The 288,358-nt window shown below is 41.4% G+C and overlaps 3 protein-coding genes, 1 long non-coding RNA gene and 1 other non-coding gene across 7 annotated transcripts; 4 read left to right on the top strand and 1 right to left on the bottom strand.

Moving 5' to 3' along the window:
- Positions 1–73,980: 73,980 nt before the first annotated feature.
- Positions 73,981–87,590, top strand: LOC109578239 (uncharacterized). The gene is made up of 4 exons (XR_011564044.1): positions 73,981–74,106; positions 79,211–79,314; positions 80,266–80,384; positions 86,961–87,590. It is a non-coding gene; the product is annotated as an uncharacterized lncRNA (long non-coding RNA).
- Positions 87,591–110,733: 23,143 nt separating this feature from the next.
- Positions 110,734–209,731, top strand: SMG1 (SMG1 nonsense mediated mRNA decay associated PI3K related kinase). Of its 3 annotated transcripts, XM_019987278.2 has the most exons (64): positions 110,734–110,873; positions 133,986–134,044; positions 137,447–137,610; positions 138,125–138,280; positions 140,472–140,608; positions 141,696–141,754; positions 142,966–143,179; positions 145,390–145,515; positions 145,912–145,984; positions 147,051–147,148; positions 148,398–148,571; positions 150,333–150,557; positions 153,794–153,895; positions 154,497–154,766; positions 156,588–156,718; positions 156,905–157,066; positions 157,489–157,607; positions 158,087–158,174; positions 158,269–158,370; positions 158,860–159,000; positions 159,581–159,780; positions 161,366–161,562; positions 161,733–161,894; positions 162,909–163,063; positions 164,475–164,617; positions 164,772–164,973; positions 167,420–167,529; positions 168,251–168,398; positions 168,775–168,934; positions 169,663–169,783; positions 172,583–172,831; positions 173,119–173,403; positions 174,730–174,874; positions 174,993–175,131; positions 175,999–176,229; positions 176,339–176,516; positions 177,179–177,340; positions 177,919–178,136; positions 178,439–178,593; positions 180,100–180,322; positions 183,514–183,760; positions 184,149–184,378; positions 185,234–185,482; positions 185,973–186,111; positions 186,194–186,303; positions 186,427–186,645; positions 187,343–187,533; positions 188,186–188,358; positions 188,494–188,773; positions 189,498–189,770; positions 190,003–190,237; positions 190,400–190,626; positions 193,171–193,321; positions 193,425–193,614; positions 193,794–194,263; positions 196,652–196,789; positions 198,055–198,207; positions 198,925–199,104; positions 199,888–200,115; positions 200,870–201,081; positions 201,241–201,347; positions 202,736–202,915; positions 203,003–203,109; positions 205,142–209,731. In XM_019987278.2, the coding sequence occupies exons 2-64, from the start codon at positions 133,995–133,997 to the stop codon at positions 205,217–205,219; spliced, it is 10,941 nt and encodes a 3,646-aa protein (XP_019842837.2). In that variant the 5' UTR covers positions 110,734–110,873; positions 133,986–133,994; the 3' UTR covers positions 205,220–209,731. The 3 variants fall into 3 exon arrangements, with proteins under 3 accessions (XP_019842837.2, XP_019842836.2, XP_070635824.1); XM_019987277.2 differs by lacking the exon at positions 133,986–134,044 and having other exon boundaries at positions 110,740–110,873; XM_070779723.1 differs by lacking the exons at positions 110,734–110,873; positions 133,986–134,044; positions 137,447–137,610; ... (9 more) ...; positions 153,794–153,895; positions 154,497–154,766 and adding an exon at positions 154,801–156,398.
- LOC139179848 (U6 spliceosomal RNA) lies at positions 144,928–145,037 on the bottom strand. Its single transcript, XR_011564199.1, has one exon. It is a non-coding gene; the product is annotated as a U6 spliceosomal RNA (small nuclear RNA).
- A 2,328-nt stretch (positions 209,732–212,059) lies between the features above and the next one.
- Positions 212,060–230,784, top strand: ARL6IP1 (ARL6 interacting reticulophagy regulator 1). Its single transcript, XM_019987280.2, has 8 exons — positions 212,060–212,218; positions 215,052–215,185; positions 215,640–215,759; positions 217,985–218,102; positions 218,685–218,769; positions 219,193–224,857; positions 229,451–229,536; positions 230,650–230,784. Exons 1-6 carry the CDS (start codon positions 212,183–212,185, stop codon positions 219,309–219,311), a joined length of 612 nt encoding a protein of 203 aa, XP_019842839.1. The 5' UTR covers positions 212,060–212,182; the 3' UTR covers positions 219,312–224,857; positions 229,451–229,536; positions 230,650–230,784.
- On the top strand, positions 224,834–230,784 carry RPS15A (ribosomal protein S15a). Its single transcript, XM_019988192.2, has 5 exons — positions 224,834–224,857; positions 225,896–226,033; positions 226,549–226,628; positions 229,451–229,536; positions 230,650–230,784. The coding sequence occupies exons 2-5, from the start codon at positions 225,901–225,903 to the stop codon at positions 230,741–230,743; spliced, it is 393 nt and encodes a 130-aa protein (XP_019843751.1). The 5' UTR covers positions 224,834–224,857; positions 225,896–225,900; the 3' UTR covers positions 230,744–230,784.
- Positions 230,785–288,358: the final 57,574 nt, after the last annotated feature.

The raw sequence follows: 288,358 nt of genomic DNA, 5'->3' as shown, positions 1-288,358 counted from the left end.
ACTAGAGGGACCTTGGTCAGCAAAGTAATGTCTCTGCTTTTAATATGCTGTCTAGGTTGGTCATAGCTTTCCTTCCAAAGAGCAAATATCTTTTAATTTCATGGCTGCAGTCACCATCTGCAGTGATTTTGGAGCCAAGAAAATTAAGTCTATCACTGTTTCCATTGTTTCCTCATCTATTTGCCATGGAGTGAAGAGGAACTAAAAAGCCTCTTGATGAAAGTGAAAGTGGAGAGTGAAAAAGTTGGCTTAAAGCTCAACATTCAGAAAACGAAGATCATGGCATCTGGTCCCATCACTTCATGGGAAATAGATGGGGAAACAGTGGAAACAGTGTCAGACTTTATTTTTTGGGGCTCCAAAATCACTGCAGATGGTGATTGCAGCCATGAAATTAAAAGACACTTACTCCTTGGAAGGAAAATTATGACCAACCTAGATAGCATATTCAAAAGCAGAGACATTACTTTGCCAACAAAGGTCCATCTAGTCAAGGCTATGGTTTTTCCAGTGGTCATGTATGGATGTGAGAGTTGGACCGTGAAGAAAGCTGAGCACCGAAGAATTGATGCTTTTGAACTGTGGTATTGGAGAAGACTCTTGAGAGTCCCTTGGACTGCAAGGACATCCAACCAGTCCATCCTAAAGGAGATCAGTCCTGGATGTTCATTGGAAGGACTGATGCTGAAGCTGAAACTCCAATACTTTGGCCACCTGATGTGAAGAGTTGACTCACTGGAAAAGACCCTGATGCTGGGAGGGATTGGGGGCAGGAGGAGAAGGGGACGGCAGAGGATGAGATGGCTGGATGGCATCAGTGACTTGATGGACATGAGTTTGAGTAAACTCAGGGAGTTGGTGATGGACAGGGAGGCCTGGCGTGCTGCGATTCATGGAGTTGCAAAGAGTCAGACACGACTGAGTGACTGAACTGAACTGAACCGAACTGATGGGACTGGATGCCATGATCCTTGTTTTTTGATTGCTGAGTTTTAAGCCAACTTTTTCACTCTCCTCTTTCACTTTCATCAAGAGGCTCTTTAGTTCCTCTTCACCTAAAACTTCTCCAAAAAAAAGAAGTCTTAGAAAAAAAGAACTATAGAGAATAGTTAACCAGAGAATCAATAAATACTCCTGAGCTTGACTGAGATGTGGAATTCATTTTATTAGTGTTTAAAGTTGTAGAATAAAATTAATTTTGTTAAAAAAAAGTATAGACTTTAAAATTTTTGAAGAACATTATGCTAAGTGAAATCATGACATAGAAGGACAAGTATTATATGATTCTTCTTCTGTGAGGTACCTAGAACAGGCAAATTCATAGGGGCAGAAAGTGGATTAGAGAGCATCACAGACTGGGGGGTGGGGTTGGGTGGGGATGGGGAGTTCATGTTTAATGGGTGCAGGATTTCCGTTTGGGATGATGACAAAGATCTGGAAATGGATAGTGGTGACCGTGGCACAGCATTGCTAATTGCTAACCACTGAACTGCACCCTTAAACACCATTAATGTTACATAGTATGTTATATATATTTTGCCACAATTTTAGAAGTACATGATTGGTACCTGCTTGTTCTTGGGAAAGCACCTTTCCCTCCCACGGTGTCTGACTTGAACTGGAGCCCGAATCCAGAGGATTTGCACAGAGAAAAAAGAACTAGTTGCTAGGCATCCAGGCTGGGTTTCCCAACCCTGCCTCCTACACGCGGATGCTAATGATCCAGCTGGGCAGATGGAGGGCCATTTTTACCCTGGTCCCAACAGAACCTTCTCACCAAATAAAAATATCCCTGCCCAGAGAGCCTCCTGTCAACTGGGCAGGTTAATTCCAGCCCCAAAGAAAGGGATATCCCTGCTGGTTGTGACACTCACTACCATCGATTCCAGGGAGTGGAGGAGGCATCACCCTCTGAGCCCCGTGTACATGCTCAGTCGTGCCCGACTCTGCAACCCCATGGACTATAGTCTGGCAGGCTCCTCTGTCTTTGGGATTTCCCACACAAGAATACTGGAGTTAGTTGCCATTTCCTTCTCCAGGGAATCTTCCTGACCCACATCTCCTGCAATGGCAAGCAGATTATATACTGTTGAGCCACCTGGAAAGGAGAAAGGTGATAACCCACTAAATTATTTCTCACTCCCACCCACTAGTGAGTGGCAAACTGAAGTTTGAAAAGTCACTTTACTAAGCTATAGTACATCTTCAACATTTAACAACTTACTGAGGGACTTTTCTGATAGTCCAGTGGTTAAGACTCTGTGCTTCCAATGCAGGGGTCATGGGTTCAATCCCTGATCGGGGAACTAAGATCTCACAGGCCATAAAATAAAAATTAGAAAAAAAAAAAAAAAAAAACAGGTGCTAAACTTACTTGGAGATCTTAAGAGAAACGAGACAGGCTCCAAGCTTTAGAGAGTTTACATTCTAGGCCAGTAGGGACATGTAGGAAATGACTCATATTATTTCAGCATCTGTAATGAACTAAGCTCTTTGCCAGGCACGTATACACCTGATGTCACTGATTTTCAGAACAAGTCTGTCAATGAGGCCAGTGCCTCTCAGACTCAAAAGTGCCTCTGAATTACTGGGGGATCTTATTAAAATGCACATCCCACTGCAGGAGGTCTGGAGAGGGCCTGAAACTCTGCATTTCTAATGAGAACCCTGGGGATGCCTATGTCTCTGGTCCTGGGACCATACTTTGAGCAGCAAGAAGTCCTTTGTTTTTAAACTACTGATTGAGTTCTCCTGACATGCCTGGCACCATGCTCCGCACTTGGCATGTGGTAAACAAGCCACATCTTGAATGCAGAGCTCTCTGGTTCCAAATCTCACGCTCAAAGCTGAGGAAGGATGGGGTGGGGGGTGGATCACGCTCAAGATGCAGGAATGGAAACAACAGTAGGTGGGGCTGGGAGGGAAGGCAGGGGCCAGCATGAAGGACTCCTGGGGAATGTTACGGCAGCCTGGCAATCATGGAGGGTGTGGTTGGTGCAGACTGGCTGGTGGTCAGGGTAGGTTTCTGTTGGTCCCTCTGGATTCCTTGTAGCTAAGAAGCCTCTGACTCATACAGCAGGCTGCCTCCAACACACACCCTGCGAGGCAGCACATCCCCAGTAACGGCGGACTATTCGCTCTACAGAAAATGAGTCCTTAGGGGCAGACTTGCCAAACAGCACAGCGGGTCCAGCCCACAAAGGGCTCTGTAGCCTGTCAGTCTAGATACTGGCCCCTCAGCGGGACGCTCTGCTTGACAATCCAAGCCACTGTGGCTCTGAGATGTTCAAATATTTATTCCACTCACACTTAAGCCATTTGTTTTGTATGATTTCTAGAGCTGGAGGGTTTCCAACCCCAGGGAAAAACTTAGACCCGTGCTGACCGCAGAGAGATTCAATGCCTTTCAACAGACACAGATGAATGCCAGCCTTGTCCCATGCCCTTGGTTGGCGGGAGCACAGGGATTTGAAACCTGAAAAAGATGTCCCAAGGTGGTCCTCCAAGCTGCAAGGACCCTCACTGCTCAAAAGTGTGTCTTAGAGAAAAATGCATGGCTAGTAATCATAGGAAACGATGCCCAGATTCCATGAAGGAAGCAAACTATCAGCAAAATGCAGTGTTTCATCTTTCACACAAGCCAAAAGGTAAACAATGGGAAAGACTTGGTGCTGGCGACGTGTGAAATGGACCTCCCCAGATACTATTGGGTGGGTTCATCCATAAGGTTTTTGTGGAGGCAATGTGTCAGTTTCAATCAAGTGTTGTGATGTGTTGGATGGCCCCGACTCAGCCATTTGCTTCCAAGAGCCCAGCATGAAGGAAAGAGGCAAACAGAGGAACTGACATAAAAAGTGAGAAGTCTGGGTTCTGAGTACATGTAATCCCAGGATTTGGGTTATACGTCGTGAAGGAACTGGCAGCCTCTCTAGTTGTGGCATGTCAGCTCCAGAGCTCACGGGCTCAATAGTTTTGAGATTAGTGGCCCCATGGCACATGGCATATTCCTGAACCAGAAATCGAACTTCACTCTAAGGTAGCCTAGAGTTCTATAGCAGGGCATGGGACAGAACTAAAGAAATGTTGTTCACTGTTTTTTCAACCTCCTCTGGTGCCTGACAGGCTGCTGTGGTTCTGAAAACATGGGGTTCATTACAGCCAGCTTCCACTCTCGAGGAGCTTACAATCCAGTTAACAGGCAAACAATAGACCGAGTGCTGCAGGGGAGAGACCGCCCCAGGAGCTGGTGCTCATCGAGGCACCTGTGTGCCAGGCACTTGACTTGCATTATCTCAGCAGCCTTCCAAGTACACAGTGGGCTGTTATCATCCCCATTTTACAGATATAAAAACTGAGTCCTGGACAACTTACATAGCTAGCCCAAAGTCTCATGACTAGTAAATTGGCAGAGTGAAGATTCTCACTCAAGGCTGGCTGACTCCAAAACCAGAGCCTTCCACGTCGTAGCATCATTGTCTTCCTGCGCTACTTCATTAAGGCGCCCAAATTCTTTTCTTTTATTTATTTGTTTTGGCTGGGCTGGGTCTTCATTGCTGTGTAAAAGCTTCCTCTAGCTGCAGCAAGCAGGGGCTACTCTTCCTCACGTTGCTTGGGCTTCTCATTGGGTGACTTCTCTTGTCACAAAGCTCAGGTTCCACAGCGTGGGCTCAGTAGTCGTGGCACACAGGCTTGGTTGCCCCACGGCGTGTGGATGGAATCCTGCATTGGCAGGCGGATTCTTTACCACTGGACCACCAGGGAAGCCTTGGTGCCCAAATTCTGATAAGTCCCTGGGAGCGGCCGTGGGGAGCCACTGCCCAGGGACAGGGCTGTCTCAATTTTATATATTTAACAGGCACCTCTAATTGGATTCCTGACTTAATTTGTACATCCCTCAAAATGCAAAGCCACCTGAAGAGAGAGCAAGCTTGTGTGTAGAGGAGACACCGACAGAACAGTTTAAGTGTCAATCCTCTCTGTTTTTTGTATTTATTTGGCTGTGTCGAGTCTTAGTTGCAGCATGAGGAATGGTCGCTGCATCATGCAAGATCTTTTGGTGTGACACGTGAGCTCTGTAGTTGTGGCACTTGGGTTCTAGAGCTTGTGGGCTCAGTAATCTTGAGGTTAGTTGCCCTGTGGCATGTGGCATCTTCCCAAACCAGGGATCAAACCCTCATCCCTTGCATTGTGAGGTGGTTTCTTAACCACTGGGCCACCAGGGAAGTCCTCAGTCATCTCTTCAGATGATGAGAAGATGACATTAAACTCTGGAGCTAGACTGGCCAGGTCTGAATCTCAGCTCTCACATTTGCCAACTGGCTGACCTTGGGCCAGTTACTTAATGTCTCCAGGCCTCAGTCACCTACAAATAGGATGTTTTGATAAATTTAATCAGTTAATATTTGTGAACAGTATCTGGCATGTGGTGAATGCTATTTGTTAAAGTCTCAGTAGCCAGTTGGGAAATCCATGTTTATTTTCTTACGTTTACGTGGGAAATATATCTATTTAGAAAAAAATTTGTATTTCTTTAGATAAAATGCCGTGATGTTTTGGAATGAGACCACACTATGCCCTTTCCCCAGAAAGTGAAAAAGTGAAAGTGTTAGTTGCTCAGTTGTGTCCGTCTCTGCAACTCCATGGACTGTAGCCTGCCAGGCTCCTCTGTCCATGGAATTCTCCAGGCAGGAATACTAGAGTGGGTAGCCATTCCCTTCTCCAGGGGATCTTCCCAACCCAGGGACTGAACCTAGGTCTCCTGCATTGCAGGCAGATTCTTTACCATCTGAGCCACCAGAGACAGGCTCAAATAACAAAACCTGTCTCTCTAAGGTACCTTCCAAGGTGCAGGATTTTATCCATGGAGGAGGCTGTTTTGTTTAGTATCATCATATGTGTTTGGATGCGCAACTCGATGGAGAAAATGAAATGCTCTCCATACTAAAGGGATGGCGAGTTTGAACAGAAATCCAAGAGGAGCAGACAGCAAGGCCAGGAGCAGGGTGTGGAAAGCGGAGGGAAGTGTGTGTTTGGAGGTTTCCCCGATGAAGACCTCGGGATGTAGCACCCATTGTGAACATCTAGGGGATACAACGTGGTTGTTTTACATGACCCCTCTTCCATGTGACCCCACAACTCCTCGGTGGAGTCCATCATCTCCATATTCTTGGTGTGATCAGATCTCTGTAGAACTCTGGTGTAGGGCTTGTGTTCTGACTCAGAGCCGGGGTGGAGGAAGCCCAGTGAGCTGGGGGAAGCTAACACCTGGGTCCTCACCAGGTAAGGTGCTTACTCCGTGTCGTGCCCCTGTGAAAAGGCTGAAGAGGCAGGGAGATGATGTGGCTTCTGCACTCAGGGAGCGGCCCGTCCTGCAGACACAACTGCAGGTGTTCGTGGTGTGTCCCATCTTCCCCGTCACTGTGGTTGGTTCAAGGGAAGGCTAATCAGTTGGTTCTCCAAGATTTTACCAGGAGAGAGAAGCTCTGTCTCGCCTCTGGAATACCAAGCTGAGGTGGTGGCAGGCTGGCATGGTCTGTGGCCCCTGCCTTACTGAACGGGAGCTACCCTCTCCTCTCACGTCCATTCCTTTGGGCCCCGTTGATGGGCTGGTGGCATCACCTAAGCCAATCAGGGGCTGTCTCTGGATATTTCAACTTAGGACAGGAAGGATCAAGGCTCAGTACCCCAGGGAGCAGGGAGGATGAGATGTGAGTGGAGGGAGGTAACAGGAGCCGCGCTGAGGAGCTCATCTGTGTGAGGAAGATCTGGGAAGATGAAGCCAGCAAGAGAGAAGTGGTGAGGAGGAAAGGAGGGATGGAGGGAAAGAGAGAGGCCTGGGAGCATTGGAGTCCCTGAAATCCAATGTCCAAGACCCAGAGAGACCCTTGCCTTTCCCCACACATATGTGACAATCTAGACCAGTCTTTACAGCCTGGGTCAGACCTAATGGCTCTACTCTATTGTATAAAAACTCTCAGTAGCGCCCCATGAGCCACCTGATAAAAACATGCCTGCCTCAGCCTGATATTCCAAGCTCTCTAGAATCTGGCCTTAACCCACCCCACGAACCTTACCTCCTCTTCTTGCTTGTCCAACTGGCCAACTGGATGTTCCTTAAAAATGTCTCCTGGACTTCCTTGGTAGTACACTGGGTAAGAATCCACCTGCCAATGCAGGGGACATGGGTTCGATCCCTGGTCCAGGAAGATCACACATGCCTTGGAGCAACCAAGCCCCTGTATCACAGCTACTGAAGCCAGCACGCCTCAGAGCCCATGCTCCACCACAAAAGAAGCCACTGCAGTGAGAAACCCATGCACCGCAACTAGCGAGTAGCCCCGACTTGCCGCAACTAGAGAAAGCTCAAGCACAGCAATGAAGACTCAACCAACAAAAATAACTCCTACCCTCCAGCTCTTGTGCTTTTATTCCTAGCGTTGCTTATCTGGATTAGTCTCTCTTCCCATCACTTCTGCCAGTGGACACCGGTGGTGCTAGCCCTGGGACCGTTTGGTACAGCCCCTCTACTTCCTCTCGGGAAGTCCTTTCCCCCATTTGTGGTGCCGCCTCTCAGTCACGTGATACAAATAAGCCAATCGGATGCTTTCTCCGGAGACAGGCTCTTCAGAAGAGGAACGTACCACCGCCAACAGCAAGATGGTTTGAACTGACAAGTCTCGGTTGTTCCAACTAAGGATCTACATGCATCCCCTCTCCTTTTAAAAATAATTCTTTAGACATTCTTCTGTCTTTCTGACAAATTGCTTTTCTCTAATGTTAGCTGGAATCCTACAAAGAACCCTGATTGACATGGTATTTGTCAAAATTCTACCCGGTCTCCAAAAGCCAGTTCAAACAGCCCCCAGAACAGATACCGCCCTTCAGAATTGGGCGTGGCGATTATTTTCTCTCTCCTCTTCTTTTTCTCTTTCTCCCATTCCCCCTTTCCATTACCCTCTCCTCCAGTTACTCACAGACTCCCATCTTGGAAGCTGCAGCAGGAAGTTCTGATTGCCTACCCAATATCATTTCACCCCCCTGTTCCTTCTAAAGAAAAAACTGATTATGTTGGGAGAAATGACACGCCTGGCTAAATTACATTTCCTGGACTCCCTTTTAGAGAGAATGCTGGCCAATGAGAAGTTGTTAGATAGCATTTCTGGTAAAACTCCCTAAAAGGGAGTCTGACTCAGATGAAGGTCATGCTTTTGCTCTTGTCTCTTTCTTCCTTTCTGCTAATTGGCACATGGAGAGGAGAGGAGCGATCACTTGTGACCATGAGACAACCTTGAGATTGAAAGGCCCATGCTAACGATGGTGGGGCAGAAAGCCAAAGGAACCTGAATCTCTGCTGACATTCCCAAGGTGTCATACCAACCCTGGACACCTGCCTCTGGAATTTTTTCTTGTAAGAGACAATGCTTTATCCTTTTTAAAAATTAATTAATTAATTTGGCTGTGTCAAGTCTAGTTGCAGTGCTCAGGATCTTTTGTTGCAGCCCACAGGCTTCTCTGTGGTTGTGGTGCATGGGTTTTAGAGCACGTGGGCTCTCCAGTTGAGGCACAAGGGCTCAGTAGTTGCAGCACCTCAGCTCAGTTGCCCCACAGCATGTGAGATCCCCAGCCGGGGATTGAACCCATGTCCCCTGCATTGAAAGGCAAATTCTCAACAACTGGACTACCAGGGAATTCCCCAGGGTTTTATCTTTGTGGTGGTGGTTTAGTTGCTAAGTCGTGTCCAACTCTTGGGATGCCCGCCAGGCTTCTCTGTCCATGAGATTTCCCAGGCAAGAATACTAGAGTGGGTTGCCATTTCCTTTTCCAAGGGATCTTCCTGACCCAGGGATCCAACCCACTTCTCCTACATTGCAGACAGGTTCTTTACCAGCTGAGCCATCAAGGAAGCCTTGTCTTTGTAAGCCACCATTAATTGGATTTGCTGTTTTGTGCTGCTGAACCTCACCCTGAAACAGAAGGTCAGTCAAGGCTACATTCAGGAGACTAATCAGCCTAGAACCAGTATAGAACCAGTATCTGCACCATCGTTACCCAGAGTCACATTGAAAAGACAGAGAAGGAAACACTAGTGTGGAACTCGGGCACCTACTCCCAGGTCTCTCTTTTATATAAGAAAGTGTTTATGACCTTGCTGTCCCCATTCTGACCATCACTAGGTTCTTCACTATCCTTTCCCCATCAAGGCGTGATCACCATCAGCACCCTTCATCTTTTACAACTTCCTACAACCCTCACATCTTCTCCCAGCAGAAAAGTTCATCTGACCTCCTCCACCATCATCCAAACAAAACCAGCCTGTACATTATCAGTATTTTTGAGTATATATTATGTGCCAGGCATCATGCTGAGCATTTGCTATTTATCATCTTATTTTGATGCATCCAGCCCCTAGCCAGTCTTTCCTCATGAGAAAGCTGAGGTCCACTGTCTCACAGGTAGAACTTGAATTCAGGTCCACTTGCCTCTTAACTACCACCTTCTGTCTATGAGGAGGAAATAAATGAAAACTATTGACTAGTATATGGCAGAGAGGACTAACTTCCCCCCAGCATCTGCTGTCTCTTTTTTCTACAGCTGTGGCTCTCCAGCAGGGACCATTTTGTCTCCAAGGGGACACTAGGCAATGACTGAGGTTTTGGGTCATCACGACTTGGAGGAGGGGTACTCCTGGCTTCTAGTGGGTAGAGTTCAGGGACATTGCCGACCATCCTATAATGCACAGGACAGCCCCCACAACACAGAATTATTTGCCTCAAAATGTCAGTTGTGCTGAGATTGAAACACCCAATTCTATAGGAATAGAGCCCGGATTTTTAGCTGGGCACAGGGCTGCCAGGATAATGACCACATGGGACTAAGTTCTGGCCAATGGGATGTGAACAACTTCTGTCCCGGGCCCTTAAAAAGGGGGCAGTGCACCCTCCCTTTCCTCTTCTCCTGCCTCCTAATGTCTAGACTTTGGACATGGCCATCCTGGAACTTACAGATGGGGACGGCGCCCCTGGGGTGGCAGACAAAGATGGGAGCACTCTACACCCCTGGTGACTCTGGAGAATGAGCCAACACACCGGCTGGGACTTTTGCCTGTGAGAGAAAGACAAACTGTCATCGAGTTAGAGCCACAGTTATTTCGAGTCTTGGTTACAGCTGTCAGATCCTTGTGCAACCAGCTCAGTGTGATATGCCCCTCCCCTTCCTGCGATCAGAGAACTACTGGACCTGGAAAATACCCTCTGGAGAGGCCGAGCATCTGCTCTGTTTTGGTAGCAGACCCTGAAGGACAGGAAAGCACTTTTAAATGCAGTGTCATCACAGCCTCATGGCATTTACTCTGTCAATCCACGCCCGCAGACCGTCTCCATCTGAAGACATTCATTCATCAAATTCCCAGGCTTTGACTCAGCTGCACTAGTCTTTGCTTTAGGGCCTCAAGTGGTCTCCTCATGCACAAAAACAATCTTCTGAATACAGAACAGGTGTGTATTTCTGAAATTTAACAGTCATCCTGGGGAGAAGGAGAGGAGACTGTAGGTGCCGAGGCTCTGCCCATGGGCTGGCTGAGCACATAGCTACTCCTCTGTTCTCCCATCAGGCGGTGGCAGGAGCCGTGATTGATCACCCAGATGCCATTATGATCTCCACTGAGTCGTGTCATCCACTGTTTCTTGCAGCCCAGAGGACACGTGACATGTATTTCGGACACAGTTGAGCACTCTCAGAAATGCTGGAAGAAACACTGGCCTGAATATTAAGACATCTGATTTCTTAGTCCTGAACCAGCCTTTAAGCTGTGTGATTTGCTTTTGTTTGTCACTGACAACACGAAAATCAGCTTCAGCAAAAGAGCAGGGGATTTTTTAGCTCATGTAACTGACAAAGTGCAAAATCAAGACGTGGCTGGATCCAGGGACCATACTCACCATGCTTCCAGCTCCTCCAACTTGATGCTTTAACATCTGTCCTGCACTCCTGTGCTGGACACACTTTGCTCCAGACGATTCGATATTCTGCCCAAGTCCTAAGTCTCCTTGCCTTGACCTCCTGCCTTCTTTCATCACCCACCCTCCTGAGGAAGAGTCCTTCTCCTTGGACACACTTTTCAAATACGAACCAACCAATCCAGAGTCTACACATCTAACCACCTCCATTATTGAGCTTTCACACCCTGGGCCACTGTACACCTGCCCTAATGACCCCAGAGCCAGGAGCCGAGAAACCGAGGACACCGCATGCTCCAGAGCTCACTGAAATTATTCACACTAGCCAATCAAAAGTCTGTTTACCCAGATTCTCCCTTCCTTCCTGCAGAAACCACAATACAGGCCCTCACCCACAACTCCCTGCTCCTTCTGCCGAATGACTGACCCTGGTGCTTCCCCTGTGTCCCCCCATCGTGTGACATGTACTTCTTCTCTTGGGATGTGTGAGCATAATAAACTGTCTTTTGGGGGGCTGCACTAGGTCTTCATTGCAGCATGTGGTCTTTCTCCAGTTGCAGAGCATGGGCTCTAGAGCACGCGGGCTCAGTAGTTGTGGCACTATCTTCTTAATGGCAGCCAAGAAGGTTTTCCTTCACCTCTGCCTCATCTAAAGCACATCCATTCTGTGGGTCTCTCTCCTTGCACACTAATGGTAAAGAACCTGCCTGCCAATGCAGGAGATGTAAGAGATGCCAGTTTGATCCTTGTGTCGGAAAGATCCCCTGGAGGAGGGCATGGCAACCCACTCCAGTATTCTTGCCTGGAAAATCCCATGGACAGAGGAGCCTGGCAGGCTACGGTCCATAGGGTCACAAAGAGTTGGACACGACTGAGCCACTTAGCATGCACGCAGACGCACTCTCCTAACATCCTTTTCTTTTTCTTTGCAGTATTTGCCACAATTTGTACTTAATCTGTTTATTTGTTCCTTACTTTTCCTACTAGAGTGTAAGTTCCATAAGGGCAGGGTCTATGTTTTATTTTGCTCACCACCAGGTCACACCATCACAGTGTCTGGCACACGGTAGACACTGACTATATGCTGGTTGGATAGATGAGTGCACGTTAATGTGCTAAAGGCTCTGAGAAGTCCTGCAATAAAAAACCTTGTTAAACTCTCATTAACCTGCTGTTTCCCTAATCTATTTGATCCTGGACCTCTTTTTTGTGTGTTATAATGAATATGTAAAGTGAAAATGAAAGTCACTCAGTCATGTCCTACTCTTTGGAACCCCATGGACTATATAGTCCATGGAACTCTCCAGGCCAGAATACTGGAGTGGATAGCCATTCCCTTGTCTAGGGGATCTTCCCAACCCAGGGATTGAACCCAGGTCTCCTGCATTGCAGGTGGATTCTTTACTAGTTGAGCCACCAGGGAAGCCCTACGATAAATATAATCTCTATGAATATTCTAAGAAGTATGTTCTTTGGAAAATAGTCTATAGGTGCCTATTTACATACTAGCAGGAAATGCATTCACCATCAGTTAGCTTTCCTTTGTGTAGCAAACCTTTGTGTAAATAGCTACCTGGAACCAGAAACACTAAAGCAAAGTAGTTTTTAGGGACTTCAAATGCCTAACTTGGAGGTGTTAGGGAAATTAAATAAATAGTCTTGTTTAGGCTTCAGAGACAAAGCAAAGCAGGCCTCTGACCTTGCTTCTAACCTGCCTGGACACTGCCCTGACTGGGAGTGACTGCCTGCTGTGAGTGCAAGACTTGCACCACCAAAGATAAGATGGGGGAGGAATCTTGAGATTGTTGACACCCTGGAGGGGCCTGGCCAACCAAGCCCCAGGTTTAGCAACACTCTAAGTTTTACAAGACAAAACAAACAGCATTAACATGAAACCAGGCTTGCAATTTGGTCACAGATTCATGATGAAATCAGTTTGCCTCCTGGGATTATAATCGGGAGCCCCCAAACTGCAATCTTTAAAGTCTCACCCACAGAGTGGACACACTGCTTGGGACCTTTTCCCAGTTGGGACTCCAGATGTGTGTGTCGAGGGACTTCCCAGCATTGTTTGAGTCTGGATGTTGGTCAAAACCCAATTTGGTGATGTATCCTCTGCTTTCTCTTTTCTTTTAATGTTAGTATATTGAAAGTAAGCCAGATAATTCTGTAATAAATATTTGTATTATTTATTTGTATAGAACAAGTGCCTTATTTTGTTAATAAATCCTTTGAACCTGAGAGGGAAGTAAAAACTTTTGACAAAACAAGAGAAACCACTGGCTTTGTGGCATACTGAAAAGCAACATTATAACCAGTATTTCTCCACCCTGCTTGTGTGTTAGAACCACTGGGGAAATCCCAATGTTTCAAGAAAAAAAAGTAATAAAATCCCAGTGCTGCACCCAGACCAAGTAAACTAGAATCCTTGGTGTGAGGTTCGGGCATCAGTGTTTTTGTTTTTTTTTTTTCCCCCAACTTCTCAGGGGATTTATAGGGGCAACCAGGTTGAGAACCATTAAAAGGCAATCTAGAAAGAACCCAGGAAGGGTAGACATTTTGTGAGTCTGCAGACTAGCTTCCACTTCTTCCTTAATCTTCTTCCTCCTCTCAAGATGCAAGTTATAGTGAATTTTCTTGTGCTCTGAGTCATCAGTTAATACAAGTTATTTTATTATAACACTATTAAGATTGCTATTATTTCAGAGAGGAGAATGTTAGGACTGAAAAGGTTTTAAAATGTCACTGACTCCATCCCTTGTCTCATGATCCAATGCAAGAAGCAAACTATGAGCCATTGGCCAAATCTGGCCCACCACTTGGTTTTGTAAATAAAGTTTTATTGGTACATGCCCATGCCCATTTGTTTACGGGTTGTCTATGGCTGTGTCCCCACCATGACAGCAGACTTGAGTAACTGTGGCAGAGACCACCCTCCCCACAAAGCCTAAAATAGTGGCTTATCTGGACTTTGACAGAGAAAATTGGCTGATGCCTGCTCTAGTGTAAACCAGAAATGGTCATCACTCCCTCTAAATTGCAAGAAAAGGCTGCTCAAACTTCCAGTGCCATCTGTTTGATGGAATTCACACAGGCAACTAGTTTAATAAGCCACTTTGTGCCTCAGGATCCCTATCTGAAAAATGTGTATAAGTGTCTTTCTTTGAAGTGCTGCCATGGGGCTTCAAGATTACACTCTTGCACATAAGACACCTAAGGAAGAAACTGGCACTCAGCAGAGACCTGCTGCTTGGGGAAGCAGAGCCTGAGGCTGTGCCAGTTTGCGTGGGATTCAGTCCCAGTTTGTTCCACTGGATTCTCATAGCCTCTCAGTTTGCGTGCAAGCTACCTCGGGGCCAGCTCCTGGGGAAGGAAATTCCTGCTTCTTCATCAAGCCATTCCTAAATTGCCCTCGACTGAATCTGAGGCACAAGCACTGTGTTTGGTGTCCTAGAAGCTCCTCCACCCCTTCCAGGGACCCCCTCCCTCTGAGGGTGAGACAGCCAAGTCCTCTCAGTCACCGCGTTGTGGTGTTGCTGTTCAGCCGCTCAGTCGTGTCCGACTCTTTGGGACCCCATGAACTGTAGCACACCAGGCTTCTCTGTCTTTCGCTATCTCCCAGAGTTTGCTCAAACTCATGTCCACTGAGTCAGTGATGCCATCCAACCATCTCATCCTCTGTCACTCCCTTCTCTTACCCTCAACCTCTCCCAGCATCAGGGTCTAAGCCAATGAATCAGCTCTTCGCATCAGGTGGCCAAGGTATTGGAGCTTCAGCTTCAGCATCAGTCCTTCTGATGAATATTCAGGGCTGATTTCCTTTAGGATTGACTGGTTTGATCTCCTTGCTGCCCAAGGGACTCTCAAGAGTCTTCTCCAGCACCACAGTTCAAAAGCGTCAATTCTTAAGGAAATTAAATGGACAGTCTTCTTTAAGCTTCAGAAAAAGCAGAGCAGGACTCTGACCTTGCTTCTAACCTGCCTGGGCACTGCCCTGACTGTGACTGTTGCAGGAAGGCGGACCCCTTCCGGGGCCCGAAACTGGGCTCTTGTCTAACACTCGGAAATGAATTGTCCGAGGAGACACATGTGCTGACAAAGCAAGAGATTTTATTGGGAAAGGGCCCCCGGGTGGAGAGCAGTAGGGTAAGGGAACCCAGGAGAACTTCTCTGCCCCGTGGCTCGCGGTCTTGGGTTTTATGGTGATGGGATTAGTTTCCGGGTGGTCTTTGGCCAATCATTCTAATTCAAAGTCTTTCCTGGTGGTGCACGCATTGCTCAGCCAAGATGGATGCTAGCGAGAGGGATTCGGGGAAGTGGATGGGCAACCAGTGTCTCCTTTCAACCTTTCCCGAACTCTTCTGGTTGGTGGTGGCTTATTAGTTCCGTATTCCTTATCAGGATCTCCTGTCATAAAACAACTCACGCAAATGGTTACTATGGTGCCTGGCCAGGGTGGGCGGTTTCAATCAGTGTGCTTCCCCTAACATGACTGCTGTGACTGCAAGAAGATAGGGGACAAATCTTGAAATTGTTGAGCCCCTGCATGGCCCCTGGTCAACCAAGCCCCAGGCTTAATAGCATTCCAAGTTTTACAAGACAAAACAAACAGTATTACCATGAAACCAGGGCTTCAATTTGCTGACAGATTGATGATGGTATCAGTTTCCATCCTGGGATTATAAGTGAGAACCCCAGAACTGCAATTTTTGAAGTCTCACCCATGGACGCACAGCCTGGGACCTTTTCTGGGACTCCAGATGTGCTGTGTCACGGGACTTCCCAGCACTGTTTGAGTCTGGATGTTGGTCAAAACCCAACTTGGTGATGTATCCTCTACTGTTTCTATTGAAAATAAGCTAGATAATTCTCTAATAAATATTAGTATTATTTATTTGTATAGAATGAGTGGCTTATTTTGTTAACAAATCCTTTGAACCTGAGATGAAAGTGAAAACTTTCTGCAAAACACACATCTAAGTCCAGATGAATGGACATAGAGGGTTCCGAGGTCATAAGACTCAAGGCCTTGCCTCGGACTTACCATGTGTGCACATGCAAATCTTGGCAAATGGAGATGGATTAGTTAGGTTTTGGGGCCAACAATCGCTGCCTGAAAGAAGCAAAAACTTAGGGAAAGTATTCAGAATATCTCACAGGAAGGAATGAAAAATGGGAGAACCAGGACTTGAAAAGGACAGGAACAGGCTCAGTGAGGTAGACAGGATTCTAAGGATGATCCTCAGTGGATCCTCATCCTTGTATAATCTCCCACCGACCTTTTAAATGTGGGTGGGATCTGTGGATTTGATGAGATAGCACATGGATGCTGACATTAGTTATTTGGCAAAATTGATTTTTGCAGATGTAATTAAGGCTACTAATCTGTACTCTGGGTTCATAAAAAGGGAGATTTTCCAGGTGGGCCTAATCTAATCACATGAGCTCTTTGAAAGCAGAGTTTTCTCTGGCTGGTAGCGGAAATCAGAGAGACTCCCTCCCAGTGCAAGAAATATTTGGAGCACCACTGCTGGCTTCAGAGAAGGAGGGGTGCTCAGAAGTAAGCATGGCCCCAGCTAATGGCCAGCAGGAGGCCAGGGTACAGACACAGGGCACTGGATTATCCCACACACCTGAATGCGCTTCACCAGGGCCTCCAGAAAAAACCCAGCCCAGCCGGCACCTTGATTTCAACCTTGTGAGACTCTAAGCAGTGAATCCAGCCAAGCCTGCCTGACTCCTCTGATCTGCAGAAACATGAGATAATAAATAGATGTTGATTTGTCTTTGTTTTTTGTTCATAATGATTTTCCTGCCATCTTTGATGTAACTTAAAATTTATATTATTATTACACATTTATCACAGTATTTTAAAACACAGTTTGAAAAAACAGAGTACCAATTTTCTATGCTGCATGACAAATGACCACAATTGTCGTGGCCTAAGTCAAAACAAACGTGTTATCTCACAGCTCCTGTGGTTCAGAAGGCCACACCTGGCTGAGTCTCACCTGGCTGAAGTCAAGGTCCCACCTGAGGCTCGGGCCCTCTTCCAAGCTTTATTGGTTGTTGACAGAGCTTGTAGCTGTAGGTCTGAGGCCCTCAGCTCCTGGAGGCTCCCACTGCTCTCTAACACATGGCCGTCTCCACACATGGCAGCTGGCTTCTTCAGGGTCAACTGGCTAACACCAGTGAGGCTTGAATTTCTTGACCTGTCTCTGACCACTAGACCCAGATTCTAAGGGTTCCTGTAATTAATTCAGACCCACTCAGGATGATATCCCTTTTGATTAACTTAAAGTCAACAGATTTAGGGACCTCAATTATTGATACATTGACAAAATCCTTTCACCTTTGCCATTACAATGGAACTGAATCAGTGATGGCGTAAATATTCTCAAGGTACACCCACACTCAAGGGGAGGGGGGTTGTACCGGGAATGTACACCAGGGGGCGCCAGTGCCAAATTTATTGAGCCTTTGGTATATACCGGGAGCTTCCCTGGGGACTCAGACGGTAAAAACGGCTGCTTGCAGTGCGGGAGACGGGGGTTCGATCCCTGGGTGGGGAAGATCCCCTGGAGAAGGAAATGACAACCCACTTCAGTACTCTTGCCTGGAAAATTCCATGGGTGGAGGAGCCTCGTAGGCTAAGGTCCATGGGGTCGCAAAGAGTCGGACACGACTGAGCGACTTCACTTTCACCTTTCCCTTTACTATATACCAGTCTCTCTGCTGCTGCTGCCGCCAAGTCACTTCAGTCGTGTCCGACTCCGTGCGACCCCATAGACGGCCTCCGACCAGGCTCCTCTGTCCCCGGGATTCTCCAGGCAAGAACACTGGAGTGGGCTGCCATTTCCTTCTCCAATGCATGAAAGTGAAAAGTGAAAGTGAAGTCACTCAGTCGTGTCCGACTCTGTGCGATCCCATCGACTGCAGGCTACCAGGCTCCTCCGCCCATGGGATTTTCCAGGCAAGAGTACTGGAGTGGGGTGCCACTGCCTTCTCCTCTACAAACTGCTTTATTGTACTCATTTAATCCACACATCAGTCCCGTGAAGGAGGGGCTATTTCTGTCCCCATTGTATACCTGAGCAAGACGGGGCACCAAGTGGTTAAGAGACTGGGGTCACACAGGTAAGTGAGGGGCAGAGCAAGGGTTCGGGCCCCCATATGGGCCTCTCCTAGTTCTCTCTGTGTGTCTGTTTGTGTCTCTCTATGCTCATATGCATGTCTGTGTGTGTCCTTTTCTTTGTGTGTGTTTCTCCCCCTCTCTCTTTCTTACACTTACACACACACACACACACACACACACACACACACACATACCCCACCTCTCCTCAGGCCTTTCCTCCCCCCACCTTTTGGTGAATATTTGCTTTCAGAGAGTAGTTTGGAAGGATGTGAAGGTATGAGGATGTTTAACTAGAAAAAGGGCTAGGGAGCTTGTAAAGCCAGATCTTATCAATTGCTCCCGATTACTGAGCACACACAGTGTTCCAGATGTCGTGCTAAGCTAAGCGCGTTATGTGCATCATTGCAGTCATCCTTCCAGCAAGCCCAGTTGCTAGTATATCCATTTGACTGACAAGGAAAGGGAGGCTCAGAGAGCTTCAGCTGTTTGCCCGCGGTTACACAGTAAGTGACCAGATCAGGATGCCCATGTCACATCAGCCCAACCAGCTGCTAGCTTTCCCCTGCTCCCTACCTCCCTTCCGCTGCCTGCAATCTCTGCTCACCTAGAAGGGGAGCAAGAGGCAACAGAAGGCCCTGCCTCTCCCTCTCTCTCCCTGCCTCCCAGGCCCACAGCTCTCTTGCTCTGTTTTGCATTCATGACAACATCAATCTTGTTCCAACCCCAGAGCCCATGAGCCCCCCCTGGGCTGGCAGTCTCTGAGTCACTGCACACTGGCAGACGATGCTAAACTAATTTCCCGGCATCTTTGGGAGGATTTGGTTTCTGTCTCCTCAGCTAAGAGCCACGCAGACGGTGACAGCAGGCTGGCAGGACCCAGGGGCTCCCTGCCTGGTCTGGGAGAGCCCAGACTGAGATGAGATAAAATCCTGATTAGCAAAGTGGCTGGGACTGAAAAGCGTTAGCCTGAACTGGATTAAGGGATGGGACATTACGTGCCAAACCGCAGGGATGGTGCTAAGATATCCCTAGAAATCTAAGCAGGTAGAGAAAATTGTCATTTTTTTTTTTTACACTGATTTACAGGGTTCTTTCTATACTGACAGATGATTTAATCTTCATTACAACTTTACGAGGTAGGCATTATTAATTATAGCATTTTACACATGAGGAAACTTAGGCATGGCGCTCTGGTCACTTGCTCAAAGCCACAAACCTGGTAGGTGATGAAGCCAGATTTTTAATCCTGACCACCTGCCTCAATAGATATCATTAGCCTGAGCAGGTGTCCATAGGTCTGGGTCCAACCCTGACGATAGCACCTATAGAAGGAAAAAGAGTAAGCTGAGAAAAAAAGCCACCCCGGTATGTCCCAAAGCCTTTAAGAACTACCCAACAAAAAGACTTTCTATTTCAGACTGTGACTAGGGTTAAAGAGGCTTCAGAATCACAGCAGTTTCCTAAACAGAGATGACAGCTAAAATGTATCTCTCTGGTGAGTCAAGAGGGACTGAGCAACCGCCTGAAGAGCGAATCCATTCTTAGTGGCAGCTCTTTTTCTTCCTCATTTGCTTTCACGCTCTCTGCATCACAAATGGGATACAGATTTTAGGGGCAAGTTCTCTAGGAAAGAAAACTGGTTAAAATGGAAAGGTTTCCCAAAAAAGACATCCCTGATTTAAAGATCCTTTTTCCCTAAGAAAAATAAATGAATAAATCAGTCCAAGAAGAAAAGGTCAGTGACTGTCAACTTCCTCTCTCTGGAACTGGTTTTGAACTGGTCCCCAAGTGGGTAGTGATGCTGGGTTTCAAAGCAGGGCCAGCCATCTTCCTGCTCCCCCTGCAGGGCTCAAGGTGCTACTTTCCACTAGTTAATTCCATCAACAGAGGCAGTATGGGGTGAGGAGGCGGAGCAGGGGAACAAGTTCAAACCCCTGCTTTCCCACTGCCTCTGGCCTTGAGCACTTACCTCCCTAAACTTCAGTTTCCTTGCCTGAAAAAAGGACAGTAATGATGAGTACCTTGCTGACTGTTTGACTGTTCAGAATAGACAGAGAGGTAAACATAATGTAGATATAAATGCCCCCTCACCTGAGCTTCCCAGGTGGCTCTGTGATAAAGTATCCTCCTGCAATGCAGGAGTCACAGGTTCGATCCCTGGGTCAGGAAGATCCCATGGAGAAGGAAATGACAACCCACTCCAGTATTCTTGCCTGGAGAATCCCATGGACAGAGGAGCCTGGTGGGGTCACAAAGAGTTGGACACAAATTAGTGACTAAAACAGACAAACAATGTGTAGATAAAGGCACACTGTCAGCCCTCAATCCATGACAGCAGAAGTGACACAGCAGTAATTGTTGCAGTTATCCTGTTGGTTAAGTACACAGACTTTAGAGCCCGTTTGGGTTCAAGCTGTATAGTCCTCCACATTCTTTAGTAAATCCCAAAAACATCATCTGTAAAGTGGGGATACTAATAATACCCACATATTAATTAGTTAAAATATATAAAGGTTTAGGACACCAGTGCAAACTAGATACTCATAATATCACTTAAAATCATGGTAGCAAAGAGACTGCATGTCCATTTCAACCTTGAACTTGACTTTGGCAGGTGGATATTAAGATTCTGCCAAATGAATTCATTTTAACCAAAGTCTTATTACAACATAACAATTAATAGTAGAGTGGGTATTATATACAATTCAGTGGCATTTAGTATAAAATGGCAAAATTTATGTTATGTGTATTTTGCTGTGCTGAGTTCAGTTGTGTCTGACTCTGTGACCCCATGAACTGCACCCTGCCAGGCTCCTCTGTCCATGGGTTTCCCCAGGCAAGAATACTGGAATGGGTTGCCATTTCCTTCTCCAGGGGATCTTCCTGACCCAGGAATCGAACTCGGGTCTTCTGCGTTGCAGGTAGATTCTTTACTGACTGAGCTATAAAGGAAGCACCACTCTCTGCGTTATAGTATTATTTTATTCAAAGAATACTGCTGACCATACAGTAATATCTGAGCAAGTGAAACTGTTCCCACTGCTATGAGAGCAGTTGTCCCAGCCTGAGGTCTTGTGAACATGCCTTACTGACAGCGGGGTCATAAGTAAGAGCAGCCCAGGATCCAGGGCCAGCCACAAGAGGCATGACTGTTTACAGCCCCCTCCAAGTATTGTTGCAACCGTGTTCCACAGCCATAGGAGTAGCCCTTTAGAAGCCACTTGAGTCCATTTTTAAGGGACTTCTCTGTGGTTCACAATGCACCATAAATTTGTAAAGTTAAACACACCTCCCCCAAAGTATCAGACTGGAAAAGATACAGGCACCAGTTTGAAATCCAGTTTATTTAAAGCCCAGTTATGTAAAATGACTGAAACAACAACTTTGGAAGAATGCAATTTGTCCCACGTGCCTTCTCTCTAGTTAAGAACTGCCCCGTGGCTTTTAGAGCCGAGGACCCCAGACCTCAGGGGCCTGAAAGTTGACCACTGCAGGCAAAAGCCAGGTGCCCTCCGTTCATCTTACCGGCCTTACATTTTGGCAAGGTTCCTGCTCAGGGAAGCACTAGTGGTCCGCAAGCCTGGAGCACTCATGTGGCAGAACAGGGGTCCCCGACCTCTGGGATCTCATTCCTGATGGTCTGAGGTGCAGCTGATATGACAACAGTAGAAATAAGGTGCACGAAAAATGTAGTGTGCTTGAATCAGCCTGAAACCAGCCCCCCGACTCTGGGCTGTAGAAAAATTGTCTTCCACGACATCGGTTCCTGATGCCAAAAACGTTGGAGACCGCTGCAATAGCAGGTAGGGACGGAACATACCCCGCGGCCCTCCTGACATTCCCAAAGCCCTGCCGGAGCGCATATAGCCTGCAGCCGCTTTGAATCCGATGGTAGCTTTCAGTGCAAAAGCTGGACTCTGAGGTGCACACAGGCAAATCTTAGCATCATTTCAATTTTTTAAAGCTTATAGAAAGCAAAGAACTGTATCTGTGATTGTCTGAGATTTTGTTCAGTTTTTATTTTCAGAGCTAATCACAGGATTTATTCCTTCCACGTGGAGAAGGCCAAATCCCAGCTGAGCTGTATTGATCCTTCTCATGCTTCTGGATCACATCCTCTTTGGATAATTGGCATCAGCAAGCTCCATAAATTCCAGCCTCTTTTCCTGGGAGATGGGGGAGTCTGTCTCAGAAATACACAGCAGTAAAAATACTTTCTTGATTCTGTGGGGAATGTAGCCAGGCTTCTGGTTCTCCGTGAGATATAAATGTTAGGCCTCATCAGGCCACCTCACTTCAAACTCTCGTTCTCAGCATTTCTGAGAACAGCAGGGGCCTCCCACGAGCAAAGAAGCTATATTCTTATGTGGAACCCAACATGTCTACAAGTAGAAGTAGCTTGACTTAATAATATTTTAACTGCATCGCTGATAATTCTAACCTGTATATAACCAAGTCTTCCTGGATCAAACTTCTCTTTAATACCACTGTCAGCTACAATGCTTTTATCTAGAAGCATTAAAGCTTGAAGAAAACCCATTTCCACTGACCTAAACAATGTTAAGTGTATAATCTAACATGAAAATATGAAATCACAAACAAGGCAAGAATGCTTATTCTCACTATTTTTATTCAACATTGTATTGGCAGTCCCGGCCATTGCAACAAACACAAGAAAAAGAAATAAAAGCATACAAATTATAAAGTAAGAAGGAAAACTGTCTCTATTTGCAGATGACATGATCATTTACATAGAAAAGCCTAAAGAATCTATGAAACAACTGCTAGAACTAATAAGTGAGTTTATCAAGGCTGCAGAATCCAAGATACATAAAATAATCATATAACAAGATGCCTCAGGAGGGGAGGGGTCCCAGGGGCTCGACAATATCATCAAAGACCCAAGTTCTTTTTTGCATTCCACATTGTCAAATATAACATTGATGTTCATGGTTTCGAGATGACTGACACAGCTCCAAACGTCACATCCCCCCAAAGCAATATCCAAAGACCAGAGCAAGAAAAAAACATGGTTCTGCCTTGTGTCTATTTATGAGATGAGTAAACTTTCTCAGAGCCCTGCTGCCCCCATGCTTTCCTTCATTAGCCAGAATGATGTCACATGCCCATTTATGAACCAGTGGCTGGCCATGGAAGCAGAATTACCACAAATGGCTTGAAATATTCAGGGCTCACGCTCCCTATTCAGTGAGATTGAGGAGAGGGACTGTATTCCTTACAGGTCATGGCCACAGGATAGCCAACAAAACCAGAATTTGATGAATAAAAAAGGAAAAGTAGCTATCAGGTAAGGAGCCAACAGTACCTGCAATGATATCCCACACAATTTCCAGAAATGAAACTGTTGGGCAGCTCCAAGCTGGTCATTTATGAAATTTTAGCTTCTGTGGGCATTGATGTCTGTTTCTTAGGGTGGCCTCCACACTCTTTCTGAATTTCAACTCAACCAGCAAAATCTTTCAGCTATATATTCCTAACTGATAAAAAAAATTCTTCCATTCATAAGTACATTTTTAACTTTTGGAGGCAATTTCCCATCCTTTGTATTATTCTTGCCACACAATCAACCCCAAGAAGCAGCAGTAGATTAAATAATGTCCTGAGACATCACTTTGCAGACAAAGGTATAATCCGCAAAGCTATGGTTTTTCCAGTAGTCATGTATGGATGGGGAGAAGGCAATCGCCCCCCACTCCAGTACTCTTGCCTGGAAAATCCCATGGATGGAGGAGCCTGGTAGGCTGCAGTCCATGGGGTTGCTAAGAGTCGGACACAACTGAGCAACTTCACTTTCACTTTTCACTTTTCACTTTCATGCATTGGAGAAGGAAATGGCAACCCACTCCAGTGTTCTTGCCTGGAAAATCCCAGGGAGGGAGAGCCTGGTGGGCTACCGTCTATGGGGTCGCACAGAGTCAGACACAACTGAAGCAACTTAGCAGCAGCAGCAGCAGCGCAGCATGTATGGATGTGAGAGTTGGATCATAAAGAAGGATGACTGCTGAAGAACTCATGCTTTCGAACTCTGGTGCTGGAGAAGACTCTTGAGAGTCCCTTGGACTGCAAGGAGATCAAACAGTCAATCCAAAAGGAAATCAACCCTGAATATTCATTGGAAGAACTGATGCTGAAGCTGAAGCTCCAGTACTCTGGCCACCTGATGTGAAGAGCCAACTCACTGGAAAAGACCCTGATGCTGGGAAAGATTGAAGGCAGGAGGAGAAGGGGGCGACAGAGGATAAATTGGTTGGATGGTATCACTGACTCAATGGACATGAGTTTGAGCAAACTGGCAAATGGTGAAGGAAGGGGAGCCTGGTGCGCTGTAGTCCAGGTGGTCACAAAGAGTCCAATATGACTGAGCGACTGAACAACAACAAAAAGTCACCAGAAACAAAAAACACCATATATTGATGACCTCCGATCCCAGGATCTGCTAGGCACTTTACATGCGTTGTCTCATATTTGTCAGCCTCCCTGTCCCTCACCATCTCCTGGAGTTTGCCCAAGTTCTTCTAATTTTCACTGGAAAACAGTGAGGTATATTTTATTACTATTCCCATTTTATAAAGGAGGACTTAGACATAGAGAAGTTAGGCAACTTGTCTATAGTCACACAGCTAGTAAATGGCAGAGCCAGGACAGGGGTCTACCTGAGCCCCTAATCCCATCTTCTTTAACTTCTAAATTAGATTTCTTTTTTTCCTTTTTAAATCACCTGGTCCCAAATGCCTATACTCAGCTTGACTCTTGTAGAGAGTAACTCATCCAATAATCCCCTTGAAGTTTCTACCCATGTCATCACAGATTAGAATAGTGTTGAAAGGCAGAAACTCCAACCCTCACCCCACCCTACCATCCTCACAACCTGCAACGCATCCACAGGCCCCCACATATCCTACACGATCTTGGTCTTGTACTGTTTGCTCCAACTTGCCTTTCACTTACAAAGAATAAATTCTGGACCTTCTTGACTTCCAACTCTGAGACTAACATTTCTTCTTTCCAGCTGCATGTCACTCCTTGAATCCAATTCTTTTTTTTTCTATTGAAGTATAGTTGACTTGTTGTTGTTATTCAGTTACCCAGTAGTGTCCAACTCTTTGTGACCCCATGGACTGCAATACACCAGGCCTCCCTGTCTCTCACCATCTCCTGGAATTTGCACAAGTTCACGTTCATTGCATCAGTGATGCCGTCCAGCCATCTCATCCTCCGATGTCCTCTTCTCCTTCTGCCCTCAATCTTTGCCAGCATCAGGGACTTTTCCAATGAGCCATCTGTTGACATCAGATGACCAAAATACTGGAGCTTCAGCTTCACCATCAGTCCTTCCAGTGAATATTCAGTGTTGATCTCCCTTACGATTGGCTGGTTTGATCTCCTTGCTGTCCAAGGGATTCCCAGGAGTCACCTCCAGCATCACAGTTCAAAGGCATCAATTCTTTGGCGTTCTGCCTTCTTTACAGTCCAGCCCTCAAAACTGTGTATGACCACTGGGAAGACCATAGCCTTGACTATACAGACCTTTGTCAGCAGGGTAATGTTTCTGCTTTTCAACACACTGTCTAGGTTTGTCATTGCTTTCCTGCCAAGAAACAATCACCTTCTGAGTTCATGGCTGCAGTCACCGTCTGCAGTGATTTTGGAGTCCAAGAAGAGGAAATCTGTCACTACTTCCATCTTTTCCCCATCTATTTGCTATGCTATAATGCAGCCAGATGCCATGATCTTAGTTTTTTTTAATAGTCTTAAGCTGGCTCTTTCATTCTCTCCTTGACCCTCATCAAGAGGGTTGACTTACAATGTGTTAATTTCTGCTATACAGAAAAGTGATTCAGTTATACATTCTTTTTTTATATTCTTCTCCATTTATGGTTTGTCATAGGATATTGAATACACATCCCTCTGCTGTACAGTAGGGCCGTGTTGTTTATCCATTCTGTATATAATGGCTTACATCTGCTAACCCCAACCTCTCTATCTGTCCCCAAGCCGTCTCCCTCGTGGCAACCACAAGTCTGTTTTCTATGCCTGTGGGTCTGCTTCCATTTCGTAGATAGGTTCATTTGTGTTATATTCTGGATTTCACAAATAAGTGATATCATATAGTATTTGTCTTTCTCTTTCTGACTTACTTCACTTAGTATGATATTCTCTGGGCCCATCTGTATTACACCAAATGGTGTTATCTCATTCTTTTTATGGCTGAGTAGTATTCCATTCCAGATGTACCATCTTCTTTATCCATTCATCTGTCGATGCACATTTCGGTTGTCTGCATGTCTTGGCTATTATGAAAAGTGCTGCTATGAATTTAGGGGTGTATATATCTTTCCAAATTGGAGTTTTGTCTAAATATATGCCCGGGAATGAGGTTACTGATCATATGTAATTCTACTTTTAGTTTTCTGAGGAACCACCATACTGTTTTCCATGGCTGCCCCAACTTGCACTTTATACCTTCTCTATCTTTTCTTATTTGTAGACTTTTTAATGATGGCCATCCTGACCAGTGTGAGGTGGTACCTTATTACAGTTTTGATTGCATTTCTCTAATAATTAGTGATATTGAGCATCTTTTCATATGCCTGTTGGCCATCTGGATTTCTTCTTTGGAAAAAAATGTGTATTTAGATCTTCTGCCCACTGTTTGATTGGGCTGTTTGTTCTTTGGCTGTTGAGTTATATGAGCTGTTTGTATATTTTGGAAATTAAGCCAATTCTTGATGTACTTTTTCTGGCCACCACTCTGGGAACCTGGTTGTGGTACCTACCCACCTGTGAGCAAAGATCCTGCTTAGGTCCGCCAAACCTCTGAGACCCCACTTCTAATAAGGTCTGCCTCCCTGTTAGAGTGAAGAAACCAATTCTATTCATTCCATTCTTTCCTGTTCCATGCTTAAACACTTAACCCAGACCTCAGAAGCTCTGGTGTATCCATGAAAACAATGGCAGGAAGGGGAGCAGTTTTAGGTGAGCAAAGGGCTGCACATGGTCAAGATGTTTGTCCTTCTCCCCATCTGAAAATTCCCTGCCAGCCCAGCTCACTCCTTCTTCATTGCTCACCCATCCCTGAGTCTCCCATCAGCAGTTCAAGCATAACTTTTCCCACACCCCTAAACAGACCAGAGGCCATGCCCTTGTTTCATCCACTTTTTAAATAACACTTTATACCTTCCATTTCACTAAAAAGGATAATACAAAAATATTACTCCATGTGTCCTGCCTCCTATCTCTCCAGCACAACTTGAATTTAATTTTGCTGGCAGAAAAGGAAGAACTCTCAATATCCCTCTTGTTTCTTCTGATTTTATTATAAATTGTGAGAATTAAAGCAATGTAATTATATAATTCAGGGACATTTTCAGGAAATTGACATTAAAAGGGAATTGAAGGAAAAGAAACTGTCCATTTTTTACCTATTTTGATAAAATTTGGAAAGAATAATACCCTTTAACCAGACTTATCTGTTATCTCCAATGGATTCTAACACCATTCAGAGAGTAAAGGGTATCAACACACAAAAAGTAGAAATGTATACTATACAAATTTTCTCAGTATTCTAAAACAAAGATAGTTCAGCAAGAAGTTTAAAGCGGTTAAAGCAAATTAGTGACTTTCACACTGGCTAGATTTAGTTCATAGACACAGTTTGTTTTGTATCATTTCAATTCAGTTCACTTAGTCATGTCTGACTCTTTGTGACCCCATGGACTGCAGCACACCAGGCCTCCATGTCCATCACCAACTCCCAGTGTTTACTCAAACTCATGTCCATTGAGTCAGTGATGCCATCCAACCATTTCATCCTCTGTCCTCCCCTTCTCCCCCCACCTTCAATCTTTCCCAGCATCAGGGTCTTTTCCAATGAGTCAGTTCTTCGCATCAGGTGGCCAAAGTATTGGAGCTTCAGCTCCAGCGTCAGTCCTTCCAATGAATATTCAGGACTGATTTCCTTTAGGATTGACTGGTTAGATCTCCTTCTTTTGCATAGTGGAAACCTTTTTGGACTGTGCTGCACGGTTTTTGGGGATCTTAGTTCCCCCCACCAGGGATTGAACCCAGGCCCGTGGCAGTGAAATCACCAAGTCCTAACCACTGCACCACCAGGGAAGTCCCAGTGAAAACTTTTAAAAAATTAGTTGCTATGGTTGGAACCCTAACGGCTATTCCCAGTCCCTTTCTCTCTGCCCATATCCACTATAGAGATTGAAAAAGTCCAGGTACTTTTGTCATTTCCTGATTTGGGTTATTCTACTGTGGTTTTATATAAGAATAAACTTGTGAAATATACTCTGAAATATGTAGAGATAAAGAGCAGTCTGTTTGCGCTTTATTTTTATATAATTCAGAAAAATAGAGAATTATAAAGCAAATGTGGCAAAAAGTTAATTGGAGAATGTGGGTGCAGGGTGTATGGATGTTCTTTATATTATTCCTGCAAGTTTGCTGTGTTTGAAATTATTTCAAACTAAAGTTATCAAAAATAAGAAAAAAGTTTGAAGAAAAAGAAAGTGAGATACTCACTGTCCTAGCCCACCCTGAAGCTAAATGTGGTCATGTGACCAAACTTTGGCCCAGTAATTATAAGTCAAGACCTGCTGGGCTTTTTTGACCCTCATGAAGAGCACTGAAGGTTGCCATCCCATCCCCTTCTTTACAGTTGGAATGCAGACATGATGGTGGTGCTGTGGTAGCTGTTTAATGATCATGAGACAAGAGGACTAAGTGTGAAAAAAGCCAGCATCTACATAAAGGGAACACATTCAACATAATAAAAGCCATATATGACAAACCGACAGCTAACATTACACTCAATATTGAAAAGCTGAAAGCATTTCCACGAAGATCAGGAACAAGACAAAGATGTCCACTCTCACCACTTTTATTCAAATAGTTTTGGAAGTCCCACCTATGGCAATCAGAGAAGAAAAAGAAGCAAAGGGAATCCAAATTGGAAAAGAGGAAATTAAACTGTCACTGTTTGCAGATGACATGATACTATACATAGAATATCCTAAAGATGCTACCAGAAAATTACTAGAAACTCATCAAAGAATTTGATGAAGTTGTAGTTTACAACATTAACACACAGAAATCTGTTGCATTTCTATACACTAACAATGAAAGATCAGAAAGAGAAATTAAAGAAATGATTTCATTAACTATTATATCAAAAAATATAAAATACCTAGAAATAAATCTACCTAAGGAGACAAAGTATCTGTGCTCTGAAAACTATAAGATACTGAGAAAAGAAACCGAGGAAGGCACAAATAGATGGCGAGATATACCATATCTTGGATTGGAAGAATCAACATTGTGAAAAGTAGTATACTCCCCAGGTAATCTACAGATTCAATGCAATCCCTGTCAAATTACCAATGGCATTTTTCACATAACTAAACCAAGAAACTCTCAAAATTTGTATAGAAACACAAAAGACCCCAAATAGCCAAAGCAATCTTGAGAAAGAAAAATGGACCTGGAGGAATCAGACCTCCTGGCTTCATTCAGGCTATTCTACAAAGCTACAGTCATCAAAACAGTACTGGCACAAAAATAGAAATATAGATCAATGGAACAGAATAGAAAACCCAGAAATAAACCCATACATCTATGGTTAACTAATCTATGACAAAGGAGGCAAGACTACACAAAGTTGGAAAGACAGTCTTTCTCTTCAACAATGATGCTGGAAAAACTGGACAGATATATGTAAAAAATAGGAAATTAGATCATTCCTTAATACCATATACAAAAATAAGCTCAAAATGGATTAATGATCTAAATATGAGACCAGACACTATAAAACGCCTAGAGGAAAACAGACAGAACACTCTCTGACATAAATCACAATATCTTTTTTGATCTATCTCCCAGAATAAGGGAAACAAAACCAAAAATAAACCAATGGGATCTACTTAAAGTTTTTACAAGCAAAAGAAACAATAAACAAAATGAAAAGACAACTCACAGACTGAGGAAAATATTTGCAAATGATGTAACCAAGAAGGGCTTAGTCTCCAAAATCTACAAACAGCTCGTGATGCTTAACAGCATCAAAACAAACAACCCAATCAAAAAGTGGGCAGAAGACCTAAATAGACATTTCTCCAAAAAGACATACAGATGGCCAAGAGGCACACGAAAAGATGTTCAGCATCACTAATTATTAGAGAGATGTAAATCAAAACTACAATGAGCTATCACCTCACACCAATCAAAATGGCTATCATCCAAAAATCCACAAGCACTAAATGCTGGAGAGGGTATGGAGAGAAGGGAACCCTCCTACACTGTTGGTGGGAGTGTAAATTGATACAGCCGCTATGGAGAACAGTATGGAGGTTTCTTAAAAAAGTAAAAATAGAGTTAACATATGACCCTGCAATCCCACTCTTGGGCATATACCTGAAAAAAAACATGATCCAAAAGTATCCATGCACCCCTGTGTTCATTGCAGCACTGTTTACAGTAACCAAGACATGGAAGAAGCCTGAATGTCCATCAACAGAGGAATGGATAACCATTTCAGAAGCCTGAATGTCCATCAACCATGAAAAAGAATAAAATAATGCCATTTGCAGCAATATGGATGCGTCTAGAGATTGTCATACTGAGTGAAGTCAGAGAAGGAGAAATATGATATGACATCCCTCATTTGTGGAATCTAAAAAGAAATGATACAAATGAACTTACTTACAAAACAGAGACAGACTTAGACAATGAATTTATGGTTGCTGGGGGGAAGGAAAAGGGGAAGGGGTAGTTAGAGAGTTTGAGATGGACATGTACACACTGCTATATTTAAAATGGATAACCAACAAAGACCTTCAGTGTTATGTGGCAGCCTGGATGGGAGGAGAATTTGGGGGAGAATGGATACATGTATATGAATGACTGAGTCTCTCGGCTGTTCACCAGAACTATCACAACATTGTTAATCAGCTATACTCCAGTAGAAAAAAAAAGGTCTAAAAAAAAAAGTCAGTATCTGAACAATGTGTGTGTAAAGAGAAAGAGCCTGGTCCTTGATGACACTGGGGAAATACTGAGTCAGGTCAGTATAAATACTTCCAGTCTCTAGTTTCTTGTGTGCTTGTGTTTTAAACTATTTATAGCAACTTGCAGCCAAAAGCATTCCTAATACAGTTTCTGTGCTCAACTCTTTCTATTTAAACTTCCTAAATAAGTCCTTGTGCTGTGCTGTGCTTAATCACTCAGTCGTGTCCAACTCTGCGACACCATGGATTGTATCCCTCCAGGTTCTTCTGTCCATGGGGATTCTCCAGGCAAGAATACTGGAGTGGGTTACCATGCCCTCCTCCAGGGGATTTTCCCAACCCAAGGATTGAACCCAGGTCTCCCATGTTGCAGGTGGATTCTTCAGCATCTGAGCCACCAGGGAAGCCCAAGAATACTGGAGTGGGTAGCCTATCCATTCTCCAGGGTTATTTCCTGACCCAGAAATCAAATCAGGGTCTCCTGCATTGAAGGCGGATTCCTTACCAGCTGAGCTACCAGGAAAGCCCCTAAATAACTCCTTACCCTCTTTTCAAAATATTAGAAAAGGGCAAATATTCTCAGTTCCCTGAAAGCCAGGGTTGGTGGGACATGCAAACCACGTTGTGTCAGTTGAAGTTCACACCCAGTGTTCTGAACATAGCGGCAACTGGAAGATGCAAAGGCAATGGGATTGATTAGGGGGGCATTTCTCAATGTCCTGTGGCAGTGGTGCCGATGTTAGCTTTTTACCAGCCTGCTCTCTTGACATGACCTGGCCGAGTTCTTAGCTGCTGGACCTCTTGTGGATGTTGCCCATCTTCTGAGTTCAGTTCCCCACCGTGCAGTTAATTTTCTGAGCCACCTAATAAACCTTTTCCATAAACCCTTTTTCTGCTAATCCATCCTTAGAAGATTCAGTTAGCAGTTGGTAACCCTGATGGTATAATTGCACACATCTAAAAATCAGAAAATTCACATCAAAATCCACATTTCTGATTTGTCTTGAAAAATCAGAGGATTATACGGTAACAGAGCTGAATAGCAGCAAACAAGCTTTCTTTAAACAGTATATTGTGGTTACCTACCTAAGTAGCACCTGGGCTTGTTCTTCCAGTTCTAGCTATCCATACTAAATACTTCCTTTAAAACTTTTCTTCATTTATATCTTATCAGAAATACTCAGCACTTTAACAGCCAGATAACCCACTTTAACTCTGTAAAAAATGTTCTGAAGTAAGTCAGATCTGTTAACTGCACGTAGTAGGTACCAATAAAAATATCTTAAGTGATGAATAAATGAATATAAAGAATGATCACAGCATCTGGAGGTGCCTCATCGGGAGAAAATAACATGAAGTCTGTAAATAACCAAAGAGATATTAGATGAAAGAAGAGTATGTGTGTTTTGGATTGACCCAAAAGTCAGAAGTCGGATGACAGTGTGGAATTTACACAAAAGCAAATTTCCATTTAGACTAAGAAAAACTGCAAATAATTGGATCTGCTCATCATGGAAGGGGCTGACTGCTGAAGCATAAACTGAACTTTTACTGAGCACTGAGCTGAGCACTAAAAGCTCGTGACAGGATATTCATGTAAAGGGATGTAGGAATGTCTGCACTCTGTGAATGATGCAGAGGAGTCACCTGGGAATCTTGTTACTGTACAGACTGTGACTCAGTTGTTCTGGAGAGGGGCCTGAGGGTCTGTAATTTTTAACAAGTTCTCAGGGAGGGTTGGTGTTCCTGGAGCATAGATCACACTTTGAGTATCTAGCGATTCCATCATCTCTGAGCCCCCTTAGGGCTATGACATTCTGTGAATCCACTGTGGATGTCTCTAAGCTCTAAACCCATAGGATCCATATCTGCCCCATCTCTAAGCTCTAAACCTATAGGATCCATATCTGCCCCGTCTTTGGTTTTTGTCCCCAATACCTACAGCACCTGGCACATAGTTGGTGCTCAAAATACAATGTTATTGAAGAATCAGTCAGTTTAGTCACTCAGTCGTGTCTGACTCTTTGCGACCCCATGGACTGTAGTACACCAGGCTTCCCTGTCCATCACCAACTCCTGGAGCTTGCTCAGACTTGTGTTCATAGAGTCGGTGAGACCATCCAATGAATACTATTCAGTAACAAAAAACTGAGTGACAGAGGCCAGTCTCCAATGATCATCTATAAAGTGCGAGTGAAAATCGCTCAGTCGTGTCTGACTCTCTGTGACCCCACAGACTGTAGCCTGCCAGGCTCCTCTGTCCATGGAATTCTTCAGGAAAGAATACTGGAGTGGATAGCTATTTCCTTCTCCAGGGGGATCTTCCCAACCCAAGGGTTGAACCCAGGTCTCCATATAGACAATCATACCTATACGACATTTTTGAGACAATAAATCTGTATCTGACCCAGAGCATGTCAGTGTTTACCAAGAGTTGGGTGGGAAAGTATGTAATTATAACAAAAAAACACAGTGGGGTTTTTGAGGTGATGAAACAGTTCTATATTTTGATTGTGATGATGGTTACAGAAATTTATGCATGGGTTAAAATTCATAGATCTGCACACCAAAAAGTCAATTTTAATGTATGATGATTTTTAATAAAATAAATATTTTAAAAATAACAATATTATTGAAAACGTATATTTTCTGAGTCACATGAATTGAATACCTACTTTGGGTCAACCCAGAGCCAGATACTGAGGATTTAAAGATGAATAAGACCAGTCCCTCACCCCCATCCTGTCTCCTTATTAAAACTACTCAGTGAAAATAATTAGCCAAGAATCATAAGTGACAAATGGAGGTGCAGAAAGCATCTAAGTCTTCATCAGCTTATAATCACCATTGTTTACGCTGAGAATTAAGATAAGTACTAATTACATTCTGTGCTTTTGATGGGCTTGGAAAAAATTCCAGGAATGATGCTCAAATTGCCTTACTTATTAGCCTGTCCGCACTTAACAAGTCCACGTGTTTGCCTCCAGGCTTAACCTGGTAGACTGTCAAATCCATCCAAGAGGAAAGCCAATTTGCATAATCTAGTAGCTGCCAAATGACAGATGAAACAGATCCAGCCCAGAGCAGAGGGAATCTAGATTCAGGACTTGTAAGAATTCAAACAAGACAGAAATCTAAAATGTACAGAGAGCTCCTGCTGACAGTTTGGAATATATTCCTCCAGCGGTTTTTTCCCTATGCACATAGTAACATATGTCTATAAATTATTTCTTTGACAACAATGTGATCATACTGAATAAACTGTTATACATATTTTTTTCACTTAACAATATGGACATTTTCCACCTTAGTAATAGCCTTTTCTCTTTTTTTGACAAGGGCTGCACTAACAGACTACCGTTGAAGTGCACCAGAATGCATTAACTTAGACTCTTATTGATAGATATTTGCATTACTTCCAGTTTCAGTGTTACAAACTCAGTCAGGAAGGGGTAGTTTACTGCTACTGCTAAGTCACTTCAATCGTGTCTGACTCTGTGTGACCCCATAGACGGCAGCCCACCAGGCTCCCCCGTCCCTGGGATTCTCCAGGCAAGAACACTGGAGTGGGTTGCCATTTCCTTCTCCAACGCATGAAAGTGAAATGTGAAAGGGAAGTCGCTGAGTCTTGTCCGACTCTTAGCGACCCCATGGACTGCAGCTTACCAGGCTCCTCCGTCCATGGGATTTCCCAGGCAAGAGTACTGGAGTGGGGGTGCCATTGCCTTCTCCGATGGGCTAGTTTAGGTAAACTATAATGAACATTTCAAGCCTCAGTAGCTGAGAAAGTTTTATTTCCTGCATCTGGTCCCATCACTTCATGGCTAGTAGATGGGGGGGAAATGGAAACAGTAGGAGACTTTATTTTCTTGGGCTCCAAAATCACTGCAGGTGGCAACTGCAGCCATGAAATTAAAAGACACTTGCTCCTTGGAAGAAAAGCTATGACAAACCTAGGCAGCATATTAAAAAGCAGAGACATCATTTTGCCAACAAAGAGCCGTATAGTCAAAGCTATGGTTTTTACAGTAGTCATGTATGGATGTAAGAGCTGGACCATAAAGAAGGCTGAGCGCAAAGACTTCATACTTTCAAACTGTGGTGCTGGAGAAGACTCTTGAAAGTCCCTTGGACTGCAAGGAGATCAAACCAGTCAATCCTAAAGGAAATCAAAGGAAGACTGTTCCTTTGATTGGAACATTGGAAGGACTGTTCATTGGAAGGACTATTGCTGAAGCTCCAATAGTTCGGCCACCTGATGCAAAAAGCTGACTCATTAGAAAAGACCCTGATGCTGGGAAAGATTGAGGGCAGGAGGAGAAGGGGACGACAGAGGATGAGATGGTTGGATGGCATCACTGAAACTCAGTGGACATGAGTTTGAGAAAACTCCGGGAGATAGTGAAGGACAGGGAAGCCTGGGGTGCCACAGTCCATGGGATCACAAAGAGTTAGACACAACTTAGCAACTGAACAACACCAACATGATACATTTCCATCCTTGGTCAGCTGGGGCTCTGCCCTCTGTCATCCTCACTTCCAGAACCAGGCTGCTGGAGTTGCCATTATCTGCAATTAGCAGACGGAGAAGGCAATGGCAACCCACTCCAGTACTCTTGCCTGGAATCCCATGGGCGGAGGAGTCTGGTAGGCTGCAGTCCATGGGGTCGCTAAGAGTCGGAGACGACTGAGTGACTTCCCTTTCACTTTTCACTTTCATGCATTGGAGAAGGAAATGGCAACCCACTCCAGTGTTCTTGCCTGGAGAATCCCAGGGACAGGGAGCCTGGTGGGCTGCCGTCTCTGCGGTCGCACAGAGTCGGACATGACCGAAGCAACTTAGCAGCAGCAGCAATTAGCAGAACGGTGTAGCACAAAGGAGGGTGACAAGACACACAAAGGCTTAAACCTTCTACCAGAAAGTGACACGTGTAAGCTGTTCACATTTTTGACTCAAACAAGTCACCTGGTCTTGCCTGAGTTCAAATGACAGAGAAGTGTAATCCTCCCACAAAAGAAGGGGAACCAAATTTTGGCAAAGAGTCAGTCTACCACTGAACTTCCTCTCATATGCATCTTTATCTTCTTGGGAGAATTTCTCAATAGGATAAATTTCCATGAGTAGAATCACTTGTCATAACAAACACACCCCACGATGTGTCAATCTGAACTGAACAATGAAGTAAATTGATGGCCATGGGTGAAAGTCAAGGCTCTCATTTTGGAATGGGAGAGTACAGATCAGCAGAGAAGGCTGGAGTGATCCATGTGGTGATGCATTCGCCTTGGAAACCTCAGTATAAATGCATGCTTAGCTTAATATACACTCAGATGGTTCCATATAGAAATATTTACTGTCACGTGCAAATACACAAGTTAGTATACAGATACTTTTCTTTGCACTGTCCACTGAGAGGGCTGAGAAGCAAGGACACCTCGGTAGCAATAAGCATTTAGAGCTCTCAGATCTAGATGTTTAATACCATTCTCCAATACAAGGAGACAGGGCTCCTTAGAGAGATGGCTGATTCTAGGACAGGAACGAGAAATATGCAAGATGAGCCCAGAGCATCTTATAATGCAGGAAGTAAGGAAGCGCTCCAATGAAAAACCACAAAGCGGGATGTCAACGGGACACAGGAGCCAACTGAGAGCGCCCATGGCCAAAGCTGGAATAATTTGAGCACCAAAATAAAGTATTGGGTTACTATCTTACGTAAAAAATATTAAAACTCATGAGAGTCCATATTGATATAAATAAATGGTTAAATAAATAAGGAGCATGGACAAGAGATTCTCTCAAGCAAGCAAATTCTGAGTAATTTACACAGATGCTCTGACCTCCAGGAGGTAGAGTGTAAGGCACACTTTTTAAGTGTGGGCTATACACAGTGCCTTCCTTCCAAAGAGCACGGTATGAAAAGTGGTAACGAGCATCCTTATAGTGGAGAAACCAAACACATACTGCCCAGCCAGGTGATGAAGGCTGCAGCACAGTGAGAAGCATGGCGATGCTACGCACCCATGGTGCGATGTGATGAGAAAAACCCACCCACGTGGCCCTCCTCCTGAAACCCGTAACCCACAGTCTAATTATGAGAAAAACTTTAGACAACCTTGAGTTCTGTGACCTTCTCTAAAATACCTGTCTAGTACTCCTCAATACTGTTAAGGTCCTCAAAAACAAGGAAAATCTGAGAAACTGCCAGTGCCAAGGGACACCTATATGGTATTTCTGGATGACATCGGTATTTCTGGATGAAATACGGTATTTCTGGATGAGCTCCTGGAGCAGAACTATGACCTTAGGTTAAAAACTAAAAACACTTGAATAAAGTATGAACTCCAGTTAATAGTAATTTATCAATATTGATTTATTAATTGTGACAAACGTACAGCATGAAGGTAAGGTGTTAACAATAGGGGATTTGGGTGTGGGATATATGAGAAGTCTCTGTACTATCTTTATAATTTGTCTATAAATCTAAAACTATTCTGTAAAAAATGTTTATATTTTTAAAAAGAAAAAAATAGAAAGAGGTGTTACTTAGGGGCCCAAACAAGTTAAGCTGACATTCAGAGAAAATATCCAGTTTTAAATGGAGACAGGACATGGGTAATGTAATTAGGTAGTCAACTGAGTAAGGGTGAACCCAAGTCTTAAAGACAGTACCAACACCAGGGCTATCGATTCCGCAGCTCATTGAGAAACCAGCTGCCTAGGTGTGTTTTTTCTATGTCCCAGGATCCTAGCCTGATTAGCTGCCTGGTAGGGTTGCCAGCGGAGAAGGCAATGGCACCCCACTCCAGTACTCTTGCCTGGAAAATCCCATGGATGGAGGACCCTGGTGGGCTGCAGTCCATGGGGTTGCTAAGAGTCGGACACGACTGAGCGACTTCACTTTTCACTTTTCACTTTTATGCATTGGAGAAGGAAATGGCAACCCACTCCAGTGTTCTTGCCTGGAGAATCCCAGGGACAGGGGAGCCTGGTGGGCTGTTGTCTATGGGGTCGCACAGAGTTGGACACGACTGATGCGACACAGCAGCAGCAGCAGAAGCAGCAGCAGGGTTGCCAGATTAAGCAAATAAACCCCAAGACACCCAGGTGAGTTTGAATTTCAAATATATAATGAATAGTTTTGCAGTATACCCCATGGATGATTTGGGACATAGTTGTGCTAGAAGATTGCTGTCTATCTGAAATTTGGGTTAAACAAGCATCCTGTATTTTAGCTGGCAACCCTGTGCCTGGGCTTCATTCAAAAACCCACTGGACAGTGGTATTTCCATGAGTATTTCTTGGAAATTTCATACACTTTTTTGAATCCCTAGAAACATTAATCAAGAAATTGGGGGAGAGGGAGAAAGCATTGTAATTCTCCATGACAATTAGAGCTTAACAAGCAATCTGGTGACATAAGTGGTTTGAAGGCATTCTCTGATGTCAAAAGTTTGCTCGATCATGATTCACTAAGCTAGTCTTTTGTGTGTGGCTTCCAGTGTCTGTTCCACTTATAAAAAAATTTACCACCAAAAAATGTTCAAAGAGAAAGAAGAAAGGAGAGGGATTTAAGAGACATAATAGTTGAATGCAATGTGTCACCCTTGTTTAGATCCAGATTTGAACAAACCAACTGTAAAATATAAGAGCCACTGAAGTATTCCATCTAAATGAGTGAATGTCATGGTATACAGATCTTTCTTTTACAGTTTTAAAGGTTACATTCCATTTACAGTTATTACAAAATATTGGCTCTTTTCCCATGCTGTAAACTACATCCCTGTAGCCTATCTTATGCCCAGTACTTTGTAACTTCCACTCCCCCCCCCATATTCCTCCCCCCATAGATTATATCTTGATACACTAGTTATAGAAAGCCAAAGTAAAAGGAAAAATAAATCAGTGTTCTAGTAATCAATATAATTATTTTGGAATTTACTCTTATTATCTGGAAATTTTTAAAAAACAGACTTTTAAATAAGTAACACATTTGTGTGGGGAAAATACCTCACAGAACAGAAGAGGAAACGTTATCTCCCACCAACTGCCCAGCACCTATTGCTTTTCTCATGGAAAGTATTTATCTCATCTCTCCTTTTGCTTCCCTATTTCTTCTCAGACTAATACCTTGGGAATGGCTTTGGTTCAAACGATCTTTAATTCCCAAGAAAAGAAATACAAGAAACTGATGAGTGGTTGCCTCTGGGGAACTACAGGACTGCTTTCTTTTAAGTATCTCTCTATAAACCTGGAAAAAAGTTGATTTTGTGGTGGTGTTGTTTGTTTTTAATTAACAACCACCTCCAACTCCCCAGATCAAGATTCCCTCAACAGTTGCTAGTTCCTTTCTGTCAATTAGCTTATGAGGAGGGAGTCTCAAATGCTAACTCTGCCAAGTTATTAAGTGCATTGTGCCTCAGTTTTCTTATCTGTAAAATGGAGATGTTAAGAAGATCACTGCTGCTGCTGCTGCTGCTGCTGCTGCTGCTAAGTCGCTTCAGTCGTGTCCGACTCTGTGCGACGCCATAGACAGCAGCCCACCAGGCTCCCCCGTCCCTGGGATTCTCCAGGCAAGAACACTGGAGTGGGTTGCCATTTCCTTCTCCAATGCATGAAAGTGAAAAGTGAAAGTGAAGTCGATGAGTCTTGTCCGACTCTTAGCGACCCCATGGACTGCAGCCCACCAGGCTCCTCTGTCAATAGACAATCCTAAAGAAAATCCACCCTGAATATTCACTGGAAGGACTGATGCTGATACTTCAATAATTTGGCCATCTGATGCGAAGAGCCAGCTCACTGGGAAAGACCCAGTGCTCGGCTGATGCTGGGAAAGATTGAGGGTAGGAGGAAAAGGGGACAACAGAGGATGAGATGGTTGGATGGCATCATTGACTCAATGAACATGAATTTGCCCAAACTCTGGCAGACAGTAAAGGACATGGAAGCCTGGTGTGCTGCAGTTCATGGGGTCTCAAAGAGTTGGACACGACAGCCACTGAACAACAGCAATGGGGTAGAGCTGTGAACTCTGTCTGGAATGGGCTCAGCCATTCTCATCACTGTCTTTGCTAAATGGACTCCTTCCTGCATTTGGGAAAGATGAGGCAGCTTCCCTGGGGCCAAAAAAAAAAAAAGTGTTGTGCAGCTCAGATATTTACTAGCTTTGTGACACTGAGCAAACATTTCATTTCTCTGAGTCTGAAAATGTATGTGCAGTGCTGGACATGAAGTGGATATTCAACAAGTGTGGCACGAGGAACATCCTGGAGCATCTCACGGTGAGAATCAGAGGGCTCAGTAAGCTGTTGATGCCATCCAACAGAGCTATTGCTATTGGTCTTGAAACAAACTATAAATGATGTGGAAAACAGAGACTAAATAGGCAAGTGTGAGCCATTTGGGATGGTCCATCTGCAAGTATGCAGAAAGCCAGCTGCCAGTGGCTTAAACAGAGGAAATCAGGGGGCAGATTAGTTTAGTGCTCAACAATGTTCAGAGCAGGAGGAAGGGGACCTCTTCTTCTTACACATTTCTTTTGAAGAAGAACAGAGATTCTTTCCCAGGAGCCCCCAGCAGATTCCCCTCTCATCCCATTGGCCAGATCAGGACCAAATGGCTGGGAGAAGGCAATGGCACCCCACTCCAGTACTCTTGCCTGGAAAATCCCAGGGACAGAGGAGCCTGGTGCGCTGCAGTCCATGGGGTCGCTAGGAGTCGGACACGACTGAGGGACTTCACTTTCACTTTTCACTTTCATGCATTGGAGAAGGAAATGGCAACCCACTCCAGTGTTCTTGCCTGGAGAATCCCAGGGACAGGGGAACCTGGAGGGCTGCCATCTATGGGGTCGCACAGAGTCGGACACGACTGAAGCGACTTAGCAGCAGCAGCAGCAAGCCGAGGCTATCATTGTGGGCTTAGACCAATCAGGATTTATTCTGGAGTCACATGGAGAGGGCTAGACACAGGATTAAAATCAGGACTCCGGTTGCAGGAGGGCAACTGTGGTCTCCTGAACACAAGCAAGAGTTGAAAGAATGCCTCCTTTCACATGCGATTAGAGAATCAAGTTAATAATTATGCTCCCATCACCACATATACACCCTCAAAACTGGATTTTCTCTGCACGCTAGGTATACAAGGTCCTACCCAAATGAAAAAGATTACCAGTTCAAGACCCTTCTAGTCTGAAGAGACTAAGGTTCTAAAACTGCAACTGGCTGTGGGAACTTGGACAAGTAACTGCCTTCCCTATTAGCTCTGATGTGTTTGATTATAAAATAAATGTGATACTATGTCTAATTCCCACTTTTTTGAACTCACTTCTTATTCATATTTCTTTTAAATGCACAAGTATAATCATCTTTTAAATTTATATTTTGCCATCAACATCATTATATTTATTAAAGAGGCAGTAAAGCCAATTGATTAAGCATGCAGACTGTATAAATGTAAATCCCAAATATACAGCAAATTCGTTATTAGTGTCATTGAGACATTAAACAGGTTAATTAACTGTGCTAAGCTTCTGTTTCCTTGGCTGTAAAATAATGACATTTACCCCTGAGAAGACTTATATGAGGCCTCCGATATGCTTCAAATGTGCCTGGCATATAATAAAGTCTCAATAAAGACAGACCCTTATATTCATATGAGGAGCAATACTGGCATCCAATCTCGTGATTATCTTCTCTCCTGCCATCACGGGCAGGTAAATGAGAATGATCAGGTGAGGGCTGGAAGGGGCCTGTAGTGGGCAGAATAAAGAACACCCCCAAGATGCCCACATCCTAATTCTCCAGAAATCGTGAATAAGTTACCTAACATGACACAAAGGAGTTTGCAGATTTAAGTTACAGATCTTGAAATGGGGAGATTATGGAGATGGGCCCAATCTAATCACGTGGGTGCATACAAAGTCACTTCAGTTGTGTTTGACTCTATATGACCCCATGGACTATAGCCCACCAGGCTCCTCTGTCCATGGGATTCTCCAGGCAAGAATACTGGAGTGGGTTGCTGTGCCCTCCTGCAGGGGATCTTCCCCATCCAGGGATCGAACCCTCACTTCCTGTGTATCCTGCACTGGCAGGCGGGTTCTTTACTGCTAGCGCCACCTGGGAAGCCCAATTTAATCACACAAGTCCTTAAAAATGGAAGAGGGAGGTAGAAGAGTTAGGTCCGAGAGATTCCACATGAGAAAGACTCAACTCACCACTGCTGGCTTTGTAGATAGAGGATGAGTCAAGAAACGTGACAGCTCTAGAAGCCAAGAGTAACCCTCAGCTGACTGCCAGCTGGAAAACTGGGACTCCCACTCTGTAACTGCAAGGAACCAAATTCTGCCAAAACTCACAGGCGCAGAAAACTGAACCTTCCCCAGAACGTCCAGAAAACGGATGTCCTGCAGACACCTTGATTTGAGCCCAGGAAGATCCATTTCAGACTTCTGCCCTGTAAGACAGTAAATCTGTGGGGTTGTTCTTATTACCATTATTATTTGTGAAAAACACATTACACAAACTCTACCATGTTAGGCATTTTTAGGTACACAGTGGAGCTATGTTAAACCTATGCACTCTCTTTTCGTAGGGTAAAACTTCATACCCATTGGACAACCCTCCATGCCCGCCCCCCGGTCCTGTCAATCACCATTCTACGTTCTGTTCTGTAAGAACTGGACCCCTTTCAGTACCTCATATAAATGGAAGCATGCGCTTTTGTCCTCCTGCGATGGGCTCATCTCACTAAGCATAATGTCCCCAAGGTTCGCCCATGCTGTAGGATTCCGCCCTCCCTTTTTAAGGCTGAATGTTATTCCACTGCATGTAAAGACCATATTTTGTTTATCCATTCATCAGTTTATGCACATTCAAGTTGTTTCTACCTCTTGGCTGTAGTGAATATTGCTGTGATGAATGTGAATGTGCAAATATTTCTTCAAGATACTGTCTTCAATTATTTTAAATATATACCTAGAAATGGTATTGCTGGATCATATGGTAATCTATATATAATTTTTTTAGGAATCTACATACTGTTTTCCATAGCAACTGCACCATAAATTTGTGTTGTTTTAAGCCACTAAATTTGTGATAATTTGTTAAGGCAGTAATAGGAAACTCATAGTGGACCTTTATTGGTTTTGCTTTTTCTTTTTAACTTTTCTGAAGTATAACATACACACATAAAAGTACACCTATTATGACTCACAGACATAGAAAACAAACTTATGGTTGTCAAAGGGGAAAGGGGGGAGAGGGTCAAATTAGGAGTCTGGGACTAACAAATGCATGCTGTTATATATAAATTAGATAACAAGGACCTACTGCATAGCACATTCAATATAGAATTCCTATAATGGAAAAGAATATGGAAAAGAACAGATATATTATAAAGATGTACATAACATAAGCATACAGCTTGATACATTTTTCACTATCTGAGCAGACCTGTATAACCAGCGTTCAGATCAAGACTAAAATTTTTAAGCCACTTCAGCCCACCCACGATCCCTGCATATGCTAAGAAAGTGACTTTGGAAACCGTCTTTTCTCCTCCACTTTACAGAAGGAAGCAAAGAGGCCTAAAAAGGTGCAAGCAGTACCATCATGTTTTTATTTTTTAAATATACCATGTACTTTTCTAAAGTGCTTAAAGGAGATTGTCAGAGAACAGAAATTCATTCCTCTTCTAGGGGTATTGATCTAACAGTTCCATTTTTAACTGAATTTTAAAAGGATCTCCAAGAGGATTTTAATGTATTGTGCACAGAAGGTATTCCATAAATTTAGGAAACTGTTCGTAAAAAGCAATTTTTTAAAAAATGTAAACCCACCCATGACCGAAATGAACTGAAACATGGGTTTGTAATTCTTAACCGTGGCCTAGCCTCTTGCGCCACCTGCTGGTTGACTGAGAAAACCTCACTGTCACATCCTGTTGCAGGAGGTTCATTTTTTCCCCACAAACATACAGTATTAACATGCAGTATGTGCTGGATACATACTGAACACAGTATGGGCTTTCCGGGCGCCTCAGTGGTAAAAAATTCACTTGCTAAGGGCGGAGATACAAGAAACATGGATTCGATTCCTGGGTGGGGAAGATCCCCTGGAGAGGAGATGGTAACCCTCTCCAGTATGCTTGTCTGGAAAATTCCATGGACAGCGGAGCCTGGGGGGTTACAGTCCATGGGGTTGCAGAGTCGGACACGACTGAGTGACTGAGCACAACAGCACAGTGAGTGGACACATTCTCATGTTCATAAGGCTCAGGATCTTGCAGAGGAGACAGACATTCATCCACATATAATTAATGTAAAACTACAAGTGTAATAAATTCAGTAGTGACAAGTGATTTCCCAAACTAGCTATTCATTAAATCCCATCTGAAAATTTTGTTAGAATTTGTTGTTGTTGTTCAGTCGCTAAGTCATGTGAGAGTCTTTGCAACACCATGGACTGCGGCACATTAGACTCCATTATCTCCCATTGTTTGCTCAAATTCATGTCCATTGAGTTGGTGATGCTACCTAACCATCTCATCCTCTGTCACCCCCTTATCCTTTCTTCTTCAATCCTTCCCAACATCAGGATCTTTTCCAATGTCAGCTCTTCACATCAGGTGGCCAAAGTATTGGCACTTCAGCTTCAGCATTAGTCCTTCCAATGAATATTCAGGACTGATTTCCTTTAGAATTGACTGGTTTGATCTTCTTGCAGTCCAAGGGACTCTCAAGAGTCTTCTCCAGCACCATAATTTGAAAGCATCAATTCTTTAGCACTCAGCCTTCTTTGTGGTTTAACTCTCACATCGGTACATGACTATTGGGAAAAAAAAAAAAAAAACTATAGCTTTGACTATATGGACCTTTGTTGGCAAAGTGATGCTCTGCTTTTTAATATGCTATCTAGGTTTGTCATAGCTTTCCTTCCAAGGAGCAAGTGTCTTTTAATTTCCTGGCTGCAGTCACTATCCGCAGTGATTTTGGAGCCCAAGAAAAGAAAATCTGTCACTGCTTCCACTTTTAACCCTTCTATTTGCCATGAAGTGATGGGACTGGATGCTACCAAAAAACTCACTCTCAGAGATATGAATTCATAGGCCTATGGCAGAGCCAGGGAGTATCTGTATTTTCTACTAACATTCAATTAGATTTCTGACACACGAATGAATATGGACACTTTAGATTAATCTTGCAAGTGTTAGGTGTAAAGGGAGCTTTGAAAATTGAATTCAATTTTAAATGTACAAAGAGTGAAAATCTGAGTTAAGCAAAGATGTCAGGTGGAAATCATCAGTAGGAGGGCAGTTATAACTGAAGAAAGCTGTAGAATATTTTGAAAAGACAAAGAGAAGTAAAACAGAATATAAAGCAGAGAATGGAGTTTTGTGTGGAGGGAGAAGGGAAGAAAAAGCAAGAGAATAACTAAAACTTCAAAAATGCAGTCCTTCACTTGAAAACCACACCTGGTTACTCAGCCCCTACTAGTGGAAATCACCACACCATATATACATTATAGGAGTCCAGAGAACCAAAACGGTAACCGTAACTTCAGTACCTGCTGGAACATATGGCCATAACAGGAAGCGAGCTCCAGGACACATACCTTGGAAATTTCTCTACCCCATTACACCCCAAAGTCTAGCAAGTTCCCCAAGACCACACTAGCCTGTAAGCTCCAGCATGACAGAGACTCACCTGCCACTTTCTCTACAGTCTGCCACTCACGGGTGCTCCTAGCAATGACCCATTGTATCCAGGTTGTCCTTCCATGCTCCATGCTACAGGAACAGGCAGGTGAGCAAGTCTGAGACAATGGGCAGCACTTTGACTTTCTGACACACTGATTGGTCAAGATGTTGACAAGTGACTCAAAATGAGCCAATCACAGTCCTTCTCTAGCCTTGTGGAACTGAGGCTGGGATAAGTTTACTTTGAGAGGCTTGCCTCTCAGATGTTTCCTCCCAGCTTCGCAAACTGTGAAGTTATAAAAATAAATCCATTTTGAAGTTACCCACTTGCAAACAATTACTTGCTAAGCACTTATGCACTGGTCAATATTAACAGTAAACTAAGTCAACAGTCAACAAGTAACAGTCAACAGTAAACTAAGTTAATAAGCTCTCAACTATCTTCCAGGATATGTAATATTTTGTCTCCATTTTTCAAATGAAAAAACTAAGATTTACCAGAAATTAAGCGATTTGCCCAGGACCAAATACCACAAGTGTCCAATTTGGGGTCAAGCTTAGATTTCTTTGACTGCAGAGGTTGTGCTTTTAATTAATGGCTAATCTGATTCTCATTTACATGATTATCTCTAAACATATCCTCAGTTCATTACAATTTCTCTGAAAACACCATGTTTAATAGCTACATCATTTCCATCTTATGGATGTAGTATAACTTAAGTAATTCCCAATTGTTGAATATTCAGAATATCCTCAATATATGCCATTATAAATGACATTTTCTTCTAAATCTAAATCAACAAATTATGGCCCTACAAGTCAAATCCAGCCCTTGACCTATTCTTGTAAATAAAGTTTTATTGGCACATAGCCATACCCATTCATTGTCTACACTAGCAGAGTTTCCTAGTTCCAAGAGAGATTCTATGTCCCACAAAACATCGAGTATTTATGATCTGCCTCTTTACAGAAAAGATTTTCCAATCTCTGTTCTAAATATTTGTCTACACTGCTGATGGTATCCTTAAGATAAGCACAGAGAATCAAGCCAAATTGTTTTCTAGGAAATTGGTTTTGAATAACATTGCCACCAGGAATTTGCAAGAGTCCGTTTCTCATACCTTCCACGTTTGCTGGCAATGTCCATTATGCAAATAAATGTCAAGATTTTCCATATTCAAATAAACGTCAAGATTTTTCTCTGATCTAGGCACCGGAGACACAGCAGTGACCAGCAGGCATATGCTGCTACCTTCATGGAGCTTGTACTCTATTAAAGGGGCAAAAAGACATAATAAACTACTTGACAAGAAAATACACCATTTGTCAGATGGTGATAGGTGTTCTAATGAACTCTAGAGTGGTAAAGGGGGTGGTAACTCTGAGCACAGTGGAGTGAGTGGGTGCTGATGTACACAGTGTGGTCACCACCTGTCACTGGTAAGGTGGCATTTGAGCAGAGACTTTAAAGGAAGAGCATCCCAGGTGGAGGAAAAAAACAAATCTAATGAAGATGGTATTTTCAGAATTCAGTGCGGAAATGGTTATTTTTATCTCCAGAGTAAGGTTGTGCTATGATGTAGATGACTGCATACAGCCTGTAAGTCAGAAGTCATTTCTATTTGACTCTCAAGTCCCTTATACTTATTCAATGGCAGCAGCTGATTCGCTTCGAGATTAGGTTGTGCTAAAGCTAACACTAAAATTAGTTTTCATTTCCTAAGTAAACAGCAGCTGGCAGTACATTTGGGGGTGGTGAGCAGCCCGAGTGAGCTGGGGGAAGAGAAGAATCATCAGAGGGCTCACATTTTCCAAGGAAAGAGAGGCGGTATCAGTGGCTGAAGGGGGGTGGTGCATGTTCCAGATCTCCAGGCAAGGTCATTGTTATCTGAGGTGCTTCCCTTTCCCTCATCTCCTTCATTCATTCAATCACTGAATCCTTTTATATCTCCCTCAGAAAGAGCACTTGATTCTTGTGCCTCATCTCCCTCACCATAGTCGCTCCTGAATAGCGGGAGCTAGTTGTCCCGCATGATTAACCTCACCTTCTTCCTCCCTGAACACATGGCCGATCAAAATAAAGACTACATTTCCCAGCCTCCTTTGCTTCTGGTGTGGTCGCGTGACTCAGTTCTGACCTATGAAGTGTGGAGCAGAAGTGATGCATGCAGTTTCTGGGTTGTGCTCCTATAGGTGAGGAGCTTGTCCTCCACTGTCACTTTCTCTCTTCACTCTGACTGGAAGGTAGGCATGCTGGCAGGATCTTGGATCATAAGGTGGAAGCATGTATTGAGGATACAGAAACAAACGATGGAAGAAGCCTGGGTCCCCAACCCTTTCATACCACAATTCCAGCCCTAGACCTCCAACATGGACTGCAAGGTGTGAGGGAAACAACCATCTTAGGTTGTTTCTTTGTTATAGCAACCTACCTGTCCCCTTACCATCTTACTCTCTCTCTCCATTTACATTATTACAATAGCTCCCAAATGGATCTGTGCCTCTAACCCCTCACCTCTTGTCTTCTGAAGGTACTCCCAGCAGCACCAGCATCCTACATGCAAAGTGATCATGTCACATCCCTGTAATAATTACAGTTGTTGGTTCCTAGTTAAAACTCTTAGACTTGGCTATGATAGGCCTTGGAACCCTAGCTCCAAGCTGCTTTTCCATCCATGATTCCTGCCACATCTGCCCTAGAGACTCAGCTTCTCCCCTAGAATGTGACTCTGGTGGCCAGCCTCCAAGAGGACTCCAGTGAGTGTCATCTCCTGGCATCACACTGAGTAGAGAGTGGGCTGTGGAACCCAAAGGATGATGGCGAAATGGAAGCATGTGACTTCCGAGTCCAGATGCCCTCCTCCTTTGTCTTGAATCTCATTGGAGGAAAGTCAGCCCTCACATTGTGAGGGCACTGAAAGAGCCCGGTGGAAATGTCGCTGTGGTGAGAAGCCAAGGCCTCCAGTCCACAGCCTCCCTGGGAGGCTGACTCCCCTCAGCCACGCCACAAACTCTGATAAGTCTGCGGAAGCACTAGGCTGTTCACCAATGTCTGTGTTTGGGACATAGTCATTCACTTGCATCCTAGGTCGCTAGGATTCAGGGCAGCAGAGGATCTCCAATCTTGGCGAATTATTCAGGGTTCCAGTTGATACAGCTGTCATCAGCAGGGACTTCCTTAAATGAAAATGCCCAAAACTCGAGTTGACCTGGGGTTGCTGCCATGCCTGTAGTTCTGATTGTAAAATGCAAGCCTAATCAGTCCAGAATTTATTCCCAGGTAATTTGCAATCATCTGCTACAAAGAACTATTCTATGTAGCTTGACATCTTCTGATGAGAAAAGAAGGTTCTTGAATAGCAGTGAGTGCTTGGTGCTTACTCTTAAAAGTGGCGCTCTCACCTGAGATTTCCATAACAGCTCCAGAAGTATGCACTTGAGGCAGTTCACGCAGTGGTTGTGGGCAGAGTTCCTGGAGTTGAAGTACTAGCAGAGGTTAACAGGCCAAATATGGCCTGTTACCTGTTTTTGTAAATAAAGTTTTACTGGGACACAGCCATGTCCATTCACATATTACCTACGACTGCAGTCCTACAAAAGACAGAGTTGGGTAATCAAACAGATGTTTGACCCAGAAAGCTTAAATTACTCACCATCTGGCCCTTTACAGAAAAGATGTGACGAGCCTTGAGTTAGCACATTTACTAATTAAATGGCTTGTCCCTCAGCTGACACTTTGAAAAATATAGCTTTTCCACATAGGAAATATAGTCACAGGATTTTGATGAGCAATGCACAACTGATCAAATGCAGTTCTCGTAGTCTAAGAGTATGATGTATGATCAGCTATAATTTTATAGCTCATAAACAGAGTCAACCCCAAACATGATTTTTCGTTTTTGCCTTTTAGAAAACTAGCTAGTCTTGTAACTAACTTAGCAATCTTATTTCCTGCATTTTCCCCCCTGAATGATACATAGACTTTGTCCCTTGAATACTCTTTAAATCAACTTTTTTGACTTTCTGACTGGTAGTGATTTAAATAAACATTGACACCTGCTAATGAAAAATTGTGTATTTACAACTGCCAACAGCAAGGTTCTCCGACTTTAGTAAATCTAAAAATGGGCCTGAGAGTTGATTTAAAAAAAAACAGATTGCAAAGATTTGTCTCCACAGAGCACGCATCAACAGATCCAGGCGAGTCCTGAGAAGCTCCATTTTTAAATAAAGATATCCTTCTCCCATAGAGAACTCTGAAGCTGGTGGTCTCCAGAGTCCACTTTGAGAAACTTTGTCCTACCCCATGAGACCCAGGCTCCCTGGAGTGATTGACAAAGCCCCTGATTACCTGGCCCCTCCCCTTTCCTAACTAGCTCCTCCCATCACTCTGTCGTACTGATGTAGAACTCCAGGGGCAGCTCACCTCTGCTCATGTGCAAAGAATCGTTTTTCCTCTTTCTTCCCCTCCATCCCGCAGGGCCTCTTCGTGCCCCATCATAGAAACTTGTTGTGACACCTAAGCCTTATCACCTTCTCTCGGATGCCTTCCTGACTTCCCCCAGGCTTGAGCACAGCTTTCTTGTGTGTGCCGCAGTACATTCCATTCTACCTCTTACATAGCCTGGAGACCATAGACCATATTATATTACAGGTGTGTGTTTGTTGACTGGTCCAACTGCGCAGATACTGTGGGCACCTTAGAGTGAGGAGCATGGCTTATGGATCCTATGTATGTATCCTCAGCTCCCAGTCTAGCAATCGGGAGGTCCTCGGTGAATGCTTGTGAAAGGAAATCCGGAGAGGGGCAGCAGATAGGCACCAACACTGTCCTCGGTGGCCATTTCAGCAGAAATGTGCCCACTTCCAGGAATATGTGCACAGATAAACAAAAATATTCAGTGCTGGTCTGTTGTAATTAAAAAGAAGTAGCTGCAATATTTACAGAAGCCAGGACATGGAAGCAACCTCGATGTCTATCTACAGATAAAGAAGTTGTGGTATATTTATACAATGTAATATTACTCAGCCATAAAAAGGAATGAATTTGAGTCCGTTGTAGTGAGGTGTGTGAACCTAGAACCTCTTATTCAGAGTGAAGTAAGTCAGAAAGAGAAAAACAAGTATCATATATTAACATATATATTAATATATGGAATCTAGAAAAATGTTTCTGATGAACTTAGTAGAGAATGGACTTATGGATAGAGTAGGGGAAGGTAAGAGTGGGACGAATTGAGAAAGTGGTATTGACATATACACTATCACGTGTAAGATAGGAAGTGGGAAGTTGCTACATAACACAGGGAGCCCAGCCTGGTGCTCTGTGATGACGTAAGGGGGTGGATGGGGGGAGAAGACGGAGGCTCAGGAGGGAAGGATTATATATAATGATGACTGATTTGAGTTATCATACAGCAGAAACCAACAGAAAAATTATAAAGCAATTTTCTACCAATTAAAAGAAGAAATAGCTGCAACAAGCTATATGTTCATCAACAGGGGAGTGGTTAAAAAATTATGGTACTTCCATGAAATGCAAGATGATTAAAACAAATGGATCTGTATGTGCTCACATGGTACTCTCTCCAACGTATACTAGTAAGAGAAGAGCCTGAAGAAGCAGCAAAGTGCCAAACAGCATGTATAATACGATCCCATTTAGCGGGGGAAAGGTTAGACAGGCATGCTTATGCAGAAGAAAATTATAGAGGTTTCTGAAATACACAAGTGATACCATTTGAGATGTGAGAAAACTGTCCGGGGAAACTGATCTTTTACATTATAAGCTTCGAAAGTATTTGAAATTAAAGTATTTGAAAGTATTTGAAATTAAAGTATTGAAATTTGAAATCGTAATTAACCTTGTAATTACAATTTTTTAAAGTCTGTTGATCTAGACAGTTCTTTCTGCCCCCACCCACAAAGTGGCACATGCTGAGACAGACTTTCCAGTTTCAGTTCAGTCAGTTCAGTTGCTCAAGCGTAACAATTTGCGGGTCTAGTTTAAATGTGACAATTTAAGTGTGGCTGAACCGGCCCCTTTGGTTTGCACACTGCGCTGGAGAATGAAGGGCGATGCCGAACCTTCCATACATGACCACGAGAGGGCGCGCTGAAGTAGCCAAACTCGCTGAGGAGCCAGTTGAGGGGTTCGGGTGGGGAGGGGGGGAATCCCTGAGAACAATCCAGAACAAAAAGCAATCTTATTTTCAAAAGGCTGATGGAGTCCCTCCTGGGTGTTCACACTCGGTGTCCTCCTAAACAAACGAACATAATTGCAATTTAATTTCTTCTAAATTGTACCAACAATTAAAGGGAAATTATTCCCCTCGCCCTTTCTTTTTCTTTTTTTGCAATAGACTCCTAATAATTTCAGCCATTTAATGAAGTCCTTTGTGGCGAAACCATTGAATTTCGATGACTTTCTCCCTAGAGTTACCCTGGTAGGTAGAATCTGCCTTCTACGCCTACTTGTGATTTACTGTGAACCTGCCAACATCATAATGCATCATTCTGCCTTTGCTGTGTGATGATAAATAATCTCCTTCCTCAGAACTGGGCGTATTAAGAGGTCTCTCTGTGACCATCATGATTCACGTTTTCAAGTTCAAAAGGGAGAAGATAGAAAGCTTTCTCCAGTTGGGCCCCTCCCTTCTTCCTTCACAGTGGCTTCCACTGGTACTGCCTCTCTGGTTATTTATTCTTCTGAGCTCAGATCTACAAACCTGCTGCTAAGCTGCTAAGTCGCTTCAGTCGTGTCCGACTCTGTGCAACCCCAAAGATGGAAGCCCACCAGGCTCCCCATCCCTGGGATTCTCCAGGCAAGAACACTGAAGTGGGTTGCCATTTCCTTCTCCAATGCACGAAAGTGAAAAGTGAAAGTGAAGTCGCTCAGTCGTGTCTGACTCTTAGTGACCCCATGGACTGCAGCCCACCAGGCTCCTCCATCCATGGGATTCTCCAGGCAAGAGTACTGGAGTGGGGTGCCATTGCCTTCTCTGCTACAAACCTAGTAATGCCCATTATCAACTGGAGAGGATAAAATGAATAACACCTGGCCCCTCCTTAATTTCTGAGTTCTCGAATTAAGGGAAAGCAGTGGACCAAAAAAAAAAAAAAAAAGGAGAAAAAAACCCTACGTTTTCGCAGTCCCGGAAAGCTGTTAACGAATGAATGGATAAACAAAATGCAGCATATCCATACAGTGGAGTATTGTATTATTCAGCCATAGAAAGAAATGAGATACTGATGCATGCTATATCTTGGATAAATCTCAAAAACATCATGCTAAGTGAAAGAGGTCAGACACATATTGTATGACTTCGTTTATTTGAAATGCCCAGAACAGGTAAACCCTTAAAGAGAGAAAGTATTAATAGCTTAGTGGTTGCCAGGGGCTGGCAAGAGGAATTGATAGGGGAGGGACTGCTTAATGGGTACAGTCTCCTTTAAGATGATTACAATGTTTTGGAACTAGAGAGAGGTGCCGGTTCCACAACACTGTGAATGCATTTAATGCTAGGGAATTGTATACACTTTATAAGAGTTAGCTTTGCTATGTGAATTTCACATCAATTAAAAAGAAAAGAAAACAGCCCCGCCCTTATAAAATTTGCATCCTAATGGGAGTCCATTGAAAATAAATCAATAGGTAAAGAAACAATGTGCTTGGAGTCATGTGGGAGGGACAGACAATAAATTCTTCCATTCTGGTGTGAGCAATGCCCTGGCAGACCCATGCTAGGCGAAAGACGAGATTCCAGGCGACAATACTGTTCAGAAGTTTCCAGCAGCCTCAGCCAGCGCCCTGGGATTGAGTCCCAGCCCTGGCTAACTGGCTGTGTGACCTTGGGCACATCATATATGTTTATTCATTTATTCACACTCACACGCGATACCTTGAATCTAGAGATACTGGACACTCCCAACTCATTCTGTTCTTTCTGGAGGCATCCATCTTCTCTGTCCACCTCCCAAATCTTAAGTCCTGTTTTAACCAGTTTCAATTTGATACCTCTGTTGAGTGATGCCACTTTGGGAGCCAGAGGACTCTGGGGTTTGTGAAAAACAGCTGTTGTTGTTTAGTTGCTCTGTCGCGTCCGACTGTTCACGACCCCATGGACTGTATGTAGCCCACCAGGTTCCTCTGTCCTCCACTATCTCCTGGAGTTTACCCAAACGGTAGAGCCCTTTTATCTGCAGGATGCAGAGAGGGAAAACAGAAAGGAAAGTCACTTGGACGTTCCCTGAGAAGTCTCACCTTCCTGGTTTTTGCTTCTTTACGGGCCTTGGAGGCTTTGTGTTGAGTGACTTGACTGTGATTCTCAAGCCACGGCAGGTGCTCAGAAGCCAATAAAGGACGCTGGCAGGACCCTCTGGAGAGCGACCTCCTAGTTGGTAGCGACTCGGAAGATGTGCAAGTCCTGTCCTGCTGCACCTCTTATCCTGGTTTACTCCAGGGGGTAGGGTGACACGGTAAAGGGTCTGCTCCTGCCAAAATCCTGTAGCTGCTGTGGCAGAAGGGTAGTGTGTATTTGGACATACAACCCACTCCAGTATTCTTGCCTGGAGAATCCTGTGGACAGAGGAATCTGGTGGGCTACAGTCCATGGGGTTGCAAAGAGTCAGACAAGACTAAAGCAACTTAACACACACACAGAAATATATATTATATATAAATTGAATTAGGGCTCACCCTTGTGACTCCATTTTACCATAATTCCCTCTTTAAAGGCCCTATCTCCAGATATTGTCACATTGTGAGTGGGATAGTAGGATTTCGACATATGAATTTTGGAGAGACGCAGTTTATCCCTACCATCCATAAGCCCCTGGTAGTATTAAGTTCTTACAAACCAACTCGGAGAGGTTTCTGACTCTCCCTCTCTCCCCTCCTCCTGGTCCCAGCACCTTAGTCAGGCTATCTGGCCACTGAATACAGATGTCCCTGGAAAGGGATCATCTGCTCTTGGCCGTGTCTTGAATAAGGCTCAAAATGAAAGGGTTAGGGAGTGATTTGTTTTTTTTTTTTAAGTCAGAATTTCATCTGAACCATTTCTGGGCTCATTGCAACCAAGTTTACCTTCTCCTGGAATGTATTAGTGGGGCTTCTCCAGAGAAACAGAAATAGCAGGAGATGAGTATGTACAGACATAGAGATATATGATATATATGAGAGACTGAGATAAGGAATTGACTCACGCTATGATGAAGGCTGAAGTCCGAGACTTGCAGTCATGAGGCTGGTGATGCAAGAGAGCCGCTGGTGATGCTGTAGTTCTCATCTGAGTCCAGAGCCCTGAGAACCAGGAGGGATAATGATATGAGCTCCAATCTGGGTTCAAGTCCAAAGACAGAAGACTGATGTCCCAAAGGGAAGACAGACAGGCAGTCTAATCCAGACACACCAGCACAGACACACCAGAATAATATTTGTCTGGGTCCTCCAGTGGCCCAGTCAAGCTGACATATGAAATTAATCATTGCAAGGTAGACACCTGACTGAAGGGGACTAGGAGATTCAAACTCAGTTGTGCCTCAGCCGCCTGGACTCACCTGTTGGATTAATATGGCCCTAGATCGTAAAAAAAGACCCTGGTGCTGGGAAAGATTGAGGGCAGGAGGAGAGGGGGCAACAGAGGATGAGATGGTTGGATGGCATCACCAACTCGATGGACACAGGTTTGGGTGGACTCTGGGAGTTGGTGATGGACAGGGAGGCCTGGTGTGCTGCGGTTCATGGGGTTGCAAAGAGTCGGACATGACTGAGCGACTGAACTGAGATCATAAAAATAATGAATACTTCTTTGAGTACCCTGCTAGTAGCCCTCTAAAGCGGGATCATAATCATTCTCTTTAAGCTTTATAAAAGCATCTTTGTCCTTGCACTGGCCTCAGATGGAGGGGCTGATTGGAAAGGGTGAGGTTCTATCTACTAGGAGGTGGACGGTGATTCATGGAGGTGGAGGAACAGCACAGGCACAGGCACCGTGGAGGAGGCGCCTTGGACCCCAGAAGGTGGGGAGAAGGAAAGCACATTAGCAATCTTGTCTTTCAGAGCCACCTCTAGAGCTTTCCTTAGGAAGGAAAACGCCCTGATCTCAAGCGGCTGCAAATGTCTGAAATCTCTCAGCTGGCCTGCCATTCCCCACTAGGTGGTTCTAGCAGTGGTTTGATCATGGATCTCCTTAACCTTGAGCTTCCCAGGTGGCACTAATTGTAAAGAAACCCGCCTGCCAATGCAGAAGACATAAGAGACACAGGTAGGTTTGATCCCGGGGTCCGGAAGATCCCCTGGAGGAGGAAGTGGCAATCCACTCCAGTGTTCTGGAGAACCCTGTGGACACAGGAGACTGGGGGGCTACAATCCATGGGAGTGCAGAGTCGGATACAACTGAAGCAACTTCACGCTCCTTAATCTGACAGAAAAGTCTGGGAACAGCAGGAGTTGGCCCCAGCTCTTGTACCTCCCATGCAAAGCACCTGTCCACCTCCTTTCCCATAGCCATTGCTCAGTCATTTGGGCAAATGCCCCAGTTGGCAGCATGGATGCACAAGACAGGTTGCCCTCAGGCAGTTCCTCATTTACTCAAACCGAACTGGCACCTTTAGACCTACAGGTTCATCACTCTGTCCTCTCTGACTGATGTACATCCCACTTTGAAGGCCCCAACAGTTGTAAGCAATGATCTTTTCAGGAGCACCATGTGCAACCCTGGGACAGTACTTCTGTGCAAGTCAGGCATTGACTTATCTCCTTTCTGAAAACACCATTGGGGTGGTCAGAAGAGATCTTCAAGTATTTAAGAAAATGCCACAATATGTGGCATAGCTGCAGGGATCCCTCCAAAATGAGGCTATGATCCATTGTTTTTCATACTCGTTATTTTTCAGTTATCCACGAAAAGGAAGTCATCCAGTTGGGATAGATGGTATGGAACCAATCCCTGATTTTAGCCAAAGTGATCAGCGATACCACCTCATCCCTAGAAGACGTTCAGGTCAGCCTCATTTCACTGGCCAGGGTTGTTATGGATAATGTGATTGCTGTAGTTTCTTTTCTGCAAGTCACAGTGGGATCTGTGCAACCTCTAGAACCTCGGGCTGCATCGGGACCAATGCCTTAGGCCAAGAGCAAAGGTCAACACAACCATTTAAGGTGAAAGTCACCTGGATTTCCAAGAATGACCCAGATGGTTTATGGGACTTGTTCAGCTGGTCAAGTCCAGGACCATGGAAATTGACAAGGGCAATACTGTTGGTTGAAGTCCTATTGACACTAGGCTTAATTAAGTGCTATATGAGACAAAATGGATGGGTTTGGTTCTAGCTTCTGTAGATCAGATGAACTGACATGGCCAGTGGAGTGGCATACACATGGAAGAATTTACCAAAAGCCAGGACAGTATAGAAATGAAGGACGGATGTTGTTGGGAGACAATTCTCCATGGGTCTCGTTTTCCTGCAACTTTTTTGAACAGAACTTTTCCAGAGTGTCTTTTTAAGAATGTTTGTAACAGCCTTGGAAGATTGATACAGAGCAAAGATCAAATTTAGATTACTGTCCAGTATGAGAACATAGGACTTCCCAGCTGTCTTAGTGGTAAAGAATCTGCCTGCCAATGCAGGAGATGCGGGTTCAATCCCTGGGTTGGGAAGATCCCCTGGAGGAGCAAATGGCACCCTGCTCCAGTATTCTTGCTTGGGAGATCCCGGGGACAGAGGAGCCTGGCGGGCTACAGACCATGGGGTCACATAGAGTCAGACGTGACTGAGCGACTGAGCACACACTCATAGTACAAAGAAGGTAGTATCTCAAAAAAGAAGGAGAGGAAGAGAAGGAGGATAGGAGGAGATGAAGAAGGGAGAGGGGACGGCAAAGGTGAGGAGGAAGAAGGAGGAGGGGGAGGGGCAGGGAGGGGAGGAAGAGAGGAAGAAATTAACATCTCCCTCTGGACTTCCCTGGTTGCTCAGATGGTAAAGTGTCTGCCTACAATGTAGGAGACCCAGGTTCAATCCCTGGGTCAGGAAGATCTCCTGGAGAAGGAAATGGCAACCCACTCCAGTACTTTTGCCTGGAAAATCCCATGGATGGAGGAATCTGGTAGGCTACAGTCCATGGGGTCGCAAAGAGTCGGACACGACTGAGCGACTTCACTCACTTCTGGGCAAAGGCCAGGCAGGCTTATTGTCCATTATGAATGATGAGCATCTCTAAGCTCAAGGTCTCTTTTCTGTAACACATCCTGTTGTGTCTGCCGGCCCCTGTCCCCCTTTTGCATCACCCTTGGGGAACTGGGGCTTGGGGAACCAGCATGAATACTGTACACCAACCACTGCTATTGCAGCGAGTGATGAGGCCTTTTGTCTCAGAGCTGAGAATCTTGTTTGCTCTGCAGCATCAGATACCAAGCAGGGCCCAGTAGGGCTTCCGGGTACAAAGACTCTCTGTGTCCCCCATTTCTTGTATTACAGGAAGCAGCCTTCCTTCAGCCTCCATGACCTTCCCTGCGTTCCAATGGGCAGATTCAAGCAGTTGTTAATTAGCGAAGGCAGCGGGTGTGAGACAAGGGAGAAACAAACCATCAGGAACAGCCTTGGGGCAAGGTCCTATTTCCCTTTCAATGGATACACACAGCAATATCTTTGAGAGATTTTGCAGAGACTGAAACCCCCTCCAGGTGGGAGAATTTAACCCTTAATCATGATATGCTGCCCACAAGCCTGCAGACCCCAGACCAATTGGACTTGAAGGTTGATAATGTTGACTCCCACTTACCTCACTATCAACTCATCAGAAGAATGTGCACGAGCTGATCACACCCTCTTTGAACAATTATTATAAAACTTCTCACTATCTTCCACAAGTTGGAACACATGGTTTTGAGGGCATCAGCCCACTGTGTTCCCCTTTCCCTGGCAAACAATAAAGCCACTCTTTTCTACTTCACCCGAAGCTCTGTCTCCAAAATTTGACTTGGCACACCAGTGTACAGAGAAGCTGAGCTTTCAGCACCACATTCACAAAGCTGTGGCACGCCAACTTGTTCAGTTACAAGTGGAATAAGATCTCAGGCTCTTCAAAGTTCTTGACACATCCAGCTAGTGTAGTTTTTAAACTGAGAACCCATTATTTTCTAAGTACTACTGTAAATTTCAGGTCTACAGAACTGAACAAAGTGTCTACCTTCCTGAAGCTTCTATCAGTGGGGTGGAATGTGGGAGGGTAAGTTGGGGCATCCTTTATGCAGAAAAGTTTGGCAGAACGTATTTAAAACCTGAAAAATGTGCCTACTTTTTGAGCAATTCTAAGAATTCATCCTAAGGAAAGTATCAAACGAGTCCACAGAGACAGGTGCCCAGGGATATTTATCCTAGCATTGTTTGTGTTTTCTAAACTTGGCTCATTCAAGCTCTGTGTTTGTGGCCTGTCTTATATCTACACACCAGCATACTATTTTCTAAATGACACAGGACACTTAGTTAAATTCATTTTATTTTAAAATCAAACATTATATGACTATCAAAAGTCTAGTTATGGTGTTTATAATAAATACATAATATACACACAAATGTATATAAAATACAAATAAATATATAACTATTTAAATGTTTAAGACGTCATCAATGTGCTATCTGACATCACATTGCATTACTCCAGTTACTTGTATCACATTGTGGGAAATTACTACTTTTTAATATCAAAAACTTGAAAACAACAGCAACAGTTAACCAAATTGTAGTAGTATATTTGTGTAAATTAAAGGCATGTTAATAGGCATTGCAAGTAATGATATAATGTATATTTATTGTCATGGAAATATGCTTATGAATTGAAAACAAAGCAGATCCAAAATAATGTTATCCCATTTACATATATCGGAGAAAGCAATGGCACCCCACTCCAGTCCTCTTGCCTGGAAAATCCCATGGATGGAGGAGCCTGGTAGGCTGCAGTCCATGGGGTTGCAAAGAGTCAGACACAACTGAGCGACTTCACTCTCACTTTTCATTTTCATGCATTGGAGAAGGAAACGGCAACCCACTCCAGTGTTCTTGCCTGGAGAATCCCAGGGACGGGGGAGCCTGCTGGGCTGCCGTCTATGGGGTCGCACAGAGTCGGACATGACTGAAGGGACTTAGCAGCAGCAGCATTTACATATATAGATGTGTATAACATATAATCATACATGTTCAGTTTCTCAGTCGTGTCTGACTTTTTGTGACCCTAGGGACTGTAGTCCACCAGGTTCCTCTGTACATGTATAAAATAAATTATTTCTATACATGTATAGAAAATATTCTAGACATACTCATTATCTTTGAGTGATTGGAACTATGGGTAAATTTTAATTTCTTTTGATGTAACTAAAAAGACCTTAAAATTGGGGGGGTGTTTTTAAGACTAGAGAGGGCTTCCCTCATGGTCTGGTGGTTAAGAATCCATCCTGCAATGCAGGGGATGCCAGTTCAGTCGCTGTTCTCAGAAGATCCCACATGCTGTGAAATGACTAAGTCCATGTGCCACAGCTACTGAAGCCCGAGCGCCTAGAGCCTGTGCTCTGCAGCAAGAGAAGCCACCAGAATGAAAAACCCACCCCCCGCAACTCGAGAGTAGCCCCACTCACCACAACCAGAGAAAGCCCTCGTGCATTCACCAGAGCCGTAACTAAATAAACAAATAGTTCTTAAAAACAGAACACCAGAGAGAAGTAATTTACTAGATATATATGTTCTGGGGGAAAATATGATGTCTATATTGATCTAAACATCAATTTTTCTGTAGTATTAGTTTTCAATAGATTGCCAAGTAATTGAATTGAGCTAGAAGAAACACTTGAAAACTTAAAAACTTGAAATATGAAATAGACCACAATGGATCAACTTGCTCTTCAATCTCAAGTGTATAATAAATGACTGAATACACTGCAGGAAGGAAGGGTCTATATCTTCATCATCTGTTTTAGAAGTAACACATTAGGGACTTCTCCTGTGATCCAGTGGCTAAGACCCCACACTCCCAGTGCAGGGGGCCCAGGTTCGAACTAGATCCCACATGCTACAACTAATACCTGGAGCAGTCAAATAAATAAATAAATATTTTTTTAAAAAGAAGTAGCACAGAATACTCAAGCTTGAAGAAGAACTCATAAAGTTCTTCTACTGCCACCTGGACTTGGGGAAGCTGCAGAAATTGAGACTCACTCTAATTGGCTGATACATTCAAAGTCACACATTTGCATTAGTGGCAGACAGAAAGGCAAGAACTAAGTGTATTGGGCCCCAGCTTAGTGGGAAGGAGTGATTTGCTGTGAAATAAATGTATTATGTCCAAATCTCAATCCTATTATAGCCCTATATCCTGGCTGAGGCAACTTGGATGAGTTAACGTTTCTGAGCCAGGATTTCTCCATCTTTGGAATGGCAATAATGCTTATTTCATAAGAGTTTTCAGGACACTTCCTTGGCATGGCAGACACTGCAACTTCTACCCAATGTCTGCCACCTCTTCTTCCTGAAAGGACCCCGATTTTGTCTGAGGCAGCAATGTGCCTTTGTAAGCAGGCTCATCTCCGTGGTGGAAGTGACACAGTTTCTGTCAATGACTAATAAGCTGAGGGTTTCTGGGAAAGCTTTTGTCTAATGGAATCAGGCTCTGTCCCTACCTGCTTCCTGCTTGCTCTTGCAGAAGTAGGGCAGCAAGTGGAGCAGCCATATCCCAAGACAGGAAATGTATGCATCAAGGCAGACTCCAACATGCTGAAGATGGCAAAGGGGAAAGAGAAAAGCCCTGGGAGGGCACCATCATTGAACAGCCTCACCAGCCATGGGCTGCCTGCCGCCTACTGCCTGCTTCTGGACTTCCTATGGGAGAGAAAAAAGTCCCTATGTGGCTATGCCATGGTGACATATAGACCCTATGCCATGGTGACATATAGACCCTATGCTGCTGCTAAGTAGCTTCAGTCATGTCCGACTCTGTGCGACCCCATAGACGGCAGCCTACAAGACTCCTTCATCCCTGGGATTCTCCAGGCAAGAATACTGAAGTGGGTTACCATTTCCTTCTCCAATGCATGAAAGTGAAAAGTGAAAGGGAAGTTGCTCAGTCGTGTCCGACTCTTAGCGACCCCATGGACTGCAGCCTACCAGGCTCCTCCGTCTATGGGATTTTCCAGGCAAGAGTACTGGAGTGGGGTGCCATTGCCTTCTCCGATAGACACTAACAGAGACAGAGACAGAGATATAAAGACCCTGATGCTGGGAAAGATTGAGGGCAGGAGGAGAAGGGGGCAACAGGGGATGAGATAGTTGGATAGCATCACAAACTCAATAGACATGAGTTTGAGCAAACTCCAAGAGATGGTGTAAGACAGGGAAATCTGGCATGCTTCAGCCCATGGGATCACAAAGAGTTGGACACGATTAAGTGACTGAACAACAACAGCAGAGATATATTGGCAGGTTGGTCCCAATTATTTCTTGTTCTGTGGTGGAATTATCCATCTACACTCTTGGCCTCATGAAGGTCAGGGTATCCTTCACCATGTATTAACTTTGGGCTTGGTCAGGTGACTTGAACGGGTCTTTGGGATATTGGCCGATGAAACGTATGCTTACATATCTGGGCTTGCCCTCTTGAACCTCTGCCGTCTCCATGGAAGAATGTGCCTCAAGAAACCTGCTGGTCTCAGAATAGATGTGTGAAGCAGGATTTAACCAAACTCATGACCTGATGCTAAGCCCAACCTAGAACAGTCAATTCCAGCCAATCCACAGATGTATGAGCAAGGGGGAAAAAAAAGTTTGCTATAATAAGCCACTGAGATTCAGGGATTGTTTGTTATCCAGCAATAACTGATGACTACATCCCAGTCAAGTATTCTCTTGCTCATACCTGAAGGCTTTAACAAATATAAACAAGGCGATACATGAATACATGAGGTGCAGTACCTGGTACCTATTGGATTAAATAAATATCAGATGATTAAATAAACAGTATCATTTCTGGAAAAGGAAGAAATTTCTTTGAGTGTTAGTTGACCTTTGGTTTGGGTCTATGGCCCTTTCAATGGGTTTACATCTGGGATTCGATCTACTGTGTCTATTTTTCCAATATAACATTATTCCAGGCTTCAAAAAAGAAATTAAAACAAGCCCTCAGCAACATAGGCTGTGGACTAAAATTGAAAGAACTGAGGTTTCTGGCATGAGATTAATAACTGTAGCTAGAAGATTTTTGGAACGTATCAAAATACTGACTTTTTATTCAGTCATGAGAAGCAATAACTTAAATAAGCCTGTGAACTTTCTCTTTCGTTTATACTTTTTATGTGTGTACTGGGACCATAATACAAGGCCAGTGCTATGTAATGGTCTCTTGCTGCTTATAAATGCCCAGGCCAAGCCACAGAGATCGTTCTCACAGCAGGAGACATTGACCTCCTGACACTGTCCAGTTACAGCTACTGTATGTATTACACTAGGTGACTGACGGGGCTGAAGTGCACTTGATTTCAGGGTCCTATTCCTGGGCAGTTGCCCTTTCAGGAGCTCTGGAGATAGAGCTGTTTGTGTAAGCTGAACTGCTAAGTCAAGAGCAGGCTAGAGCCTCGATTTGCTACTTAGTATGATCCAAGGCAAGAGAAGGCAGTGGCACCCCACTCCAGTACTCTTGCCTGGAAAATCCCAGGGACAGAGGAGCCTGGTAGGCTGCAGTCCATGGGGTCGAGAAGAGCCAGACACTACTGAGCGACTTCACTTTCACTTTCATGCATTGAAGGAGGCAATGGCAACCCACTCCAGTCTTCTTGCCTGGAGAATCCCAGGGACGGGGGAGCCTGGTGGGCTGCCGTCTACGGGGTCGCACAGAGTCGGACATGACTGAAGCGACTTAGCAGCAGCAGCAGCAGCATGATCCAAGGCCCCTTGAGGAGGAAGCAGCAACCCACTCCAGTATTCCTGCCTAGAAAATTCCACGGACAGGGGAGACTGGCAGGCTGCAGTTCATGGGGTTGCAAAGAGTCAGAAGTGTTAGATGAAGGGTTAGTAGGATTAGATTAACATTTTTAAGGTTCATCCATGTTGTAGCATAAATCAATATTTCATTTTTTATGGATGAATAATATTCCTTTGCATGTATATATCATATTTTTTATCCACCCATCAATTGATGGACATTGGGGTTGTTCCAACATTCTGGCTATTGTGAATAATGTTGTGTACAAGTTTTTATGTAGACATATGTTTCCACTTTTTTTGGAGCATATATCTAGCAGTGGATTTTCTGGGTCACATGGTAACTACATTTAACTTTTATTAGAACTGCCAGACTGTAAATAAACTAGCTGTGCTATCTTAGAATCCCACAGCAGTGTTTGACTATTACAATTTCTCCGTATCCTCACCAATATTTGTTGTTGTCTTTTTTTTAATTGTGGTAAATTTATATTGTGCAACCACCACCATCTATCCATCATTATATGTTTTCATCTTGCAAAACTGAAAATCCATACCTGTTAATCATAGCTCCTCATTTCCCTTCGCCCAACCCTGACAACCATTAATCTACATTTTGTCTCTATGACTTTGGCTACTCTAAGTACCTCGTTAGTGGAATCATACAGTATATGTTTTAGTGTGTGTGTGTCTGACAGTTCAGAATTCAAGGTTCAACCATGTTGTAGTATGTGTCAGAATCTCCTTACTTTTTAAGGATGAATGATAATCCATTGCATACATTTATCAAGTTGTGTTTATCCATTCATCCTTGGATAGACATTTGGATTGAGTCCATGTTTTTGGGTGTACAAATGTCACTTAGAGACCTTGATTTCCATTCTTCGAAAGAATTGAAATTCAGAATTTCAGAAGCAGAATTTCTGGCTCATACAGTAATTCTATGTTTAATTTTTTTTTGAGGAACCACCATACTGTGTTCCATAATGACTGCACCATTTTGTATTTCCACCATCAATCCACAAGTGTAGCACCTTCTCTACATCCCCACCAATACTTGGGTTTGGTTTTTTTTTTCAGTTCTTGTTTGTTTTTTTGGTAATAGCCATTGTGATGAGGTGATATCTCATTGAGATTTGACTTGCATTTCCCTAATAGTTAGTAATGTTGAACATCTTTTCATGTACTTATTTGCCGTGTGTATATCATCTTTGGAAAAATATCTGTTCAGGTCTTTTGTCCATTTTTTAATTGAGCTATTTTGTTGTTAAGTTTTACGAGTTCTCTATGTATTCTGGATATGAATCCCTTATCAGATATATGTTTGCAAATATTTCCTCCCATGCTGTGAATTATCTTTTCACTCTGTTGATAACATCTTTTGACACAAACAAATTTTTAATTTTCAGCAAGCCCAATTTATCTATGTTTTCTTTTTCACCTGTGGCTTCTTGGTGTCATATCCAAGAAACCAATCTGATGTCATGAAACTTTTGTTCTATGTTTCCTTCTAAGAGTTTTATAATTTTAATCCTTACATTTAGATCTTTAGTCCATCTTGTGTTAATTTTTATATGGTATTAAATAAGGATCCACCTTCATTCTTCTGCATGTGAAATTCAGTTTTCAGAGTCAGTATAGTATAAAGTGCTCTGTCCTTACCCTTATCCCTTTCCTCTGTACTCCAACATTCTTTGTATCTTCTTCATATCATTGCAGGAAAACAGGGTGCAAGAGGATGGTCGCGTCCCAGGTCTCAGGTGAGTCCCTGGGGTGGGCCTCCAAGTGAGGGTGGTAGGCTTCGCACATGAAAGAATTCAAGACTAAGCCATGGTAAAGTGAAAACAGGTTTATTTAGAGAGCTACATATTAATAGGCAGAATGAGGTCCATCTCAGAGACAAGAGTGGCCCCAGGGTGCTGGGGTGATTAGTTTTTATGGGCTGGGTAATTTCATAGTGGGAGAGTTATTCCAACTATTTTCAGAAATTGGGCCACAGCCCACTTTTTAGTCTCTTATGGTCAATCTTGAAACTGTCACAGCGCCTGTTTATTACATGCTAATGTAGTACAATGAGCATATAATGAGGCTCAAGGTCTGCTGGAAGTCAAATCTTCTGCCATCTTGGGCCTTGTAGGTTCTAACCAGTTTTTGTTGTATCTTTAATGGCCAGGTCATTCTTTGAATGGTTATGCCTTGCTCTCTTTCCTGCTCTCTCAATAACACTTATAAAGTTGAATTGTAATTGCCTGTTTAGTTATCTGTTTCCTGAACTAAACATCAAGATCAGCATGCCTTTCTTGTTCCCCGCTCTGCCAGTGTTCACTGTACCTCCAGCCCTTTACCCAGTCTCTGGCATAGAGCAGATAATCAGAAAATATGTACTAGTGTGACATCCAAGAAATGCATTGGATCTTTGTCCAGGGTTCTTAATATCCTTGTAATCTCTTGAGTGATAGGAGTCTTTTCATAGCTTAGGGTATGCTAATGAGATGATTTAGGATGGGGCCTTATATAGCCTCAAGGTGGGGCTGGTTGCCCAAAACACCGAACACAGTCAACCCACAGTATCCATGGGGGATGGTTCCAGGACCCCTTCGAATACCAAAATCCACAGATGCTCAAGTCCCCCATACAAAACAGTGTAGTATTTGCATATAACCTATACACATCCTCTCTTATACTTTAAATTGTCTCTAGATTACTTACAATACCTAATACAATGTAAATGCTATATAAATAGTTGTAAATACAATGTAAGTGATATGTAAATAGTTGCCAGAACCCAGCAAATTCAAGTTTTGCTTCCTGGATCTTTCCAGATGTTTTAAAAAAAATAATTTTGATTTTCAGTTGGTTGAATTCAAGTGTTCTGAACCCAAAGATACTGTATGAGGGCTGACTATCTTTGATTAGAGAGTAAGAACTTTTAGCCCCACCTACTGACCTCTAGACATCATATTAAAAAGCAGAGACATCACTTTGCTGAAAAAGTCCATATAGTCAAAGTTATGGTCTGCAGTGGTCATGTACAGATGTGAGGACTGGACCATAAAGAAGGCTGAATGCTAAAGGATTGATGCTTTTGAATGTGGTGCTGAAGAAGATTCTTGAAAGTCCCTTGGACAGCAAGGAGATCAAACCGTCAATCCTAAAGGAAATCAACCCTGAATATTCACTGGAAGGACTGATGCTAAAACTGAAGCTCCAATACTTTGGCCACCTGATGTGAAGAGCCGACTCATCAGAAAAGACCCTGATGCTGGGAAAGATTGAAGGCAGGAGGAGAAGGGGGACAACTGAGGATGAGATAGCTGGGTGGCATCACTGATTCAGTGGATATGAGTTTGAGCAAACTTCAGGAGATAGTGAAGGACAGGGAGCCTGGCATGCTGCAGTCCATGGGGACACAAAGAGTCAGATGTGACTTAATGACAGAACAACTGACCTCCAGGGAGGGGAGGAGGAGCTGGGGGTGAGCTGTATAAAAACTTTTCCAATGAGATTGAGTTCCGAGAGTTTCTGGGTTGGTGCTGGAAGTGTGACTTTCCCCAAAAGGATGTGGAAGCTCTGTGCTGCCCTCCCGTCTCACCTTGCCTGGGCTTCTCTGCCGTGCATCCTTGAGTTTTATCTTTTACAATAAATTGGTAAATATAATGAAGTATATTCCTGAGATCGAGACAGGAGGGAAGAGGGCAGAGCACAAGCTTTAAAAGAATGAGAGAGCCACAGGACAGGACAAGAACTGGTTAGAATTAACTAGATCCAAGATGGTGGGAGATTCCCAGTGGACTTTGAACCTTATTATACGCTTTTTGTTACACATTATCATAAGCTAAGTGGCACACTCACCAGTACCATGACAGTTCTGAGGCAGACCATCAAAGTTCAAAACGTGGGTGATGACCCAATTCTTAGAAACCTCCAACCGCTTCCCCAAAACAGTTGGAACAATCCTCCTCCTCAACAGCCTATGAAATTACCCTCCCCCGTAAAAACTGACAACCCCACCCCTGGTGCCACTCTTGTCTTCTGAGATGGCCCTCACTGTCTCTGTGGAGTGTGTTTCTCTCTAAACAAATCCATTTTTTACCTGTTACTTTCTGAATACTTTCTGCGATGAGATGTCTAGAACCTGAGCTTCATTAAGTCCTGAAAGCAGGTGTGTGATCTCAGTTAAAAGATTGTGGGTTCAAATCCAATCTGAGTTACACGATTTCAAATTCTGTGAGCCATTCTAGCAAATTACTGAACTTGAGGGGGCAGTTGAGAGAACCCCCAAATTTGTAGCCATTGGTCAGAACTATGGGTGGCCCTGGTCTTGAGGCTGCTATTTAAAGTGGGTGAAGTCTTGTGGGACCGAGCTTGTGGGATCAGACCTAACTCCAGGAAGGGAATTGAATTGTTGGACACCCAACTGGGGTCAGAGAATCAGAAAACATGTTGGACAAGAACCCCAGGCAGCCAGGCATGTGGCAGGTGTTGGGTAAACAGCAGCTATTTTTGTAATTTTTATTAAAACCCCCTACTCCAACCTTTGCAAACGTCTTCAGAAGTATCTGAGTGTTTTCCATTTGTCTTTGCTTCTGCAATTTTAAGTCAATTTAGACTATTACATTTCTGATTAATGAATCAGAGATAATGAGTGAAACTGGGGCCAGATCTTAAGATGCCTCTTTGAACTTTTCTGAAATTGCCTACTTCGACACCTTTAGAAGGAAAATGCACCAACATAATGAAATCAAAGCAAAAAAGTCATATCCATTTAGTGATCAAAAAGTAAAGGATAAAAATGCATCTTGAGATTAAAGCAGTCCTCTGAATATGGAAGAGCAGAGTGGGGTAGAGGAGAGCATTTACAGCTCATTTCCTTTCCATCCTTGGCTGCTAAAGATTAAAGTTATTTTTAAAGGCAGGACACAGTGGCTGAGAGAAAATTCATCATGAAGTTTGCTGGAGACAGCTATAGAGACTGTAGAGATATAAATTTGAAGACCCTTAGGTGAGATTAGAGAAGCAGAGATTTCTTTCAACTCAAGGCTGGATTGAGTCCTTCCTAGGTTACAGCATGGGCTTCCCTGGTGACTCAGATGGTAAAGAATCCACCTACAATGCAGGAGACACGGGTTTGATCCCTGGGTCAAGAAGATCTCCTGGAGAAGGGAATAGCGACACTCTCCAGTATTTCTTGCCTGGAAAATCCCACGGACAGAGGAACCTGGCATGGGATCGCAAAGAGTTGGACATGACTGAGCAACTAACACACACACAGCGTGTAAAGCTGCGTGTCCTCCTGAGGTGATGCACTCTGATGGACATACCATCTCTGAAGTGTTCTTGTCCCAAAACAATTAGCCTGAATTCGATCAAGCCTCTAGAACTAACTTCCAGTTTGTCAGATGGAGGAAATTACCATTAGGAAGAAACAAGCAAATTCAGAAGGTGGGGGATATATTTGAAGACAACTGGCTTGAGGCTTTTAAAAGTCAATGTTATCTGTTTCAGAAAGTTCATTGGTAGTGTGAAGAAACGCTACTGATTTTTTCATGTTCTATCCTGAAACTTCACTGAATTTGTCTATTACTTCTAATAGTTTTTTTTTGTGTGTGTGAAGTTGTTAGGGTTTTCTTCATATAGGATCAAGAATAGTACAGTTAGAAATGGTTAAGGCAGCTCCCTGGCAGTCCAGTGGTTAAGACTCCATGCTTCCACTGCAGGGGGCACATGTTGGATCCCAGGTCAAGGAACTAAGATCCTGCAATGCTGCAAGACACGGCCAAATAAAATAAAATAAAATAATGATTAAGATGGAAAATTTTATGCTATGTATATTCTACACAAATTTTTCCGTAGTGAATGTCCAAAAAAAAAAAAAGATGGAAGGAGATGAATTGATAGTTCTGAATAAAAAATGACTAAGGATTCAACATTAGAGGGAAAACGTGAAACTTAATGGCATCCTGGTTTGAGAAAACAAAGCAGTCATAAAAGGCATTTTGAAGACACCTGGGGGAATTTGAATGTGAAGTGACTATTAGATGACAATATAGAATATAGTTAATTTCCTTGGCTATGATAATGGCATTAAGGTTGTATAGGAGAATGTCTTTATTATTGTAGAAGCATGCTGAAGTATTTAGAGTTCAACAGTCCACACTGGCTGCAACTTACTTGCAAATAGTTCAGAAAAAATGTGTGAAATAAAATAAATAAATAATAGAGAATAAAACTGACAAAATGTTAATGATTGTTAAATCCAGGTAGAAGGTATACTGATGTTCATTTGTTCCACATTTAGGGCTGTTTGAAAATTTCTATAACGAGAAGATGGGATAAAGTGATTATGACTCCCCTCTGTCCTCTCTCTTACATAATTCAAAAGAGAAGCAAAAGTAAGAGCAAAGTGCAGAGGTGGGGGTAAGGGGCAGCAGGAAGCACCAGGGATTTTTAGAGCAGTGAAACTCTTCTCTGTGATTCTGAAATGATGGATCCATGATGTTATACATTAGTCAAAATGGATAGAACTGTATACTTCAAAGAGTGAACTCTAATATAAGTCATGAGGGCTTCTCTGGTGGCTCATAGGTAAAAAATCTGCCTGCCAATGCAAGATAAGCAGATTCGATCCCTGGGTTGGGGAGATCTCCTGGAGAAGGAAATGGCAACCCACTCCAGCATTCTTGCCTGGGAAATCCCATGGACAGAGAAGCCTGGCGGACTACAGTCCATGGGGTCACAAAAGAGTCAGATACAACTTAGTGACTAAAGCAACAAGGAACATGCTATGATCTTGGTTGATAAGTTTAAAATAACGTATCAATAAGGGGTCATCCTGGAAAGTGAAGTCAAGTGGGCCTTAGGAAACATCACTATGAGGAAAGCTAGTGGAGGTGATGGAATTTCAGCTGAGCTATTTCAAATCCTAAAAAATGATGCTGTGAAAGTGCTGCACTCAATATGCCAGCAAATCTGGAAAACTCAGCAGTGGCCACAGGACTGGAAAAGGTTAGTTTTCACTCCAATGCCAAAGAATGTTCAAACTACTATGCAATTGCACTCATTTCACAGGCTAGCAACATAATGCTAAAAATCGTTCAAGCTAGGCTTCAACAGTACGTGAACCAAGAACTTCCAGTTGTACAAGCTAGATTTAGAAAAGGCAGAGGAACCAGAGATCAAATTGCCAACATCCGTTGGATCATAGAAAAAACAAGGGAATTCCAGAAAAACATCTACTTCTGCTTCATTGACTATGCTAAAACATTTGACTATGTGGATCACAACAAACTGTGGAAAATTCTGAAAGAGATGGAAGTACCAGACCACTTTATCTACTTCCTGAGAAACCTGTATGCAGGTCAAGAAGCAGCAGTTAGAACCGGACATGGAACAATGGACTGGTTCAAAACCGGGAAAGAAGTATGTCAAGGCTGTATATTGTCACTCTGCTTATTCACATGATACAGAGTACATCATGTGAAATGCCAGGCTGGATGAAGTACAAGTTGGAATCAAGATTGCCGGGAGAAATATAATAACCTCAGATACGCAGATGACACCTCCCTTATGGCAGAAAGCAAAGAGGAACTAAAGAGCCTCTTAATAAAAGTGAAAGAGGAAAGTAAAAAAGCTGCCTTAAAACTCAAAATGCAGAAAACTAAGATCATGACATTTGGTCCCATCACTTCATGACAAATAGATGATAAGAAAATGGAAAGGGTAATAAACTTTATTTTTGGGGGCTCCAAAATTATTGCAGAAGGTGATTACAGCCATGAAATTAAAAGACACTTGTTGCTTGGAGGAAAAGCTATGACAAACCTAGATAGTATATTAAAAAACAGTAGAGACATCACTTTGCCAACAAAGGTCTGTATAATGAAAGCCATGGTTTTTCCAGTAGTCATGTACAGATGTGAGAGTTGGACCATAAAGAAGGCTGAGCACCTAAGAATCAATGTTTTGGAACTGTGGGGCTGGAGAAGACTGTTGAGAGTCCCTTGGACTGCAAGGACCTCAAACCAGTCAATCCTAAAGGAAATTAACCCTGAGTATTCATTGGATGGACTGATGATGAAGCTGAAGGTCCAATACTTGGGTCACCTTTTGCAAAGAGCTGACCCACTGGAGAAGACCCTGATGCTGGGAAAGATTGAAGGCAGGAGGAGAAGGGGATGACAGAGGATGAGATGGTTGGATGGTATCACTGACTCAATGGACATGAGTTTGAGCAAACTCCAGGAGACAGTGAAGGACAGGGAAGCCTGGTGTACTGCAGTCCATGAGGTCGAGAAGAGTTCCATAACACAACAATGGGGTCATCAATCGAAACAAATGTATTATACCAATGCCAGCTGTTAATAATAAGTGAAACTTAAGGAGAGAGACAATATATAGGAACTCTGTGTTCTCTCTGCTCAATTCTTCTAAAACTGCGATTTAAAAAATTAGTGTGTTGACTAAAAAACCAGGAACAACTACGGTAATAGGTAAGCTTGAAAAGTAACGGTACAGCCTTCCGTGGTGGTCCAGTGGTGGAGAATCCACCTTCCAATGCAGGCAGATCAAGTTTGATCCCTGATTAGGAACTAAGATCCCACATGGTGAGGGGCAGCTAAGCCAGCACATGGCATCTACTGAGCCTGCGCCCTTTAGAACCCACTCATAGTCTGCAACTAGAGAAAGCTCAAGGGCTGCAGCGAAGACCCAGTGCAGCCAAAAGAAAAAAATTAAAAGTAAAGACAAAAAAAGAAGAAGAAAGGTTAAATAATAGTCAAAGAAGTTAGTAGTTAGAAAGTATTGCGTAATTATAAAATATGGCCCAAAGATACAGTGTGGCGCTTCATGGAAGCTAGACAAAAAAGGAGACATGAGATTGAAAACACATAGCTGAGTCTTCCTTGGCGGTACAGTGGATAGCACTCTGCATGCCAATGCAGGGGACACAGTTTCCGTCTCTGCTCTGGGAAGATTCCACATGCCTCGGAGCAACTTAGCCCGTGCACCACAGCTACTGAGCCTCCACGCCCTGGAGCCTGTGCTCTGCAACAAGAGAAGCCACCACAATGAGAAGCCCACACACTGCAACGAAGAGAAAGCCCCTGAGCGACAGCGAAGACTCAGTGCCACCAAAAATTAAATAATTAAAAAAATATATATATCTGCACAGTAGGGATTAAGATTGTATTTGGAAGGAAAGGGAGAACTATGAAAGAAATCTTTCCTGTGGATCCTAATTTTTTAAAAGGTAATAACGAATTATATAATGGTTCACATTCTCAATGTTCCTAAAACATATTCAAAAGCAAGTTTCATATGTCAAGTATTACAAATACACTTGAGAACATAATAATAAAAAAACAAGCCATGGACACATGGAATTCTCCAGGCAAGAATACTGGAGTGGATTGCCATTTGCTTCTCCAGGGGATCTTCCCAACCCAGGGATTGAAACCAGGTCTCCTGCTTTGCAGGTAAATTTTTTACCATCTGAGCCACCAGGTAAGCCTAATAATAATAGGAATATAAATAAATAAATAAAAAACCTTGGCAGTTCTAAGATAAGTGAGTATTAGGGGAATAATGGACAACATAGTAAATATAATTAATGCTGCTATGTTATATATGAAAGTTAAGAGAGTAAACCCTGAGTTCTCATCACAAGGAAAAGATACTTTTTTTTCCTATTCCTTTCATTTTGTCTCTATATGGGATGATGGATGTTCATTAAGCTTATCGTGATAATCATTTAATGATGCTGTATACCTTAAACTTGTGCAGTGCTGCATGTCAATTATATCTCAACAAAACTGGAAGAAAATGAAATAAAATGAAGTTGAAAAATAAGAAAAACCGAGACAGCAAGAGGCATGTAAGGAAGTCCAACCAAATTCTCATTTCCTCTATTTTCTGAGAATAATGACTCATTGTTTTTATTCAACTATCACATATCAAAATCTTTCCAAATAATTTGGGGAGTTCCCCCTCTTTCACTAACTAGCCCTAAAGTCAGTTGGGTAATCCAGCTTTGATACAGTTCTTATGCAAACATTTATTTGCTCAACAAATATTGACATTCTGATACCTGCCAAGTGCCAGGCATTGTATTTGGTTCTGAGATGACAAAGGTTAAAACTACATTTTGTGCCCTCAAGGAATTTACACATGGAGGTGGGGAAGGGGACTGACCAGAAAATCTCGTCCTAGGGTAATGAGCCCAGAATAATCTATCAGATAACAGGAGGGTATCAGGGCAGTCAGGATGAGGCTTCACCATTGAGGCAGTGGCTCCCCGAGGCTTGAAGAAGAGAAGCCACCTGCCAAGTAAGTGAGGGGAGAGAGGGGGACAGGGAGGGCAGAGAGTGCCATCACCTGCCATGCCCATGGTTAGAATATAGGCTAGACCAGAGTTAAAACTGGGAAGGTGGGCAGGGACCAGGTCTGGGAGGCTCCAGAAAAACTCTTCTCTTAGGTTTATTTTTATTTTATTTTGGCTATGCCATGCCACAGGGCATGCAGGATCTTGGTTCCATGCCTGGGGGTCAAATCTGTGCCACCTGCATTGAGACCGCAGAGTCTTAACTATTGGACAGCCAGGGAATTCCCTTCTTTTAGGTTTAGACTCTAGCCTGAGGGTGACTCAGTGGGGGCGTCTCCTGATCAGAAATAGGTTGTTCAGGGGAGTGTCCCCTGGCTCTTTTGGAGGAGACCAGGATGAGGGCAGCTAGACCAGTTTGGGGCTGTTGCCGCAATGAGGGCCTGACCAGTAGCAGAGCTAGAAGAACGTGTGGTTTCACCAGGCATTCTGGAGTAGAACCAACAGGACTTACTGACGGGTTATAACCAGTCAACCCTAAAGGAAATCAACCCTGAGTGTTCACTGGAAGGACTGATGCTGAAGCTGAAGCTCCAATACTTTGGCCCCTTGATGTGAAGAACTGACTCCTTAGAAAAGACCCTGATGCTGGGGAAGATTGAATCCAAAAAGTGAAGGGGATGACAGAGGATGAGACGGTTGGATGGCATCACCAACTCATTGGATATGAGTCTGAACAAGTTCCAGGAGTTGGTGATGGACAGGGAAGCCTGGCGTGCTGCAGTCCACGGGGTTGCAAAGAGTCAGACAAGACTGAGTGACTGAACTGAACTGAATAGGTTGGGGAGAATGAGAAGGAGCGGGTAGGCTGACTCCCAGGTTCCAGGCGGGGCACTCAGGGGGACCTGGGTGATGACACCAGGTGAAGAGGTATAGAAGGAAGAGAGGAGGGACCAGCAGATGCGGGACACACTGCATCCCAGGACCTGTGGATGTCTCGGCAGACACAGCCTGTCAGCTGCTGCACAAGCAGGTCTGGAGTTCTAAAGAGAGAGGGGGGCTGGGATGAGACCTCAGAGTGTGCTGTGGGCTTGAGGGCCCTGGCAGGGACTGTGAAAGGACAGGCCTGTCCTCAGCAACGTGTGTTCACACCATCCCCAGTCACTGACCAGGCCCCTCTGTATGCCAGGCCCTGTCCTGGGGAAGGAGGCTGTGGAAACAGATAAAGACCATCCGAAGGAACCATGAAGAAGCCATATATTCAGAGCCTGCTAGAGCAAGGGACTCAGCCCCTATCATTTGCCTTTTGGCAGAGACTCAAGGGTAGACAGAGGAGTGGGAAAGCTTTATAGTTGAAAAAAGAAGAGGAGGGGATGCGAGAAGGACCAGGTGTGTCCCATAAGAGGCTGTTGGCATAGGAAAGGTGGGGCGGGCTAACTAGAAGCACGTCCTTGTGTAACTGGTTAGGCTTGCATGGTTAACTTTCTCTAGTTGGTCCCTCTAGTTAGAAGTGGGAACAAAAATTAGAGAAGCTGTCAGTTATGAATCAAGTCCTGGTTATGGGGGGCTGATGGTTGCAGGGGTTGTTATTTGGCTTCTGGGCTGGTTGCTGAAGACAGTGGTCTGACTTCCTCCAAGTCTGATTTAGAGACGGCAGAATGGTTTCCTGGACTGGTTACTGGCAGTCATGGGTTGGCTTCTTGGCTGGTTGCTGCAGACTGTGAGTCTGAGTTCTATTTATATATGTGGTCCGGGCACAGTCTGTGTGTTCACTCTCTCAAGGTGTAGCAGTGAACACACCTACAGTCCTGGCCCTCATGGCCTTTGCATTCAAGGGGGTGAGACAGCATTATGCAAGCGAACAAATGCATTATCAAGACCCTTTTTAATCCAGGTCTCAGTCCTTTTACTGTTCATCTAGCTCATTTTCTTTCAGATACTTAGCATTGTCTGAAAGGGTCTTGATAGTAGAACTCTGACAGGTTTTCCAACAAAAAATATGTACATGAATGTTCATCACAGCACTATTCACACTAGCCCTAAGAGGAAACAACCCAAATATCTATCAGTGGATGAATGAATAAACAAAACATGGAATATCCAAATACTGAAATATTTTTTTAAATGATATTGTTGTTGTTCAGTTGCTAAGTCGTGTCCGACTCTTTGCAGCCTCATGAATTGTAGCATGCCAGGCTCCTCTGTCCTCTGCTATCTCCCGGAGTTTGCTCAGATTCATGTCCATTGAATCAGTGAAGCTATCTAACAATCTCATCCTCTGCTGCCTGCTTCTCCTTTTGCCTTCAGTCTTTCTCAGCATCAGGGGTTTTTTTCCCCAGTGAGTCAGCTCTTCCCATCAGGTGATCAAAATATTGGTATCTCAACTTCAGCAACAGTCCTTCCAATGAATATTCAAGGTTGATTTCCTTTAGGATTGACTAGCTTGATCTCCTTGCAGTCCAAGGGACTCTCAAGAGTCTTCTCTAGCAACGCAATTCAAAAGCATCAATTCTTAGGCACTCAGCCTTCTTTATAGTCCAACTCTCACATTTGTACATGACGGCTGGAAAACCTTAGCTTTAACTATATGGACCTTAGTCAGTAAAGTGATGTCTCTGCTATTTAATGCACTGTCTAGGTTTGTCATAGCTTTCCTTCCAAGGAGCAACCGTCTTTTAATTTCATGGCTGCAGTCATCATCTGCAGTGATTATGGAGCCCAAGAAAATAAAATCTGTCACTGCTTCCACTTTTCCCCCTTATATTTACCATGAAGTGATGGGACTGGATGCTATGATCTTCAGTTCAGTTCAGTTCAGTTCAGTCATTGAGTCATGTCTGACTCTTTGCGAGCATGCCAAACTTCCCTGTCCATCACCAGCTCCTGGACCTTGCTCAAACTCATGTCCATTGAGTCAGTGATGCCATCCAACCAGCTCATCCTCTGACATCCCCTTCTCCTGCTGCCTTCAATCTTTCCCAATATCAGGGTCTTTTCCAATGAGTCAGTTCTTCACATCAGGTAGCCAAAGTATTGGACCTTCAGCTTCAGCATCAATCCTTCCAATGAATATACAGGATTGATTTCCTTTAGGATGGACTGGTTGGATCTCCTTGCGGTCCAAGGGACTCTCAAGTGTCTTCTCCAGCACCACAGTTTGAAAGCATCAGTTCTTTGGTGCTCAGCCTTCTTTATGGCCCAGCTCACACATCTGTACATGACTACTGGAAAAAGCATAGCTTTGACTAGACAGATCTTTCTTGGCAAAGTAATGTCTCTGCTTTTTAATATGCTGTCTAGATTGGTCATAGCTTTTCTTCCAAGGAGCAGGTGTCTTTTAATTTCATGGCTGCAGCTACCATCTGCAGTGATTTTGGAGCCCAAGAAAATGAAGTCTCTTACTGTTTCCATTGTTACCCCATCTATTTGTTGTGAAGTAATGGGACCGGAAAAGGAGTACGTCAAGGCTGTATATTGTCACCTTGCTTATTTAACTTATATGCAGAGTACATCATGAGAAATGCTGGGCTGGAAGAAGCACAAGCTGGAATCAAGATTGCCGGGGAAAATATCAATAACCTCAGATATGCAGATGACACCACCCTTATGGCAGAAAGTGAAGAGGAACTAAAAAGCCTCTTGATGAAAGTGAAAGAGGAGAGTGAAAAAGTTGGCTTAAAGCTCAACATTCAGAAAACTAAGATTATGGCATCTGGTCCCATCACTTCATGGGAAATAGATGGGGAAACAGTGGAAACAGTATCAGACTTTGTTTTTTGGGGCTCCAAAATCACTGCAGATGGTGATTGCAGCCATGAAATTAAAAGACGCTTACTCCTTAGAAGGAAAGTTATGACCAACCTAGATGGTTTTTTCAGTGGTCATGTATGGATGTGAGAGTTGGACTGTGAAGAAAGCTGAGCACCGAAGAATTGATGCTTTTGAACTGTGGTGTTGGAGAAGACTCTTGAGAGTCCCTTGGACTGCAAGGAGATCCAACCAGTCCATACTAAAGGAGATCAGTCCTGGGTGTTCAATGGAAGGACTGATGCTGAAGCTGAAACTCCAATACTTTGACCACCTCATGTGAAGAGTTGACTCATTGGAAAAGACCCTGATGTTGGGAAAGATTGAAGGCAGGAAGAGAAGGGGACGACAGAGGATAAGATGGCTGGATGGCATCACTGACTCGATGGACATGAGTCTCAGCGAACTCTGGGAGTTGGTGATGGACAGGGAGGCCTGGCATGCTGCGATCCATGGAGTTGCAAAGAGTCAGACATGACTGAGTGACTGAACTGAACTGAACTGAACTGAATGGGACCGGATGCCATGATCTTAGTTTTTTGAATGTTGAGTTTTAAGCAAGCTTTTTCATTTTCCTCTTTCACTTTCAAGAGGCTCTTTAGTTCCTCTTTGCTTTCTGCCATAAGGGTTGTGTCATCTGCATATCTGAAGTTACTGATATTTCTTCTGGCAGTCTTGATTCCAGCTTGTGATTCATCCAACCCAGCATTTAGCATGGCATACTCTGCACAGAAGTTAAATAAGCAGGGTGACAATACACAGCTTGTTATATTCCTTTCCCAATTTGAAACTAGTCAGTTGTAGCATGTCCAATTCTAACTGTTGCTTCCCGGCCCACATAGATTTCTCAGGAGATAGGTGAGGTTTGTCTGGTATTCCCATCTCTTTAAGAGTTTTCCACAGCTTGTTGTGATCCATAGTCAAAGGCTTCAGCTTGTAGTGACCCAGTCAAAGGCTTTAGTGTAGTCAATGAAGCAGAAGTAGATATGTTTCTGGAACTCCCTTGGTTTCTCCATAATCCAGTGAATGCTAGCAATCTGAACTCTGGTTCCTCTGCCTTTTCTAAACTCAGGTTGTACAACTGGAAGTTCTCAATTCATATACTAGTGTAAGCCTAGCTTGAAGGATTTTCAACATAACCTTACTAGCATGTGTAGTAGTACATACAATGTAGTACCATACTTTGACATTACCCTACTTTGGAATTTGAATGAAAACTGACCTTTTCCAGTCCTGCGGCCACTGCTGAGTTTTTCAAATTTGCTGGCATATTGAGTGCAGCACTTTAACAGCATAATCTTTTAGGATTTGAAGTAGCTCGGCTGGAATTCATCACCTCCACTAGCTTCGTTTGTATTGATGCTTCCTAAGGTCCCTTTGACATCACACTCCACAATGTTTGGCTTAAGGTAAGTGACCACAGCATCATGGTTATGCAAGTCATTAAGACCTTTTTTGTATAGTTCTTCTCTGTATTCTTGCCACCTCTTCTTAATCTCTTCTGCTTCTGTTAGATCCTTACTGTTTCTGTCCTTTATCGTGCCCATCCTTGCATGAAATGTTCCCTTTATATCTGTAATTTTCTTGAGGAGATCACGAGTATTTCCCATTCTATTGCTTTTCTCTATTTCTTTGCATTGTCCTTTTAAGAAGGACTTCTTCTCTCTCCTTGCTGTTCTCTGGAATTCTGCTTTCAGTTGGGTATATCTTTCCCTTTCTCCCTTGCCTTTCACTTTTCTTCTTTCCTCAGCCATTTGTAAAGCCTCCTCAGACAATCACTTTGCATTCTTGCATTTCTTTTTCTTTGGGATGTTTTAGGTCACTGCCTCCTGTACAATTTTTAAATTTAATTTTTTAAAGTTTTATTTTATTTTTTTTATTTTTGGCTGTGCTGGGTCTTCCTTGCTATGCACAGGCTTTTCTAGTTGCAGGGAGAAGAGGCTACTCTCCAGCTGAGGTGTGCAGGCTTCTCACTGCGGTGGCTTCTCTTGCTGCAGAGCTTGGGTTCTAGGGCAGGTGGGCTCAGCAGCTGCAGCATGTGGACCTAGTTGTCCCACAGCATGGGGTTCTTCCAGGACCAGGGATCGAATCTGTGTCTCCTGGATCGGCAGGGGAATTCTTAACCACTGGACCACCAGGGAAGTCCCATGCTATAGAATTTTATTCAGCCACAAAAAGAAACATAGAACTGGTACATGCTATGAAAAGTTAAAGTTAAAGTCACTCAGCGGTGTCTGACTCTTTGCACCCTGTCGACTATACACGGAATTCTCTGAGCCAGAATAGTGGAGTGGCTAGCCTTTCCCTTCTCCAGGGATCTTCCCAACCCAGGAACTGAACCCAGGTCTCCTGCATTGCAGATGGATTCTTTACCAGCTGAGCCACAAGGGAAGCCCAAGAATACTAGAGTGGGTAGCCTATCCCTTCTCCAGCGGATCTTCACAACCCAGGACTCGTACCAGGATCTCCTGCATTGCAGGTGAATTCTTTACCAAGTGAGCTATCAGGGAAGTCCTGGGACATGCTATAGTGCAGCACAGATAAACCTTGAAAACGCTATGCTAAGTGAAAGAAGCCAGGCACCCCAGGTCATATAAATGAAATATCCAGAATAGGCAAATTCATTGAGAGAGAGAGCAGGTTAGTGGTTGCTAGGAATTGGGGTGAGGCGGAGAACTGGGAGTGACTGCTTAGTGGGTATGAGGTTTCTTTGCGGGGGTGATGAAAAAGTTCTGGAACTCGATAGTGGTTACAGCTGTGCAACATTGCGAATGGTACTTAATGCTGTAAGATTGTATATTTTAAAATGGTAAATGTTAAGTTATGAGTATTTTAAGTGCATGATCAGTTCTGATGATTTAATTAAATGATAAATATTTATAACCAAGTCTTTGATTTGGTCAACTTTCATCAAACAGAAGAAGATTCTGCTGCTTTTTTCTTTTTGGAAATCAACAATATCAGCTTCTGGATAATTAATAAACTTCCAATGTAACACATAAAGTGATATCACAGAAAAGACAATTTTCACTCAGTAAAATGGCAACCCACTCCAGTACTATTGCCTGGAAAATCCCATGGACGGAGGAGCCTGGTAGGCTGCAGTCCATGAGGCCACTAAGAGTTGGACACGACTGAGTGACTTCACTTTCACTTTTCACTTTCATGCATTGGAGAAGGAAATGGCAACCCACTCCAGTGTTCTTGCCTGGAGAATCCCAGGGACGGGGGAGCCTGGTGGGCCGCCATCTTTGGGATTGCACAGAGTCGGACACGACCGAAGCGACTTAGCAGCAGCAGCATGGACAGTTCAGTTTCTGAACAAACTGAATTATTATTCATGCTAAATGGTAATTATTTCCAAGGTTTTCATATGGTAACAAAGCCAATAATCAATAGTATCAAGTAAAAAGGTGATTTTGCATTTGATAAACATTGCAGCTTTTACACTTAAAAGATATCTAACGTAGAATAATAACTCCATTGAATTGCTGCAAAGTGACTTTAATGACATAGTAATGTAATCTCTTTAGAAGAGCAATGAGCTTTCTTTTAAAATAGTTAAGGACCCCTGGATCTTTTTCTGTTAGTCAATGAAAAACACTATCACTCTCAAAGTGGATGATTTTCAGTCTTCCTCTTCTGTTGGATACAATGTATTGTGCACTTTCTCAGCACTAGGCTGGGAGCTGAACATAGTCATCTGAACAACATCATCACGGTGGCTCGCAGGGTAAGATTTCTTCTCTGCCTTTTACCAAGAGGTGATGGAATTTGCCCAATTTCTCTCCGATAACTGATAACAGAAACAGAGTCCAAATCTAGCTTTGTTTGATACTAAATCTTACTCTCTTAATCAGCAAACTGGTTCTATAACAAGTGACAGGTAGTAGATAAAGGTCACAGGATTTGTGACCCTACAGTCTGCTGTTGCAGCACAAAAGTGACCACATACAACACATTAGCAAATAAGCATGGCCATGATCCATGTTCTAATATGGCACTGACATTTGAATTTTATGTAATTTTTCATGCGTCATGAAATATTCCCCTTTCACTTTTTCCCTCAGCAATTTCAAAACATAGAAACCATTCTTAGCTTACAGGCCATACAAAAAGAGGCAGCAAGCCAGATTTAGCTCAAGGGCTATAGTTTACTGACACCTTCTCTTAATCCCTGTGAGGTCCCCAAATTCAGTGTCTACAGTGGACAGGGAGATAATAGAATGAGTGAAACAGACTGGGCAAGACACTAAGGGTTAGTGGGGACTATGGCCCCACTTCTGGGATCTCAAAGGAAAGAAGCTGGAAATTTAGGTTTGTATTTGCAATTTCCCTGTTTCAATATTAGCAGCAAATCCAAATTTCTGAAAGATAATACTATCCTCGATCAGATATGGCCCATAGGTCCCCTTTCGCAACCTCTTCACTGTGGTTGAATGGATTCTCAATCCTGGCTACTCTTGGGAATCACTTTAGACTAAAAAAGAAAAAAATACCTCCACCAAGATGTCTGAGCCTCACCCCCAGAAACTGAATTTAAATGGTCTGCAGTGGAGAGCCTGGATATTTTTAAAGCCCCCCAGTGGATTCTGAAATGTAACCACTAATACCTCTTTTGGCCAATTACACGTGCTCCTTCCCAGAGTGCTGTATATATATCCTGCTGGAAGGCAGATTTCCTGCTATTCTTATTTTAAAAGCCACCTCATTTAACCTATTCCCGTGACTGCCACAAAGCAGCTGCATATAAACACCACTGCCATAAAGAACTAGAATCTTCTTGCACATCAGTCCTTCTATTTGTTGAATGCAAACACCAACTCTTCTTGTCAAGTGAAGTGAGAATAAAGAACGTGAAGTCGCTCAGTCATGTCTGACTCTTTTCGACCCCATGGACTGTAGCCTACCAGGCTCCTCTGTCCATGGGATTTTCCAGGCAAGAGTACTAGAGTGGGTTGTCATTTCCCTCTCCAGGGGATCTTCCGAACCCAGGAATCGAACTTGGGTCTCCCTCATTGCAGGCAGATTCTTTACCTTCTGGGCCACCAGGGAAGCCCCTAAGTGAGAATATTTATATATTTAAACAAGTGAGAGTTGCTCAGTCATGTCCAACTCTTTGCAACCCCGTGGACTATACACAGTCCACGGAATTCTCCAGGCCAGAATACTGGAGTGGGTAGCCTTTCCCTTTTCCACGGGATCTTCCCAACCCAGGGATCGAACCCAGGTCTCCTGCATTGCAGGTGGATTCTTTACCAGCTAAGCCACAAGGGAAGACTTCTTGTCAAGACTGAGGGGCAAAGTCATAGTGACCCCTGGTCAGTGAAGCAGGAGGGCACAGGGCACCTGCTGTGGGGCAGACTTGGGAAGTAGTCAGAAGGCAATTTTTTCTGCACAGCACCCTGCTCCATGGAGAAGCCCAAGTGCCTTGAACCCTGCTGCTGCTGCTGCTAAGTCGCTTCAGTCGTGGCCAACTCTGTGCGACCCCATAGACGGCAGCCCACCAGGCTCCCCCATCCCTGGGATTCTCCAGGCAAGAACACTGGAGTGGGTCGCCATTTCCTTCTCCAATGCATGAAAGTGAAAAGTGAAAGGGAAGTCGCTCAGTCGTGTCCGACTCTTAGCGACCCCATGGACTGTAGCCCACCAGGCTCCTCCGTCCATGGGATTTTCCAGGCAAAAGTGCTGGAGTGGGGTGCCATTGCCTTGAACCCTAGCTGCAGTCAAAAGAGCCCCACTCACAGACATAGGCCACCCTTTGGCTCAGGGGCCTTCAGTAGCTTCCTTCATTCTTCACCTTGGCCTTTGTGGTCTGGTCCAAGGTTCAACACACAACCGTATGGGTGATGGGATGAGAGGTTTATCCCAGGAAATAACTCTTACAGAGTGCTAGAAGGAGCGGGGAAAGGACAGTCCAGGAGGGAAGCCACAGGATCAGAGAAGGCACCAGCCAGTCCATTTGAGCAGCCAAGCACCAAAATAGGACAGCCGAGGGGAGGCCCTCTGGCAAGCTGCGCCTCTGTGCGGTGCCCCTACCGAGCATCTGGTGGTACAGGGCTGGGGCAGAGCAGAGGCGAGCAAGGTCAAGTGGAACATCCGACGTCTCTGCATCTCATCGTCCACTGCCTCTGACCACAGTACTTTCAGCAATGGCGACTGCCACACTTGCACATTCAAGGTCAATGTTTAATACAGTATTTTGGAGGGGGGAAAAATCCTTTGCCTAATACATGGCTTCATTTTGCTATATAACTTATGGTCAACATATAGCAGAATAACAAAAATATATATACATTACAGTAAGGCCCCCGCACACAAACAGGTTTCATTCCAAGAGCACATTCTTAAGTCCAGTTTGTTTGTTAAGTCCAACAAAGTTAGCCTAGGTACCCAACTAACACTATCGACTGCATAGTACTGTACTTTGGTGCTTATAATAGGTTTATAATACTTTTCATGCAAGTAATACATAAAAAACCAAACACAAAAAATAAAACGTTTTTAATCCTACAGTACATTGAAAAGTAAGTAGTACAGCACAACAGCTGACATCCAGGGGCTGGCATCAAGAGAACAGGCAGGAAGAGTTACTGACTGGAGGAGGGAGAGGAGGTGGGAGATGGCAGAACTGAAGAATTTTCAGCAAGAAGAGGCGGAGGGCAAGCTGCAGGTTCACTCACACCATGGTGCAGGTTCTGGTTCCTTGCTGGATTCAATTCTATCTACCCCCTTGGAAAAAAAAAAGCAGTGACTCACATTCACATCTTTGAAAGCTTACAACTCGAAGGTTCATATGTAGGGAACTTGCTGTATTTAAAGTTTCTGCCAGCAGGCAAAATAAGCCATCAGTTCAGTTCAGTTGCTCAGTCATGTCCGACTCTTTACGACCCCATGAATCGCAGCACGCCAGGCCTCCCTGTCCATCACCAACTCCCGGAGTTCACTCAGACTCACGTCCATTGAGTCAGTGATGCCATCCAGCCATCTCATCCTCTGTCGTCCCCTTCTCCTCCTGCCCCCAATCCCTCCCAGCATCAGAGTCTTTTCCAATGAGTCAACTCTTCGCATGAGGTGGCCAAAGTACTGGAGTTTCAGCTTTAGCATCATGCCTTCCAAAGAAATCCCAGGGCTGATCTCCTTCAGAATGGACTGGTTGGATCTCCTTGCAGTCCAAGGGACTCTCAAGAGTCTTCTCCAACACCACAGTTCAAAAGCATCAATTCTTCAGCACTCAGCCTGCTTCACAGTCCAACTCTCACATCCAAAAATAAGCCATACCACCCCCTAATTCTGGGGGACCCCAAAGCCTTGAAAACCCATTAGAAGCAACTGCTAAAACTTTGTTTGTGATATCATTAAACAAGTAGCTCTCAGGACTTCCCTAGTCCAGTGGTTAAGACTCCATGTTTCCACTGCATGGGGCACAGGTTCCATCCCTGATGGGGGAACTAAGATCTCGCAGGAAAACAAACAAACAAACAAAAACAAGCTCTCAGCAGGAATTTGAATGGTCACCATACAAGGTCCAGAAAGTTTTTGTGGCTTAATGGCCCACATAGATTCAGAGTTCTACATGCTTCTTTAATGTCTATGTTATTTTCTCTATGATAAAGAATGCTTTATCTTTAGTTTGCTTAAAAATTTTTTTCCAAAAAATTCCAGACAATTATAATTCCAGTGATAGCAGAGCTTTCTACTACAATACATGAGTTAATGAACACAAAAAGGTTTGTGGAATCCCTAAAACATAGTAGATGCTTAATAAATGATACTTTCCTTCCCACATCTCTAGGGCTATTTTCTTCTAAGGATTAAACAAACTTGCAATTAAGTAGTAAATAAAGCCAAGAGAGCTAATACATACTATAGTAAATATATACTATAAAGCATTGTATTATAATCACCAGACTAGCTGAGAGACTAGATCTTAAAAGGAAATGATAATTATGTGATGTGAAAGAGGTACTACAATAGCAATCTTATCAACATGTTGTACAATGTACAACGTACACAAAGTTATATATCATATATATTTGTGTTTTTTTTTAACTGCTAAGAATCTGCCTGCCAATGAAGGAGTGTGAATTCAATTCCTAGGCTGAAAAGATCCCCTAGAGAAGGAAATGGCAACCCACTCCGGTATTCTTGCCTGGGAAATCCCATGGACAGAGGAGCCTGGGATCACATGGGGTGTGATCCCAGGCTCCCAAGTTCATGGGGTCACAAAGAGTCGTACACAACTTAGCAACTCAATACACACAGACTTAACTCAGACTGCTGACTATGAAAACATCCTTGAAAGAAAATACATAGGTAAGTAAAGGAATTTTCTTTGGGAAAGATAAAAGTGAATATTTTAAAAGAGCGGATCAGTCTTACCTCTGCTCTATCTTTTGTTATAAATCTATAGCATGCTTCTTTCTTCCTTATTTTTTAATTTAAAAAGCTGGAGAAAACATTAAATATGGAAAATAACTCTTTGGATTTAGGAGCTCAGTGTTTTGGGGAGACAGTCCCAGTCATTGAACATTCTTATCTGCTACCCATAAGAGAATTCTCTTTTGTTCCACCACATCTCAGCATTCCTGTGGTTATAAGCGAGGTCTTCCACTGTTTGCATAAGAACCAGGATCACTAAAGCATCTCTGTGAAATGGCATCATGGGCTTTTCCTGAGGCAAGGGCGGATGTTCTACCTCCGTCCAGACTCGGTGGGTGATCTGCAGCTTGTCCAAATGCAGCATTCATCCTCCCCAAGAGCATCACCTCTCTGAGGACAAGGCCACCACCCTCTATTCTAGAGGGGCTACTACTGGTCTGAACTGTGGCAAAATGGGTCATCAGCATGGAGTGGGAGAGCTGGCAAGTCTTGTGCCATAAAGTAGGGGCCATAGGCTGGCTGTAATTGGTGGTCAGTCCTTTCCAGGTGGTGAGAGGACAGTCAAGGCAACTTCCAAGCACCGGTAATTTATGCTTCTCTAGGTGCTTGCTTGAGTGAAGATTAATGCCTCCCCTTAGTGACATTGCTGTGTGTTCCTTCTCCTCTTCCCTAGCCCACAGATGGTGCCTCTCAAAGTGAAATCTTCAGACCAACAGCATCAAAAGCACTTTGTTAGATGGAGTATTACTCAGCCATTAAAAAGAGTGAAATAAGGCCATTTGCAGAAACATGAATGGACCTACTGACCATCATACTGAATGAAAAAAGTCAGAGAAAGGAGGAGAAATGTTGTATGACATCCCTTATATGTGGAATCTAAAAATAAATGATACAAATGAACTTGCAAAACAGACTCACAGACTTTGAAAACAAGCTTATAGTTGCCGGGGGGAAGGGAAAGTTAGAGAGTTTGGGATATGTACACACTGCTGTATTTAAAATGCGTAACCAACAAGGACCTACTGTACAGCGTGTGGAACTCTGTTCAATGTTACGTGGCAGCCTGTATGGGAGGGGAATTTTGGGGAGAATGGATACATGTATATGTGTGACTGAGTTCCTTCTCTGTTCACCTAAAACTATGACAACATTGGTTGTTAATCTGCTATACCCCAATACAAAATAAAAAGTTAAAAAAAATTAAAAAGCACTTCATTAGAAAAGCAGATTCTCTGTCCAGCCCCACCCAGACCCACTGAAACCATGCAGGGTGGGGTCCAGCAATCTGTATGACTTAACAAACCCTCCAGATGACCCTGATGCGCTTTAAAGTGTGAGAACTAATGGCTCTAGTCTAGGGCAGTGAGTCCCCAAATGTGCTTCATACTAGTACCTCTTGGGAAGCATAGAAAATCCCAATCATGCCCAGGCTTCACCCACACTAATTCAGTCAGAAGCTGGCCATAAGGCTTAGGCATCAGGAGTTCTTAAAGATCCTCCAGGTAATTCAAACGGGCAGGCGAGTTTGAAAACCACTGCTCTATCTGGGACCTCGCTGCTCAAGAGTGAGGTCTCCAGACTAGCCATCACAGGGTGGGGAGCTACGGGGGGAGGCTTGTTAGAAATGCAAGGTCTCAGGCCCCAGTCCAGACCTGCTGAATCAGTCTGTGCTTTAGCAAGATCCCAAGTGACTCATAAGCATATTAAAATGTGACAAGCACTGGCCTGGGGTACAAAAAACACAATCTGAAGCGTGTGTCTGAAACTTTCTGACTTCTGGATCAATGATTTACTGAACCGGGTCCAGAGGTGATTTTGTTTTCTGGTTCTCGGGCGACACTCCCCTCCCCCCAGCCCCGCCCATTTCAATTAGGGAAAGGCTAGTGACCGGAGGAAAATAAATAAATTCAAAGAGCACCTCAAGGGGGCCCTACAGAGTGAGTAAGGGAGGAAGAAACATTTTAATTACCATCTGGACGTATTCTGGACAAATTCTGTTCATCGGGTTATTAGTTACCACCTTGTCTAACAGCTACTCCCAGGAGGCCTCACTATAAACTAGCTGTTTCTTTCTCCCTCTCCCCCCCACCCTCCAGTTTCTTTTCAAGATCTCACCAGACCCACTACTGAATGATTTAGAAAGTGAAACCAAGAATGACTCAGAATTGGAATAAATATTAACCTGGATTTACTATTTTCTTAAAGTGAAAGAGGCCCAGATTAAAATAGGCTGATTTTGTGACCAAAGGCAATAGAACGTTTATGCCTTGCAATGTTTGTAACATATAAGATCTTTTTTTATTAACCCAATCCACTTATTTAGCCTTTTTCCTCATCTCAAAAGGGAGGTGTGGCTGTACACTCATCTCTGTATACATGTGTTTGTGTGTAGTTATGAAAAATACGGGGGACTTCTTTGGTGGTCCAGTGGTTAAGACTCTATTCTTCCAAAGCAGGGGGCACAGGTTCGATCCCTGGTTGGGGAACTAAGATCCCACAGGCAACATAGCCAAAAAAGAAAAAAAAAACTGGCTCTAGCTACATGACCAACTTCTGTCCAATGCAGTATAAGCAGAAATATTATGTGGCAATATCCAAGAACCATCCTTAAAAAATAATTGGTACATACTTTTAGCTTCTTTGTCTTCTCATTTATTCATTCTCCTGACTGGAACATGATGTGATGGCTGGAGCTGGAGCAGCCACCTCAGACCAGGAGGTAACCTTGGAAATGGAGGCCAAGCACAGCAGAGGGATAGAATAGACGGAGCCTGGATCACTGAGGACTTCATGGAGCAGAACTGGCATAAGAGTTCTGGATTACTTGCTTCTGAACTTCTACTTGAGAGAGAAATAAACTTTTATTTTGTTGAAGGCACGGTTATTTTGGATCATGTTACCAATATAATTCCAACTGATAGACTACTCTGGTTTAAGCAGCCCTCTTTCATGTTTATCTGCTTTTTTTCTTCAAAGCTCTTAGTGACTAAAATTACTTCATATATTTATTTATACTTTGATTTGTATTTTTATTATCTATCTTACTTCCTCTGAAATATAAATTCTTTGAGGCCATGGATTATTTGATATTCAGTGCTATATCCTTATCTCCTGCAAGAATGCCTAGCACATAATAGGTGCTTAATAAATATTTGTGCAGTGAATTGGTGAGTAAATACCTACTAGGTGCCAAGGAGAGAGATAAAAAATTATTAACATATGTTTCCTGCATCCTTGTCTGAAAAAGCTCATTATCTAGTGGAAACTGACTCTGTTGAAAGTGCTCATCATCCTCACTGAGTTCATCTAACCATGGTTCTCAGCCAGGGGCAATTTTGCTCCCCAAGGGGCTTTTGTTGGACATATTTTTGATTGTTACAAGTCAGGGGATACCACTGGGATCTAGTGAGTAGAGGCCAGGAAAGTTGCTAAGCATCCTACAGTGCCCAGGACAGCACCCACAACAGGTAATTATCTAGCCCCAAATGCTAACAGTGCTAACGTTGAGAAAACCTGACCAAGCCAAGGTCAGTGCCAACGACATTAGCCAGAGGCAAAGATGTTTGGGCTGTACAAGAGTAGAAGCCATTGAGTGTGGGGGACACATGCCATGTGGTCTCTTTGATCTTATTAGTGAGAGTCTTGAAATTAAGCCCCAAGTAGAGGTCTACTGAGTTTTCAGAGTCTGTAAAGGTCCCCATTGAGAGGCCAACTTCAGCCATTAACCTTCACTTGTCACAGGGCCCACTTTTGAGGACACTATGCATTTAGAACAGTAAACTTATGTCCAGAGCTCTAGAAATCAAGTCAGAGAAGTTCTTTGACAGGTATCATCATTAGTGTTAAGAACTCTAAGCTCACTTTGCTGGGTTTCCTCAGGAAGGCTAAGGGCTCAAGAAGCTCTCCTGCTCTTTGCTGTAGTAAATCTCTCCTCTATTTCTGTTGGGTGAATGGAGTATATCTACCTTCATGACCCTCCCCCAAAATGTAATTTTCTCTTGCAGGTAAACAAATGAAGGATGAGGGTAGTCTAAGGTACAGGAAATTATGGAGATGATAGTTCTGGGCCGCTTCATATTTTGCCTTTTTTTTTTTTAAAGCTTCCTAATTTGTTAGACACTGATGTGCTTGGTGACTTTGGCTATTGGCACATAATCTCTCTGAGCCTTAGTTTTCTCATCGGCAAACTCAAGGGGTTGAATCAGGCTTACTGATCTTCCACGCTAAATAAACATGATTTATCTATCACCTGTTAACCAGATAAATGATGGCAACAAATGCTTGTGTTTGAAGAAATAAATTTGAAAATAAAAGAGAGATTACAGTGATTCTTACCATCAGTATTCCTGCCTCCCACCCGCCCCTACCATTTTCAAAAACACAGCATCAGCACTAACCTTTGGGATCGTATTTCCTAAAAATATGTGTCTTAAAAAAAAAAATGTGTGTCTTAGAACATAGTTCTCAAGATATGAAAATGGGACTCTACATCAAAAAAATTGGGGAGCGTACTAGATTCCCCTTTTGGAGAGTCACAATAAATCATTTTAACATTTTCTAAACCCAATGTGTCTCACCTACTTGACTAGAGAATTAATTCTTCATTGAATATTTATTAGCATCCTACAGAATTACAGAACTAGTGTTCCATGAAACTCACTTTTGGAGAACCTGACTTGTTATATAATGCCAATACCTTTTGCTCTGTATGTACTTGGAGAGGGAATGATGGAACCTGCTAAAAACTATCTCAAAGAAAATAGACAATGTGCTTTACAACTTCCCCGGGCTTCAGTAGACATATAGGAATTACCCAAACACCTGGTATCAGGCAACAACGACTTGCTTGGACACACTATAAATAAAATCCTCTTATTGGCCTCAGTTTGTTGTTATACAGCTTATGGTGCAAAGAGAGAAAAGTATTAAACATATGGTTCTCTGCTGAATTTACTCTGACAATTCAGTTCACTAGGTGACTATTACAGGGATGGCAAATAGGTTTTTTTCTCTCATGACAGCTTTGATCGGTGGGTGGTAGCTGCCTAGGGTTCTGTATTAAAAAATAAGAAGAAGCCCTTGAATGGGCTTGGAGAGAATATATGCTATGATTGATTCTTAATGTTTAACTATAGTGCCGTGATTGATTGCTGATGTCTGTTGTGATGTTTACTAGGATGTCTACATCCTAGAAGAAGGCACAGGATGCTTGTTGGGTATTTCCTCACCACAAACTACCCACATTGGCTTGGTTGGGGAGTTAAGACTTAATACACTTAAGTGACAACAGGAGTGGTTAAGATCATTCTAGAGGGTCAGAAAAAGAGTTCCTTCAGGTCTTGAGGTAAAGATAAGTTGCATGCAAGAGGTGATTTGGACCATGGAGGTTAGAAAGGTTAGGTCCAGTGAGGAGACCCTGGGAGGTAATTCTCAGCAGAGACTGCAGATGAGCTGCCAAGGCCCCAGGGATAGCCTGTACATCTAGAGGTGCCCAGATACAGTGTCAGCATCCCTTAGACAATGCTCAATAAAAATACATTCTTATCCTTTGTCTAGCACAGTTCTGTCCAATAGAAATATAATTTGAGCCACATATATAATTTCAAATTTTCTAGTAGCCACATTTAAAAAGTAGAGAAAGAATTCTAGTGGTTAGGATTCCACAATTTCACTGCTCAGGGCCCAGGTTTGATCCCTGCTCCACAGGCGATAAAGAATTCGTGTGAACAAGAGATACAGGTTCTATCTTTGTGTTGGAAAGACTCCCTGGAGAAAGAAATGGCAACCCACTCCAGTATTCTTGCCTGGAAAATCTCATGGACAGAGGAGCCTGGTGGGCTACAGTCCATGGGGTCACAAAGAGTCAGAGGCAACTGAGCATGTACACACGCAAGGAACTAAGATCCCACAAGCTGCACAGCACATCCAAAACAAAAAAACAGAAAACCAAAACAAACCCAAAAAAAGGTGTAAAGAGACATAAGTGAAATTAATTAAAAAAATAAAGTTTATTTAACCCAATATATCCAAACTACAATCACTTCTTATACTCAATGTAAAAATTATTAATGAGATAGTTTACACTCTCTTTTTGTAATAAGCCTTTGAAAACTGGTGTATATTTTATTTACATCATATATCAAGGGGAATCAGACACATTTCAAGTGCTCAATAGCCCCGAGTGGCTAACGGCTACCATAATGTCAGTACAAACTACCACTCTTATTCACGTGTTCTGTCTTCCAAAATCTCTGAAATTCTATTCTGATACAACTGGTGCTAACAATATTTTTTAATGTAAAAATTATTTCCATAAGTGGCACATAAGAAAAATTCCTTAATCCATTACTTTAAGAATAATTTAATTTTTTTTTAAGTGAGAGATTGTTACTTTTGCTTCCTGTTAATGTTAGGAAGACAGAATTATTAAGTACAGAACAGTAATATTTCCTATGTCTTGTTCTTTTTCTATTTTTTTTTTTTTACCATTTTTAGCTTGAGATAAAATACACATAACATAAAATCCACCATTTATGTGCAGAGTTCTGTGGCATGAACTATATTCACACTGTTGTTCTACCATTACCACCATCAATTTCCAGAAACTTGTCATCCTCCCAAACTGAAACTTTGCACCCTTTAGAGAGTAACTCCCTGTTCTCCCCTCCTCCCAGGCCCTGGCAACCACCCTTCTACTTTCTGTCCATACGAATTTGATTACTCTAAGTTCCTCATATAAGTAGAATCATCAGATCAGATCAAATCAGATCATTCGCTCAGTCGTGTCCGACTCTTTGCAACCCCATGAACTGCAGCACGCCAGGCCTCCCTGTCCATCACCAACTCCCAGAGTTCACCCAGACTCATGTCCATCGAGTCAGTGATGCCATCCAGCCATCTCATCCTCTGTCGTCCCCTTCTCTTCTTGCCCCCAGTCCCTCCCAGCATCAGAGTCTTTTCCAATGAGTCAACTCTTTGCATGAGGTGGCCAAAGTACTGGAGTTTCAACTTTAGCATCATGCCTTCCAAAGAAATCCCAGGGCTGATCTCCTTCAGAATGGACTGGTTGGATCTCCTTGCAGTCCAAGGGACTCTCAAGAGTCTTCTCCAACACCACAGTTCAAAAGCATCAATTCTTCGGCGCTCAGCCTTCTTCACAGTCCAACTCTCACATCCATACATGACCACAGGAAAAACCATAGCCTTGACTAGACGAATCTTTGTTGGCAAAGTAATGTCTCTGCTTTTGAATATGCTATCTAGGTTGGTCATAACTTTCCTTCCAAGGAGTAAGTGTCTTTTAGTTTCATGGCTGCAATCACCATCTGCAGTGATTTTGGAGCCCAGAAAAATAAAGTCTGACACTGTTTCCACTGTTTCCCCATCTATTTCCCATGGAGTGGTGGGACTGGATGCCATGATCTTCGTTTTCTGAATGTTGAGCTTTAAGCCAACTTTTTCACTCTCCACTTTTACTTTCATCAAGAGGCTTTTGAGTTCCTCTTCACTTTCGGCCATAAGGGTGGTGTCATCTGCATATCTGAGGTTATTGATATTTCTCCCGGCAATCTTGATTTCAGTTTGTGTTTCTTCCAGTCCAGCGTTTCTCATGATGTACTCTGCATATAAGTTAAATAAGCAGGGTGACAATATACAGCCTTGATGAACTCCTTTTCCTATTTGGAACCAGTCTGTTGTTCCATGTCCAGTTCTAACTGTTGCTTCCTGACCTGCATACAAATTTCTCAAGAGGCAGATCAGGTGGTGTGGTATTCCCATCTCTCAGAATTTTCCACAATTTATTGTGATCCACACAGTCAAAGGCTTTGGCATCGTAAATAAAGCAGAAATAGATGTTTTTCTGGAACTCTCTTGCTTTTTCTATGATCCAGTGGATATTGGCAATTTGATCTCTGGTTCCTCTGCCTTTTCTAAAACCAGCTTGAGCATCAGGAAGTTCACGGTTCACATATTGCTGAAGCCTGGCTTGGAGAATTTTGAGCATTACTTTACTAGCGTGTGAGATGAGTGCAATTGTGCGGTAGTTTGAGCATTCTTTGGCATTGCCTTTCTTCGGGATTAATTTTTTTGTGTTAGTTTGTTTCATCTAGTATAATGTCTGCAAGCATCTATATTGTAGCATATGTCAGACTTTGTTTTTAAGGGTGAATAATATTCCATTGTATGGATATACCACATTTTATTTATCCATTCATCCATCAATGGAAAGTTGGATTGCTTCTATCTTTGGCTGTGTGAGTAATGTTGCTATGAGCATGGGTGTGGAAAAACCTGTTTGAGTGCCTGCTTTCAATTCTTTGGGGCATGTACCCAGAAGTAGAATGGATGAATCATATGGTAATTTTATTTTTAAATTTTCTATGGAATTTCCATGCTGTTTTTCACAGTGACAGCACTATTTTACATGCCCACCAGCAACACACAAAGCTTCTATTTTCTCCACATCCTCACCAACACTTACTGGTTTCTGCTTGTTCATTTATAATGACTGTCTTAAAGGGTATAAAGTGGTATCTTATTGTGGTTTTGTTTTGAACTTTCCTGACGATTAGTGATGTTGAGCACCTTTTCACGTGTTTGTTGGCCATTTGTACATCTTCTTTGGAGAAATGTCTATTCAAGTCCTTTGCCCATTAAAAAAAATATATTTACTTATCTATTTTTGGCCGTGCTGGGTCTTCATTGCTGCACGAACTTTTCTCTCGTTGCAGTGAGCAGGGGCTACTCTCTAGTTGCGGTGCATGGGCTTCTCATTGTGGTGGCTTCTCTTGTTGCAGAGCATGGGCTCTTGGGTACATAGCCTGCAGTAGTTGTGGTTCTTGGGCTCTAGAGCACAGGCTCAATAGTTGTGGCACATGGGCTTAGTTGCACCATGGCATGTGGGATCTTCCTGGACCAGGGATCAAACCCATGTCTCCTGCATTGGCAGGCAGATTCTTTACCACTGAGCCACCAGGGAAGCCCCCTTTACCCATTTTTTAATTGACTAGTTTGTGTTGTTGTTGAGCTGTAGGAGATCTTTATATATTCTGGATTTTAACTCCATTTCAGATACATGATTCACAAATATTTCCTCCCTTTCACTCTGTTGATAGTGTCCTTTGAGGCACATTATTTTGGTACTTTATGGAATGGTCAGAAAAACATTCCCCCATTATACACCCCTCAAGTGGTTTTCAGGTACGGGGTATCTTTGACATCAGATAGCCCAGGATTCAAAACCAGGTTCTGCTATTTACCAGCTGAGTGGCAGGGGGCAAGTTACTCACTAAGCTTTCTGAGTACAGTTTCCTCCTATGTAAAAATCAGGATTTGATAATATTTATCTCCCAGTGTTTGAGGAATGGTGGCAGTTTGAAATAAATATAATTAAAATTCTCTGTAAGTAATCATTATTATTTTAACAAAATAGTGGAAAAGGTGGTTTCTGAGTTTCAGTTGGGGAGCTCAGGGCCAGACTTGGTCTTTTATTAACTCTCTTCCATCCCTGATATTTGCTAGGAATAAACACTTCCAAAACACTAGCTGATAATTTAAGATTAGGCTATTATTTTCCTACAATCCCATTATTTTCATGTTTCTGTTTCCCTTACCAGAGGTGATGTCATATTCGGCCATCTGCTTCCCCTGCATCCAAAAACCACCTCAAGTCATGCTTTTACTGAGAAGCTTCTTCCGGGCCCCAGCAGGAGGGTACCCTGAGAGGTGGTATGCCTGGGGGATGGTCCAAACACCCAGGCCAAGTTGAGTGACCTTCAAATCATTGTAACACAAAAGACCTTCCAGAAAAAGCCTTCATTTGCTCCTTGGCATGGGACGAAGGGATCGTTTCAGTTTCACTTACGACACATACAGCAGTCCACTAAAGAGGTCAAACAGTTCTATTTCAGCAAGAGCTCTGCAGGGAAATATTTATCCCTCCCTTACTTGGTAGGCTCAACTCTTTAACTATAGTAAATTAAATGTGCAATATCTGTTTGCTTTTTGAAAGATGGGTACTCATACAAATTGATACATTGATTTGATTGTTGGCTAAAGTAAATTATAGGGGGAGCATGGGGACAGGAATGTGAATTTAAGCTTCAGCTCTACTATATACTACCTGTGTCGCTTTGGGCAAGTATTGTCCACTGAAAGCCTCTGCTTCTTCATCTGTAAAATGGGAATAAGAAGAGCAACCAACCTCTTCTTGAGAATTCCACGGACAATGAATTAGTTATTGTACAGCCTTAGCAGTGGCTTGGAGAGAAGTGAGAGATCAGTAAATGTCAGCTATTGTTATTACCAATTGTATCATCTTCATCACCACCATCATCATCAGACTTGGATGACTTCCAGGCAGTGATAACAGATACTAAAGGTGCCACTCTGCTTTGTCCCAAGTTAGCTTCCATCTGTATACTTCCTCTTCCAACCCTCCACCACACATTAATATCCTTTCTCTTCAACCCAATCCTGGTGGGCCCTGACCTTAGGCAAAATGTTTGGAAGGCTGAACGTTGGTAAGAGACCAGGAAATGACAGGCGAAGCCATGGATTTAAAAATGAGGGAAAACCAAAGTCTATACTGGTAGGAGCTCCCACTAAAGGCCTGAGACAAAGGAGGATAAACTATCTCTAGCCAGACATTACTTGTCAATTAGCATTAGAAGTGACAAGTTTTGTTCCCTTACAGTCCAGTTCCTCCAAAAGGCATATATTAGATACAGGAGGGGCTTCCCAGGTGGTGCAGTGGTAAAGAATCCGCCTGCAATGCAGGAGTTGCAGGAAACTCAGGTTTGATCCCTGGGTTAGGAAGATCCCCTGGAGGAGGAAATGACAACCCTCTCCACTATTCTTGCCTGGGAAATGGGATGGACAAAGCAGCCCGGTGGACTATATATAGTCTATGTGGTCGCAAAGAGTCAGACATGATTGAGCATGCATGCAATGAGGAATGAGGTACAGGAAGGAAATATACATAGGATATATATATATATTTTAATTTTATTTTATTTTTTAACTTTACAATATTGTATTGGTTTTGCCATATATCGAAATGAATCCACCACAGGTATACATGTGTTCCCCATCCTGAACCCTCCTCCCTCCTCCCTCCCGATACCATCCCTCTGGGTCATCCCAGTGCACCAGCCCCAAGCATCCAGTATCATGCATCGAACCTGGACTGGAGACTCGTTTCATATATGATATTATGCATATTTCAATGCCATTCTCCCAAATCATCCCACCCTCTCCCTCTCCCACAGAGTCCAAAAGACTGTTCTATACATCAGTGTCTCTTTTGCTGTCTCGTATACAGGGTTATTGTTACCATTTAAAAGCTTCTGCACAACAAAGGAAACTATAAGCAAGGTGAAAAGACAACCTTCAGAATGGGAGAAAATAATAGCAAATGAAGCAACTGACAAACGACTAATCTCAAAAATATACAAGCAACTCCTACAGCTCAACTCCAGAAAAATAAATGACCCAATCAAAAAATGGGCCAAAGAACTAAATAGACATTTCTCCAAAGAAGACATACAGATGGCTAACAAACACATGAAAAGATGCTCAACATCATTCATTATCACAGAAATGCAAATCAAAACCACTATGAGGTACCATTTCACACCAGTCAGAATGGCTGCGATCCAAAAGTCTACAAGCAATAAATGCCGGAGAGGGTGTGGAGAAAAGGGAACCCTCTTACATTGTTGGTGGGAATGCAAACTAGTACAGCCACTATGGAGAACAGTGTGGAGATTCCTTAAAAAACTGGAAATAGAACTGCCTTATGATCCAGCAATCCCACTGCTGGGCATACACACTGAGGAAACCAGAAGGGAAAGAGACACGTGTACCCCAATGTTCATCGCAGCACTGTTTATAATAGCCAGGACATGGAAGCAACCTAGATGTCCATCAGCAGATGAATGGATAAGAAAGCTGTGGTACATATACACAATGGAGTATTACTCAGCCATTAGAAAGAACACAGAATATATTTAAAATGTTAAAAGGTAACTGTCAAGGGCTTCCCAGGTGGCTCAGTGGTAAAGAATCTGCCTGCCAGTGCAGGAGATACAGATTCCATCCTTGGGCTGGGAAAATCTCACATGTCGCAGAGCAGCTAAGCCCATGCACCACATCTATTGAGCCCAGTGTGTTCTAGAGCCCAGAAACTGCAACTACTGAGCCCACATGCTGCAACTGCTGAAGCCCACTCACTCTAGAGCCTGTGTGCTGCAACAGGAAAAGCCACCGCAATGCGAAGCCTGCACACTGCAGCTAGAGAAAAGCCTGCACAGCTACAAAGACCCAGCAGAGTCAAAGAAAAAAAAAAAGATAACTGTCCAAAAAATGAATGGAAATGGCTTTCTGGGGATATTTTATTTGCATATCTGCATTTTATTTACATTTGTGCCTGTGTGCGTGTGTGCATGCTAACTTGCTTTAGCCATGTCCAACTCTTTGTGACCCTATGGACAGAAGGCAATGGCACCCCACTCCAGTACTCTTGTCTGGAAGATCCCATGGATGGAGGAGCCTGGTAGGCTGCAGACCATGGGGTCATGAAGAGTCAGACACGACTGAGCGACTTCACTTTCACTTTTCCCTTTCATGCATTGGAGAAGGAAATGGCAACCCACTCCAGTGTTCTTTCCCGGAGAATCCCAGGGACAGGGGAGCCTGGTGGGCCACCATCTATGGGGTTGCACAGAGTCGGACACGACTGAAGCGACTTAGCAGCAGCAGCAGCAGCAGCAGGACTGTAGCCCACCAGGCTCTTTTGTCCATGGAATTTCCCAGGCAAGAATACTGGAGTGGGTTGCCATGTCCTCCTCCAGGGGATCTTTCCAACCCAAGGATGGAACCTGCCTCTCCTGCAACTCCTGCATTGCAGGCGGATTCTTTACCGCTGAGTGACCTGGGAAGCCCACATATGTGCCCATTATTGTTTAAATTCTAATAAGCAAAGGAGTTGGCTCCTTTAGAATCATCACATAAATTCCTGGGCACCTCAGAGCCAAGCATGTGGGAACCTCATCCTCATGTTTTCCGCACTTTACAAGTCACAAACAGCTTTAGATGGGCATCACTGCCCTCCTATTTTATTGTTTGGAGTGTGTGCGAGTCACTGGGCAGCACGTCTTGTGCCCTGATTCATAGAAGCTTGGCTTTGCCTCAAGCTGAGGCAGCTTGAGTGGAGATTTCAAATGTGTCAAGAGGTTTTCCAGCCAAATTCCTTCAGCACCAACTTGAAAACTGGCTACAAAAATAGACCTTACTGAGGGAGCCTGACCTGTGACAAAGCTTTCCTAGCTGGAAGCAGGAATAAGAAGGTTGCTGCTTTTCTTTTTAAAAAATCTGCTTTAATGTCTTTATGATGTGGATTTGCTTTTAAGGCTGTGTTTTAAAAATCACTCTTGTACTCCTGTCTTCTATTTGAATATGAGGTCCCTCGATTTTTGAAGACAAATCAGAGTCAGTCCTGCACCAGGTCTGGGGATTATAGGAAACAAAAGAGAGTGCTTTATCTTTTGTTTACTCAGGATATAAATTTTAGTATCTGTCTAGGAAATCTTGAAGATCTGTCTAGGAAAATCCTAGTGCCTCTGTTCAAATTCTTATACCCTGTATTTCAGAAATTAAAGGTTCAGGTCAACTTACAGCTTTGGAGTTTCTGGGTGTGTTAAAAAAAAAAAAAGAAATAGCAAACAGGACACAAAATTTGTGGTACATTTTAAGAGCTTTCTTTTTCCATATGACTGTTTTTAATACTAGAGGGAGAAACTACAAGGCAACAGAATTCACCTATTTGCCAGTGAATAATGTAATGCAATTATAAAGGGTTACCTCCAGGTCTGTGGCTGGTAAAGGGACACAATTTTTAAAATCCAGGCTTCTTTCTCATCACTGTGTTTCTGGGACTCTGCGTATAACCTCACTAGGCAATAGCGTCAAGGGTCTAAATTTGAGGGCTTGACGAATGTAAAGTCGGGACCAAATGTCCCTTCTGTCCCTCTTACGACAGTCCCCTGAGTGTTACCAGCTGGGTGATTTTGGGCACGCTGCTCAGTTACTCTTGGCATCAGAGATAATTACTGCAGAGCATGGTTTTGGAGAATTCTGTGAAGTAAATTAGTAAATTAGACATTAATAAATGCTCAATAAACATTAGCTAGAGTTGGTCACCGTTATTAGAGCTAAGACTCTATGCTTTGGCCAAAGGGTATTTAATTAGTCTATGTGGGTCACTGCCACAGTAGAGTATTCTTTCTTTGTTCATTCACTTAACACATATTTATCAAATGCTTTAGTTTTTTTAAATTGTGCTTTCAAATGCTACTTCTGTATTTTAATTAGAAAGTAGCATTTAGCAGGGGGAAAATCACCTATGATTCCACTTATCCCAGAACATCAATATTAAGTAAATTTAATGCATTTTCTTCTAATTGTTTTTTCTATAAAACTGTTTTTAAACAGACTTGAGGTCATAGCACATGTTCATATTTGTATCTCATGCTCTTTTAAATTTATTTTTAATTTGATCTTTATTTTACATTGTAGTTGATTTACAATGTTGTGTTAGTTTCAGCTGTACAGCAAAGTGGTTCAGCTATACATATATTCAATGTTTTTTCCAGATTATTTTCTCATATGGATTATTACAGAATATTGAATAGAGTTCTCTGTGCTACACAGTAGGTCCTTGTTGATTATCTATTTTACATATGTGCTGTGCTTAGTTGCTCAGTCATGTCTGACTCTTTGTGACACCATGGACTGTATGTAGCCCACCAGGTTCCCCGTCCATGGGGTTCTCCAGGCAAGAATACTGGAGTGGGTTGCCATGCCCTTCTCCAGGGGATCTTCCCAATCCAGGGATCGAATCCAGGTCTCCTGCATTGCAAGTGGATTCTTTACTGTCTGAGACACTAGGGAAGCCCAAGAATACTGGAGTGGGTAGCCTATCCCTTCTCCAGGGGATTGTCCCAACCTGGGAATCAAACCGGGATCTCCTGTATTGCAGGTGGATTCTTTACCAGCTGAGCTACCAGGGAAGCCCATTTTATATATAGTAGTGTGGGTATGTTAATCCCAAACTCCTAATTTATTCTTCCTCCTTGCCTTTCACTTCTGGTGACCATAAGTTTGTCTTCAAAGTCTACAAGTCTGTTTCTCTTTTGTAAATAAGTTCATTTGTATTACTTTTTAAAAGATTCCAAATATAAACAATATCATATGATATTTTCTTTCTGTCTGACTGACTTCACTTATCATGATAATCTCTACATCCATTCATGTTTCTGCAAATGGTATTATTTCATTTGTTTTTATGACTGAGTAGTATTGCAATGGCACCCCACTCCAGTACTCTTGCCTGGAAAATCCCATGGATGGAGGAGCCTGGTGGGCTGCAGTCCATGGGGTCACTAGGAGTCGGACACGACTGAGTGACTTCACTTTCACTTTTCACTTTCATGCATTGGAGAAGGAAATGGCAACCCACTCCAGTGTTCTTTCCCGGAGAATCCCAGGGACGGGGGAGCCTGGTGAGCTGCCGTCTATGGGGTCGCACAGAGTCGGACACGACTGAAGCGACTTAGCAGCAGCAGCAGCAGTATTGCATCATATATATGTACCACTTCTCGTTCTTCCTCTTCTTCTTTTCGGTTCTGCCACTTTATTTATTTTATTTACACATTTATCTATTATTTTTCCAATTCTTTTCCCATTTAGGTTGTTACATAGTTTTGAGGAGAGTTCCCTGTGCTATGCAGTAGGTCCTTGTTGGTTATCAATTTTAACTATAGCAGTGTGTACATGTCAACCCCAAATTCCTAATTTATCCTTTCTCCTTGGGTAACCATAAATTTATTCTCTAAGTCTGTGAATTTGTTTCCGTTTTGTAGATAAGTTCCTTTGTATCCCTCTTTTTTTTAGATTCCACATATAAGTGGTAGCATGTCACTTGTCTATCTCTGGTCTGACTTACTACCCTCAGTATGAAAATCTCCAGATCCATCCATGTTGCTGCAAATGGCATTAGTTAAATCTTTTTAATGGCTGAGTAATATTCTACATGTACCACATTTTCTTCATCCACTCCTCTGTTGATTGAGGTCGCTTTCATGTCTTATTGTAAATAGTGCTGCAGTGAACACTGGGGTGTGAGTATCTTTTTGAATTATGGTTTTCTCCAGATACATGCCCAGCACTAGGACTGCTGGATCACTAGTTTTAGTTTTTTAAGGAAATTCCACACTATTCTCCATAATGGTTATACCAGCTCACAGGTGGGCAAGCAAGTGTAGGTGGTTTCCCTTTTCTCCACACCCTTTCCAGCACATATTGTTTATAGGCCTTTTTGGCTGTGCCATGGGCCATGTGGGACCACAGTTTCCCTACCATGGATTGATTTAGTGCCTGTTGCAGTAGAAGCATAGGCTCTTAATCACTGGACCATCAGGGAAGCCCATGTTTGTTGGCTTTTTGATGACGGCCATTCTGACAGGTATGAGATGATACCTCATTTGATTTCCATTTCTCTAATTCATGTTCTTTTTAAAACATGTAAACATAATATTTTCCCAATTCCATTAAAATGTTTCATAATTATAACTTCTAATGATCTGCAGAAAATTACAAGTACGAATGGGCTATCTCCTAATGCTCCCTGTTGTTGAACATTGAGATAATGCCTCAATTTTTTCTTTTTTTTTGCTTTTTATAAGTAAAACTGAGACCAATACTTTAAAAAATTAATTTTGGTCCATATCTTTACTTCTATTACCAGTCATATCCACAACTGGGCATTATTTTTGCTTTGGCTCCATTTCTTCATTCTTTCTGTAGCTATTTCTCCACTCTTCTCCAGTAGCATATTGGGCACCTACAGACCTGGGGAGTTCACCTTTCAGAGTCCTATCTTTTTGCCTTTTCATACTGTTCATGGGGTTCTCAAGGCAAGAATACTGAAAGGGTTTGTCATTCCCTTCTTTGCTGGATCATATTTTGTCTGAACTTTCCACCATGACCTGTCCATCCTGGGTGGCCCTACATGGCATGGCTCATAGTTTCATTGAGTTAGACAAAGCTGTGGTCCATGTGATCGGTTTGGTTAGTTTTCTGTGACTGCAGTTTTCATTCTGTCTGCCCTCTGACAGATAAGGGTAAGAATGATCATTCTTACTTAAACTTAAAAAAAAAAGGATAAAAAAAGAAATGATATATACTAAAGACTGGCTGGCCGCACATGTACTTTTACTCATGTACAAAAGTTACTGTACACAAATTAGCAACATATATACAAACCATTACCAGTCAGCATGATAGATGGTAATTTGGGGGATCTCTCCTCACTGACACTGATCTACTTGGTTATTTTAACTTCCTGATAAAGTATCAACATGGTCACCAGCCACCAGACAAAAACTATTTAAACCCCTTAGTCAATATGTTTGCTAATCTATGAAAGTCCCTGAGAGTCTGACTGATACTAAATGAGAGACTGAGAGAAGAAAAGAGGAGTGATGTATAGAACAGTCTTATGGACTCTATGGGAGAGGGAGAGGGTGGGAAGATTTGGGAGAATGGCATTGAAACATGTAAAATATCATGTATGAAACGAGATGCCAGTCCAGGTTCGATGCACGATACTGGATGCTTGGGGCTAGTGCACTGGGACGACCCAGAGGGAGGGTATGGGGAGGGAGGAGGGTTCAGGATGGGGAACACATGTATACCTGTGGCGGATTCATTTTGATATTTGGCAAAACTAATACAATTATGTAAAGTTTAAAAATAAAATAAAATTAAAAAAAAAAAGAAAAGAGGAGGCAAAATGAGTCTTTTCCCCATATATCAAGGGGAAGTTATCTCAGGACTGAAAAGGAGAACTGCAACTTATAACTGAATTTTAAGATTAAATATCCAAATAAAAATGTTGGGGGAAAAATTAATCTGATATTACTATAGTAAAAGCACAGATACTATGTCATGTCTTGATTTTTTTTAATCTGCATAGTGAGATATATTTAATAAAACTTCCATTTGAAAAGTTGGCAAGAATTTGTACTTCTCCACTAGCTGCATAGGAAAAAAAAAAAAGCATCTATGCTACCCATAATTAAATAATTAACCACAATGGTGTGATCACTCACACCACTCACACAGACATCCTGGAATGTGAAGTCAAGTGGGCCTTAGGAAGCATCACTACAAACAAACTAGAGAAAGTGATGGAATTTCAGCTGAGCTATTCAAATCCTAAAAGATGATGCTGTGAAAGTGCTGCACTCAGTATGCCAGCAAATATGGAAAACTCAGCAGTGGCCACAGGCCTGGAAAAGGTCAGTTTTCATTTCAATCCCAGAGAAAGGTAATGCCAAAGAATGTTCAAACTACTGCACAACTGCACTCATCTCACACACTAGCAAGGTAATGCTCAAAATTCTCCAAGCCAGGCTTCAATAGTATATGAACTGAAAACTTTCAGATGTTCAAGCTGGATTTAGAAAAAGCAAAGGAATCAGAGATCAAATTGCCATCATCCATTGGATCACTGAAAGAGCAAGAGAGTTCCAGAAAAACATATACTTCTGCTTTACTGACTATGCCAAAGCCTTTGACTGTGTGGATCACAAGAAACTGTGTAAAATTCTTAAAGAGATGGGAATACTAGACCACTTTACCTGCCTCCTGAGAAATCTGTATGCAGCTCACAATGGACTGGTTCCAAATTGGTAAGGAGTACGTCAAGGCTGTATATTGTCACCCTGCTTATTTAACTTATATGCAGAGTACATCATGGGAAATGCCGGGCTGGATGAAGCACAAGCTGGAATCAAGATTGCCAGGAGAAATATCAATAACTTCAGATATGGAAATGACACCACCCTTATGGCAGAAAGCGAAGAGGAACTAAAGAGCCTCTTGATGAAAGTAAAGAGGAGAGTGAAAAAGTTGGCTTAAAACTCAACATTCAAAAAACTAAGATCATAGCATCAGTCCCAAAGCATCATGGCAAATAGATGGGGGAACAATGGAAACAGTGAGAGACTTTATTTTTTGGGGCTCCAAAATCACTGCAGATGGTGACTGCATCCATGAAATTAAAAGACATTTGCTCCTTGGAAGAAAAGCTATAACAAATCTAGACAGCATATTAAAAAGCAGAGATGTTTCTTTGCCCACAAAGGCCCATCTAGTCAAAGCTATGTTTTTTTCCAGTAGTCATGTATGGACATGAGAATTGGACCATAAAGAAAGCTGAGCACTGAAGAATTGATGCTTCTGAACTGTGGTGTTGGAGAAAACTCTTCAGAGTTCCTTGGATTGCAAGGAGATCTAACCAGTCAATCTTAAAGTAAATCAACCCTGAGTATTCATTGGAAGGACTGATGCTGAAGCTGAAACTCCAATACCTTGGTCACCTGATGTGAAGAACTGACTCATGAGAAAAGACCCTGATGCTGTGAAAGGTCAACCTTTAAGTAGGAGGAGAAGTGGATGACAGAGGATGAGATGGTTGGATGGCATCACTAACTCTATGCACATGAGTTTGAGGAAACTCCAGGAATTGGTGATGGACAGGGAAGTCTGGTGTGCTGCAGTCCGTAGGCTGCATGACTGAAGACATGCAGAGTCAGACATGACTGTGAGGCTGAACTGAATTTGGTCCATATCTTAGCTGATGTTCATTTCATTCCTTCCACTAACAACTATTTTTTTAAATTAATTTTATTTTATTTTTAAACTTTACAATATTGTATTAGTTTTGCCCAACATCGAAATGAATCCACCACAAGTATTCCCGTGCTCCCCATCCTGAACCCTCCTCCCTCCTCCCTCCCCATACCCTCCCTCTGGGCCGTCCCAGTGCACCAGCCCCAAGCATCCAGCATCGTGCATCGAACCTGGACTGGCGACTCGTCTCATACATGATATTACACATGTTTCAATGCCATTCTCCACTAACAACTATTTTTTGAGCATTTATTTACTCTAAGTCAACTGCTGTGCTGTTGGCTGGGGATGGGGGAGGTAGAGGTGAGACAGGTATGAGCTTGAATCTCACCCAGTTTGTACCCTAAGGGTGAGACAGATAATAAATATGCAAAGAAACCCAATACTTGCAGATGGCGATGGGTGTTGCCAAGGAAAGAAATGGGGTGTGTGATAGAGCACACCTGGATAGGGTGCTGCTAAGTCACTTCAGTCGTGTCCAACTCTGTGCGACCCGTAGACGGCAGCCCACCAGGCTCCCCCGTCCCTGGGATTCTCCAGGCAAGAACTCTGGAGTGGGTTGCCATTTCCTTCTCCAATTCATGAAAGTGAAAAGTGAAAGTGAAGTCACTCAGTCGTGTCCGACTCTTAGCGACCCCATGGACTGCAGCCTACCAGGCTCCTCAGTCCATGGGATTTTCCAGGCAAGAGTACTGGAGTGGGGTGCCATTGCCTTCTCTGATACTGGCCTGCTTTTTCGAGGAGGGAGGTCAGGGAAAACCTCTCAAAAGAATTGAGATGGCCCAAGGAAAACAGGACTAGGGTGAGACAAAAGAGGTGCCTAGCTGCCCTGATTTAAGGAGGCACTTACTTGCAGGCCTGTGCCAAGTGCAGGGTTGCATTTGGACAGTCTCAAGAGTGAGTACCTCCTTAAATTCAGCACCAGAGGCACTCCACTCTTTACCTTAGTCCCAACTCTAATGGGAGCAAAGTTACGAAAGGCATTCCAGGCAGAGGCAACATCAAGTACAAAAACAAATAAGCAAAAAAAAAAAAAACAAAAAAACCAAAAAACCCACAAAAAACCAACTCTGGGACTGGAGAGGCTCAGTGTGTTTCAGGAACAGAAATGGTCTCTGTGTTCGGAGTGGAATTAAAAAGTGCTAATGGAACCAGAGAAGCTGAACCACCAAAAGAAGTGAGAAAAAATTTAAAGTTTTGAGCATTGATCATATTTGATGTATATGTATTTTTAAGTATCCACGTAGTCATCATGGGAAAACTGAGCTTTTAAGTCTTTCTTTCCCAGTGGTTTAGAATTTTTATAACCAACGTATATTGGGAGGTAAGGTGGAGGGTGGAGTCCCAAATAGCGTTTTCAGTTCTCAGGTGCTCAAAAATGGTGTTTCTCAGTCGTGTGTGCATATTAGAATCCTCTGGGGAAGTCTAAAAAATATTAATGCCTGAGTCTACATTTAGAGATTCTGATTTTTTAAACTGGGGTACAGCCTAGGTGAGAGGATTTTACTATGAAGAAATTTAGAACCATTATTAGGATCCTGTTCACGGGTATGAGCAGCCCTGGGATATTTACAATGCAGGATAAGCCAGTTTTTACAGGCTCTTAGTAATGATGAGTCTAGATTTTATCTAGAGAATGGGAAGCCATTGATGTGTTTCAACCAGGATGGTCACATGATCTGATCTTTATTTGAAGAAAATAACTTTGCAGTGTCGCATATCTTCTTAGGATAGAGTCCTAGGAGAGGAATCTCCTAGGAGGAAAGGGAATTCATTTTAAGTCTTTGGATACACACTCTTAAATTGCTTTCCAGGAAGTTGCTGCTAAATGACACTCACTCACCTTCTGCGTCCTTAAACCTCCTCTGTATCAACACTGTTTTTGAGGGTTAATCATTTCTATGTAAACAGTAGGGGAAAAAATGATAAATAAAAAGCAATTGTTTGAGCAATTGGGAACAACCCCTGCCAGCTACTTTTTTTTTTTTCTCATTCTTCACTGGTCATATATTATCCAAATAGCCATGTGCTTCAGTGAAGTGGAGGATATGATTTTTAGCTAACATTTTTTGATTGCTTACCAAGTGGCAGGCACTGTGAAAAGCACTTTACATGCAAGATTGCTATTAGCCCTCTCAACATCCTGAAGAGGTCAGTCCTAATATTATCATCTATATTTTACAGATGAGAACCTGGGGCACTCAGCCTCCCCTCCTCCCCCGCTCCGCCCCCCCCCACCCCAGCCCAAGCTTTTACAGAGTTGGAATTTGATCCCAGAGCCCTTCCTTGAATTACTCTGCTGGTGTTCTGTAATTTGAAAAGGTTAGAGGACTCCCGAAATTTTTCTCACAGTTCTAAGGTACTGATTAGTCTTTTGGAAATCCTTTTGGAATTTGAACAACTGACATAATTTGGTCACTGAACCACTGTTGGAATCAACTGTTGAAGGAAATCAACATGATTAATTGGCTACATCAGCCATTTGCTCACGGGTCTGAGAGTCCCATAGAGGAGGAGGGCAGGAACTCACCTGGAGCACAAAAAGAAAACAATCTGAGGAAAACACGTACAAGGAAGCCTCAAAATTTAGAATTAAGAAAAGGCTTTGGGCGAGGGGGCTTTTTTAGTCAGATTGTGAGACAGGCTTGCAGGATGTTGGAGAGAGGGAAGACTGAGCAAACATAGCAATTTTGCTGCTGCCGCTACTGCTGCTGCTAAGTCGCTTCAGTCGTGTCCGACTCTGTGCGACCCTATAGACGGCAGCCCACCAGGCTCCCCCGTCCCTGGGATTCTCCAGGCAAGAACACTGGAATGGGTTGCTATTTCCTTCTCCAATGCATGAAAGTGAAAAGTGAAAGGGAAGTCGCTCAGTGGTGTCCGACTCTTAGCGACCCCATTGACTGCAGCCTACCAGGCTCCTCCGTCCATGGGATTTTCCAGGCAAGAGTACTGGAGTGGGGTGCCATTGCCTTCTCCGATAGCAATTTTAGCTATTTCTAATAATATTGAATAGATGATCTCTCTGACCCCTACTTCCAGAATTTCTTGGACGGGGGTTGAGTAGGGCCCGCTTTTACAACAGTGGGATCGTTCCTCAAGTAAGTATGGGGGAACCCAGGGCAAATTTCCAGATGTATTTCTTTTCACACAGGTATTTTATTTAGAAAACAACAACAACAACAACATTTTTTTTTACGCATGTGGGTGACCATACTTAGGTCTGACCTAGTGGGAATTTCTGGGTTGAGTCAAACAGCCCCAGTTCAGAGGAGTTTCTTTTTTCCTGGATGGGTGGAGTGGGGGCGGGGGTGAGAAAGTGCATTTGAAAATCTAACTTTCCATCCTCTACAACTGGCAGGATCGTACCTTTATGAGGGATTGGTGGGCATAAGGAAGGAGCGGAAAGAGGATGAGTAACATCTCATAATCTCAACTTTGTTTGGTAGCCATTTTTAATCACACAAGCAATATATAGACTTTCGTCTTGTAACATAGACTAGGTTAAGACCCTCTGTGCAGAGAGGGGTAAGATCCATTTGAATAACCTCCCCAAATGTAACTCCTGTTACCTGTCTGATGTGCACCTTGCTGAAATTTTATTGTACATGGCATTCTCATTACGTATCAAATGATTTACTGAAGGCTTTCGGAGGACTGTCGCAATGGGGGAGAGAGTGCTTAGGCTGTCCACCACCCCCACCACTCTCCAGTCTCTTTTTGGTGGGGAAAGTGGGCAAGTGTTACCGTGAGAAGATAGGGAATATTTCACGTTTCAGGGGATCGGGGTTGGTGCTCGTTAGTAATTAGCTTTTCCTACTTTTTTTTTTTCTTGCAATGAGAAGAAATGGTCAGGGTGTCATGACTCTATGGGCACATTTCAGGTAGAGGCAGGGTAGGTGGAGATCAACCCGTTTTAAAAAAATTTGCACTTTTTACCGTAGAAGGTGAGGAACGTGGACACACGTGAACCCTCAAGGCACGTGTGTGTGTGCGTGTGCGTACACGCGCGCCCCCTAGCTCCCCCCACCCCCTCAAGGGCACCGCAGGTTCTTGACTGGTGGCCGGTTTACACCTGACTGCCTGGTCCTCAGGGGTGTCAGGTGCTTTCCCGGGCGTAAGTGGGAGGGTGTGTGTGTGGGGGTGGTGGCGGAGATCCCCTCTCCCGTGATCCCCCGCGGCGGGGCTGGACTTCGGCGCGGTCCGCGGAGAGCTGCAACTAGCGCAGGAAGCCGGAGGACAGTCGGCTCGCCCCGCCGGCCCCGCCCCAGGCCCCGCCCTTCTGATCTGACCCCGCCCCTCTGCCCTGGCTTGGCGGGCGCCGGCACCGCCCCTCTCTCCCAGCATGCCGTGCGGCAGCGGCGGCGCGGCGGGCGGAGCCGGGAGGCGGGGAAGCAGTGGCTGTGTGAACGTGGGGCGCCGTCGCCACCGCCTCCTGCTCGCTGTCCTCCTCCTCCTGGGCCCGGGCGTCGCGGGCCGCAGACGGCCCTGGAAGAGAAGTCGCCTCCCCTTCCTCCGCCTCCCTCGCGCAGCGGCACTCCCGCCTCCTCGTCCTGCGCTGCGGGCTCAGGCGGAACCCGGAACGGCCGTCCGCCTCCCCCGCCCTCCGCCGCCTCCTCCTCCTGCTGGTGCTCGGCTTCCTCCTCAGCCCCGGGCCGGAGCGGAGTGTCGGCGGCGGCCGGTTCGGGCGGCGACTCGCGCTTCTTCGGGCGGCGGCGCTTGGCCATGTCGTGTCGGGGAAGGTAATGAGCCGCAGAGCCCCGGGGTCTCGGCTGAGCAGCGGCGGCGGCGGCACCAAGTACCCGCGGAGCTGGAATGACTGGCAACCCAGGTAGGTGAGCCGGCGCCCAGCCCGCCGCCGCGACCCCGGGCCCCGCCTCGGGCGGGCCGAGGCCTAGGACCGCTGGGGTGGGAGGCGCGGCCTAGGCTCTCCACACCCCCCCCGCCCCCCCACTGAAAACCGGGCGCGGCTTCCTGGGTCCCCTCCCGCCCCGGCCGGGGGAGGAAGGCCGCTGGGAGGCGAGGCCTAAATGCCTCCCCTTTCCCTGCGCTTGAGTTCGGGGGCAGGAGTCGAGAACCCGGTGCTCTGGGAGAAGGCACTGGCCTAGGAATTGGGTTCAGGAGGGTGAAGGAAGGGGGACCAGGTTGTGGGGGTGGGTTGACTTACCACCTTTCCCTCAAGTTGGGCGTTGAGTTTGAGGGATCTTGAGAGCATTGGACCCTGTTTATCCATTAACTTCCCCGATCCCTCACCCTCTCAGCCCCCACGTGAAAGATTTTTCCTTAACAGCGATCTCTATTGTGACCCCCCCCCCCCCCACGTGTTAATCTTAAAATAAAAAAAAAACACCCACCACTCCCGAGTCTTTACTCTGACAACAGGGTTAGTTGTGAGACGAGATTGTGACTGTGTTAATGGGGACCGACCGACCCTGGTGCTGAAGAGTGAAGTGCAGGGGCAGTTACTTGGGCGGAGAGCAGTTCCTACCTGGACACTTGAGCGGACACTCGTTTGGAGGAGTAGAGAATTTGTTTTGATTTTAGAAAGGTTTGGGGCCTAGCTGGAAGTGGATATTTGGAAAATCGACTGTTTTTTGTTTTTTCCCTGTTTGTTTTTGGCCTCCCCACGCTGGTTGCAGGATCTCAGCTGCCCTACTAGGCATCGAACCTGGGCCTGGGTAGTGAAAGCCGGGAATCCTTACCACGGAACTCCTTAAGGAGCATTGACTTTAAAAAAAAAATTAATTTTCATGTCTTTCTGATTAATCATGGAGCAGTTGTACCTTATTTAGGACTAATTTATTGTTACCTCTCTTACTGAATAAGTGTTTGTAATAGACTTTTGGAACTTCGCCCAGTGCCTAGAAGAACTCCCTAAACGTATGTAATATTTTAGGGTTAGTTGATTCATTGTGCTCTCATACTTTGACGCACACATGTATTATGATTACCCAGGAACTCGGCAGATAAATGTTAGACACACAGGTTGTTGGGATGACTTTTGCTTCTCAATGGTATGTGTAATTCCAGCAGTGTTTGGAAATTAGTAAGATGTTAGAATGTAACACTTAAGACTTGATAGAAAAATAAAAATAATCTTTTGGCTAATGAGTGGTACGCATCTTATTCTGTTTAATATGCCTTTCCAAATCCAGTGTCTGTTGAGAACAGGTGACTTTAAAAGTTAATACTTGAGCCTAGAATTGAGATGTTAAGTAGTTAAAGTTTGGAAAGCATAGTTTTACTCTTTAGGGCTTGTGCATGCTTCACATAAAATCAGTTAACTAGTTTGGTATTTTTTAAAAAAAAATCTGTAATTGACATTCTTAGTTGTTTTATATGCTTGTTGTAATGTGTAAATTTAATTTTTTTTTTCACCTATTGACTACATGATAAATGAGTATGATTTGACATTTGAGAGGTCTTTGACAGATCTTCCATTATTTTTCAGTACTCTGGTCAGCATATGTAAAAGAATGTACATGGTATCCCGTTAGAGGACCAAAGTGCCCTTCACAGAGTTTCTGGAAAAGAATAAATTGTAGATTGTGGCTCTGAATAAATGCAGTAGCATAGTTGCAGCTATGGGTTGAGATCACCTGGCTTCATTCAACTGATACGAAGCAGGGTGGCTTATATAGTTATGAAATATATACATGGGTTATTAATTTTATTCCTATTTTCTTCTTTTAAATACTTTATTTCTTGGCTATATGTCAGGTAGGCTGTGTATTCTTTGAAGCTGTGCTCTGTTACAAAGTCTCAGAACTTACTGCCTAGGTTACAGTTGATTCTTATTTAGTCCCCACTCCTTTGCGACCCCAGGGACTGTGTCCATACCAGGCTATTCTGTCTGTTGGATTTCCCAGGCAAGAATACTGGGGTGGGATGTCATTTCCTTCTCCAAGGGATCTTCCTGACCCAGGGAACAAACCCCTGTCTCCTGTATTGGTGGGTGGATTTTTTTTTTTTTTTTTTACCACTGAGACACCTTGACAGCCCATGAGTTGATTAGGATGTTGGAAATACTTTTTCAGAGGAGAGAACAGAAAAGTACTGACAATATACCTTAGCAAAACTTGATTTCTTTGCACGGTTACCTAGTTGTTTTATTAAATAGCCAATAAAAAAAACTCAGGTGTTTGCCAAGTCATAAATTTTCATGAGTTAAATTTGAGGTTGCTGTTATTCTGTTCCCTCTTCACTTTAGAGGGTGAAAGACTCCAGTTAACCGAGAGAATGGAGGTCAATTTTCCCCCTTGTTTAAATGGGGGTTCGTTTCTCTCAGCACCTTCAAATGCAAGCAGATTCCTTATGGTTCATCAGAATCATTTTGGTTTTAAAAAATTATTTGCCTTTCTGTGCCAGTCCTCTTATTATTTTGGTTCTCTTTCCCTTAATTTAGACTTTTTAAAAAGCAGGATTTTAAAAAGGTGACTTTTGGTTGGTTTCTTTTCAGTGTTCGTCAGTCTGGAAACTGTTCAGTTAGTGATGGCCACACATGATACTTCATACATGTTGACAGGAAGTGTTCCAGGTGGCTGAGTAGACTTGTGTCATGTGGCAACAGAGCAAGCCCACCTTTGCTAAAAGCATACATCTTAGCAGAAAGCATTTTTATAGCTGTGTCTTATAGGGTTCATTTACTGTACTGTTCTTTAACAGTTAAGAATGATTAGGCAAATGGGTGGTCTTATTGCCACTGACCAGTCTCTCCTTTTCTTGACTTTATTTTGGAAAGTAATCTTCTAAGTACACCAGTCAAGATAGAGATCAGAATGATTTGTTTAAAAATTAAGTGTATATAGGACTTTTCTTGCGGTTCAGTGGTTAAGACTCTGGGCTTCCACTGCAGGGAGCATGGATTCCATCTCTGGTCAGGGAACTAAGATCCTGTATATCTTGCGGTACAGCCAAGAAAAAAAAAATTCAATGTATAATTACATTGTTCATTTTAATACTCCAGATGACAAGATTAATTTGACATTGGAGTGAAATACAGAGTAGTTCAACAAACAAGAGGAAGCGTTCAGGTCAACCCAAAACATATAATTTTACTTCCACACTCGGGAGTCTTAAGACTTTATTTAACAGACATATATTGGTGTCTTACTGTGCTCAAACTTAAGATCTTTCTACAATACTAAAAAGATGAAACTGTATATTAAAAACAGCTTCCACTTTTGGTAAAATGTAGACAGATTGAAGTTCTCACAGTACAAATCCCTTCATTCTCTATTGTCACAGACCAGAAGATAGGGAAGAGGCCTGTGAAAATGGAAAAGCCAGAAACTAGTATGTCTGGCATTGTGAGAAGCTGGATTTTTGAAACTAGAGTTGTCTGTTTCAGCCTTTTATGAACCTGTACTGTCGGATATCCATAGAGCACGATAGACTGAAGTACATTTTACAACTATAAATAGAGCTTTAGTTGGACAGAATTTAAAGATTGCCAGTTCAGTACCACATTTTTTTCAAGGACATTAAGGAGCTTCAGAGATTATGTATGGGTGTTTAATTTAGGGGAAAAGTTTATTTTTTAATTATAGAATAAAATATATTCCTTATGAAATAATTGTGTCTTTAAACTGAACCCTTCTCCCTCTTCTTTTTTGGTCCTTTTTTAAGATGGGAGTATAATTGAAGGGTTTTTTTTAAATATTAAGAGACAGAGACTGAAATATTCTAATTCCATGAAAATATTCTGCTTCAGAAAATAGAGATGCTGTAGGGATTTTTATAACTAATAGAGCCACTGTCGTTAAGGAGGTTGTTGGTTGGTACGGGAGATAAGAAAGGGCTTTGTAAAAGGTAGAGCATTATATGGATATTAATTGTGATACAGTTCTTGATATAATTCTTTTTACATGTGATTTACAGTTTAAAACCTGGAGAGTCAGAGGAGGGAAAGCTATACATACAGTTGAGTGGGGGATGGCGGGGCCATGAAATTCATCTGTTCTATTTTGACAGTAAATTTGGAGGGGATCTCAAAAATAGAAGGAGGTAGATAATGGCAAAATACAGGCTGTCTTTGGTAGGAAAAAAAAAAAAAAGATTCCCAGATTGGTTAGAAGGATGGGGTATTTGTGAAATGTGATACAAATAAGAAGTGAAGCTTAAGAGCTGGAGTGGGGCTGTATTGTGGCTCTTGAATCATATTGGAAATGTGTTTGGAAAGACTTTAGGGAGCCATTGAAGTTTTACCAGCATGGAAGTGGCATAATTGAGGATTGTTGGTGTGTGTGTGTGTGTGATTGTGTGTATGTAAGTGTAACCCCAGTAGGAGGCAGTTGAACACTAGACAGAGACTGTTAAGGACCTGAATACTCTGTTTATAATTCATGGTTTAAATTCAGACAAAGGTATTCAGCTCAGTATATGGAAATTTCAAAAGCAAAAGCCCCTCATTTGTTATTTGGTGTTGATTGAGGGTGATCACTAGAGTGATCCTTAAACCTGTTCACAATTCAGTTCAGGTTAGGGCAGTTACATTATATGGAATGATCATATATATAAAATGGAGTGTTGTTGATGTTTTTTGTGAACATTGAGTTCTCACAACTTTAAAATTTAGGCTTTCCTGCCTTCATTGCTTGGTACTCGCTTATTTGCATTTCTTTGCCAATCCTAATAATGAAACCTAAAATAAATCCCTGAGACAGTTTTCAGTGGACCTCTCTTTATGGATTCACACTAGCTATCATTTGTTTGGTATCTTTTCATATTGTTTTTTTGGTTACCTGTCTTTGGTTGTCTTAAAGTTTTCTTAAAATCCATTTTATGTTGGGGACTACAAAGTAAAACATACTCTCTCTTGTATAGAGGTCTAACAGTGAAGACTGCAGACATTTTGTGATTTAACTCCTGTATGAAATACTCCAGCTTGTTAATTTTTTTAATGTAGAGTATAACCTCTTAAATTTTTATGGAGATATTTGTGTTTTTCTTGGTTTTTAAAAAAATTGAGGTATGATTGACGTACAGCATATTAGTTTCAGGTGTGTGTACATTTAAAAAATACATTTATTTATTTGGCTGCCTTGGGTCTTAGTTGTGGCATGCAGGATCTTCCTTGCATCATGTGTAATCTTTCATTGTGGCACGTGGATTGTCTACTTGTAGCTCATGGGCTCAGTATTTGCAGGGTATGGGGTCTCTAGTTGTGGCGTGTTGGCTTGGTTACTCTGTGGCACCTGGGGTCTTAGTCACCTGTATTGTAAGGCAGAGTCTTAACCACTGGACCATGTATGTTTTTATTATGGGAAGTCCCATGTATGTTTTTATTATGTTATTTCTGCTCCATCTTGTATTAGTTGATTGTACTTTTCCTCTCTTAGTTGAATTCTTTTCTGAGCTTCTTACTTTTTTGAGAAAAAATTTATCCGTGTGTAGATTCAGTGAATTTCACAAATGCATACACCTGTGTAACCATGACCCTGATCAAGATACAGATACACAATGACTTTGCAGCTGGATAACTTCCCTTCCCACTGCACCTTGTCCCACCCTCACCACCAGACCAAACCAGAACAGAACCTTGGCAGACTGTACACGTGGATCTTGCCTTAAAGTTATTATAGAAAGGAAATCTTTGAATATTATCTTGTAATTTATTACCAACTTATGGTTTCTTCAGATTGATAACCTTATCATCTTCAATATATTTCTGTTATTCCTCTTTTGCTGTAAACAAACTTGGGATCTCTGAAGAGCTTTGTGAAAGTAGTTTCAGATGGATCTACTGTTAACCTTTTCAGGCATTTGAGTCCTGGACACACAGGAGCTCTTCTGAGTTTGTTGGCTAAACATAATTCCTGTGAGGTACAGGTTCACAGACCTCTCTGTGGCAAATTGCACCTACTGTTTCTTGTGCTGTCTCTAATGTAAGCATTGTGCTTCCTTTAAGATCCTTACCCTGCCTCTGCCCTCTGTACTCCTTCTTTCCAAATCTTGCTACAGATCTACAGTGAAAGCTAACTGTGCTAGGCACTTCAATCTTTTTTTTGTTGTTCCCCCAACTAGTTAAATCCCCGAGGGCTGAGTGTGAGTTATTTTCTCTGCTGCTTCTGTGTACTTGCCCCAAAGCACTCCCCAGACTAATTTCTGCCTTATTTAGGGCCTTTGAATATCCTGTTCTTGCGTGTAGCTACCGCATAGATTGCTCTTCTCAGAGTGCCTGACCTGGGTGTTTTCATGCTGTTTCAGCCTAATTGCCACCCCCTCAGTGAGAAGCAGCAGCCTTCTCTAACAACTTCTCTAATAATACTCACTGTATGAGTTTTTTGTGTATCTTGTCCATAATGGTTTTCCCTCTGTATCCCTCCTTCCCTACTAATGCATCAATAAATAGTAAAGGCTCTAAATCTGAGTGTTCTTTCTCATCTAAATATGTGAAAATGGAATTCTGCAAGTTTATTTTTGTGTTCAGAGTTTTACTTCAGGGCTTAGAACACTGTTACTGTAGGAGACATTTTGAGGGAAACTGTTCCTTATACAGTGGCCTGGTTAGCCTGAGGCAGCAACTTCATTAAGTTGATTGAACAAGTTCAAAGGGACAGTGTTCTAGTGGGCTCAGGTGGCCAGATCAGACTAGGGCCATGGAGTTTTATCCATCTTGAAGAAATACTTTGCTCACATATTTATTTATTAAAAAAATATGTTTATTCAGTCGGTTGTCCTGGATCTTAGTTGTTGCATGTGGAATCTAGTACCCCAATCAGGGGTTGAACACGGGGCTTCTGCATTGGGAGTGTATAGCCATAGCCACTGGACCGCCAGGGAAGTCTCTTCTCACGTATTTCAAGTTAGTTTACACACTGACAGTTAGTTTACACACTGACAGTTTATCCCATATCTGTTTATACATTATTTAAGTAGTCTAATCACGAAAAAGTTAAGCACTGGATTGAGCCTCTTTTGGCCTTCCATTAGAAGGCCTGAGAAAACAAACCTCTTGCCAGTTGTATGCCTACTGATTGGGGAATGACTGAAACCCCAAATTCCAAGATCAACAAGTTTCTTTCATAGTAATCTTCACACCTTTTGAAAAAAGGAGATTGTATCCCTATTAGAAATCATTCCTTTGGAAGTTAATGTTGCTATTGATAGTATGTCTGAAATCTCCTGTTTATTATGTAAAAACCTTTTACAGACTTTCTGTGTTTATTAAAATCTTTTTCAAAAGAGGAGTTTCCAGGAAATTTCCTTGCGGTTCAGCAGTTATGGCTCAGCTCTTTCACAGTTGGGGCTTGGATTCGATCACTGGTAGGGGAACTAAGATCCCACAAGCCTGGAGCCCCCCCCCCCCCCCCCCCCCCCCGCCAAAAAAAAGGGGTTTCTGATATCAGAATTGTAATTTGCTTTTTGGTATGGAGTTTCCTAAATTATGCTGTATCTTTAAAAATTAGGAAAGGCATTACTTTTTTTTCCTTTACCTTTTTTAATCAATAAAGAACCTTGACAGTGCTCTTATAGGTCCATGAGAAAGTTATTGTAGGCTCTGCAGTGGCTGAATTATATGTATATTTACAAAGATTAAAAAAAATGTTAAGCTTAGTATTTAGTATATATTTATTTTTGGGTACTATCTATATTAATACCTTCCTGCAGAGTAGTCAAGAGGCTTCAATAGTAAGCGTGTCTTGGTCTATATAGTGATATATTTTAGTTTTTCCTCCATATTTGACAGCAGTGACAACTATTTTATTTTTTTACTGCTGAAGTTCTTTGAATTAAAAAACTTCCCTCTTATTTAAATTTAATTGAAAATTTTTCTTTTTAGTATTTTAATCTGATTTTAAAAGATGTGTGTATATGGTGTGTGTGTGATTGGAATTTTAATTTTCAACTTGTAATATTTAGTTCTTTGGAACATCTCATGACTCTTGCTATTTCTGTTTCTTGAAGGTCTTTGTAGTTTATATTCCTGATAACATGAGACCTGGAATCCTTGTCTAAATTATATCACTTTATTTCTAGTCTCTTTGCTTTGATTCTAATGCTGAAAATTCAGACTCATTGCCCTAATGACAGAGTGTATGTTGACTTCTTGGGATTTGTCAGAAATTAAGCAGAAAAATCTATTAATTTGAGGAAAGATGTCAGACTTTTTTCTGTCCTCTGTATAATGGGACTCTCTTCTGATTAGATGACTAAAAAGATTCAAAGATGATTACCAGTATCACACAGTATGGTAAAGATGAATTAATACATATTTAATCGGAAAGCACATCCTGGATTTTCTTTTCTAAAAAGATTGATTTTCTTGCTGTCCTTCTATTCTTTTGGTAAATGTAAAGAAAAATGAAAATGGTTTCCCAAAAGTAAGGTAATGAAACTTGGGATTTAGTGTCTGGTTTATAGAGAAATCTACCTTGAGGCACTGTTTGTGTTGTTTTTGTAGGACTTGAGTTAGACTTTTGACTGTTAGAAATGATTAGTTGTCCTTATTTGAAATATTGAGATCATTTTAATATATGGTATCTTGTTTCTTTTTTTGAAAATACTGGAATTAAAGATAAATTTGTGTTTAATAAAGATTGTATCTTTTTATTTAGTTAAAGTGGCCTATCTTGCATAGCTTCTATAATGCTAGTATTCCCTGTGTTTTTATTGTAATCTTATTGAAGATATAAAACTTACACTACAGTGTTCTTCTCCCCCCTCTTTTAGTCTATTTAAAAATCCACTTGTTAGTACAGTTACACTGGAGGAGTTAAAAATAGAACGAGAGTGTTTTAGATTCTTCTCTAAGATATATTTGCTTTTAAGAATGTGTGCATTTTTAGTTTTTTTTCTTTACAAATATTTGTCTTGAGAGGCTGGTGTCATGAAAACAGCAGTGTACTAAGCATGAGAAGATAGAGGTCTTTTGTACTGACGTTACCAGCTGTCCCTCAGGAGGTAATTCTTGCTTTTCCTAACATAATGGGGTTGTGTGGGTTAAAGATAAAGTTTGGGAAATTACTTTCAAAACTATCAAGTGCTGTACAAATGATACTTATGTTGCCACATCTGAATCAAATTAGGAATTTTAAAGAAAGTCCCTCTTTTATCTCTTCCTCAAAGAGTTTTAGAATTGACTACGCACATGTACCTAGACTTAAGTTCAAATTTCATTTTTCTCTTCTAATACTCTAAGTACCACAATGTGTATATATGTGTGTAGTTACTTATAAAAATTTCATAAAGGACATTTATGTCAAGTCTCACAGAGGATATATGACTGGAAGCTCATATAATTGTTAAATTTGTTGTTTTTCTCTATATCTTATAAGTCACACTCTTAGAATTTGATACCAGTTGAAATTGTGGGCCAGCAAAAATAATCTAATCTTGATGACCGCATTTATTGTAGAGAAGGTGCAGTGGAATTAAATACAGACGGGGTGGGTTAAAAGGTAGTTTGTACCTTGCTTAACTTTGATTATACAGTTGGAATTTAAGAACTAATTCTTACAAGAACATCAGTTGAATGCTGCATTGTGTTTCTCCCCTATTGTAGTATGCATGTATCTTTGATTTAAAGGGATTGGGGGAATCCTGAAAAGGGTTGACTCTGCCAGTGTAATAGTTTGAAGTATGTAAAAAAAAAAGGACCATACATATCATCTAAACAGATATGAATTAATGAAATTTTGTATCATTATATAATGTATATACTGTATTAAGCTATCATGAAATTTTGGTACTGTTTTGAATTATGGCACTATAAATTTCTCAGAATGGGTCAATGCTCTCTCCTAAGGAACTTCATATCTAAAAACTGATTTTTTTCTATCGTTGTAAGGTTTTTATTTTATACCACTTAAATCAATCTGATAACTGTGTGTTTAGTGTAAAATGTACTAGAAGGAAAAGATAGGGTTTGTATAGGCTTTTTGAGTTTGTATGGGCCTTTTGAGTTTAAAGTGGCTTAAGTGATGATTTTGAACTGTTTCATAGCTTTCTCAAACTTACGGCTACTTTAGATACCTCAGTGTATTTCTGGCTCCTGCTGAGCACAGTGGGAACAGTGTTTCCTGGCTCTTGATTACTGCTTACTAGTATGTTTCAGTAACTACCCCAAACTGACTTCATTTAATAAATATTTCTACAGTTGAAAGAATAATGTGGTTTTTGTGAAAAGTATCTTCATTTTCCAATTATTTGATTTAGGAGTCCATGTTTTTTGAGATATATCTATGAGACCTTATTTGTTTATGTTTAAGTAGGGGAGGATACTTAAACATAAACTTAACACTCCAGCATTCAAAAAACTATGTAGGGAGGATACTTACACATAAACTTAAAACTCAGCATTCAAAACACTTAAGATTATGGCATCCAGTCCTATCACTTCATGGCAAATAAATGGGGAAACAGTGGAAACAGTGGCAGACTTAATTTTCCTGGGCTCCAGAATCACTGCAGATGGTGATTGCAGCCATGAAATTAAAAGACACTAGCTCCTTGGACAGAGAAGGCAATGGCAACCAACTCCAGTGTTCTTGCCTGGAGCATCCCAGGGATGGGGGAGCCTGGTGGGCTGCCGTCTGTGGGGTCACAGAGTCGGACACGACTGAAGCGACTTAGCAGCAGCAGTAGCAACTCCTCGGAAGAAAAGCTAGACAGCTTGGAAGACAAACCTAGATAGCATATTACAAAGCAGAGACTTTACCGACAAAGGTCCATCTAGTCAGAGCTATGGTTTTTCCAGTAGTCACGTGTGGGTGTGAGAGTTGGACCATAAAGAAGGCTGAGCGCTGAAGAATTGATGCTTTTAAACTGTGGTGTTGGAGAAGATTCTTGAGAGTCCCCTGGACTGCAAGGAGATCAAACCAATCAATCCTAAAGGAAATCAGTCCTGAATATTCGTTGGAAGGACTGATACTGAAGCTCTAATACTGTGGCCACCTGATTGGAAGAGCTGACTCATTGGAAAAGACCCTGATGCTGGAAAGACTGAAGGCAGGAGAAAGGGATGACAGAGGACGAGATGGTTGGATGGCATCACTGACTCAATGGACATGAGTTTGAGTAAGCTCTGGGGGATGGTAAAAGACAGGGAAGCCTGGCATGCTGCAGTCCACGGGGTCACAAAGAGTCGGACACGACTGAGCGACTGAACAACAAAGGAGAGGATGTGGCTGTTTCAGGAACACTCTGAAAAAGAAGTTCCAGTGTTTAGGTAGGAGGGTTTACCATACATATTTTATCACTAATTACAGGTAGTATGTTTCTTCACCAATTTGGTGTTACTAGTGTATTTCCTACCCCAGGATGCCTAAGACTATAGGTCCTGGAGGAGTTACTGGAGATGTTGAAAGGAATCAGGGTCCATTTAAAAATCCAGTTGCTGTCTTAGTATAGTTGTGTTGGTAAAGTTAAAAGTAAAACCAAGAAGTTTAGGTTTCTCTTAGGTGTATTTTTTAAGAGGGTTGGAGTGGGGGGTCACGTGTTTAATTTGAGAATACGCTAAAGATATTTCTGGTAATATCTCTGTTGAAAATCATGTGTGGAATATGAAACTCACTGTCTTTTCCATGCTTGCCACTATATTTGAGATATGTGATGCATGTTAAGAGGTGCATGTTAGAATATTGCTCTCTTGTTGCCCAAATCCTTGACTATGTCCAGGACTTGTAGGGTATACCATACCATTACGGCAATAGAGCCTAACTCGATAATTGTTTTCTTTAAAAATACCTTTGTCGAATTGCATAATATTTATGTTTTCTTATAAGCAGAGACATTACTTTGCCAACAAAAGTCTGTCTAGTCAAGGCTATGGTTTTTCCAGTAGTCATATATGGATGTGAGAGTTGGACCGTGAAGAAAGCTGAGTGCCGAAGAATTGATGCTTTTGAACTGTGGTGTTGGAGAAGACTCTTGAGAGTCCCTTGGACTGCCAGGAGATCCACCCAGTCCATCCTAAAGGAGATCAGTCCTGAATATTCATTGGAGGGACTGATGTTGAAGCTGAAACTCCAATACTTTGGCCACCTCATGTGAAGTACTGACTCATTGGAAAAGACCCTGGTGCTGGGAAAGATTGAAGGCAGGAGGAGAAGGGGACAACAGAGGATGAGGTGGTTGGATGGCATCACTGACTCAATGGACAGGAGTTTGAGTAAACTCTGGAAGTTGGTGATGGACAGGGAAGCCTGGTGTGCTGCAGTCCATGGGGTTGCAAAGAGTTGGATACAACTGAGCGACTGAACTGAACTATGTTTTCTTAATGTGTTATGAGTGATTTTTGACAACCACATCATTTTTCTTGACCTGTAAAAAAAAAAAAAGTGATGATTTGTTTATACTTTGCTCACCCCTCCCCCAACATCAGTTTTCAGGACTTTTTAAAGATGGTTTCACACATTTCTTATAAAACACTCTGCCTTTTCATGGATTAGAGTCCCAATCTGGTTTCAAGACTTTTCCTTTTAGGATTCCTTTAGTGTTTATCTCTTGGTGGTGGTGTAGTCGCTTAGTCATGTCCGACTCTTGCGACCCCATGGACTGTAGCCTGCCAGGCTCCTCTGTCCATAGGAATTCTCCAGGCAAGAATGCTGGAGTGGGCTGCCATTTCCTTCTCCTTAATCTTCTCTATCCTCAGGGGTAGAGGATGAGATGGCTGGATGGCATCACTGACTCGATGGACATGAGTCTGAGTGAACTCTAGGAGTTGGTGATGGACAGGGAGGCCTGGCGTGCTGCGATTCATGGGGTTGCAAAGAGTCGGACACGACTGAGTGACTGATCTCTGATCTCTATGTTTGGCATTTAGTTGAAGAGTTTGGGTGGGGATGAGGGGGTGGGACATGTTTCTTTGTAGACTTTCAGTCTTTTTTTCCTATTCTACTAGGGAGGTCATAGAGTAAGAGATTTCCTTTCAATCTTGGCAATTTCCCAGGCTGAATGGGATGTTTCTAAAGTACTTCCAGGACTTGCTGACAAAAGAGGAAGATAAGCAATGCAAAAATGGTAGCTGAGGCAGGGTTTTATTTAAGGCTGTAAACCAACTTGTGTTAAAAATAAACTTGAGAGTAAGTCAAATTCATGTGCTTTAGATTTGGGAGCCTTCAGGTGAACAATTATTTAGCATTAACAAAATGTTTTTGTTAAATACTGAGAATTGATTTCATATTTGTATAGAAGATTAAAAGCATACCAGATTTTATAGCTATCAGTATTCTTAATGCCTAGTAAGATATGAATTTATGCCAGATGAAGTACATAATACTTAATATACATAAAATGTATCAGAAGTGGATTGCCTGCCTCTCTCTCAAGCAGTGCTTTTTCTGATTTTGCTCACCATAGTGCTTTGACGCTTGTGTCAAAAATCGATGCTTTTGAACTGTGGTGTTGGAGAAGACTCTTGAGAGTCTCTTGGACTGCAAGGAGATCAAACCAATCAATCCTAAAGGAAATCAGTCCTGAGTATTCATTGGAAGGACTGATGGTGAAGCTGAAACTCCAGTACTTTGGCCACCTGATGAGAACTGACTCATTGGAAAAGACCCTGGTGCTGGGAAAGATTGAAGGGAGGAGGAGAAGGGAACGTCAGAGGATGAGATGGTTGGATGGCATCACTGACTTGATGGAGATAAATTTGAGCAAGCTCTGGGAGTTGGTGATGGACAGGGAAGCCTGGCACACTGCAGTCCATGGGGTCACAAAGAGTTGGACACGACTGAGCGACTGAACTGAGTGCTTTGACTCTTTAAAATTTTTTGAAAATGAGTAGGCAATATGAGTAGGTTTCTTTCTGTACCCTGCCTAGGTTAATCCTTCCCAAGCTTAAAGTTTAGACACTAAGAGAAGTTTAGTTAGTGCTAAGTACTATCTGCATTCCTCAAAACTCAAAAGAACTCTAGGGCATGTAAATTATATCTCAGTAAGTCAAACATAAAGGAAATAGTGTATTTCTTTACAGTAAAGGTATAAAAATAAGTAAAAGACCATCGGGCTTTCCAGGTGACACAGTGGTAAAGAATCTGGTAAATTCTTTACTGTTTGGTAAATTTAGACACTAACAGTCTTTGATTTCACTGGAGAGTATCCAGTGTTACATTTTTGCTTTTGCATTGAAAATGACTGCTAAATTTGGTAGGCAATGTAAAACATGAAATATCAAATTATTAAAAATCAGTGGCCTTTTGTGTGCTCAGTTGCGTCCGACTTTGTGTGATCCCATGGACTGGAGCCTACCAGGCTCCTCTGTCCATGGAATTTTCCAGTCAAGGATAGTAGAGTGGGTTACCATTTCCTCCTCCAGGGGATCTTCCTAACCCAGGGATGAAACCCACATCTCTTTCATCTCCTGCATTGGCAGGTGGATTCTTTACCACTGTGCCACCTGGGAAGCCTGATGGTCTTTTACTTATTTTTATATCTTTACTGTAAAGAAATATGTAAAGAAAAAAAAAATGACCACCTCAGTCAAGCTATCAATAGTTCCATCATCCCCTCCACCCCACACCCCCAAGTTTCCTTGTTCCCTTTTGTAGTCAAGTTCTCCTAGTCCTTGATAACGACTGGTTTTCCCCCCCCCCCTATAATTTTGTCTTTTCAAGAATGTTATAAATAAGTTTTGAAAAAATTATGGTAAAATACACATAAAATTTGCCATTTTACAATTCAGTGGTATTAAATACATTCACAGTGTGTGCAGCCGTGACCAACATCTAGTTCCAGAGCTTCTTGTCATCCCAGATTGAAACCCAGTACCAATTAAGCAATCACTCCCAATTTTCCCCTCTTCCCAGCCCCTTGCAAGCACAAATCTACTTTCTTTTTGGATTTGTCTATTCTGGATATGTCATATAAATGGAATCATGTAATATGTAGCCTTTTATGTCAGACCTCTTTGACTTATATAACATTTTCAAGGGTCATCCATGTTGTAGTAGGTATGGCTGAGTAATCTTCCATTGTATAGATTTACACATTTTGTTTATCCATTCATTGTTTGATATGCATTTGAGTTTCTGCCTTTTTCTACTGTAAATAGTGTTGTGGTGGACATTGATGTGTAAGTTTTTGTTTGAACATTTTTCAGTTCTTTGGGGCATATACTTGGGAGTCAATTGGAGTCGATTTGCTGAATCATGTGGTATTTCTGTTTAACTTTTTGAGGAAATGCCAAACTGTTTCTGAAGTGGTTTCTAGCATTTTACATTCTCATAAGTAATGTATGAGGGCTCCAAATTTTCCACCTCTCACATTAGTTATTTACCATTAACAAATCTTTTGACTCTTCTGATGGGTGCTTTCTCTCTGTGGTTTTGATTTGCATTATCCTCCAGGTGGCGCTAGTGTTAAAAGAACCCACTTGCTAATGCAGGAGACATAAGAGGCTTGGTTTCAGCCCTGGATCAGGAAGATCCCCTGGAGAAGGAAATGGCAACCCACTCCAGTGTTCTTGCCTGGGAAATCTCAAGGACAGAGAAACCTGGTGGTCTGCCGTCCGTAGGGTCGCAGAGTCGGACAGAATTGAAGCGATTTAGCACGCATTTGCCAGTGAAGTTGAGCAACTTTTCATGTGCTAATTGGCCGTATGTATGTCTTTGGAGACATGTATCTATTCAGGTCTTTTGCCCATTTTTAAATTTGATTGTTTTCTTGCTTAGTTATAGGAGTTCTTTATATACTAGATTCTTAAGAGATACATGATTTGCAAGTATTTTCTCTGGTTTTGTGAGTGGTCTTTTCACTTGATAGTATGCTTTGCACAAAAATGAGACTTGTAATATGCATTTAAGTAGATTTAAAAAATTCAGAATTCATTTAAATGTATTACTGAATCCATCCCTTTCTATTACTGGATTCTTTTTTGTATTACAAGACAAAGTTTTTACTTAAATAATCATAATGGATTTTGATCCAAGGTCGTCATCTAGTTTCCCTCCACTCTCCTTGCAGCATCATGCTGTTCTCCTTTCCCTATGAAAGGTGTGTGGTGTTAGATAATACAGTACATCTGCCTTCAATGCTGACATCTCAAACTAGTGAACAAATTGAAGCTAGTATAGAACTACTAAAGTGCAAGCTAGTGTGGTACTCTGAGTGCTGTAAGAGTTTAAAGAAGGTACTGAATCATAGGATTTTTTTTTCTCAAATCACAGAATATTTTATATTCCTAATTGGAATTGATAACTAACCGTTCTTTTCTTTCTAGATTGTAAATTAGTTCATCTTTTGGAGTTATTACTCTTAATTAGTGCTCGTGTAGAAAATAACCAAGAAAACATTGTTGATTTTTAATAGAACATATGGGAGAGGGAGTATGGGTTCTGGGTTGAATCTGGAAGAAAAATTAGTGTTGGGTTAAGTTAGGGGACTGCACTCTAGAGTAAAGAGAAAGACCTTGATTGTGAGAAGAGGCAGTCATAGGAAATAATTTTTTGCTCTCTAGGCAATGGGAATACAGTGATAAGCAACACTGACAGGCTCCTGCTCTTCTAGACTTTACAGTCTCCTGGCAGAACACAATTAAATAAGCTTCTCCAGTGGGGTAAGAGTTAAGGAACTGTTAGGTTTCGGGTAGTACTTACGTAACAGGGATTCCTAGTCAGTCTCAGGGGAATCAGAAACTTTGCAAAGGAAAGCTAAAGCTTAAAGGACATTGAGAGATTAATGAGGGCCAAGGAGAAGGCTGTTCCATGCAGACAGGCTTTAGCAAGGTGACTGGGGCACTGAAAGAATGGGATGAATGGGGCACAGAATGTAAAAGGATTACAAGAGTGTGGAGAGTTAGCTGAAAAGGGAAGTAAGGTCCATAAGATGAAAATGGCAGTGGGAGGACAAAACATTTGTGTTTTATTAGAATTGTTTTTGTTGTAGTGTGGGGAGAAATGGAATAGAGGTGAGAACTAGTGGTGGAAAACATACTATTAGGTAGGTGTAAATGTAATTACAGTTACAGACTGTGAATTTTAAGTCATTATAACTAGGCTCAAACACATCTTTACTTACCAAAATAGGAACCATTGCAATCAACACATTTTTGCCAATGAGACATAAGTTTGTTTATTCCTGTAGTGTAAAAATTTGGGATTTGATGAACTCTTGGAAAGCATTTTCTGCTTCCTGCTGGTTGTGGAAACATTTTCCCTGCAAAAAGTTGTTGAGATGCTTGAAGAAAGTGGTAGTTGGTTGGTGAGAGGTTAGGTGAAGATGGCGGATGAGGCAAAACTTCGTAGCTTAATTCATTCAACTTTTGAAGCATTGGTTGTGCAACATGCGGTCAGATGTTGTTGTGGAGAAGAAGTGGATCCTTTCTCTTGACCGATGCTGGCTGCAGGCATCGCAGTATTTGGTGCATCTCATCAATTTGCTGAGCATACTCTCAGATATAATCGTTTTGCTGGGATTCAGAAAACTGTAGTGGATCATCCTGGCAGCAGACCACCAAGCAGTGACCATGACATTTTTTGGTGCATGTTTGACTTTGGAAAGTGCTTTGCAGCTGTCTCTAGGTTCAGCCACTAAGCTGGTCATTGCTGGTTGTCATATAAAATTCACTTTGCATCACACGTCCCAGTCCGATTGAGAAATGGTTCATTGTTGCGTAGAATAAAAGATGACACTTCAAAATGACAGTTTTTTTAAATTTTTGGTCAGCTCATGCGACACCCACTTATTGAGCTTTTTCACCTTTCCAATTTGCTTCCAATGCTAAATGACCGTAGAATGGTTGATGTTGAGTTCTTTGGCAACTTCTTGTGTAGTTCTAAGAGGATCAGCTTTGATGATCTTCTCAGTGGGTCTTTGTCACCTTCTGGTGGCACTCCTCATCTTCAAGGCTCTGGTCTCCTTTGCAAAACTTTTTGAACCACTGCTGCACTGTATGTTCGTTAGCAATTCCTGAGCCAGATGTGTTGTTGATGTTGGGATGCCTCCGCTGCTCTGTGGCACATTTTGAACTCGAATAAGAAAGTCACTTGGATTTGCTTTTTGTCTAACATAATTTCCCTAGTCTAAAATAAATATAAACAGCTAGTTTGTGTCTACTTTGGCCACCTGATGAAAGTATAAACTTTGGCCACCTGATGCGAAGTACTGACTCATTGGAAAAGACCCTGATGCTGGGAAGGATTGAAGGCAGGAAGAGAAGGGGACGACAGAGGATGAGATGATTGGATGGCATCACGGACTAGATGGACATGAGTTTGAGCAAGCTCCGGGAGTTGTTGATGGATTGGGAAGCCTGGTGTGCTGCAGTCCATGGGGTAGCAAAGACTCAGAAACGACTGAACAACTGAACTGAGCTGAAACAGCTAATAATAAGTAATTAGCAAAAAATCATAAAGCGAGAAATGTGCTTTAAAATGATATATAACATAATCACATTTAAGAATGTGTTCCAATATCAAATGGCCAATTTCAACAATGTGAGACTGCAGTTTCTTTTGTACCAACGTAATATGTCTGTCTGACCAAATAGTGCCATTTATTGGAAATGCCCACATTTATTAAAGTGGGAGTTCTGGGAAGAAACGAGCCAGTTATTGTGTTTGTGGCATTAGAACATTAAAAGTCTTTTTTGTTTTGTTTTGTTAAACACTTGGGTATATAGATCTGGATCTCAGAGTGCACGTCTTTGATGGAGGCCTAGATTTGGGAATCGATGTCATGCAGGTGATAAGTATTGCCATCAGCATAGTTTGCAGAAGAGATGAATAGAAGGCCTGTGGTCAAGCTTTGAGAAACTCCAAGGCTTAGTGGTTTGGTAGAAGAGGCTGAGTAAGCCTTCAGAGGTGCCTGAAAAAGCAGAAGTGGAGAGATAGGAAGAACTACATAGTATAACATTCTATAAGCCAAAGGAAAGAAAGAATCTAGTTACTTTGAATTATCAGGATCTGAGCCCAGGTTATTGTAAGGATTTTAAAAAGAAGTTTTCATTCAGCCCACTTCATTCCTCTGTAAGGCACCTTTGTGCACGCCATAGCCCGATCAGCCCTGCTCAGCAGCCTTGTGAAAGCCTGCTTTGAGAGGATGAGTAAAGAGCAACCTGAAATATATCTTGCTTTTAGCAACCTGGAGGTCTTAGTTGGTTTTGCCAAAAGTGATGGAACAGAAGTTGGATTGGTGTAGACAGAGGAGCTAATAGAGGTAAAGAAACAATATGGGGAAGAGAGAGAATTCTGTTTGACTGCAAAGAGCAAAGGTAGGTTGGTTGGTTGGAGGGATGTGGGATTGATGGAGTTTTTGTGTGTGTGTGTGTGTTTAATTTGTTTTTATATTTTTAAGTGGGAGATATTGGAAAATTTTACATGTTAAAGAAGATTCAGTTTGGTGGAAAAGGTTGAGTCCACAGGAGAAAGATTATTTGAAAAGTTACGAGAAGGTAGAAATAGATGGGATCCCATAAAATTCTAGAGTTGGGTGTGTGTGTGTTATTGTATCTTTATTTTTCGTCTTGGTCAAGTAAAGAGAATGTTAGAGAAGGAAGGAGAGAAGGGAGTAGGGAATTTGGGAGAGTGTTTGGAATCTGAAGAGAATGGGGAACAGATAGTGCGTGTGGAAGATGAACTTTGAAAGAACCTGGGAATGTGGTACTTCCTGATGGATGATGGGTAATTGATAATTGGATTTATGCAGGATTAGGATTTTGCCAGGTTGCTGCTAAGTCACTTCAGTCATGTCCGACTCTGTGTGACCCCACAGACGGCAGCCCACTAGGCACTGCCCCCCGCCCCGCCCCCCGGTCCCTGGGATTCTCCAGGCAAGAACACTGGAGTGGGTTGCCATTCCCTTCTCCAATGCATGAAAGTGAAAAGTGAAAGTGAAGTCGCTCAGTCATGTCTGACCCTCAGCAACCCCATGGACTGCAGCCTTCCAGGCTCCTCCGTCCATGGGATTTTCCAGGCAAGAGTACTGGGGTTGGGGTGCCATTGCCTTCTTCTTTGCCAGGTTGGTGTGAGGGAAATATTAAGGGAAGTTAAAGGAAGAGTTACTGAAATGAAAGACCATGAAATCTAAACTGATTAAAGAAGGAAGTTCAAAAGAAGGTACTTGGATTGGGAAAAGTAGAGTAAGTCACAGGAATTAAAGTTACTAAAAACTTTTATAGTGGTACAGAGAAAATGTGAATAGAAAGTTGTCAAAAGCAACGCAAGTCTTCGGGGGTATTGAGCAAGATGAACTGAAAAACTTAGGGGATTTGAAGGACAAGTAACCACCAGTGGCAGTTGCTACTTTGGCAGGAACCATTTCTGTGGAGCCCTTTGGAGCATTCAGGGTGTGATTCTGGTTTCAGCAAGTTGAAAAGTAAGTGAAGGCAAGGATGATAATTTTTTTCCCAGAGGTTTGGCTGTGAAAAGTCTATCTATACAATTAGCTTTAGAAGGAGAAAGAGAGCTGAGGGTTTTTTTTTTTTTTTTTGAAGAGGAAAGACCTGATTGTGTTTGTTGATGATGTGATGAGCAGTAGGAAAGTTGGAGATGCAAGGCATACCTCAGAAGATAGGGGAATGTATGGATCCAGACGGTTCTGTAGATAGGAGGTTTACTTGTTCCATTGTGTGAGTGTGATGGGAAGAAAGGCTCTGTGTGAGACCCAGGTAAACTTGTGGATTGTTGGAAGGAGGTTGGCAGGCAGTGGTGGAGTGTTGAAGAACTTGGACTGAGTTTGCATTCTTACTCTGCCTTTAATTAGCTAATTAGCTGTGCTGCTTTAGATCACTCATGGAATCTTTATCAGTGGTAGTACTGGGGGAAAGAGAAAGGTGCAGAAAGTTTGACAGCTGTTTTGGAAAAGCAGAACCCCAGCCAGGGAGTCATGGGCTGCATTGAAGACTCAGTTGCAGGCAGAGGGCTACATAGGAATGGCGTATTCAGCAACGTTTACACTGAAGACAGAGTGTAGATGCACATGAAGCAAAGGCTGAACTCTGATGGAGTACCTACGTAGTTACTTACTTTGTCCTTTTTGGTTAATATGGTTTAGAGGTCTGTCACATAGATGGTGTTTGAGATTCCTTGGAAGGGATATAAACTATATTGAAGTTGAAAACTATGTTTTGCTAAAGATATTACATAAAAACACAATTTACAACCTTTTAAATTTTGCATTAGAGTATATTCAGTGATTTTAAGTATAGGTGCAGAGTTAGAAGGAACATGTCCATAAGACCACCCTTACTTCTGATAGCAGTTGCAAGTTTGGGGGTCCTCTAGACCACTCTTGGGTTGGATGGTTCACTAGAAGGGCTTAAAGTCTCATTGAAAGCTGTTGTACTCATGGTTGCAGTTTATTGTGGCTAAAGGATACAGATTAAAATCAACAAGGGTAAAGGTACATAGGGCAGAGTCTCAGTTACTTCCAAACTCACAGCTTCTCCCTGTTTCCTGGTATTGATTTGTGATAATACGTATGGAATGTTACCAAACATGGAAGCCCAGCCCAATCTTGGTGTCCAGAGTTCTCATGGGGTCCATGATCAGTTGCTCACATGCATGAACTTAGGTTTTCAGCCCTACTAAAGGTTGAGTTGATCCATGTGATTCAAAGGCCTTACCATAAATCCCATAGTTTTACTTTCTGGTGTGACCCAGTTTCCAGGTGGACAGGGACACTCTTATTAGGCATTATATTCCAAGTGTTTAGACTTCTTCCAGCAGTTGAGGGGTAAGCTCAGGCCTCTCTTTGGGCAAGGTGAAATTCTTTACACTTTTACGACAGTAAATATATTTTTGTATTTTGAGACTGCAAAAACTAAGGTTTGAATGATATTAAAAGTTGATTACTAAAGAACCCATAAATAGGTAATTAAAATTTGGTATTTAGTACTTAATTCTTATTAAGTACCTAAGGAAGTTTCATCAAGAAATATTAACTGTTAATATTTCATTATAGTAAAACTGAGGTAAACTCATTTATAATTTTTAATTTTGGTATGGTGGTTCAATTCTGTTTTATTAAATTTGAACTTACTATTTTCTCCTGTGGCATTTCATATAATGAAGTCCCTGAGCCTGCCAACTTAATTTTTTAGCCACAGATTCATATTTCAGAGCATTGTCTCTCATGTGAAAGTGTGATGTACTCAAGTCTCAGAGTTATGCATAGTTTCATATTTTCTCTTAAAAGTATGTCTGAATCCAGGTGAGTAAGAGACATCACAGGGATAACCTTGAATTTATTTTCAAAAGGTAAATTTTTACTGGTATGAACTGTTAGTATGAAAAACAGCATATTCTGCAACTTCTTTGTGATAGTGATACTCTCTGTCTTTGAGTGCCACTGCTTCAGAGAATTAATGCATTCCCACCTCATTGGCTTTAGTGCAGATCTCATTTCCTACTTGATCCTCACTACAAATTAGATCTCACCATTCGAGTGAAATCCCTTAATAAGCCTGGTTAAAAACTACCTGAAGCAGTATCATGCTCTTCCTGGGGGCACCGCTAGGTGTGGTGTTTGCATCAAGTCATTTTGGGGTGCTTTATGGAGACATTTTCTGATAGAGAATTCCTTGACTTCACCTTTCCAGGCTGATTCCCCCCCACCTTAGTTGCTTTTCATAATGCTTACAAGAACTGGACTATAAAACCACATTTAGGGGTGACACTATCCCTAACACTCGGTAGTTTGTTGATGTGAGATCTCAGGGCTGGGGTCAGTGAAAATGAATAATCTCTCTGATTTATTACATTTTCTGTATATTGATAATAGGTAACTAAAATGAGTGGTAACTGTATTTGCATGTGATTTGTATGTTATAGTTAACATTTAAATTCTCTTTGGTTCTAAAAATTTTTTCACTGCCACTTCAAGCCTCTGTCCTCTAAGGCAGAGAGTGGCATTCCATCTCAGTTTTTGCTTCAGCATATGAACCCTAGAAGGCCGCAGTGCAACTAAAAGCACCTAACCCATGAATGATCTTTGCTTCATGTTTGGAAAACAAATGTTTTAACCCAGTGTCCTCACTAATATTGTAACTACTGTCTTACAGATTGACTTGATGCAAAAACATCACAAAGGCTCCATATTATACAGTATGCGATTTTTGAGGTATGAGCTTTAGAAACTTACCTCTCATGTGGCATGTACATCAGGCTTTAACTTCAGTTTAATCATTTTGGGGAATTTATGCATTTCTTTTTTTTTTTTTCCCTCTCTCTCCATAATATTTTTAGAGTATTAAAGGGGCTGTGGAGGTATTTTTGGGTCCTAGCTAGGTTACTTAGTCTTAACAAATACGTTTTCTTTTATCACTAAATTGAGATACTAATTCTGGCAGATGATAGTTTTTTCAGCCCTTACAACTAGCTTAACATTTATGCCTGCCTCTTTGAGATCAATCTGCATTTTCTTTTTAGCTCCCTTTGATTGCCTTATTTTAAGTGCTTATTTCCATTCTTAACAATTTTCTATTTATTGGACTGGGATGATCCTGTTGATGCTAACTGCCTGATATTGACGTTTTGAGAACTAAGCTGTCTAGATTTTACAAAAAGAAAGATTTCATATAAATGCTGAACCATTTTTTGTCTTTGGGTTCAGAATATCTATAACTTGCATTCTGGTTAGAAGTAGTTTGATCGGTTTATATTTAAAGAACCTGGGAACCAGGGAGTTTTTAGACATTTCTGAGACAGTAGTTCTACTCTAGTGAATTTTTCATTATATTTCTGAAAACTCAAATTCTGGGGAGAAAAGTCTCTGTGTTTATTTGTGTATATACTCTGTGTATATACTAATGAGATTTTGTTTCTAACAAATTGGGAGATTTGTTCTGTTTTTTTGTTTGTTTAGTTTTGTATGATTCCTAAGTAGAAATGGATTTCTTTTCTTGGTAGCCGTAGATTGCTTAATTTTTTCAATGAAGAAGTTAAAATCAGTTTATTGTATACTGAGTATAAAAACTTGTTTTGATTGTATTCATATGTTCATTAATGATTTATATTTATCTGTTAGACTGGAAACCTTGAATATATTTAGTATTATGGACCTATTGACTTTGAGTGTACCTTGTAAGCTACTTAGCTTTAAGAACTTGTTGTCTTTCATAAGTCTTATAAAAACATCACATAATCTATAGGTATTATCCCCATTTTATGCAGCAGACATCAGAGGCTTGGAAGTTAACTTCCTTGTGCAAAGTCACATGTACCTTTCCAGTGCTGGAGCTGAGATTTGAGCCTCGATCTTTTTTTAACCCATATTCTCTATTGCTTTGTGTTTACTGCTGTGTCACGAGAAAGAGATACAAATATTTAACTCTTCATAGTAAGAGTAGTATATGTAATCTATATTAAGCATAATGGACACTAGAAATCCAGAGTATTTTAATATTTATTTAAATATTGATAAGGCTTTAATTATCTTGATGTTTCAGAATTGTTTTATTCATTTGCGAGTTTCCTTTTCTAGGTTGTGTTAGGTGCCATACATACAGACAAGTTTAAAGTCTGCCCAAATCATTAAAGCTTATAGATTCTCTTATTTTTCAATTCCCTTTTAGAAGTGGTATGTTATAGTTTATTATAGGTGCTCACTGAGTATGCTACTTTTAGGTACATGGGGCAGGTCATTATGTAAGTTTTAAGGAGTTCTTATGCTTCATTTAGTGGTAAAGGCATTTAAATGCTTGTAGACTTACTACACTACAAAATATTCTCATACATTTTTTAAAAATTCCATAGATTTGATTTTTTCATATGTTGGAAGTTCTAAGCTTTGTTGAGTGAACTCTGAATGTTTGAAGAATATACTGCATTATGGAACCTTAGTTATATGTTTAGTTAGTATGCTAGTGTTATAAATTTTTATCAAGTTTCAGATTCAGAGCCTCCAGTGTTCTTGCCTGGAGAATCCCAGGGATGGAAGAGCCTGGCGGGCTGCCGTCTATGGGGTCGCACAGAGTCGGACACAACTGATGTGACTTAGCAGCAGCAGCAGGAATGATTTAGACTTGTGTGCCATGGAGGTGTCCAATTTTAATTGAACCTATTTGTCTACAGTCTATAGTGACAATGGTTGCAGTAGGTTCAGATCAGGATGTATGAGCCTATGCAACTTTTTCATATTTAGTATTCTTGTGGGTGGGGACAAGGAAAGGATGATAAACTCTAGATAAAATACACAGACACTGGGTCCTTTTTTATACATGGGGAGGGGAATGGGGTTGAGAAACAGCTAAGTTTCTGCTCTTGCCAGTGTCCTCAATGTCCTCAGATAATGTCACCAAAAAATTATAGTACAGAAGTGTTTTAGTAAGTACCATAAGAATAATTTATTTTTTCCCCAAGAAGGTCGTTCCTGTCCGAACAAATATCAGTATTAGAGGAGCATTTTTCTTCATATTTTTCATATGTTGCCATGATACCTTATTTCTTGATAGTTGATTGAAGAAAGAATAAGGTTCATGAGAAATTACAGAGTTTAGCTTCCTATTTTACTGATAGGGCCATTGTGGCATAGAGATGATCCTTAGATAAGCATACTGATTTTACTTTGGAACTGTGCCACTTGTTTATTAATACCCAGATACCTGGGATTATTCTAGGTAGCATTTGAATTTTAAATAGATTATGGACTGCAACCTTCAACTTTATTGGATTCCTTGGATACCTTGCTTTTATTTTCCTCACTTTTTATAATTTTAATAGATAAAATATTAGATAAAATAGATATTATATATATTATATAAAATTAGATAAAATAGATAAAATAATAGATAAAATCAGTCTTTATTATTAATAGATATTGCTTATATAAAGAATATCTATTAATAATGAAGTCCTCAGTATTACCATACATTAAAATAATCTTATTTTTCAGCTGTGTTCTTTGCTAATACCCTACTGAGCATGCTTTCAGATTTCGTGCTGTAATCTATTTTGCCACCAAATAATCAAGTTACTAATTTAGGTGAGAGAGACAGAGTGCCACATTGCCATTAGTAGTTTAAAAATAATTTGGTAACACTTTGCTCCTGCCTGATATGTTGCTAGTGTTTTTTATTTTTATGACTGAGAAGACTAACTTTCCACTGGTTAACCTTCTTATGAGAGAAGGCGATTTAGAAACAACTATTCCTTTTATCAAGTTACATGAAAAGAACGCTGGACCACCATGGTGACCAGCTACCTCAGTTTTCCTGGGACTAAGGGGGTTCACAGGACATGGAACTCTCAGTGCTAAAACCAGTTTAGGTGTTGAGTTGGCCACCCTATTCCTGGAAGTTATTCATATTTCTGAATGAATCTTTAGATAGTAGAAGGGACTGAAAAGCTGGTGTTTCACCCATTTTTCCATCTCTTCCTGGTTGAAAGGCTTCTTATTAGATGTTGGAGTGCTTTTGTATAATAGCAATGAGAAGATAGAGGCTTGTATAGAAGAAAGATTGTCGATTTGCGTTATCAAAATGTTTTTTTAAAGTTGTAACTTTATACCCTTCTCTCTTTGCAGAACTGATAGTGCATCAGCCGACCCAGATAATTTAAAATACTCTTCATCCAGAGATAGGGGTGGGTCTTCCTCTTATGGACTGCAGCCTTCAAATTCAGCTGTGGTGTCTCGGCAAAGGCATGATGATACCAGAATCCATGCTGACATACAGAATGACGAAAAGGGTATATATTATATGTTTCCTTATTGCCAGAGGCATGCTTTTGTGTGTGTGTGTGTGTGTGTTTTAACGTACCTATTTCTCCTTTTCCTCCTCCTTCCCTTTCTTTCCCTCTCTCCCCTTCTTTTCTTCTAATATGTTTATAATTACTAAATACAGTGCTGTTCTTGAAACATTTTTTTGAAAGTTTACCCCTTAATTATAAATTTAAATATACTTTTTACACATGCAGTAAAATACATAAGTGCAATTTTCTTGCCCCCAAAATACAGTATTATCACTGAGGCTAAAGTCTTTCCTGACTACTGTCTCTCCTCTGGACTTCTAAAAAGTTTTCAAGTGCAAAATCTGATCTTCCACTGAAGATAACAAAATGAAATCAAGGCATGCATCACAGAGAAAGAGTAGAAGCAAAGGCTGGTTGAGCTGCAGATTGAGTCAGAAGGACCTGAACTATCAGGAATTGATGGAGTGAAACAAAGAGCCCATTGAAATAATGTAAATGTTGCTATTTTTAGGTGGCTACAGTGTCAATGGAGGATCTGGGGAAAATACTTATGGTCGGAAGTCGTTGGGGCAAGAGCTGAGGGTTAACAATGTGACCAGCCCTGAGTTTACCAGTATTCAGCATGGCAGTCGTGCGTTAGCCATCAAAGACATGAGGAAATCACAGGGTAAGACTGGGTGACCTGGGACCATCGCACATGCCTCCCCTGAGACATCTCCTAAATGCCTCGTTTCCTGCCAGTGCCTTGCGCATCTGTGACTTGGTCAGCTTACTGAGTTGAGAAATATGTGTTGGTGATAATTGTTTGCATTCTTTTTCCTCTCAACTGTTCCCTAACATAAATTCCTACCAGAAAGGTTTTTAATACTTTTAAAAATAATTCTCTTAAAATTAGGAGACTGGATAAGATTTTTAAGAAAGGATTTTCCTGGTTACAGTAGATATTGAACATGTAGTGTATAATAGACTCTTCTGCAGCAAGTCCTTCAACTCTAGGGTGAGGGTAGGCCCCTAGAGTTCTAGAGTTCTGTTTGACTCTAGTAAAGGGACTGGGCCCTTTTCTAAAGTTAAGCACACAGTTACTGCTTCGTGCTTTAAAACACAAGCCTCATTGAATGGGTAAAGTGTCTTGAACATTCATAGGATTAGAGGTAATGGTCTTTTTTCTGAAAGAGAAATTTATTTTCTTGGTAAAGCTGATTAAGAAGTCAAGATTTCTGATTTATACTCTTTGTTGGATATAATTACTGTTTGGACCTTTACTTTATAACCATTTTTTCCCAGTGAGGGGAGTGTGTGTGTATGTTGTGTATCTTGGTGAACATTTTTGTATAGAGCTTTTTTATTTTGCATGCAGCTTTAAAAAAAAGTGATTTCTTTTAGATAAATTTTTCTAAAGTGGGATGACTAAGTCATAGGCTGAAATTATCTCTTAAAAGTATTTGAAGTCTTTTTTTTTTCATTGTTCAAATTTTTTTAATTTAAATTTATTTATTTTAATTGGAGGCTAATTACAATGGTATTTAAAGTCTTAAGAGTTAGGTATGGTAGAGTTAAGAAGTGACTCTAAAGTTAATTTAGTCTAGCTCCCCCTCGCAGGCTCAGAGTTGTACAGTTTGCTAGTGGCAGCATTGTAAATACAGCCTAGATTTCTTGACTAGTAACCTAAAGACATTTTAGCAGTCATCCTTGCTGACTCTATAGGCTAAGGCTTTTTAAAAAATCTTCTTCCTTCTCTCAGATGTTACAATTTCTTTATTATCATTTTTCCTTTCATTCCTTAGAAATGGAACTGTCAGACTGTTTAATGTGGTTTGTGTTAATGTACATTCATTAATTACGATGAATTGCACAGTTGAAAATTTAAAAAGAAAAATTTAACACTTTATTTAAAGCCATCTTGGTTAGTAGTGTTCAACATTGTTTGAGCATTCCTGCTTGTTCTTGTCATTAAAAAAGGGAAGAAAAGTTTTGATTTGCCACTTTCCTTGTGGCGGCATGCCTTGCACATGATAGGTGGTAATTTTTGTTGAACTGAATGTGTGATTGAAGTTCACCAAACCTTTGTCCTAGGCAACTGATGATGTAACAAGAGGCTCCCTTCCAATGGGAGACTTAGGTGAGAAAGAGAAGCATGTAATCTCTTTCTGGCTGATAGTGACTTTATCTCTAAACCTGTTGAAGTTTCTTACCTGTGCTCTTTACCTGGATGTTGAAAACAGTTTGGAACAGATCTAAAGAGAATAATTTCTAAGCCTTTCTTTTTTCTCTGTCAGTTGGTTCTCTGGAATGAGGTGTCTGTGTAGGTTTATCTTTTTGGGGGGTCTGCTGTGTGCCTGGCAGTCTGCTGGGGCTGGGTTTACAGTGATGAACAGAAATGTTACGGCTGGGCCTAGTGGTAAAGAATCCACCTGCCAGTGCAGGAGACATGGGTTTGATCCTTGGTCTGGGAAGATTGCATGTGCTGCGGAGCAACTAAGCCCTTGTGCCACAACTGCTGAGCCTGTGCTCTAGAGCCTGGGAGCCGCAAGTACTGAGCCCACGTGGAGCCCACATGCCACAGCGACTGAAACTTGTGCCCCTAGCCCAAGCTCTACACCGAGAGGCCACTGTAACGAGAAGCCCACACACCACAGCTCGAGAGTTACCTCTGCTCTCTGAAACTAGAGAAAAAGCCCCTGTGGCAGCAAAGACCCAGCACAGCCAAAAATAAATAGTTATAAAAAAAAATGTTATACGACTTAACATTCATTGAGCTTTGTTTCAATTGTCTGGTGTACTGTGATTATTAATATACTTTAAAATATTTGGGCTATTAAGTTTCTGTGCTGATTCATCCTCAATGTTGATGTTCACAGAGCGATCGATGTCTTATTCTGATGAGTCTCGACTGTCGAATCTTCTTCGGAGGATCACCCGGGAAGATGACAGAGACCGAAGACTGGCTACTGTTAAGCAGTTGAAAGAATTTATTCAGCAACCAGAAAATAAGCTGGTCAGTATAGTATGTTTGGAAATATTGATCAGTTTTACATATCCTTAGTACACTAGATAACGTTATCTGAAGTAGTTTAAGAAGGGAAAAGGTTTGCTTCTAAGGAAAAATAATAGGGAATTCCAGATTATTTGGCCTATATTATGATCATCTTGAACTTAATGCCCCTAATGTGTAACTTAGCCACAAATGTTGGATCCGTGTTGGTTCCTTCTGTGATAAAGTATTTTTGACCTTTTACATATTTATTCTGTTGTCCTTGGAACTTTTTTATCCTGTGTTCTGGGACAGAATATCTCTCTGTTTTCATAAGTGAAACTGGAGTAGGAGGTACATAATTTGCTCATGGGTAAGTTTGGCCAGGGCTAAATAAATGGAAAAACTCTTTAAAGTACAGGAGGGAGTTCCCTGGTGGCCTAATGGTTAGGATTCTGGGCTTTCATTGCCTTGACCTGAGTTTGGTCCCTGGTTAGGGAACTGAGATTCTGCAAGCTACTTGGCCTGGCCAGAAAAAAAGAATAAAGTACAGGAGCAGTTGCAAATTTCTTTGCCCTACAACTAAGTCTCCTACTGTTAAAAACATGATACAGAACAGGAGGCAGTTAATGAAAATGGTGTAGTGAGTCAAATGACATTTGGTTCAAAGCAGGTTTCCTCCAGGCCCCCCTGCCTGATTTTATTATGAAAAATTTCAAATAGTAAATTGAAAGAATTTTACAGTGAATATCATAGCATCTAAATTCTGTCATTAACACTGTAACACTTTATGACTTTATCATATATGTCTCTACCTCTTCTTCTATCCATCAGTTCACCTTTTGTTCTAAAAATGCATTTCAGAGTAAATAAAAGAGTTGTTGGTTTTTTCCCCCATTGATGATCATGGCTGTATATTTCCTATGGATAAATTTCTTTCAGAATCTGAAAGGAAACTTATGACCCTCCTGATATAATTGGGACCTGGGAATAATAAGAAAAGTAAGGTGTGGTCCAGTTACAATTTGGAGGGAACCAGAAGTAAGAAAAAGTACATAATGTTATTCTTAAAAGTATAGAAATCTGAAGTTTTTATTAAATTTTTTTTAAGGTGCTAGTTAAGCAGTTGGATAATATCTTGGCTGCTGTACATGATGTGCTTAATGAAAGGTAAGTAAGAGAAATTTTAAAAGTATACAGGAAGATAAATGTATTGACTTCATTTATAACATTTTTAATGTTTCACTGGGTTCTCTTGCCATCTTTTTTTGTGTTAAAGTATTTAAACCTTAATTACCACTGAAATAGAATCCAGGTAGGTTACAGTCTGTGGGGGTGCAAAGAGTCAGACAGGACTTAGCAAATGAGCACACACACACACAAATGGAACCCACTTGAAAGGGAAAGCCATTCTTTTTTTTTAATTTGTCAACATGACTAAATAATTGAGCACTGACTTGTAGAATGACATAAACTCTGAATGCAAGCATGAATGCATCCAGTTAACTTTTGTAAACTAGAGCATTTTGAAACTGCTTAGAGAGTAGAGGTGAAAGGGTGTGTCCTTTGGGCAACAGTGGATTAAAGCCATCTAGTCTCCAGGGCTGCTGGGGTTCCCCAGAGGTGTGCAGTCATTTCTTCATATGGTGATTCCCAAAGACTTGCAGTGTTAGAAAGCATCCAAAACTCATCTCAGTATGTCATGAATCTTATTGCTTTTGGATGGTTTTATTTTGTATAGTTACTGATTAATATAATACTTAAATCAGTGTTAATCTTCTAAGTTTATTATATTTAACTATTACTGTTCCCTATTTTATAGTCCTCAGATACTGAATATTAGGGCTTCCCTGGTGGCTCAGAGGTTAAAGCCTCTGCCTGCAATGTGGTAGACCTGGGTTCAATCCCTGGATTGGGAAGATCCCCTGGAGAAGGAAATGGCAACCCACTCCAGTATTCTTGCCTGGAAAATCCCATGGACGGAGGAGCCTGGTAGGCTACCGTCCATGGGGTCACAGAGTCGGACACTACTGAGCGACTTCACTTTGTCTGATCATTTGTTGCTGCCTTTTTCTATGGATCAGTTAGTATAGTTTGAGATCGAATTCAAAGTCTGAATTTTAGTATATTTAAACCTTTCTTTACTATTTGTAAATAATCGATTCTAAAATAAAAGAAAATTTAAAGTTTTAACAAAGGTACCATAGGAGAGAGAAGATAGAATACTTAGAATGGATAAAACTTAAACCTTTGTGTAGTCTGAATAAAAATTAAATCATTTAACACATTCTGTTGTAAGATATGTTATTCTTGTCATCTTTGAAAGCTTAAGCCTCTTGTGTATTTTGTTTGTTTTGTTTTGTTTGCATTAAAATAAACAGTAGCAAATTGCTTCAGGAGTTGAGACAGGAGGGAGCTTGTTGTCTTGGCCTTCTTTGTGCATCTCTGAGCTATGAGGCTGAGAAGATCTTCAAATGGATTTTTAGCAAATTTAGCTCATCTGCAAAAGATGAAGTTAAACTCCTCTACTTATGTGCCACCTACAAAGCACTAGAGACTGTAGGAGAAAAGAAAGCCTTTTCATCTGTAATGCAGGTAAGAATATGGAGGATGGGGAGTGATGATGCGCTTGGGAAGAACGGTGTCTGTAACACATCTTTGGTGGAGTGCTTGAAGAAAGGAATCTTAGGGTAGGGGTTATCTACTGATAGTACATGTAATGTAAATAAAATGCCTCTTTCTGAATGTGAGTAAAGAATATAAAGAATACACTTTATAGGTAGATTTAAAATAAGTTACTTAAAATTTTATGTCTTCACTTTTTAGAAGCTTTCTTTTGAATTTGCCTAGTACTAGAATCATTTACAGATTTAGACATTGGAGCTGCATGAGGAAAGCCAGGTCAAAGGGGGCTTCACATTTTTTGAGGGAGATAAAAATTAAACATCACAACTTACTTTGGGTTTTTTTTAGGTTTGATAATATGTTAAAAATTATTATTCCAAGTTATATAAAATAATAGTATATCTGAATTATTAAAAGATAATTCCCAATTTAATTTAGAGCCAAATTATAAATAATTCAGTTTTTGTTGTTTAAAAATTTAGAATTTGATGGTTTTGGAATATTTGATATCTTTATTTTTACTTTTCCTAAAAAGTTGATTTTGTGTTTTATTTTGTCCAATTAGTAAGAAAAAAAAAAAAGTGAGAAATCTATTCTGTCTTAAAATTTTTATTTTCCCTTAATTGTAGAGGTTATGAAAAGAATTTGGGAAAAGATTTAGAAAATTATTTGTAACTGACCAGCGTAACACCAAATTTGACTTATTCTGCATATAGTTTATATAGTGGATGCTTCCCCGGTTATTTATTTTGAAAATTTTTCAATCCACAGGTAAACACATTGGCTAGTACAGTAAACACCCATGTATCTTTTACCTAGATTTGTCACTTATTAATATTTTGCTCCAGTTCTGTTTTTACACACATGCAGACACAGACATGATTTTTTATTAAAGCATTTGAAAATAAATTACATCATGATGGTTTACCCTGTGATACTTGAGCATACATATACATCTCCAGAGATTAAGGCTAATCTTCTATATAACAACAATATTATAATCATAGTTAAGAAAATTAGTTCTGTTGCATAATAAAATCCATGTTCAAATCGTGCTGTTGCCACTGAGATGTCTTTTGTCTTACTCAGGATTCCATCAAGATTCATGTTTTTGATGAATCTTTAATCTCTTGAAGATGGTGGTGTGCCTCTTTAATCTTTCTTAAGCGTAACAATTTGCTGCACTTTTTTTGTCCCCCTTCTTTTGTAGAATGTTCTACATCTTGGGCTTGTCTGATTATTCCTTGCTGGTTAGATTCAGTTCAAACAGTTTGGTCATGAATACTTCATGGGTTCACACTTAGCTTTGTGTCACGCTAGCAGGTACATAACTTGAGATTCACATACCTCTTAGATGAAGAGTTTCATTGCTTAGTTAAGGTGAAGACCAACCAGATTTTTCCTTTGTGAAGGCTTGTTTTTCTCCCTTTGTAATTAGTCAGTAATCTGTACATAATACCATGAGACCTTCTGAATATCCTGTTTTTCATAATATTTCACTTGATTTTAGCATTCATTCATATGCTGTGCATTGTATAGGTTACAGTACTAGCTGTTGCAAAATGGTGGTTTTTCTCATTCTAGCATTTTTTCTATATTTATAACTTAATTCTTTTATAGAGAAGAGCCTTCGTTTAGGGGAAAGAATGGGTTTTAACAAAAAATTCAGCTGCAAAATATTCTATAAGTAGTATGCCATATGTTTATTTAATATATATATGCACATGTAATAGTGGTAACATAATATGTCATTCTTGTGTTGGAGCCATGCTAATCTTCTCTAAATCATTCCAGTTTGAAGCAAGTGTTTATATCTTTAAGTATAAACTGTACAACATTTGCTCTGTCTTCTGAATTTTAAAATCATACATCTTAGTTTTTGTTCTTGAAATTTTAATCACACCCATAATATTGAAGAAAACACTTAGGAACAGAGTAAACATGTTACTTAGAAATATGTTAACAGACGTTAAAGAAGGGAAAAACAGTATTTGTTTTCAGCCTTTAATATCTTAGTGGATTGAAATGTTTTCAAATTTTTTGGAAACTAAAACTACAAAGTTTATTTTCTCTGATGTCATAGTCAGTTTTGGCTATGTCACTATTAAATAATGAAGCTAATTTGCTTGTTTTCTCCCTATTTTATTAAATGTTCATGGTTTGTAATTTTTATTTTTCAGCTTGTAATGACCAGCCTGCAGTCCATTCTTGAAAATGTGGATACACCAGAATTACTTTGCAAGTGTGTTAAGTGCATTCTTTTGGTAGCTCGATGTTACCCTCATATTTTCAGCACAAATTTTAGGGTGAGTTCCCTGACTCCCTCTTTTCATACGATGGGGTGAGGGATTGGCTGCGTACATGAGGAATTGAGAAATTAGATAGAAAACAGAGTTTCTGCTCCTTTGAGTATAGTCAGTTTTAAGGGCCAGGATTGAATGATACAGTAATGCAGTTTTATAAAAAATACCATCTGTACTTGCCAACACTAGTGCCTTAAGATACTTAAATATTTCATCAATGTCACTAACAAAGGTCCGTTATTCTCCTGCCCTGTCCCTCTCACCCCCCTCTTAAGTTAGTATGATCTCAAGTAGGTAGGACATAAGATGTTCTAGAATCTCCTACTCTTATATGGTCCACAGGTGGAATAGCAATAAGACCTTAAAATGATTAGTCCCCTTTTCTTTGTCTCCATCCAGGATACAGTTGATATATTAGTTGGATGGCATATAGATCATACTCAGAAGCCTTCACTTACACAACAGGTGTCTGGTGAGTCATTCAGGATATACCAGTTATTTAAATATTGTGGGAAGGAGTGTTGGTTCCTCAAAGACCAGCTGTTAATACTAGTTCTTTTGATAATAGAAGAAACACAATTACTTCAGAGAATATTTTGGTGAAGATTACTTGTTAGCTACCTTTATCTTTTCAAAGGAAAAGTGTGTACTTTTGTAGTAAGTAGGGAGAGTAAATGCAGATTGTAGTGTTGTACCTATGACTTGTCTCAAGTCATTTGTTGCATGTGTTGGTTGGAAGATAACCATAGTGGCAGTACTCTGAAGGGTAGAATGGAAGGAACATCCTGGATATTTATGATTTTTTTTGTTTTTCTAGTGATTAAACAGTCAAACAAATGGATTAATTTGGATGATTGTCATAAATTGTGGGAAAAAGCCACCTTTTTTTTCCAGTTAAATGAATGACTAGTAGGACTCACTTGAACTTGTTCCAGGTGCTGTAGTTTTTCATAGCTTGTTTGGTACAATAAAGTTCTGAAGTTAAGATACACAGGTAAGAATAGTTCTCTCAGTTCCACTGGCGAGTGGTCCCATTTCTCCCTCGGAGATGAAGGTACACTTTCAGTGGCCAAGTGTGGCCCTGGAGGAGAAAACCAGTGTGGTCTTAGATTGGGGCAGTATAGTCTCAGCCATGTGTGTAGTGATACTATGGATATTAAATCTACTTAAAAAAAAAAAAAAAAGGACAGATTAGATTTTAATTTCTGTAGCATTTTTATTTCTGCAGCATTAAAAGAGGTAGCTGTTAATCATTAGTATATTTAATAGTTCATGGGAATTTCCCTGGTGTCCAATGGTTAGAACTCTGCACTTCCATGGGGCAAAGAGGGATGGGAGAGTGGTTTGATCCTTGGTGTGGAAACTAAGATCCCATAAGTCATGCGGCACAGCAAAAAAACAAAAAACAGTTTATAGTGCTAATTTTATGATATAGGGCTTGTTTCAAGAGTGAGCAACTTGAAAGTCTTTTAAAAGTCTCTTTTATTTGGACCTAGATTTTTTTCCTACTCTTTCAAAATTTTTTACGTGCTTCCTAGGGTGGTTGCAGAGTTTGGAGCCATTCTGGGTAGCTGACCTTGCATTTTCTACCACTCTTCTTGGTCAGTTTTTAGAGGACATGGAGGCATATGCTGAGGTGAGTATATAAAAAACTAAGTTATTTCCTAAAATTTCAGTTAAGAAAAAAAACAAAACAAAAATCTAAAGCAATGCTAGATTTATTTTAAAATAATTCTGATCACCTGACATTTAAGCAAAAATTATGAGACCATTGCTTCAGATGCTTTTAGGTTGCCAGCAGAATTACTGGAAAGATTGCAGACCTAATTTCCCAAAGCTTGAAATAATTTTGGTGGCTGGTAATTTTCCAAAAACATTTTCTTCAGTTGTAGTTTACTCTTTTTTTTGTTATGAAAAAGCTGAATTGATGTTGTGAATTGATGATGAAAAAGGCTTTCCTCTTACTTGTATCGGCAATCTTGGCTTGTGCTTCAGAGGACAAGGCTTGGTTTCAGTTACCTTTTGAGTATGACACTTTTAAGTCAAGTGTCCATTACTGGTTCTCGGATTTCCTGGCCACTGTCATGATTTAAACCTGCCGTCTTTGAATTTGTCTCTTATTGTTTCTTTCCTGCTTAGTTGGTAATTACCATGATTTTTATTTGGTGGTCAAGGCTTCCATAAAGACGTAATTTCATTTTTTCTTTATACCTTTGCTCTTTCTGGCAAATGGTTAATTCACTACTTGTAACTGTACCAATATGTTTTCTCCCTTTCAGAGAAAAATGAGAGAATATTTTGCTTCCCTATGTTTCTTTACTCCCACAGCTAGGATGTCTTGCTTCCTAGCACAACTTTAAAGCTGATCTGCTTCTCATAAGCCACCCATTCTTTTTTGTAGAGACTTGCCTTTTGCTATCCCTAGAGATTTAGTTTTCTTCAGTTATTTTGGTGCTTAATTATATGTGGGTATAATGGTTTTCATATTCCATTTTTTGCTAATCTTTTCCTTTGAGTATATCTAATTTCCTCAACTGACTTTAAATCTGTAGATTAGGTATTACAAGTTCTTATAATTTTTTGAACCAGCCTCCTCTAAACTCCCCCATCCCCCTTCCTCTTCATGTGCATGATATTGGCTTATCTTACTGTTGGAGTTGCTCAAAGAATCTATTGAGGTTAATATTTGCTTTTTAAATAATTGGAGAAGTAAAGTCTACTTTTGTATTTAAGATTCGTGTTTCCTTTTCTGTCATAGGCCAAAATTCCTCTTCATTTGTACAGATCTGTTATAAAGTTAACTGATTTAAAAATTGGGAGTTCTTTTTGTTTATTTTTAAAAACAATGTCCTTCTTAAATAAGAATGCTGTGAATTCACATCCAGGACCTCAGCCATGTAGCCTCTGGGGAGTCAGTGGATGAAGATGTTCCTCCTCCATCAGTGTCCTTACCAAAGCTGGCAGCACTTCTCCGGGTATTCAGTACTGTGGTGAGAAGCATTGGGGAACGTTTCAGCCCAATTCGAGGTCCTCCAATTACTGAGGCATATGTAACAGATGTAAGTTTTAGTAGTCTTAGGTATCATTCAATAATAATTGCTTTTTATTTTAAATGGTTCTCTTTACCTAGTGAAATATGTTATTAATCTCTCATTTGTTTAGCATGTATCTATGTGTCTGACTACTTTCTTAAATAGCCAGAAAGGTAGGGAATTCTATATTCCATTCCCCCTCACCCCATGATAAAAGGTCCACTGTGTATTTTTAAATGCTGTGAACTTTTAGGAGATTCTCTGTAGGTCCATTTAGTCTTGTTTTTCATATATAACTTTAAAAACATTCTGTAGTTTTTTAATAATTTAAAGTTTTGATTTAAAATTATTGTGTCTCCTTTTAGTTTTTCAACATACTAAGAAGTTTTTCAACATACTTCTCATTTATAAATAAGGCTTTGAAAAGTAATTTTTGCTAAGCATGACAGGATGAAACAATTTGATAGCTTGACATCAAAGGATATAAAGACATAGAATCTAAAATATGTAATAGCCTGAGACCAATTAAAAAAGGTAGCTAGATTGCTACATTTTAGCCCCAGACATCAGCTGTGTTGTGTTACAGTCCAGTGAGTGGTTCAGTGTAATGGATGTGAGAAGTGAATCCCTATCATTATACTCTGCTTGAACAAGAAGGGAGAAACTTGTGTGATAAAGTCTTAAAAGACCTAACCTAAATGATTAAAACTTTACTGTTAGTATGAATTTCTGGCTTTCATTAGCATTTACTTTTGTTGAACACATTGCTAGATAAAATAGGACATTAATTACATATTTAATTCTTAGTAAGTTAATTGTGTATTTGAGCAGACATGTCAGCTCCTGAAGATAATTACAACCAGTATGTTAATATTTTAAAACTGAGCAAAGTAGTTTAATTTTTTTTAATTGTCTAAAAGGGTGGTTGATGACTGTCAGTGTTGAAATAAAAGCAGTTAACTCAGATATAAAACAAAGGACAAGCACATACCATTTTCCAGGATAGTTCTATATTAATGTAGTCTTTAATGAGAGTCTTTTAGGTCTTTGCCAAAAATGGTATTTTAGGCCTTTTAAACCTATTGTTGGTTTAAAAAAAAACCCTGTATGTAGTAGTTGTTGAATATTACATAAAAATTTGAGAAGTATTATTCTGTATCAATTTCCTCTGTATCTGTTTTTTCCTAAGTTATTTTTATTAAAAATTTAGTATGTTAATATTGACTACTATAGTTTAGTGGAGTTTTTTGTTTGGAAATGATATGATTTTCATAATACTTAAATAGGTATTATATGTTACGAATGAGAATATCTTTACAAAGAGGCCGCCAATACATGAACTTTCATAAGCTAAACTATCTTGGATATTTAGTTTTATAAAAAAGTCCAAGTGCTAGATTATGGAAAGTTATTCTCATGGTAGGTTATTTCCATGTTGTTAATACTGTTATTAAGTTCTGGTGTGTTTTATGATTATTAAAAAGATTTTGAACTTCAGCTATTTAGTGACTTTGGTTGGGGGGTAGGAATTGGGTATAAGGGAAATAGAGGATGGCAAATTCCATTTCCTGTCACAGTAGTACTTTAGATACTTAGGCAAGATCCTTTCTGTGTATTGTACCAGAGATACTCTTATTATTATTCAACCATTGAGAACTGGAATATTGAGACTACTGACAAGGCAGGCAGTTAATTTTCCATTGAAACTGCATTAGAAAGAAAATATTTTCTTGCTCTGTGGAAGAATATGAATTTTTTTAAAAAGCTGCTTGTTTTCCCCATTTGCAGGTTCTGTACAGAGTAATGAGATGTGTGACGGCTGCAAACCAAGTGTTTTTTTCTGAGGCTGTGTTGACAGCTGCTAATGAGTGTGTTGGTGTTTTGCTCGGCAGCTTGGATCCTAGCATGACTATACATTGTGACATGGTTATTACATATGGATTAGATCAACTGGAGAATTGCCAGACTTGTGGTACAGATTATATCATCTCAGTCTTGAATTTACTCACATTGGTATGTGAATTCTTTTTTGTTGCTTTTTAATATGTTTATTCAGGTTGTTAAGTGTAAATTGATGTGGAAGAAATTAAGTCCTTGTTTGCCTGTGGGGCTTTTAAAATTTTTTTTGTATTAGTCTTTTAAAATCTAGTTTGCTTTTTCTCTTGTATCTGTTTACTTTTAGTGTTTGAGATCTTATCTTAGTGTAGCTTCACTCTTTTTTCTTGTTTTTGATGAAATAGCATGCTTCATATGAGACTTATCTAGCACTCCTGATAAATTTTGTGTAGAGGAGGTACTTGATACTTATTTTGAAAGACCCTGTTATGTTTTGCTTCTGAAACATGTGAAAGCTTCTTTGATAGATTTTCTTTTCTTAATCATAAATATTTCCTCTTTCTTCACCTTTTATTATGGAATTTTGAAGCATATTTTTTAAAAAGTAGAGTAGTATAATGAATCTCTGCATACTTAATACTTGGTTTCTGTAATTAGAAACACATGGCCCATCTGGTTTCATCTAGGCCTCCTACTCTCTGCCTCCTCCTTGCCATCCCTCCATCCCCAACTGGATTATTTCAGAACAAATTCTAGATGACATTCTGCTGAACATTGCTGCCATAGTTGTACTTTCCTTTGCCAATGTAAAAATTTACCCTTAAGTGTAAATACATGTATCCTATTTAGATAGCTAAACATTTAATGTCACAGTGTTAAGGCCTAAAAATACAGCTTAGATATATTACCTTTTTCTTTCATAGATTACTTTTCAGAGCAGTTTTTAGGTTAACAGAAAAGCAGAATGTACAGAGTTCTCCTACAGCCTCTTTCCCCAGTAGTTCCCTCTTGTTACTGATGAGCCAGACCGACACATTATGATTAACTAAAGTCCATAGAGTTCAGTCTCTGTATTGTCCATTCTGTGGTTTTTGACAAATGTGTAATGCCATGTGTTCACCATTGTAGTATCATACGGAAGGCTTTTACTGCCCTGAAAATCCCTCCTGTTCCACCTATTTTCTCCCCTCTTCTACCTGGCAACCACTGATCCTTTTTCTGTCTCCATCAGATCAGATCAGTCACTCAGTCGTGTCCGACTCTTTGCGACCCCATGAATCGCAACACGCCAGGCCTCCCTGTCCATCACCAACTCCCAGAGTTCACTGAGACTCACGTCCATTGAGTCAGTGATGCCATCCAGCTATCTCATCCTCTGTCGTCCCCTTCTCTTCTTGCCCCCAGTCCCTCCCAGCATCAGAGTCTTTTCCAATGAGTCAACTCTTCGCATGAGGTGGCCAAAGTATTGGAGTTTCAGCTTTAGCATCATTCCTTCCAAAGAAATCCCAGGGCTGATCTCCTTCAGAATGGACTGGTTGGATCTCCTTGCAGTCCAAGGGACTCTCAGGTGTCTTCTCCAACACCACAGTTCAAAAGCATCAATTCTTCGGCGCTCAGCCTTCTTCACAGTCCAACTCTCACATCCATACATGACCACAGGAAAAACCATAGCCTTGACTAGACGGACCTTTGTTGGCAAAGTAATGTCTCTGCTTTTGAATATGCTATCTAGGTTGGTCATAACTTTCCTTCCAAGGAGTAAGCGTCTTTTAATTTCATGGCTGCAGTTACCATCTGCAGTGATTTTGGAGCCCAGAAAAATAAAGTCTGACACTGTTTCCACTGTTTCCCCATGTATTTTCCATGAAGTGATGGGACCGGATGCCATGATCTTCGTTTTCTGAATGTTGAGCTTTAAGCCAACTTTTTCACTCTCCACTTTCACTTTCATCAAGAGGCTTTTGAGTTCCTCTTCACTTTCTGCCATAAGGGTGGTGTCATCTGCATATCTGAGGTTATTGATATTTCTCCCGGCAATCTTGATTCCAGCTTGTGTTTCTTCCAGTCCAGCGTTTCTCATGATGTATTCTGCATATAAGTTAAATAAACAGGGTGACAATATACAGCCTTGACAAACTCCTTTTCCTATTTGGAACCAGTCTGTTGTTCCATGTCCAGTTCTAACTGTTGCTTCCTGACCTGCATACAAATTTCTCAAGAGGCAGATTCCCATCTCTTTCAGAATTTTCCACAGTTTATTGTGATCCACACAGTCAAAGGCTTTGGCATCGTCAATAAAGCAGAAATAGATGCTTTTCTGGAACTCTCTTGCTTTTTCCATGATCTAGCGGATGTTGGCAATTTGATCTCTGGTTCCTCTGCCTTTTCTAAAACCAGCTTGAACATCAGGACGTTCACGGTTCACATATTGCTGAAGCCTGGCGTGGAGAATTTTGAGCATTACTTTACTAGCGTGTGAGATGAGTGCAATTGTACAGTAGTTTGAGCATTCTTTGTCAGTGCCTTTCTTTGGGATTGGAATGAAAACTGACCTTTTCCAGTCCTGTGGCCACTGCTGAGTTTTCCAAATTTGCTGGCATATTGAGTGCAGCACTTTCACAGCATCATCTTCCAGGATTTGGAATAGCTCAACTGGAATTCCATCACCTCCACTAGCTTTGTTCGTAGTGATGCTTTCTAAGGCCCACTTGACTTCACATTCTAGGATGTCTGGCTCTAGGTCAGTGATCACACCATCGTGATTATCTGGGTCGTGAAGATCTTTTTTTGTACAGTTCTTCTGTGTATTCTTGCCACCTCTTCTTAATATCTTCTGCTTCTGTTAGGTCCATACCATTTCTGTCCTTTATCGAGCCCATCTTTGCATGAAATGTTCTTTTGGTATCTCTGATTTTCTTGAAGAGATCCCTAGTCTTTCCCATTCTGTTGTTTTCCTCTATTTCTTTGCATTGATTGGTGAAGAAGGCTTTCTTATCTCTCCTTACTATTCTTTGGAACTCTGCATTCAGTTGTTTATATCTTTCCTTTTCTCCTTTGCTTTTCGCTTCTCTTCTTTTCACAGCTCTTCGTAAGGCCTCCCCAGACAGCCATTTTGCTTTTTTGCATTTCTTTTCCATGGGGATGGTCTTGATCCCTGTCTCCTGTACAATGTCATCAACCTCAGTCCATAGTTCATCAGGCACTCTATCAGATCTAGGCCCTTAAATCTATTTCTCACTTCCACTGTATAATCATAAGGGATTTGATTTAGGTAGTTTTGCCTTTTCCAGAGTGTCAGAATTATATCATATGTAGCCTTTTCATATTGGTTTTTCTCCCTTAGGAATATGTATTTAAGGTTCCTCTATGTTCTTTTGTGAATTGATAACTCATTTCTTACTTTATTCTTTTAGATTGTTGAACAGATAAATACAAAACTGCCATCATCATTTGTAGAAAAACTGTTTATACCATCATCTAAGCTACTATTTTTGCGTTATCATAAAGAAAAAGAGGTAAGTGATTGACTGATCAGGCTTTTGCTAACTTAGGTCATTAAAAAGTTTGACTCATGCTCATTACTTAGTAGGTACATAAATGAAATATTAAAATGATAAATATTTGATTTAGAATATTAGAAATTATAATAATTCACTTAATATTTGTTGAGTTTCATACTGTATACCTTGATGAATGATAGTTTTCTCAGGTTTCCATTAAATTTATTAAAATTTATATATATGTCAAATGTTTATTGTTAGCTTCCTAACTGACTCCCAAGTCAAAGCCAATATAGACTTTCTAAGTAGATGTAGGAAAACCTGTCTCTATAAATTGCTGCTTGTATTTGTTCTGATACTGGCTTAAAAAACAGAAGGCCTTTTAAGAAATTCCACATTGTCATTTTTAGAGAATACTTTTTTGATAATAAAGCTTTATAGATTTTTAAATAGCTTACTGATACTGTGTAGGTTTCCTAAATTTTTTTTTGAAAAATTAAAGTCTTTGGTGTTTTAGACAGTGAATTTACCATTCTTAAACTGATTTGTATCATCATTTTGCAGATAGTAATATGCTTTCCATTTAATTATTACTTTCCTGAATTCTCTTTTTAAGGTTGTTGCTGTAGCCCATGCTGTTTATCAAGCAGTGCTCAGTCTGAAGAATATTCCTGTTTTAGAGACTGCCTATAAATTAATTTTGGGAGAAATGACTTGTGCCCTAAACAATCTGCTACATAGTCTACAACTTCCTGATGCCTGTTCTGAAATAAAACATGAGGCTTTTAAGAATCATGTTTTCAATGTAGACAATGCAAAATTTGTAGTTATATTTGACCTTAGTGCTCTGACTACAATTGGAAATGCTAAAAACTCACTAATTGGGGTGAGTATTTACTTGTAATGGCTTTGTTTTATCCACATTTGAGCCTCTCCTCATTGCATGTTAACATGTTTCATTAACTACAAGGCGGTGTGTCTGCAGCATCACACAGAACAAACGGCCATATTTTGGATATGCTTGGATAATTAAAATTGACAGGAATATTTTCATGCTGTTATGTTTAGCTCTTGCCTTCCTTGATAAGTTTTTTATATCCTTTTTATTTTTTGGACTTGTATTTTAATGCTCTCTCCCATTTACTCTAGCATGCTTTTAGTAAACTTGTCAACATTTTCCGCAGGACAAGTTTGTGTAGTTCTAAAATGCAACCCTTTCTTCCCCTGGTACTCTTTTCCTTTTCCCACTAGAGTTAGTGCTTCCATATGTCCCTTAGTTTTTGACTACCCACTTTACTTTGGGAACATTCACATATTATTTTGGAAGAAGAAGAAAGATTTCATTCCTTTTAAGAAATCTGAAGTGACTGCTTTTGATTTATAATAATTGCTGTGCGTCAGTGAAGTGAAAGTCACTCAGTGGTGTCCGACTCTTTGCAAGCCCATGGACTATACAGTCCATAGAGTTCTCCAGGCCAGAATACTGGGGTGGGTAGCCTTTCCCTTCTCCAGGAGATCTTCCCAACCCAGGAATCGAATCCAGATCTCCCGCATTGCAGGCGGATTCTTTACCAGCTGAGCCACAAGGGAAGACCAAGAATACTGGAGTGGGTAGCCTATCCCTTCTCCAGCGGCTATTCCCGACCCAGGAATCGAACCGGGGTCTCCTGCATTGCAGGTGGATTCTTTACCAACTGAGCTATCAGGGTATATTTCTCCCTCCTGTGGTACTTAGCAAAATTGAAAAGCATTGTTTACAATGAAAAGTAATGGAATATAATTAAGGGGTTAGTGTTTCTGAGAGAGAAGAGAGGGAAAACTCAAGATTTGGTACTTGTATTTGCATGCTGTCCATATTAGATCAGGTGCCCTGTGTCCCCCGCAGTGACTATTCTTTCCCTCACTGCTGGGCTGCAGCTGACTCCTCTTTCGCATTCTAAAATTTGATTGTTGAGAAATTCACATTGTGTTCAGATTTGAGGTTTATATTCTACACTCTGAAAGTGAAAGGAAATGGGGACAGAGTGGTCAGGTGAAAGGAGTATCTTAGCAATGGAAAGAAAGGGAAGAATGGTAAAGGCTTATAGTGGCAGGATTTGCCCTTTTTTCATACTGGAGAGGGCAACTTGCCATTTATGGTATATGGAAAACTGAGGTAATCTACTACACTGAAGAGTGCAGGGGCTTTTGTTTAGACCAGGGATCAGCAAATTACAGTTCATGGACCAAATCTAGCTGCCCACTGCTTTTTTTTTTCTTTCCTTTTTTTTTCTTTTAATTATTGAGATATAATTCACATAGTGTACAGTACCCATTTAAAGTGTACAATTCAGTGATTTTTAATATGTTCACAGAATTGTGCAACCATCACCAAACATCACCTCTTTTTGTAAAGACTTTTTATTGGAACATAGCCACTTTGATTCCTATTTTTTGTCTGTAACTTTTCTCACTGCAGTGGCAAAGTTGAGGAGTTGGACATTGTAACAGAGGTGTCACATAACCTGCAGAGGCTGAGGTATTTACTCTCTTATCTTCTCAAGAAGTATTTGCTGATCCCAGGTTTAGTGTACTAGCTTATTTCCAAATTTAAATCTGTCATTTTAATTTTTAAAAATGTGCAGACATATTCTGAAAGATAAACATTTTGTATGGTCATGTATGTCCTGGAGGAGCCAAACATTTACTTTCTTTGGTACATCATCAGATGTGGGCCCTGTCTCCAACTGTGTTTGCACTTCTGAGTAAGAATCTGATGATTGTGCATGGCGACCTGGCTGTTCATTTCCCTGCCATTCAGTATGCAGTGCTCTACACATTGTATTCTCATTGTACCAGGTAATGTATTTATACATACTTCTTAAGAATTGTCTGTTAAAAAAAAAAAAGAAAGAAAGTTTGTTTTTAAAGGGAAGATGGACCCTTTAGAGTATACAGTGTAAAAAAAAATGTGTTGATTTAACTTTGGATTTGCTTTTTTTTTTTAATGAGATATGACAAGATGATCCAAATTTTGTCTTCTAGGCATGACCACTTTATATCTAGTAGTCTTAGTTCATCATCCCCGTCCTTGTTTGATGGTGCCGTTATTAGTACTGTAACTACAGCTACAAAAAAACATTTCTCAATTATCTTAAATCTCCTGGGAATATTGCTTAAGAAAGATAATCTTAACCAGGACACAAGGTAACTAATATTTTATAATGTTTCTAACTTTTGGTTAATTTGAGAAAAAGAAATGAAGACTATCATTAGGGGTAGGGCAGCTTCTTCATTATGAAACACTTTAAATTTTGTTTCATTATTTAGTCTAGCATTTCTTGTTTCCTGAAAGAATTACATGAAACCTTTCCTTCCTGCAATATTTTATAGATGAATGTATTTGTAGAGATTTTAGAATTTTTTTTGCTACAATTTATGCTAGTTTGGGGAGATTTTCTTAAAAGACAGTTTTGTCAGAGGAATTTCTATAGTTTTAATATTTCTTATTTGTTGAAGTATTAAAAAAACCAAAAGAAAATTAATGTTAAAAGAATAGATTTTTCAAGTTGTTTTTCTATTTTTAGTTTTTATTAATGTTGAAATCAGCTGTGTATTTTATGTTTCAGGAAACTGTTAATGACCTGGGCTTTGGAAGTGGCTGTTTTAATGAAGAAGTCTGAAACATATGCACCTTTATTCTCTCTTCCATCTTTCCATAAATTTTGCAAAGGCCTTTTAGCCAACAGTAAGATTCTGTGATTATTTAATTTTTGTTAATCAGTGCTTAAAAGAGATCTTTGATAATGAGAGAAAGATAGTCACTTGAGTGCCTTTCATGAGTGGAAATGTTTCATCCCCATTTTAATGACAAAGGTGTAATCTGTCTTAATTTTTTTGCCAGTCTTAATATGTGAAAAAAGGTTGTTTTAAAGTGATTGTTAACATTTTTAAGCTTATGTGATTGTTGATACATTCCATGTACTTTTAAAATTTCCTTCAGAGAAAAGGTTTGGGTGAAGACTAGTCACCCTAAGTAGATTTTTGTTGAGTGTTAGCGTTTTCCCAAATGTTACTACTGCCAGTGAGAGAGGGTTCCAGGCAGGAACAACCCCTCATTCATAGTAGTCACTCACTGTTTATTGAAGTGAATGTGTTCAGAAATTTATGATGTACTGGCATAGAATTTCTTCTGGCAAGCTGAAAGTGTCTTTAAATTTTTAACAGCTCTGGTCGAAGATGTGAATATCTGTCTGCAAGCATGCAGCAGTCTACATGCACTGTCCTCTTCCTTACCAGATGATCTTTTACAGAGGTATGGATTAAATTAGATCCACTCTTTTGACCCTGGACCTAATAACTTAGAAATATTGCCACACTTGTATTATCTATTTCATTTTTTTTTGTAGGTGTGTTGATGTTTGCCGTGTTCAGCTAGTCCATAGTGGAACTCGTATTCGACAAGCATTTGGAAAGCTATTGAAGTCAATCCCTTTAGATGTTGTCTTGAGGTATAACAATTGTATCAATACAAAGACATCCCATAATGTTTAATTTAGGAAAAGACGAATTGTCTCTTAGTGAATTAATATCACATCTTTTGTGGTACTTCTTAATGATTGAAGAGATGGCAAAGGATCAAATCATGCAGGTCTAGAAGAAAATAACAAAAATTTGTAATTTTTATAAAGCTTATGATGATTGCTACAGAATAATACTTAAAGTGCCAAAATGTGTTTCTCAGTAGTTATTATTTGTAAAACTAAATTGCATTCTTTTATAGTTTTTAATTGGGTTAATTTTGGTGATTTAAGAACTTTAAATTTCAAAAAAAAAAAAACTTTAAATTTCAAAGTTGTAGTAACCTTTATTTTTAATGTCTTAATTTTATCTGTTTTTACTGTCAGATTTAGTTAACAAGGAAGTATTTCATTTACAGCAGGAGGTAACCTTTTAACTAAAGGATTTTGTGTAACAGTGACTTTATTTTCTGTCTACAGCAATAACAATCACACAGAAATTCAAGAAATTTCTTTAGCATTAAGAAGTCACATGAGTAAAGCACCAAGTAACACATTCCACCCACAAGATTTCTCTGATGTTATTAGTTTTATTTTGTATGGAAACTCTCATAGAATAGGGTAAGACCTTTCTTTGACTCTTTCATCTGGGAAAAGTACTTTAAATATATTTGAATATCTTAACCCTGTGCCCAATTTAGAGGAGAAAATACATCAGGGGTGGCAGAATAGAAAGTAATGTTCTTTTCAAATGAGTTGTTTTAAGTTTTCAATAGTAGGAGGAATTGCTTTGAAGATGGCACCTGAAGAGATAAAAATGAGCTTTACACTTGATAGTAAAGGTGAAGTGTGGTTCACATGTAACTGATGTGTCCTAGTCATCAGTGCTTTGGGGAGGGGCCTGAGGGTGTAGACATTCTGGAGACTTTTACTTGCAGTGAATATTTTATCCTGATGGCCAAACTGTCATGAGCCTTTTACCCTAATAATCTGTCCACACTATACCCTACTCTATTTCAGCCGTAAAAGACTTTAAAATGAGAGGTGGGGATATAATTAATGCTTCCCAGTTTTATAGGTTTGCCTTTTTGAAGTAGGGGGAAAGTCCCATATTCCCATTTCCCTTGCAATTTGTTTTTTTGTTATTGTCTGTTTTTTCTTCAAATGAAATTGTCATTAAATATGAAACTTCTTTTTCCAGGAAGGACAATTGGTTAGAAAGATTGTTCTATAGCTGCCAGAGACTGGATAAACGTGACCAATCAACGATTCCCCGCAATCTGCTAAAGACAGATGCTGTCCTCTGGCAGTGGGCTATTTGGGAAGCAGCACAGTTCACTGTCCTTTCTAAGCTGAGGACCCCACTCGGCAGAGCTCAGGATACCTTCCAAACAATTGAAGGTAATTGACTCTGCACTGTTTCAGACTTTGCAATGTAAATACTTTCAAGCTTGCGTTAAGAAATAATGGGTTTTTTATCTTCATTAAAACAGAACTTTGAGAGTACACAGTTTTTTCATTTAATACTTTATCAGTTAATCTAGATATGTTTGTTAGAATAAGCTTTTATTAAATAATTGTGTCATGTGTGTTCATTCACAAAGTTGCTAGCAAATTTGGAAAACTCAGCAGTGGCCACAGGACTGGAAAAGGTCAGTTTTTATTCCAATTCTAAAGAAAGGCAATACCAGAGAATGCTCAGACTACCGCATAGTTGCACTTGTGTCACATGCTAGCAAAGTGATACTCAAAATTCGGCAAGCCAGGCTTCAACAGTACGTGAACTGTGAACTTCCAGATGTCCAAACTGGATTTAGAAAAGGCAGAGGAACCAGAGATCAAATTGCCAATGTCCGTTGGATCATTGAAAAAGCAAGAGAGTTTCAGAAAAACATATACTTTTGCTTCATTGACTATGCCAAAGCCTTTGACTGTGTGGATCACAACAAACTGTGGAAAATTCTTAGAGATGGAAATGCCAGACCACCTGCCCTGCCTCCTGAGAAATCTGTATGCAGGTCAAGAAGCAACAGTTAGAGCTGGACATGGAACAACAGACTGGTTCCAAATCGGGAAAGGAGTACAAGGCTGTATGTTGTCACCCTGCTTACTTAACTTATATGCAGAGAACATCCTGAGAAATGCTGGACTGGATGAAGCACAAGCTGGAATCAAGATTGCCAGGAAAAATATCAGTAACCTCAGATGCGCAGATGACACCACTGTAATGGCAGAAAGTGAAGAACTAAAGAGCCTCTTGATGAAAGTGAAAGAGGAGAGTGAAAAAGTTGGCTTAAAGCTCAACATTCAGAAAACGAAGATCATGGCATCTGGTCCCATCATTTCGTGGCAAATAGATCAGGAAACAGTGGAAGCAGTGACAGACTTTATTTTTGGGGCTCCAGAATCACTGCAGATGGTGACTGCAGCCATGAAATTAAAAGACGCTTGCTCTTGGACAGCAAGGAGATCCAACCAGTTTATCCTAAAGGAAATCGGTCCTGATTATTCATTGGAGACTGATGTTGAAGCTGAAACTCTAATACGTTGGTTAACTGATGCAAAGAAACGACTTATTTGAAAAGACCCTGATGCTGGGAAAATTGAAGGTGGGAGAAGGGGGTGACAGAGGATGAGATGGTTGGATGGCATCACTGCCTCAATGGATATGAGTTTGATTAAACTCTGAGAGTTGGTATGGACAGGGAGGCCTGATGTGCTGCAGTCCATGGGTTCACAAAGAGTTGGACACAACTGAGCGACTGAACTGAACTGAAATAATTGTGTCGTATGTGTTTGTTCACGAACTTAGGGAATTTGTGTGGAGAAGACATTTTTTCCTTCTAAAAATGGAAAGATCACTTTGTTTTTAAGTGACGGATATGCAGAGGATACTTACTAAATGTGAATTTGTGAAATTATGTCCAAGAACTTCTAGAATCTTTGAAGACTCCTTTTAAATGTGGAATGTTGTCTTTGGTTGTAGGTATCATTAGAAGTCTTGCAGCTCACACATTAAACCCCGATCAAGATGTTAGTCAGTGGACAACTGCAGACAATGACGAAGGCCACAGTAGCAACCAGCTTAGACTTGTGCTGCTTCTGCAGTATCTGGAAAACCTGGAGAAGTTAATGTATAATGCATATGAAGGATGTGCCAATGCATTAACATCGCCTCCCAAGGTTGGTTTCAGTGGGCTGGATGTTGATTTACAGCAGTTTTGTGGTCAAACCTGGCAGCGTGAGCAGAGCTGAAATCACAGTAGACTTGTATATATGCTTTATGTGTATTTCAGACGTTTCTGCCTGTAATTTGTCAGAACCAGTCCTGAGCTCTTCTTTCTCTTCTAAAGGTCATTAGGACTTTTTTCTATACCAATCGCCAAACTTGTCAAGACTGGCTGACTCGGATCCGACTCTCCATCATGAGGGTTGGATTGTTGGCAGGCCAGCCTGCTGTGACAGTGAGACACGGCTTCGATTTGCTTACAGAAATGAAGACAAATCCGTCTCAGGTAAAGTGGTGTGTGTGGAGTTAGTTAAATCTGTTAATTAGAAAAACTTGGGGGTAATTCCTTTGCTATGATCTAATCTATGGATAGGGGCTTCCCAGGTGGTACTGGTGGTAAAGAATCTGCCTGCCAGTGCAGGAGATGCAAGAGACTAGGGTTCGATCCCTGGGTTGGGAAGATCTCCTGGAGTAGGAAATGGCAACCCACTCCAGTATTCTTGAGTGGGAAATCCCATGGACAGAGGATTTTGGGGCTCCAGTCCATGGGTCTGCAAATAGTCAAATGCAACTGAGCACACAGTCTGTGGATAAAATAAAGGTTCTATTGATATTTAAAACTTTTCATCCAATATTTTTATACAAGCAATAACTTCCAAAGTTGCCTATTTATATTTTTTACTTAGAGTATGTGAAAATATTCATTACTTAGGCTTAAAGATTGGAACTTCTAAGAAATTCATGTATATAAGAAAACTTTTATAATCACTTGTAATGATTATATAGTATATAGGAAAGTATAATTTATAATATGTGTAAAAATATAATATTGATAACATAATATGTGGGGAAAGTGCTGACTTGTAGGTGGGGTTACTAAATAAATAGAATCCAAAAATTGCAAATGTCTACTAGTTAATATCAATAGGCAATATGCAAAAACATAAAATTAGGCATTCTTTGATTCATGGTTATTTAAATTTTTGCTTTGTATTTACTTCATGTATTACTCCTAAAGATGCCACAGCTGAAATGGTAAAGTTTTTTTTTTATTTTGTAGAGATTAACACCCAAGTGCTATTTATTACAGTCCATCAGCACCCCCTCCCCCTCGTATCTACAGTATACATGACGTTTTAGGAAATTCTAATAATGTAATTTCATCATTGTAAAAGCAATTGTTAAATAAATTTGACTTTAAATAGGCTTTAGATTGTGATCAGTAGTTGTAAATTTAGTAGAGATTTGAATTTTGAGGGTATTGACGTCTTTGATTTTTTTTTTGAATGGCCACTTTCAGGGAAATGAATTGGAAGTAACTATCATGATGGTGGTAGAAGCATTGTGTGAACTTCATTGTCCTGAAGCTATACAGGGAATTGCTGTCTGGTCGTCTTCGGTTGTTGGAAAAAATCTTCTCTGGATTAATTCAGTGGCCCAACAGGCTGAAGGGAGGTAAGTTAGAAGGAAGGAAATGGGTGATAGGAGTTCTTTATGTTAAGTTTTTTTGTGTTACTCACTGACTCTGTAATTAAATGTTAATTACATTTAATGTTGATTCTTAATTGATAACTTTTCGTGTCAGAATCTGATACAAATTCCCCTTGATAGCCAGAGTTCTCACTTATTAGCTCTAAACTTACTCGATTCCTGTAGGCAAACTCTTTGCATACCTTGGATTCCTCTGTATATGTTCAAGTGAGTTTTATCAAATATGGAAAATGTAGGGAAAATAAAAGAAGGGTCATAATTCCATCTCTTATTGGTAACTTGCTTTGTTGTACATGCTTTTCTATTTCTTTTTCTTTTATATCCAGTTTTCTATCCTCTTTTCACAGAAATAGCAGTGTTTCTGCTGGTTACATGATTTTGCTTTTTCTACTCAGCAGGATTTAAAAAAAAATATTTTGCCCTGTTAAATTTTCTACAGTGTGATTTTTAACAATACATATTTTTTTTTTTGAGTGCACCATAATTTAACATTCCTTATTGTTGGACAGCAGAATTATTTGGGATTTTCTTTTTACTAATCTTAATGCACCACGGCATTTAATTCTTTCCTCATGTTTGTGATTGTTTTCTTTGAATGCATTCCTGAAGGTTGATTTACTGTTCATAGAAGAAAGGCTACAGACCATCAGGCTTATGATACATACTGTTGCTAATTTACCCTATGTAAAAGATGGTTCCCACTTGTATTCCTAACAACAAAAATAACCTTTTCCCTTCTCCTTTGTGTATATAGAGGGCGACTGCAAAACAAGAACTCTGCCATCATTTAATGAAAATGCTTGTTTTAATATAAATTTCTTTATTACTAATTAATAGTAGAGGTTTCCCCATATGTTACTGACCATTTGTGATTATTGAAAACATAGATGGTGTCTTTATGGCCTCTTGGTTTTTTGGTTACTGATCTGTGAGATTTTATTATACACCAGGATTATTGATGCTATCTGTCTTCTTGATTGGTAATTTGTATTTAATATTCATTTTGGGGGGGTTTTGTTCTTGTTTTTCTTTTTTTGATGCCCAAAGTTTCAAATTATGGTGTCATTAGATCTGTTAACTTTCATGTGTTTTAGTGTTTATTTTTCTGTTGAGTCTCTGCATACATTGAGATCAGATACTTACTGATATTTTCTGTTAGTTTGTACCTTCTCTTTTCTTAAACATTTAATGATCTTTGGATTTATTTTCATTTTTTTGTGAGTAAGAAGTCTAATTTTGTGCCTGCTCAGGCCCACACAAAATAATCAACTTATTGTCTCCACTCAATTTATTGAATAACTCATTCTTTCCAGTGTTTTTAGAAATGAAATATGTGGATAATTAAAAAATAAGACGGTTTGAACTTGTGTTGAAGGTTTGAAAAGGCCTCTGTGGAGTACCAGGAGCACCTGTGTGCCATGACAGGTGTCGATTGCTGCATCTCTAGCTTCGACAAATCCGTTCTCACATTGGCTAATACTGGGCGTAATAGTGCCAGCCCCAAGCATTCTTTGAATGGTGAGCATTCCAAGTTTAAACAAACAGTTGTAGTCAAATAATTTGTACTCATGATCTTACTATACATTTTTAGATATCTCTGCTCTTTGAAATATTTATAACTGCTTTGGATCTCTCTTGCTGTCTCTTTATTTTATGAAATGTTTTCACTTAGGTGAATCCAGAAAAACTGTGCTTTCCAAACCAACTGATTCTTCTCCTGAGGTTATAAATTATTTGGGAAATAAAGCATGTGAGTGCTACATTTCAATAGCTGATTGGGCTGCTGTACAGGAGTGGCAGAATGCTGTCCATGACTTGAAAAAGAGTACCAGTAGTACTTCTCTCAACCTAAAGGCTGATTTCAACTACATAAAGTAAGGATTTCTTTTCAGTTATGAATTATACTTAACCCCATTAAAATTTTTTTCAGTAACTTTATTTAAAGTCTTATTTTATGGCAGAAAAATATTAAAATCATTTATTATGACAAGATGCTTGTAGTTTAATAATACTGCCATTCTTAAAATGACTACAATGAGAAACCAACATTAGAGATGAGGAGGATATTCATGTAGAGGGAAAACATATTTGTATGTTGAAATAGTCATTTGGGATTGAGTCTCAGAACCTGTTCTAAAATCTTAATGAAATAAAGAAATTGGTCACTGCTTTAGAAAGGATAATACTTGATGGCATTATTTCTAAATTAAAAGTGAAAGTGAAGTCGCTCAGTCGTGTCTGACTCTTTGCGACCCCATGGACTGTAGCCTGTCAGGCTCCTCCATCGATGGGATTTTCCAGGCAAGAGTGCTGGAGTGGATTGCCATTTCCTTCTCCAGGGGATCTTCCCGACCCAGGAATCGAACCTGGGTCTCCCTCATTGCAGGCAGATGCTTTACCGTCTGAGCCACCAGGGAAGCCCCATTTCTAAATTAGGTGTGACTATATCAAAAACATTTTTTTAAAGAGGACAGAGTTTATGACATTTGTAAATCAAACTCCCTTTCTTATTTTCTCTTCTTCCTTTTATTCCTTTGAGCATTTATTAATATCTTAATTTGAAATTTGAGTACAAGCTGTGTCCCAGACCCTTGGCTGAGATGATAAGGGTTGTTAGTCTTGCCATCAGGGAGCTCTCTAGTGAGTAAATGAGTTAGTGGGTAATTTCTCCATTGAACATGTACTGAGTGCCGGCCAGTGGGGTGCAACACTGTGTACAACAGACACGCATTCTCACCCTTGAGGAGCTGACCTTCTAGTGAGGAGTAGACACAGGCAGACTAGCTTGGGAAAAACCATCAGCATGTCATTTGAGCACAGGCTTGAGGAAGCAGATCTCTTGCAAAGATGATAGACTTGGAGTGTTCTGGAAATGCCTGGGAGGCCACTATGGTTGGAGCTGAGTGAATAATAGGCCATAAGGGTAGAGAAGTAAGATTTTGAGTCCCAGTAAGATAGAAAATCTTAGGTGGGATTTGAAGAAGTATCTGACCTACTGGCTTTCTTTGCTAGGTTGTCAGCAGGCTGGAGGTGAGGGGCTAGGGTGGGAACGTTTGGCCATTGAACTGTGGGGTGAAGGTACAGAGAGAAAAAAGATGCTATTAATTGAAATAAGAACACACAGAAGACAATGAAATTTTTTCTGAGGTGTTAGTTATTAGCTGAAAGTACAAGGCATAGTGGGGACACAGCAAACCTACCTTTGGAGAGGACTCGGACTCTGTGGTGGCAGAAATAATAAGTGTGTTGGTCAGCACATCAAGACAGTTCATTAATGCCAGGTGATCGCAGCTCACCCAAGAAGCTGGGATTTGTTAAGGTAGAAGCAGGCACAATCATTTCCAGTGCTGTATTCTGGCTGGGTTGTGACGGAAGTGACACGGTGAGAGGGATAGGAAAAGAAGAGAGAAGTGTAGAAGAGGAAATTGAGAAACTGTAACCCTGAAGCTGGGAGGGATTTGGGGGCAGGAGGAGAAGGGGACGACAGAGGATGAGATGGCTGGATGGCATCAGCGACTCGATGGACGTGAGTCTGGGTGAACTCCGGGAGTTGGTGACGGACAGGGAGGCCTGGCGTGCTGCGATTCATGGGGTCGCAAAGAGTCGGACACGACTGAGCGACTGAACTGAACTGAACTGAAGTCCTCTTGTTGGTTCGATAGCAGCTGTAATAGGAATGGGAATGGAGTGAAAATAGATCTGAAAGTGGCAGTGGATTGCTGGGATGTAAGGCCCTCATCCTGGCCTTGAAGCTACAGATAGACTATTGGAAAGAGCTCGGGTATACCATGTTCAGGTCAGGTGAGGAGAAGGGAAGGAAAAATTCTTTGAAAGAAGAGGAACAGATTCTGTAAAACAGTGGAAAAGTGAGCAAAGGAGGGAGGCCAGCAAAGAAGGTAGAACTAGGATATCAGATTGAGGCAGTAAGACAGGAGGCCTACTGGGGCTTATGCTTTAGATGAGCAGTGAGGTGAGGCAGGGGATTTAGTGGTAGCTCGGGAAGAACTGGACGTTGAAGTTGCCCCCGCAGAGCTCTGCTGTTAGTGTTTTGGTCGGGCCCTCAAAGATAACATGCTGCAAAAAGAGGAAGGAAATGTGGAGTGTTGGGTATGCTAAACTGAGTATCTGTAGCTGTGAGTTTGTGGTTTGCACTCTAATTAAGATGGTAGTTGCATCTTCAATGGTGGCCTATGTGGAAGGAACTTCATCACAGGAATTCTGTGTAACTGCTCCCTTTTCCTATAATTTGTTCTATTTTTTTGAATGGCTCCACAGCCTGGAGAGAGTATAATACAAGCTAACCCAGTATTTTAATTACAGATCACTAAGCAGTTTTGAATCTGGAGAATTTATTGAATGCACTGAACAATTAGAATTGTTACCAGGAGAAAATATCAGTCTACTTGCTGGAGGATCAAAAGAAAAAATAGGTATTAGATAATTTTAAAATTAAGTATTTTAATGAACAAATTGTTTAAAATGTTTGGCTTAGTATACTTTAGTGGAAAATCTGAAAGTTTTTGTACATTTATTGGGGCAGAGTGTGAAGCAATAAATTAGGTCTGTTTTCTTTACATCTGGCAAATATAAAACAGTTTAATTCAAATTAAGCAAACTAAAAAAGATTATTGTAATACTTAGAGATCTATCTAGCCATTTTTTTTGAAAAAGTGCAAGTGTTTAAATATTTTTCTTGCTTCACATCTTAATATGGTCGATTAATTAAACTCTTTATTATAACTAGAACATTTTAAAGAGTGTAGTACTGAAATTAAATATTGTGAATATTTTATGTGTTAACATTGATCTGCTGAATTCATTGTTTGCCCCATTAAATAGTAGGTTGACTTACTGATTTTTGAGTCTTTGAAAATGAACTCATTTTGGGAGGTCTGAGGTATTATGTGAAGTATTTTTATACTTTTTAAAATACTTTTTTTTATGCTGTTTTTATGCTTCACATAGAGTAATACCTCAGACCTCCCAAAATGCTATCAGAAATGCTTGATCATAGTGTCTGAACTTAAATATGAACTTAAACATGAAAGGAGGTATTCATTGGTGATTGTTTTTTTAATACTATCAAGATATCTTGTCATTCTTACACATTAAAAATGAATTAACTGAGTGGAACCTGTTTGATTTCTGTAGATATGAAAAAACTGCTTCCTAACATGTTAAGTCCAGATCCAAGAGAACTTCAGAAATCCATTGAAGTTCAGTTGTTAAGAAGTTCTGTTTGTTTGGCAACTGCTTTAAACCACATAGAACAAGATCAGAAGTGGCAGTCTATTACCGAGTAAGTTTAATCCTAAGGAGGTAAATATGTATTACGTGTGCCATATGGTAAATGTGTGTAGTTTGGTGGGGGTGAGGCAGTCACCGGATCACTGCAATGGTAGTCATCATAGCTTCATTTTAGTTGTAGGAGTTGTAGGTTGTGTAAATGCCGCTTGCAAATATACAGAGGTTGAAACTAAAGAACGTCAAAAATTCCATATCCCCAAACACAAATAGCTTGACTTGATTATGTCATTTTACTTAAAAGCAGGCGGTTCCTTTTTCTTTCCCCACTTTGGATGCCAGTGTGGTAGCATCTTATCACACTGCTTTATCCCTTTAGCGGTTACAAGTTGGAAAATCTTTTTTGTTAATTAGCAAATATTTTGTTTCAGAAATGTGGTGAAGTACCTGAAGCAAACCTCCCGCATAGCTGTTGGACCCCTGAGACTTTCTACTCTAACGGTTTCCCAGTCTCTGCCAGTCCTAAGTACTTTACAGCTGTATTGCTCTTCTGCTTTGGAGAACACAGTTTCCAACAGACTTTCCACAGAGGTGCGTATGTATACATTTTTAACCAGGATATTCTTTTGACCATTAATAGGCATTAGTGTGGACAAGAGCTGTTTCTCAAGTTTTTTAAAAAAGTTTTAAAAATAACATTTGTAGCATTTTTGGACAAGCTATTAATATTAAATCCAGAAATCTAAAATGCCATTTTTCAGGCAGATTTTCACTGGAGAACTATGTGAGGAAGATGGAACATAAGCATGGCTAGTTGCTTAATTTTTCTTCTTCCTTCCTTTCCTCCTTTCCTCCTTCCTTTTTTTGCACGAGGAGTTGATTATGAAAATATATACCAGATTGTATAAATTTCAGATTTGACTGAAAAGACGACACAGTGCCTCCTCCTTCAAACAGGATAAAGTTTAACCAAAAGTGAACCCTTCCCAAGGGAAATAATCCTTGAGAATCTTTTTATGAAGCGGTTGTTTTATGTTTTTCTGTAACTTAGCTTTTGCTTTATAGAAAATAACCCTTTTTTAATTAAAATATGACCACTTTATTGTAAATGCATTGATAAATTGGACTTAATATTCTGAAAAAAATATTTTTGCTTTTGGAAAAACAAAGGTTTTTGTCTTTTTCCCTTGTGATTAGAAGATACAGTGAAGGTAGAGGAAAGTTTAATAGAGAAATCTAGAATAGATCTGAAGTAGCTGACCTGTGGGGTCATATAAGGATTCTTTTTACATTAAGTGGTTTTGACTTTTCTCTGGCAGGACTGTCTTATTCCACTCTTTAGTGAAGCTTTGCGTTCATGTAAACAGCATGATGTCAGGCCATGGATGCAAGCATTAAGATACACGATGTACCAGAGTCAGTTGTTGGAGAAAATAAAAGGTAACTAGTTGTTGTTTTTAATAGCTTTTTTGAGGTATAGTTACACATTTTGAATGTGTAGTTCATCAGTTTTGACACTTCTTCACGTGTGTAGCCACCAATACAGTCAAGATGCAGAACATTTATGTCACCCTCAAAGGTTTCCTTATGCTTCTTCCCAGGTATTTCTCCTGTCTGTCCTGTCTTGGGCAACTGCTTATTTGTTTCCCATCACTGTAGATTAGACTTGTCTTTACTAAATTTTTTTATGAATTGTACAGTGTGTTCTGTGTCTGGCTTCTCTTGCTCGCATTTTATTTTTTAAGGTTCCCTGTGTTGCATGTGTCAGTATTGCCATCCTTCCAACAGTTGAGTATATCCATTGTATGAATTCACCATAGTTTATCTGTTGATCCTTTAACAGATACTTGAGTTGTTTTCAAATTCAGGCTATTATGTATAAAGTTGCTATGATATTCATGTACAGGTCTTTGGTTGGGTATACATTTGCCTTTCTCTTAAATAAATACCTAGGATTAGAGTTGTTGGGTCATATGGTTTAACTTTTGAAATAGTTCACCAGTTTCTTATAAAGTGGTTGTATATTTTACATTACTTCTGACATCTATGTACTTGCAATAGTGGGTCTTTAGTTTTAGTCACTGGAGTGAATCTACAGTAGTATCTCATTGTGGTTTTATTTGCATTTTCCAGATGATTAATGATATTGAGCATCTTTTCATTTGTATAGTGGCCATGTATAAGTATTCAACTCTTGCCTATTTTTAATGAAGACTTATGTTCTGGATATTCAAATTCTTTGTCAGCTGTACTATACTGTGAATGCTTTAAATAATTCAAATGAATACAGAATTAGCATTTGTATAAATATTTCTCATTTTTAAGAAAGAAATATCATGTTGAATGGATATTAGAAATTTCCTTTTGCTGTAAAACAGAAAAGTTGCCAGAATTCTGTAAAATTTGTCAAAAATGTGGTCGTTAGAGTTACTGAGTAAGTTTGCTACTAAATCTTAAGTCAGCTAATGCTGGGATAGGGACTTGTGCTGCAAGGTGATGACTGGCAACTCTGATTCACCAGGACCTCAGTGCCAGATAGACCTAGTTTTGGATCATTTGCCCAACACTTGCAAATCGAGGAACCTCATGGCAAGTCATAAACTGCTGAATCACTTTGCTTATCAGTTATGGGGATTGCCCTGCTCAGATTCTTGAAAGGATTGACAAGGTATATAAAAGCCTTAGCATAGAGCGTGACATATAGTAGGGCTACAAGTATCATCTCCTTTCTCATCCTTCCTATACTGAATAAGTTTTAAAATTGAGAAGGAAATGTCAGTAACCTAACACGGAACTTCACTCTTCCTCACATTTCTTTTTTTATTTAGCAAACCCTTATCAAAATAATGTGCTTTGTGCCAGGTACTGTGCTGTAAGTTGGGATGTAATGGTGAACAAGAGAAGCCTGTTTTCTGCATTCCTAGGACCAAAGGGATTCTGAAGTCTAGCAGGGAAAATTGTCATCAATCTAGGAACAGCAACATGGTGTGCTGACTGGAGGTGCATGTACATGGTGCTTAAAATAATGCAACAGGGCCACTAATTTAATCCTAGGAATCAGAAAAGGACTTGGGGAGGAAGTAACATTTAAGCTGAGAAAGAAGGCAGACTGATTTAGAGAAAACACCATGTGTGAAGGCCACCAGCAGTAATAAAAGATTCTTAGAGGACTCAGTTCTCATCTAAGGGAGAATGGGAAGAGATGAAGCTGGATGAGATTGAGATTAGAGTGGAATGCAAGCATCAGTGCCTTACAAGCCAAATTTAGGAGTTAGGGAAGGGATGAAAGGGAAATTAAGTATTCAGATTTACCTTTGTATAAGATCAGTTCAGTTACAGGTTGAAGAATAAATTAGAGCCTAAGGCAGAGCAGCAGAAGTCCCTGTGAAAGGTAACCAAAATAGTGACAGTAGGGACAGAAAAAAGCTGATGTGACGTGAGGATTGACAGTAAAGTCTTAAGATTTAAGATGACTGCCAGATTCCTTCTCAGGTAGCCAGGTTGATCATGTGCCTTTACCCAAGAACGAAAACAGAGAAGTAAGAGATCTGTTGGAGGGTGGTGGGAAATGGATTCCATGTGACACAGGTTAAAGTGCCTTTGAAATACCCGAGTATAGGTGACTAGACTGGTAGGCAGGTGGGACTCAGATGTCAGGTCTGCTCTAGAGATAAGATTCAAGCATCATCAGCATTTGTATGGTAATTGAAGCCCCAGGAGCAGATGATATTGTCCAGGGAGAGTATGCAGAGTGAGAAGAGTAGAGAGCCTAGGCTTGACCCCAGGAGCCCCAGTTATAGCGGATGGGTAGTGGACGAGAAGGAGACTGAGAAGCTGATTCTTCAGAAAGGTAGGAGTAAACCAGAAGGAAATGGCATGGTAGAAGGGCAGAGGGTACTTATTCAAGAAGTGGGGATGGTCTAGCCTTATCCTCATCCCCTGCCCATTGGCCTAGGCTCTTCACTAGGTGCAGAAACTTAAAAAGTTAATTTCTTAGACGGGACAATTTTTACTTTCATCTACTCCAGTGTATACATTCATTTTAACAAACATTTATTGTTCATTGTGTGCCAGGCACTATGCTAACTTCTAGGGATTTGAAGATAATGAAAAATGAATTATCTTTATTTAGGGAGGCAGTGGTAAAGAGAATAATTGGGGAAGGAATTTTTGGCCATGTTTTTGTGCTCTCTGGGATTAGACCAATCTGGGACTAATAAAACATTTTCTTCTCTGCAGAACAAACAGTTCCAATTAGAAGCCATCTCATGGAATTAGGTCTAACAGCAGCAAAATTTGCTAGAAAACGGGGGAATGTGTCACTTGCAACAAGATTGCTGGCACAGTGTAGCGAGGTTCAGCTGGGAAAGACTACCACTGCACAGGATTTAGTCCAGCACTTTAAAAAACTATCAACTCAAGGTCAAGTGGATGAAAAATGGGGGCCTGAACTTGACATTGAAAAAACGAAACTGCTATATACAGCAGGTTAGTAAAATAATACGTGACTATATACTAAAAATCATGTGTATGAATGTTACTGTGTATGGTAATAGAAAAGTTGATTTTTTTTCAACTTTTGCAGAACATTTGCGTCCTGAATAAGTTTTGTGTAATTGAGTTATCTATATAGTTTGGTGCTTTTGATTTTGTTATTATTATAGTAAGAAATGTTTCCAGAAATCATTGATTATCACTGAATTTACAATATTACTTTACCCTGAAAGAATATCATTTGTTTACTGCTAAGAGATGGTGTTTTGATCTTTTTATAGGCCAGTCAACACATGCAATGGAGATGTTGAGTTCCTGTGCCATCTCTTTCTGCAAGTCTGCCAAAGCTGAGCATGCTGTTGCCAAGTCAATTTTGACATTGGCTAAATGGATCCAGGCAGAATGGAAAGAAATCTCAGGACAGCTGAAACAGGTTTACAGAGCTCAGCAGCAGCAGAACTTCACGGGTCTTTCTACTTTGTCTAAAAACATACTCACTCTAATTGAACTACCATCTGTTAATACGATGGAGGAAGAGTATCCTCGGATAGAGAGTGAATCTACAGGTAGAATTTGTTTTAATAGCTTTAAAATGTTAATTTTAGAGGTTATTTCCCCTGTTTTAAAGTTTACAATGTTGTGTGCGTGCTCAGTTGCGTCTTGACTCTTTGTGACCCCATGAACTGTAACCCCCCTGGCGTCTCTGTCCATGGGATTTCTCACGCACGAATACTGGAGTGGGTTGCCATTTCTTACTCCAGGGGATCTTCCCAAACTAGGGATTGAACCTGCGTCTCTTGTATGTCCTGCATTGGCAAATGGGTTATAGGCTGACTATAATTTGCCACAAAAACTGTCTGTGGAAATTTAGTATATTATATTGCCCAGAAGTGACTCAAGCACATTTCTTTAGTATCTGACACCAACCATGTGGAAGTCACTGAACTCAAGCCTCCCAGGCCATACTTCCCAACTCCCCAGTTCATGGTGCTTTTATGGACTTAGATGTTTTTGCTGGCAGAAAGGTCCTACCTGTGATATTTAAAATTCTTCCTCATACTGGGAAGAACTTAACATAGATATAGAATAGTGGCCTCTGATCCTATTGACTGGTGAAGCACAAAAACTACAGAAAGGTTCAAGTTTCACGTCCTGACACTAATGTATGTTCCTTACAGAAAGGTACTCGACAGATGAACTAGTTAATTCATTCAGTGTTCGGGTGCCTGTTGTGATAGGCACCATTGTCCAGGTTTTACAGATTGAGAGATAACTAGATGTTTTGCTAAAACATTAGAATTTTGTTTATGTTGTTCATTTTGATGTTGTGAATCCTAGAACTGTAGTTACTTAGATTAGTCTAAGTAATTCTAATCTATGTACTATAGGTGTCTTTATTTGTAAGGCATATGGCTTGTTACCATTATAAATCTTCATATTGGCAAGTGGCACTATAGCAGGAGATTTCTTCATTTCTAAATTGGGGATAAAGATAGTACTTCATGATTCTCTCATTGAATGAAATTGTCTACTTATCACATATTATTTTTGCCAGAATTTTTAAGCTGAATCTAATTGTGAGGAAATGGCCAATCATATCCAAAATACAAGACACTCTACTACACGTCTGACACCTGAACTGTTTGTAAAGTTCGGTGTCATGAAAAACATTGATGTGTTTTACAGGCTTACTTGAGAAGCTGAGTGATTGATTTCAACATATTAGCCTTTCAGAAAAGCATAATACAAATGTGTGCTTTATCAAATTATGTACCATTATAATGTTATAGGACTTACTGACCGATAGCAAATTCCTAAAATGTAAATGAAAATGCTGTTAGAAATTTATGAATGTGACATTGTTATTTTTTTTTTTTTTCCCATCATGGCAGTACATATTGGAGTTGGGGAACCTGACTTCATCTTGGGACAGCTGTATCATCTGTCTTCAGTACAGGCACCTGAAGTAGCCAAATCTTGGGCCGCATTGGCTAGTTGGGCTTACAGGTGGGGCAGAAAGGTGGTTGACAATGCCAGGTATGTATGTTAAAATGTGTAATTTATTTAATGCATTGCAAAATAGAGATTTAAAATGTCTACTGACATGGCAAAGCTTTGGTAGCTGAAATACTGATGATTTGTTTTATTTTTATAGTCAGGGAGAAGGTGTTCGTCTGTTGCCTAGAGAAAAATCTGAAGTTCAGAATCTGCTCCCAGACACCATAACCGAAGAAGAAAAAGAGAGAATATATGGTATTCTTGGTCAGGCTGTGTGTCGCCCAGCGGGGATTCAGGCAAGAAAAACCTGATACAGTATTTTGGGGGAAATAGTGTTCTAAATAGCATATACCTGATTAAATATTTCAGATGAAACTTCGATAAGGTGAAAGTGAATTAAAATATTTTTCTAAGAAGAATGTGATTTGAGAAATCAAGTCATTTCCTTAGGGTTCTGTTAAAAAAGGTGAAGTTCTTTTTATGTAAAATAGATTTCTCTTTTCACTGCTCTTATCAGATATTAGCTTCTTATCACTAGCTTAGAAGCTTTTTAAAATATGCTCATGTCTAAGCACTACCCCACATATTCTGAATGGAATGTTTATGTATGTGTTGGGCATAGGAGGGTTTGTGTAAGTTTACTAGGTGATATTTATACAGCCATAGCTGAAAACCAGCCGACTAGATAGTCTGTATGATTTATTCCCTTCTGTCTCAAAATTCTATTAGTTCTAGAATGTTATAAGTCTAATTTGGTTGTAGACTTTAGACATGTGAATTTTATTTGCTGAGCTAAAACTGTTGACTTCTTGTTCTAGACTTTGGCATATATCAGTGTCTGCCAAAGCTGGTCTTAGGTACGTGTGCAGTACTGTAGAGGGTCAGGTAATTCTCTGCAGGAAGAATATTATATTGTAACTGAAGCATTTAAATTCCCCAAATCAAAATCTTTAATCTTTGCTAAATGCCTATATCCTTCTTCATTAGCTACATTGGTAAGAGAAGCATGGTAACATTTATTTAGCATGCATAGCACTAAATGTGGAATATTTTGATCTTTCATAAATGAGAAAATGCTTGCATATATTAGGAAAATCATGTACCTTTCTCCTTTTTAAAATTTGTGTCCCCAAATAGCATTTTTTTGCCCTGTTTTTCTTTAGGATGAAGATATAACGCTTCAGATCACAGAAAGTGAAGATAATGAGGAAGATGACATGGTTGATGTTATCTGGCGTCAGTTAATATCAAGTTGCCCATGGCTTTCAGAACTTGATGAAAGTGCAACAGAAGGAGTCATTAAAGTGTGGAGGAAAGTTGTGGACAGAATCTTCAGCCTGTATAAACTGTCCTGCAGCGCATATTTTACTTTCCTTAAACTCAATGCTGGGCAGGTAGGTAGCACAGTATTCTTTTATGAAAGTTTATTTGAAATTTCTTTTCTAGTAGATGAAAACAGCATTTGGAATTGTTTAATTGTATCCTCTTGTCTCTCATCCTTAGATTCCTTTAGATGAAGATGACCCTCGGCTCCATTTAAGCCACAGAGTGGAGCAGAGCACGGATGACATGATTGTGATGGCCACGCTGCGGTTGCTCAGGTTGCTCGTGAAGCACGCTGGGGAGCTTCGGCAGTATCTGGAACATGGCTTGGAAACAACACCTACTGCGCCTTGGAGAGGTGGTGGTCTAAATAAAATGTTTCAGGGAAAAGTACTTCTGGGTAGAATGTAGTAAGACAGTTGAAACATAATAGTTCCTTGGATTTCCCTGGCAGGCCAGTGGTTGAAACTATACTTTCACTGCAGGGGGTGTGGGTTCGATTCCTGGTTGGGGAACTGAGATCCTACGTGCTTAATGGTGTGGCCAAAAAAAAAGTTCCTATATGTTTACTGTTTGAATGTGTTATGAAATAGCTAAATTAGTTCAGACGACACTGTGGACTGCTTGTTATACCACTTCCCTCCCACCTTTCAGAGAAATGGAAGGCTGAGAGGCAAAAAGCTTTTAATATAGAAAAGGAATTTTGGAGAGAGTGATAAGAATGTTTCAAAAAATTTCATATCCCTTTGAAAAAATTGTCTATATCTGCCTTCTTTTACAGGCATTCACAGACAATATATTTCTGTGTAACGTTTGAATCAAGATTTTGATTACAGCTGTGTACCCTTACTAAACCTGCAAATCAAGAGCTATTATGTATATAGTTCTTTGTTATCCCAGGGAGAAATTTGAGGCTCCTAGAACTAATGGCTGACATATATCAAGTTTTATCCTTTTGCCTCCACCATGTTAACTGTTTTTCTTTAATAACTTTAAAGTATTTTTCTTCTTATCCTAAAGGAATTATTCCGCAGCTTTTCTCACGCTTAAACCACCCTGAAGTGTATGTGCGCCAGAGTATTTGTAACCTCCTCTGCCGCGTGGCTCAGGATTCCCCGCATCTCATACTGTATCCTGCAATAGTGGGCACCATATCGCTTAGTAGTGAGTCACAGGCTTCAGGTAAGGAAGGTTAAAATACTGCTACTTTAAATTAGTTTGCAAACACTGTTTATTAGGTAAAATTTTTTGAGCTTTATGTTCCATAGTTGATAAGAGTTTGTGACTTTTTTTTCCCCAACAAAAATAATAATAGTATCAATAGTAATACCACTTACTGAGTGAGTAGCTGCCATGTCTGGCAGTAGGATGTATGCTTTACACTGTATCTTCAGTCTCAAAATAACTCGCCAGGGCTTGGAGAAACTGAGTCACCCTCAGTTCACTGAGCTGAATTATCTGGCAGATAAGGATTGAAACCAAGTTCTGAACTCTGGCTAGGCAAACTTTACTTTATTTGTTGAGACTCACCTATTATCATTTCCCCCACTTATCTTTTATTAGCTTATAATATTAATAAGTATGGAAGCTCAACTTGTAAAAAGGCATAATATCCATGATCCTTGGTCAACTTAGTGCACATGTGCAAGATGAGTTAAATGAGTGCTCTGGAATCAAATACATTATAGATGTTTTCCCTAACTCAACGTATGCACATGAGAGAAACAGCCAATGTATACTTTTTTCCCATTTCATTATAGGAAATAAATTTTCCTCTGCAATTCCAACTTTACTTGGCAATATTCAAGGAGAAGAACTGCTGGTTTCTGAATGTGAGGGAGGAAGTCCTCCTGCTTCTCAAGATAGCAATAAGGATGAACCTAAAAGTGGACTGAATGAAGACCAAGCCATGATGCAGGACTGCTACAGCAAAATTGTAGATAAACTGTCCTCGGCAAACCCAACTATGGTGTTACAGGTATAGAACAGTTCACATGTTTTAAAATAAATTTGTATTATAACCACTCCCCTCTCCTCCCAAAAAAAGCCACCTAAAAACAAAACCCCTAAAGTTGTTATGGAAATGATAGTTAAGGAGCAAAGCCTTTAAAATAATCAAAATTGGTTTTATAAATCTGTACTGATAGAATCACTGATTGAGGTTTTGTAATTGGATAATGAACAAAAGATGTGCCCATTTTGCTTGAAGTTTGCAGTGTTAGCATAACTGAGCTGTGTGTAGACTTAGAGATGAGCATGTTGGATGTGCCCTGTGTGCAGGTTCAGATGCTTGTGGCTGAGCTGCGCAGGGTCACTGTTCTCTGGGATGAGCTCTGGTTGGGAGTTCTGTTACAGCAACACATGTATGTCCTGAGACGAATTCAGCAGTTGGAAGACGAGGTGAAGAGAGTCCAGAACAACAACACCTTACGCAAGTATGTTTTTATCAATTTAAACGTCAAAAACATAGCTGCCCCTTTTTATTAATGTAAAATACATATAAAGTTTGCCATTTTAACCAGTTTTAAGTGTACAATTCAGTTGCAGCAAGTACATTTACAGTGTTGTGTCCAGCTCCAGAACTTACCATCCTCCCGAACAGCAGCTCTGTACCCACAGCAGCTCTGTACCCGTTTAATAGTACTTCCCCATCCTCCACCTCAGCCCCTGCTCACCACTTGTCTACTTTCTGCCTGTATGAATTTGACTATTCTGAGTACCTTGTGTGACTAGAAACATACAGTATTTGTCATTTTGTATCTGGTTTCTTTGACTTACCATGTTTTGAAGGTTCATTCCATGTTGTAGCATGTGTCAGAATTTCCTTCCTTTTTATTGCTGAATCACATTTCATTGTATGGATGTGGGTGTGTGTGCGCGTGCGCTAAGTCGTTTCAGTCCTGATCAAGTCTTTGCGACCCTGTGGACTGTAGCCCATCAGGCTCTTCTGTCCATGGGATTCTTCAGGCAAAAATACTGGAATGGGTTGCCATGCTCTCTTCCAGGGGATCTTAATGACCCAAGGATCAAACCTGCGTCTCTTATATCTTCTGCATTGGCAGGGGGCTTCTTTATCACATTTTATTCATGCACTCTTCTGTCAGTGGACACTTGAGTTGCTCCTATCTTTTAGCTCTTGTAACCAGTGCTTCTATCAGCATTGATTTACAAGTATCTGAGTCCCTGCTTTTAATTATTTTGTGTGTGAGCCAGTGAATTTGCTGTGTCTTACGTTAATTCTATGTTTAACTTGTAGAGGAACTGGTAAACTGTGCTCTAGGATTTCAGTTTCTCCATATCCTCGCTAACATGTATTGTTTTCTGTCTTACTGATAGTGACATCCTAATGGGTGTGGAATGGTATCTTTTCATGTGCTTATTGACCATTTGTATATCTCCTTTGTCTGTTTGAATCTTTTGCTCATTTTTGAATTGGGTTGTTTTATTGTTGTTGGAAATTTAGGAGCTCTCTAAATATTCTGGATTTTAATCCCTTTATCAGATACATTGATTTGCAAATATTTTTTCCTATTTTGTGTATTTTTCACTCTTGAATGAAGATCTCTTTTGATGCACAAAAGTTTTTAGTTTTATGTAGCCCAGTTTATCTGTTTTTTCTTTTGTTTTCTTCTAAGAGTTTTAAATGAAGTCTTAGCTTTTATGTTTAGGTCTTTGATCCATTTGACTTTTTTTTTGCATGTTAGTATCAGGTAACACTCCAGCTTCATTCTTTTGTAAGCAGGTATCCAGCTTTCCTAGCACCATTTGTTAAAAGGAGAAGCTGCGTCTTTTATATGCTGGATTTTTTACAGTGCTGTTGTGGTCAGTTACTTTGCAAACATTTTAGTAATTTATTTTGATTATTCTTTTATGCTGTTTACTTACACTTGACAATTTAAATTCTTCCTTGTTTGTATTGAACTCTGTGTCTTTCTGGTCAGAGAAGAGAAAATCGCAATTATGCGGGAGAAGCACACAGCTTTGATGAAGCCCATCGTATTTGCTTTGGAGCACGTTAGGAGCATCACAGCGGCCCCTGCAGAAACACCTCATGAAAAGTGGTTTCAGGATAACTATGGTGATGCCATTGAAAATGCTCTAGAAAAGCTGAAAACACCGTCAAACCCTGCAAAGCCTGGAAGCAGCTGGATTCCATTTAAAGAGGTATAGAAAAATCTCAAGAATGCTACTGAAATGGGAAATTCCGTGAGATAAACTTAAGTAAGGGGTCTCTTTTTACTTAGAACACAGAGAGAAGACTTTCTAAACCCATGGAATACAGCCAGTGTTCAGTTGCTATAAAGAATATAGAGAAAGGTATTTTCTTCATTTTTGAGAATTTGAGGTTAAGTGGTCCTAGGGTGGCAAACTGCATCTACTGAGGGTTCCCACCAAGGAAGAATATTCTATAAGGTGTTAGGGAAGGGGCTTGACTGCCTGCTGTATTCTTCTCATAAAAGATTAACAAATTTAATCTTGTACCTATGTAGTTTTTCTTAGTGGAGGGGTATTCAGTATTTCTAACAGACAAAATATTCACATATAAATAACAGCATCAATTTTTATAAGTAATTTTTTTGACAGCAGTTCTGCATAGGCTGAAGAATGATTAGTATGTTTAAATATTTGAGAATCCTTATCTTTCATGATTTGATCCACTTAATTCTGTATTTGGTTTGCATCTGTTTTAGCAATAGCACCATTAGTTGGGGGATCCTATTTATTACTTTATATCTTTTTCTTATCCCTTCTTTCTCTGTCCCATTCCTGTAATTGATCTTAACTGATTCCCTTACTTTAGTAATGAAAAAACTGTTAAAAGCTAGACAGTGTAGAGACAAAGTACACCTGACTTTAAGGAGAAAATGTGAACAAGAGGAAATGCTACATTCAGAGGAAATGCCTTAGGAGCTCAAGACAAGAGCACTAACATGAAGGATGAAGTTTATTTGTGTGACTTAGCCAAAACTTATTTTTCTCATGTTCCAGCAGTAATTTCTTGCTTTGCGTTCTTCTCAGTAAATCAACCAGGAAACCCAGAGGAGATAGGAAGGATACTTTTTTTTATTTGGCCACAGTGCTTGGCTTGTGGGATCTCAGCTCCCCAATCAGGGGTCCTGCGTGTGCCCCCTGCAGTGGAGTCTTAACCTTTGGACCTCCCAGGAAGTCCCACTTTTAAAAAATTGATATATAGTTGATTTACAATGTTGTATTAACTTCAACTGTATAGCAAAGTGACTTTTTTAATATATATTTATTTTTCATATTCTTTTCTATTGTGGTTTATCATAGGTTATTGAGTATAATTCCCTGTGCTATACAGTAGTTCCTTGTTTATCCATCCTGTATATGCTAGTTTGCATCTGCTAATACTGATCTTTCCCTCTCCTGCACTCCTCCCATAGGGAATATTTTTTTAAAAAACCCTCTGTGTGTGTGTGAGATAAGTCATAAAGAAAAATTTTTGAAGTACTGTGTCCCTCCATAATTATATCTTCCTCTCCACAACCACTGCTCTGAATTTTGAATTAATCCTTTTTAAAGAAAATAGTTTTTATTGATACATTTCTAAATGGTATAGTTTAGCCTCTCCTGTTTTTGAATTTCATATAAATGAGATTATATTTTATGTGTATTGTATGTGTTTTACCACTTCCATAAATGATTCGTCAGCATTAGGTTTTTGCTTTTGTTTTTTTAAAATAATTCATCCATATTTTGTATACAGCTGAACATGAATAGATTATTGAACAGTACCACAGTTTATCTTTTGTCCCGTCAGTGAATACTTGAGGTGTTTCCAGTTACCTTTTTCCTTTTATGGACAAATGTTGCTAAGGATTGATTAAAATGTTTCACGTGAAAGCAGAGCCCAGAGTTCATTAATTCTGGTGTAGATTATTGAGTTAGCTAAGTAGGGATACAGCTATACATGATTCTCTCTCTGTGAGTTATTAGAAAGATTGTGTGTTTTCTGCATACTTCAAATAGTCTGAGCTCTAAATTATTACTAAATTTTCAGATGGCTTTTTTTGTGTGTGTGATTTTTTTTTTAAATTTTTTAACTTTACAATATTGTATTGGTTTTGCCATATATCAACATGAATCTGCCACAGGTATACATGTGTTCGCCATCCTGAACCCTCCCTCCTCCTTCCCTGTACCATCCCTCTGAGTTGTCCCAGTGCACCAGCCCCAAGCATCCAGTATCGTTCATCGAACCTGGACTGGCGACTCATTTCATATATGATATTCATGTTTCAGTGCCATTCTCCCAAATCATCCCACCCTCTCCCTCTCCCACAGAGTCCACAAGACTGTTCTATACATCAGTGTCTCTTTTGCTGTCTCGTATACAGGGTAAAATGTTACCATCTTTCTAAATTCCATATATATGACTTAGTATACTGTATTGGTGTTTTTCTTTCTGGCTTACTTCACTCTGTATAATAGGCTCCAGTTTCATCCACCTCATTAGAACTGATTCAAAGGTATTCTTTTTAATGGCTGAGTAATACTCCATTGTGTATATGTACCACAGCTTTCTTATCCATTCATCTGCTGATGGACATCTAGGTTGCTTCCATGTCCTGGCTATTATAAACAGTGCTGCAATGAACATTGGGGTACACGTGTCTCTTTCAATTCTAGTTTCCTCAGTGTGTATGCCCAGCAGTGGGATTGCTGGGTCATAAGGCAGTTCTATTTCCAGCTTTTTAAGGAATCTCCACACTGTTCTCCATAGTGGCTGTACTAGTTTGCATTCCCACCAACAGTGTAAGAGGGTTCCCTTTTCTCCACACGCTCTCCAGCATTTATTGCTTGTAGACTTTTGGATCGCAGCCATTCTGACTGGCATGAAATGGTACCTCATAGTGGTTTTGATTTGCATTTCTCTGATAATGAGTGATGTTGAACATCTTTTCATGTGTTTGTTAGCCCAGATGGCTTTCTTAAAGGTGTGTGCCACCTTTAAGTTACCTGCCAGTAACTTGCTATATCTTTTGTTCTTTTGCTAGGACTGAATTGATCTGTTTGGGTGTTGATTGGACATAGCTTAACACTGGGGAATTAGTTCGCTACAAGCCTTGAATTTTGTGATCACAGCAGTTATTGTTTTTCCATCTGCTATGATTTCATTGCTTATTTGGGAGAGGTCTGAACAAAGTAGAAATCACCGAGAGCATATTAGCACATCAGTGTTTCCCTTCCCAGGAAGGCCCAAATATGTAACAGCAAATTAAATGAACTAGACAAGAGGTGTTTGTATTTTAAATTTATCTTTAAGCCAGATTAAATGTAGAGGAAAGTAAGTGTGGTAATGATTATGTAAACTTTTCCTACCTTAAATATAGATAATGCTGAGTTTGCAACAGAGAGCACAGAAACGTGCAAGTTACATCTTGCGTCTTGAAGAAATCAGCCCATGGCTGGCTGCCATGACTAACACTGAAATTGCTCTTCCCGGAGAAGTCTCAGCCAGAGATACTGTCACAATCCACAGTGTTGGTGGAACCATCACAATCTTACCTACTAAAACCAAGCCAAAGAAACTTCTCTTTCTAGGATCAGATGGGAAGAGCTATCCTTATCTTTTCAAAGGTGGGATTTAAAAGAGCATTAATCTGATTATTAATGTTTTAATGCTGTGTGTGTTGTTTAGGTGAATTTCTGTATGTCATGAATAGCCTGGAGTATCATGTATTTTGATGGAAGTTGTTGGAAGCTGTGTAGTGTGATTTTCTGTTGTTTCCTCTGTTCTTGCTTATTTATGCAAGCTGGGCAACTGAGATACAGCTAATAATGCTGTATCTAATACCTTGTGACTGAATAGAATGTTCTTTAATACTGTCATTATGCCCTTTTGACTGTCAGTTCTTGACTGCTATTGCTAATTGAGAGGGACACGAAAAAGTGGTATATTTCCAGTCCCATTCCATTGTACTTCACCCTATTTGGTTATCTGTCCTAACTAATTTTGTTTCCACAGGATTGGAGGATTTACATCTGGATGAGAGAATAATGCAATTTCTGTCTATTGTAAATACCATGTTTGCAACAATCAATCGCCAGGAAACACCTCGTTTCCATGCTCGCCACTATTCTGTAACACCACTGGGAACTCGCTCAGGCCTAATCCAGTGGGTGGATGGAGCCACGCCCTTATTTGGTCTTTACAAACGATGGCAACAACGGGAAGCCGCCTTGCAAGCACAAAAGGTTGATTCCAATTAAAATACGTACTTTTATTTGAATGTTGATAAACAAGTATATGTATTAGTTTGTTCTCTGTTACGTGTGAAATATGTCTAGGCTTACTGCCCTTGAGCATTTTTTCAACTTTATGAGAGTTAAAGAAGGAATAAACATAATTTTAAATTTGGAGTTAATCACTATGGCATCCTGTTTTGTACCTGTGAAATTTATACTTTGATTTAGAACAGTTTTTTAGAATTCATTTTAGCTGAGTATCTGAGTGCTTAGTATGTGAAAGAAATAGTTCTAAGTACTTCATATAAAAAAGGTAAATTTTTAAACAGTCACAACTTTAAGTTCCAACATCTAGACAAATAAAATGATTCTAAGTAGGATAGGTATGGGAAGGAGCAAGAGTTTGAACAAAGGAGACCGTAGAACAATTACTGAAGGGTAGATCTCTGGAATTAGGAAAGGGACATCTAAATTTTTGTCTAACATGTTCCTGAATATGTGTTGTTAATTTTGTATTATGATTAAATCATATTGGTGAAGAATGAAATATGTGCATAAATGAATGATAAATTTTTTAAACAGAATTATATGTTATAAAGAAAAGTGGAACTTGGATGTTGAGCTTGAATTGAACCTCAAGAAAATATAACAGTAAACCAAGTTTTCAATAAAGTGATAATACCTAATTAAGAAAAAGATAACGTAGATTGCAGTCCAGAAGAACTGGCTATTTGATGTGTGAGATTTACCTAGCTAGGTGGAGAATGCTGCTGAAAAACCAATTTTTAAAATACTACTTTATAGTCAAGGTAATGTTTATCCTTATTTAAGCAAAGTTAATCTTGTCTTAAAATTTTTTCAAAGGCCCAAGATTCCTACCAAACTCCTCAGAATCCTGGAATCGTACCCCGTCCTAGTGAACTTTATTATAGTAAAATTGGTCCTGCTTTGAAAGCAGTTGGGCTTAGTCTGGATGTGTCCCGCCGGGATTGGCCTCTTCATGTGATGAAGGCAGTGTTAGAAGAGTTAATGGAGGCCACGCCCCCAAATCTCCTTGCTAAAGAGCTTTGGTCATCATGTACCACCCCTGATGAGTGGTGGAGAGTCACACAGGTATGTGTTTTGTTTTGGGCTTGGTCATCAGTATTATTCTTTGCCTGCGTCGTGTCTTGTCTTGTTCACCCTCTTCCTGCTGCCCCTCTAGAATTGGTAGTTTGAGACCTGCATTTGAATCTTATATTACATTTATTTTTATGAGGCATGGCCATGACTGTATGAAGGCAGAATGAAGGGGATTATGGATGAAATGAAAAGTGGAATAAAAACTTTAGAAAGGGAAAAACTAGAGAGACTGAAGAATAGTTGTTTTTTTAAGTCATGCATTCTGTTGATGATTAAGTAGAACAACAAGGACCTCAGTGTTGTATGCTGCTGCTCACTATAGTCTGTGATCACATGCAGCATCCCTGAAGAGTGCCAGCTATTTATTCAGAAATAAGGGAGTAGGACTGTGGAGGCTTGTAAATTTTAGAGGATAAAGACCGTGTTGGAAGGAAATTTGCTAATAATGCCTAACTTGCTCCCCCCACCCCCTCTTCTTTAGTCTTATGCCAGATCTACTGCAGTCATGTCTATGGTCGGATACATAATTGGCCTTGGAGATAGACATCTGGATAATGTTCTCATAGATATGACGACTGGAGAGGTTGTTCACATAGATTACAATGTTTGCTTTGAAAAAGGTAAAATTAAAGTGGACTTTTTATATAAGGGTCGAATATATTTTGGTGAAAGGACAAAAATATAATGATTTGTCTTTTCAAGGTAAAAGCCTTAGAGTTCCTGAGAAAGTACCTTTTCGAATGACACAGAACATTGAAACAGCACTGGGTGTAACTGGAGTAGAAGGTGTTTTTAGGCTTTCATGTGAGCAGGTATGTGGTTTTCTCTTATACCTCTTAGTGTACCTGTTACATTAACAAGTCCTTTGGAATGAAAAACTACATTTTAATGAGGAAGCTTGTGGCAAAACTTAATTAAAAGTTTTCTGAAAACAGGTTCTACACATTATGCGGCGTGGCAGAGAGACTCTGCTGACGCTGCTGGAGGCCTTTGTATATGACCCCCTGGTGGACTGGACAGCTGGGGGCGAGGCTGGGTTTGCTGGTGCGGTCTATGGTGGAGGGGGCCAGCAGGCTGAGAGCAAGCAGAGCAAGAGAGAGATGGAACGAGAGATTACTCGCAGCCTTTTTTCTTCGAGAGTAGCTGAAATTAAGGTGAGGCCAGTAATAAGAAGTCATTGTCCCTTTTTTGTTAATAGTTAACAAGACCAGGGAATTCCTTGGTGGTCCAGTGGTTAGGACCTGGTGCTTTCACTGCCAGGGCCTGGGTTCCAGCCCTCCTCAGGGAGCTAAGATCCTGCAAGCTGTGTAATGCCACCAAAAAAAGAAAAAGGTTAACAGGTCCATAAAAAAAAAGACTGTCATGTATAATATTGAAATGGTCACAAAGTATGGCAGTTTGCTGTGATCGTTTGCTAAGAAATGCTCACATGAAAAGACACAGTCACACTCCCACGTGGGAGGTGGGTTAATGATTTGAAAAATATACCTTTTTTAGTAGACTGAATGTGTTTGCCAGTGACTATTTTAAGTGTTCTTTAACTGGATTGTCTCCTTGGTTTTGATTGGATAGTCTTCTCCTCCATGGTAGCCAGTGGTGCTGATCTTGCTTTATGTGGCATGGTGGTAACTGCATGTTATTGTGTATTGTGGAATTGAGTCTTCATTTATGGCCATGTGAATTGATTGCATTAGTTATCTTTATAAAAATGAGGGTGATCCACACTGGCTTTGTTGAGATTTAAGTATAATAGCATGTGCAGAACATCCTTCTAACATGATCCTTTTGGCATACATCCTCATACCTCACAGTCAGCCTTATAAGAATCTTCCTAATTATGTCTTTTTACAGGTGAACTGGTTTAAAAACAGAGATGAGATGCTGGTTGTACTTCCCAAGCTGGACAGCAGCTTAGATGAATACCTGAGCTTGCAAGAGCAACTAACAGATGTGGAGAAACTGCAGGGCAAACTGCTGGAAGAAATTGAGTTTCTAGAAGGAGCTGAAGGAGTGGATCATCCTTCTCATACTCTGCAACACAGGTTTAAAACAAGTGTTGAACTCTTAATTTATCTTTATTCCATTAAGGAGAACTTTTTATTTGTGTGAACATTATCAACTTGAATTAGAATTGTTGCAGCAACTCACATGAATAATCAAAGCTCTCGCAAGAACTGCAGTTTTGAAGTATTAATAGAATTCATTTAAATTTTCAGCTTCATTGTATTTAGACATTTGAGTTACTGTGGGAGATGGTGGACATAGTGGTTAGAACCGTGAACTTGGATTCAGAAAACCTGGGATTTTGGTTTTTTCCTCTGCAGTTTATGTCTGAATCCTTATTCATTTGTATGATGGGTTTTGTCCACATGGCCAAGTTTTTCTGAGCTTTGATCTAAGTGAGTGAACCTCACATAGAGTGGGTGCCTGGCTCAGTGAAGGGTGGTTAAATGTGCAAGTGCCAGACACTGCAGGAGATGCAACTCTGGTAAATGTGGTAGAATTTTGTTTAAAATGTTGCGAGTATAGTTAGGGGACTATAGCCTCAGGAAAAAAACCAGAGGAGAAAAGGACATTTGAGTGGTGTCCTCAAGATTAAAAAGGAGCTTACCAGGCAGTCCAAGTATGAGCAAAATGTACTTTTAGAGTGATGAAAATTCCCAGCAGTCAATTAAAATTTTTTCCTTCCATTAGGTATTCTGAACACACTCAACTACAGACTCAGCAGAGAGCTGTTCAGGAAGCAATCCAGGTGAAGCTGAATGAATTTGAACAGTGGATAACACACTATCAGGCTGCGTTCAGTAATTTGGAAGCGACACAGCTGGCCAGTTTGCTTCAGGAGATAAGCACACAGATGGACCTTGGTATGTTAGATGTACATGTGAGCATGTGAGTTTTGTTGTTATGTGTTTTTGTGTGGAGTTCTGGTTTGTACTCCTTTCAATGACTGCTGATTTGAAACGGCTTCACTGTAATGGATAATTATCTTTTACCAAAAGGTCCTCCCAGCTACGTGCCGGCAACAGCCTTTCTGCAGAATGCTGGCCAGGCCCACTTGATTAGCCAGTGTGAGCAGCTAGAAGGGGAGGTTGGTGCCCTCCTGCAGCAGAGGCGCTCGGTGCTGCGAGGCTGTCTGGAGCAGCTGCATCACTACGCAACTGTTGCTCTGCAGTATCCAAAGGCCATATTTCAGAAACATCGAATTGAGCAGTGGAAGACCTGGATGGAAGAGCTCATCTGTAATACCACAGTAGAACGCTGTCAGGAACTTTACAGGAAGTAAGTTGATCACTCTCGATTTTCTTTACTTCTCATTGGGACTGGAAGCAAAGTTGTGTTCATATTTTCAATTGCATAGTATTTCATTTTCTGAAAGAAATGATTGATAGATGGAATTTGAATGGAGTCACTTTCTTGTGGTTTTAAGAGGGTTTAAACTCCTGTTTTGGAGAAGGCAATGGCACCTCACTCCAGTACTCTTGCCTGGAAAATCCCATGGACGGAGGAGCCTGGTAGGCTGCAGTCCATGGAGTCGCTAAGAGACATGACTGAGCGACTTCACTTTCACTTTTCACTTTCATGCATTGGAGAAGGAAATGGCAACCCACTCTAGTGTTCTTGCCTGGAGAATCCCAGGGACGGGGGAGCCTGGTGGGCTGCTGTCTATGGGGTCGCACAGAGTTGGACATGACTGAAGAGACTTAGCAGCAGCAGCAAACTCTTGTTTTCCTTTATAAGACAGTGTTTTCTGTAATTAGTTAAAATGTATCTCACTCTTAGATAAAATGTATCTAAGAGTGATGTGATCAGGTAAAGAGAGCTGAATTCACACTGTTTCTGTTACTCAAATCATTTTTAGAAGTTACTTTTGCTCTTGAAACCTTCTCTGTAAATGGAAATAATGATTTCTGCTCTGTATCAAATACAGTAGTCCATCTTGTCTTTTTTAGTATTTTGTAAGGTGTGAACTTTCTTTTCAAGCACCTCTTTCTCTTTTTTAAAGATATGAAATGCAGTATGCGCCCCAGCCACCCCCAACAGTGTGTCAGTTCATCACGGCCACTGAGATGACCCTGCAGCGGTACGCAGCCGACATCAACAGCCGACTTATCAGACAGGTGGAACGCTTGAAACAGGAAGCTGTCACTGTACCGGTTTGTGAAGATCAGTTGAAAGAAATTGAACGTTGTATCAAAGTTTTCCTTCACGAGAATGGAGAGGAAGGATCTTTGAGTCTAGCAAGTGTTATTATTTCTGCCCTTTGTACTCTCACAAGGTGAGTCAGCTGACATATCATTGAGACTGTTTCGTTGTCCTGCAAACATTAGTGCTTATTGAGAGTTCATGTGTTTTTTGTTTAATCCCAAAATTAAGGTATCCTTGTACTTTCTGTTAGTCTTGCCCAGTGTAAGACTGCTTTATTTTTTTTTTCTCCCAGATTTTGAGGTATCCTATTTGTGTGGGTTCCACTAAGTCAGTTTCACTGTACAAATATTTATCTCATTCAGGCGTAACCTAATGATGGAAGGTGCAGCGTCGAGTGCTGGAGAGCAGCTGGTTGATCTGACTTCTCGGGATGGAGCCTGGTTCTTGGAGGAACTCTGCAGTATGAGCGGAAATGTCACATGTCTGGTTCAGTTACTGAAGCAGTGTCATTTAGTGCCACAAGACTTAGACATTCCTAACCCCATGGAAGCATCTGAGACCGTTCATTTGGCTAATGGTGTATACACCTCACTTCAGGTGAGCACTTCTAAATTAGCTTAAATTTTGTAAGTTTGTTTTAAATGTTGAGCGTTGTATTTTTCATCTCTGGTTCTGAAAAGCAGTTTGACTTCCTCAACCTTTAATGTTGCTTTATCTAAACTCAGGAAGCATTAAAATAGGTTTCTTACATATTTACAGGAATTAAATTCAAATTTCCGGCAAATCATATTTCCAGAAGCACTGAGATGTTTAATGAAAGGAGAATACACGTTAGAAAATATGCTTCATGAGCTGGACAGTCTTATTGAGCAGACAACTGATGGTGTTCCTCTGCAGACTCTAGTTGAATCTCTTCAAGCCTATTTAAGAAATGCAGCTATGGGACTTGAGGAAGAAACACATGCTCATTACATTGATGTTGCCAGGCAAGTGAATGCTAAGCTGTGCTGTTTTCTTGTGAAAGAGTTGGGAAGCCAGATACATTTTAAGTTTTATCTATCTTGGGCCATGCTGGGTCTTCATTGCTGCTCAGGCTTTCTCTAGTTGTGGGAGCAGGGGCTGTTGTGCAGCTGCAGTGGCTCCAGCTTTTCATTGCGGTGGCTTCCCTTGCTGTGGCTCCTGGGCTCTAGGGCACATGGGCTTCCGTAGTCGTGGCTTGTAGGCTCAGCAGTTGCAGTTCCTGGGCTCTGGAGCACAGGCTCAATAGTTGTGGTACACGGGCGTAGTTGCTCCAAGGCGTGTGGAATCTTCACAGATCAGGCATGCAACCCGTATCTCCTTTATTAGCAGGTGGATTCCTTATCACTGAGCCACTAGGGAAGCCTCAGTAGTATCTTTTTAAAAAAACTTTCATTTGGGGGAATTCCTTGGTGATGCAGTGGTTAGGATTCTGCACTTGGAAAGGGTGCAGTTTCAGTCCCTGGTAGATTCTGCAAGCCGTATGGCATGGCTGAAACAAACAAAATCAAAACAACATTTCCCGTCCCCACCCCCCCCCCAAAGCAAAAAAACCCCTTTTATTTGGAAATAATTACAGATTCATAGGAAGTTGTATTTTTTAAAAAAAAAAACATTGCTCAGGGATGTCTTATGTAGCCTTCATCCCTCCTTCATTGTAGCATCTTGCATACCTGTGGTACAGTAGCAACACCATGAAGTTGACTTTGGTACAGTCCACAGAGATTACTCAGGTTTTACCAGTTACATGTGTGCGCGCGCGCGCGCGCGTGTGTGTGTGTGGTTTTATTACATACACATACGTATTCTTTAAGGGCTGTAGTTTTTACCATACTTGTGCTCACACACAAAGTGGAATGTGGTATTTTTTAAGCCAGCACTTGGAATTCAATGGGAGCATCTGAGCCAGTTTAGTTTGCTAATGGAGTATACATGTCACTTCAAGTGAACACTTGTTAGCTTAAGTTTTATAAGTTTGTTTTAGGTATTGAACTTTGTATTTCTCAACTCTTAAATCTAGGAAAACAGTTTGACTTTGAAACATGTAGAGCTTGAACAGTTTCTTCAGCCATGCAGTGTACCTAAAGCTAAACCCTAAGCCCCTTTGTGCCTTGTGATTCAGGACCCCTTTCTTTGGCATTCTGTCCAGTTACTGTCAGAAAATATAATTGAGAGAGTAGCAATGAATTGACCCAATACTTCCTCCCATGGGAAAATTACAAGATATAAGAAAGCAGAGAGAACAGTATAATGAACTCCCATTTTACCACCTTCAGTAATTATCTACACTGTGATTAATCCTGCTTCCCTCATCCCCTGCTTTTTTTTTTGCTTCTGGTTAATCTTGTTTAAATTGTACTTCTCTGGTTACTTTGAATCAAATACCTTTTCATTCTTAAACTGCAAGGCGGATTCATTTTGATATTTGGCAAAACTAATACAATTATGTAAAGTTTAAAAATAAAATTAGAAAAAAAAAAAAAAACTGCAGGAGAAATGTATATCTAAAATGTAGACTTACTTTCTTAAGAGGCCCTTATTTCATAAGAAAGGGTAACAACTCCTTGATGTTTTCTTTTATCCTGCATTCAAATTTTTCCTATTTTCTCATGTTTCTTTTAGTTTTATCATAAAATTTAAAAAACAACTGTAATTAGTATAGCATAAACATTTGCCAGCTAAATAATGAGATTATTTGTGCAGGAGCTTTATCATAAAGTTCCTAGCATTATTTTAAAAGTTAGATGCTAAGTCTGTACACTTTTCTTTGTCACAAAAGTTCAGCCCTTACTTTCCCTTGATGTCTAATCTAGATTCCCTTTACTCTCAAATGGAGGAATGTTTACTTCATGTATGCACTGGGTGACAGACTTCATGTTTGATTCTGCTACAGCCTGTTTGTATCTTGTGTTAGAGAAACTTTTTGGTTATTTAAATGAAAATTTTATACCATCATATAGCTCTTTTTCCATTATAAATTTCTCTGATAGCCTAAACTTACATAAAATGTTTAACATGATACTTGGATACATAAACACAATGCAAGTCTTCAGTTAATTATAATGTGAGAGCAAATTTCTCAAGACCTACCTTCAAACTATGCATTATTCAAAACTCAGCATGCGAAAAAGGATAGCTATTTCCATTCATTGTCTGTAGCTGACTCTGTCATGTGACAGTAGTGTGAAGATACTTGACAACTTTTGCTGGGTCCACCAGCTTTAGAATTGTGTGCCTCTTGATTTTTTTTTTTAATATTGGAAGTGTAGATTATCTTACGTTCTGTATATAAAGAGATACTATAATATTTTGTATAGTTCTTTTTAAATTGTCATAACTTCAGTTTGCATAAAATTTAATCACATGAAGAATGGCTAATAACACTCCTTCCTTCATAAAAAGACTTTTTCCTAGACTCTGCATACTAGCTGTAAGACTTGTTGTTCTTAACGTTTCCCCCCAAATATATTACTGTTTAGGAATGGTTTTAACTCCTTTTTCTTTTCCTCTAGAATGCTTCATGCTCAGTATGGTGAATTAATCCAACCAAGAAATGGTTCAGTTGATGAAACACCAAAAATGTCAGCTGGCCAGATGCTTTTGGTAGCATTTGATGGCATGTTTGCCCAAGTTGAGACTGCTTTTGGCTTATTGGTTGAAAAGGTAAATAATTGACCTGGTTTGATGAATAATGCAAGTGTAGTAAAGTAGTTGCTCCGTGTTTGAAGAGTGGAGAAGTGAACTTTCTTTTCTTTCATTTGCATAGCTAAATAAGATGGAAATTCCTATAGCTTGGCGAAAGATTGACATAATACGGGAAGCCAGGAGCACTCAGGTCAATTTTTTTGATGATGATAATCACCGACAGGTGCTGGAAGAGATCTTCTTTCTAAAACGACTACAGACAATTAAGGAGTTCTTTCGGCTCTGTGGTACCTTTTCTAAAACTTTGTCAGGTAATATTTCACACTTAAGCCGGATTTAGTTGTACTTTGGAGGGAAATGGGATAGAGTAGGCTTAATTTAACTGTAAATTAAAATCTTAAGTTCATGGAAGTCTTCAAATTCTTAAGTTAGCATTATCACCTTATTTTAGTATTGTATGAAATACTTAAAGAAAAATTTCCTTTTTTAGGATCAAGTTCACTTGAAGATCAGAATACTGTAAATGGGCCTGTACAGATTGTCAATGTGAAAACCCTTTTTAGAAACTCTTGTTTCAGTGAAGACCAGATGGCCAAACCAATAAAGGCATTCACAGCTGACTTTGTGCGGCAGCTCCTGATTGGACTCCCGAACCAAGCCCTGGGCCTCACACTGTGCAGCTTCATCAGTGCTCTAGGGGTAGACATCATTGCGCAGGTGGAGGCGAAGGATTTTGGTGCTGAAAGCAAAGTTTCTGTTGACGATCTGTGTAAGAAGGCGGTGGAGCACAACATCCAGATCGGGAAGTTCTCTCAGCTGGTCATGAACAGGGCGACTGTGCTGGCGAGCTCCTACGACACTGCCTGGAAGAAGCACGACTTGGTGCGCAGGCTGGAGACCAGCATCGCCTCCTGCAAGACAAGCCTGCAGCGTGTCCAGCTGCACATCGCCATGTTTCAGGTAAGTATTTCCCTTCATAACGGGGTAAGCCGGGAGATTGCTGTAGAACAATATAAAGAGGAGAACATTTTAAACTTGCCAAATTGTGCCAACCCGGAACAAACACAGCTTTAACATTGCTGTAACATTTCTCGGTTACAGAGTTGTGATCATTTTATGTTTATAGTTTGTGTCCTTTTAATTAGTTTCCATCAGTGTTTTATGGTTAGTGTTATCATTAAATATTATTTGTAAATGTAATTTCTTGTTCTTTTAATTGGAGTATAATTGCTTTACAACGTTGTGTTCATTTCTGCTGTACAACAGAGTGAATTAACTGTGCATATACATATATCCCCTCCCTATTGAGCCTCCCTGTGCCCCACCCTGTATATGTAATTTCTAACAATTAAATTTATTTGTTAGGTGTATATATTCCTTGTGTACTGCCTAACTCAATTATTTCCAAAGTGACATCTGTTTCCCTGAATCTCTAAGCTCTCTACATACATCCTGTCATCATTTGGGAACTGTTTTTAAGAAGCCTGTTTTTGTCCTTCTTTGTTTCGGGGCAGTACAGGCTTTGGGAGTGAGATAGATTTGGATTTGGGTATATGAACTTACCTTTAACCTCCCTTAAGATCTGATTTCCTTACCTGTAGAATGGGGACAGTACTCTCTTAAAGGTTGATGACTGTGTGGATTAAAAATGATGATCTGGGACTTCCCTGGTGACACAGCGGATAAGTATCCGCCTGCTAATGCAGGGAACACAGATTTGATCCCTGGTCTGGGAAGATCCCACATGCCTTGGAGTAACTAACTACTGAGCAACTACCTACTGTGCGCCACAACTACTGAGCCCATGTGCTGCAACTTCTGAAGCTTGCGTGCACTGGAACCTGTGCTCTGCAACAAGGGAAGCCACTGCAGCGAGAAGCCCACGCACTGCAACAAGAGTAGCCCCACTCTGAGCAGCTAGAAAAAGCCCGCACAGCAGCAAAGACCCAGCACTGCCAAAAACACTTTTTTAAAAAAAGAAAAAAAAAAATGGTGATCTGTGTAAGATAATAAGCACAGTATAAATTATAGATTTTTTTCTTATTTCTTTACTTCAGTATATTGTCAGTAGCTTCAGACAGGTGGACTCATGGAGTAGCACTGGGGCTGTAGTATCAGGGGTTCTGGTTTGGCCCAAACGTTGTTTACTTTGTATCATTTATATTGAAGCCACTTCCCAAGAGTGAGTTGGTGGGACATGGAACCAGTGTATTTTTCTCTTTGCAGTTTTATCAATTTGCTGGTTTCTTAGGTCATAAGTTAAGAAAAGTAATTTATTCAGATTCTGAAGTTACATTTATTATAGGTTAGCAGTCCATCTAGCACATTGGGATTTTTTTTTTTTAATAACATCTATTTCAAAAAATCTTTTATTTATTGGCTGTTTTGGGTCTTTGTTGGCTGTACGCTAGTTGTGAAGAGCAGGGACTGCTCTCCATTTGTGGTGCACAGGCTTCTCATTGCGGTGGCTTCCCTTGTTGCAGAGTACAGGCTCTAGGCACACAGGCTTCAGTAACTATGGTGCACAGGCTCAGTACTTGTGGCGCACAGGCTTAGTTGCTCCACAGCGTGTGGGATCTTCCCAGACCAGTGTCCCTTGCATTGCAAAGTGGATTCTTAACCACTAGACCACCAGGGAAAGCCCCATGTTGGGCTTTTCTTGGCATTTATTTTACTTCAAAAAAATAATGTTGAAAGGTTTATTTAATACATTTTAGAGTTTATTCATTGAAAAAGTTGACAACTACATGGAAAATATTATAAAAGTCCTTCCAGTTTTGTTCATCTGAACATATTGTAAGCTAGCACAATATATAACTTTAAAATTTCAGCCAAGTCCCTTGGCCTTCTGGGGCCACCGTACAGTGTACAGGATGCACGCGTAAGATGGCTTGATCCGCTGTCAGCATTGCCTGCACCTTTCTGTTATTCTGCCACTTGTAGGTTCACTGGAGAATTCCTCCTCCTCTGACTGCTGCCATTGTCTCTCTCAGTTACTTGCTTAGCTCCCATGCTGGGCAACTCTTCTACCTACTGTGCTTGTTCCAGCCTCTGAACTGGAGATTATTTTCGGGGGATTGTGTAGGAAACTTTTACTAGGAAATGCCTTCAGAATTGCTGTTTAAATACTGCATATCCGTGATCCAAGAAATTTATCAGCCATTCTCTACCTCAGGACATTTTCCATCTGGTTAATGCTTTTACTGTGTTTCTGTTACTCTTCCCTGCGCACCCTGCCCTGCTGCACCTGGACTTTTTACCACCTCCCCCAGTCCTTCCCCTAATGTCACTCCCCTCTCTTGGTTTTTTCCCCTGCTTACTTTATTACATTTCTTTTTCTTTGAACAGTGGCAGCATGAAGATCTCCTTATCAATAGACCACAAGCCATGTCTGTCACACCTCCCCCTCGTTCTGCCATATTAACCAGCATGAAAAAGAAACTGCACACTCTGAGCCAGATTGAAACTTCAATTGCAACAGTTCAGGTACGTTTTGTCATTTCCTCCTCCTGGCACATCTTACTTTTAGAAATGATCTCTACTGTGGTGAAGTGCTCTGTTCAGTCTGTCCTTGGCTTTTAAGTCACAGGAACTTTAATACCTTTTTCACTTTTATTTTTAATTTGTGTCTTTTTTTTCTTATCTTCCAAAGTAACTGAATCTTAGCAGTATATTTTGAACCAAGAATACAGACATACTAAATATTTCAAATTTTTAATGAACTATTTAAGAATTTTTAATGGCTATTACTGTGCCATTATACATTAACGTTGGTAATGGTAAAAACTTGAATGCCAAATTTGTTTTCTGAAAGTTTGGCATATTATTAATATCCATGAAGTTTAGTTCTATCTTCCTTCTGTTGTGTAGTTAATGGAATTTTGTGATATCCAAAGCAGCAGAACATTTTTCTAAACCATCATTTTTGACTATTTTTGGGTCACATCAGCAAAATATTTAATCTCACCTTTTTTTCAACAAGAGAAACTGGTCTTGATGATGGTTTTATATACATCTCTGGTATTCTTATATATTCAGTAGTAACTGACATTTTTCTGTTTTTATAGTTTAATATTAGTATAATTACAATCACTGTAATAATATTTTTTAAATTTTTAATAGAACTTTTCTTGAGCTCACTTCTTTGAAGATTGAAATACCTTTTCTCTACAGCATATTAGTCCTAGTTTTCACTTTAGAGATTGAACTCATGCCCTTTCTGATTCTAGAGGTGTCTGTGTGTGAGCGGGTGGGGGGCGAAAAGTATGAATGGGAACTCCGCCACTTGAAATGTTGAGTACATAATGAAGCAACTTTGTTATGTAAAACCTTTGTATTGTGATAATCTGGCTGGATTTTTTACCATTATTCATGAATGTTTCCATTTGTGGGAATCTGATTTTCATCTTTTACAATCAAAGATATAAATGGACTTTCTCATAGATAGCATATATAGTGCAGTGGGAATTTGGTATGACAGGGTTTTGTTTTTTTTTAAAGACTATTTAGAAATGAAAATGAAACTTATTTCTGCAGAATAAACTGAAAGCCAGTCCTTGCCTTCTCAGATATGTTTAGTCTTAAATACTCTATATGAAGTCAAAATTAATTCCAAAAGGTGACAGTTTGTTAAAGATGTTTTCTAAGTTACTTATGCCATCCTATTTCTTTTGAATCTCTCTTATTCATATAAAATGCTCAACAGATAGGAAGTGGAGTCCTATTCACTGAGATTCTGCTGGCTTTTATAGGAGAAACTGGCAGCACTTGAAGCAAGTATTGAACAGCGACTCAAATGGGCAGGTGGTGCCAACCCTGCACTGGCACCTGTACTACAGGATTTTGAAGCAACAATAGCTGAAAGAAGAAATCTTGTCCTTAAGGAGAGCCAAAGAGCAAGTCAGGTATGGGCACCTGTGTGTGCCATCTTATTTTCAGTTACAGGATAATATAACTCATTATATAATCAGGCCACAACATTGAACTAATATGATTCCCATATCCCATATATCCATTACCAGAATTTAATAATTGTCAACTTAAGTCCTACTTTATTTTCTGTATACTCCCTACCCTAAATTTAATGGTAATCTCAAATATTATATCATTTTATCTGTAAATATTTCAATATGTATATATAAGATGAGAACTAGTTAGTAACATAATCATAATACTATTACTGTACCTTGAAAGATGTCCTTAATATTGTCAAATAAGCAGTTAGTGTTTTCTGATCTAAATGGTAAAATTATGTAGGAGTAGAAGCAGAAGGGGGGAGCATTTCAGATTGGAATTTAGATATAGCACAAACAAATTTAAGCTGAATATGATAACAGTTTTTTTATGGAGTAAAATTTCTGTGTTAAAAAAGAATCATACAGAAGATGTGTTTACCTAACTTTACTTAGGTGCTTTTTGGCCTTCTCAGACTTGACAGCATCAACCTAAAAGTGTTAATTTATTTACAGCTTTTATAAGAAGTGGGTCTGAGAGTCATACATTCATACATTTTCAGGACCTGGTCCTAAATTCTGGAAATGAATAGGTAGTATTATTTTTCTTTCATTAATTGCAATTTTTTTTCCTCATTGTGATGGTTCCACTCTTTTTCCTCTTCACAGGTCACTTTCCTCTGCAGCAATATCATTCATTTTGAAAGTTTACGAACTAGAACTGCAGAAGCCTTAAACCTGGATGCTGCATTATTTGAACTAATCAAACGGTGTCAGCAAATGTGTTCATTTGCATCGCAGTTTAACAGTTCAGTCTCTGAGTTAGAGCTTCGTTTATTACAGAGGGTGGTAAGTCTTGATTCTTGGGAGTGAATAGATTTGGTAATTTAAATAAGACCCAACTATATGCTCTCAAAATCAATATATTCACTAGTCTACATTTATTGAGCATGTACTGTATATGAGATATTGTGAAGAATTCAAGGATGACTAAATCTTTCTTTTATCCCCAAAGGAACTTATTTATACAAATAATACAGTGAATGAAATGAAAAAGTGAAAAGAACTCTCAGAGCTATAAGTAGAGCTATAAGTAGAATCACTGTAGGGGTTCCTAGGGAAGGAGAGAGATAATGTGTAGCAAATGACTCAGATGCACTTTGGAAAGTAGGATAGCAGACAGAGGGCTAGTGGAGGACGAATGCTGGAATATCAAGTTAATAAATTCAGCATTTCTACTTTGTGGGAAGGCTTTACACTATGTATTAGGACGCCCTGGTTTTATTTTAAAGAGTTACTTACAGTGCCTGGGGTCCTAGCTGTGTGTCATGTTTGTTACTCCAAATATATTTTCTTAGGTTTTAAACTTTAAGCGTTTGTTCCCTGTATAATTAGGCAGAAAAGTAAAAATCTTAGTTTGTATTTTGTAGATTGTTTAAATTATCAAGTATTTCTAAAAATTTATTTAAATTTTTAAGAAAACACTTTTCTAGTGAATTAATTCATGACTCAGCAACTAAGGTTCTTTGTATCAACTTGAGTTACGATTATCTTTTGATATGATGTTGAGGAAAAGAATCTTATATTTTTCTGGCTGATTCTTAAAATCAAACAAACCCTTATTCTCTTTAGGACACGACTCTTGAACATCCTATTGGCAGCTCTGAGTGGCTTTTGTCAGCACACAAACAACTGACCCAGGATATGTCTACTCAGAGAGCAATTCAGACAGAGAAAGAGCAACAAATAGAAACAGTCTGTGAAACAATTCAGAATCTGGTTGATAATATAAAGACTGTGCTCACTGGCCATAACCGGCAGCTTGGAGATGTCAAACATCTCCTGAAAGCAATGGCCAAGGTAAGATTAATACCATTGACACATAATTACTCTCCCCCCTTTTATAAAATTACAAGAGAGTTTTATTCATGAGAAAAAAACCTAATTTCTCCAGGGTCATATTTCTGGTTTGTCACTGAGTTTATTTGTGTTTTCATCAGCTGTCAACTGTTGTTTTTTTTTTAAGCAGGTAGTAAATAGTATTCTGATTCTGTACACAGAGAAACTGGGGCTTAGAGAAACTGATTTATACAAAGTCACATAACTTATAGAAGAGCTGAAACTTGAACTTAGTCTCACAGAGTATTTAGATTTCTAACTTCTCTTCTGGCTCCCAACTCAAATCATATAGTTTGCTTCCAAAATAAATGAAATATTGCCTCTTCTCTCCAGTATTGTATAGAATCTAGATAGTAAGGAAACAGTCCTCAGAAAAGGCTTTATTATCACAAAACAGTAGATCATTTACTTTTTGAGTTTTTTTGTTTTTGGTTGTATCATATGGCATGTGGGACCTCAACCAGGGATCAAACCCATGTCCCCCCCTGCAGTGGAAGCATGGAGTCCTAACCACTGGACTGCCAGGGAAGTCCCTGGATTTCTTTTTAGTTGGAGTTTTTATTTGTGCTGGAAACAAGATTCCTATTGAAAAGAAGTTATTAATAAATTGTAATAAGCAGATTAAATACATTGATACTAAAAAGCCACTTATTAGTCTGAAGAGTAATACTAAAACAAATACCATTTTTCTTAATCATTAACATGTTGATTCTAGGATGAAGAAGCCGCTCTGGCAGATGGTGAAGATGTTCCCTATGAGAACAGTGTTAGGCAGTTCTTGGGTGAATATAAATCATGGCAAGACAACATTCAGACAGTGCTGTTTACATTAGTCCAAGCCATGGGTCAGGTTCGAAGTCAAGAACATGTTGAAATGCTCCAGGAAATAACTCCCACCTTGAAAGAACTGAAAACGCAAAGTCAGAGGTAAGAATGCTTTCAGGCCTGAATTTAAAATGTAAGCAAAACATGTGGTAAAGTAAGTTTTGTATATTTAATTTAATATTTTTTTCAGTTTTGTTCGTACTTACAAATAGCTATTTGCTGAAGCATTTCATAAATGAGTCATTTTATTTTGTATTTCAGTGTGTATAATAATTTAGTGAGTTTTGCATCACCATTAGTGACCGATGCAACAAATGAATGTTCGAGTCCAACATCGTCTGCTACTTATCAACCATCCTTTGCTGCAGGTAAGACTCCTGTATTCAGAAAAACCTGTATCTTGACCTGTTGATAATCTACACATACATGCTAAGATGTTAAAGAGCATCTAATATGTTTATTGGGCTTCCCTGGTGGCTCAGGCGGTAAGGAATCCACCTGCCAATGCAGGAGAAGCAGGAGACATGGGTTCTATCCCTGGGTCAGGAAGATCCCTTGGAGAAGGGAATGGCAGTGCACTCCAATATTCTTGCCTGGGAAATCCCATGGACAGAGGCCTCTGACAGGCTTTAGACTGTGGGGTCGCAAAAGAGTCAGACAGGACTTAGAAAATAAACAACAACAAACATGTTTATAGTCATCATCTTTTTAAAGGTTTTCCCTAATAAACCTATTTAGAAAAACAAATTATGTCACAGATGTAAAACAAACTTATAGTTACCAAGGAGGGGGTAAATTGGGAGATTGGGGTTGACATATACACACTACTGTACATAAAATAGATAACAAGAACCTACTGTATAGCACAGGGACCTCTGTTCAGCACTGTGTAATGACCTATATGGGAACAGAACCTAAAGAAGAGTGGTGTAACTGATTCACGTTGCTGTACAGCAGAAACTAACACAACATTGTAAATCAACTAGACTCCCATAAAACATTAATTATCTAAGTAAATAAAGGGTTTCCCTAATTTCTTGTCATATTTCAAACTGAACAGATTTTGCCTTAATTTTAAAAGTATTTATGTTAGAGATTAGAGAAAAAATACTGTGTGTTTAAATACTGTCTATGATTACAAAATACATGTCTGTTAGGGAAATACGGAAAATTAATTAATAGAAAAATCTGTAGTTGCTTTCCAACTAGAGACAAAACCACTGTGTATTTGTTGACTTCTCTGTGTGCATGCACACATGTATGCAAATGTATCATTCTGTGAATGTAACTTTCCTCGCCTTTTGCCACATCTAGCTGTTTAAATAGGAGAAGGCAATGGCACCCCACTCCAGTACTCTTGCCTGGAAAATCCCATGGATGGAGGAGCCTGGTGGGCTGCAATCCATGGGGTTGCTAAGAGTCAGACACGACTAAGGGACTTCACTTTCACGCATTGGAGAAGGAAATGGCAACCCACTCCAGTGTTCTTGCCTGGAGAATCCCAGGGACAGAGGAGCCTGGTGGGCTGCCGTCTGTGGGGTCACACAGAGTCGGACACAACTGAAGCGACTCAGCAGCTGTTTAAACTGTCTTTTTAGGTGAAGAGCTTTCATTTTAAGGGATAAGGACTTTAAGGTTGTAATGTCACATCTAGTATCAGGGCTTGTCCATTTGCAGTTGATGATTGAAACAGAACTGCCCTGCTTGCCTGTTTGCTGTTTACCTGTACATTGAGCTACCAACTTGCTCTCTGTAGCAGTCCGAAGCAACACTGGCCAGAAGACTCAGCCTGATGTCATGTCACAGAACGCTAGAAAGCTGATTCAGAAAAACCTAGCTACATCAGCAGATACCCCACCGAGCACCGTTCCGGGAACTGGCAAGAGTGTTGCTTGTAGTCCTAAAAAGGCCATCAGAGACCCTAAGACTGGAAAAGGTAATTAGTTAAAATAAGGACACCTTAAATATTAAATATTAATACTCAGTGGTGGCTTGACTTATACATGTCTCCATTGCTTCACAGCTGTGCAGGAGAGAAACTCGTATGCGGTGAGTGTGTGGAAGAGAGTGAAAGCCAAGCTAGAGGGCCGAGATGTTGATCCGAATAGGAGGATGTCAGTTGCTGAACAGGTGACCATCTTTTAAACTTGAGCTACATATTTTAATGCTGCTGAAGCAGTATAGGTTTAAAGATTCCATCATCCCCATCTTCCGTGGCATATCGAGAAATAAGGAATTTAAATCTATTTTCAGGCCTCAGAAGATTTTGAATAACACAGCTCCTAGATTGTCAACTCTAACTCTAGCCTGTTAACACTTTCCTTTCAACCCAGTCCTCTTTTAACCAAAATTTGAGGTGTTGCTTGACCCTTTCTCTTCCAACAGAAGACTGTTAGTTTGCGTGTTAGAGAGAGCTATGTGAAGGTTTCTAATGATATGAGGGTGACACTTTCGGTGTCAGTAGTATCTATAAATAATCTGTAAAGTGTTCCTGGGTGTCAGTTGGTCTGAAGTTATTACTCTGAAATTTTATCATTATTATTAAAATTGTATATATAAATTCAGGAATGAATTCTTTTGCCCACAGCTGTTTATTTTGAAAAGTTTCAAACTTCAGAAATGTTATAGGAATGCTCATGTATTACATATTCCTTGCCTAGAATTGGCAAATCAGTTATTAATATTCTTATATTTGCCTAATCTTTCTGTGTAACACTTCTTGCCCTAAGTACTTTGTCTCCCAAACAAAACATTGTAATAATATATAGCCATGATATATAGCTACGATACAATTATAAAATTATCAGCTTCAGAAAACTTAACACTGGTGTTAACGTTGACTGCTATCCACCATTGAGTCCATATTTAGGTTTCTCCAGTTATCTTCAGATATCCTTTTTTACTTAGCCACCCTCACCCATACAGAATTTAGTCAAAGCTTATCCTGAAGTTTATATACTTGTTCCAGTTTTAATTTCCTTTTAATGTCTAGAACAGTTCCTGAGCCTTTTCTTTTATGACATTTAAATTTTTGATGTGTCCAGACCACTTGGTTTGAAGAATGTGCCTCAGTTTATATTTGTCTGATATTTTCCTTATATCATAGCATTTTTGGCAAGACTACTTTGCCAGGGATGTGTTCTTAGAATTTTACATCATTGAATGTGTGTCTGTTTGTGCCATCTTTGTTATTAAGTTAGAGCACTTAGTCAAGGGTAATGTTCTCCTGAATTCTCCATTACACATTTGCTTTTTCTTCTGTGGGGTAGGGTAAAAATCTGAGACTTGTGAATACCCTATTTTCTAATGGCTTGGCATCCACAATTCACATCAGCAATTTTTAAAAAAATTTTAAACACTGTTAGATCTCTATATTGGATCTGAGCTTAAGCTCTTCTTGGTTAAGAGTCATTCTTTAGAGAGGGTGTGTCAAATTTGTCAAAAATCCTGGACAGTGTTCTGGGTCTAGGGGTATCTTTGCTTCAGAAATTTTCTGGTAGGTTAATGGGTTGTGTGTTTTCATGACTACATCTTAGGTCTCTGTCCATATTTTTTTGAAGGATGCTTAGCTATTGTGCTTTTTATTCTGATAGTTAAGTTTTATATAAAAAAATGTTAAGTGGCTCACAGGAGTAGGGAAAGTATAGAGTTCTTTGCACACAAAGAACTGTTGTAAGTTATAATTCAGCAGCCATAGAGTGAGCATTTACTATATAATTGGACCCTGATGGATGCTCTGGATAGAGAAATGATCATATCTCTTACTGTAAAAGAATATTTAACTGAGTCAGAATCAGCAGATGTTTGCTGAGTATGAAACTGTTCCAGAATCTTCTGGGCACTTTTCAATTCACCTAAGCATTTGTCCAGTGAATTCACATGTTTAATCCCAAGAACACCTGTGAGGTCAGTGGCACTCTCTCTCCATCTAAGGATTTGTAAGGCTCAAAGGGGATTGTGACTTTCCCAAGGCACACATTTGTAAGTTACAGAATTAGGAGGGAAGCTCAGATTATTTAACTTCTTCCCACCATGACAACTGCACATCTTTGGGTAATTAATTTGGGTGATTAGAAACTTAAACAGTTCATGTAACTCAGATATGAATCATGCTGTTTCAAGTTTTAAATGGCTTTAAATTCTGTCCTGCCCATTTTTACAGGTTGACTATGTCATTAAGGAAGCAACTAATCTAGATAACTTGGCTCAGCTGTATGAAGGTTGGACAGCCTGGGTATGAATGGCAAGACAGTAGATGAGTCTGGTTAAGCGAGGTCAGACATCCACCAGAATCAACTCAGCCTCAGGCATCCAAAGCCACACCACAGTCGGTGGTGATGCAACTGGGGGCTTACTCTGAGGAAACCTAGGAAATCTCGGTGCGCTAGGGAAGTGAATCCTGCAGGACAGCTGCACTCAGGGATACGCCCAACACCATGGCCTGCAACCCCAGGGTCAAGGGTGAAAGAAAGCAAGCAAGCTCACCGCCTGAACACGGAGATTGTCTTTCTGCCACAGAACAGCTGCAGACGTGTCAGGAGGTTAGCTGCAGAAAGAGATCGGGATGCCGCGGAGCACAGTGATTTGGAACTCCATTCCACCTGACCCCGTGTGTACAATCCAGGAAAAAAACCCAGCTCAGAAACAAGAGGAAACTGGGGCCGCGAAGAAATCACAGCCAAGGAAGATTTGATGCATTCAGATTCTTGCATAACACTTGTTGCTTAGCAACAGTACTGGTCGGGTTGACCAGTAAGTACAAAAAAAGGCTATGAGATATGAATTTCAGAAATGGACTGAAGAAGGAGAGCTATGTAACAGATACACTACATTGGAAGAACTTACTTCTGAAATGAAGGGAAAAAAACCCACCCCATCGTCGTCCTCCCCATCCCTCTCCATCTGCCCATTTCCCCCTTTACCTGATCTAGTAGATTAGCCATCTTTCGCATTCACTTTTATTTCAATCCTTATATTTCATATACTTCATCTCGATGCTGTTAACTTATATTTGGAGTGATAAACAGAAAATTTTCCAAAACCACTGATAACACGGAAAATGCAAGGATTGTTTAAAGGTCTGATGATCACATACAAAATGTAATTCTGGTTATTTAAGTCATTTCTGTGATTCTATCATGTACAGTTTCCAGAATTGTCACTGTGCATTCAAAAGTAATGAATCTAACAGACATTTGATTTAATGTACACTCCCCTTTGCTTATAGTGTACATTTTTGGGAGGTCATTCAAATTTCCCTCTTCTGTGATTGCTGTAGTATCTTCATAGAAAGTAGCTAATCCAATGTAATCTTTTACCTTTTTAAAAACCAGGATAGAGTACCTATTAAGAGTTTTACATTGTTGATGGCAGATTAACAATAAAGTGATGTTCTGGTGGAGGTAGAGTGAAATGTTTTTTTAATTCAGTTTTCTCATTTGATACTTTTAATTTATACAGTTTACAAGGTGTAAATTAAAAGTGCTTTAGTTTACCTGGCCTTTTAGGACATATACATGAAACATCAGCAAAAAGTAAGAACCAACATCTTTTATTAAGTTCCATTATTAGTGTGTGAAGTACTTTAATTTTTGCACAGTTTTAATAGTTCAGTAGTGAATTCATGATCAAGGTTTCCTTAAATTTAGCATTGCATTTCAGTACTGTGTAAGCTCAACTGTTGATCCAAAATAAAAATCCAGACTAGAATAGGATTCCTAAAATCACGTATCAACACAGAGTAGAAGAGGATTAAAATCTTGATCGAGTACATTTTCCCTGCAATTTAGAGATTAGGGCTATGATCACTTTCTAGTTGCCAGTCTTCACAGACAAACTTGAAAGAAATTAAGGAAAAATTTCACATAGTTCTGGCCTTTGCTGTATTCTGATTGCCACATTAATCTGTAATCCTTAAATACTCATGGGAGAATGCATTTCAGTATCAGTGCTCTTTTAATACTTTGACAGGTATTATAAGAAAGGTGATATTTTTGAGTACCCATGTGTCTAATGGCAAGTTAAGGAAACTAGTGCATCAAATTTTACTTTCTTCATTCATTTTGAACCTTATTTTCACAATCAAAACAACCTAACTGAATAATAATGCCATACTGTGTTTTGCACACTGCTTTATTTCCTAGAGGCTGTTGCACTCATCACTTGATTACCTCTGCTGTTTCAAGATTAGTCTTTCAACAACATTCTTTGTCACAAGGAAAAACTTTTATTACAATGATAAAACCAGTTCACACTAGTTTATCCTTATAGACAGTAATCAGAAATTGCCTTTTTGTTGGTAAAGAAGAAAAATGAAATAGGTGAATTTTATTGCCTGTGAATTTCAGGCTTCAGAGGTACCTGGCACCTTATCCTAGCAAAAACAAAACAGCTTTACATAAAAAAACATGTGCCTCTGCTAAATTATCCATCACTTTTATTTTAAAATGATCCCTCAGAGAATAGTGTGACATATACATATTTGGTTGTAGGGCAGGTATGATTGATGACTTCAAAGCTTGCTCTTTGCTGCATTCTGGACAATAAGACCTCAGTCTGTACTCTGGCTGCTTCTGGGGAAGTCATTTGACAAGTAGCCTTGTCATTTTGAACTGTTTACAAGAGAACTCAACAGTTAAGAGATTTAATCAGGAGTAAAAGGCTTTGGTCATACAGCAGATTCAGAAGACAGGTCTGTATTTTGGTGATTATCTTTTAAAATGTGAAGTTCAGAGTGCTATGGTTATGAAGTCATGCATTTTTGATAATACAGAAATACCTGTGGCAAACCAGGGGTCTGCTCCACCCTCCCTCCTCCTGTCCCCCATCCCCTCTCCCACCTTCCTTCTCCCTCTTCCTCCCCATCCGACTTCTGTACTCTCACACTCTCGTGCTCCCCCCACCCTTCTTAAGATTCAGGGGTACAGAATAACTTACTTCTACAATTTGAAGTACCCTTGGAAACGGAAGTTTATCATAAGTGTTTTGCTGTCTATAATTTTCTAGAATTGCCTGAATTTTAGTTGATTTCTCTATAAAGCTGTGGAGGCTTAGTAGTCTATGGAGCTGTCTGTATTTCTCTTTTACTCTGTTTCTTTGATGTGTCTTGCAGTATCTCTTTATTTCTGGTCATGAGTTCTTCACATAGTTTGTTAGATGATTATTCTTCTGTGCCTGACACTTGTGAGTTGTTTGAGATATGTGACGTTTCTGTGTGAGAACTGATAAGCTCTTGATCTGCTCCCCTAAATTGCTCTTTTAGAGCCCAAACCCCAGGTTCAGGGTTGAGGGTTTGTAATACAAAGAAAAACTTCCATCACTACTGCCCTTAACACTTGCCTCTATTCTGTCGTATGTAGTGTTCTTAATGTCCAATGTTTGGTGTTATCTGCATTGTTTTTGTTTTTAATTGTGGTTGTTCTGATGTGTGAAATTTAAGGAAAGAGCCATTAAAAAATTCCAAGCAGGGCAATGCAAGTACAGCCAAATATTAGAGTTGATGTGCAATCTTAGGTCCTTTTAAATCTGTTGTGATATAGGCAGTACTTTGAATTGAAAAGTCTTCCTGGCCTATTTTCCTCTACATATTTGTAATTACTCTGGGGGCTTACTTGTTTTGGCAGTACTAAAATCAAAGGAGCTGGTTCTTCTTTTCTCCCAGTTCTTTTCCTATTAAAGAAGGCACCTACAATTAGCTTGTTAGCTTTTGTTCATATACATAAAAAAATCAATGAATGTTTTTCTGTTAGCACATTGAAGGTACCTTTGTTTTACATAAAACCAGATATATATGAAAACCAGTGCCCTTCCATTCTGTATCTTGAGCTTGTAAATGCCAGTAATTTAGAGCTAGGACTTTTCCCCTCTTAACTCTAGGAGGTAGACTATGTTAATTAAAGGATCGCTTAAAGAAGGCAGATTTTTTTCACTATTTGGGTTGTATTAGAAAGATTCCTCCTATGGGGAAAAACTAGCATTATAAATTTTCCAAACACTGAGGAAGAAAATCCACTGTATTATGAACCCAGAAGGGTTTGTTGCACTTTTCCTGCTTTTTTTTAAGGCCTGGGTAACAATATCACCATCTCTTTTTTACAAAAGGGCAAATGAACTGCAATTGAGAGAAGCTTTATAGGTTCAGTGGTTAGTTGTACAACATGAACCATTTAGCCTCTTGCTTTCCATGGGAATTTGGGCTTACTAGGGAAAAAGCTGTTTGTTGTGCTATTGTAAAAATGTCATGAAATTAGCTTGACTTTGGAAGATGGTAAATTTAACTGAATGTTCTGAAATGCAGACTTGCAGAATGTATGTCTTTCAAAACAGGCTTTTTTTTTTCCTTGACAGTCCAAGTTTCAGCTCCTGTTTAAAGTTCTTTTATTTTCTGGTTTAAATTTTCCTTGTATTTCCACCTGTAATGTCAGTGGCAACACCATACTTCACTTGTTAATTTACTTTACCCTTATTATATAAGAGCAAATTGAGTTGAACTGAATCTTCCTTGTTCTTAGTAACACTGTATAAATAAAAGTGGCTTCTCTGTACAAAAGGTTGCAATGCCTCCTGATGGATATAATTTTGTGATTGTATTTAAGATTAAAAGTTGAATAAATCACACCAGCTTCCTGAAAATGCTCATAATGCATCTTTTGGAAAACAAAAGTACATGGCCTACCTTGTGCATATCTGCATTAACATGGCAAAGATTGTATGAAATATCTGTTTTTCAGAAAATAAAGTCTTAAAAGACGTAGCATTTAAGCTCTGAATTTGTTGAAGTAGTTTCCGGAAAACTTAGTTTTGGAGTATGGATAGCTTTTTTAAAGCATTAATACCTCCAAAAGTTTAAAAAGTTGATTCTAAAAAAATTTATTTTACATGTTCTAATATTTTTGAATAGAAGTGGAAATTTTACTTCAGAGTTCTTAGTATTAAGGCACAATTTATTAAGCTTCGTTTTGTATATCTTTAAAAACTTCTGTAGATTATTATTGACATATTTCCTGGTGTGTGGTGTGCAAAAGCTCTGAGGGAAAACAATATCCAGCTTGTTTGAATATCTGGAAATCAGATTGCATTTGTTGCTGCCAGATTCTGTAGGAGGATCTGTTCAGTCATCTGATATATTTCAAAAGTTCACATCCTGCCTTTGTAGTACCAAAAAAAAAAAAAAAAACACAACCAACCCAAAACTCCAAAGGAAGCTACACCAAGGGCGGGCTGGGATTTTTAATAGGGCAATTGGAAATTTAGTTAAGGACCTTATTTCAGTGCCTTAGGCTGTTAAGTTGTAAATAAGTCTGGGAACAATGTTCCTTGAGTAACAAGGGACTGTGGAGAACTGTGCTATTTTAAATCAGTTTCTTTAGTTTTTTTCACCCACTTCAATTTCACAAGCTGATGTTGAAGTCTTTCTTCTGAAGTTGTACTTAGAACTTGGGTGAAAACCAGGCACATTCTGTAATAAAAACTGATTTCCTAAAGTACAAAGGGCAGGTTTTAAAGTCTAATAACCCCACACTTCTCCTTCGGAAGAGGATATTACTGTGCCAGTAGCAAGATTTTATTTTGCAAGCAGCGCTCTATATATTCACTAATTATGTGGCTGCTGATTGATTGGGACCTTTTTTCTTTTGAATAGGTAGAGGAGGGGCTGCTCCTCACAGTTCATAACTTATATAAAGTCTCCCGAAATGGGGTATATCTTGGCTGCATTTTCCCTACATAAAATTGTTTCCCCAGCATTTCCCAAAGGGGCACTTGACTGAAAAGTCTCCTTCCCTTACGAAGCCCCCCACCCTGCCCCGCCCCACAGAGTTTATACCTGATCAGATGCTTAATTTTTTTCAAAGTTCAATGGCAAATTTCATGCCTTTTTATGATACAATGCTTCTGCCCCCCTAGTTTTCTTAGGGGCAGCATGTGGTCTGTAGTTGTGTTGGCTCACATTTCTTTATGCCTTCCCTGAACTTTTTATGAACCTGGTAGTTATTTAAGGAACGTTTTTAAAATAAACTTGATGGCATAATATAGATGAATGCAAAAGGATAAAAGACTGGAAGTTGAAAGCTATGGCATGTTTTTCTGAAAGAGACATCTGACCAGGTCAACATTTGGCATTATTTTGTGTTAAGTAAAAACGTTAATGCATTTTGAAATCCTGGAGAGACAATGTGTCTCACATTGATCATCTAGTTCTTAAATTGCAGTGAATTCCACTCAGGATGGTTTACATCTTTCCTTACATGAAAGGATCTGTCAAAACCAGCTCCTTTTTGGAGGGGAACCATGCGGTTTCAGGTGAGGTGTTCTATCAATAACTTCCCCAAAGAACCCATGAAAATAAACCAGTTTTATAAAGTGGTGCATTTTTCACAAGCTCTCAAACTATGCCCAGATGTCCACACCCTCTCTGCCTCCCCCCGCCCCCTCCATGTAAGGCCTTATTCCTAATGAGTAGGGGAGGAAAAATTGAGGAAAACCTACAATTTATGCCCTTTTCCCTTTTCCACAAAGCTCATGAGATGGGCACGAGTCTCCAAGTCACATATTTAGGCTAAACTGCTCAGTAGCCTGACGAGGGCTGCCAAAGCAGGGATTAGAAGAAATGCGGGTCCAACTCGGGGCACAGCCGGGCCCAGGGCCACCCGCTGGATCTGGTAGAAGATTCCAGCCCGCCCCCTTAAGGAGGTTACTGTCACATGCCCATCTCTGCCCTCCGCCTGATTACTGCATGGCATATTTCCTTAAGGACTCAATTCCAGAGAGCTGTGCTTAGCTGCTTTGAAGTCTACTGGAAGATCGTCCGAGAGCCATCTGGCGGCCCGCCTCGGGAATACTGAAGCCAGGCCTGGCCCCCGGCAGCGGCCGTTGAACCGCTTAGGAGGGGCCTGGGCGGGGCGTCTCCCACCTACTGGGCGCTGATTGGCCACCCATGGCCCCGCCCCCGGAGCCCCGGCGAGGTCTCACTTTCCTTTGACCTCGGTTTCAAGTCATGCGCTGGACAGCGGTTGGTCCGGTCTGCTCAAGCTTGATCTCGATTTGCCCAATGAGGAACGAGCTTCGCAGGGTTTGTCGGGAAAGGCCGCCGGCCTATATAAGCGGGCTGCGGCGCGTATCCTCGCGCTAGGGGTGCGGCGAGGGAGTCTGCGGAGGGTTTGATTTGGTGGCGTCCTGTTCTCGCTGATACGGCACGTCGAGAACTATGGCGGAAGGAGATAATCGCAGCACCAATCTGCTGGTGAGTCCCAGCGCCTAGTCGCCAGAGGACAGAACGGAGCCTCCGGACTTCGGTGTGCTCCGTGGGACTGAGCTGCGGCCTTGTTCTTATCACCCGCGGCGGGCCCGGCCCTCCTCTCCCTTTCCGGGTGTAGGCGATGACGCTTGCCCTTTGGGCTTCTTGGTTAGCCTCTGCTTGGTAGTGACTAGTCGTGGCGACTCCTAACACCCCCTTGGGGAAGGTGCGCGATGGAGCGAAGAGGGCGCTTGATCATTCACTGCGAATAGAGGTTGAGGAGGAAGCTGGAGAAGGGGGCTGTGACCAGTCTGGGTTGCAGTCAGTGGCAGAGGGCCTCGAGGGGCCTGTCGAGCGCTTTGGGGGCCCAGACTCCAGCCGTATCTGTGTCTCCCCCTTCTTGATCTTAATCAGAATGTCCCTTCGCCCTTTATCCTAATGATTGGAGGAGTGGAGGGTCAAAGGGCTCTTCCCGAGCGTTTCTGTTAGAGCCTGGCACGGCTTAAAACGGCAAGGAGGCTTCAAGCTCATGGCTGGAAAATGGAGGTGGGATCCAGCTGGAAGACAATGGGAGGTTCCTGGCGTTTATCTGGAACTTTTAAGTCTGGGAGGGGGTGTCACAGGACGATTTTAGAGTAAGCAGGGGTCGAAGGGAACTGCAGTGAGCTTGTATCAAAGGCAGACAATTATAACCTCAGCCCGAATCTCACCGCAGGATCTAGACAAAAAGCGAGAGAAATCTGTCCATCTTCTCCATGGCCTTTCCCCAGGAAAAGACAAGCCACACACCATCACCACAGTGAATAGAGAAACAGAATAATTTAATTTTGGCGTTTGATTTTCCAAGAGCCCAGGTTCTAACGAATCAAATTATTTTATTGGGCAGTTTTGATTGTGGTGATTTTCATTTTGTGTTGACTTTTAAATATGCATGACCTTTGCCCCTTTTCTATGGTTAGCCTAGTTAGCCCCAACACACAAACCCCCCCACCCCCACCCCCCCACCCAAGATCGAATAGCTATTGAAATAACTGGTCTTGGCCTCGAGCTGGTCTGCTTTTTGCACAGACACACACACACACACACACACACACACACACACACCCACCCACCCAAGATCGAACAGCTATTGAAACAACTGATCTTGGCCATGAGTCGCTTTAGTCGTGTCCGACTGTGTGCGACCCTATAGACGGCAGCCCACCAGGCTCCCCCGTCCCTGGGATTCTCCAGGCAAGAACGCTGGAGTGGGTTGCCATTTCCTTCTCCAATGGATGAAAGTGAAAAGTGAAAGTGAAGTCGCTGAATCGTGTCCGACTCTTCGCAGTGTGATTTAATTTAATGAGAACAAGACCTTTGGCCTTGGCTTTGCTGCATTCAGATCTGTAAACCTCTGTGTGTCTCAGTTTCCTTATCTGTAGAATGAGAATAGTAAGGATACCTTCCTTTCAGCTTGTTGGGAGGTGTAAGTATAGAAAATATTTATGTATATAAGTATATAAAATATATATACTTACACCTTAAAGTATAAATATATAAAATATTTAACAGAGTTTCTGTCACATGGTACTCTTTTAAGGAAATATGGATTTTTCTAGTTTTTTTTCTTTCTCGACTCTTGCAAAACTTAGCTTGCTGCTGAGTCACTTGAGTCATGCCCGACTCTGTGCGACCCCACGGACTGCAGCCTACCAGGCTCCCCCATCCCTGGGATTCTCCAGGCAAGAACACTGGAGTGGGTTGCCATTTCCTTCTCCAATGCATGAGAGTGAAAAGTGAAAGTGAAGTCGCTCAGTCATGTCCGACTCTTTGCAACCCCATGGACTGCAGCCTAGCAGGCTCTTCCGTCCATGGGAGTTTCCAGGCAAGAGTACTACTGGAGTGGCGTGCCATTGCCTTCTCCGAAACTTAGCTTACATGCAAGGAAAAAACCAACCAAACAACAACAAAATCAACTTAAAGGTTTTTTGCCACAGTAGCTCATCTGAGAAGTCTACTTAGCTCATCTGAGAAGTCTACTTGCAGCTGATTGTCAGATTTGCAGAGAAATTTGACATCTAACCAAAGCATCCTGATAAGTGTAAGGAGCGTTTTATTGAGATATATTGGGGTTAATATTAATAAGTCATTTATAATTCGGTGAAAGCACAGTAGTTTTCTTTAGTTGTGCAAGTGATGCCAATATATAGATTATTCCAGTACACAAAGAGGTATTTTGGAAATTGAATGCTGTTCAGGGAGAGGCTTTCCTCATGTATTCAGGAGTAGGGGGTTAAATCAATGAAATAATAAAAGAAGAGATCGATTGTAACAACCTGAAATGAGCAAACCTCAGGTGATCTTATTTTATACTTGGGGCAGTGCCACTTAGCAGTGCCTAGTGAAGGGAAGTCGCTCAGTCATGTCCAACTCTTTGGGACCCCATGGACGGAGTAGCCTGCACCAGGCTACTCCATCCATGGGATTTTCTAGGCAAGAGTACTGGAGTGGGTTGCCATTTCCTTCTCCAGGGAATCTTCCCGACCCAGGGATCGAACCCAGGTCTCCCGCATTGTAGACAGATGATTTACTGTCTGAGCCACCAGGGAAGCCTGCAGCTAGCAGTGCATGGCTTTGGGAAAATAACCATTCTGAACTCACTTTAATTGTAAAGGGGTCTGATTATCCCTATCTTAAGGAGTCTTATAAGGATTGTGTTACATAACCCCAGTGCTTGGGCTTGGAAAGTGACCGTTACATGATAATTTTCCCCCCATTGATTTCTGACTTTGGTATCTCTAGGAGTCACAGAAATGTTGAGATTAGTAAAATGATTGCTTTAAATGTTGCTCATATGTAGGCCGCAGAGACTGCAAGTCTGGAAGAGCAGCTGCAAGGATGGGGAGAAGTGATGCTGATGGCAGATAAAGTCCTCCGATGGGAAAGAGCCTGGTTTCCACCTGCCATCATGGGTGTGGTTTCTTTGGTGTTTCTGTAAGTGAGCTATTAAATTACAATAGATTTATGCTTGTTACTAATAATGGTTCAGGTTTCATTTATGGAAGTGCCTGAAGTCTTGTAATTTTAAAATCTGTAAAAAATGCCTTTCCTTAGAGCCGTCTGCCTGGTTTTCAGAATCCATAGTACTATGTAAACTCAGTAACCAGTGCAGTGAAATAAATCTGTGGCTCAAACCTAGGACTGTTTATACTCCAAGAAGGTGCCGAGGACCCCAAAGGGCTTTTGCCTCTTGATGTTTACATTAACCGTTATGCCTGGGATGTCATCATGTCACAAAACTTCCGGAAAACCACTTGTGAGAAAATGAGAATAGGAAGGGCAGATAACATCTTTTAAGAACCAGAGGACTGACTGAATAAACATCTTCAGCTAGCACTAATAAAGACCATATTTTTCTAACCTTTGTTACTTTTTTTTTTTTAAACAGGACTATCTACTATCTAGATCCATCTGTTCTATCTGGTGTTTCCTGTTTTGTTATGTTTTTGTGCTTGGCTGACTACCTTGTTCCCATTCTAGCACCTAGAATTTTTGGCTCCAATAAATGGTAGGTGGCATAATGATGTGGCATTCAAATTTCTGAGAACCTGATAACTGTGACTAGGGTGCTGTAATTACAGAGAACTGCCTTAATTAACAGATAGCTAGGGATTAGACTTATTGTTTGATGTAAAGAATTTCTTAGCTGATTCACATATAAATCATGAATTTCCAGTACTTATATCTCCATAGTTCTTTTAGACTCTAGCATTTATTTTGACTTTTTTCTTTCTAGACCTTTGTATTGAAGTGAGGCTTTTTTCGGTAATGATTTCTCAGCGATTGAACTCATAATGAGCTTTCCATAAAAGTAGTATGTCTGCTTTACATTTTTTACCATCGATATTTAAGATAATACTAATTTCATAAATAACATGAATAATTGAAAACAGTAAACATAGTTGTTTTTTTTTTTTTTTTGCCTGTTCATTTAGCAACTGTTTATTGAATGTCTACTTTTATGTTAGGTGTACTCTTCTGGGTGCTGTGAAGTATTTTGATTTTTAAGATTGATCTTGTGTTTCAGGCTGAGACATTGAGGGAGTGCAGTATGGTTAGCAAAAGTGCTAAAGAATAGATTCAAGCTTATACAGAAGTGGGTTGTTTATTTCATTTATACCATTCTTTGTACGAGTTACTTATGGGTTCCCAAGATAAGGTTAAGTGGCTTCGGATCCTATTAAAGTAATTGCTTAACTTTCCTCTGGAATGTTGGATTTCTCACTTTTGATCCAAATAGTGAACAAAACTAGATAGAGGAATGGGATTGTTTTTCTCCTGGATGTTTTTCTTCCTTGGTTGTTTATTTTAATTTGATTAGTAGTCTACTTGTGCCTATAGTTTTTTGTTCTCCTGATAATAACAAATGATAAAAATAATTCTGTAAAAATAATTTTAAATGTAGGAATTGCTTGAATTATGGGATAAGTAAGCATGTTTGTTTGTATAAACATGTTTCTATCATATCAGAACAGTTAGTGTTGGGAAATGCCCTCTGAATTGTTTTTCATGTGCAGTAATAAATTATGCTGCTGTTTGGGAGCCAAATTCTTTTTTTTTTTTTAATGTTTAAACTTTATTTTTAATTTATTTGGCTGTGCCCACTCTTTGTTGTGGCATGTGGGATCTAGTTTGCTGACCAGGGATCAAACCTGGGCCCCCTGCATTTGGGAGCTCAGAGTCTTAACCACTGGACCACCGAGGAAGTCCCTGGGGGCATGTTTGTGACTATGCAGTGTAACAATTTAACAGACTCAACGTCATACCCTGATTTTATTAGCCAGATAACATTCTAATCTGCTAATCCTTAAATCCTGGAGAAAAAATTTCAGAAGTAAACACACGAAGTTTCTTGGTAGTTGGTACGTTATCACTGGCGCAGTTTTGTTTTTTGACCTTTATGAGGAAGGAAGAACACTGTCGCATAGCCACAGGGCAGCCTTGACTGTGGGCAGCATATGAATGTCTGCTTACAAGAAGTTCCAGGGCTCCGCAGAAGGCCTTCCACTGTATCTGTCACTGCAGATTTACAAGGACAAGGACTAGCGGAGAGAAAGCAACACACCCCAGCAGAGGGCTTGCTTTTTATATCAGCCATTATGTCTGTGTGGCAAAGACAGTACAAAGACAAAATTATAAAAAAAAAAAAAAAAATCAGAACCTAAAATACATTATTAAATGAAAACAGACTTTTTTGGAGTATCTTTTTGTATTTATTCTTATTGCTGTTTTGTTTGTGATTTGTGATTGGATCTGAACTGTTTGTGGCTGCCTTGGCATCAAATGTATGAAGCCCAGTTGAGGTACTTTGAATGCCAGTAGTTACTGTTTGGTAGAAATGTCACATCCTCCTCAAAATCGTGGGACTCTGGTGGCCACAACTCAGGATTCACTGGGATCTGCCAAATGATATAGGAAGTTTGGGGTTTTTTTTTGTTTCTGTCTTTTGTCTGCTTTTTGGCCATGCTGCACAGCTGTGGGATTTTAGTTCCCTGACCAGGGATTGCACCTGGGCCCTCAGAAGTTAGAGCTTGGAGTCCTAAACCACTGGACCAAAAAGGAATTCCCAAAAGAGTCTTAATGGTTCAAGAGTTCTTTTTTTTTTAATGAGATAATGTGCATTGTTTTCTTTAGAGTTTTCTTTGGAAAGTAGCTTTTGAAATTTGAGAGGATGGTATACTTCTGTTTAATATTTAGATTTGTCTATAGTAAAGAGGAAAATTCTTTTTCTAGGACCACCGAGCAACAGCAAAGATTCCATGAAATTTGCAGCAATCTAGTAAAAACTCGACGCAGAGCTGTGGGCTGGTGGAAACGCCTCTTTACACTAAAGGAAGAAAAGCCTAAAATGGTACTTTTTTGGTTTTGACTTATTTAAGTAGAGCAACATTTTAAGATTGTGTCAGATTTTACTTCATCATAGTCTAAAGCCTTTCTTTTTTACTCTAGTTGTAGTTGGATGTTTATCATTGTGTGTTGGTTTAACTCCTCTGAGTACATGCATAAATATTTATCTGTATCAGTTATACTGAAAGTTAGATTTACATTTTGCATTTAATTTTTCATTGTAGAATGAATTTTTTCTGGTTCTTTTTACTTACTGAAATAAATGTAAAAGATACATCTCTTTTCTCTTAGTTTCACTTGAGGTTACTATGTGAAGTTATGAATTGCGAAAGTAGTGTAATTTATATTATAAACTACTTAATTTACATATAGAAATAGTTATTCTAGGAGAGAATGTATCTAAATTCTATAAAGTAGACCTAGGGAGTTTTCTGTAGGTTTTATATAATACATAGATGCTAAATATTTTAAAAGAAAAATGAGAGTAAAAACTGAGTTATTTTCCAACCTTTGAAACAACCTCCTAAAGTTTCAGTTCTTAGTCTGTTCCGAGGAGTTGATAAGTTCTTGTTATTTTCATTATTAGTACTTCATGACCATGATCATTTCTCTTGCTGCGGTTGCTTGGGTGGGACAGCAAGTCCACAACCTCCTTCTCACCTACCTGATAGGTAAGTCTCTGGGGAAGGACTGCAGGCATGTCCTAGCCAGTTTAACTGGAATTTGGTAAACAGTATGTTCCTGCTCACTGAGTTCGAGGCAGTGATTAAGGAACTGTGTGAACATAGAAAGATGACTAAAAGCTGGGTCCTTGTTTTCAATGAGTTTGTGGTCTTATCAGAAGTAAGACAAAGAACCGATAACCAAGGTAGAAAGTATTGTGCACAAGGTAAAAATAGGCAGTGTGTGTTACCTGAGGTTGGGAGGTGTGAGAGCAGGCGCTTCTAGGGATAATTGTCATCGGGAATAATGGGTATCATGTTGCTTCTTCTCATTAGAGTGTGTCTTAGTCTGAGGAACTAGCTTCTGTAAAATGTTGTAGTCTTTAGAAAGTTAATTGTTGCCTCTGTAACTTTTTTTTTTTTTCCTTTAAGTGATTTTCTTTCTTTTGCTTCCTGGACTGAACCAACATGGGATCATTTCGAAGTACATTGGAATGGCCAAAAGAGAGATAAACAAGCTTCTCAAACAAAAAGAAAAGAAAAATGAATAAAGCATTTGCTTTATTCAGTGTGATTAATGGAGTACACATTGTCCTTGGGAACAGTGTCTGTTATGCTGTTTGGATACTAAAATGTTACAGAAGTAGCTCTCTGCTGTCCCTCACTCTGCCCTTAGTACAAATTCTGACTTGCTAAGCAAGGCTTTATGCCCAGTGTCTTCATGGGTGTGTTCTTAGCAGCTGGCCTTATATGGACAACTCTTTCCTCAGTTCCTCATCTTGGTTTTTTGTCACCCAGGGTTAACTGAACTCTTACTTTTAAAATAAAATAGTGGTGAACTTCACCCTTTAGTACAGTTAACAGTGACTCGGGGTAACTGTTCAAGTTGATCTTTTTTTTAGCTGGATACAGGATAGTGGTCTGTGACTTCAGGAAGCTTATTCTATCGTCTGCTTCCATGGTCTGCTTAAAAAACTGGCTTCATGAGTATAGACCAAGTTTACCACTTCTGATGAACAGACCAATTGAGATTCATTCCTCATTCTGTTTCGATAGTGTGGGAGCAGAAGCCTCATGGAATAAGATGAAGCTAATTTCATGCCTTAGCGTGTGTTTTCTCCCTTGTGCAGAATTTAGCAGTTTGTAGGAAACTCAGTGTTTCCTAAATGTTTCCTTCCTCCCAAATGGGGAATCTGGCAGGAACTTTTAGAACTCTTGTTCCCTTGCACTTAAACTTGAAGTTAGTACGTCCTTAAAGGCTTTTTAGTAGCAGGCTTACACAAGTTGGTAGTTAGGACTTTTAATTTCAGACTTTCAGTTAATTGGAACTAAAGTCCATAATAGGTTAAGAGTCAGGTCCATGATCTTCACTCCAAGACCAGCCAATAAAGGACAAAAGTCTTCCTGTGTTGAGTCAAGATTCATTTCAGTAGAAAATAGCCTTATCCTACCAATTTTTTAAGACCAGAATAAGCCTTTAAAGATAAGTCTCAAGAGTTTCCTTTTATGGTAACACTGGCTGCTTTTGGTCCCCATAGATGGAGTAGTTGAAATCTGTAGGAATGGACCTCTGAGGGCTGGAAATGTGATATACTTGGGAACAATTCTTAAACTGATTAACTAGTTGTAATATAGTTTTGTGAATTTATTGCACTGATGCTGTGAAACCTGGACCTTGTGGTATATCAGTCCCTAAATTAGTGTTATTTTCTCCCCTTCAATATTGCTGTAAACAGTGGCACCGTGTAGCATGTTTGACTTTTTAAATGTTTCGTATACAGCCTACAAACTACCATAATTTACGTGTGTTTCCTCATTGTATATAAGCTTGTCTTCCTATCCAGATTTTTTGTGTGAATGTGTGTTCTACCAATTAACTACTTTTGCAGTTTTAATCCTGTATTATTTCTTCTACTTTGTTAAAAGGGGAATAAATAAAAAAGCTGGAATCCCTCCTTGTGTCCTTTCTTTATAGCTTAACCAATAAGTGTTTCCATGATTGGATTTACATACCCAGTTAATGAACTACCCTGGGTGATCATTCCACTGCTGTAGCGGGCTCTTTGGATTTCCCAGGAGGCGCAGTGGTAAAGAACCTGCAAATGCAGGAGATGCTGGAGAAGCCATCCCTGCATTGGGAAGGTCCCTTAAGAACAGAATGAACTAAAAGGTTTAAATTCTTTCAGTAAACATCTAGGCACCACCCTAGATGGAAAAGGAGGTAAAATGAATAAATAATGGCCAAAGGTGGTATGTGAGGGTGTGGCTGGGAGGTCAGGCAGCAGAAGGATGCAGGAGAGGGCCACACACCTCTACCCTAGGACCTAGCTCAGAATTTTGTACCTGACGTGCCCAGTAACATTTGTTTGTACTTAGAGTTTTTTTAAAATAGAGCCCAAATTGGGTATTTTATCACTGGGTCTCACTATCTTTTGTGGGTACTGGGAACAGATTCAGTGTCAAACCTCTTGCTTTCCCTACCTGCCAAATGTATGGATCCTTCCTTGAAGCCTCCTGGAGGCTTGATGTCCAGAAAAGGGAAGTTTCTACCTAGTCACCATAGGTCTCTTGGTCACTCAGTGCTCTGGAATGCAGCCACGCGCAGCTGTGATGAGTCTCCAGGCCAGCTTGGATACTACTGTGCCAGCTCTGGCCACAGCACAAGTCGACTTTCGAGTTTCTTTGCACCACCTCTAGCAGAGTTATTCCAGAATTAACAGGATGTCAAGAGGCGATCTATACACAGTCTTCTGCTCCATTTCCACTCCTCTCCCCTTCCCCCAGTCCCAACCATTCCAAGATTTCTGGATATCTTTATATGCCTTATATGCCCTCCTAGCTCTTCAAAGTGAAAGTGAAAGTCGCTCAGCTGTGTCCGACTGTTTGTGATCCCATGGACTATACAGGCCAGAATACTGGAGTGGGTAGCTGTTCCCTTCTCCAAAGGATCTTCCCAACCCAGGGATCAAACCCAGGTCTTCTGCATTGCAGACGGATTTTTACCAACTGAGCTATGAGGGAAGCCCCTAGCTCTTAGAGCCACTCAAAAACCCATAGGCCACACACCCTTCCTAATGTTTGGGAATAAAACCCCACAAGTAATTTATATATGACCACTGTCTTTGACTTTTTAACTTACAGCAAAATTTTAAGACTGAGTTAAGCCTGAATTTAGTTTGCTTCCTCATTTGTGAGGTGGAGATAATACAGATCTCAAAGGGGCATTATGTAACTCCATGTGTTTTGAGGATTCAGAGTTAATCTACAGGAAGCGCTTAGTGGCAGTTAGGAATTAGCTGTTAGAAGCCTTCAGACAGATTAAATGGCACTTCCTCCTGGCAAAGCTTTAGCAACTTCGCAGGCCACCTCTCCGTTCCCACGTGCTTCATATTGGCATGGAAACAGCACACTGCCTGGTACTGTTATTTAGAGATTTGTCTCTGCTGGGATCTGCACCTCTTAAGGCCTGGAACTGATGTTTGTCGTGCTACAACTGGCATATGATAGGCACTCATTAGATGTTTGCTGAATGAAGGGATGCAAGAATGAATGAAGTGTATAAACAGAGGTTGAGTGGTGCTAGTTTTCTATTGATGGAGGCTCTTGAAGGAAAGTGGGTTTATTAACTCCCCACTGTTGCTAAGTCCCTCAAGTTGAGTACCACAGTTTTAGTCAACATCTTGCATTCAGGCAACCAGTTTTTAAAGGAAATATTTCTTAGAAAAGCCAATGCCTATGTTGGGAGCTTGGCACTCCTCAAGGTTCACTTAGGATTTGAGAAGTGGTGACGGTGGGTGAGGTGGGCTGTGATGCTAATAACAAATGCTGGTCTTTTATCTGGATTATTTCATTTATCTTAACAGCAACTTCGAGTAGTTAGTATATCATTCCCTTTTACAGATGGGGAAACTGATTTGCCCATTCATTTATTCATTACACATGTATCAGGGACCTACCATGTGGAGTTAACTTATCTAGAAGCTGTGGGTACAGTGGTGAACAAAGCCAACCATATCCCTGCCTGCTTAACGGAGACAGTAAATACACTTCCAAAATCTCAAGCGGTAAACCCTATGGAGAAGAGTTAAACAGGGCAATGAGATTGGGGGGCAGGGGATGAGGAGGACGCTGTGTGATTGAACAGAGACCTGACAAACTGGGGGAGGAAAAGTCAAGTTAAAGGGAAAAGCAAATGCAAAGGCCCTGAGGCAGAGTGTGCTTGGAGTATCTGAAGAAAAGTCAGCAAGGGAGATGGCTGGGAGATGGTGTTCCTATGTAAGGAGGCAGATATTACAAGAAGGACTTTTTAAGTTTTTGTAAGGAATCTGGATTTTACTGACAGGAATCCTTGGAGAGTCCGAGGTCTGTCAAGTTTTAAAATGATCATTCTGGCAGCCTTGTGGGAAACACAGGGAAGGGGGTGGAAAATACAGGGAAGGGTAAGAAGGGAGGGTAAGGGTGAAAGCGGTGAGGAAGTTAAGTCCTGAGCAGAAGCTTAGCCTAAGGTCACTCAGCTCCAGAGAGGGCGGGGCCAGAATTCCCTGTCTCCCAGGCAGCCGGACCTCGAGCAGTAACTGCTGAGCATTTATTTAACGCGTGCCAGAGATTTTACGAGCCCTTTGTCACCATTATGTCATCTGACCCTTGCAACAAACTTTAAGAGGCCGAGCTTTTATTTCTAAAGATTTGTGGCTTTCTTTGCAACTGTGTCTGTATTTCAGAACTTAAAAGAAAAGTCTGGAACTCCAGTAAATAATTTCTAATACTTCAGTTCAGTCGCTCAGTCCTGTCCGACTCTTTGCGAACCCATGAATTGCAGCACCCGCCAGGCCTCCCTGTCCATCACCAACTCTCGGAGTTCACTCAAACTCACGTCCATCGAGTCGGTGATGCCATCCAGCCATCTCATCCTCTGTCATCCCCTTCTCCTCCTGCCCCCAATCCCTCCCAGCATCAGAGTCTTTTTCGCATGAGGTGGCCAAAGTATTGGAGTTTCAGCTTTAGCATCAGTCCTTCCAATGAACACTCAGGACTGATGTTTAGGATGGACTGGTGGGATCTCCTTGCAGTCCAAGGGACTCTCAAGAGTCTTCTCCAACACCACAGTTCAAAAGCATCAATTCTTCGGCGCTCAGCCTTCTTCACAGTCCAACTCTCACATCCATACATGACCACTGGAAAAACCATAGCCTTGACTAGACGAACCTTTGTTGGTAAAGTAATGTCTCTGCTTTTGAATATGCTATCTAGGTTGGTCATAACTTTCCTTCCAAGGAGTAAGCATCTTTTAATTTCATGGCTGCAATCACCATCTGCAGTGATTTTGAAGCCCAAAAAAACAGCGTCAAAAAAGAAGCATCGATTAAGAAAAATATTTTTTACTGTTTTGAAAAAGTATAAACAAATTTCAAAAAACAGAAATTGTACAGGGAGAAAGCTCTACCCTGGTGGCTCAGTGGTAAAGAAGTCGCCAACGCAGGAAACCCATGTTCGATTCCCGGATGGGAAAGATCCCCTGGAGAAGGAAATGGCAACTCACCCATCTTTGCCTGGGAAATCCCATGAACAAAGGAGCCTTGCCGGCTACAATCCATAGAGTCACAAAGAGTCCGATACGACTTAGCGACTAAGCAACAAAAATAGGGAGAAAAGCATGACTCCCATCCCAGTTTCTAACGCCCTTCTCAGAGGCAATTGCCGATTTCTTGTGGGTCCTTCCAGAGATACTGTAAATACGCACGTATCAAAATTCTTTCTAAATAGTCAACAGTTACTGCAATAAAAATCAGTAAATATCTAGGCCCTCGTCAGCTTTTCGTTTTTACCGATTAGCTGCTAGAAAGGAGTTCAAAACTACGCAAATGCCCCACTTCTTGCCAGCTGACTGCCCTATGCCGCGCCAGGGATGTTCGATTCCATCGACTCTCTGCTACCTACCCCGCGGGAGGCTCCGCCCCTTCACCCGCCTCCTTCCAGTAGGCAATCCTTTTTTCTTTGTTTTTGGCGGGGCTTTAAAAGTCTCGCGATAGCCCGACCCGTAACCCATAATTCCGTGCGCTCGCCCCTCCCGTCCTCTTTCCGCCATCTTTCCGTGCCGGTGAGTATCTCTCTCTGAGTTATCCAATATCATCCGTCGGTTATCGGTGCCATCCTGTGGTGTGGGATTCGCGCTCCGTGTCCTGCGAGGATGTTGGAGGCCTCTTAGGCCGGAGATGCTAGCCTTGCGAGGGTCTGGGCAGGCAGAGGGGAGAGTCATGCCCGGCTATCCCATGCTTTGAACCCCGGAGAGCCCGGCCTCTGGGACGCAGGCCGCCGCCCTTGGGAACAGGGAGCTTTGGACCGTTCCGGGGGGGCGGCAGCTCCGAATCTTTCGGCGGCGCCAGGACCTCCAACCTCCGCCAGGTTGAAGCAGCTCGTTGGCTCTGAGAAGCACCGGGGGGCCATGGAATTGGTGGGCCGTGCAGCTTCCCATTACTTTGGGTGCGCCGGGAGCTTGGGAGATGAGGACCGTCGGGAGGGGAAACTGCATCCTGCCTGTGGTGGCCGTTTGCTGGGAACGAGTCTGGTTTCCTCTCAAGACACTTGAGCTGGAGGAAGTAGGTTGGCGTCCTGCTGTCGTGGTTTGAGACATGCCTCTGTTCCTAACTTTCAAAACTTTATTAGATGAAGTTTGTGCCCTTTGAGGTAAGAGACCCGTCTGGTGATACATGTGAAATGTTTCAGTTTATTACTTCGGTACTTGCCGTTGGGCATAGTTTTAGATGGCACAGGGACGGACATGTTATGTTAATGCAGCAGTTCTGAGTGTTAGGTGAAAGTTGAGTAGTATCTTTGGGTTATTGGGAAAAGTCTGACACTGAGTTAGTAGGTTTAAAGGACCGTGTTAATAGTACAGATGCTGCCGAATTCCACAAGTTTGAGTATTAACTGCCATTTCGAATAACACCTACCATGGCTGGTGTTTTTATTTTAGTAGTTGACATCCTTCTGGGGTTACCGGGGAACCAGTCTGCTTAGAAATGGGGAAGCTTCCACATGATTGAGGCAGAAAGGAAAGGATGTGTTTGTAGGGAAATGATAGGGTGCCTGGTAATGGCAGTGCCGGTAAAACGCCTGTTTTGTCTTCCCTGAACAGCCAGAATGGTGCGCATGAATGTCCTGGCCGATGCTCTCAAGAGTATCAACAATGCCGAAAAGAGAGGCAAACGCCAGGTCCTTATTAGGCCGTGCTCCAAAGTCATCGTCAGGTTTCTAACAGTGATGATGAAGCATGGTAAGTGTCTTGCTGTTTTATGTTTTGGGATAAACATGCTATGGAATGGGTCCTGTAGAAATTTAACTATGGAATGGGTCCTGTAGAAATTTAACTGTGGAGAGAGGCCTGGAAAGGGAAAATGGGGAACAAAGTGGCAGTCAGACATGGTAACTAATGCAGTTGACTTGGGCTGTGGACAGGGTAGTCCTGGAGAAGTGATGCTGTTTAAGAAATGCTGAGTGGGATAGGACTGTTGAAAGGAGGAGGTTTGTGACTGTTTAGGTGTTTGGCAGCTAAAATGGCCTTTCTTGATAATAACATCACCCCACAACATGTCATTGAAAGGACCCTGAGCTCTTCTCAGAGCTGCATGGGATGTAAAGGATTGTTGAACGTCCTGGACACTAGGTAGCTTTTGGGAGTGGGAAGGTATGAAAAGGCAAGGAGGAAAGTATCCCTCTTTTAAAATTGCAGGGTGGATTACTGTCTTCATTTTAAAATTATTTTTTAATACAGTCAGTTGTGTTCTACAGGTTACATTGGCGAATTTGAAATCATTGATGATCACAGGGCTGGGAAAATTGTTGTGAACCTCACAGGCAGGCTAAATAAGGTAAGAATTGACTATCTTTCACATTTTAGAATCTTGAGAATGGTCTAAGGTGGTATATTGCCTTTGTAAAATCAGATAATGTCGTGCTTGCTTTACCTAGTTAGGTTAAGAAGAATGAGAATTGATTAAAATCATTAAATTTTATGTAACTTCCTGGTAGAATTGTCAATTGACCTAGTGTTTGGAGTATAAGGTTATCTGAAGGGAGATGTGGAGGCTTGAGAATCCTGAGAATCTGAGATCCTGTAATCCAAAGTGTGAGTCGCTCAGTGGTGTCCAACTCTTTGCAACCCCAAAGATGACAGCCCGCCAGGCTCCTCTGTCAGTGGGATTCTCCAGGGTATCTTCCCAACCCAGGTTTTGAATCCTGGATGGTTCAAGGCCAGTAGTCCTGTTGGTGTAAATAACTTGTGAGGTCTGTTTTTCCTGTCAGTTTGTAGGCATAATCTACTGAATGTGTTTGATGTTTTTGACTTTGGATTGCATGAATTTGGGGGCTAGGTATTAGTCTGTAAGTCAGTTGGGGGTCTCATCGTTGCTGGTTTGCTTTCTGTGTCAGATTTGTAGCTTTCAGATTTGCAAGGGATCTGAGATCCTGTAATCCAAAGTGTGAGTCGCTCAGTGGTGTCCAACTCTTTGCAACCCCAAAGATGACAGCCCGCCAGGCTCCTCTGTCAGTGGGATTCTCCAGGGTATCTTCCCAACCCAGGGATTGAGCCTGGGTCTCCTATATTGCAGGCAGGTTCCTGTAATCCAGCACTAGGGCAAGTGGGCCAAGAAAGTGGTTAGTGGCAGGGGCCAGACTGACTAATAAGGTCATTCCCTAGTCCCGCAGTTGTTTAGTTACAAAGCTGCTTTCTTACGTAGTGAATTTGCTTCTGGTGTGGATAGATTCTTAATGTCAGATGAAAATTACTGGATATGAAGCCTTTGAAGAGTTTTTGAAGGACATTTTGGGTCTGTCTTGTTTTATTTTATTGTAACCATTAGATTCCAATCCCAAGGAAGGATTTGAATTCACTTTTCTCACTCTGATCCTCACAGTGTGTTGAAGTAGAAGAGGGTGTGTTTATTTTCCCCTCTATTTTTAAGAATTAGGAAACTGAGAATTAGGAAATCTGAGTCCTGCTCAGGGACAGTGAAAGACTAATTCTGGTGTATAGCTTATAGCACATTTTAAAGCTGTCCCGCAGAAGATTTGATATTAAAAAAAAACCAGTTTGAGAAGTGCCCTGTACCAGGTTTCTCTTGAACACTCACTGTACATAATAGCTTAAGAAATAAGTTTGAACAGAGTATTTACCAAATGGAACTCACTTGTGGCATCCTTACTCTGTGATACACTAAATTATTTGGAAAATCCTGGCTAATAGATAGTTGAAATCCAGGCCCTGCCAAATGCCAGAATTATTTTTTGGTTTCTCTTAACTTCAGTTTTCTTGCTTTGTAAGACATTCTTGCCTCAGTTTCCTTCATGCAAGAGATGGATATACCTTATTGTGGAAATGTAATGGGGCTGGGAAATCAGGTAGTGTTTAAAGATTAGGTTAAGAAAATTCTTGCCTTAATCATATCTTAGATTGATGTGGTTTGAGAGCAGATATAGGAGAAGGCAATGGCACCCCACTCCAGTACTCTTGCCTGGCAAATCCCATGGATGGAGGAGCCTGGTAGGCTGCAGTCCATGGGGTCCCTAAGAGTCAGACACGACTGAGTGACTTCACTTTGACTTTCCACTTTCATGCATTGGAGAAGGAAATGGCAACCCACTCCAGTGTTCTTGCCTGGAGAATCCCAGGGACGGGGGAGCCTGGTAGGCTGCAGTCAGTGGGGTCGCAGAGTCGGACACGACTGAAGCGACTTGGCGGCGGAGAGCAGATATGCTGGACTTACACTAGCTGAATAGGAGGGATTTTTTTTGCTACTGGAATACATAAAGCTCGGGTGTGGTAGTGTAGAGGCCTCAGAAAGCTTTGTCTTTACTTTAGCTTGCTTGGGTTTTCCCTCGTGGTATCCCTGTGTTGCTTCTATCCAATGTGGGATTGCCCTTGATAGTCAAGTGACAGTAGTAGCTCCCAGGATGATGTGCTAAAAAGAAGCTGAGTGAGCTTCCTGCCTGGGGGCGCTTGGACCTGATGGGTCCATTTTCAGTTTCGATCTGCCTAGGGAAGTGGGAAGGGTAACTACTCAGAGACTTCACCAAGTTCTAATCTTGTAGTCTCATTCAGTTGACTGTTAAGCATTTTGGAGTCTTCCCAGGCTACACTAGTGGTAAAGAACCTGCCTGCCAATGCAGGAGAGGTGAGAGACGCAGATTCAGTCCTTGGGTGGGGAAGATCCCCTGGAGGAGGGCATGACAGCCCACTTCAGTATTCTTGCCTGGAGAATGGTCTATTAGGGTCGCAAAGAGTGGAATATGACTGAAGCGACTGAGCATGCAAGGCATCTTGGTGAGTGTGCTAGTGATTTGTAGAACAGAGATGTGAGCAGGGTTGTCTTATTTAGCTCTGAGACTTGCTCTCTCGGCTCTTTAAAATCTGGCCATTTGTGCCAGGACAGCGCCACAGGCCGTAGGGATGCGCACTGCTGGCTACCGTGTGTTGTCTTATGTTCTGCCTCTTCTGTTGATATTTCCAGTAGTTCGCTTTTTCCTCCTAAGTAGCCATAGTCTTGTTCTTCAAATTGAACTTACATAGAGTATTGAACAGAATAGTTACCCATGTAATGTTGAGTTGGTTGGCTTCCATGCTCCGTTATAAAAGCTTTTTAGTGTTATTTGTTATTAGTGAAGTGTGAACACTGTTTTCTGTTTCTGTTTACAGTGTGGAGTGATCAGCCCTAGATTTGATGTGCAACTCAAAGATCTAGAAAAATGGCAGAATAACCTGCTCCCATCCCGTCAGTTTGGGTGAGTTGATTTTCTTCATTTAAAATTGATGCTGTGGATGCCTGTGATGCAGAGCTTCTTATTTATTTTTTACATAACAGTAGTAGTAATAGTCTCCATTCCCAAACAGCTTGACTCGTGGGTTAGCGCCTATGTGGCCACACTTCATGTGTTAGGTTTTAGTTTCTGAGAGGTGTGTGAGAGCTGAAGCTGGCTGAGAGCAGAATTGCGTTCCCTTTAGTGTCTGCTCTTTTGGCTTAGTGCAAATAGTTCATACATGTTCTCTATGAATACCCTCCTGTGGCCAGAATGACTTCTGAACCATTGCCCTCTGGGCAAACTCAGTTTGAAAATCTTCATCTGTGGTTAAGAGACTGAGTTCAAATTCTGGATTTTCTTTAAAGCTGTGAGGCTTTGGGTGATTCATGGCCTTGATTTCTTAAAGATGGTAGTTCTCTTATAAGTTACATTATCAGCTGATTTACTTCTGGTAAAGCAGTTTAAAACCTGATCTGACACACCAAGCATTTGGTCTGTTTGTGGTTAAGAACTTAAACACCCAGTTACGTTTGGTGGTGTTGAATTTACTCCCACTTCATGGTTACTGTATAACAGGTATAGTGTTATGGGCAAGTCCTTTGTGATTGTAATTAGGATGCTAATTTTAATGCCTCTCAGTTGATACATTTTCTGTGTCTTACCTTGACCCCCATAGTAACCCATGAGATAGGCCAGGTGGGATGCCCTTTGTCCAAGTAACTGTATGATAGCTTGCCTGTGATCATACACACAGTAAGTGGCAGAAACAATTCTGTCAAGTTATATCAGTGCTTTAATGCTTTAAACTGTGTGTCTGCTTAAGAGCAGAAAGTGACATTCTGAAGTTAGAGGAGGTCCAGTTTTGTTTTTAGGTAGCATTGCCTCATGTTAGCTGAGACCAGGACTGTGTGTATCGCTGGAGTCTTTGGCTCTAGGAGTCATGCCTGTGCACTGCCACCCTGTGGAGGCTGCATTATGTCTGGGACCGTATGTTAAACACTGATGAATGTTGGAATTTTTTTGTACCAGAAGTAGTTCGATGTTGAATAGTTCGTAGGGAAAACTTACCAACTTTTTTTTTTTAACTTTCCATAGTTTCATTGTACTGACAACCTCAGCTGGCATCATGGACCATGAAGAAGCAAGACGAAAACATACAGGAGGGAAAATCCTTGGATTCTTTTTCTAGGGATGTAATACATACAAATAAAATGCCTCAGAGGACTCTGATGCTTCCTTAAGTCGTTTTGAATTTTGTACAGCAGAGTAACAAGAGTGTCTTTGGAAGTATACAGCCTTTGTGTTAATTGGTGAATGCTGTTTCCTTGAAGTACAAGAAAATTTTGGTGTAACTTTCACCATCACCCTTGTGGCTCACCAGAGGAAGGTGTGTCTGGCCCTGCATGGTTGACTCTGGTTTGGGTCCAGATGGTGAAGCTGCCTCTTCTGGAGTCTTAAATTAACCCTTGAATGAGTGGTGCCTTTCCTATTTTTAGCTTAATAGAATATGCATTTCATACCCTAAAAATATGATAAGTTACAGTTGATTATGTAAGTACTCATAAGGAAGCAGAAAATTAGAGCCCTACGGCTCACTAAGACTCAAAGTAAATTTGGATGGCATATCAGGGACATGCCAGCAGTATGTTCTTATAAAATGTCATTCTTTTTAAAAAACCAGTACTGTAAACCTATCATCAAATGTATTCAGGAATTGGGCAGAATTAGTAAGAGCAGTGCTGTCCAGTATACATCTAACAAGAGCCACATGTATATTCAAAACTTCAGGAAGCCACATTAAAACAAGAGAAACTTTTTTTTCTCTTAAAATAACATTTGTGTTCAAAAGTTAAAATTTCACCATACAGATGATGTGAAAAATGAATGAGGTTTTGCTCTTTGCAGTGTCTTTGAAATGATGTGTGTGTTTGTGCTAGTGACTTCAGTCTTGTCTGACTTTTTTGACCCTGTGGATCCTACGTATCTTGCCACAGGCTCCTCTGTGTTTAAGGATTTTCCAGGCAAGTATACTGGAGTGGGTGCCATGCCCTCTAGTGCTTTTTCCCGACCCAGAGATAGAACTCACTGTCTCTTAACAGTGTCCTGCATTGGCTGGCAAGTTCTTTACCACTAGCGCCATCTTGTTCAGTCGCTCAGTCATGTCTGACTGCTACCCCATGGGCTGCAAGATGCCAGGCTTCCCTGTCCTTCACCATCTCCTGAAGCTTGTTAAAACATGTCCATTAGGTTGATGATGCCTTCCATCCAACCATCTCATCCTCTGTCACCCCCTTCTGTCCTCAGTCTTTCCCAGCATCAGGATCTTTTCCAATGAGTTGGCTCTTCTCATCAGATGCCAAAGTGTTGGAGCTTCAGCATCAGTCCTTTTGATGAATAGTCAGGATTGATTTCCTTTAGGATTGACTGGTTTCAGCTTGCTATCCAAGGGACTCTTCTTGAAGAGTCTTCTCCAACACCACAGTTGAAAAGCATCAATTCTTCGGTGCTCAGCTTTCTTTATGGTCCAACTCAATCTGTACATAACTACTGGAAAAACCATAGCTTTGACTATATGGACCTTTGTTGGTAAAGTAATGTCTGCTTTTTAATATGCTGTCTAGATTTGTCATAGCTTTTCTTCCTTCCAAGAAACAAGTGTCTTATGGCTGCAGTCATCATCTGCAGTGAGTTCGGAGCCCAAGAAAATAGTCTTGTCTCTGCTTCCATTGTTTCCCTATCTATTTGCCGTGAAGTGATGAGGATGGATGCCATTATCTTTGTATTTTGAATGTTGAATGTTCTTTTTCACTTTGATTAAGAGGCTCTTTAGTTCCTCTTCTGCCATAAGGGTGGTGTAATCTGCATATTTGAGGTTGATATTTGTTTCAGCGCTGTCTTGGAAGCCTGAAATGATCAACATAGTACATTTATTCACACTTAAAGCACATCTTAATTGGGACTGGTATTCCAGGGTAGGAATGCAGAATCATTGCTGACTTGAAGTAAGGTGAACTCTTACAAGTAACAACTCTGAGCTTCCTTCTTGGGTAAAGAGGGGACTCATTTAGTAACTTCCTGAAAGGGCCTACTGTAAGATGTGGGAAACAGGCCTGGTAACCACATATGGTGTGTGTGCTAAGTTGCTTCAGTCCTGTCTGACTAACTCTGGACTATAGCCCACCAGGCTCCTGTCCGTGGGATTCTCAAGGCAAGAATATTGGAGTGGGCTGCCATGCCCTCAAGAGGATCCTCCCGACACACTGGTTGAACCCGGGTCTCGTGCATTAGCAGGCGTGTTCTTTACCACTAGTACCCTTGGGAAGCCCAACTACATGTGGTAGGCCTCACTAAAAAGCAAGTTGAGAGGCATGTCTAGGTTTGGGGCTTCTGATATTTGAAAGGTTGTGAGTAATTAGCATGAGTTTGGGGGGCTCAACAGATCAGGATTGAGGTCTGCTTTTCTACCTAATAACCTTGATTTCCTTATCTGTACATTGGGGAAAATGGAAAAAATCTACCTTAATTGAGGGAAAGGTGAAAGTGAAGGCAGTCGTGTCTGACTCCTTGCGACCCCATGGACTGTAGCCTACCTGGCTCCTCTGTCCATGGGATTTTCCAGACCGGAGTAGATTGCCATTTCCTTCTCCAGGGGATCTTCTCAACCCAGGGATTGAACCCGGGTCTCATACATTGTAGACAGATGCTTTACCATCTGAGCCACCAGGGAAGTCCGAAGGAAAGGTGAGGTTACATAAAACAGTACTAAGCACTTGATGTTTTTACAGCTGTTTAGACACATGTGATTTGTCTTAAACGCCAAGGTTGTAAGCTCTTAAGTAGATGGAGGCCATGTATTGTTTACTGTTGTCTCTGGCCTGCCTGATAATGGCACATGGGGGATACCTTAGTAAGTACCTGTGTGCTAAGTCACTTCAGCTGTGTCTCCTTGTGACCCTATGGACTGTAGCCCGCCAGGCACCTCTGTCCCTGGGATACTCTGTCCCAGGCAAGAATACTGGAGTGGGTTGCTATTTCCTTCAGGGGATCTTCCTGACCAAGAGATCAAACCTAAATCTCTTAACATCTCCTGCATTGGCAGGAGGATTCTGTATCACTAGCGTGGGCTGCTGTCTCTGGTCACACAGTCAGACATGACTGAAGTGACTTAGCAGCAGCAGCAGGGCCACCAGAGAAGCCCCTCAGGAAGTACGTGTTGATTGAATATCATACTGGGTGTTGACTTCAAATACTAAAATGAGGACAAGAAAATGGCCCCATTTGCTATTAATAGGGATCCTGTGTCCTTTAAAATGAACAAGGGTGGTAACAATTGGGAGACCTGTTAATGAAATTAACAGCACATGTTCTGTATGCCGGTAAGGAAGCAGATGGCCTTAGTCTGTTTCTGATACCCTCCCAGTAAGAGTTGTATCATGACCTGGGACTATGTACTGGAGTTGAGGTCCTGGAGACTGTTTAGGTTGCTGCTGGCAGGATGACTTCTCGGTGATGTGAACCCAGCCTTCACTCCTAATGTGCTACTGCTGCCAGAAAGCAGAGACCAGAGGCTTGGAGTGGCACAGCGCCTGGATTATTTGAACCCTCTAGATGCACTTTGAGTCAGTCTTATGAGGGGGCCCCACACCTTCACAGGTCCTGGTTAACCTGGAATCTATAGATGTCAGGCAGACAAACTTTGATACCTTTTTTTTTTTTTTTTGAAACACATTCCATACAGCACAGAGCCTTTGATCACAGTCTGAAAGAAACTTGTAATTCAAAAAGTCAAAACCATTGCCAAGGAGACCCTCCACAATTTAGCAGCACGTCTGTGTCCATGCTAGTGCATGCTGAGTCCTCATTTGGAGGCTGTTTTGCCTTGCTTTGGGGTAACTTGGGAAGATAGAAGAGTGCTCAGTTCTCTGGGCGAGTCAGAATTATTAACAGTTTAACTTGGTCAGGTCAACACCTGAGATGACTTTTCCTTTACCCCAGACTAGGAAGTTTGCTTTCCACTTCTGACCCAGAAGAAAGCAAGCTCTGGGAAACCCAAAATCTAATTCTTGGTTTTCCATTCTGATTCACTACTTATAAAATAGCTAATACCCATTGTTTCAGTTTTAATATAGGGACAATCTAATCCTGAGCTCTAAATCTCCCTCAAATGTGTGCCGCCTCTGAGCCCTTGGTTATGGCTCACCCCATCTGGAATACCTTTTCCCCAGAGGTGTTCCCAGAATCCAGCTTAAATGTCACATCATAAAACTTTCTTCCAAAGAAATGTGTTACACTTTTTCTGAAGATTTGTTGTTCAGTTGCTAAGTTGTGTCTAACTCTGCAACCCCACAGACTGCAGCACGAAAGGCTTCTCTATCCATGGGATTCTCCCGGCAAGAATCCTGGAGTGGGTTGCCATTTCCTACTCCAGGGCATCTTCCCAACACAGGGACTGAATCTGCATCTCTTGCATCTCCTGCATTGGCAGGTGGATTCTTCAGCTTTGCATCACCTGGGAATTAGTAAGGCTAAGAGTAGTTTTTAGTGTTTTTTCAGTTCAATTCAGTTGCTCAGTCGTGTCCGACTCTTTGCGACCCCATGAATTGCAGCATGCCAGGCCTCCCTGTCCATCACCAACTCCTGGAGTTCACTCAAACTCATGTCCATCGAGTGGGTGATGCCATCCAGCCATCTCATCCTCTGTCATCCCCTTCTTCTCCTGCCCCTAATCCCTCCCAGCATCAGGGTCTTTTCCAATGAGTCAACTCTTTGCATGAGGTGGCCAAAGTATTGGAGTTTCAGGTTCAGGATCAGTCCTTCCAATGAACACCCAGTACTGATCTCCTTTAGGATGGACTGGTTGGATCTCCTTGCAGTCCAAGGCACTCTCAGGAGTCTTCTTCAACACTACAGTTCAAAAGCATCAATTCTTCGGCACTCAGCTTTCTTCACAGTCCAACTCTCACATCCAGACATGACCACTGGAAAAACCATAGCCTCGACTAGACAGACCTTTGCAAAGTAATATCTCTGCTTTTCAATATACTATCTAGGTTGGTCATAACTTTCCTTTCAAGGAGTAAGCATCTTTTAATTTCATGGCTGCAATCATCATCTGCAGTGATTTTGGAGCCCCAAAAAATAAAGTCAGCCACTGTTTCCCCATCTATTTCCCATGAAGTGATGGGACCAGATGCCATGATCTTAGTTTTCTGAAGGTTGAGCTTTAAGCCAACTTTTTCACTCTCCTCTTTCACTTTCATCAAGAGGCTCTTTAGTTCCTCTTCATTCTCTGCTATAAGGGTGGTGTCATCTGCATATCTGAGCTTATTGATATTTCTCCTGGCAATCGTGAGTCTAGCTTGTGCTTCCTCCAGCCCAGCGTTTCTCATGATGTACTCTGCATAGAAGTTAAATAAGCAGGATGACAATATACAGCCTTGACGTACTCCTTTTCCTATTTGGAACCAGTCTGTTTTTCCATGTCCAGTTCTAACTGTTGATTCCTGACCTGCATATAGGTTTCTCAGTTTGTTAGTTACTACTATATGCCAGGCATGGAACTAAGAGCTTTACAAGTATCATCTAATTTCATCTTAACTGTTCGGCATTACAGCTACTATTGTTGGGTCCAGTTTTTCAGGTTGAAAAAAAGTAAAGCACAGAGCTGTGCCATTTTATTCAAGATGCTAGGGATTGAGTGGCAAAGTCAAGATTTAAATGCTTTGTTGTTGTCATTCAGTCACTCAGTTGTGACTCTTTGCGACCCCATAGACTGCCGCACACTGAAGACCACACAGAAAATAAGCTAAAGGTGGCAGTAAAGAAAGATGGTTAATAGAATGCACTTTGAAATGAAATGTTAGTCTCAGTCACTCCCATGCCCTGTGATCTTGGGCCAATTGCCATTCCTTGCTGTATCAGTTTCTTTATCTTTACCGTAAGAATGATAGTACTGCCCCCTGTGGTGGTCACAAAGATCAAATACAATGCTTGTTAAGTACCGGGATGGTGATTAGAGCTGTTGGCGAAATGTCCAGGTTCTCCCCCTGCCAGGTACATATACTTTCTATGTGATTAGTTCTGGCAACGCATGAGCTGTGAGCAGGAGTGATTTGGTTACTGCCAGGCTGGTGGGAGAACTCCCGTGTGCCCCATTTCTTTCTGCCATGGTGCTGGGTGCTGGGCTCTGTTAGCCTAGTCCTGGGAGTGTGGGTGACAACTCAGAGATCCAGTTATTCAGCAATGGCAGTGTAGAAGAGCAAGAAATCACCCGTTGATTTTGGTTCATTACTAGCCCACTGATACAAGTGAATTGTATACAACAAGCATTAGAGCAGTCTCTGAAATTTAGTAAGGGCTTTTTAAGTTACAAAAAGGAAATTGGTGGTAGGCAGAATAAAAGGGATTATCATTCTGCAAGGTTGTTGTTGACCCACGAAAAGACGCCGGGATTCTTGGCTTCCGGAGGAGAAGAATTCAATCCGGGGCCAGAGACGAGGCTTGATCGCTCAGAGCTTTTGTGTAATAAAGTTTTATTAAAGCATAAAGGAGATAGAGAAAGCTTCTGACATAAGCATCAGAAGGGGGCAGAAAGAGTTACCCCCCTGCTAGTCTTCAGCTGGATGTTAATGAAACTAGCAGTCTGTTAATGAAAGAAAGGAATGTCTTAAAACTCATTACATGCCAACTGAGACAAGCAAAAATGTCTCCAGACTTTACTAAATTCTCCTACAGGGCAACATCACTCCAGGTTGAGAAGTTCTGTTCTATGGGATCAGGGCTTCACACTCTTGCTGCAAGCAGCCTGTGCCAGGGCCAGAGTTCCAAAAAAGGCCTGTGTGTCATATGTCTGTGTATTTAAAAGTAATAAGTCAAGCTAACAAGATGTTTAGTAAAGTATATTCTCTTGTATCTTGACAGCTTCATAACAGCAAAACCCTAAATAAATTTGGTTTTATATGATGAAGTTGGCTGAATGTCAAAAACTGAACTATTGCATATATCCTTAGCAAGATGATGGGACAGCAATATTTGGGTGAGAAAGACATTCATAATTTATAAATTATTGTATGTTCCATAAAATTTATTGCCCTTCATTTTTCATAAAATCACGAAATATAGTAAAGTTTTTGTATAATTTATATTCTACAGGCTGTAATGATCCAAAAGACAAAAAAGTGTAATTAGTTTCAAAATATAAGAATTTGAGTATGTTTTCATAGAAAATATAAAGTAAATAAATATACAAATAAAAAAGTGTTAAAGCTGTAAAGCCTCAATGAAGTTGCTTTTCTAAAGTATTCAAAAGTATTCAAGTTACAGGGCAAAATACAAATTATATAAGTATTGAATATCAAAGTTTTAAATCAAAGTTGTTTAAATCTGAGAAATTTTAGTTTACTGTTTCGAAAACAATTTTATAAACAGTTTTACTGGGGACTTCCCAGATGGTCCAGTGGCTGAGACGCCATGCTCCCAATGTAGGAGGCCTTGGTTCGATCCCTGGTCAGGAAACTAGATTCCACAAGCTGCAATTGAGAGTTTGAAAGCCCCAACTCAAACAAAACAAAACAAAAAAAACCCACATGCTGCAACTAAGACTCATTGCGGCCCAAAAGCAAAACCAAACACAAAAGTTTTATTATGTAATATTTCATTATTAAGTAGTATTTCTATTACATGACTTTTTACCTGGTATTTACTGTCAATCTAGTTGCTAATATAAGGAATTGGTATCGCTTTATACTTCTTATGTGAAGAAGAATAGAAATTTCTATCCAAACAGAAATTATGGATCTCATATATACAAATTAGAAAGTGATACGATCTACTTAGGCTCAGTGGTAAAGAATTCACCTGCCAGTGAAGGAGACGCAGGAGACCCAGGTTTGATCCCTGGGTCAGGAAGATCCCCTGGAGTAGGAAATGGCAACTCACTCCAGTATTCTTGCCTGAAAATTCCCATGGACAGAGGAGCCTGGTGGGCTACAGTCCATGGGGCTGCAAAAAGTCGAACATAACTGATCAACGTGATCTACTTAAACTGCAAAATGTTCCTCAGAAACAAGCAGGAACATGAAGAGCAAAAGAAAAATGGATGTTCAGCACTGCGGGAAAGTGGTGCTTGTTATGCAGACTCTATTGCACAAGAACACATGCTACTTGAGAAGGGAGAAGTTAATTAAGAAGTTAATTAATTTGTTTTTTCTCTCACATAAGTGTTTCCAGTGCTCAAGTTCTTTGAATCCTCTGAAGAGGTGTCTGTCTGCAATACTGGCAGAGGCCACTCCCCGCAAACCTTTGTGAGATTCAGATACTGTTGCCTTTTGTTTAGAGATTTTAGGGCAAGAAGTGAGGAGAACATTCTTGGGGCCTGAACAGTATTATGAAATAGGATATTTAGGATTACAGTTCATGCTGAGCCAGTGCTAAGCATATAATCCTGAGTGACAAGAGCACCCTTGTGTTCCTTAATACATTTATTTTTTTGATGTACTTCTGAGATACAGGGCCAATCTTGCTAGGATCGAAGTGCATTACTGACTGCGAGGGAGATGGGGAAAAACAAGATCCTAACCTTGGGGATCTGTAGAGTCACAATATAGGAATTTCCCCAAACACATAAAGAGTGCTTAAAAGGTGCTGGGCAACCAAAATTGTTGGAATAGGGAAATCCAGGGCAACACAGAAAGTGTTAGTTACTCAGTTATGTCTGACTCTTTGTGACCCCAGGGACTGTAGCCACCAGGCTCCTCTGCCCAAGGGATTCTCCAGGCAAGAATACTGGAGTGGGTAAGCATTCTATTCAGGGGATCTTCTCAACCCCAGGGATGGAACCTGGGTCTTCTGATTGCAGACAGATTCTTTATCATCTGAGCCACTAGGGAAGCCTCAAGGGGATCATCCTATCCCCTAAACAATTAATGATGAAGACTGTCAGAATCAGCTTTTTTTTTTTTTTTTTAGTTTTTTAAAAAAAGTTTTTGTCAGCACTTGGTCTTGGTTGCTGAGTGGACTTTCTCTAGCTGCAGAGAGCGGGAGCCACTCTCTTGTTGGGCAGCATGGGGTCTAGGCTCGAGGGCTTCAGTAGTTGTGGCTCGAGGGCTGTAGACCACTGGCTCAGAAGTTGTGGTTCACCAGCTTTAGCTGCTCTATGGCATGTGGGATCTTCCTGGACCAGGAATCTGTGTCCCCCCTGCTTTGGCTTGTGGATTGTTAACCACTAGACTACCAGGGAAGCCTCAGAGTCAGCTCTTGGGGGACTCTGAAATCTAGTCAAAAACTTAAAACAACCAAGGGAAAGCTTGGTGAAGAGAGAAACTGCTGCTTTATGGTAAGAGAGTGCAGTGGCATTTCAGTTTGCCCGCCTACCATCCCCCGTGCTCCATGGCCCTGAGGAAGGGGGCCTAGATTTCTCGTGCTGACTGCAAGTGCCAGAAGAGGAACTTATTCTCAAAAAACTGATTGTGGTGTCAGCCTTCAGGACAGGTGGAAAGGCTTTCTATTTCTTTACTCAGGGCATTCCTAGGGCTGGGGTGACCTCTCTGTGGCTTTTGCTAAAAGTGTTTAAAAGCACAGGCAGCTACTGGCCTCAGCAGCCTGGAGCAAGGGACAATACTTGGGACAAGTAATAGAACAAGAAGCCTGGGAAGGGAGAGCCTGGGGAAGAGACATGGGTGGGCATAGAGCTTTTCAAAGCATCTGTGTGTGCCTGGGACTTGAGAAAGCCATGTGCAGGCTTAACGTGAGACACATATTCAGAAAAGGCCTGAGAAGATCTGGGCTTTCATGTCATGCTGGCCTTCAGGCCCTGTGCAAGCAGGAAGTGAAGTGAAGGCAGAGTTGTAAGCAGCCTACTAGGTGTTCAAGGAGTGCCCTGATCAGATCAGATCAGATCAGTCACTCAGTCGTGTCAGACTCTTTGTGACCCCATGAATCACAGCACGGCAGGCCTCCCTGTCCATCACCAACTCCCGGAGTTCACTGAGACTCACATCCATAGAGTCAGTGATGCCATCCAGCCATCTCATCCTCTGTTGTCTAAAAAAGTTCTTCATTTCTTTTATTGGCTTCAAATATTTAAGGAGCTCTGCCAAAATAGTAGCTGTCCAGTAAGATAAAGGAACACAGAATTTAGTGGCAAAGACTGACTACAAACCTTACAAAAATTGTTTAGAAAAGTCACTAAACAAGCAAACAACAGCAACCTATAACAGGCAGAGAAAGGAAAATCTGACTTCCAGAGTTGCCACATATTCAAAATACTCAGTATTCAACAACAATAAAATAACAAGCCATGAGAGTAACGAGATTACGGCCATTCACCAGAAAAATTATTTAATAGAAACTGTACTCACTAAACATTAAGTCCTCTTTGGGGGCTGTGAGGATGGGACGTGTTTAGAATAAATGTGTACCTGTGTGGTCCTGTTGAGGAGCCCTGCTTGCTGTGTTCTCTCTTGCTGTTTGGATGGAGTTGCGTGCCTCTGTCCTTTTAGAAAAGTGTGCAGTGTGGCAAGGGAGAACGGGGCAGAGCTCCCCAGGAGGTGGTCTTGTGGGCAGGTGGGTATGTGTCTGTAGAGAGGTGGTCCATGTCCAGCTGTGTTTCCAGCACCATTGCTCCCAAACCTGCTTCCTGAGGCAACCAAAGGGCAGGCGCTTTGTAGAGTGTAACCCAGATGCTTTGTGAATGGGAATGCAGGGGAGGGTGGGGCCTTGACAATGAATTTGATAGTAGAATGGACTGTGAGGATGTAGCTTAGTCTTCTTACCTTTTGAGCTCCAGTTATCTCATTTGTGAAAACAGATGATAATGACAGCACTGCTTGTACTGTGCATACTGTGTTCCAGACACTTCATGTAAGAACTCATCTAATTTTCATATCGATATTACAAGGTGGTGCACTTATTATAGGGCTTCCCCAGTGGCTTAGTGGTAAAGAATCCACCTGCAATGCAGGAGACGCTGGTTCGACCCCTGGTTTGGGAAGATCCCCTGGAGAAGGCAATGGCAACTCACTCCAGTATTCTTGCCTGGAAGATCCCATAGGCAGAAGAGGCTGGCAGGCTATAGTCCATAGGGTTGCAAAGAGTCGGACATGACTGAAGCGATTAAGCACGCGTGCACATACTCACTATATGCATTTTACAGATGAGGAAGCTGAAGTATAGGGAAATTAAGTCACTTGGTTGTACTGCTAGTATTTGGAGAAGACAGATTCAGACCTTAAGCACTGGCCTGGCTTCATGGGCTTATCATGAGATTAAATGGGTGAACACATTAAGAGCTTAGTCTAGTGTCTGGTACAGGATAAGTGTTCAGAAAATCGTAACAGCTGTTGTCATCAGATCAGATCCAAACATACAATCAGGGGCTTTCTCCAGCTCTCTCATGTCAGATGTGCTTGTGTAAACAGCCACTTTTAAAGGGGCGTGGGGAACATTGTTTTGCAAGTATCTGTTGAACTGGTGGATCTTTACTTAGAACAAATTATAAACACCTTTATGCTTTAGGGAAGGTAAAATTTGCTCAAGGTTTTCCTCATTTTACTCCAGCTTGGGCCCATGCGGCTGGGTGAGCTGAGCCCACCATCTGTCCTTCAGCCCCTGGGCTTCTCCCCCACCAGGCACTCACGTTTGTCTTACTTCCTGGTCATGAGCCAGTCTCTCCTATTAGCCCTCAAAGGATCCGAGAGGTCTGCAGGAGAACACTCAGGATGTGGCTGGTTCCGGGGGCTCCTGGTATAGGGCCTGGGAAAATGTGGGCATTTCCCCCTCCCCAGTTCATTCTGTCGGTCTGCTTGTTAGCACAAAATCCAGATGTCAGAGAATTTGATTTTCTTTGTTTCTTCCCATGAAATAGAATGTGGTCTGGTGCGTGGGGAAGAATCTAGTGATTCATATTTTCTGCTTATTTGGCTCCCGGCTGAATGGGAATTTGCATTACTTAATGTGTGACTTTTTCTTGGGAAATCAAAAGAAGTTTCCTATTCAATTATTAAATGAATTTTACAGCCAAATAATCCTCTTATTTTTTTACTCCTCCTTGGTGGAGAATGTCTGGGCTCTCTGAGTGGTCAATCCCTCTCATGTCCTTTGTTTCCATCTGGGCAGGAAGTTCAAGTCCCTCATTCAAGGATTAGGAGTTTCTAAGAGGCAGTTTCTGAATATTGAGCTTTAAGCCAACTTTTTCACTCTCCTCTTTCACTTTCATCAAGAGGCTTTTTAGTTTTCCTTGACTTTCTGCCATAAGGGTGGTATCATCGTCATATCTGAGGTTATTGATATTTCTCCCAGCAATCTTGATTCCAGCTTGTGCTTCTTCCAGCCCAGCGTTTCTCATGATGTACTCTGCATAGAAGTTAAATAAGCAGGGTGACAATATACAGCCTTGACAGACTCCTTTTCCTATATGGAACCAGTCTGTTGTTCCATGTCCAGTTCTAACTGTTGCTTCATGACCTGCATATAGGTTTCTCAAGAGGCAGGTCAGGTGGTCTGGTGTTCTCATCTCTTGAAGAATTTTCCACAGTTTATTGTGATCCAAACAGTCAAAGGCTTTGACATAGTCAATAAAGCAGAAATAGATGTTTTTCTGGAACTCTCTTGCTTTTTCCATGATCCAGCGGATGTTGGCAATTTGATCTCTGGTTCCTCTGCCTTTTCTAAAACCAGCTTGGACATCTGGAAGTTCACACTTCACGTATTGCTGAAGCCTGGCTTGGAGAATTTTGAACATTACTTTACTAGAGTGTGAGATGAATGCAACTGTGTGGTAGTTTGAGCATTCTTTGGCATTGCCTTTCTTTGGGATTGGAATGAAAACTGACCTTTTCCAGTCCTGTGGCCACTGCTGAGTTTTCCAAATTTGCTGGCATATTGAGTGCAGCACTTTCACAGCATCATCTTTCAGGATTTGAAATAGCTCCACTGGAATTCCATCATCTCCACTAGCTTTGTTTGTAGTGATGCTTTCTAAGGCCCACTTAACTTCACATTCAGAAAACTAAGATCATGGCATATGGTCCCATCACTTCATGGGAAATAGATGGGAAAACAGTGGAAATAGTGTCAGACTTTATTTTTTGGGGCTCCAAAATCACTGCAGATGGTGACTGCAGCCATGAAATTAAAAGACGCTTACTCCTTGGAAGGAAAGTTATGACCAACCTAGATAGCATATTTAAAAGCAGACATTACTTTGCCAACAAAGGTCCATCTAGTCCAGGCTATGGTTTTCCTAATGGGTATGGATGTGAGAGTTGGACTATGAAGAAAGCTGAGCACCAAAGAATTGATGCTTTTGAACTGTGGTGTTGGAGAAGACTCTTGAGAGTCCCTTGGACTGCAAGGAGATCCAACCAGTCCATTCTAAAGGAGATCGGTCCTGGGTGTTCTTTGGAAGGAATGATGCTAAAGCTGAAACTCCAATACTTTGACCACCTCATGCGAAGTGTTGACTCATTGGAAAAGACTCTGATACTGGGAGGGATTGGGGGCAGGAGGAGAAGGGGACGACAGAGGATGAGATGGCTGGATGGCATCACCGACTCGATGGACATGAGTTTGAGTGAACTCCGGGAGGTGGTGATGGACAGGGAGGCCTGGCGTCCTGCGATTCATGGGGTCACAAAGAGTCGGACACAACTGAGCGACTGAACTGAACCGAACTGAAGAGGCAGTTTGTAAGACTTTGACTTTTCCAGCTGGGAGTGAATTCTTTTAGCACATTTGAAAAAAGTATTTATTTTGGCGTTGCTGGTGTTCGTTGCTGTGCAGGCTTCTTCTCTAGCTGCGGGGGGCAGGGGCTCCTTTCTAGCTGTGGTACACGGGTTTCTCATTGCTGTGGCTTCTCTTATTGCCAAGCATGGGCTCTAGAGCACAGGCTCAGTAGTTGTGGTTCATGGCCTTAGTTGCTCTGTGTCGTGCGGCATCTTCCTGGCCCAGGGATCTAACCCATGTCTCCTGCATTGATTGGTGGATTCTTAACTGCTGAACCACCAGGGAAGTCCAGGAAGTGACATCTTAATGTTCATCAGCTGTGGAGTGAGAGTTAGTGCCTCCTCCTTGTTCATCAGTCCATCAGCTTCAGATGCCGTCACACAGGCTTGAGCAGGGCTTGGGCCCAGGGTCAGTGGAGAAAAAATACAAAAGGAGCGGAACTGCGTAGGGTCCAGGGTGCTCTGCCCCAACTTACCTGGGAAAAAAACCCAAAAGACTCTGCTGCCCTTCAGGAGGACCTTAAGCAAGGCTTGCTGTGTGGCCATGTCTGGGATGCCCACAGATTAGCTTCTTCTCAGCTGGTCCCATTTGTGCCATCACACTGTAGACTTCTGGAGGGCAACTCAGTTGCTATTCCTCTCTCCCTTCCTTTCTCCTCCAGTGTCATCGTGTGTGCAATACAATAACTGTTTAAAAAATGTACTGAAGTGTAGTTGATTTACAATGTTGTGTTTAATTTCTGCTGTACAGCAAAGTGACTCAGTTGTACATGTATATATCCTTTTCCATTATGGATTATCACAGGATATTGAATATGGCTCCCTGTGCTATACAGTTGGAGCTTGCTGTTTATCCAGGGTATGTATCATAATTTGTATCTGCTAATTGCAAACTCCCAATCCATTATGCCCCAACCCGCCGTCCCACTGCTGGCCTGCAGTCTGTTCTCTACATCTGTGACAATCCATTTCGCCCCAACCTGCCGTCCCGCTGCTGGCCTGCTGTCTGTTATATCTGTGAGTCTGTTTTTGTTTCATAGACATGTTCATTTGTGTCGTACTTTAGATTCCACATGTAAGTGATATCACAGTATCTGTACTGTGTACATATGTGTATGCACATAGTATTTGCCTTTCTCTTTATGACTGACTTAGCTTAGTTTGATAATCTTGAGGTCCATCCATGTTGCTGCAAATGGCATTATTTCTGTTTTAATGGCTGAGTAACGTTCCATTGTATGTGTGTGTGTGTGTATGTCTATCCATGGGGTTTTTCAAGGAAGAATACTGGAGTGGGTTGCCATTTCCTTCTCCAGAGGATCTTCCCAACCCAGGGATCGAACCCGCATCTTCTGTATCTCCTGCATTGTAGGCAGATTCTTTAATGCACTGAGTCATCAGGGAAGTCCTATATATATATATATATTTAAATTCCCTGATGATTGATATTGTTAAGCACGCTTTCATGTACCTGTTGGCCGTTTGTATATCTTCTTTGGGAAAATGTGTATTTTAGATCCTTTGTCCATTTAAAAAATTTATTTATTTTTAATTGGAGAATAATTACTTTACAATATTGTACTGGTGTCTGCCATACAGCACGAATCAGCCATAGGTACACATATGTCCCTTCCCTCTTGAACCTCCCCCCTGCCCCACATCCCACCTCATCCCACCCCTCTAGTTAGCACGGTTTGAGCTCCTTGCATCATACAGAAAATTCCCACTGGCTATCTGTTTTACATGGTACTGTACACGTTTCCATGCTACTCTCTGAGTTTGCCCCACCCTCTTCCCTCCCTGTCCACAAGTCTGTGCTCTATGTCTGCATCTCCATTGCTGCCCCTGAAAATAGGTTCCTCAGTACCATCTGTCTAGATCCCACGTGTATGCATTAATATATGATGTTTGTGTTTCTGACTTACTTCACTCTGTGTAATAGGCTCTAGGTTCATCCATCTCATTAGAACAGACTCAAATGCATTCCTTTTTAGGGCCGAATAATAATTCCATTTCCCTTTATGGATCACAGCTTTGTTGTGGCGAAGGGGTTTGTATAACTCAGTGAAGCTGTGAGCCATGCCATGCAGGGCTACCCAAGATGGATAGGTCACAGTAAAGAGTTCTGGCAAGATGTAGTCCACTGGAGGAGAGAACGGCAAACCACTCCAGTACCCTTGCCATGAGAACACCATGAACAGTATGAAAAGGCAAAAAGATGTGACACTGGACAATGAGCCACCAGGTTGGAAAGTGTCCATTATGCTACTGGGGAAGAGTGGAGGGCAATTAACTAATAGCTCCAAAAAGAACAAAGCAGCTGGGCCAAAGGAGCAATGATGCCCAGCTGTGGGTGTGTCTTGTGGTGAAAGTAGAGTCCAATGCTGTAAAGAACAATGTTGCATGGGAACCTGGAATGTTAGGTCCATGAATCATGGTAAATTGAAAATGATCAAAGAGGAGATGGTAAGAGTGAACATCAATATTTTAGGAATCAGTGAAAATGGATGGGAATGGGTGAATTTAATTCAGACGACCATTATAGCTACTACTGTGAGCAAAAACTCCTTAGAAGAAATGGAATAGCCTTCATAGTTAACAAAAGAGTCTGAAATGAAGTACTTGGGTATGATCTCAAAAATGACAGGATGATCTCAGTTCATTTCCAGGGGATGCCATTCAACATCACAGTAATCCAAGTCTATGCTCCAATGACTGATGATGAAGTGGTTCTATGAAGACCTACAAGACCTCTTAGAACTAACACCAAAGAAAGATGTCCTTTTCATCTTGGGGACTGGAATGTGAAAGCAGGAAGTCAAGAGATACATGAAGTAACAGGCAAGTTTGGCCTTGGAGTACAGAATGAAGCAGGGCAAAGGCTAACCGAGTTTTGTCAAGAGAATGCACTGCTCATAGCAAACACCCTTTTCCAACAACACAAGAGAAGACTCTACACATGGACAAGACCAGATGGTCAATACCGAAATCAAATTGATTATATTCTTTGCAATCCAAGATGGAGAAGCTCTGTACAGTCAACAACAACAAGACCTGGAGCTGACTGTGGCTCAGATCATGAGATCCTTATTGCAAAATTCAGACTTAAGTTGAAGAAAGTATGGAAAACCACTAGGCCATTCAAGTACGACCTAAATCAAATCGTTATATTATTATAGATTATATGGTGGAAGTGACATATGGGTTCAAGGGATTAGATCTGATAGAGTGCCTGAAGAACTATGGATGGAACTTGGTAACACTGCACAGGAGGCGGTGACCAAAACCATCCCAAAGGAAAAAAAATTGAGGAGGCTTTACAAATAGCCAAGGAAAGAAGAGAAGGGTAAGATATATCCAAAAGAATGCAGAGTTCCAGAGAATAGCAAGGAGAGATAAGTAGGCCTTCTGCCTCATTGATTATGCTAAAGCCTTTGACTGTGTGGATCACAACAAACTGTGGAGAATTCTAAAAGAGATGGGATTAACACACCACCTTACCCATCTCCTGAGAAATCTGTATGTGGGCCGAGAAGCAACAATTAGAACCATACATGGAACAACTGACTGGTTCAAAATTGGGAAAGGAGTAAGACAAGGCTGTGTATTGTCACCTTGTTTATTTAATTTAAATGCAGAGTACATCATGCAAAATGCCAGGCTGGATGAATCACGAGTTGGAATTAAGACTGCTGAGAGAAATATCAACAACCTCAGATATGCAGATAATACCACTCTAATGGCAGAAAGTGAAGAGGAGCTAAAGAACCTCTTGATCAGGGTGAAAGAGGAGAGTGAAAAAAAGCTGGCTTGAAACTCAACATTCAGAAAACTAAAATCATGGCATCCGGTCTACTTCATGGGAAATAAGGGAAAAAAGTAGAAGCAGTGGCAGATCTTATTTTCTTGGGTTCCGGTATCGCTGCGGACAGTGACTGTAGCCATGAAATTTAAAGATGTTGCTCCTTGGAGGGAAGCTATGAGAAACCTAGAGAATATGTTAAAAAAACAGAGACATCAGTTTGCCAACAAAGGTCCATATCCATACAGTCAAAGCTATGGTTGAGATGGTTGGACAGTATCACTGACTCAGTGGACATCAATTTAAGCAAACTCCAGGAGATAGTGAAGGACAGGGAAGTCTGACATGCTGCAGTCCATGGGGTCACAAAGAGTCAGACATGACTCAGTGAACAAAAACAACAACAACAAATATCCCATCGTATACGTGTACCGCAGCTTCTTTATCCATTTCGTCTGTCGGTGGACATCTAAGTTGCTTCCATGTCCTACCTATTGTAAATAGTACTGCAATGAACATTGTGTTACATGTGTCTTTTTTAGTTATGGTTTTCTCAGGGTCTATGCCCAATAGTGGGACTGCTGGATCATGTGGTAGTTTTATCCCTAGTTTTTAAAGGAATCTCTGTACTGTTCTTCATAGTTCTTTGCCAATTTTTAATCTGATTTTTTTTTTTTTTGCTATTGAGTTGTATGAATTCCATATATATTTTAGGAATATATCATATGGATGGTTTTCAAAGATTTCCTCCTATTCTGTAGATGTCCTTTTCATTTTGTTAATTGTTTCCTTTGCTGTGCAGAAGATTTTTAGTTTGATGTAGGCCCAGGTGTTTCTTCTTGCTTTTGTTGCCTGTTTTTTGTTGTCATATCAAAAAAAAGAAATCATTGCCAAGACTAATGTGAAGGAGTTTTCCACATATATTTTCTCCTAGGAATTCTACCGTTTCAGGTCTTACATTTATTTATTAAAAAAAATTCATTACCATTAATTCAGAGCAAGAAATAGTATGCAAGAAATAAAATGATATAGAAGATTTAATGATAGAAAAATGCAAAGAAGAGGGAATAGGAGAGGTGAAAATTGGGTGACACAAGTGTATTTATAAATATATCCCATTTCTAAAAGCTCAAAATTTATTAAGAATGTGTATATGTTAATGAATCTGTACACACAAATATATGATATTCCATCAGATCTTACATTTACATCTTGAATTTATTTCAAGTTAATTTTTGTGAGTATTGTAAAATAGGGACCCAATTTTATTCTTCAGCACATGGGTATCCAGTTTTCCCAAAACCATTTACTGAGGAGACTGTCTTTTCCTATTGTACTTTCTTGGTGCTGGTCAAAGATTAGTTGATTATGTATGTGGACTCTCTATTCCGTTGCATTAGTCTATATGTTTGTTTTTACGCCAGTGCCATACTGTTTTGAATACTATAGCTTTGTAATAGAGTTTGAAATCGAGAAGTGTGATACCTGCAACTTAGATCTTCTGTCTCAAGATTGCTTTGGATCCTCAGGATCTTTTGTGTTTTGACACAAATTTTGTGATTCTTTTTTTACTATTTCTGTGAAAAATGTCTTCCAAATTCCAAAAATGGAATTTTGATACAGATTATGTTGAATCTGTAGATTACTTTGGGTAGTATGGAGATTTTGACAATGTTAATTTTTCCATTCCATGAACATGGTATACCTTTTCATTTATGTGTATCTTATTCAATTTCTTTCATCAATGTTTTCTAGTTTTCAGCAAACCAAACTTTCAAAGGAATTCCCTGGTGGTCCAGTGGTTAGGATTCAATGCTTTCACTGCCGAGTGCCCAGGCTCAATTCCTGGTCTGGAAACTAAGATCCTACAAGCCCTGTGGCATGGCCAAAAAAACAAAAAGACCAACTACCTACCTCCCCAAACCCCAAAAAACCAAACCCAAACAAAATCAAACAAAAAACCCAGTCTTTTACCTCCTTGGTTAAGTTTATTCCTAGGTATTTTATTGTTTTTGATGGCTCTTGTCAGTGCAATTACTTTCTTAAGTTCTCTTTCAGATAGTTTGTTTTTAGTGTATAGAATGTAACTAATTTTTGAATATTGATGTATCCTGCAACTTAACCGCATTTATTAGTTCTAATGATTTTTTGGTGGAGTCTTAAGATTTTCTGTATGTAATATTATGTTATCTGCAAACAGAGACAATTTAACTTCTTCCTTCTGATTTGGATGACTTTTTCCCTATCTAATTACTCTGACTGCAACTTCCAGTACTATGTGGAATACGGGTGGTGAGAATAGACATCCTTTTCTTATTCATCATCTCAGAGGGAAAGCTGTTAGGTTTCCACCATTGAGAACAATGTTAGTTGTGCACTTGTCATATATGGCCTTTATTATGTTGACATACATTTGTTCAACACCAATCTTTTCAGAGTTTTGAATCATGAAAGGATGTTGAATGTCATATGCTTTTCCCCCATCTGTTGAGATGATCACACAATCCTTCATTCTATTAATGTGATGTGTCTCATTGAATGGCTTGTGTATGCTGAACCATACTTACAAACTAGGGATAAATCCCACTTGATCACGGCATGTGGTCCTTATAATGTGCTATTAACTTTGGTTTGCTTGTATTTCACTGAGGATTTTTGAATCTATGCTCATCTGGGATATTGCTGTGTGACTTTCTTTTCTCGTACTGTCCTTTTCTGGCTTTTTTTTTTTTTTTTTAAATCAAGGTAATGCTGGCCTTGTGAAATGAGTTTGGAAGTGTTCCCTCCTTTTCAATTTTCTGGAAAAGTTTGAGGAGGATTAAAGTGAAAGAAAGTGAAAGTCACTCAGTTGTGTCCAACTTGTTGTGACCCCATGGATATACAGTCCATGGGATTCTCCAGGCCAGAATACTGGAGTGGGTAGCCTTTCCCTTCTCCAGGGGATCTTTCCAACCCAAGGATTGAACCCAGGTCTCCCACATTGCACGCAGATTCTTTACCAGCTGAGCCACCAGGGAAGCCTAAGAATACTGGAGTGGGTAGCCTATCCCTTCTCCAGTGGATCTTCCTGACCCAGGAATTGAACTGGAGTCTCCTGCATTGCAGGTGGATTCTTTACCAACTGAGCTATCAGAGAAAACCTTGAGGAGGACTGGTGTTAATTATTCTTTAAATGTTTGGTAGAATTCACTATTTTTTTAAATTGAAGAGTAGTTGATTTAAAGTGTTGTGTTAATTACTGCTGTACAGCTAAGCAATTCAGTTTTATGTATAAATAATATATATGTATGTGTGTGTGCATAATGTATTTTTTAAATGAATATTTTTAATATTCATTTAAAATATTTTAATATATTCATTTAATATATTAAATGAATATATTAAAAAAGAATATTTTTTAAATGAATGTACATATATATTCATATATATATATATATATGTACATTCATTTAAAAATATATTCTTTTCCACTATGGTTTTTTTTTTATCATAGGATATTGAATATAGTTCTCTGTGCTATACGGGAGGACCTCATTGTTTATCTATTATAAGTTTACATCAGCTAATCCCAACCTCCATAGCATCCCTCCCCTAACCCTCTGACACATGGTAACCACCAGTTCTCTATGTCTATCATTCTGTTTCTGGTTCGTTTGTGTGTTATTTTAGATTCCACATGTAAATGACATCATATGGTATTTGTCTTTCTCTTTCCTAACTTAGTATGATACTCTCTAGTTGCATCCATATTGCTGCGTATGGCATTATTTTGTTCTTTTTTATGGCAAAGTAGTATTCCATTGTATATATGAACCATGGCATCTTTATCCATTCTTCTGTATATGGACATTTAGATTATTTCTGTCTTGGCTATTGTGAATAGTGCTGCTATAAACACAGGGGTGCATGTAATCTTTTTGAGTTATAGTTTTGTCTGGATATATGCCCAGGAGTGGGATTGCTGGATCATAGTGTAAAAATCCACTGCTTACAGGTTGTTCCTCGTCTTTTCCTTCTTGGTATACTTTTGATTACTGATCAGTCTCCTTAGTGGTTGTAGATATGATCAGATTTTCTATTTATTCAGGATTCAGTCTTGGTAGGTTGTATGTTTCTTGGAATTTATCCATTTCTTCTTGGTTGCGCATTTTTTTTTGGCACATACATATTCATAAGACTACTTAGATCCTTTAAATTTCTGTTTTATCAATTGTAATGTCTTCTCTTTCATTTCTGATTTTATGATTTGAGTCTTTTCTCTCCCACTCCTCTTTTAGTCTAGGTAAATTTTTGTTAAATTTATTTATCTTTTTTTAAAAAAACTTTTAGTTTCATCAATCTTTTCTGTTGTTTTTATTATCTCTATATCATTTATCTCCGTTATTCTCTTTGTCCTTTCCTTCCTTTTGCTAACTGTGGGCTTAATTTGTTCTTTTCCTAGTTTTTTGAGGTATGAGGTTAGATTGTTTATTTAACATTATTCTTTTTCTTAATGGAGGCATTTGGTTAGAATTGCTTTTGCTGAATCCAATAAATTTTGATATATTGTATTTTCATTTTCATTTATTTTAAGGTTTTTTTTTCTATTTGGTTTATCTGGCCCAAAGATCTTTTAGGAGTGTTTTTTTAATTTCCACATATTTGTGAAATTTCCAGTTTTCCAAATTATTGATTTCCATTTTCATTCCATTTGTAATTTAGAAATGATACTTGATTTGATTTCAGCGGCTTAACTTTGTGAAGACTTGTTTTGTGACCTAACATTTGATCTATCCTGGAGAATGTTTTATGTGCACTGAGAATAATGTGTATTCTGCTGCTGTTAGATGGTTTTTTTTTTTTTTTTAATTTATTTAATTTATTTTCACTTCTGGCTGTGCTGGGTCTTTGCTGCTGCATGTGGGCTTTCTCTAGTTGCAGTCAGTGGGGGCTACTCTTCACTGGGTACACAGGCTTCTCACTGTGGTGGCTTCTCTTGTTACAGAGCACAGGCTCTAGGCTCATGGGCTCAGTAGTTATGGTTCATGGGCTTTAGAATGCGGGCTCAGTATTGGGCTACATGGGCTTAGTTGCTCTGTGGCATGTGGAATCTTCCTGGACCAGGGGTCAAACCCATGTCCCCTGCATTGCCAGGTGGATTCTTATCCACTGTACCAACAGGAAAGTCTGCATGGAGTGTTATATAGATATCTGTTATGTCCATTTGGTGTATGAATTGTAGTTCAAGTCCAATATTTCCTTTTAATTTTGTGTCTGAATGATCTATCCGTTGCTGAAGTGGAGTATTGGAGTCCCTACTATTGTTGCATTGTTATTCTGCCTTCAGATGTATTAATATTTGTTTAACATATTTAGGTGATTCACTGTTGGTGTTTATGTATTTACAGTGTTATTCCCTCTTGATGGATTGATCTCGTTATCATTACACAAGGACTTTCTTTGTCTCGTGTTACAGACAAATCTATTTTGTCTGATATAAGTATAAGTACCCCTGCTCTCTTTTAGTTTCTATTTATATAGAATATCTTTTCCCATTTCTTTACGTTCAACTTATGTATGTCCTTAAGGTTGAAGTAAAACTCTTGTAGGCTACTTATATTGGATCTTGTTTTGTTTTTTTTTTTAATTATCCATTAGCTACTCTATTCCGTTTGATTGGACAATCTAATCAATTTACATTTAAAGTGATTATTGATAGGTAAGGAGTACATCAAGGCTGTATATTGTCACCCTGCTTATTTAACTTATATGCAGAGTACATCATGAGAAATGCTGGGCTGGAAGAAGCACAAGCTGGAATCAAGATTGCCGGGAGAAATATCAATAACCTCAGATATGCAGATGACACCACCCTTATGGCAGAAAGTGAAGAGGAACTCAAAAGCCTCTTGATGAAGGTGAAAGTGGAGAGTGAAAAAGTTGGCTTAAAGCTCAATATTCAGAAAACAAAGATCATGGCATCTGGTCCCATCACTTCATGGGAAATAGATGGGGAAACAGTGGAAACAGTGTCAGACTTTATTTTCTTGGACTCCAAAATCACTGCAGATGGTGACTGCAGCCATGAAATTAAAAGATGCTTACTCCTTGGAAGGAAAGTTATGACCAACCTAGATAGCATATTCAAAAGCAGAGACATTACTTTGCTAACAAAGGTCCGTCTAGTCAAGGCTATGGTTTTTCCTGTGGTCATGTATGGATGTGAGGGTTGGACTGTGAAGAAGGCTGAACGCTGAAGAATTGATGCTTTTGAACTGTGGTGTTGGAGATCCAGCCAGTCCATTCTGAAGGAGATCAGCCCTGAGATTTCTTTGGAAGAAATGATGCTAAAGCTGAAACTCCAGTACTTTGGCCACCTCATGCAAAGAGTTGACACATTGGAAAATACTCTGATGCTGGGAGGGATTGGGGGCAGGAGGAGAAGGGGACGACAGAGGATGAGATGGCTGGATGGCATCACTGACTCGATGGACGTGAGTCTGAGTGAACTCCGGGAGTTGGTGATGGACAGGGAGGCCTGGCATGCTGAGATTCATGGGGTCGCAAGGAGTCGGACACGACTGAGCGACTGAACTGAACTGAACTGGTTTATTGTTGCCATCTTGTTGTTTTCTGGTTGTTTTGTAGTTCTGTTGTTTCTTCCTTTCCTACTGTCTTCCTTTGTGAACTGATGATTTTAGTATAGTTGTATGTTTTGATTCCCTTGTCCTTTTCTTTTGTGTATCTACTATAGGTTTTTTTCTTTGTGTTTCCATAAGGCTTACATAACCATCTTATACTTTTCGCTGTCTATTTAAAGCTGATAATAACTTTTTATTTTGTTGTGCTCTGTGGCATGTGGGATCCTATTAGTTTGATGCAAACATAATTGTGGTTTTGGGCCATGAATTTTAAATCATTTTAACTAGGCTTTAACACATCTTTCGGAGAAGGCAATGGCACCCCACTCCAGTACTCTTGCCTGGAAAATCCCATGGATAGAGGAGCCTGGTAGGCTCCAGTCCACGGGGTTGCTAAGAGTCGGGCATGACTGAGCGACGTCACTTTCACTTTTCACTTTCATGCATTGGAAAAGGAAATGGCAACCCACTCCAGTATTCTTGCCTGGAGAATCCCAGGGACAGAGGAACCTAGTAAGCTGCCATCTCTGGGGTCACACAGAGTCGGACACGACTGAAGCAACTGAGCAGCAGCAGCAGCAGCAACACATCTTTATTAATCAAAATGGAAACCATTATAATCAACACATTTTTTGCCATTGAGAAATAAGTTTGTTTATTCTTGTATCACAAAAATCCATGCCTCAGGATTCGATGAATTCTTGGAAAGCATTTTCTGCCTCCTGCTGATTGTGGAAGCATTTTCCTTGTAAGAAGTTGTCAAGGTGTCTGAAGAAGTGGTAGTTGGTTGGCAGGAGGCCAGGTGGATATGGCAGATGAGGCAAAACTTTGTAGCACAATTTGTTCAACTTTTGAAGCCTTGCTCGTGGGATGTGTGGTTGGGTGTTGTCATGGAGAAGAATTTGGCCCTTTCTGCTGACCAGTGCCAGCTACAGATGTTGCAGTTTTCAGTGTATCTCATTAATTTGCTTAGCCTACTTCTCAGATGTAATGGTTTTTCTGGGATTCAGAAAACTAGTGGATCAGACAGGCAGTAGAGCAGCAAGCAGTGACCATGACCTTTTTTTCAGTTCAGTTCAGTCACTCAGTCGTGTTCGACTCTTTGCGACCCCATGAATCTCAGCACGCCAGGCCTCCCTGTCCATCACCAACTCCCGGAGTTCATTCAGACTCAACGTCCATTGAGTCAGTGATGCCATCCAGCCACCTCATCCTCTGTCGTCCCCTTCTCCTCCTGCCCCCAATCCCTCCCAGCATCAGAGTCTTTTCCAATGAGTCAACTCTTCGCATGAGGTGGCCAAAGTACTGGAGTTTCAGCTTTAGCATCATTCCTTCCAGAGAAATCCCAGGGCTGATCTCCTTCAGAATGGACTGGTTGGATCTCCTTGCAGTCCAAGGATTTAACTTTGGCGAGTGCTTTGGAGCTTCTTCTTGGTCCAACCACTGAGCTGGTTATCACTGGTTGTCATATAAAATCCACTTTTTATTGCACAGTCCAATTGAGAAATGTTTCATTGTTGTTGTGTAGAATAAGAGAAGAGGACACTTCAAAAGGATGGTTATTTTTTGATTTTCAGGCAGCTCATGAAGCACCCACTTGTCGAGGTTTTTCACCTTTCCAATTTGCTTCAAATGCCGAATGACCATATGATGGTTGACGTTGAGTTCTTTGGTAGTTGTAAGAGGATCAGCTTGTATGATTGCTCTCAGTTGGTTGTTGTCAACTTCCGATGGCTGGCCACTGTGCTTCTCATCTTCAAGGCTCTTGTCTCCTTTACAAAATTTCTTGAACCTCCGCTGCACTGTATGTTTGTTAGCAGTTCCTGGGCCAAATGTGTTGTTGATATTGTGAGTTGTCTCTGCTGGTTTATGACCCATTTTGAACTCGATTCAGAAAATAGCTCTAATTTACTTTTTGTCTAACATTATTTCCATAGTCTGAAATAAATGTAAAATACATAGCAAGTAATAAGTCATTAGCAAAAAAAAAAAAAAAAATAAAGTAAAGAAATGTGCATTAAGATGATGCATAAGATAACCACATTTAAGAATGTATTCCAATATCAAATGGCAAATTCAGCAGTGCAAAACCACAGTTACTTTTGCACCAATTTAATAGTTCCCAGACCAGGGGCTGAACCTGCATGGATTGCAGGTGGTCATGGAGTCTTAACCATTGGACCTCCAGGGAAGTCCCTAAAGCTAGTAATAACTTACCTTTGATGGAAAACATAAGCTCTACCCTTTTACTCTTTCCCTTTGATGTTTTTGATATCACAGTTTACCTCTTTTTATATTTTGTGTCATTAACACATTGTTGTAGCTGTAGTTATTTTTAACTGGGCACCAAAGAATCCAGGCCACCCAGAAACTCAGGCCACACACTCTTGGTGTTTCATGGGGAAACGGTGCAGATGAAACGGAGAGCCAGATCAATTTTCGTAGGTGAAGTCCCTCAGGGTGTATCCTATTAGTTAGACATCCAGCTTTCTGTAATGGAAAGATGCCCACTTCAAGTGCCTAGCTGCTCATGTTGAGCTTGCAAACTTGATGGAGTGATTGTTGGATCTCTGGAATTGTTGGAGTTGCTTGGCTGGCTTCAGATTGATGAAAATTATCTCCTAGTTTGCTGGTCCATTGTCAAGCTGGGAACCACTTAGCTCCGAGGGGGCGACAGGTGATGTCAGAGTTAGCCAATAGTCTCCCGTGGTGTCTGTGTATTTTCTTTTTTTTTTTTTTAATTGGAGGATAATTGCTTTACAATGTTCTGTTGATTTCTGCTGGATAATAATGCGTATCAGTCATCATTATAATATGTCCCTTCGCTCTTGAGCCTCCTCCCTCCCATCCTACTCCTCTAGGTCATCACAGAGTGCCAGGCTGGCCTCCCTGTGTTCTATAACAGCTTCCCACTAGCTACCTGTTTCACACATGATACTGTAAATATGCCAATGCTACTTTCTGATTTTGTCCTACCCTTTCCTTCCCCTGCTGTGTTCACAAGTATTTTAACAATTGATTTGAACCAGGGTGAAAGATCTAGGCCTGTGCTCTCCAACAGAAATATAATGCCAGCAATGTGTGTGGTTTATAATTATCTGATAACCTTATTTAGAAAAGTTAAAAGATCCAGAGAAATGAAAATGCATGTCTGCACAAAATCTTGCACGTGAATGTTCATAGCAGTTTTACTCATAATTGCCAAAATGTGGAAACAATTCAAGTGTTCACTAACTGATGAATAGATAAACAAAATGTGGCATATCCATAGAAGGGAATATTATTTGACAATAAAATTAAATGAAGTATTGACACATAGTATAAAATGGATAAACCTTCAAAATGTGCTGAGTGAAGGGAGCCGGATCTAAAAGACCTTGCACTGTATGATTTCACTTCTATGGAATGTCCAGAATAGGCAAATTTATAGAGACCGAAAGTAGACTAGTGATTGTCAAGGGCTGAGGGAAAATGGAAATGGGGAGAGGTGTGACTGCTAATTGGTCCAGGATTTCTTTTTGGAGTGGTGAAAATGTTCTAAAATTGATCGTAGTGACGGGGGCAGAGCTTTGTGAATAGATTAAAAACCAATGAGTTGCGTATTTTACATGAGTGAGTTGTATGGCATGTGAATTACATGTTTTAAAAAGTAAAAAGACCATAACTTTAAGGTTACAGTGGGGAGGGTGGGAAAGGTATAGGGATGGAGTTTGATTGACAGGTATACACTGCTATATTTACAGTGGATAACCAACTAACCAACAAAGGCCTACACTACAGCACGGGGAACCCTGCTGAATATTATGTAACATCCTCAATGGGAAAAGAATTTGAAAGAGGATACATGTGTATGTATGGGCTTCCCAGGTGGCTCAGTGGGTAAAGAATCTGCCTACAAGGCAGGAGACGCAGGAGACATGGGTTCAGTCCCTGGGTTGGGAAGATTCCCTGGAGGAGGGCACAGCAACCCACTTCAGTTTCTTGCCTGGAGAGTCCCATGGACAGAGGAGCCTGGCAGGCTATAGTCCATAGGGTCACAAAGACTCAGATAAGACTTGAGTGACTAAGCATCCATGTGCGCACACACACACACACACACACAATGTATAACTGAATCACTTTGCTGTACACCTGAAATGAACACAACATTGTTAATCAACTACACTCCAATATAAAATAAAAAGCTAAAAGACATAGGTAAAGTTAATTTTACTAATATATTTTATTGGACTCAAAATATCCTAAATAGTATCATTTAAAGCTGCAATCAATGTAAACCATTATTTTTATGGGAGTTTTTATTGAAATAAATTAAGTATAGAGTTTGATCAGTATATAATATACAATGTTACTATATAGAAATTACTACCACCCTTTAAGCTGGTATTATTGCTAATGGAGCTGATGCCCACAGAAGTCATTCACTCTCCTAAAAGGTAAACATTATTCTCATTCGGTGTTAAACATCATAAATGAGATATCTCAGGTCTGTTCTGGTAACAGATCCTTGAAATCCGCTGTGTATTTTACAGTCACAGTGCATCACTTTGGACCAGACATTTACCAGGCGCTCAGTAGCACATTTGGTTAGTGGTTCCATACTGGAAGGTTCAAATCTAGGCAGTTTTAGCTTCCTACCAGCAAAGGGCTCTCTCTGTATTCCTTTTTATTTTCCTTTATAAACTCAAATAGGCTTGGGTTCAGATCACCTTTTGCCACTTACTAGGAGTATAACTTTGAGCCTGTAATTTAGTCTTTATAGATGAGTTTTCTTTTCTGTGAAATGAGCACAATTAAAGAGGGATTGCAGTCAGGACTGAGATACTCAGTGGAAAGCTAGAATGGTGCTTGCCATATGGTGCTCAGTCAGTATTAGTTCTTATTATTTCTTGATCCCCTGGGGAAGGACAGCCTGTGTACTCAGGTGGGAAAGACTTGGGAGCAGAAAATCCGGGCTCGGATCCTGGTCCTGTCATGTACAAGCCAGCTTGTAGAAGAGCCTGTCACACCTGCCTATCCTGCACATCCACAGCCCCTTCAGAGGGTTTCTTTGCTCTGAGTTATCCGCTTTGCACTTAGGACTCAGGATACAGCTGTTTGGAAAGGAATGGAACCCCACTAAGAGCAGGCAACATCCAGGCCGGTCAGAGGATTGTGGGAAAATCCAACCCATAAGGGTCCTGGGGACCAACGGAACAATTTAGATCCTTTCTTCTGCAGAATTTGAATCTGAGACATGGAGAAAGGATGAGGGTCAGCGTCAGGGGCAGAAGCAGAGACACGCAGAAGGAAAGTTCTAAGTTGAAGCCTTGAGTCAACAAAAGTGATGGATGAGTAGGAGCCACAAATGAACAAGAACTGTGAGTAACGAGACAGAGAGGAGTGGGGACAGCAGAGGGACAGGCCAAGACCCGGAGGTGCTGAGTCACTGTGATGGTGGAGCGTGGAGTACTGAGCTGGGTGCCGCTGTGTTACAGAGCTGTGGCTCGAGCTATGGCTGTAACCCAAAGCCGTTCCAGCCTCTGAGAGGCCGGCTGAGACTTGGGTGGCTGAGACTTTGGTTTTCTCCATCATGTAATGACACCTGAGAATGTTTCTCTTTTTTGAAACCTACACAAAGACCCGACCAACACCAGACACATCAAAACTGAGACTTGGTTTCCTCACCTGTGAAATAGGGACACATGTTGCTTTTGGGTTCAGCATCTCTTTCTTGGGGGCAATGACTTTTATCTGATGCTTTGCAGTGCTGGGCCTGCCAATCCTGGACCCCACTTCTGAGATGGCCACATAATCAGGCTCCATTGCGAGAATTTGTCTCATGTAGAGACACCTCTGCGGCAAGGGTTGGAACCCTTGTGCGAGCTCCTGGGTTCCTCTAGCTGGGACCTTCTGAGCTGTCTTGGTTCTTGTTTTTTTTTTTTTTTTTTTTGTGGAAGGGTAGAGTAGACTTCTTTATTCACATAACCTTTGTCTTGTAGTACTTTATCTCAGGGCACCATGACTGCTTCTGTATCAAGCTGTACCATCAGACTGGGAGCTCCCTGTTCATCTTGGCAACTCCAGCACCTGACCCAGGGTGGGCACATGACAGGCTCTCCATCTTTCAAGGTCTGACTTTGCCAGACTCTTCTCTATTGCTGAGTCCTGTGCTGGTCATTATCCACCTTAGGAGGTAGTGGTTCTGGTCCTAGTTCTGATCCCAGTTGAGTTTACTTGGACAAATCATCCAGGATCTATGATTCTGTTTCTTATCTTGCGTGAGAATCTGTAGTACTGATTACCCCCAGTTCTGATGTGTTCAACCCCAGTAGACTTACGATCTGCACCATCTGTCTCATTGGCTCAGCCACATTCTTTTCAACTTCATCTTCCATGTATCGTCCTTTGTTGTTTGGCTGCTAAGTTGTGTCCGACTCTGTCGCCCTATGGTCTGCAACACACCAGGTTTCTCTGTCCTTCATTATCTCCCGGAGTCTGCTCAAATTCACATCCATTGAGTCAGTGATGCTATCTCACCATCCCATCCTCTGCTGCCCTCTTCTCCTTTTGCCTTCAATCTTTCCCAGCATCAGGGCCTTTTCCAACGAGTTGGCTCTTCACATCAGGTGGCCAAAGTATTGGAACTTCAGCATCAGTCCTTCCAATGAACATTATTTAGGGTTCATTTCTTTTAGGATTGACTGGTCTGACTCTTGAGGGACCCTCAAGAGTCTTCTCCAGCATCACAATTTCAAGGCATCACTTCTTCGGCATTCAATATTTTTAAGGTCCAACTGTCACATCCGTATATGACTACTGGTGATAGAGTGGATCGGAATCCACCTGCCAACGCAGGGGACACGGGTTCAATCCCTGGTCTGGGAGGATTCCACATGCCAAGGGAGCAACTAAGCCTGTGTTGGTTCCTGTTTTATTGAGCTCTTTTGTTTTAGACTTTACAAATTGCCTTTACAGATCCTCTCTTCTTTTTTTAAAGTAATAATGCTACCTGGACACACGTGTTGCATGGTTGTTTTGAAGTGAAATAAGCGACTCCTAGATAGAAGCTCCGTTCTGTCCTTGGTTGTTCCCTCCTGCCGTCTCCTGCTCTACCTGACCTAACCTCCCTGGGCCCAGTGTACCTAAATTAGCCCAATTTTTTCCTCTTTTTAAAAAGCAGATTATACACCTAGACCATCCCTCAATTTACCGTGGCCTTTACCAAATCCTTGCCAGATGCCTTTTCATGCTTGTTTCTTTTTCTGCATAATGTGAGACTCGAGTCAAACAGGGCTCCTCTCTCTGCAGTACCCAAGACTCCCTGTAGGTGGCAGCACAGGACCGCAAATGTCCTGAACTATCCCACGACCAGCCTGAAGAGTGGCTGAGACGCTGGGGTAGAGCATTTACTAGCCAAGGGGGAGAGGAGGAGGCAGGAGAAGGGAGGAAGGGAAGTGGGCACCCACCGTCTTTGAGACAGCTTAGAGTTGGTTCGAGGTTTGGAAGACAGGTTCACTCCATCCTTCCATCCAACAGATGGTTTTGAGCACCCGTGATAGGCTCCGGAGATGAACAAGAAAAACACAGGGAGTTCCCGTCCTCACTGGCCTTGCACCCAACTTGGAGCCATCCTTTCCCCCCATTATGTAGCATACCCTTCTGGGCTTGTTTCCTCATCTGTAAAACAGAGCAATAAACTGGTCAGGCTGAGGTCCTGGCATCCAGTCCGAGCTGCTTCTCTTTCCCTCTGCCCCGCCCGCGCTCATGGGAACTGAAAACATTGCTAAGCCCTGAGGCCATCCAACTGGGGAATCAGTGTCCTCCCTGTATCAGAGGGGAGCGCTGGCCAGTCCACCCCTTCTGCAAAGTCTGATTAAGCCTTGAACTTGAAGGCATCCCCCAGGCCCGTGAGAAACCTCATTAACCTCAGAAGTTTGAATTGGATGATTTGTATCTATTCTAGGTTTCAGTGAAGAAATGTTTCTAAGGATAGAGTCACAGAGGCAGGGAACAAACCTGTGGATGCCAAGGCGAGGCGGAAGGAGAGGGATGGGGTGGGAATTGGGGTTAGCTGCTGCTCCTGCTAAGTCGCTTCAGTCGGGTCCGACCCTGTGCGACCCCATAGACATCAGCCCGCCAGGCTCCTCTGACCCTGGGATTCTCTAGGCAAGAACACTGGAGTGGGTTGCCATTTCCTTCTCCAATGCATGAAAGTGAAAAGTGAAAGTGAAGTCGCTCAGTTGTGTCTGACTCTTTGTGACCCCATGGACTGTAACCTACCAGGCTCCTCTGTCCATAAGATTTTCCAGGCAAGAGTACTGGAGTGGGGTGCCATTTCCTTTTCCAGTGGGGTTAGCAGTTGTAAACTATTACATATAGAGTGGGTAAACCACAAAGTCCTAGAACAACACAGGGAACCATAATGGAAAAGAATAGAAAAAGGAATATATATATATATATATATATATATATATATATATATATATATATATATATATAACTGAATCACTCTGCTGCTCCAGCAGAAATTAACACAACTTTGTAAATCAACTATACTTCAATAAAAAAAGGTTTCTGGGAATTTCCTGGTGGTCTGGTGAATCAGGACTCAGCTTTTCCCACTTCCAGGGTCTGTGTTCAGTCTCTGGTTGGAGAACTATGATCCAGTAAGCCACACAGTGTGGCCAAAAAAATAAGTTCCTAAGGAAACAAGTTAGAGATGTTACTCTACTAATGTATATCACATATGCTGACATATATATATATACTAATATATAGACAGTGATATATATCATATATACATGCATATATACTGATGCATATCATACATGCTGAAGTACGTATATATTGATATTCATATACATATATGCATATACACGTTGTTGTTCATTATTCAGTCGCTCAGTTGTGTCCGACTCTTGGCAACCCCATGGACTGCAGCACACCAGGTTCCCTGTCCTTCACTAGCTCCTGGAGTTTGCTCAAACTCATATCCATTGAGTCAATGATGCCATCCAACCATCTCATCCACTGTTGCCCCTTTCTCCTCCTGCTCTCAATCTTTCCCAGCTTTGGGGTCTTTTTCAGCAAGTCAGCTCTTCACATAAGGGGACCAGAGTATTGGAGCATCAGCTTCAGTGTCAGTCCCTCCAATGAATATTCGTGTATTTACATGTATATACACACGAATATACATCATATATACACAATGAGAATAACTGGTAGTACCTTTTATTGAGTGTCTAGGTTGCTTTTCTCTTTTTGCTGTTTGGAAAGCACTTGGCCTGCCTGTCGTGCCCCTATTACTAGCATTTCTAATATTATTACCCTTTTTCTATTATGATTATATTCTGCCCCTTCACTTCTTAATGTACACTAGATGTTATCTGAGACCTCGTGACACGGTAAAATGTCCCCGAATGCCCCTTCTTCTGCCCCACCTCTACCCCACTGCTGAGGAGCTCCAAGGCCTCTCTAGGATTGCTGCTGACCCCTGGCTTTCCTGCCCTGAGGCCTCTGTTTCTTGGATGCCTCTGACCTGTAGCATGGCACATCCTCTGTTTAAAAAAACACTAACAATCACAAAAATTCATTGACATGATGCACACTAGGTCTCTATGAGTTTAGCAGAGGCAGCTTCTGGGGGGTGTCCTGGGAGGGATTGCATCTCATGCCTGGTTCCTGTAGAGCTCCTGTTGCTCACGCTTGCCCACCAGCTCCCTCCTCCTCCTGTTGGCTGGCTGACCCCAGGGGTACTACACCCTTCTCTGTCCACTATCCAAGCCCCATCCCTGGAGGACTAGGGATTCATTTGAAGCTGGGGTGCCGGCTGGCAGCAAGCACCTTGCACGGACTCTAAACTCTGATGAAAGCCAGACTGAGAAAGTGGGAAAACAGGGGAGAAAAAGCAGCATGGGGGAGAAGAGCAAGAGTTGGCTTTACTGCTTTGAGTTTGGGCTGCCAAGTTAAACATCCCTGGGCCTGGGCCTGGTATCTGGGGGAGAGCCCGGGGAGGGGTACAGATTCAGAAGCCCGCATCCTGACCAGTGGGCATCTGCAGCCTTGGGATTGGGTCTGTCTCTTAGGAGGTGAGAGCTGTTTGATCTCCCAGGCCCTTGCACCAGCTTGCCTGCCCCTCCCCCCTCTGCTTGGATAACTCTGGGCTGCCTGTGGAAGGCTTCCTATCCCTCCCAGGGCTGGGTTAGGTGCCTTTGTGGGTCTAAGGCCTTAGGCAAATGTACTTCCTTCTCTGAGAAGCCTCTGAAGTAGGCTGGCTTGTGGATAAAGCATCCTGTTGACAGTTGCTTCTCTTCTGAATTAATTGAGGAGGTCTTGTGTTAAGGGATCCTGCCTGCAAGTGCTAGAACCTGTTAGGAACCCTCTTTTAGCAAGGCAGGGCAAACAGGTAAAGTCCATTTCTCCCCACCTGAAATCTAGGAGATCCAGAAATTTTGTGGTCTGACTTGGGACACTGAGGAGGTCTTTCATGGCTTAGTGGGATTTCAAATAGGGGGCCCAGCTGTGAATGCACAGCAGTGATTTGAAAAAGCAGGCTAGTCAGAAGTGACTAGCCTGAGGCCACACAGCCAATTGGATCAGAGCTGAGATTGGAACCTGGGTGTGTCTGACCTGGTGCTAGGTTTTTTTCAGTACATGATTCATCCAGCCCCACACACCTATTCTGGAAGAAGATGGGGGTGGATGTGGGCAAAGGAAGAGGAGTTTGTTGGGTGGGGCTGCCTCTGGTGCTGGATCTCATGGGGTTTAGGGGTCAGGAAGTGGCAGGGGACACCCCTTAATTGGCATGCAGGCATACAACTGGAGGAGAGAGGAGCTGACAACAAGAAGGCCCAGGTCAGGGCACCCATTGGCTAGGGGGCAGAAGGGGTAGGTGGTAGAAGGGAAGTGGTGCTCAGCTGGGACCACAGGAAGTTTCAGATTTTGGTTAGAGGTTGGAAAGTACCAGCAAATTCCTATTTCAACAGAAAACCAGAGGCAATAAGATTTGTCTTTTAAAAATAGAGGTGGATGCAGAATTTGCAAAGGAAGCAGCGATCTACAGAATGGGGCTGGAAGTCATGAGGTAAGTGTGATATTCTCCAGAAAAAGGTCTTGAAATTTGGCTGAAGCAGGTCAGAGCCAAAAGCTATTCAAAACGGGGCCCTCCCATGGGAGTGCCAGGGTACAAGAGGAACAGATTAGATGCTGGACAAAACATAAGAAAACCAGAACTTTAACGTGACAACGAGAAGGTCCATCACAACCATCGTCATTATCGTCATCACCATGATCATCACCATTAGTATCATCATCAGCATCAGCAACTAGAGTGATCTTTTAAACTGCCAGTGACTTTCCATCTCCTTCAGAGTCAAAGTCATACCTTCCCACTGGCCTGAAAGTCTCCCTGTCCTCCAGCTCCCCATCACCTCTCTGCTGTCACCACTTACTACTGTCCCCTCCCTCCCTCTTTCCCAGCTTCACTGGCCCCAGTGTTGCTCCAGCAGCCCCTGCCTCCTGTCCCAGGACACCCCATGTTCCTCCAGAACCACCCATCTCCTGTCCCAGGACACCCCCCTGTTCCTCCAGCACTCCCCACCTCCTGCCCCAGAACACTTACACGTGCTGTGCTCTCTCCTCTCCCTGGATTTCTCTCCTCCACACGCCCATGGCTTCCACCCTTCCTCCCTCAGTTTTTCTCAAAAGTCACCTTCTCAACAAGACAGCCCCTAAAGACACTTTAAAGTTGCAATGCTCATTCTCTTTCCCCACCTCCTGGGAATTCCTGTCCACTTCTTCATCGAAAATTTTTCCCACAGGACATCTTGCCATCTTCATACCATGTATGTAATTGTTTATTTTTGCATGCTGTGCAGCTGGCAGGACTTTAGCTCCCTGACCAGGTATTGAACCCAGGTCCGGGCAGTGAAAGTGCTGAATCCTAACTCCTGGACCACCAGGGATTCCCTCATATTATGTGTTTTTGTTTCTTTTGTATCTCTCTCTGTATGAATTCAGCTCTTTGAGGGTGGGGGTTTCTGGACCAGTGCCTGGAGCATGGAGCAGGCCTCCGGCATTGTTCTTGAATGAGAGCTTCGTGGCTGAGGGTTCATGCCTGGAGCTGTGGCCTGGAGCAATGTGTCCAGTGCGGCTGACCCTTGGGAGCTCTGTTCTGAGGATGTCTGGCTTTAGGTCACCAGGACACAGAGCAGGACACTCCACTCCTTGGGCAAAGTCTGGAACCCATACCTGGGGCAGGGATTGGGACCACAGTCATCCGTGACTCACCACTAAGGAGATGAGCAGACCTGCTTCTTTAATCACTAATGGAAATATCCATGTCCCAGTAGACAAACAGCTCGCAATTTATTTAATGGGGAAGAAAGAAGGATGTGTGGAAAGGGGGGTGGGCGCCTTCACCGAGGTCCGGGTGTCAAGGCATTAAAGTTGAGTTACTCAGAGTAATTGATTCACGATGCTCCAGGTCAAGGAAATTAGATCCAATCAGGAGCTGTCTATACAATTTCCCACTAATTGTCAGCGGGTGCCATGGTAGGATAATGAGTTTTGGGGCACGAGGGACTCAGATGTGGTGAGCCAGGAGGATCGTTTTATTTGTTTGCTTTGGGCCTCACCACTTGCATCATAGTTCTCTGACCAGGGATTGAACCCGGGGCCACAGCAGTGAAAATGCAGAGTCCTTATGATTGGACCACCAGAGAATTCCCCCAAGATCATTTTGGTCTTTGATCTGAGACATACTGAACCTCGGGGTCTTCTTCCTGGAAGGCTCCTTCTTTAGCCAGCATTTTTCTTGACCCAAAATGTGCTGGACCCGGGAAAATGTGAAGGGGTGCAGACCTGGGATTAGTCCACCAAGCCAGGACCCCACAGAGCTAGAAGTTGCCTCATTGAAGGGACATATTCTTGAATTCTTTACTCCTCACAGAAACCATTAGCAATTTATCAATTTTGCCTCCAAAGCATCTGTTGGCTCTGTCTACTGCTCTCTACCTCCACTGCCACTGTCACCTGTCACCCCGTGGCTGCCTCGCTGGCCTCTCTGCCTCCGCTCTTATTCCCTTCCTTCATTACCCACCCAAGAGGGTACAGTGGGATGCTCGACAAACTTCAGTGGCTCCCCTTGCCTTGAGCATCAAGACCAAAATCCTTGGGAGTTCCCTGGTGGCCCAGTGTTCAATATAAGGATCCATCTGTCAATGTAGGGGACACGGGGTCAATCCCTAGTCTGCGAACTAAGATCCCCCATGCCATGGGCAACTGAGCACATGAGCTTGAGTGCTGGAACTCCTGAAGCCTGAGTGCCCTAGAGCCTGTGGTCCTCAACAAGAGAAGCCACTACAATGAGAGAAAGCCCTTGCATGGCCACGAAGACTCAGTGCAGCCAAAAATAAGTACTTAATTTTTTAAAAAGACCCAAATCCTTAAGGCGGCCTCAGAGATGTCACACCATCTGGCCCCTGTCCACTTCTTAGTCTCAACTTGCAGCACTTCCTCCAGGCCCACTCGTGATGGGCTTCCTAAGTATGCTCTGTGCACAGGCCCTCATTTTACACTAGGCTTTGGCCCTTGTTGTTTCCTTGGCACAGAATGATCTTGTCCCTTTCCAGGTCAACTCCTAGTTGTCCTTTAAGCCTCAGCTTGGATTTCATTCTGTCCGGGAAGTCCAGTTTGACCCCACCATCTCTTCTACCCCACGGGGTAGGTTAGTGTGACAGATTGCATCTTCCAAAGATGGTGGCAACATTGTGTATCATCCCACATGCTCTTCTTACAGGGTGACCTTGATACTCCTAGGCACTCCTCCCATTGAGGGCTGGGACTTATGTCCTGTCCCTTTGAATTTGGACATACCTTTGTGACTGCTTCCTTCTAAAGAGTGTAGCAGAAATGATGTTATGTGATGCTACGGGATTCCTGATGCTAGAGCATGAAATCATCATACTCTTTTATCTTTTCTTGGGGCCCAATCCCAGCCTTCGAGGAAGCCCAAATTAGTCCACATGGAGAGACCTCATGGAGAGGCCCCTGGAGGTGTTCTGGACAATAACCCAGCGGAGTTCCTGGCAGACAGCCAGCATCAACCACCAGATGTGAGTGAGGCTGCCTCCGGGTGATTCAGTGGCCACCTAGTCACCCCCAACCCTTTAGATTTCCAGACATCATGGAACATTCCCACTGTTATCCTGTCTGAATTCCTGATCCAAAAAGCCCATGAGCATAATAAAAGGGCTATTTTATGCTACTGACTGTTGGCATGATTTGTTACACAGCAAGTACTTAGCAGGACAGTTAGGAGTGTCTCCTCTCATCCTCCACAGCGCTTCTCCTATTGTAGGATGAAAGCCCTGTCTTTCTAGCTGCTTTGTCTTTCTTCTCTGGACTATCTGCTGTGAAGTTTCCTATTCAGATTCATTTCTCCCACCTCTAGTACAATACATAGAAGGTACTGGAATACTTTAAAATATATTAATTTTTAGAATCAATTAAAATAGCTTGTGTAAAGAATGAGTATCTTCTTCTCCTTAAAAAAAGAATACAAAATTAAAGTCTCTTTAGTTTCCATCCCTAATTCCAACGCCTAACTGATATGAACATGGTATGTCTTCTTAAGGACCTTAAAATGCATTCAGATAATCTGTGTGCATCTTATCAGTTCAGTTCAGTCACTCAGTCATGTCTGACTCTTTGCAACGCCATGGAGTGCAGCACGCCAGGCTTCCCTGTCCATCATCAACTCTCAGAGCTCATGTCCATTGAGTCCATGATGCCATCCAACCATCTCATCCTCTGTCGTCCCCTTCTCCTGCCTTCAATCTTTCCTAGCATCGGGGTCTTTTCCAGTGAATCAGTTCTTCGCATCAGGTGGCTAAAGTATTGGAGCTTCATCTTCAACATCAGTCCTCCCAAAGAATATTCAGGACTGATTTCCTTTAGGATTGATTATTTTAAGACCCAAAGATACATCATGCTGTAATATTTTGTAGCTTTATTTTTTTCACTTGACTGTGTTTCTAAGTCCAATCCTTGATGATATAAGTGGGTTGAGTTAATTTCTCTTAACTTCTGCATAGTGTTTCATCATTTTGTCTGTCAAGCTATTCCTCTGTTGATGGACATGTGCATTATGCCTATTTCCTTTCCCCTGCAAAGGGTACTCCAGTGAGCTTACCACATGGACGTTGTCATGCCTACATTCAGAAATTCCTGACGTCAATGGTTCTCAGCTTGGCTGCAGAGAAAATCACCTGGAAGTTTTTACAATCACACTGGTGCCCCACCCCCAAAGATCCTTAATTCATTTCTCAAGATTTTAAGATTTTCTGAAACCTTAAAAGATTTCAATAGACTGATCCAGAGGTAAGCAACAGTGGTTTTTTTCTTCTTTTTAATATTTATTTATTTGTTTGGCCATGCCAGTTCCTAGTTGTGGCATGGGGGTTCTAGGTCCCTGACCAGGGATTGAACCCAGATCCTGTGCATTGGGAGCGTGGTGTCCCAACTGGGACACCAGAGAAGTCCCAACAGTAGTTTTAGAAGCTTCCAGGTGGTTTGAGTGTTCATCCAGGGTTGAGACCCACTGTTCTGGGTTGTACACTGAGGGTGGAGGTGGTGGAATCACTGTCAAATGAGATGCATAGCCCCTTCTTTTACTAGGCACTGCCCAGTTGCTTTACTTTTTTTTTTTTTTTTAATAAATGTTTTAAAAAAGCATTCTATTTTTGGCTGTGCTGGCTCTTCATTGCTGTGCCTGGGCTTTCTCTAGACGCGGTGTGCAGGCTTCTCACTGTGGTGGTTTCTCTTTCTGCAGAGCACCGGCTCTAGGCCTGCAGGCTTCAGTAGTTGTGGCCCACGGGCTTAGTTGTCCTACAATATGTGGGATCTTAGTTCCCAGATTAGGGATCGAACCCATGTCTCCTGCATTGGCAGGCAGATTCTTAACCCTGGACCACCAGGGAAATCCTCCCAGTTGCTTTTCAAGGTGTCTGACCTTATTTGCATCCTCACCAGCAGGGCAGTGTGTGAGCGATTAATGACTGTTTTGCATGATCCGGTGAACGCAGGTCACTGCAGCCCCGTGAACTGGAGTCCTCGTCCATCCACTGGTCAGCGGCCCCCGGATTGCCCATCCCTTGGCTGCTGCCCAGTCGGCTAGGCTGTGGCAGGTTTGAAATGCTTTGTGTCCCTAGGTGGCAGTGTGGTACAGCAGCAAAGCGCTGGGCTGGGAGTGGGAGAACCTGGATTCTAGTTGAGACCCAGACTCTACCTCCCTGTGTGTCCGCCCGGTCACTTCCCCACGCTGGGCTTGGTGTCCCCACTCTTGAAGGGAAGAGAGCTGCGGTACTGGGCAGGGCTCCTCCTGCTGCCCACCTGGGAGGTCAGAGCATGCCTCCAGAGCTGGGTTCTTAGTCTTTTTTGTGCCTGAACTCCATCTCAAGAGTAGAGCTTTTAGATAGAATCCACAGGATTACAAAGGCAACCATGTAAATACATTCCTAGAATATATATTTAGCTTTATTAAGGTTTAATCAGCAAACTGTAAAATTTTACATGTTCAGTGTGATGATTTGATATACGATATACATGTACATTGTGAAAGGACTCCCACCATTAAGTTAATTAACACACCTGCACCTTGCATATTTACCTTTTTTTTTTTTTTGGTGGCAAGATTTAAGTTCTACTTTTTAGCACATTTCAATTTTATAATACCATATTATCAGTTATAGTTACCATGCTAATATTAGATTCTCAGAACTTATTCATCCTATAACTGAAAATTTATACCTTCTCCCTAATCTCTCCTGGTTTCCCCTGCACCCAGCCCCTGGAAGCCACTTTTCTAACTCTCTATGCTATGAGTTTGACGTGTTTAAGATTCCACATATAAGATATAAGTGGACCAGGCAGTATTTGTCTCTGGCTTATTTCAGGCAACCAATTATATTGAATTACAGTTAACACACTATTACAAAGCCAAATTGTGTTTTTTTACTAACACACCATGTAAGATCAGGTGGTGGGTCAGCTGCATTATTATGATTGCAATTTCAAGCAAAAGATGAGTGTAAATGATGTTCTAAGATATCTGCAACAAACATAATAGGAGATGGAAGTATCCTTGATTCCAACTGGTGACAAAGTCATCAGGGCTGCAGACACTATTACAATTTGCTGCTGACACTCATCATGGAAGGAAATGAGACATTTCAGTTAGGTGTTCAGAAAATTAAGAGGTCATGTTCTTTTCCCATCCAAGTTCACTGACTCCAGGTTACATGCTCATGGACTCCAGGTTAAGAGCCCTTGCTGGAGTTAGAGAGGCTTGGGTTTCAGCCTGGGCCCTACACCTTCCTGTGTCAAACATTTGTGTGAGTTGCCTATGCTACCTGCACCTCAGTTTCTTCATCTGTAAAATGGGTATAAGACTAGTGAGCTCATAAGCTGGCAGGAAAAGTGAATGTGATAAACCAGATTCAGCCCACATGTATTTATTTAAAATTGTATTTTATTGTGGTAAGAACACTTAACATGAAATCTACCCTTTTGACAAGAAGACAACAAATCTTGACAAGGATATGGAGAAATTGTAAACTTGTGCACTATTGATGAGAATGCAAAACAGAACAGCTGATGTGGAAAACAGCTGTGTGAAGGTTTTTCAAAAATTTCAAAATAGAAATTCTATATGACCCAGCAATCCTATCTTTGTGAATATATCCAAAAGAATCAAACATCAAGATTTTGGGGCTTCCCTACTTGGCTCAGTGGTAATGAATCCACCTGCCAATGCAGGAGATCCCACGTGCTGTGGAGCAACTAAGCCCGTGTGCCATAACTACTGAGACTGTGCTCTGGAGTCCGGGAGCCATAACCCACAAGCAGCAACTATTGAAGTCTGTGTGCCCGCCAGGCTATGCTCTGAAACAGGGGGAACGTTGCAATGAGAAGCCCACGCATCGCAAGTAGAAAGTAGCCCCTGCTTGTTGCAACTGGAGAAAAGCCCAGGCAGCAATGAAGACCCAGCCCAGCCAAAAATAAATAAATAAAAATTATTTTAAAAAGTCAAGGTTTTGAAGAGGTATTTGCACTCCCATGGTAACTGTAGTATTATCCTCAATAGCCAAGACAGAGAAACAACCTGTGCCTATCAACTGACAAGTGGATAAAGAAAATGTGGTGTATCACACATATACAGTGGGATACTATTCAGCCTTAGAAAAAGGAAAATCTGTGATATGTGACAACATGGATGAACCTTCTCAACATTTATTGAGAACTTTCTGTGTGCTCAGGCTGTTTTAGGTGCCAGGGATTCTAATCTGAATGAGGGAGGCAAAAATCTCTGCCCTTATGAAATTTACCATCTAGAGGCAGAGACAATGATCAGGTAGGAAAAGAAATACATATGGTTTCAGATAATAATAAGGGCTGTGGTGAAAATAGACCGGGCGGTATGACAGAGAACAAATGCCCGGCATAGGAGACATGAGATCAGACGATCAGGGACTCATAACCTGCTGAACAATGAGTTACATTAATGTATCTGAAGAGAGAATGCGTTTGAAGTAGTATTTGGCTCAGTGCCTGGCATGTGGTGCAGGCTCCATACACGTTTGCCATGGTGATGCTGATGATGCCGCCAGTTCCCTGGGGCACAGACCTCCCAGCTCGTGTGGCTGACGCTGGTGCCGCCCACTGTACGCGGGGCAGGCTGAGCACCAGGAGACGCAAGCGGTTGAGAAGGCAGCAGCCCTGTCAGGACTGGATCTGAGGGAAGAAAGTCTGATTAAAGGAAGATAAAGTCTTCTCTCCACTATGTCTTGCGGGGAGAGCTAAGCAATCAATAGGTCTCGCAGATCAGTGGAGGGTGCTTTGAATCTGGCAGCACAGGGCTTTTTAATTAAACCTATAACTGCGAGAAAAGGTAACTGCTTTATTTCCGCAGCTTGCGTTTCTGCCTGCCTGCCAGAAACTGAACAAATCAATGTTCTTCGGAGGCTCTGAGGATTGTGACCTCTGGATTCAGGAGGACCGGACCCTGCCAGGATGAACCTCTGGATGGTCAGGGTGTCAGATACCAATTCTGGGAGCTCAGATGATGCCTTTGGCATTTAAACACCCACAGCAGGCATGATTATCAATTGCACTTCATGAGAAGGTGACAGTCCCTCCCAGCCAGCAGGGCTTTGTCTGCCAAATCCCTGGGCCAGCCCAAAGACATCAGCATGACTTTAAAAAACTTTTCCTCTTATTATGAAATAGAACTTTGCTACTTAAAGTGTGGTCCTCAGACCCTCAGTATCGGTATCATGTGCTGGGACTATGTCGGAAATGGAGACTCTCAGGCCCTGCCCTAAACCTACTTGGTTACAATCTATGTTTTAACAAGATCCCCAGAAAATTCATGTGCATGTAAAAATGTGAGAAGTGCTGAGACATAAGACCTGGAAGACAAATCAGCCCATAACAAAAGTGCAGACCTTCTTTAAATCCTGAAAAAAAAGTTTTTTAAAAAAGTATGACACTTACTTGAACACTTGCTGGATATTTGGGGGCCTGAGTGGTGGCATAGGAGATGCATTTATGCATTTGTTTGCTTAGTGTATACTTTAGTGAAAGTGTTAGTTGCTCAGTCGTGTCTGACTCTTTGCAACTTCATGGACTGTAGCCTGCCAGGTTCCTCTGTCCTTGGGGATTCTCCAGGCAAGAATACTGGAGTTGGTAGCCATTCCTTCCTCCAGGAAATCCTCTCAGCCCACGGATCAAACCAGGTCTCCTGCATTGCAGGCAGATTCTTTACCGTCTGAGCCACCAGGGAAGCCTTAGTGTATGTTTTAAATTCTCCATAATAAAAAGTAAGACTCTATGAAATATAGCATTTATATAGAAAGTGCATAAAGCATGAAGGTATTGTGGGTGAATAATGAGTCTAGTGAACATCCTTGGATTTACTACCAGTTCGTTGTCAGCCACACCCACTCCCACCAAAACCCCTTCCCCAAATTCACCCTTCCCCTCCAGTTTCTTGGTGGTCCTCACCCACGGTTGGGCTTCCCCGGTGGCTCAGATGGTAAAGAATCTGCCTGCGATGTGGGTGACCTGGGTTCAGTCCTAGGTTGGAAAGATCCCCTGGAGAAGGGAATGGCTACCCACTCAATTATTCTGGCCTGGAGAATTCCATGGACAGAGGAGCTTGGCAGGCTACAGTCCATGGGGTCACAAAGACTGGGACATGACTGAGTGATTTCACTCACCTATGGTTGCTCGTGAAGTCTCCTGGGAAGACTTTACAAAGTAATGATGCCAAGAGTCTCCAGACTAACATAAGCAGAATCCCTGGGGGGTAGAATCAATGAGTTTTTCTGACTTTTCAGGTAACGATGTCTTTGTGCTTTATTTATTTATCTTTTGGCCACATCCCAGCATGTGGGGTCTTCGTTTCCCATCCAGGGATAGAACCCATGCCCCCTGTAGTGGAAGCGTGGAGTCCTATCTATTGGCCTCCCAGGGAAGTCCCACGATGTCTTTGCGCTTTAGTTTTTCGATGAACTTACTACTTCATTGCCTCAAACAGGCCATTTAATGATCGTTTCTCATCAAGGACTGAGGTACTGCCTTATTTTGTAAATGTAGGTTACATTTAACAGTGGATATTGCAACCTAGTTTTGAAAGTAATGGCAGTAGTTACCATTTACTGAGGGCTTTCCACAAGCCTGGTTCTGTGCTGGATGCTTTATGTTCACTTAGCACATTTAGTCCCCACAACTGTGGGGTTGGCATCACTGCTGCTGCCGCCGCTGAGTCGCTTCAGTTGTGTCCAACTCTGTGTGACACCAGAGATGGCAGCCCACCAGGCTTCCCAGTCCCTGGGATTCTCCAGGCAGGAACACTGGAGTGGGTTGCCATTTCCTTCTCCAATGCATGAAAGTGAAAAGTGAAAGTGAAGCCGCTCAGTCGTGTCCAACTCTTCGAGACCCCAGGGACTGCAGCCCACCAGGCTCCTCCATCCATGGGATTTTCCACTCCCTATTTTATTGGTAAAGAAACAGACTAAGGACTATGTGCCTTGCCCATGCTCATCCGGCTTAGAAAGTGCAGACAGTCTTATCTGATTCTACTCCTCTCATCTCATACTGCTCCAGAAGGATCCTGAGGGGAGAGTTCAGGGCTGTCTGCTAACCCACGAAGAACCCGAAGTGAACACTGAGTGGCCTTTTACCCCTTGAGTTTCGTGCCTTTGGTAAAAACCACTTTGAGCTGAGTCTTATGTGGGTGTCAAATGGGGACATGATTGCTTTGTATTCTCCAGCCGACAAGCGCTTACTCATCTCTCAAAGGTGCGTCAGTTATCACATGATGGGAGGCAGGAAACGCCTCTGCATTTCAAGTAACCTCCCAGCTAAAGTCGAGTTAGTCATGCCCTCTCCAGCCTCATGGAGCCCTGTCCAGGCCAGGAGGAGCAGCTGACAGGAGCCCTGCTCTCCTGGTGCCAGGGAACTGCCCTTGTGAGGTTATTTCTGTGTCTGCGGAACCCAGCCTGCAGACATGGTGCATGTCTGATTCAAATAACAGGACAACCTGATCAACCACTGAAGCACATGATCTCATGGTATAAGTCCCAGTTCGGGAAGAGGTGGAATGCCCTGTGGTCCAGTGGTTACGAATCTACCTTGTAATGCAGGGAACACAGGTTTGATCCTTGGTTGGGGAACTAAGATCCCATCTGCCATGGAGCAACTAGAGAATCCATGTGCTGCAATGAAAGATCCCAAGAGCCACAACAAGGACCTGATGCAGATAAAAAGTAAAAAAGAAAATTACCCAGTGGGCAGAGCTGTATCACAGGCAGCCTGAATGGAGTGGGAACTGGGTCTCTCAGGTCAGAGTGCTGGGTTCAAGTCCCAGCTCTGCCACTTAGGAGCTGAACCATCTGAGGCAAATTCATCACTTCTCTAGGCCCCCTTTTCCTCATCTGAATACTAGTAGTTACCTCATGGGTTATCATAAGCATTGAATGGTTAGTATTTGAAGTGTATACTTCATAGGTATAGTATGAGGACAGAATGGGTTAATATTTGAAAAGCCTTTAGACCATGGCTGGCAGTGCCATGTGGAGCTGGAGACAAAGGAACTATTGGTAATACTGGTCTTGTCTTATTTTTTTTTCTTTTAGATTTTAAATTTAGTTTTTACTTCATATTGGAGTTAATTTGATTTGGGCTACCCCAGTGGCTCAGTGGGGAATCTGCATGCAATGCAAGAGCTGCAGGAGACAAAGATTTGATCCCTGGGTCAGGAAGATCCCTGGAGGAGGGCATGGCAACCCATTCCAGTATTCTTGCCTGGAGAATCCCATGGACAGAGGAGCCTGGTGGGTCCATAGGGCCGCAAAGACTTGGACGTGACTGAAGCGACTTGGCATGCACACACTGGATTTACAATGTTGTGTTCATTTCAGGTGTACAGCAAAGTGATTCAGTTATGCATAAACGTATATCCATCCTTTTTCAGATTCTTTTCCCATATAGGTTATTACAGAATATTGAGTAGACTTCCTTGTGCCATAAGTAGGTCCTTGTTGATTATCTGTGATCTTGCCTTTTTAAAAAACTTTGATTTTTTCATTCTTCATGGATATGTTTGCATTCCTTTTGATTTCTTAGAATACTGCACCAAAATATTTTTTATCATGATGACTGGGTTTCTTGAGGCCCCCTTAAATTTTGTACTAAAGGAGAGTATCTCACTTGCCTTACCCTCATCCCAGCCCTGGCTGTCAGGAAGTAACATGCATGTTTTCCTTTGTCTTGGGGGGGGGACTTAGTGTCATTATATGAAAATAGTTATTTTTATACATGCAATACTTGTGCAGCACATACTGTGCTGCTCTTGTATTGGGGATGGAGCTGTGAATGAGGTGGAGCAAGCCACAGGTCTTGCTGTCAACTCCTTGACAGCCCAGTGAGAACAATCACCACTGCATGCTGGGACTACATGCCATGCATGGGGCCAATGATTCAACCTCTCAGGAGGGGATCAGTATGTTCATTTTACAGATGAAGAAACTGGACTCAGAGCAATTAAACAACTTGTCCAAGCTCACAAGAGGTTAAGAGGGGGGAACCCAGCCTTTCAGACCCCAACATCCAAGCTCTTTCCACCACTATCTGTGGATAAGCTCTGTCCCCACCTCCTGCAAGAACATCTGGGAGGCTGAAGAAATCAGCTGGATTTTTTCCGGGAGTTCCATGGCTCGGGTTTCTCTAATTATTCATGTCTCAGGAAACTTGAGTCTAGACAGGGAGGGGGCTTGGGGAAGGTCCCCACCCTCCCAGCTTTAAGAGTGGGTTTGAGTCACGGTCTGCCATCCCTTGTTCCCTATGGGGAGAAAAACACCCTGCTGAAAAAATCGCTGAGATAAGGGATGGTCTCAACAGATGCAGGAGGCAGCTCCAGGGCAAAGGGGGAGGGAGAGAGAGAGGGGAAGGTAGAGAGGGAAAGAGGGGAAGGGAAGGAAGAAGGGGAAGAGGGAAAAGTGGCAGGAAGGCCAGCAGACAGCCTCTCAGGCAGGCGTCTTTGATGGTAACTGAAATGCTCTGCTGTATTTCCCAGGGTTTCTATTGGCAGCGGCCCCTCCAGAAGGCAGGAGGCCAGCTTCATTCAGCAGCCTGGGAGAGCACATGGGGCCGGGTGCGTGGAGGTGACAACTCCCATTGTGAACGTTTCCTGGGAAGTTTGAGATGGGCCATCTGCAGCTCAGGGCAGGCACACAGTACGTGTTCCCTAAATGTCAATTCAGTCTCCTTTCTAACCAGGGATTCCTCCAATGGAAAGACAAGAAATTGCCCCAGAGTAACAACAGCTACAATTTATAAAGCGTTTACTGTGGACCAGTTGACTTCATTTAACCCACAAAATAGCTACTGTATCATCACCTGTTCTGTACGTGATGGCAGGAGGTTCAGAGAGCTTCAGTAATGTGGGCAAGGTCACATCACCTGTGAGGGTTTGCACTTTGGGACCACGCTGCCCAAAATCAGAGCCACTGGTCGCGTGTGGCTACAAATGTGCTCAGTGCCCAGAAGGGAGTATATTCTAAATTTTATTTAACTTTAACTAATTGACATTTAATTTAAAAACTGAAGTGGTGTAAACTATCTGTGAAAACAGTTTGATTGTTTCAGTGGGATTCCGTTTCACTTTAACTGTTAAAAATTTAATGTCCACACTGAAACTGCTATAAAATACCACACTGGGGTTTAAACACTTAGTATATAGAAAAAAGAATGTAAAATGTCTCATTAGTATTTAAAAAGCTGTTTACATATCAAAATTATAATGTCTTAGATCAGATCAGATCAGATCAGTCGCTCAGTCGTGTCTGACTCTTTGCGACCCCATGAAGCGCAGCATGCCAGGCCTCCCTGTCTATCACCAACTCCCGGAGTTCACTGAGACTCATGTCCATCGAGTCAGTGATGCCATCCATCCATCTCATCCTCTGTCGTCCCCTTCTCCTCTTTCCCCCAATCCCTCCCAGCATCAGGGTCTTTTCCAATGAGTCAACTCTTCACATGAGGTGGCCAAAGTACCGGAGTTTCAGCTTTAGCATCATTCCTTCCAAAGAAATCCCAGGGCTGATCTCCTTTAGAATGGACTGGTTGGATCTCCTTGCAGTCCAAGGGACTCTCAAGAGTCTTCTCCAACACCACAGTTCAAAAGCATCAATTCTTCGGCGCTCAGCCTTCTTCACAGTCCAACTCTCACATCCATACATGACCACAGGAAAAACCATAGCCTTGACTTGGATACATTAAGCCAAATAAAATGTATCATTAAAATTTCACCTTTTCAAAAAATAGAAGTATAGTTGATTTACAATGTTGTGTTAGTTTCAAGTATATAGTAAAGTGATCCAGTTATACATATATATCTATATTATTTCAGATTCCTTTCCCTTATAGGTTATTATGAAAGACTGAATATGTAGTTCCCTATGTTATACAGTAGGTCCTTATTGCTGATCTATTTTATATATAGTCCCTTGTACTGCAAAGAGAACAAACCAGTTAGTCCTAAAGGAAATTGAGCCTAAATATTCATTGGAATGTCTGATGCTGAAGCTGAAGCTTCAATACTTTGGCCACTTGATGCGAAGAGCCGATTCATCGGAAAAGACCCTGATGCTGGGAAAGACTGAAGGCAAGAGGAGAAGACAAAAGGATGAGATGGTTAGATAGTATCACTGACTCAGTGGACATGTATTTGCGCAAACTCTGGGAGATAGTGAAGGCCTGGTTTGTTGCAGTCCACGGGGTCTCGAGCAGTCACACACGACTTAGTGACTGAACAAGCACAGCAACAACAGCAAAGTGTGTGTCTATTAATCCCAAACTCCTCGTTTATCCCTCCTCTCCCCCTCACTTCACCTTTGAACAAAACTTTTCCTTTTTTTTAATTAAAAAAATTTTTGACTGTGTCTGAGATTTGCAGGATCTTAGTTCTTGCACCGTTGGCAGTGACAGTACAGAGTCCTAACCACGGGAGTGCCAGGGAATTCCCTTAACAAAACTTTTAAAATGTGGCTACTAGAAAATTTAAAATGACATAACAGGTTTGAAATGCAGTTCTAATGGGCTAGACTATGAACCCAACCTGAGACTGGAGCGCACATGTTTGTTCTCTGCTTGAGTGCATAGATGTGTTGTGCACCCCTGTTAGCGGATGGAGGAGGGAGGGACCCCAGGAGCTCTCTAGAATATTAGACTTATCTTCTTCCAGTGCCTGGTAGCTTCTTTAAGACCTTGTTCTACCCAGAGTGGCCCTTCAGATGTAGTGACCTTCCAGCAACCTCAGCTGAGCACGAGTTTCTGTTTGACCTGCGAACCAAAGTTTCCTTCCTTCCCACTCCTGCTTCCATTCATTCAGCAGAAGTTTACTGATGTGTGCCAGGCACTGTTGTAGGTGCTGGGGATGCAACAGTGAGCAAACAGACACCTGTCCCCATGGAGGTTATATTCTTTTAGGGGAGGCAAAAATAAAAAAGAGGAATCTGTAGAATTACAGGAACTTGGACAGTGATGAATGTCAAGAACAAACAGAGAAAGCAGGAGGTAGATGGAAGGCATTGGGGGTGTGTATGTTTCTTATGGCTGTTTTAACAGGTACTATGACTGTAGTAGGAGAACACAATGGCACCCCACTCCAGTACTGTTGCCTGGAAAATCCCATGGATGGAGGAGCCTGGTAAGCTGCAGTCCATGGGGTTGCTAAGAGTCAGACACGACTGAGCGACTTCACTTTTACTTTCCACTTTCATGCATTGGAGAAGGAAATGGCAACCCACTCCAGTGTTCTTGCCTGGAGAATCCTATGGACGGAGAAGCCTGGTAGGCTGCAGTCCATGGGGTCGCACAGAGTCGGACACGACTGAAGCGACTTAGCAGCATCAGCAACATGACTGTAGTGGCTTAAAACAGTCCATGTTTATCATTTCATAGTTTTGGATGTCAGGAGTTTGAGTGGGTTTGTAGATCTGCATTTCTTCTGGAGGCTGAAGAGGAGAATTCATTTCCTTGGCTTGTCCAGCTTCTAAAGGCTGCCTGAGTTCCTTGGTTCCTGACCCTGCATCGCTTCAACGTCTGCTCTGTTGTCATACCTCCTTCTCTGACTCTGACTCTTCTGCCTCCTTCTTATAAGGACCCTTGTGATTCAATCGGGCCCACCTCCTCATCTCAAAATCCATAACTTAAAATTCTCTGGAGGGAAAGGTAGGAGGGAGATTCAAATGGAGGGGATATATATATATACTTATGGCTGATTCATGTTGTTGTACGGCAGAAACCAACACAGCATTGTAAAACCATTATCCTCCAACTAAAAATTAAAAAAACAAAACAAAACCAGCAACATTGGGAACCTCCCTTTTGGCAGATAAGGTCCCAGGCACTGCAATGTGGACATCTTTGCAGAGGGATGTCTCCCACAGGGACTGGACTTTTAGATAAGGTGGCCTGGGAAGGACTCACTGAGATGACACTTGAGTAAAGACTCGAAGGAAGGGAGAGAGGGAATCATGCAGATACCCAGGGAAAGAGGGGTCCTGGCTGAGGAAACAGCTTGTGTAAAGGTCCTGAGGTGTGTGGCTGGGGTGCTTGAAGATCAGCAGAGAAGCCAGAGAGTATGGAGCAGAGAGATCCAGGGCAGAAGAGTAGGGACTAAGGTTACAGAGGTAATATAGGGGTGGGTGTGGAGACAGATCATGGAGGGCCTTACAGATGATTTTTAAAAAGGTATTTTATACTCTGAATGAGATGGAAAGCTTTTAGAGGCTTTCTTGAAGTGTGCAATAATTAACTATAAAAAAATATAAAAGCAAATGGAAAGAGAAATGAAAAATGGGGTGTGAACATGTAAAATAGAAATAAGGAAGTAATACAATTGAAGGCTGGGGTCAGAGGTCAGAAAATACCAAAGAATCAAGACTTCAATGTATGAGGGGAAAGGGCTGATATATTTTTCAAAGAACTCAAGCATATCAATAATCCCTGTCCTGAAACTGGGTAGAAAAATAAGCAAAGAGGTATGAACAGACAACTCAAAAAAGATGAAACGCAATTAGCTAAAGTAAAATAGAAGTGAAAGTCTCTCAGTCGCGTTTGACTCTTTGTGACTCCATGGACCATACAGTCCATGGAATTCTCCAGGCCAGAATACTGAAGAGAGTAGCCTTTCCCTTTTCTAGGGGATCTTCCCAACCCAGGGATCGAACCAGGGTCTCTGGCTTTACAGGCAGATTCTTTACCAACTGAGCCACCAAGGAAGTCCAGAAATATCGGAGTGGGTAGTCTATCCCTTCTCCAGGAATCAACCTGGGCCTCCTGAATTGCAGGTGGATTCTTTACCACCTGAGGTATCAGGGAAGCAATTAGCTAAGCATATGGGGAAATGATCAGCCTACCTAGTAATCCAAGGAATGCAAATTAAAACAACAGCTACATTTGCACCTATGAAGGATTTTAACAATGATAATGCTGTCTTTGTCCAGCATGGAATGAGGTATATAGGGAACCCTTGATACAGTAGGCATGGGGGGAGGGGTTCTGACCCTTTTGGAAAACAGTTTGATGCTAGGTATCAGAAACTTAAACATGGCATTCCCCTCAGTTCAATAAATCCACTCCTGGTAACCTAGCTCAAGGACAGTATTCTAAATCTGGATAAAGCTTTGTTTATTGCAGCCAAATGGAAGAGACAACTAAACTGTAAGCAATAGATTAAATAAACTATGAGGGTTGTTCCTTTGATATTTTTGCCAAACAATCTGAGTTAAATGCCAGTTGTGTGCCAGGCACTGTCCTAGGTGCCAGGAATACAGCCGTGAACAAAACTCCATGTCCTCATGGGACTGACTGAGGAAGGAGAAATAAAAGAAAGAGAAGATAAGAATGCGTGATATAAGAACAAAGCAGGGTTCTGTGTGAGCAGTGGTGGGGACTGGAGGTTGAACAACTGTTCAGTTTTGCTGAGAACTGAAGGCAGTTCCCAGTACAGGAGATTTTCAGTTTTAAAACTGGGACAGCCTTGGGCAAACTGGGATGAGCTGGCCACCCTAAGAAAGGCAGCCTATTGGTGAGGCTGCCCTGTTGGTGAGGTGGTCAGGGCCTCTCTAAGGAGGCAGCATTTAAGTAAAGGCAGAATGAAGCAAGGGTGTATACTACAGGCATGATGGCAGAATAGCTTCCCAGGCAGAGAGAACAGAATGTGCAAAGGCCCTGGGGCAGGAGTGTTCCTGGGCACCTTTGAGGACTTAGCAAAGGTCAAGCTGTCTGAAGCATAGGTTTCAGAAGGGGAGGTAGGGGCTGGCTTCTGACCCCTGCCAGAAAAGAAAAACGGATTTTATTCTAAGCCCAGTGGAAGTCTTTGGAGGTTTAAACAGGCAAAGTGATATTGAAACCGTGCAACTCATATTGAAACTTGAGCCCATGTTTCAGGACTCGAACCTGGCCAAAATCCATGGTCTTCCAACTGAGATCACATACCTGGTTTCAGGACTTAATGAAGCTCAGGCTCTTCATGTCTCATTACAGAAGGAATTCAGTGGGAGACAGAGTGATAGGTAAGAAGTACACTTATTTAGAGAGAAACACAGAAAGAGTGTCGGCCCTCTTAGAAGGTGAGACTGGTTGGAAAAATGGTATGGTTAGTTTTTGTGGGCTGGGTAATTTCATAGGCTTCATGGGCTTCCCTGGTAGCTCAGCCAGTAAAGAATCTGCTTGCAATGCAGGAGACCCCAGTTTGATTCTGGGGTTGGGAAGATCCGCTGCAGAAGGGGTGGGATACCCACTCCAGTATTCTGGCCTGGAGAATCCCATGGACTACATAGTCCATGGGGTCACAAAGAGTTGGACTCAACTGAGGGACTTTCACTTTTATAGCCTAATGAGTGGGAGGATTATTTCAACTATTTTAGAAAAGGGGTGGAGATTTCCATGAATTGGGCCACTGCCCATTTTTTGGTCTTTGATGATTAGCTTCAGAACAGTGTGTCAGTCAGTTCAGTTGCTCAGTCGGGTCTGCCTCTTTGTGACCGCATGGACTGCAGCACGCCAGGCCTCCCTGTCCATCACCAACTCCCGGAGCTTGCTCAAACTCATGTCCATCACGTCAGTGATATCATCCACCCATCTCACCTGGGTCATCCCCTTCTCCTCCTGCCTTCAATCTTTCCCAGCATCAGGGTCTTTTCCAATGAGTCAGTTTTTCACATTAGGTGGCCAAAGTACTGGAGCTTCAGCTTCAGCATCAGTCCTTCCAATGAACACCCAGGACTGATCTCCTTTAGGATGGACTGGTTGGATATCCTTGCAGTCCAAGGGACTCTCAGGAGTCTTCTCCAACACCACAGTTCAAAAGCATCAATTCTTTGGTGCTCAGCTTTCTTAATAGTCCAGCTCTCACATCCATATATGGCTATTGGAAAAACCATAGCTTTGACTAGATGGACCTTTGTCAGCAAAGTAATGTCTCTGCTTTTTAATATGTTATCTACGTTGGTCATACTTTTCTTCCAAGGAGCAAGCATCTTCTAATTTCATGGTTGCAGTCACTATCTGCAGTGATTTTGGAGCCCCCCAAAATAAAGTCTATCACTGTTTCCATTGTTTTCCCATCTATTTCCCATGAGGTGATGGGACCAGATGCCATGATCTTCACTTTCTGAATGTTGAGTTTTAAGCCAACTTTTTCACTCTCCTTTTTCACTTTCATCAAGAGGCTCTTTAGTTCCTCTTTACTTTCTGCCATAAGGGTGGTGTCATCTGCATATCTGAGGTTATTGATATTTCTCCCTGCAATCTTGATTCCAGCTTGTGCTTCATCCAGCCCAGCATTTTGCATGATGTACTCTGCATAGAAGTTAAATAAGCAGGGTGACAATATACAGCTGTGATGTACTCCTTTCTTAATTTGGAACCAGTCCATTGTTCCATTTCTGGTTCTAACTGTTGCTTATTGAGCTGCATACAGATTTCTCAGGAGGCAGGTTAGGTGGTCTGGTATTCCCATCACTTGAAGAATTTTCCACATTTTATTGTGATCCACATTGTCAAAGGCTTTGGCGTAGTCAATAAAGCAGAAGTAGATGTTTTTCTGGAACTCTCTTGCTTTTTCAATGATCCAGTGGATGTTGGCAATTTGACCTCTGGTTCCTCTGGTTTTTCTAAATCCACTTCATGAAAGTTCACAGTTCATGTACTGTTAGAGCCTGGGTTGGAGAATTTTGAGATTACTTTGACAGCGTGGGAGATGAGTGCAATTGTGTGGTAGTTTGAGCATTCTTTGGCATTGCTTTTCTTTGGGATTAGAATGAAAACTGAGCTTTTCCAGTCCTGTGGTCACGGCTGAGTTTTTCAGATTTACTGGCATATTGAGTGTAGCACTTTCACAGCATCATCTTCTAGGGTTTGAAATAGTTCAAGTGGAATTCCATCACCTCCATTAGCTTTGTTCGTACTGATGCTTCCTAAGGCCCACTTGACTTCACAATCCAGGATATCTGGCTCTAGGTGAGTGAACACACCATCATGGTTATCTGGGTCATGGAGATCTTTATTGTATAGCCCTTCTGTGTATTCTTGCTATCTCTTCTTATTATCTTCTGCTTCTGTTAGGTCCGAACAAGTTCTGTCCTTTATTGTGCCCATCTTTGCATGAAATGTTCCCTTGATATCCCTAATTTTCTTGAAGGTATCTCTAGTCTTTCCCATTCTATTGTTTTCCTCTATTTGTTTGCATTGATCACTGAGGAAGACTTTCTTATCTCTCCTTGCCTTTCTTTGGAACTCTGCATTCAGATGGGTATATCTTTCCTTTTCTGCTTTGCCTTTCACTTCTCTTCTTTTCTCAGCTATTTGTAAGGCCTCCTCAGGGAACCATTTTGCCTTTTTGCATTTTTTTTCCCTTGGGGATGGTCTTGATCACTTCCTCCTGTCCAATGTCACAAACCTCCATCCATAGTTCTTCAGGCACTGTGTCTATCAGACCTAATCCCTTGAATCTATTTGTCACTTCTACTGTATAATCATAAGGGATTTGATTTAGGTCATACATGAATGGTCTAGTGGTTTTCCCTACTTTCTTCAATTTAAGCTTGAAATTTTCAATAAGGAGTTCATGATCTGAGCCACAGTCAGTTCCTGATCTTGTTCTTGCTGACTTTTTAGAGCGTCTCCATCTTTGGCTGCAAAGAGTACAATCAATCTGATTTCAGTATTGACCATCTGGTGATGTCCACGTGTAGAGTATTCTCTTATGTAGATGGAATAGGGTGTTTGCTATGACCAGTGCGTTCTCTTGGCAAAACTCCGTTAGACTTTGTCCTGCTTCATTTTGTACTCCAGGGACAAATTTGCCTGTTACTCCAGGTATCTCTTGACTTCCTACTTTTGCATTCCAGTCCCCTATGATGAAAAGGGCATCTTTTTTGGGTGTTAGTTCTAGAAGGTCTTATAGGTCTTCTTAGAACCATTCAGCTTCAGCTTCCTCAGCATTACTGGTCAGGACATAGAATTGGATTACTGTGTTATTGAATGGTTTGCCTTGGAAATGGACAGATTATTCTGTCGTTTTTGAGATTGCATCCAAGTACTGCATTTTGGACTCTTTTGTTGACTATGATGGCTACTCCATTTCTTCTAAGGAATTCTTGCCAACGGTAGTAGCTATAATGGTCATCTGAATTAAATTCACCTATTCCAGTCCATTTTAGTTCACTGACTTCTAAAATGTCAATGTTCACTCTTGCTATCTTCTGTTTGATCTCCTCCAATTTACCTTGATTCATGGACCTAACATTCCAGGTTCCTATAAAATATTGTTCTTTACAACATTGGACTTTACTTCCATCACCAGTTACATCCACAACTGGGCATTGTTTTTGCTTTGGTTCCATCCATTCACTCTTTCTGGAGTTATTTCTCCACTCTTCTCCAGTAGCATATTTGGCACCTAGGGACCTGGGAAGTTTATCTTTCAATGTCATATCTTTTTGCCTTTTCATTTTGTTCTCAAGGCAAGAATACTGAAGTGGTTTGCCATTCCCTTCTCCAGTGGACCATGTTTTGTCAGAACTCTCTACCATGACCCATCCATCTTGGGTGGCCCTACATGGCATGGCTCATAGTTTCACTGAGTTAGACAAGGCTGTGGTCCATGTGATCAGTCTGATTAGTTTTCTGTGATTGTGGTTTTCATTCTGTCTGCCCTCTGATGGATAAGGATAAGAGGCTTATGAAAGCTTTCTGGTGGGAGAGACTGACTGTGCGAACAGTCCGTGGATGTGTCATTTAGCTTGCTGATGTCTTATGATGGGCGTGTGCTGAGGCTCAATGTGTAGTGGAAGTCAACTTACCTGTCATCTTGGACCCATTTGGTTCTAATCAGTTTATGTCATGTCCTTGGGCTATATCATTCTTTTAAAGTTTGTGCCCAGCACCCTTACCTCCTGTTTCAATATGATTTATGAATTTGGAAAGAACACTTTGGCTGCTTCAAGAAGGGGATATTGGTGGTTGCGGCTAGGAGGCAGAATGGAATCTGGTGGACCTGATAGAAGGCTGTTGTAATCTAGGGCAACAATCTTGTTAAACTCAAGCCTGCATCAGAATCACCTGACTTCCAGTAGACCTTGAGCCTCATTACATGCTCATTGTAATGACATTGCGTTACTACATTAGCTAAATGACACACCCACCAGCTTTGTGACAGTTGCCATGACAAAAGCCAGAAAAGCCTATGCTCCTGAGCTGCTGAGTCACTTCGGTCATGTCCGACTCTGTGCGACCCCATAGACGGCAGCCCACCAGGCTGCCCCGTCTCTGGGATTCTCCAGGCAAGAACACTGGAATGGGTTGCCATTTCCTTCTCCAAAGCATGAAAGTGAAAAGTGAAAGTGAAGTCACTCAGTTGTGTCCGACCCTCAGCGACCCCATGGACTGCAGCCTTCCAGGCTCCTCCATCCATGGGATTTTCCAGGCAAGAGTACTGGAGTGGGGTGCCATGGACTAAAAAGGAGTGTTGCATCAGTTCAAGGTCCAAACCACATTCCTGTTGTTAGATAATTCAAGAATACTCCTCCCTCTTTTCAATCCTCTCT

This window comes from Bos indicus, chromosome 25 (assembly GCF_029378745.1).
Source record: "Bos indicus isolate NIAB-ARS_2022 breed Sahiwal x Tharparkar chromosome 25, NIAB-ARS_B.indTharparkar_mat_pri_1.0, whole genome shotgun sequence".
Lineage (NCBI taxonomy): Eukaryota > Metazoa > Chordata > Mammalia > Artiodactyla > Bovidae > Bos > Bos indicus.
Note: the sequence above shows the minus strand (reverse complement) of the source record. Positions and strands in the feature narration are given on the sequence as shown.

What these genes read in the sequence shown, in the direction of transcription:
- ARL6IP1 (XM_019987280.2), top strand. Translation starts at nt 212,183, where the DNA reads ATGGCGGAAGGAGATAATCGCAGCACCAATCTGCTG. An exon ending in ATCGCAGCACCAATCTGCTG is followed by an intron (nt 212,219 to 215,051) that starts GTGAGTCCCAGC and finishes GCTCATATGTAG; the next exon opens with GCCGCAGAGACTGCAAGTCT. An exon ending in AGGAAGAAAAGCCTAAAATG is followed by an intron (nt 218,103 to 218,684) that starts GTACTTTTTTGG and finishes TTTCATTATTAG; the next exon opens with TACTTCATGACCATGATCAT.
- SMG1 (XM_019987277.2), top strand. Translation starts at nt 110,788, where the DNA reads ATGAGCCGCAGAGCCCCGGGGTCTCGGCTGAGCAGCGGCGGCGGCGGC. An exon ending in TTTTCAGCACAAATTTTAGG is followed by an intron (nt 145,516 to 145,911) that starts GTGAGTTCCCTG and finishes GTCTCCATCCAG; the next exon opens with GATACAGTTGATATATTAGT. An exon ending in AAGTGGCAGTCTATTACCGA is followed by an intron (nt 168,399 to 168,774) that starts GTAAGTTTAATC and finishes ATTTTGTTTCAG; the next exon opens with AAATGTGGTGAAGTACCTGA.
- RPS15A (XM_019988192.2), top strand. Translation starts at nt 225,901, where the DNA reads ATGGTGCGCATGAATGTCCTGGCCGATGCTCTCAAGAGTATCAACAAT. An exon ending in AACAGTGATGATGAAGCATG is followed by an intron (nt 226,034 to 226,548) that starts GTAAGTGTCTTG and finishes TGTGTTCTACAG; the next exon opens with GTTACATTGGCGAATTTGAA. An exon ending in TCACAGGCAGGCTAAATAAG is followed by an intron (nt 226,629 to 229,450) that starts GTAAGAATTGAC and finishes TTCTGTTTACAG; the next exon opens with TGTGGAGTGATCAGCCCTAG.